Source organism: Prionailurus bengalensis, chromosome C2, assembly GCF_016509475.1.
Source record: "Prionailurus bengalensis isolate Pbe53 chromosome C2, Fcat_Pben_1.1_paternal_pri, whole genome shotgun sequence".
NCBI classification, from domain to species: Eukaryota; Metazoa; Chordata; class Mammalia; order Carnivora; family Felidae; genus Prionailurus; species Prionailurus bengalensis.
The window spans coordinates 73,603,907-73,847,699 of record NC_057350.1 but is presented as its reverse complement, the minus strand read 5'-3'; the positions used below and the strand labels follow the sequence as shown (position 1 = coordinate 73,847,699).

At 37.6% G+C, this 243,793-nt stretch overlaps 3 protein-coding genes, 1 non-coding gene and 2 pseudogenes across 12 annotated transcripts in view; 2 read left to right on the top strand and 4 right to left on the bottom strand.

Annotated features, from left to right (window-relative positions):
- Nucleotides 1-2,475: 2,475 nt before the first annotated feature.
- On the bottom strand, nucleotides 2,476-150,685 carry ACAP2 (ArfGAP with coiled-coil, ankyrin repeat and PH domains 2). Of its 8 annotated transcripts, XM_043594541.1 has the most exons (26): nucleotides 150,341-150,642; nucleotides 98,005-98,062; nucleotides 85,728-85,847; nucleotides 84,878-84,931; nucleotides 63,269-63,327; nucleotides 61,929-62,112; nucleotides 57,850-57,894; nucleotides 53,903-53,998; nucleotides 46,209-46,283; nucleotides 44,666-44,677; nucleotides 39,733-39,845; nucleotides 35,045-35,065; nucleotides 31,516-31,567; nucleotides 30,113-30,213; nucleotides 29,436-29,541; nucleotides 20,896-21,104; nucleotides 20,491-20,560; nucleotides 17,746-17,837; nucleotides 15,987-16,171; nucleotides 15,492-15,596; nucleotides 15,017-15,109; nucleotides 13,498-13,685; nucleotides 12,781-12,890; nucleotides 11,332-11,442; nucleotides 8,983-9,044; nucleotides 2,476-3,140 (listed from the first exon to the last, which is right to left on the bottom strand). In XM_043594541.1, the coding sequence occupies exons 1-26, from the start codon at nucleotides 150,391-150,393 to the stop codon at nucleotides 3,040-3,042; spliced, it is 2,475 nt and encodes an 824-aa protein (XP_043450476.1). In that variant the 5' UTR covers nucleotides 150,394-150,642; the 3' UTR covers nucleotides 2,476-3,039. The 8 variants fall into 8 exon arrangements, with proteins under 8 accessions (XP_043450476.1, XP_043450477.1, XP_043450481.1 ...); XM_043594542.1 differs by lacking the exon at nucleotides 44,666-44,677 and having other exon boundaries at nucleotides 150,341-150,674; XM_043594546.1 differs by lacking the exon at nucleotides 15,492-15,596.
- LOC122492538 lies at nucleotides 45,306-45,467 on the bottom strand. Its single transcript, XR_006299710.1, has one exon. It is a non-coding gene; the product is annotated as a U1 spliceosomal RNA (small nuclear RNA).
- A 31,024-nt stretch (nucleotides 150,686-181,709) lies between the features above and the next one.
- On the top strand, nucleotides 181,710-182,138 carry LOC122491588 (annotated as a pseudogene).
- Nucleotides 182,139-188,931: 6,793 nt separating this feature from the next.
- PPP1R2 (protein phosphatase 1 regulatory inhibitor subunit 2) lies at nucleotides 188,932-213,466 on the bottom strand. Its single transcript, XM_043594540.1, has 6 exons — nucleotides 213,003-213,466; nucleotides 200,428-200,535; nucleotides 197,977-198,054; nucleotides 197,238-197,332; nucleotides 192,446-192,613; nucleotides 188,932-190,495 (listed from the first exon to the last, which is right to left on the bottom strand). Exons 1-6 carry the CDS (start codon nucleotides 213,122-213,124, stop codon nucleotides 190,449-190,451), a joined length of 618 nt encoding a protein of 205 aa, XP_043450475.1. The 5' UTR covers nucleotides 213,125-213,466; the 3' UTR covers nucleotides 188,932-190,448.
- Nucleotides 200,974-202,129, top strand: LOC122492220 (annotated as a pseudogene).
- A 20,709-nt stretch (nucleotides 213,467-234,175) lies between the features above and the next one.
- Nucleotides 234,176-243,793, bottom strand: part of APOD (apolipoprotein D) — a 16,263-nt gene continuing 6,645 nt past the window's right edge. Inside the window, exons 3-6 of one of the 2 annotated variants that reach the window (XM_043594538.1) lie at nucleotides 241,332-241,453; nucleotides 237,970-238,058; nucleotides 235,766-235,897; nucleotides 234,176-234,649 (exon numbers count right to left, since the gene is read on the bottom strand). In XM_043594538.1, coding sequence (XP_043450473.1) covers nucleotides 234,414-234,649; nucleotides 235,766-235,897; nucleotides 237,970-238,058; nucleotides 241,332-241,453 — 579 coding nt within the window. In that variant the 3' untranslated portion in view covers nucleotides 234,176-234,413. The remainder of the gene's footprint in view (nucleotides 234,650-235,765; nucleotides 235,898-237,969; nucleotides 238,059-241,331; nucleotides 241,454-243,793) is intronic. The other variant, XM_043594539.1, reaches the window with a different exon arrangement.

Sequence of the window (243,793 nt, the reverse complement as noted above, 5' to 3'; positions counted from 1 at the left end):
TTACACGTGTAGAATTATATTTTTAAAATACTGCTTAACACATCACAAACTGAAGTTGTCCAGCCTGCGAAGGTATAATTTTTTTTTTTCCAAAATGCACTCATGAAGAACCAAAGTACATATTCCAAATTAAATTATGTTTTGGAAAGTAAACATCAAAGTTCATTAAAATCAATAGTGAAGAGCAGTATAAATTAGGCAAACACTGTAATGTAGTGAATCCCTGGAAATTTCTGTATTTCTAAGGATTGTAACAAAGGTAATTTTTAAATACCTTAGAAATCTTAAACATATAGGTGTTACAAGGAAACACTGCAAATAACTACTCAATTACTTTAGTCTAGTTCTAGCGTGTGAGACTGCATTCTATGAGCTCTTTGTAGTTAGTACTGCTATTGTTATTTTGATGTTAATCTAGCTTTTAAGTTAGTGCACTAATGATAATGAACTAATAGAATACTGACTAGGAATCAGAAACTAACATAAGCAGATCAGTTAGGGAAAGAAAACAAAGGGCAAGCACATTGACTTATGAAGCCCAAAAGTATGATTAACATTGTTTACACTATAATTTCTCATAATGCACTGAATAATTCACAGCATAATAAAACTCAGATTTGTTATATACTATATAAGAGCTATTAGTTGACACAGCTAAATTCACCTTGGTAAGAGCCAATCTACTTTGTGACTATGTAACACTAGTAATTGACTTTAAAGCCTTGCTATATCTACTGCATCATTTCTGCCAAATTTCATCCAAACTGAGTCTTGGCATGTTCAAGAAATCAAGCCACAGGAATGTATTTTCGTATTGCCAGGCTCAGTATACTGTTAAAAGATTTAGCTTTCTCTGAAGATATTCAGAACCACGATCATCTTTAAAGTGAGTACCCTTCAAATACATCTCTAACCACTAAATTTAGGTAGACACTAATTACTACCACATTAACAACTCATGATTCAAGCCACAGGAGTTAAGAGTGTCATAAGGAACTGCCGTCACAAGGAGAGATCCCAGAGGTGATCTGAAGCACCCAACGGCTGGATCCAAAAGCCAAACTGTCCAGGCTTCCCAGATAAAGGTTAGGAGCTTCAGAAGTGAAGCCCTACGATTAAACAGGAAGTCTATATTCTAATTCTACCAGGCTTAGGAATAATTTCACATATTATTACTTATTATTCAGGAATAGGCACTACAAAGGAAAGGTGAGGCTCTCTTTTTCTTTTGGTTTGTTTTAAACATATTTCCTTATCCTTGAACTTTTTGGACAATTTCAAAGTACACTCTAATAAAAAGGTTTACAAACCAGACTTTTGCAAAGCCAGATGACCTGTGACTATGAGGTGAAACAGGGAAGATTTCATAATGTTCCTGTTATTGTTGCAATTAAAATACAGGCTGTGGAAGTTAGTATTTTCTTAGAAATATTTCATAAATATATTTTATCCTTATCTAATACACTGTGATTATTACTAAATAAGCATTATATGCACACAATTTGGAAACAAATATGGAAACTTTTCTGTGACATGAATTTACTTCAGTGTAATTCCTATTTAAACAAATCCTCATTTGACATTCAATCAACTTATAAAACTCTAGTTATTGGGGGGAAGAATGTTAGAAAACTTATTATCTGCCAAATTAAATGTAATCTTTCTACTTGTTTGATAACCCAAATTTTTAAAATTCTTATTTAGAATTTGGGTATCAATAATATTACTTACATGTAACTTGTAAAAGATTAAATTTAACTGTTGACAATTATTAGAAACCATAAAGCAAATTACTTATTTTATACTCCTGACAAGATATGTTAATCAAAGATGGAATCAGACGAATTTATAGCATTCACATGATAAATTAGTAGATCTGTAAGGTTTCGGAATTCAAGGGTCTCTGTTTCATGTAAGCCAACCACTATATCTATATATAGATGGTATTAATTTAAAATCATATACACTGTGTATAAAAGTACACAGGATAGATGTTGAAAAAAATTAAAAACTATCATTATATAGTTCAGTATAACCTAAGAAAAACATGAGTTTTTTCTTTTTCAGAGATTTTTCTTTCACTCAGTGCAACAGCAAAAATCTATCTTGAAAAGGACAAATTTCAAATATAAAAATGTTCTACATTATTTTATAAATCAACTTTTCCCTTAAAAATTACAATTTGATGAAAGCATAATTTTGCAACATTCAAGTAACCTTTGAAACATAGTTTTATTACATCAATAAATTTGTCAAGGTTTTAGGAAATCAACCGAACAATGAAGGACTACAATTTCTTTAAGTAAGAATTCTTTTGGTGATTTAAAAAAAAAAAAAAAATGTTAAGGGTTCTTTTCCTTCAAAAAATGGAGTAACTCTAAAGGACTTGAGTTCTGTCTACTTTGTACAGCCATTACATGTAGGTTAAAGTACACAACAATAACCAGACGTCTAAGGAGTATCACTACATTAATGAGCAAACGGGGGAAACATATTCTCTAGTTCTGATAATGAAATTACGTATTGTGAGTATGACAGCTAGGCTACCAAAACCACACATGAACCACCAAAAATCATCAGGGAAGCTAAAGACAAGACATATTCTTCAGGCAGGCAGGACAGTTGGCTCCCACTTGATGCAGACATGCTTGACTGAATGATCCTGGGCACGATGCATGGAAAACAAAAACCAATGCTACCAACCATTGGAAAAAACAGAAATTTTGTCTAACCTTAGCATCTTGTAACCTAGAGATGGCCTAGGTCTAGATTTAACTTTATCTATAAAAAAATAGCCTTTTAAACAGGCTTTTTTTTTTTTTTAAATAAAAGCGGTCCTTAGGTTCTTCTCCCAACTACTAGAACTCTATGTTTTCATTTATAAAAATATCAATGAATGGGTACCTTTTTTCCAAACCACTCAATACCTACTAAAATTAAGTAGATTTAAGGCAGTAAAAATTTGTGAGTTTTCAGACGTACACATTAGTACATTAGGGGATCATTCAATTTAATCTTTTCCCCTTCTTTAAAAAAAACTCAGAATTTCTGTGAATCTTGTTGGAAACGGTTTAGTTTCTCTGGATTATTGGATGCCATTTGGGAAAAATCACGAAAAATATCCTGGTAGGTTTCATCACCTGCATGAAAGTAAAATAAAGACACTTTTAAAATTTATACAGTGAAAGTGTTAATAGACAACATTCATTTTATGGCTAGTAACTATATTATAATTAACCATACTCAAATTTTACTCAGATGAGCATATTGGGGAGAAAAAAAGACCCACTAAATATAAATGCTAGAAAAGCACATAGTGAAAGAAAAGAAACAGCTATACCTGAGAAAAGCACCTCAGAGGCAGCCACAGAGGAAAGCTCAGAGTTAGAAAAGAGCAAAGATGCAAGTGTTTTAGAGCAATATAAAGAAATACATTTATTTACATAGAAATAAAAGTCATTCTAAATGAGGTATAGTAAACAAGGCATTCTTTAAATAAATATTTCCCTTGATCAAGGCCAAAAGAAAAGACCAATAACAAATACTAATGCTTCTGATGGATGCAAGTTATTAATAAGACAAAACTGATAACCAGGTGAGCAAAAAAAAAAAAATCCTATTTTAATAATTATCTTTGAGCTAAAGGCATTTTAATTTAAATAGCATGTGAACAAGAAATTCTTTACTCAAACTTAACTAAAAGTAATACACCTAATCCACTGCTTACGGAGCTTATAGAATAATAAAGCCTAGAAAAGGACTGTAAGATCAGTTTCCTATTTTGTCAGAAGTGTTTTGCTTACTGTAGGTCATATGAGCAAGAATGCTATGACAAAGGGGAATAAACACCAAAGATGTCAGTTAAATTAGCATAAGGCATGTATGTACGTACATACAAATAGGCTCGGAGAGAAGTAGATTGTAGATACTGATACTATAGCCAACTGAATACTATTTTTCTTGCCATGACAAACTAGTTATATGCACACATAAAGATTAATTCCTCAGACCAAGGATTTGTATAAAGTAAAATCTCATTTTCAAGATCAATCTTTCATCATATATACTTCTGACAGACGTTAGGTTTACACAGAAGCTTAGCATAGCTCTGTTTTCAAGATTTAAACCGTCAAAAGTGTTTTAAATGATTATTGTTGCAGCATGGTTTTATAATTATTTCCCATAAGATATCTTGCATCCATCTTATTACAAACTCATTGCTACAATTGTTAATAGTGCAGTTGATTTTATCAGCCTTTAAAAAGCAAGATTTTTGAGGCAATAGGTGTCATACCAAAAGCTAGAGAAAAAAGGTGGGGGAGGGGGATAAAGATCTAGTATAAAGGTCTAACAGCATAATTCAAGATTTTCAATAAAAAAAGTTAATACTTTTAACCTTTAGTCACTTTTAACATTTAGTCTATGTAAAAAGCAAGTTATTAAAATCTCTATATAGTTTTCATTTAGTCCTGGAAATTTTCTCATGACCTGAATCAATCTACTTTAAAAAGAAAAAATACAGTAAGAAGAAAATCTTGATAGTTGGTTAAGAGTACCATCTAACTCATATTCTGTTATTGAAACAATAAAAATGAAATTTGATATACTGGAACAACTGTTAAGACAATCCAATTACACCCATGATTTTTTTAAAAGGTAAACTCCCATGTTAAAAGACAAACTACAAACCTATTCCCATTTTTAGCCATTCTAAAAGATATAAAATAAACTGAGAAGAGATCAACATTAAATATTAACAAACCATACAAAATATTTAAAAATTCGTATTCTTAGATGTTGAATTAAAATATTGAAAATATTTATTGTAAACATTATAAATATTTTTAAAATACTATTTAAACTTGAGAGTCTGGAATTTTACTTTCCAAGGAAGTGTAAAGTGCAGGTTATAATACAAAAATAACACACTGATCTTACCATTCAACACCAGAAGTAACTTAAAAGGCACACATTATACATTCAAGAAGAAATAGGAAGAAGGATCTAGCAGACGCTAATGCCAAATACTTTACAGATAGCACCAGATGAGCATTCTTAAGTATTACAACAGTACAATGGCAATATATGGCTTCTACTATTAGCAATGCATATTTTGTATAACAAACTGTAGGGTTTTTTCTTTTTTGTGGTTTTCCAGCTTTTGTTCTTAAATCGTCTAGTACCTATTACACAAGTACATTTTAGTAGAACCATTGTACCATGCAAAACAAATTATAAGATCTTTTATTCACTGAATTAAATGCTTCCTTGAAGGAAAGTGTTGGTGCTACACTAATCATTGGTTTCACGAATACATTTTAGAGCTAATACAAGACAAAAGGAAGTCTCACCTTCCACACACACAAAACTTTCTGTTAACATTCAGTTTCTAACAAAACATTAATTAATGGACTATCAATAAAATACCTTTCTTAGGCCTCAAAATATATTATCAAAAAACAAACATTACAATAACAATAGTGACTAAGATATTTAATATAGTTAACATAAATTGAGCTTCAATGTGATTCCTTGAAATTTAAATATAATTCTAATCATTTAGAATTATTCCCAAGGCAATATAACTTGTCTACACTAGCATACATAAACAATAACCCATAATTCGCTGCCCTGGAAAGCTCACGTAAGCACATTTAACAGTTTATTACAAACGATAAGCAACTAATCACCCAATATTTGTAATGCTAAGTTATATCCTCTAAATTACTTAATCATATTCTATTTCTCTTCAGAAAGTTAACTTTTCCATGTGCCCAGACAGTTCAGAATTTTTAAAATGTGGACTTCTGTATGTCCACTGATAGTTCAAAATAGTTTTTGATTTTTGGTATTCAGAATATCCATTGTAACGGCAATGATGATGATCCAAGACTTGTTGATTTTGCTCTCGAAATGCACTCCCCTCAAAGAGACAGCAGCATGTGAGACCCCACCTCTAGGTGATCAAGTATATGATCCCGCCCTTCCTGGGTTGATTACAGCTTCCTTTATACAAATAATTAGATCAGGGACCAACCTTTGCTAGCGACATACTTGCATAACCAGTAGTGGCTCACTAAAGTGGTGATTTTCAACTGGCTGAGAAACTCTGCCAACAATCAAGGGGAGTCATGGAACCAGAGACTGTGGGAACCACCAGAGAGGTTTCCAACGACTGAGGGCGGGGCGTGATATTTCACTCACTCACCCAGTCCTCTTAAGAGTTGTAGGAACTGATAAAGAGGGATAGATCTTCCCTTCAGGAAACGTGTGCTCTTATATCGCCTTGCAAAAAATAGAAAGTTTCAGGTCCTTAGGGTTGTATATAGAAGGTTCAGAAGTGTGGTTTCTTAGAAATAAATCCACGATTCCCAAAGATTATATCTGAGTCTTTTAAATAATAGGGCTCTTCATTATCAAAAGATTGAAAATACCTGCATTTTAAAATTACCCAAATTTCTGAGGTATTGCTAGGCAACAACAACAAAAGGATCTAGATAAGACAATCAACCAAAATCAATGAGAGAAAAATAACAGTGACAAGTGGAGGGGAAAGAAAGACCCTACTGCCTGAGCTAACATATCTGCTCTCCAAAGACTTGTGAAGGAAAAGAAAAGTAGCCAGGAGCAACTGCTGTGCCATTTCACCGCGTCACCTTAAGTATAAAGTTGCTCTGCTTTGCATGTGAGACCTTCTAAATGGGTTGAAAATCTATCATCAAGATCATCCCCAAATAGATCAAAATCCCATTTTATTCTTCTGATACACCATTTCCAGAATTCTGATCTATTTTTAATCTCTAAAATTTGAGAGTGGTGGAAAAGCCTGTTTTTTTTTTTTTGAGGCTTTTTTAATGTTTATTTATTTTTGAGAGAGAGATCACATGAGAATTGGGGGGCAGAGAGAGGGGGGACAGAGGATCCAAAGCGGGCTCTGCGCTGACAGCAGCGAGCCCGACATGGGGCTTGAACCCACAAACTGTGAGATGGTTACCTGAGCAGAAGTCAGACACTTAACCGACTGAGCCACCCAGGCACCCCAAAATGAGGCTTTTAAAACATTTTTCGGTCAAATAAATTGGAAAAATTCATTTTTCTACTGGGGAATGGAAGATGCATACCCATAAACTTATACATAAAACGGCAGTGAAAGAGACATTCGAATGCTCCTAAATGGTGGCAGAAGAAGCCCAAGCAATCTGGGTGGAACTAGAAGTCACAAGAACATAGAGGCCCTGTCCTTTCAAGTTTCCCAACTCCGAAGGAAAGTTGACCACTGACCTTATGACTAATCAGTTGGGTGTAACTTCATCAGCAAACTGCTCAAGGAAAGAACAGCTGACCAAACATTTAAGTTTCAAATGTCAGGAAAAAGAATTAACTTAAAATCTTGAAGTTCACTCTTACCTCACAAATATCAGGTCGTATCCTTTGAATAATTTTTATTTTTAAAGTGCTTAAACACAAAGGCCTTAAAAATGGCCTAGTAATACCCTCACTTAAGTATATCTGTTACAAAATTATAACTTATTTAAAATCTAACATTCAAGTTTAAAACAAATGGGTGAAATTCAGAATTAATGCTGAGACTTCACCCTTAATCAGCACTCTTACATCTTGGTGTATCATGAGTCAGTAGTATTGTCTGATCCATAGGATTAAAGTGGGACACCCTAGATTAGAAGTATCTAGCTGAAGTGTCTCTGTTCTCAAAGTTCTTACTTGTTCCCTATTAAACTAGACCAACAAGAAGTAGTAAATACAGTCCTCCGAGAAAAGAATGGCCCCATATTAATTATATACTAATCCAGTTATGTAAAGGTTAATGGCTGAAGCTAGCATAAAATACAGAAATCTCAAAACATATTTAAACAGGAAGAATAGATGATATTACCAAGCCACTTTTAAAATAATACATTGATATTCATTTTTAAAACTTAAATATACTTATTAAAAACTAACATTATAATTATTTTAGTCATGAATTCCTGAAATCTTTTACTAATACTTATATGAATTTAAAACAGATAAATTAGGAATTCATATATTCAAATTCATGAAACTGGAGATCCAATGATTACTCTTTTCTTCGTGAAGAATGTCTAATTAGGATGTGTTCCTCAAAGAAAGGAATCTGATTAGCAACATTTCTTCCTTTTCTTGACATCCTGACTCAAAGGTGAAAATTACACAAAATGAGACTTGGGCTGATCCTGAGTTGAGATTTCTCTAACAAGTTTACTTTACCATCAGGTTCATGAAATACTGTTCTAAATACTTACATTTACCCAACAGATAATGTACAATTGCTCGGGGCAAAGCTACAAGGTAAAGTGAGACCTTTTCTCTATACCTTTTAAACTAACTCCATTCCCATTCCGGGCTTCTTAAACTACTAGTAGATTTTATTTTTAACTCTAAAACTTATCTTTAGATCAGAGTACAAAACTCTTAATTCAATAAACTTTTTTCTAGGCATTTTCCATACTGACTTTTTATATGCCAAACACATGGTGATTTGTATTTTTCCCTGAACGCAATTCATAGAAATTCCCTGAATAACAAAAAGAAAACAATTCTGTTATATTCACTTGACAGCTAAAGAGAATTCCAAAATGAAAATGACCATTGTGCTGCTGTGAGGGTATAAACATAGGTCACCATTCCATCCGTGTCACTGGAATGTATATGGAAGACATCTGTACAGCAGGTAAAGAAGTCAGCAGCCAAAGTTGAACACAGCAAGTAAATGTGTACTGGAATAGGAATAGTTACGGACTTCTAAAGGCTCGGGAGTTAGCCGCTCCCGAGAATTCAGTAAGTACAATACATAACAACTCACAATTTACAAGTAAGTTATAAAAACTCCAGAATATTAAGCCAGTCTGCTAAAGAACTATGAATCTTCCAATTGTAAACTAATAAATTCCTGGATGCATTTCTTATACTGCATTTCAGTATGGTTATTAGTAGAATATTGACCTGGCTGTCCATAAAGTCCTTCTGATTCCCGCATCTCTTCATTCATTCTTGCTAAACGTAACCTAAAATCAAAGGAAAGGATTTTTAGATGAAGTATGTAATGAAACCACAAACCAATGAAATGTATAAGCAGATAAAACACACTTTTTTCTCTCTTTTTTCTCTTCCTAGTGTTTACCACTATAATAGATGGGGTTTTAGTTTTAGTTTCCCTTTATACAATTCTCATGAGAGAATATAATAAAGATTTCTTTTTTTAACTATTTTATTTTTAAGTAATCTCTACACCAAAACTGGGGCTCAGATGTACAACCCCAGGATCAAGAATCGCATGCTTGCCCACCAACTGAGCCAGCTGGGTTGGCCAGCTGGGTGCCCCGACAATAAAAGATTTCTAACAAATACATTTCATCACTGTTTAAGCAGGACCTTTGGAGCACCTCCAGGAGCTTACTTCCTGACTTCAGAGACTCCCCAGCTTCTCCAGCAACTGTTCAAAGTATTGCTTCTACAGTATGGAATGTCCTACTGTACGGTTTAAGTTTATTCGGCTTCACCCTGAGGTGAGGTAGTTCCAAAAATGTAAATGGCATGTGTTATGTCTAAATAGTGGAAACGTATTTTGATGTATTAAATGACCATAGGTTGCTAAGATTTTACCAAGGTTACCATTCGGTTAGACACTCTTTCGTGGGGTATTCATCCTGGCAGCAGGAAGATATACAGCACTGGATTAAGAAGACAAGAATTTCCTTCCATTTTTGTACTAACTTTAAACTATTTTGAAACAGGCAAATGTCGCTTTCAGTGCCCCTTCCTACTTTTCACTATTTGTCTGTCCTTCGGGCCACCCACCTTCAGGCAGTGGGTACACTGCCCACCGAGACTTATATCACCCTCTTCTAACGTGCACTTCTGGCAACTGCAGCATCTGACATGAGCTTTCCCTCTCTCCAAAATACTACCACTCCCTTCCACCTCTTTTCATAACCACTGTGTGAATTAATAGCGCCTTAGGCCTCTCTTTGGTATTTGGACTTTTCAGAGAGGACCATTACTTTAAAAAATTATTAAATGAAACTGAAGTCTTCACACAAAGTAAAATGAGAAAATTTAGACAATTTGGGAACAGATATTTCTGAGGTAAAGGGGCCATTATTATAAGAATTGCCTGGGAAGCTGCATCCAGGGTTCCTTTCTCTATGCTATTCCTATCTTTTCTTTAATAACTTCTCTTTCTCCAATTGTGAATCTATAATAATTTAATAGTTCTAAATTTTCCTCCAATAACCTCTCCAGTGGGGAAAGGACACTGAGTGCAGAGAAAGCATGTCTTACTGTTTTGCCTTGTGTTTTAATTTGGCAGGGATCAGGGAGGAGTGATATATGACAAGTCAAGAATTCTCAGTGGCAGCTCAGGAGTTCAAGGCAGTTGGGAAAGTTTCCCTTTGTAGGTGACTGAGACTCAGTAGTGTGAATGAAACTATCAATACTCATATAATAGGGGATCAGTAATTCTGGGTTTCAGGCAACACAGAACAGAACGAGTAAGTGACTTCATACAACATATTTCCTACATCACAATAAAGTGTAAGTGGCAATCACTTTTTTAGATTCCAGTGTAAACAAACAACTTTGATCTAAGATGAAAATCAAATTAAGATCTCAAAAGTCTTCCTTTAACAGATCATATTCAATTGTATTCAAACATTAAAAAACAGGTATTTTTATCTTAAGATAGAGTATTCATGTAAACAACTCCTTAAAAAAAATAAGCACAAAAGGATCCCTAAGCATCACTGCCCAAAGGCAACGCAACTGCAAAAGTTGCTAACGTCAGTGCAGCTGTCTTCCCTACTTATAATCCTCTAACTCTTAAGGTAGAATAAATGCAGATTTTTGAACAGAATAATAGCCTGTTACTGTACCAATCCACCCCCTGCCCTAGTACTGTAGTGAAAATTAAAGAATCCATTTTAGAGAAGACATGGATTTTCTGTTCCTACTGGTCATGCAGGATTTAAAAAGTGGCTAAGGACATGGGTTTTAGAGCCAAAATTCTTAGTTTCAAATCCCAGCTCCATGAGCTACCGGTTTCTCAAATTATCTGTGGCGTGGTATCGTTATAAAATAAGGCTAATAATATGTTCCTCATAGGGTTGCTGTGAGAGCCAAATAAGTTCCTATATGTAATACATTAAATGTGCTTAAAAAGGTACATGGTACACATTAAACAATCAAGTTTATAGTTCATACCTATGCATGAAACTATGTTCGAACCTAAGTACTACACTGAAACTAAGTACTACAACTGTCTGAAAAATAATCAAGGAAAAAGAAGACACTTACAAGGTCACTATATCAGCATTGGCTGCTTCCACAGCTATAGTCAAAGGGTCTTTCCCTTCTTCATCAGTGGCATGTTGATTGGCACCTCGTTTTAGGAATAAACATACCTGCCTGTTTAAGGAAACAGTATTTTTAATATATGGCCAATAAGAAAAAAATATTAGTATTCACCATAAAAAAATTAAAAGCACCATCTCACTTAAAGAAATAGCATTTCATTAGGAAATTCTTGACTCATTCTACAACTATTTATTGAACAATAAAAATTTACCATGATCACCATTTTACAAATCTCAAGGTGTTTTCCCCTTTTAACTTGGTGCTACGTAGGATGGTGAGATGTATAAATTATGGTCTCTATCCTCAAATAATATCAGAAAAAGATGTACATATATTTCCATGAACTTAAACAAAACAGCATCACTTAAGGTCATTATTTGGGAAAGAAGGAAGCCAAGGCAACGTTAACATTATACCAACAATAATTCAACAGCAAAGAGGGTAATCCTCCACAAATATTGATAACTTGAAGAAATTGACAAAAATGAAAAAATATGACAGAATGAGTAAATGGAGTCTATGAAGTAAAATGGGAAGAATGATTGTTTAAGAAGAAAATACACAGATGAATCAAATACAATCACTTTTAAGTATCCAAAAGTTTGTATGATGAAGTCATTGAACTCAGTATCTCTTTGCTGACAGAAGGAAAGCAAACTATAAGAACAGAAAATGCTTTAAAAAATACAAGATGCTTCAAATAAACATAAAAAAAAAAAGTACCCAGCTTCTTGCTTATTGGGGTAATAAGAATTGGATATCCTGAGATATTTTATTTAAAAACAATCATCTATGACACAAATTTTTCATTTAAGGTCAACATTTTGACTTCATTTGTACCTTTTATTAGAAATTCCATTTTCAAACAACAACAACAACAACAACAACAACAGTAATTTTCAAGGCTTTATTGTTCTGTGAGTCTAAATACTGCTTCAGAAGCCTCCATGTCAATAGCACAAGCTAAAAGTTAAAGTCTGACTTTAGGTACCCTGTGAGAAAACTAAAATGTCCAAAGTTATAAAATTCTCCCCAACTGCACATGCTATGTATATAAATATGTGAACATGCATAAATACATACATAGACTTAGTTGTCTGAAAAAAATCACCATAATTTCAGTAACAGTTTTAAATACTAAAACTGATCTACATAAATGGCAAGTAAAGTTCAAAATAAACTTTGCAATGTTCTTTTCTGAAAAGTAACAGTAACTTTTTTCTGTAGGAGATTTTTAAAATTTGAAATTCCATCATGACAATACAAGTCACAGGAAGGTATCATTTTACAAACTCTACTTAATGACCATAGCCTAAGAAAAAGCAAAATGATATTTCAAAATAATTTTTCAAATAAAATCTAGTTAAATATGCAAGCTCAACAGCTTACCCTGTGTGCCCCAAGACAGTGGCATGGTGCAGTGGGCCCCGCCCTTGCACATCTCTTTGGTTCACATTAGCACCATTCTGTAGAAGAAACTCGCATGTCACCAAAGAACCCTTAGAAGAAAAAAAGAAGATAACAATGTACAAAAAGCAAACGATAATATATTTCTATTAAAAACAGGTCTTTAATAGCCTTTATGTTTTATTTTCTCCCAAAAGAGAAAATACTCCCCAGTGAAAGCAGAGAAATGATAAATTATTTTCTTCCGAAGAATGACTTCTTTTTTAACATTTATTTATTATTGAGAGACAGAGAGACACAGAGCGTGAGCAGTTGGAGGGGTAGAGAGAGGGGGAGACACAGAATCTGAAGTAGTCTCCAGGCTCTGAGCTGTCAGCAGAGCCCGACACGGGGCTCGAACTCACAAACTGTGAGATCATGACCTGAGCGGAAGTCGGTCGGTTAACCACCCAGGCGCCCCGCCAAGAATGACTTCTTACAGGGATTCAATTTGCAGTGTGATCTAGCAAAAGACACTACTTTCATTACCAAAATTCTCTTCCACTGAGAAAAAAACCTGACCTTACGTAATCACAGTGATACTCAGAAATCACTACTAGCATTTTCTTCTACTTTCCAACCCAACTCTTAAAGCAAAAAATAATGCTAAAGCTATGTTCAGAATGAATTATGATTTTTTTACAATGTATGAATTCATACCCCTAATACAGCCTGAATAAGTGGTGTTGCTTTATTTTCCTCTGAATTAGCCCAGTTCACATCTGCACCATGAGCCAAAGCCTCAGCCATTTTAGGAAGATTTTTTTCATATGAAGCCCTATAAAGTTGGAGTCCCGGATTAAGATGTTTAGAGTCGAGAAACACAGAAGAATCTTGCCTTTCTCCTTCTGTAAAGCAAACAAATACATCAGTAAAAATGAGCAGGAAGGGAGAGAATGGGAAGTTATTGTTTCAGAGGTACAGGGTTTCAGTTTTGTGAGATGAAGACAGTTCTGTGGCTGCATTGTGGTAACGGCAGCACAAGGGTTAAGAAACTCAATGCCATGCAGCTGTCCGTTTAAAAATGGTGAAGATGTAAATTTCATGTTATGTATGTCTTACCACATACATAACAAAATGTGTTTAAATTTTTTATTTTTATTTTTTTTAGTTTACATCCAAATTAGTTAGCATATAGTGCAACCAATGATTTCAGGACTAGATTTCTTAATGCCCCTTACCCATTTAGCCCATCCCTCCTCCCACACCCCCTCCAGTAACCCTCTGGTTGTTCTCCATATTTAAGAGTCTCTTATGTTTTGTCCCCCTCCCTGTTTTTATATTATTTTTATTTCCCTTCCCTTATGTTCATCTGTTTTGTCTCTTAAAGTCCTCATATGAGTGGAGTCATGTGATATTTGTCTTTCTCTATTTACCACATTTTTTTAAATGAGCCCTTACTACAATGTAGCACAATGTAAAAGATGTAAAAGTGACCACTAATTTAACAAAATGAGCTAATGGGAGGTTTTCACAAAAATATATTATTCCCTGATGACTCCCCAAACAGTCAAACTTCTCTTATAAAGACATCCATTGGTATACTAGGCCTTTGTGGTCCTACGATATGCAATGGGAGGTTAATTACACTGTACTAGATTAAAATTAGGTATATTCCTATATGCCTGGATTTAAAAAGGATGGTCAAAATCCATGAAGAATTTTACTACTAGACTAAACCTCACTTTATGCCTAGGATGGTCCAATATCATCATAAGTTATAGTACAAGCAATTCAAGTAATTCAGAAAATGCTCACTACCCTGAATATTCTGTAAGACCAAAATCATGGGAATCATGAAGGAGAAAATATAGGAAGAAAGCACAGATCCAAAGAAAAATATAATGGGGAGAGAGTTGTTAATCTCTTTCTCCACATTAGATAAGATAGCCACATTAGATAAATAAATATAAATATATAAATATAAAATAAATAAAACATACAGTTCATGTGGACTAAAAAGTATACTTAGCAACTGAGTAGGCACTTTTAGCCCACATCATGAGGCTTAGAAGAATGTACAGCTAGGAGAGAACTTCCAAATCCACTTTCTCATTTAACAATACCTTCTAAAAGGCTAACCACTTCCTTTAGAAACTATTTAATCAAGATTAAGCACTAACCACATGCATTTTTCAGCAAACAATACTAATTAACACTGAATTTCACCAAAACTCACCAGTCTCATATAAACTATTGGCAGACACTGTCGAGGGTAAAGATTCTCTTCCATCATCAGAAATCTGCTGGATTCCACTATCATTACTTTTAACTGTTTTAAAGAAAAATCAGCTAGTGATTAAAGTTCACACCATTAGAAAACAATCTACTCCAAACAACAAGGTTTTAAAATGAGTTCTGATAATACATCAACATGAACTCAGCCACCATCAGAATACATTTAACACAATTTTAATCCTTTTGAACACTTAGCTTATCAAAATATGAATCAATCACAAAGCCTGAAAATAAACTTATCTTCAGAGTCGCAACACATCTCATTACCCCATATGTCAGGGGTGGTGAAGAGCTTAATTTATTATGACTGTAAGTAATGTGTAATTCTGAGACAATGGGTAACATCTAGAGAAATGGCCACACCGCACAATGACCACTGGCACAGACTTGGAATGCTCCACAAGAGTAGTACTTACTACTACGTAGTTTTGAAGAAGTATCAAAGTAGGAGAAGAGTGAATCTAGCTCATCAGGACAGAACAGAGACTCCCGCCTGGCCTCGTCGCTATTTACAGCAACCACTGAGGACATGCAAGTTAGCAAAGCACAAAGCAGGCCATAAGAAGGGAAAAGGGCAGGAAAAAAACGTTACTGGGAAAAATTTAGGAGGAAAAAAATAGGAAGGATATTAGGTAGTTAATCAGATATTTAGGGCTTGTTGCCATGATAGATTTATAATTCCCATCTCCCCTTGCACTCTAAACAGTTTTATTCCCTAGAATATACACATTACCTAGAAATGTGAGTTACCAAGATGCTATTTAAATTTAACCATTTTAAAGACATAGAAATCCAATTTTTCCTTACAATATGCAGAAGGAAACAGGTCTTTTAGCATTTAAATAATCTACAGTGGCTACTAATTCAGAGATGAAGAAAGCGACTTCAGTTTAACAAGTAAGCTGTAATACCTGAACTTGGGGGAGGTACTCTGACTTGGTCACCTGGCCCAAGTTTAGAAATGCTCAGCCTCTTTTCTTCGCAACTTTTGGAGACAATCCTTTTTTCCTGCTCAGGAGGTGATGATGATATAGAATATTTATCCACAAATTTCCTCTCCACATATTTTGCTTTGATATATGTCTCTTTCTCCTGTCTGGTATACATAAAAATGTCATGATGTTCTGCTTAATCTCTTAGTATGGCTGAAAAGAAGCCATTATATATTGAATATCTCAAAAAAAAGTCACTAAATGTATTACAAGTTAAAACTAAATTTGTGACATTATGCAACATATTTCCCTTCCAAATATTTAATAACTTACAATCTCATGTTCAAATGAAATACAAACAATAGACTCAACGAAAAATCACAAGTATAAACATGGCACTCTCTATTCTCTTAATTTCTGTGCTCCTTCATTTCTATACATGTTCCCTTGTGCTTTTTACAAAATGAAAACCATTACCAAGAAAACTATAAAAATTTATGGAAATTAATTTCATTTTACTGCAATAGATAATGTCACATACTGAACTATCACTATTGATGGCCATAATTTTTCCTAAGACAACTACTTTAAAACAACAGCATTCCTAACTAAGGAGGAAGCAAATATGTCACATTTTAAACTTTATGATAGAATCATAAAATACCAAGTCTGTTTTATACCTTTTCTTACTTATATCCTTTTGAAATGGTTAAGTCTTTGGCTGAAATAGAAGGATATTTCAAGGTCTGAAATAACTCAGCCATGCTTTACCAAATAATCTCATTTAAATGATATTAGTGCAGACAACAATAACTTTAAAATAGTATTGATTATACATACAGATTTAGTCAAACATAAAATCCCAACATAGGATTATGGCAAATAAAATTTTAGTGCTAAAAATAAAGAACCATGAAAACTAAAAGCAACGTCAACAATAAAAATTAATTATGTACCTTGAAGGCAGTCTTAGCCACTTCATTCAAAGAGCCTCCACATATAGAATTGGAAGTATAATTCAAACATAGCAACTAAGTACTCTCCCCTACCAGAAGCTACCCTTTCACCTTTAATTCTTTAACATCATAATGCCATTTATTAAGTATGTGTTTCACAGATATTTACTGTAGTAAGTTAAACAATGTAAAATTATTCACTGTTGGAAATAGAAACTTGATCCTTAGAGACGTTAATGAACAGATTATCTCTTTTTAAACCCCTGCCAATAACAGAATTGGTCTACTTTAACTGCTAAGAGCTTTTATAGTCTATGTAGAGACTTAATTTTTGAGATTGTCATCTGGAGACTATAGTTTATTATCTAATCAATAACAAATAATTATCTAACACATACCCAAGAAAGAGATAGTCATCTTTTTAAAAAAATTTTTTTTAATTCTTTACTTTATGTTGAGAGAAACAGGCAGACAAACAGACAGCAGGGGAGGGGCAGAAAGAGAGAATCCCAAACAGGCTCCATGCTGTCAGTGCAGAGCCCAACATGGGGCTTAAACTCACAAAGCATGAGATCACCTGAGCCGAAACCAAGAGTCGGACACTTACCCAACTGAGCCACCCATGTGCCCCAAGATTTCCGTATTTTAACAGAAGCAGTAATGCTCTCTTCTAAACAGTCTGTCTCAATATTACGTATCAGTTGTAGTGAAATAAAATCATAGCTATATTCCTGCTTACGAAAAATAAAAGGGTAACACATGGAGACAATTGAAATTAGTACCTTTGTCCTGGTTGTGGTTTCTTTATTCCCAATTTTTCCACTTTAGCTTCATAAACTCGGTTTATAACATCATTTCCCAATTCACACATAAGCTGTTTGGCAGGAAAATAGGAAAATAAGGTACAAATTCCTAAAAATACTGTAACAGTCCTTAAAGCAAATACAGCTAACTCATTCCTTTTGCTGTTCTGCAAATGCTGATCCCACAAAGTTTGAAGTTAAAACAAAATGAGACAAGGAACTAAGAGCAATATCATCATTTTGCTATTACCAGAATACCTCCCCCTAGAAGACTGCCACTAATACAGGAAAAGGTCTCTCCTCACTTATCGTCCCTCAACTATGGCTAGCACAATGCTGCAGATTATTCACAATGCTTGGCAAGTTAAATGAAAAAAGAAGATTGAGGCCAAACAGGTTAAGTTTTAAACACCTCAAAATGGAAGTACACTATTTTCTCTTTATATTTTATATATAAGAATTGCAAAATGGGGCACCAAGGTGGCTCAGTCGGTTAACCATCTGCCACTTGATCTCGGCTCAGGTCATGATCTCAGGATTCGTGAGATCAAGCCCCACCTCGTCTGGCTCTGTGCTGATAGCGCAGAGCCTGCTTGGGATTCTCTCTCTCCTCCCACCCCCCCCCCCACCTCAAAATAAAGAAATGGAGTTAAAAAAAAAAAAAAGAATTGCAAAATATTTTGTTTAAAATTTTCAATTATTTTTTAAAAATTTTTAATGTTTTTTTTTTTTAATTTATTTTTGAGACACAGAGAGGCAGAGCACGAGTGGGGGAGGAGCAGAGAGAGAGGGAGACACAGAATCCGAAGCAGGCTCCAGGCTCTGAGCTGTCAGCACAGAGCCCGACGCGGGGCTCAAACTCACGCACTAGGAGATCATGACCTGAGCCAAAGTCGGACACCCAACTGCCTAAGCCACTCAGGTGCCCCTCAATTATTTTTTAATGTACCAGACAGCTAGCTATGTTTCAGCCAAATTTTAAAAATTGAACTTATTGGGGCGCCTGGGTGGCGCAGTCGGTTAAGCGTCCGACTTCAGCCAGGTCACGATCTCGCGGTCCGTGAGTTCGAGCCCCGCGTCGGGCTCTGGGCTGATGGCTCGGAGCCTGGAGCCTGTTTCCGATTCTGTGTCTCCCTCTCTCTCCCTGCCCCTCCCCCGTTCATGCTCTGTCTCTCTCTGTCCCAAAAATAAATGTTGAAAAAAAAAATTTAAAAATTGAACTTATTAATAAGTTCACATCTACAAAACTGATGCAGAAATTAGATTTCTACCTCTCATTCCCCCACTTTCTTCTCCTTTGCATTCATAACAATTAATACAATCTATCTAATTAGGGCTCTACCTTAGCAACTAATTTATCACTTTCATCCAGATGTTTACACAATAATTCCACAAAGCAGATTTTTTTTTGTACTTTACATAACTGAGAGGATCACCAGTTTATCTATGGATTAAAATAAAAATACAAGTACATTGAGAACACAATTTTCGGGGCGCCTGGGTGGCTCAGTCGGTTAAGTGTCCAACTTCAGCTAAGGTCATGATTTCGTGGTTTGTGAGTTCCAGGCCCGAATCGGGCTCTGTGCTGACAGCTCAGAGCCTGGAGCCTGCTTCAGATTCTGTGTCTCCCTCTCTCTCTGCTCCTCCCCGCTCCCACTGTCTCTCTCAAAAATAAAACAAACATTAAAAAAAAGAACACAATTTTCAGACAGAAGTAAATGCAGAATATACCATAATCTCTAAATGAATATATATTTTTCTACAATATGGTAAACCAAATGATGGGAATTAAAAGGAATATATCATTAACCAATATATGAGTTTTATAAATCTTACCAGAAACCCAGTTGTGATTTAAATTACCTATGGCATTTCCATAGATATGAATCCTTACACAAGGATAAAGGATGTCTTAGTTGGACCACTTATCTTGAGAAATGTAAATTTGTAAAAGGTCCTATGCTAAAATGGCTCAATGATAACAACATGCTATACCAATCCATTAGGGAGTGCACTAATACATCTTATACTTTTAACAAAAATGTATATAATTATAAAGGATTAAAATTAAGGCACATAATTGAAGACCATTCTTTGAGAAAACATAAAAACGTAGGAATGTGTTTTCCTTAAAAGATGAAGTGATTTGCAGTTAAGAGCGTTACATAAACTTAGCGATTTTTTAAAAAAACCCAAAAGAAAACACCAGATTTGCTAAAATAGCCTCAGATGCGTGCCAATACAATTTATTGTTAGCATGGAGAAACTCATACATTTTATTTATTTATTTATTTGTTTGTTTTTAAAACAAATATTTACTTATTTTGAGAGTGTGCACACACACGCCTGCCAGCCAGGAAGGGGCAGAGACAGGGAGAGAAAATCTCAAACAGGTTCCGCTCAGTTAGCACAGAGCCCAAAGTGGGGCTCAAGAACTCACAAACTATGAGATCGTGACCCAAGCCAAAATCAAGGGTCAGACGCTTAACTGATTGAAGCACCCAGGCACCCCTATTTATTTCTTTTTTGAGTAGGCTCCATATCCGGTGGAGCCCAACACAGAATTGAACTCATGACCTGAGCTGAGATCAAGAGAGGGATGGTTAACCAACTAAGCCACCTAAGCCACCCCTAGAAACTCATACATTTCGTAAATCAAGATTCTAAAATCCTGTCATTTTATGTGAAAATCTGAAATATTTTTAAGCAAGTATTTTATTTTACCTTCAAAAGTTCAGGCTCCCAGGTATCTAAAGTTAAAGATCGTACTTTTGAAAAATGAACTCCAAGACTCCTAAGTAGGGGGAAAAAAAGACTATATTAATATACAAAACCATCAAGTCTCTATTTGCATAATATGCAAATTACTTTTCTCTTTTAATGGGATATAGTCGCTAATACAGCCCTCAACATGTATGTAAATAAGGAGAGTTCTTAAATGGTAATTGGTAAAACAAAATCCTCTAAAGCACTCCGCAAACCAGAATTTTATCCACTCTACAAAAGGTACAAATATACAAATGGCAGTCAAATTAAGGCAAGTGGAAAAGGCCCCCTAACCAATGGGACACAATAATTTACTATGTGTTTATCCAAAAGAAGTCTCTCACCCTGTGTAGGCCTACCCACCGGTGAATCCCAGAACACTCGATACACAGGGTGATGCCCAGGTTGATGCTGGCCCACCGTGGGTCCGCCAGACCACAGTCACAACAGCTGGCATTGCCAGGGATACACTGGACTCGCTGCAGTGCACTTTCTCCTTTCAACGATTTATCTTTTGACTCATTTCCAGAATCCAGGCTTCCTGTGGATGGAGATGATTTCTTATCCAGCTTCTAAAAGAATTAAGAATTATTTGTTTAAAAAAAAAAAGATCAATACTATGCTGCACATTACATGCTCCAAACAAAACCTTCCAATCAATAAATTGAGGGCTTATTATGAGCCTAAGCCAGGCACTATTCTAGGCATTACAGATTTAATGATAAAAAGATACAGCTAGCTCCATCAATCGGCATTTAGTCTTGTCAGAAGAAACACAAACATTGGAAATAATATATATATTTATATAAAATATTTACATTTATTTTCTATTTAATATACATATATATGTATTATATATAAAATAAGTGACAAATGAACATGTGTATAAGATATAAGGGCAAAGAGAAAGGGAAACACTTATTTAACATGCAGGACCAGAGACGGATGGAATAAACACAAAACTATTAATACTCAAGAATAAAATTAATATTATTTTGTACCAGAATTTTCCAAGGTATTCAATGAACTGCAAGCAAGTTGTTTCAATTACTGCAGTGAATAACTGGAAATCGTATGTCGTTTTACTAAAGAACAAATCAATTAAATAATTATTTTTTTAATGTTTATTTTTGAGCGAGAGTGAGTGGGGGAGGGGCAGAAAGAGGGAGACAGATGATCTGAAGCAGGCTCTGTGCGGATAGCAGACAGCCCAATGCTGGGTTCACACTCATGAACCACAAGATCATGACTTGAGCTGAAGTCAGACGCTTAACTGACTGAGCCACCCAGGTGCTCCCAAATCAATTACATAATTATAATTATATTCCCAGCAAGGGAAGTGAGAGCCTGAGGAGGGAGAAGAAGGCACTCGTGTGAGGGTCCAGAGCCTGACTAGGGGCAGGTGGCAGCAAAGAAAGGATGTTGGTTACATACAGGGGGACTGATCATATAAGTAAACATGTTGAAAATAAAAGTGAGCCATATTTTTCTCACTGCAGAATAAGGGTTATTTATATGGAAAGGGAGAGAATTAGAACAAAGCCTGTTGTGTGTGATTAGAACTGGAGAAAACAAGAGGCATACTAATGGTTTTCAGTATAAACAGATATATAAAGAAATACAGATGTAAACGTGTATATGTGTACATACATACATATATATCCCTTTATCTTGGTTTCTAAAAGCCATTCACCACCAAAAGGAACTAGGACTCTTTGGAGAATTAGCACTGGTGCAGAGAAAGTGCAAGATGAACCTGGAACGTCTCATCATGCTAGAAAGTAAGGAGGAACTCAGACTGAACTAAGACATGATAAGAACATACCAAAAGGATATAGAAGCCAGCGTTCCACTGGCCCAGTTTGGGCCAATTCAAACAATAAAACAAATAATGATAGTAATGGATTATAATACGTTGAAAAAACTATACTGACATAATTAAATTAAAAAAAATTAAAGCTTTAAAAAAAAGCTTAAAAAAATAAATAAATAATAAATAAATAAATAAATAAATAAATAAAGTTTAATGAGGAAAAAATATTCACATAGTCTCAAAGAACCTCCCCTTACAAATACTTCTTACCTACCAAGCGAATGTTACAGTACAGAAGCCTAGCAGACACCACCTTAATCAAGTGATCAAAGTTAACATCACCAATAATGGGACAAAGTTATGTGTCACCTGAGAATGCAGTGAGAAGAACACAGCATCATTTATATAATACACCTCCAAAGATGCATAATCTTGCGAGCAAGCATCGGATAAACTCACATTAAAGGACATTCTACAAAATAACTAGCTTGTTACCTTCAAAACTACCAAGGTCAAGAAGGTCAAAGTAAGATTGAGGGACTATTCCTGAAGGAAGGAAACTAAAGAGCTGTGACAACTAATATTACCTGTGCTTCTGGACTGGATCTTTCTGCTGTAAAAAAACATTACTGGGACAATTGTTAAAGACATCTGGAATTAAATGGTAGCCATATTTCAATGTTCATTTCCTGATTATGATGGCAGTACCATGGTTTTTATAGGACAATGTCCTAGGGTGTGGGAAATAGCACTAAAGTAATAATGGGTGATGGGGCACCAAGTTAGAAACTCACTCTGAAATAGTTTGGGGGTAAAGTTATTGTACAACATTTGGAACTTCTCTGTAAGTTTGAAATTATTTCAAAAATTTTTAAAAATCTGCATTATTAGAACATGTTCAAGAATGTGAATTATCTCATAAGCAATTATCACATAGGAAGAAGATGTCAATACAATACAGAAACCTTTTTGGCTCATTCCCAATTTTCCTCTATAAGCTAATTTTTTGCACCAAATTAGAGAAGCTGAGAGCAAAGTACACTGCACAGCAGAACCTGGGGCAGCTACCTCCAGGAACACAAGAATAAACATGACACCCATCCCCCTATTCTCCTTCTTGGATCATTTTGTCCATGTGCTTGGACTCAAAAGTGTGTATTATACTCATTCTCTCTGATCTTTATGTGTTTTGCCTTTGTCACCAAAACTCAGTAGTCTCAACCCTTCTGTACCCTTCCATTAAGTTATCTTCATCAATTTTTTAAAGTTTATTTATTTTGAGAGAGAGAGAGAGAGCACATGCATGAGCAAGGGAAGGACAGAGAGAGAGAGGGAGAGAGAGAATCCCAAGCAGGCTCCGCACTGTCAGCACAGAGCCTGATGCAGAGCTCAGTCCAACATACCGTGACATCATGACCTGAGCCAAAATCAAAACTCGGACGTCTAACCAACTGACCCACCCAGGTGCCCCTATCTTCATTAATTTTTAAAGTTAACTCCTATCTATACTGTAGTATTAATTTATTATGAATTTAATTGTTCTAATATTTTTTACTGAGATTCTAAAGTTCCTGAAAGTATTCTAGTTATGAATTTACACAGATTTTTAGGGCAGCCCTAGCCCTATTTTTCCTGTAATCCTTAGAATTTCTAGTGTATGATTTTTCATAACACAGGTATTTCAGCAATGCCACTAGCTTCTTCATCAGGATGATATGGATATACATGTAATTTTGTTCCCCCTCAAAACTTCGCTATAAGCCAGAAAGGATAATAAAAGGCATTATCCTCAGCCCTTATTGGACAAAGTTTGTGGTAATCCGAACATTAAAAAGAGTAAATACTGATATTGGCCATCTGTATGTCTTCTTTGGAAAAAAAGTCTACTCAGGTCCTCGGCCCATTTTTAATCGTATTATTTGTGGGGTTTTGTTTTTGTTTTTGTTTTTGTTTTTTTGGAGGGGGGGGTTGGTGTCAAATTGTATAAATTCTTTATATTTTTTAGACATTAATCCCTGATTGGATATATCATTTACAAATGTCTTTTCCCATTCAGTAGGTTGCCTTTTTATTTTGCTGATGGTTTCCTTCAATTGTGATGGTTTCCTTCAATTTTGATGTAGTTTCAGTTAGCTTCTGCTTTTCTTTTCCTTGCCTTAGGATATATGTCCTATCTAGAAAAATGTTGCTATGGCCAATGTCAAAGAAATTTCTGTTTATGTTCTCTTTTTAGGAGTTTTATTATTTCAGGTCTCACATTTAGGTCTTTAACCCATTTTGAGTTTATTTTTGTGTATGGTGTAAGAAAATGGTCCAGTTTCATTCTTTTTTGCATGTAGCTGTCCAGTTTTACCAGCACAATTTATTGGAGACTGTATTTTCCCCATTTGTATATTTTCTTGTCTCCTTTGTCATAGATTAATTGACCATAGAAGCATAAGTTTATCTCTGGGCTCTTTATTCTGTTCCACTGATGCATTGTCTATTTTTCTGCCAGTACCATACTGTTTTGATTACTACAGCTTTGTAGTATATCTTGAAATCTGGAATTGATAACCTCTACCTTTGTTGTTCTTTCACAAGATTGCTTTGGTTATTCAGGATCTCTTACGATTCCACACAAATTTTAGTATTATTTGTTATAGTTCCATGAAAACTGCTGTTGGTATTTTGACTGTTGAGACTGTACTGAATCTGTAGCTTGCCTTGGGTAGTATGAACATTTTGACAATATTAATTCTTCCAATCCATGAGCATGGAATTGGAAGAATTAATATTGTCAAAATGTTCCATTTGTCTTCTCTTCTAGTTCTTTTATCAGTGTTTTATAGTTTTCAGAATACAGGTCTTTCACCTTCTTGGTTAAATTTATTCCTGAGTGTGGTGCCTGGGTGGGTCAGCTGAGTGTCCAACTCTCAGTTTTGGCTCTGGTCACAATCTCATGGTTCATAAGTTTGAGCCCTGCTTCAAGCTATGCTCTGACAGCGTGGAGCCTGCTTGGGATTATCCCTCTCTCCATCTCTCCCTCTCTCTCTCTCAAAATAAATGAATTAACATTTTTTTTTAAAGTTTATTCCTGGATATTTTATTCTTTTTCATACATTTGTAAATGAAATTGTTTCCTTAATTTCTCTTTCTGCCATTTCATTATTAGTATATTGAAACACAACAAATTTCTGCACATTAACTTTGTATCTAAAACTTTACTGAATTCATTACTTCTAATAATTTTTTGGTGAAATCTTTAGGGTTTTCTAAGTATAATACCATGTCATCTGCAAATAGTGACAGTTTAACTTCTTCCTTACCAATATGGATGCCTCATCAGGGAAATGCAAATCAAAACCACAATGAGGTTATCACCTTACACCTGTCAGAGTAGCTAAAATCAAAGAGACAAGAAATAGTAAGTGTTGGTAAGGATACGGAGAAAAAAGAATCCTTGTGCATGGTTGGTAGGAATGTAAACGGTACAGCCACTGAAGAAAACAGTATGGAAGTTCCTCAAAAAATTAAGAATAGAATACTATATGATCTAATAATCCCACTACTGGGTATTTACCCCAAAGAAAATGAAAGCACTAATTCTAAGAGATATATGCAGCTCTACATTTACCACAGCATTATTTACAACAGCCAAGATATGGAAGCAACCCATCTATCTACTGATAGATGAATGGATAAAAATATGTATACGTGTGTACACACACACACACATACACACACACACACACACACACACACACACACACACACACAGGAATATTATGCAGCCATAAAAAGGGATGGGATCCTGCCATTTGTAACTACATGGATGGACCTAGAGGGTATTATGCTAGGTGAAATAGGTCAGACAGAGAAAAATACATATGATTTCATATATATGTAGAATCTAAAAAACAAAACAAATGGATAAACAAGTAAAGAAACAGACCTATAAATAGACAACAAACTGATGGTTGCCAGAAGGATGGTGGGTGAGGAATGGGCAAAATAGTAAGGGGAGTGGGAGATAAAGGCTTCCTGTTATGGAAAGAATAAGTCACAGGGATGCAGGGTACAGCACAGGTAATACAGTCAATGGTGTGGGAATAACGCCGTACAATGAAGATGGTTAATGGATAATGGATAGAGGTACCGATTACTGTGTTCTATACCTGAAGCTAATATAACATTGTGTGTCAACTATACCCAAATAACTTTGTAAAAAAAGAGTAATTACTGTAATTGGGACTGATTGTACCTACAAATTTCCATGAGTTTATGATACCCAAGAAATTAGTTATCTGTCCCCATCTAAGATAGCTAATAAACTAACCAAATGTGGTAATTAAAAGAAAAAAAATCAAGCATTTTATTACAGTAACTAAATAACTCCAGCTGATAAATAAAAGCTGTATGTAACATAAGAATTCAAGTTAACCAATATAGATGGGATGACAGAATTAGAAAATTATAATTTTGCAATTCCTAATGAAATCACAAATTCATCTGTAAAACCATTACATGAGTGGTTGATGGGGGACTAGATCTTATGAGGCCAACGTAACACAAAATAGATTTACTACACAAAGTAACAAAGACTAGGGAAAAGGGAATGTAACTTTACAGTGGAGGAGTCATATTGTCATCTCTCTAATCCAATGTGTCCACTTCATTTTCACACAGAAGACTGATCTTAGCATTAGTAATGGTTGGATAACCAAGTATTGTGTCTTTCCTTTTACAACGTGAAGTATACACATCACCTATTATATAACTGTATCAGTGGGAATTCTATAGGAACTAACCTCCTCTCTTCAGCAAGTTACTGTCATGAAAAAAAAAGGCCTTGTTCTAGACTGAAAGACTTTAGGGACATAACAACCAGATGCAATGCCCAGTCATAGATAAGATCATACTTTGTAAATAGGTTGCAAAAGGCATTTTTAGGACAACTGGGGACATCTGAATATAGACTGGGTAATAGAAGATATTAAGAAATTACTACTAGGTATGAAATGAAATAAGGACTGTAGGCTACTTTAGAAAGCTATTGTATTTTTAGTTAAAAAAAAAAGGGGGGGGCAGGGGAAAGACATTTGCCCACAAGAACAGGGAGAATAGAAAAGCAAATAATAGCAACAAAATTCTGAAAGCTGGAAGACAGTTGGATGAACAGTAACTGAGCAGACCAAGGCCAAATCTTACGATGGTTGTAAGAAAAAATCTGAGTTCATCAATTTACATTACACGATACTCAAAGGGCTCAAGGATTTATACCAGTTAACCAGGCAAACGGGAATCAAAGAGGGAGAAATGACTGTTTAAGGAATAGTCAGATCCCAAGGTGTTTTCCCCAACTCTATGCCATTATGGGAAACAAATTTAGAGGTTTCTATTTAAATTACTTCAAGCTAACATAAACACAAATGACTAGGAGTTTATTTTATTCTCTGAGGAAGTAAAGCAAAGAGTCTCTAGATGGGATTTACCTGAAAGGTGAAAGGCAGAGGATTAAATGAACATATACACACTGAATACTGAGATCCCTAGCAACTAGCTCCCAGGAACCCCTGACTCCTAGGAAGCAGACTGGTGAGTCTTTTGTGGGAAATCATACCAGCTGAAAAGATTCCAAAGATCCTAACGCTGGTTGTTCTTCAACAAATGGTCCAGACTTGAGAGGCTTATAGTCAACACACTCCTAACTACATTCTTAGAGCATCCAAAGGGCTTTTTGGTCCTTCACTTGTAACCAGAACGGATTACCAAATAGCCAAGAAAAACCTCTGACACAATGGTTCTCAACATTGCCTGTACATGGAAATCATTTAGGAAGCTTTTCAAAATATTGATGCCTGGATCCCAACTCCATTTAATTGTTCTGGGGTGGGACCTATGTATTGGGATTTTTTAAAAATCCGTGTGTTATCATCCTGTGCAGCCAAGTTTAAGAACCACAGCTCTAACCCTGCATCAATGAAGACAAGACAGCTTTACATGTATAAACATTCAGCAAACAAAAAGAAACTCCTGGAAAGTTAATATGTGCTGACTGAACTAAAATATTCAATAGAAGGTTTTGGAGATTAACTGAGAAAATCTCCCAGAATGTAGAGCAAAAAAAAACCACACACAAAAATAAGAAAATCATAAGATCAGTCCAGAAATTCCAGAAAAAGAAAACAGGAAAATTGGAGAGGTCAGTAATACGAAAGACTTCAACAGCAATGTTGGAAACTAGAAAAACAATGCTGTTAAAATTATTAAGAAAAAATTTAATTTTTTTTTTAAATGTTGATTTATTTTTTAGAGAGAGAAAGCCAGAGTGTGAGTTGGGGAGGGGCACAGAGAGAGGGAGACACAGAATCTGAAGCAGGCTCCAGGCTCCGAGCCATCAGCACAGAGCCTGATGCGGAGCTTGAACTCACGAACCATGAGATCATGACCTGAGCCAAAGGTGGATGCTTGACTGACTCAGCCACCCAGGCGCCCCTGAATTATTATTTTCAACCTAAAAATTTCACACTCAACGAAACTATCAAACAAATGTGAGGATAAAATAAAGACATTTTCAGACATGGATGGATTCACAAATGCCTCATTTTCAAGAAGTTACTAGAGGAATTGGTGAATTCCATTTCTCAAGACTTACTCGTGTTCTTCCTCTTAAGAATCTGTAAAATCACTGGGAAGCTGAAACCAGACTATGTGGACCCAAGACTCTACATTCAGCTTATCTTCTCCAGGGAGACTTCAACCCAGAGACAGTCTGAGCTTTCCTTTTTTGACTTTTACTAATTACTATTCTTTTATTTTTTACTAATTTTTATTAATTAGAATAGTAAAATATTTTGGGGAAAAATACTTAGAAAACCTTATGTCAATCTAGAACACATATTCAAATATTGAATTAAACATATGTTGAAATAAACTGATAAAGTGAAGAGAAACAAAGAGAAATTGAAACTAGATTTTAATAGTAAAACCCCATTCACTTATAAAATTCAACCTCCATAAGAAAGAATGTTATAATCATATAATGTTGCAATGAAAATTAAAAGTTTATGGCAATGTATCATTTTGTATTGCAGTATTGTTTACTAACCTCTGATTCATCACCCTTCTCTCTATAAGCAGTAGCAATACTGGTCTGAACAGCCTTAATCCATGCCTGGCGCAGTTTTTCAGAATCTGCCTGAAGCATACAACTTCTAAAAGGAAATAACATTGTTTTCTCAGACACTAAATTAACCCCCCAAAATAATAATAAGATTTATTTCACTATTTAATAATCTTCTAACAAAAAGTAATTCCACTGAAATATTTTATTTCATTTATCTTTAGGACAGAGTATATTCATGAAGAAATCAAGGTACCAATAAAATATAAAATAAACCGCCTATTAAAAAAAAATGACAAATTCCTGTACACTTAAAAAAAAAAACTTTAAATTTACCAAATATAACACCAAGGCTAGAAATATGAAATAATTATCAAAGAAATTGATCTGACATATGACTTCAGTTCATCATCAAGACAGCTAAAAATTTTCATATGGCTACATCAATAATCTTTATGGAATTTAAAGAAAATGATACTGGGTAGAGGTTACATAAACATCTGACTGTAATACTCGTAATCACTAATTATGAAAATTTACCTTTAAAGCACTTTGTTCCTCTTTAGCACACATAACATCGCAAGTCTTTCTCTACTCAGTAAAGTTCTTTAAGACAAACTATACAAACACAAAAGGAACTCTTATTCTTTAGAACCACTTACTTTGTTGGAGAGACTACCTCAAAGCAGAAACGTCGTTCTATGTCTTCACAGTGTTTCACTGTGCACAGCCTTAGATCTTCCACTACCACGGTGGGGTTATCCTACAATAAGGAAATAAAACTCCCAGGTTTATCAACTTAGTTTTTAAACACAACTACCTATAATAACATACTTAAAAATATTACTTGGAATAAATGGGTCGTCGAATTTTAGAGATTTATATTTCATCGTATTTAAGATTAAAAATAGGAGTTATCAACAGAGATACAACTAATAAAGGTAACTCTGTCCTGTTCATAATTTTACGTGTTTCATAAAATGGCTGTACAAGGATTAAGTGAAAATATATATAAAGAGCTTAATCTAAAACTTGGTAATTAATTAATAGGTGCTCAATAAATGTTAGCATCCTATAAATTTTAATTTTCTTCCTTTTTCTTTCATATCCATTACTTTCCTGGTCCCCCCTCACATATAATAAAAGCTACTTTCCTCAAAAAAGAAGACTTTAATAGGCAAGTCTTAAGTAACTAAAAAAAAAAAAAAAAAAAGCCTATATACATTCTTCTTTAAATACCTAAGAAAATGAGAAAGAATCTATCATTTTTCTAGTACTTAACAAAAATATAAACTCAAAATCAAGTTTATCAGACCAGAAGAAACCATGAACTAATGAGTTAGAACAAAGGGCTTGTGTGGAATAAGCCTGCAAGCACAAAACCGAGCAAACAAAATGTCAGATTGTGTATCTCTAGAGTAAAGTGAGTATTTAAAATGTACAGTTGTATACTTCATTCACAAAGACTCACAGGTAAAATTCAGGTCATCAATTAACTAATGGAGTTTTTTTCTTAATTAGTTTTAACATTCTCAAGTCTCATGTAATCTTAGTATGTCTTTCTGATAAACAAAAATTCCTTACCCTTAAAATAAGGTTCAAGAAAAGAAATGTATAAAAACAACATTAACAAATTTAGAGGTTTCTATTTCAATTACTTCAAGCTAACATTTTAATGTCATTTTTTAACATTTCCATATTATCACCTTTGGCCCTAAGGTGATATTTATTAAAAGGCATCTTTTCCTTCGGCATCAAAATAGTACTATGGAATGGCAGTATTGCTCCTGTCATACTGCTGGTCAAAGAAACGTGAAGAAACAAAAGTAATAATCCTGGGACACAGAAACACCCATCTCAAAACTGTAAGTTAAGAATTCAGCATTCAAAACGACTCTGCTGTTAAGGAGATACTGATACTTTCCACTTTTGAGTCCTCTTACACACACCTAAACATAAGACTAACGAACGATAATTTTGCATGCAGGAGTATTTACAAGATGAACAGACAGAGAACTAAAACTGAAGACTCACTGGGCTTTCACTTCATTAACAAAGCACCTACCTTAAACTTTTTCTGGTATACCAGCTGATTGTTCTGTATTGAAAACCAGCGTCTAAATAAATAAAAATAGATTAGGTTTTCATAAACATAATTTATATCAGTTGTTAGAAATAAAATATTTGGGAAAGCACTAGAAAATCAGTTTATGTTAATTATGTTTTGAGAAGTACATTGTTTTGTTTTGTTTTATATAGACTGATGTCAATGAGATAATTATAGAAAGTAAAGAACAATTTTAAATAATTTTAAAACCACAAATTAGGAAAATAAGATTACTGTATTTTGATTCATTTTATCTCAGAAATTTATATCCTAATAACAGCAGTTATCCTTTATGCTATCACGAAAAAATAATTGTTTTAAAGTAAAATTTTAGTTTGAGGTTACTCAAAAAGAACTAAAATCTTTCCCCCAAAAGAACTGCTTCTATTATAAAGTAGAAAGAAATTTATGTTGTAAATAAGACTATCCATTTGTACACAGTAAAACACTGAAATAAATGGTGCTTTGTTTTCAACCTTTCTGCAGCTAATTCAGCAAGCATTTGATTTGTTAACCAAAACAAGAAATTAAATCAATTTAGAAGTGATATCCAACAAGAGATAATCGCCAATTCACTTGACCTCACTTTAATATAAAATATTTCTAAGCAGAATAATCACAGTTATTACTAAAAATGATTCACCTATTTATACTGTTCTGCTCATTCTTATAAATTATTACACAAACAATTTACTTGCAATCTTGTTTAGAAGAAAAAGCTAAGCTATATATGGCATACTGACTAATTCTAATTTATTAAAACAGTAAAAGATCCTAAAGACTTACAAAAAAAAAAACAATCACAGCCAAAGCCATTCATAAAAGGAAGCAAAAATTCTCATCAAGCATGAAAGGTAAAACTATTTGAGTCATTGTTTTAAAATTAGTTTCAATGTGAGATGATTTCTATTGTAAACATTAGTTATTAATCTATTAGCAGATAGAGATTCTACCTTTTCATTGATACTAATGCAAAGCACTGGAAATTGTATTTAGACACATCGAGAATTTCTATTTTAAAAAATTAAGTTAATTCTCCAAAGCTGAGAAAATGATTAGATGCTTTTCTATTTTTAAGCTAGACAGATAGTTAGGTTTTCTTTCTTGCTACTTAAAAAAGGTATCACCTTTACCATTAAAATAGAGGTCTGTTAAATAAGCATCTAGTTAAAACCAAGTGAGTTGCCTCTAAATGCAAATCATCAAGAGGCTGGCCAGAAAAGGAAGAACTTCCGGGTTTCTTTGCTTTGGGACACAAGGTTAGTTAGAAATGTTAAAAGGAAATACCTGTAAAAAAAGAACATGGTGCAGCCCTGCCATGTGGGATGACATGCAATGGAAACAGTCTGTGACAGTGACTAAAGTGTTCTGTGAGAAATCGTTCGAAGTAGGGTGACCTATACTAATAATAATTCTTACGGTTTATAGTATAGTGATCATATTATAGAATTTGATAAAAAACTAATTTTACTGCACAATGGAAAAACACCCATATAGCCACTGAAACTTTTCATGCTTCTGAGGTCTTTAAAAAAGGAATTTCTTTTCAACTGCTGTATCTTAGGATAATAACCTCTAAAAATAACAAAACAGCACATAAAAACTTTTTTGGTCAGAGACCACTTCCTCTGGTCATTAACTGTTCAGATCATGTGTATTACTGAAACTCAGTTCCCCTGCTATCTATCTTTTGCTGGGGGACTTGCTCACATAAGCATTTTTTTGTACACTCAGGGAAGACACTATAAATTCATCTTAATTTTGACATTTCCTAAGGAACAAAATCATAATGTACCTCACTAGAAAAAAAATTCAATTACTAAGATCTGTATGTCATATGACACTGTCTCTCCTCCTCTGCCATTAAAAAAAAAAGACAAAAGAGCTAACTACACTCATTTACATTGATCAAAACTTTAATCAAGTAAGTAAAATGGAATATAATTTTTAATTGCTCCTATAGATTAATCCTAGTTATTATTAACATCTCTAATGAAAGGAAAAATGAGACAGTTCATAGCCAGTGAATAGAATAAAATACTTAATATTTCAAGCTCATACTATCTGTAATTTGGAGGCACCTCAAAAGACAAACTATAAAAAAGACAAACTTTAGAAAGCCCTGTGCTGACACTTACACTATATTCTACAAAATTCAAATGCGGACCACAAAGCCAAAAAACTATTTGTATACAGGAAATTTTCTTGGGGCACCTGGGTGGCTCAGTCAGTTAAGCATCTGACTCTTAATTTCAACTCAGGCTGTAATCTCACGCTTTGTGGGATTGAGCCCCATGTCAGGCTCCGTGCTGACAGCATGGAGCCTGCTTGGGATAGTCTGTCTCTCTCTCTCTCTCTCTCTCTCTCTCTCTCTCTCTCTCTCTCAATAAATAAACAAACAAAAAAACAATGAAAAAGGAAAATTTACTTGGTTCATTAAGAAAAATAATACACCACTTTATATCCATTCCAAATTGAACTAACTCAATAAAGATCTTAGACCAAAGTACTAAATTCATGAACAATTTGATATTATTGATTTTCAAATATCTATGAGAGCTTCCAGATAACAAAACAGGGCGTAAAGGAAAAAATATATTAAAAAATAAATCAAGTGTCTTTTACATTTTTGATCACTAGTCCTCAAACTGTATTTGAAACCAGGAATATAATGTAAAAGTCAAACTTCTAAATCTGTATAAGCTTTCTCACTAAAACTGTAAAAATGACAGATTTATGCACATATTCATATATGTGTCAAATAGGTGAATATTTAACAAAATTTAAAGCTTGAGCATGTAAGGTTACTGTCTTTCAAATGCAATCTAATTTTTCCCAAGGGAAAAGACCAAAATGTTAAATCTCTAAAAACTGACAATGGTTCCTTTCAATAAAACTAATATGAGGGGCACCTGGGTGGCTCAGTCAGTTAAGCATCTAACTTCAGCTCAGGTCATGATCTCATGGTTCCTGGGTTCGAGGTCCGCATTGGGCTGTGTGCTGACAGCTCAGAGCCTAGAGCCTGCTTCAGATTGTGTCTCCTTCTCTCTCTGCCCTTCCCCACTTACGTCTGTCTCTCTCTCAAAAATAAACATTAAAAAAATTTTTTTCTAACTAATATGACTATTACCAAAAAGACTAATTCCTAGTTATTGTTTAAAAATTTGGAAAGTATTTACTAGCTTATTTCCCTTAAAAAAAAAAAAAAGATATGAAGGCGTTCATATTACTAATCTATTATCTTCATTGGGTATCTATAAATATATCAAATGTTCTTTTCCAGATTAAAACAAATTGAGAAGATGGGCATTGAAAGGATAATTCCACTTCTCAAATATAATGTTTATGTTTCCTTCCCAATTTAAAACATGAGACATTATATCCATTGCAAGTAATCCAACTGAAATGCAGGTTAATTATGAGCTTTCTCGTGCCAAAGAGGAAACTGGAGTAAGGCAGGAATGAGGGGAAGGAAGCCATTTGGTACCTGATATGATCGGGCTTTTTCCTGTCATGTGAAAAAATGGGGTAGGATTAAAACATAAAGGAAAGGTGGTAAAAGAATGAAAACGCAAATGTGCAAAATAAGCAAAGGACTAGCATGATATGAAAATAAAGCAAGAATTAAAGAAACAAGCTTAAGCTCATAACCTAACAAAACAGTCAAAAATATCTGTTGCATTTTGTTCTCGATTCATACGTGTATGCATTTACACAGGTAATTCCAACTCTTATGACTCTGAAATGCTAACATTTCAGAAATATTCAAAAATTTTCTTCAATTATTATGGTATAAATAGTTCTGGTAGGACTTAGTACACTTGGGCATATGTCTACTATTATTTTTATGCCTCTATGGTGATAGCTATAAAATATAAACAGTACTTTTCCTCATCTTAATAAGTTGCTCCTAAAAAATTAAGGAAAATAATCACTATATATATATATAATCTTCATAAACCTGAAACAAATGAAAACTTTTCATAAGGAAAATTGGATCACTAATTAAGAATTTCAAAGATTATAAAATATTATTAGCCAACTAAACCTACCTCCCACCTGTTCTCCCCCTTTTCATCAATGATAGCAGAGACTCAAAGGCCACACATATGAGTATCTTTATTTTTTTAAGAGTATCTTTAATACACACATACAATTCTTATTTTGTAACAAAAAGCCAATAAAAATAAAACATGTATCTGTGCCTGCAGTATCTAGAGTACTTTAAGACACTGCATAATACATCTTATACTTTTAGTTATATTTTCTATCTCATTCAACAAAGACTGAGCATAGTTTGTAATTATTCAGCTTCTTTATTCATTTTACTAGCTTACTACTAAATAATCTTAGTATTTAATTATTTTCCTACTTCATTCATCTTTTCAGAATTTATCATAAAAAGCAACAGACATATAGGTACGAGTAATCCATCTGGCACTGATTTGAGCCTAAGGTGAAGCTGCCACATTGAGAAGATGGCCTGATATGGAAAGATAATTTTGGTACGTCTTACATGTCTTCAGAAAAATATATATTATAGACATATAAAAATCTTAGGAGACTAGAAACCTGAAACCAACCAGAAACAAACACAACAATTCACATAAGACATAAAACCCCTCACTGCTTACACTCTTTCAATCACATCACACAAAATATGATTTCTTCAGTTAAATTTCAAATTATAGAATAATGTTTAGATTTTATGAAGCACAAGGACAGGTTTTAAAACTACCTGGGAATTCCTAATCAAATGCATTTACCTCAGGAAGGAAGTCTTTTTTAAAAGTTGGCTTAAAGAAAAAAATAATAAATAAATAAATAAATAAATAAATAAATAAATAAATAAATAAATAAATGAAAGTTGGCTTAAAGAAAAAAAAAGTTAGCTTAAACAGATGATGGGAATTATTAAGGAGGGCACTTGTGATGAGCACTGGGTGTTGTATGAAGCGTGGAATCACTAAATTGTACATCTGAAATTAATACTACACCGTATGTTAACTACCTGGAATTTAAATAAAAACTAACCTATTAACTAACTAAATAAACAAATGTTGGCTCTGAAAATATTACATGCCTCTATTCCATGAACAATAGATGATGGCAAATTTGTCATCATATAATTAGTACCCTACAGTGACTACAAAGAAAATGTTCCCTAAAACTAATCCAGAGACAATGTAAAGAAGATACTTAAACAGTAGGTAGAAAAATCTTTATGCTTGAATAGCTGGAATCCTAGATTTTTAAAGTTAAGGCACAAATATCACAAATGCAGTCTTTTATTCCAAGTCTAATAGAATATATTAACAAGCTAGATCGAGCACTAATTAGAGAAGTAGGGCAGACTCCAAAGTCATATATAAGTAAAGAGAAAGTATTTGCAAATATTTCCTGAAATTAGATTTTTTGTAAATTTCATGTAAGAAATTTAAGATATATTCCAAGCTTTTTAAATGAAAAGCATTAGAATATTCTAAATAACATTTAATAGAGTTCTTTCTTCTCTCTTTCACAGTTACTGAACTATAACCTAGAAAATATCTAAAACTTCTGTTACAAGATTTAGATTCTTGTTTTTGTGAAGACTTTTATATAATGTTTATATGCTATATTCCTTAGAAGACTGCTTTTTACTAGTATTTTCATGAAAATGATCTTTTAAAAGGCATATGAAAATGAAATAATTTGCTATCCATAATTTTTCCTAATAATGTAAATAGACTAGGAAGTTTTTAAAAAGTTTTTAAGCTATTTTTAAAATATTTGACATATTGTTTCATCAAAACACAAATTTATATGGAATTTCCATAGCAAATTTTTTTTTTAAATGCCAGGTTTCGGGCCTCAGTCTTGTCACAAACCAGCTGCGTGATCAATGAGCAACCATCTCTCTGCACCTTCATTTCTTTACTAAAACTTAGGGTGTTGAAATACGATCCATGATTCTCATCAGTAATGTCATCCCACTACAATTAGATGGTAGCTCCTTTAAAAAGCAGCTTCATTTCCAAAGGCATGGTCTGTTTCACTTTACACATGGAAGATAACAGGTCCACAATTCAGAATTTAATAGTTATTCCCTACTTGATTTTAGTTAGTTACATTTTATTATCTATGCCAATTAATAGAATTCATGAAACAAAAAATTAAAAACGAAAGGTCCATGCTTATGGGATGCCTGGGTGGGTCAGTCAGTTAAGCATCCAACTTGGGCTCAGGTCATGATCTCAATGATTTGTGAGTTTGAGCCCACGTCGTGCTCTGTGCTGACAGCTCAGGGCCTGGAGCCTGCTTGGATTCTGTGTCTCCCTCTCTCTCTGCCCCTCCCCTGCTTGCTCTCTGTCTCTGTCTGTCTGTCTGTCTGTCTGTCTCTCTCTCTCTCTCTCTCAAAAATAAATAAATATTAAGATTTTTTTTTTTTTAAATGAAAGGTCCACGCTTAAATCAGTATTAATTTTCTCCTATCGCCCTAAATGGCAATACAATTTTCCACTAACACTTACTGTGCTTCATTTTGAAGTCTGAGATCATTTCTCATTGGAGTAGTCCATGGAACATCATTTCATTTCTTCTTAACATAATGGTATAAGTTCTATGGATTTATTGTATTTTCACTGTGTTAAACTTTAAGTAGGTTGTTTTGAAATCTGAAGGTTAAAATTCAATTCTACCATTACCTCATGAAACCATACTGGTTGAGAAATCTTTCTATTATAAAAATTTGACACACTATTTTTTACTTTAATTTCCTATTCTAGCTATGGAAATTTGTCAGGAAAAACTTAAAAGATTATTGTCTTAATTTTTACACCTTAGAAAACAGAATTTTAATTTCTTATTTTCACTTTATAATAGTTAAAAATATTATTTCTAACCAAACCACTTAGTTGGTCATTCTGGTTCAGACATTATTTTAGAAGTTCTACATAATTCAAAATGGCTTAATATCAAATATAATCACTTTCCAGTTTATATTCATTCTCAGATAAAGAAAAATTATTTCAAATAAAACACCCCCCATTCATTTAAATATCTGGCAATATCAAATGCTAGGGAAAGGCTCAACAAATCACTGACATTTGAAAATACCAGTGAATGTTTTTCCACATAACCTCATCACCAAGAAATCAAAGTAAGTGGGAGCCCATTTTAATATTTTAAATATGCAAGAATAATAGTTTTCCATTTAAATTAGCAAAGATGTATACTACATTAAACTTACTGAGAAAATTCTATTATTTTGCTAATGTCCATTTTTTTTAAGAAAAGAAAATAATATTCTCTATCATCAAATGAATTTACATCTTGTTCAAGTAGCAAATAAAATAAACACATTCAGCCAATAATATAATAGTAAATCAATTCACCAGAGCCTAATGTTACTCTCAATTATTACAAAATAGTCCTATTTTGGGGGAGTTTTTTGCAAAAAAAAAAAAACAAAAAACAAAAACAAAAAGGAGGCATCCTTGAATAAAAGACTAATCACTACTATTTGGAAGTATAATCCTGAGTCAACACAATCTTTTTTTATTCTTTAATGTCTGAAATTATTTTACTTTATTAGATTAATACACAGAAAAATATAATTAAATATTTAATATATATATTTAACAGATATTTGCTGGATTAATATCTTCTAAAAATCAGTTTAGCAGAAAAAGAAAAAGAAAGCCAAGTTTTTGGTCATTGTCAAGTTTAGAATACAGGAGCCCTGACTGCCACACACACCATACCAAGTATATGTGCTGCCAAAGTGAGCACCACACTTCACATTTAAAAACAAGCCCATTTCTTAAAAGTCCTGGTTAAAGTTATTACAAAGATCAAAAACTCAGGATCATCTGGCTTAAAAATTCATCAGCAAACACTAAATTAAAATGTATATAAACATCTTACAGAGAGGAACCCAAAGGAGAAAACAATTTGTGCTTCTTGGTTTAAACTTTGCTTAATTTTAGATTTTACAATTAGTGCTATCATTTTTCACTTGCTTCTTAGGGTCCCCTTTCTTAGAAGGGAGACTTATCTTTAATGGACTGGGTTCAAGAATGCTACTGTAGACTGTGAATTTAAAGAATTAGGAAAGAAAGAGTTGGCCAAATCACAGGGAAGGTCAGAAAACTGAGACTATGGAAATCAAGACTAGTTTTTGAAATATATTACCTGTTCCAAGTTTTGAAGGCATTGCTGGCTCGTTTGAACAGATATCCTTCCATAACAATGCCATTTGCAGCATCTACATTATATTCTAACTTAGAATCATCACTGGAGAAATCCTAAACAAAATTAAAAAGTTCATACGATTACCAAATTTATCATAGAGAAACAGCACAAATCATAGAAAAGTTTTGTATTAAGATAGTATATTAACAGTATTCATAACAAAAGAGGAGACTTAATTATTATAATGACAATGTAAAAACACAGATGATTATATAAAATACACTCTGAAAGAGAAAACAATAGAACTTGATTTATACACTGATTAAAGGCACAAAATAATATGCATACAAATAGACAAAAGGGACAACTAAATACTATATGTGATGTCTTGTTTAAAATGCTTTCATTTTAGAGGTGCATGGGTGGCTCAGTCGGTTGAGCATCCAACTTTGGCTCGGGTCACAATCTCATATTTCATGGGTTCAAGCCCCGCGTTGAGCTCTGTGCTGATAGCTCGGAGCCTGGAGCCTACTTAGGATTCCTGTCTCCCTCTCCCTGTTCCTGTTCCCTGTTTGTGCTCTCTCTCTCTCAAAAATAAATAAAAATTAAGAAAAAATAAAATGGTTTCATTTTATCCTAACATTGTATTGTGATGTGTGTAACAATTTCTTTTTAAAGTAATGTAAGGGCAGGGCGCCTGGGTGGCTCAGTCGGTTAAGCGTCCGACTTCGGCACAATCTCACGGTCCGTGAGTTCGAGCCCCGCGTCGGGCTCTGGGCTGATGGCTCAGAGCCTGGAGCCTGCTTCCAATTCTGTGTCTCCCTCTCTCTCTGCCCCTCCCCCGTTCATGCTCTGTCTCTCTCTGTCTGAAAAATAAATAAAAATGTTAAAAAAAAATTAAAAAAATAAAATAAAATAAAGTAATATAAGGGCTCCTGGGTGGCTCAGTCAGATGGGCGTCCAACTTCTGCTTAGGTCATGATCTCACACTTTGTGAGTCTGAGCCCCACATCAGTCTCCGTGCTGACAGCCTGGAGCCTGCTTCAGATTCTGTGTCTCCCTCTCTCTCTCTGTCCCTTCCCCACTCGTGCGCTCTCCCTCTCTCAGAAACAAATAAATAGAATGAATGAATGAATGAATGAATGAATAAATAAATAAATAAATAAATGAATGATAAAAATTAAAAATATAGATATATTTAAATTGGGACACTCAAATCTATCTCTATTCTCTAAGTATATTACTATTATGGTATTTTTTAATCTGATAGTAGTAATAACTCCACTATTAGGGAGTTCAGAAGTAGAATAAAGGCTTTTTTCCCTAAAATAAAATTTTGTTTTGCAAAGAAGACCTACAGTTTGAAGTGCTGTACAGTACAGTTTAAGTTTGAAGTGCTGAGCTCACTTTTTCATGAGGATTATGGAATCCCTCATAATCTTCTGTCATTCTACTCTTCACTTGAATGCAATTCAAACTTACAATTTTCCTCTAAGGATTCATGAAGTTTTGAAATCAGAAGTGTTATATTTAAAATATTTCCTGATGAACTTACAAAGTCATTTGTATAAAACTGCAAGACTGCTGTTACCCGTTTTAAAACTTTAAAAAATCAGTCTCAGAACTTTCAAAATTACAGCTGGACCAATAATCAAAGTTAGAGTGCTATCCTTTTAGGGAATAGTAAACTTTCTGTCTTGAAAAAGATTCTGGCAGAAGCTAGATGACCACCTGCCAAAAATGCTGGGATGTGAGGGTCCTCCACTGGAGGGGAGGCAGAGGGAGAATTACCCAGGGGCCTTCCAAATTTAAGAGTCTACAAAGATGGAAAATGGAAATAGACTAAATTCAGGAAAACAAAATTCATTAAAAACAAAAACTCTGCTGACATCTTTCAAAATTTAACCATATTAAAAGACATGATAATCTCAGGTGCCTGGCTGGCTCAGTTGGTAGAGCAAGCAGCTCTTCATGTCAAGGTTGTGAGTTCAAGCCCCACAGTGGGCATGGAAGGAAGGAAGGAAGGAAGGAAGGAAGGAAGGAAGGAAGGAAGGAAAGAAGGAAGGAAAGAAGGAAGGAAAGAAGGAAGGGAAGAAGGAAGGAAAGAAGGAAGGAAAGAAGGAGGGAGGGAAGGAGGGAGGGAAGGAAGGAAGGAGGGAAGGAGGAAAGGAAGGAAAGAGGGAAAGAGGGAAGGAGGGAAGGAAGGAAGGAAGAAAGAAATTAAAAAGACATGATAATCCAAAATAATCAAATGAAACAGAATCTGGGAGCGCCTGGGTAGCTCAGTAGGTTAAGTGTCCAACTCCGGATTTCAGCTCAGGTCATGATCTCATGGTTTGTGGAACTGAGCTCTGTGTTGGGCTCTGGGCTAACAGAGCTGAGCCTGCTTGGGATTCTCTCTCTCTCTCTCTCTCTCTCTCTCTCTCTCTCTCTCTCTGCCCTCCCCTCCCACATGCAATCTTTGTCTTTAAAATAAATAAACTTAAAAAAATTGAAACAGAATCTGTAAGTGAATTGCTACACTTTCTCCTACATTGTCTTTGAAAAAAAATTTAGGAAAATTTTAATGCCCTCATTTAAAATTTATTCGAGGGGCGCCTGGGTGGCGCAGTCGGTTAAGCGTCCGACTTCAGCCAGGTCACGATCTCGCGGTCCGTGAGTTCGAGCCCTGCGTCAGGCTCTGGGCTGATGGCTCAGAGCCTGGAGCCTGTTTCCGATTCTGTGTCTCCCTCTCTCTCTGCCCCTCCCCCGTTCATGCTCTGTCTCTCTCTATCCCCCAAAAAATAAATAAGCGTTGAAAAAAAAAATTTTTTTTTAATAAAATAAAATAAAATTTATTTGAGGTGGGAGTGCCTCAAATAACTCTGTCAGTTAAGCATCCAACTCGGTTTCGGCTCAGGTCACGATCTCACAGTTAATGGGTTCAAGCCCCACATGGGGCTCTGCGCTGTCGGTGCAGAGCCTGCTTAGGATTCTCTCTTTCTCCTTCTCTCTGCACGTCCCTTGCTCACTCATTCACTCTCTCTCAAAGTAAATAAACATTTTTTTAAATTATAAATAAATAATATTTGAGGCTATAATTTAATTAGACAAGCAGGATGTCAGCAATAGATACAACTGAGTTTGGCAACATTCTAAAGGTTTCATTTGTAATGCTGGCAGTTTTTTAATAACCTTGATGCTACTTAAAACATTAAAATATGACCTCCTTGATATATAGAGCATTATAAGTATTTTTCTAATTTTCAACTATATCTCTTGAGGTAAGTCTTCAATTTAATTACTATTAAATCAATTAATATTGTATAGTGTTAAAATGTGACAGATCATAATTTTATAATGAAGCAACTAATAACACTGTATAAATTATATACTATAATTTAAATATATTGATGAACTGTCAAAATAGAAAGGAATACTCAAAAGCAAAAGATTAAGTGAAAATTGGAAGCCGAAGAGGTAAGCAGATCAAAGAAGCCAGATTTCACCTTAAGGGCATTTGCTTCATCAAAACTTGAAGCTTGTGTGGGGAAGAGAAGGCAGGACCAAGATTGGCCATAAAGGGAATCTAACTGAAGCTTTTGCTTTTGAAATTGCAAGCAAGAAAGACCATTATCACTTCAACTCAAGATTATGTTAGAAGTCCTAGCCACAAGGTAATAAACAAAAAGAATCGGAAAGGAAGAAACTACCATTATTTGCAGATGACTCTGTACACAGAACATCAAACAGAATCCAGAGGTAAATTAGCATTTAAAGAGAGCTTAACAAGATAACTGCTTTCAAAATCAATACAGAAAAGTCAATTTTATTCTAGTATGTAACAAAAGTAAACAGTGAGAAAAGAAATTTTTAAAAGATAGCATTTACAATAACATATGCCATATAAGTATCTAGGAATAAATTTGACAAAAGATGTACAAGAAAATATCAAACTTTACGAAGGACATTAAAGAAAACTTCACTTTTAATATTTCAAGCTCAGAGATTAGAAGACACTGTAAAATAAAGATACCACTTCTCCCCCATATTGATTCATAGACCCAATGCAATCGATCAAAATCTCCAAAGCTACTGTTAAGCAAACTGAAAGTCTGCTCTTGAAAGTTGTAAAAGAATGTAAAATTTAGTCAATTCACTTTTGAAACAGAGAAGATAGGAGGTTTGCTTTGTCAGATATCAAGATATACCATTAAGCTACAATACTTAAAGGCAGCATAGTACTGCCACAATTAAGACAAAAAGGCCAAAGAAAAGAATTAAGAGCTCAAAATAGAACTCACATGTATGCAAACATAATGGAAAACAGAGGATATAACAGAGTAATAGGAAAAGAACAAATTTTTTAATAACTGATTCTCGATTATCTAGCTATCAGATTGTGAATACAAGGAAACTGGATCTCTACTCACACCACACATAAACACCCAATTACAGATGGATTTAAGGTCTAAACATAAAAGGCAAATCTATAAACACTTAGGTTATACACCAACAGACACAGGGGAAGGTGCCTGAGTTCATTAATGACTAAAGCATAAATTAAAACCACAATGAGATGTCAGTATCTACCCACCAAAATTAGCAAAAATTAAAAACTCGCACAATACCATGGGGTGGCAAGGAGCCCTGAGAACTCTCACACAGTGCTGCCTGCCAGGAATAGTAACAGCATTTTGAAAAGTGATTTAGCATTATCTACTAATGCTGAACATATATATGCCCTCTGAACCAGCAGTTCTACTCCTAGTTATAAATCCATCAGGAATATGTACAGATAACCAAAAGGCATGTACATGAATGTGCATAGAATCATTGTTTCTTTAATTGATCGATTTCAATTCTTGAAAAATCTAAATAGCTACATTAGATACACTTTTCCCTTAATTTTTAGGTGACTGAATCTTTTTACCTTTTTTTTTTTTTTTTTTACCTGTAATGCAGCCTTGTGTCAGCATTTAAGGGCAGAAAAAAGCAAAAATAGCATTACTTTCTTCAAAGTAAAGCAGCAATTGACTATTATTTGAAATCAAGCAAATTAGTCTTAAATAATCTATTGCTTTTGTACATCACTGAGCTATGTGCACAGGGAGAGATATTAAAAGATATGTAATATTCATTAAATAATTCCGTTTAACCAAATAGTCACAAGTTTCTACAAGTATCATGACCTCTCATTTGAATTAGACACGACTGGTTCCAATTTTTAATAATCTTTCCATGGTAATACCATTAAAACAAGTTACACAGCCCAAAGTGAGTCTAACTTTAAACAAAACACAGAGTTAGCCTTACCTGAGTATAACTGGAAGGAACTAAGTTAAACATGGTTTGGTAGAAAACCTTTCCCTTAATAAATAATGTTTCTCTTTGAATGAATATTAATAACCCATCACCAAAATATTTTCCTTACTTATATTACTGACATCACTTTAATTTTTTTCCACTGACATCTTTTATGTCAAATCTAGTTCACTGGTATTTTAAATTCTAAAGAAACCATAACAAAAGTTGATTTGACTTAATATCATAGGAACAGATTTCTTAAAGCAATGCTAGAAGGCATATTTTTTTAGGGGAACGTACAAACACAGTGTCCCTCACCACAAATTATACAGTAGAGTTTCCCACATTAGGGGAAATAGCAAGGGTCAGCACATCTGGAGTCAATGGAAAAGCCTTGCCCTAGAAAAACCACCTTTGTGATCATGATATCTCCCCTGCCAGGTAAGTACAGAAGGCATCTTGTCATATACTTGTATTATTAGATTCAACCTCCAATTCTCTCCTTTTATTTTCAGATTACCACCCAAAAATATCACTGACTATATAAGATAAAATTATTGAGTTCCAAGTTAGTTGTATCCAAAGTTCTCCACACACAAAAATAAAAATGTGTCATATTTAAATTTTCATTTTTAAAAACATTTTTTTCAAGTATTAATTTAGCTAAGCTTAGGCATATTGACAAGAAATGCGTGTAAAATTCCAATATCACCTGAGGGAGGGCAAGTGCTGCCTTGGAGTAACTACAGCTGTAAAGTCTACAATACCAAACATACATGTTGATACCAAGATGTTTTCCATCCCCACCCCACCCCACCCCCAACTCCCTCCATCCCCCACCCCACTCATTCTCATTCACAGGCTTTACAGGGATTGGTGATATCCTAACTGAAATTGTAAATATCAGTTTAAATTCTAAGGGCCATTTTTTAGTTAAGGTCCTAAGAGATTGATGTTTTTGCAAACTGGTTCAAGAGCACAGCTTCCAAATATTTTAAAAGAATAATAAAATACATGCCTGACCATCTAAAAACTTTTTACTTTTCACCAAAAAATGAGGAATTTACCCAATTTAATTACTACAGCAACTCATAAGATTTGTTGCAACATGATAGTATCTTGCTGAAACCAGTAACTGAACAGTTGTACAAAATAGGAATTCCTCTCCTTGAACTTTTCTCTTCAAGTACCTTTTGTTGAATGGTGGAATGTTTTTGCTCCATCTCTCTTTTCTCCTTTGCTGCATCTACAACCAGTCGATCCAACTATAAAGGGGGAAAGAGAGAAAATTATAGAGACTTAAAAATTAAAAAAAAAAAAAAAGGTATGATCATTTTTCAAAAACATACTCTAAGTCAGTCCATTTAAATTTCTTTAAAAAAGCATTTTGGCTGCAACTTTAAAATGGAACTTCTTTCTTTTCTGGTATCAAATCCTTTTTGAGAAGGTCTATAACTCCTCCAGGAAAAACATTTCTAAGAACAGTTGTGGTGCTAAGCAAACGTGACAGGCGGCCTTGTCGAGGGCACAACAGGGATAACATGAACTCCCGGAATAAGGAAGAGGACTCTAGCTGAAGTTGCCTGCCGACCCACTCAGCAATTGCAGTAGTCAGAATCAAAGAAACAAAGAAGACGCAGTGGTAATTTGTTTTCCCCGAACAGCAAAGAGTAGCAGCTAAGCTAGGGTGGGCCAACTCTCACAAGTTCAACAGAACACATACTTCCAATCACTCAAAACGCTTCATGTTTTCAAGTTGGCTTCTTAATGTTATCATCAAATCTACAAGGCTTAAAAAACAAACAAACAAAAATCTCACCAGATAAAAGAGAAAGCTAAATAATAATTTTTAAAAACAGTAATAATAATAAAATAGTAATCACTCATATGGTCAGGGCATAAAATCACCATTGTTTAACATTCTTTTTTAAAAGCCCAAAAAACTTATGAAATCATAAAATCTCATTTCCTTCTTGTTCCTCTCCATCAGAAAAGATGATTTTCCAGTATCATGACAAATGCCCTGGCTTCTTGAACTACTCTGCTGGAATAACAAACAACTGGGTCATAAAATATTATGTGAGTTTACTCTCCTAGACTGTGATGTATGTCATTTCATCTTCAAACCCCCATACCTCTAACTGATTCATGTGGGGTAAAAGAAAAAATAAAAATGTAAATATCAACAGGAATAAGGAGAAAGATAAAGTATTAAATGTCCAAATGTTTTCATTGATATCCTTTAGAAACAAAATTGAAAAAAGCCTTTGTAAAAAAAAAAAAACTACTTGATTCTTTATTCACTCTCTATTACACATGATTTTTATTTTCCTGCCAGAGAATGATTCTGACCACGCAATTTTTTTTTAATTAAAAAAAATATACTTTTTTAAAGTTTTTCTTTAAATCCCAGTTAACATACAGTGGAATACTAGTTTCAGGTGTACAACTGGCCATAGAATCTTTTTTTTTTTAAATTTGAGAAAGGGAGAGCACACACAAGCAGGGGAGAGAGGCAGAGGGAGAGAGAATCTTTTTAAAAAAAAAATTTTTTTTAACGTTTTATTTATTTTTGAGACAGAGAGAGACAGAGCATGAACGGGGGAGGGGCAGAGAGAGAGGGAGACACAGAATCAGAAGCAGGCTCCAGGCTCTGAGCCATCAGCCCAGAGCCCGACGCGGGGCTCGAACTCACGGACCGCGAGATCATGACCTGAGCTGAAGTCGGACGCTTAACCGACTGAGCCACCCAGGCGCCCCGAGAGAGAGAATCTTAAACAGGCTCCATGCTCTGCACAAAGCCCAATGTGGGCCTCAATCCCACGACTGTGGGGTCATGACTTGAGCCGAAATCAAGAGTTGGACACTCGACTGACTGAGCCACTCAGACGCCCCCATACAATCTTAATTATCACTGAATATTAATAAAAACCAAAAGAAAACACACTGAAACAGAACTATCACTACTATACATATTTGATTTAGATGGCAACTATACTACTGCACTTGAGGATCTAATGCATACACGCCTTGGTGACATGTAACATTGATTCGACGTGTAAGGCTGGTACATGTTGCACTAGTCAAATGCCCTCAACATTTTCTTATACTGAATGAATAAAATAACCATTATACCATGGTTTTACAGACTTTAATTGATGGCATATAATATTATTCATTCACTCAGACTGAAGTGAGGTACAAAGTAGACCCTAAGATTCAACTAATACTTGTAAACTTGTGTGAGTGTAACTTCCACAATAGTACTGCAATGCAAGTGATGGTTTTCTGCCTGTCGGACTGGCAGTAAACGCCTCTGCTACAACCCACCCCACTGCTATTACAGCAGAAAGGGGAAAAATTCACCTCTCTCTGTTGGAGGAGAAATATAAAGGAAAAAAAAAATCTTTTCACATGGTGGAGGGTTGGAGGAAGTACGAGCTGAGGAGATGTGAAGACTGACAGTCCTGTCTCCTACGTGCTCAGACTGTATCAGGAAGAGAGTTTGGAGCACAGCAGGTGTGTCCCATGCTTCTATTAGTGATGGACATTAGAAGTTTCACAGGTGCCTATTACTAGCCAGGTGCCCCCAATCCTGTGTCTGGAATCCCTTCTACTCCTACCACATCAGATATCATCACTTCTCTTTCTACTTTTCAACTTCTTCCATTTCCATCTGCTTGTATATAGGTGGAAATCCTACTACCTTAAAATAAAACCTTCCTCCAACTTACAGTCCCCTCTAGCTACTACCTTCTCCCTCCTTTTCCTTCACAACACAACTTCTAGAAAAATATTCCGTTCTTCACTTGTCCATTTCATATTCATAACTACTACCCACTGTAGTTTAGTTCTGCCACTCAGACCCTCTACTCTCGCAGAGGTAACAAATAACCTTCTTGCTGCTAGATGCAATAGCCCTAGGTTTACTGGACCTTTTTTCCAATATTTGTACTGACAACCACCCCCTCGTTTTAGAGATGTTCTTTACTTGGCCTGTGCTACCACCGTCTCTTGGGTTCCCACCTCCTCTCTCATCTATGTTCTCATGGAGCTCTCATACTTAACTATCCCTTAAAAATATGCCATTCTTGGGGCACCTGGGTGGCTCAGTCAATTAGGCATCCAACTTTGGCTCAGGTCATGATCTCATGGTTCGTGGGTTCGAGCCTCATGTCGGGCTCTGTGCTGACAGCTCGGAGCCTGGAGCCTACTTCAGATTCTATGTCTCCCTCTCTCTCTGCCCCTGCCCAGCTTGCACTCTGTCTCTTTATCTCTCTCAAAAATAAATTAAGACATAAAAAATAAAATAAAATAAATATGTCATTCTTAGGGCCCTGTTTGAAGCCAGATTCTCTTTTCACTCTATACTACCAGCCCTTGACCATAACATCTTTAAGCATACTGTTCTAGCACTTACATTTTTCAAAACTATCTTTTTTTTTTTTAATTTTTTTTTTCAACGTTTATTTATTTTGGGGCAGAGAGAGACAGAGCATGAACGGGGGAGGGGCAGAGACAGAAGGAGACACAGAATCGGAAACAGGCTCCAGGCTCTGAGCCATCAGCCCAGAGCCCGACGCGGGGCTCGAACTCCCGGACCGCGAGATCATGACCTGGCTGAAGTCAGATGCTTAACCGACTGCACCACCCAGGCGCCCCTCAAAACTATCTTTTGAAATACAAAAAGGATTTTGAGATACTTATTAACTCTCCTTGGGTCAATTCACCCACTATTGTGGTTACAATTAGCAATTGTATACTACTGCCTCCTTTAATCTAGGTTTTGGTGTTTTGTTTTTTTTGGTTTTTTTTTTGTTTTTATGAGCTCCAGATATATTCACTTAGATGTCCTATCCTCAAAATTCAACACATTTAAACCTCAACTCATCATGTCCCTCTACCTTCAAATTGGCTATATCTTAAATATCCCTCAAGTCTATTTATTCCTATTACTACATGTTCCTAGTTCCAGATGCAGTCATCTCATAACTGAATTATAAAAAGAAAATCCTAACGGACCACCTCCAACCAGGCTATATTTTCCACTAGACTCCATATAGACACCAAAGCTACATGAAAAGTCATGTGAGAACTGAGAGGGGGAAACAGCAAAACTGAAATTAATAAATGTCTAAAATATATAATTATTTAAACTATTCAACTGCAATCCAACTTAATTTTTTTATAAATTATATTTCATGTAGGATGAGGGTGCAACATAAAATTTAACAGAATGTGGGAAGTACCTAGCTTAGGAAACTCTTGCCTTTCTCCCAAGTCTGGGTTACATGTTCCATCTGTATGTTCCTATAACTCTTTCAACCTTTGCTATGTATAGAGACAGCTAGCTGTTTCCCAATAACCATTCTCTCTTTCTTTCTTTTTTTTAAAAAAATTTTTTTTCAACGTTTTTATTTATTTTTGGGACAGAGAGAGACAGAGCATGAACGGGGGAGGGGCAGAGAGAGAGGGAGACACAGACTCGGAAACAGGCTCCAGGCTCCGAGCCATCAGCCCAGAGCCTGACGCGGGGCTCGAACTCACGGACCGTGAGATCGTGACCTGGCTGAAGTCGGACGCTTAACCGACTGCGCCACCCAGGCGCCCCTCTCTCTTTCTTTCTTAATACAACCCCCAAATTCTAGTAGGTCACATGATTATCTGGCATTAAATCTGTATCCCCCATCTTTCCTTACAGCTAGTGTGACATTAGGATGTACACAGAAGTGACCTCTACAATTTCCAGGAGATATTCATAAAAAGAGAGAATGCATCTTTCTTTCTCCTCTCCTCTTTCCGGTTAGCTAGAATGTAGGTATGGTGACTAAAGCTTGATCAGCCACTTTGAACCATGAGATAGGATCAAAAAATATAATAAGCCTGCATCCCTGCAAATCAAGCGACCACCATACCAGGACTCTGACTTGACATAGGAGAAATAATACTCCATGCTGTTGAAGCTACCATTATTTTCAGGCTTCTAACACATGCAAACAAGCCTAGTCTCAATGTATATTCCCAGACAGGGCACTTAGCACAACAAGTAATAATAGTCTGGTGACACGTTGGTTTCCTCCAATAGATTAAGTTCTACTTAAGTCTACGTAAGTCTACTTAGAGTTAGGGAACAGTATGGCAACTCATGGCATATGCTCTGCATACCATCCCAACACACATACACACACACACACACACACACACACACACACACACACACACAGTATTTACTTTTGGTCCATGAATGCAATTCTCGTTATGCTCTTACCTTTTCCTCATTTCCCTAAATTCTATTTTTCATCCTTAACCCCCCGCCCTCAAAAGGTAATACGAACCTATGGGGGGGGGGGGAATCACCCAAAAGTTGGTACTAATGAATCCAGAAAGCTCACCAATCAACAAAAAAGAATGTCCCAGAACAAATTAATATAAAGTTCTGCTCAGTTATCAAAAATAATTTGAATACAATGAAATTTCTATATAATACTGTTATACATATATACAATTCACACGTGTGTATGTATAAAATGAAAAAGTTCCCAAGAGTTCCTTAATCTTAAGATTCTAAAAATTTTATTATTCAAAATAGCAAAATATACAATTTTTGCAAAATAAAAAAGGAGCTCTAACTTCAAATGAAAAATCAGTAGGATTTTTTAATTATCCAAATGTAAGATATGAAAAATAAACTGAGCCACATATACTATGAAACACTTTGTTTTTAAATTTTCTTTTCAACACCCTCATATACTATCTGTAACACTTTTTAAAAATTTTTTTATGTTTCTTTTTTTTGAGAGAAAGAGAGAGAGAGAGAGCAAGGGAGGGACAGAGAGAGAGAGAGGGAGAGAAAAATCCCAAGCAGGTTTCACATTATCAGCGCAGAGCCCAATGTGGGGTTCGAACCCATGAACCATGAGATGACCTGAGACGAAATCAAGAGTCAGATGCTTAACCCACTGAGCCACCCAGGTGCCCCAACAGCATAGTTTTAACTTTAATCTTATTTTTGGTTATACACATTTAACCCACACATAAATCATCTGTGGCATCAAACTTCTTTATTAAATAAATGTCATATTTCCCAAAATGCTAAATTTCTTTAAAAGTACAGATCTCAGAGCAAAGGCATCAAAAGAAAAGAAAAAAGAAAAAAAAGTGGGACTTTATCAAACCAAAAAACTTCTGCAAAGGAAACTATCAACAAAATGAAAAGACAACCTACTGAATGGCAAAATATATTTGCAAATCATATATCTGATATAAATGTCCAAGATATATAAAGAATCCATACAACACAATAGCAAAAAGACAAACACTCTGATTTAAAAATGGGCAGAGGATCTGAGGGGACATTTCTCCAAAGACATACAGATGGCCAAAAGGTATATGAAAAGGTGCTCAACATCACTAATCATCATGAAAATGCCAATCAAAACCACAATAAGATAGCACCTCATGCCTGTCAAAATGGCTGTCATCAAAAAGACAAGAAATAAAAAGTGTTGATAAGGATGAAGAGAAAAGTGCACTGCTGGTGGGAATATAAACTGGTGCAGCCACTATGGAAAACAGTATGGAGGTTCCTCAAAAAATTAAAAGCAGAACTACCATATGTAGAAGAAGCAATGCCTCTTCTGGATATGTACCCAAAGTAAACAAAGACACTCATTTGAAAAAATATCTGCATCACTATGTTCGCCACAGCATTATTTACAATAGCCAAGACATGGAAACCCCCTAAGTGTCCATCAATAGAAGAATAAGGGAAATGTGGTGTATATATACACAAGGGAATACTATTCAGCCATTTTTTTAAAAAAAGGAAATTCTATCATTTGCAACAACACAGATGGACCTTGAGGGTATTATGCTAAGTGAAGTAAGTCAACAGTAGAAGTAGAAGTAGAAGTAGAAGTAGAAGTAGAAGTAGAAGTAGAAGTAAGTCAACTTAGGGGCGCCTGGGTGGCGCAGTCGGTTAAGCGTCCGACTTCAGCCAGGTCACGATCTCATGGTCCGTGAGTTCGAGCCCCGCGTCAGGCTCTGGGCTGATGGCTCAGAGCCTGGAGCCTGCTTCCAATTCTGTGTCTCCCTCTCTCTCTGCCCCTCCCCCGTTCATGCTCTGTCTCTCTCTGTCCCAAAAAATAAATAAATGTTGAAAAAAAAATTTAAAAAAAAAAAAAAAAGAAGTAAGTCAACTTAATTTGTAAGTCAACAAATTAATACTTATATATTAATCTAAAAAAAAAAAAAAACTCACAAGATACAACAGACTGGCAGAGGTTGGGGAGGGGGCCGAGTAGACAAAATGGGTGAATGGGGTCAAAAGGTAGTCCTGGAAATGTAATGTACAGCATGATGACTATAGTTAACACTACTGTATTGTATGTTGAAAGTTGCTTAAGAGTAATCTAAAAGTTCTGATCACAAGAAAAAAAAATTGTAACTAACTGGAGTTATAGATGTTAACTAGACTTTTGAGATGGTCATTTAACCTATATGTATATGTAAATGTATACACACACACACACACACACACACACCTCAAATTATTTTATATAGCTGAAACTAAAGCAATATTGTATGTCAATTATATCTCAATTAAAAAAAAATACACAGATATCAGGGGTGCCTGGGTGGCTCAGTCAGTTGAGTGTCCAACTTCGGCACAGATCATGATCTTATTCTTCCTGAGCTCGAGCCCCACGTCAGGTTTGCTGCTGTCAGTGCAGAGCCTGCTTTGGATCCTCTGTCCTCCTCTCTCTGCCCCTTCCCAACTCTCATGTACACATGCGCTGTCTCTCTCTCAAAAATAATAAACATTTTTTTAAAAATACAACTATCAATGTATAATACAGAATCAAGCAATACAGTACAATATTACCTGTGCACCAAGATCCTTCATGTAGGGCCCAAGTTCACTGAATAGATCATATCCTTGATGGAAGAAGGCCAAATGGGCATACATAAAAGATAACATCTAATAAAAGAAAAAAAAGATTAGCATTTTAAAATCAATTCTTAGATAAATACTCTGAATTTTTAAAAAAATCTTGATCTTACCTAATGTTTAAAAATTATTCCTTTAGAGCCCAAAATATCAAACCTATTTAAAATTGAAATTGGGTCATTTTTCTTAAGAGTATTTCAGAAATATATGTGAAGTGAGAATAAATTTTATTTAAAAGAAATCTCCAAGTGGTTTAAAAATTTAACAATGCCCCAAATTTTAGTTGTTTAGATTATATCCAGATGATCAAGATTCATATAGTAATAATTTAAAGAATCAAGTATTCAATACTTTCACCATCTTCCCAAGTGCATTATAAAATATCTATGTGCCTTTCAACCAAATTCACTGGCAAAACTTTAAATTGCAAATAAAACATTAAAAGATTAGAATGGGAAATATGAAGCTCTCAAAATAAAACAATCACACTTTATAACCTGCTAGGATCACTAAGCACAACCCAAAGCAGGGAATGTTAATTTTTTTTCTCAAGATACTTAAAGGAGTCAACAGACTTTGCCAATATGGAGGTTTCTGAATATTCATTCCCAATATACAAATATGTTGCTAGTGGGTTAAGATTTTTTCCAGGTTTTCCTATATTTTACCTATTTGTGAAAGAAAAATCATCTTTATTTTTATTTATTGTTTTTATATGGGAAGAAATTTAATTCAATTACAATACTGAAAGAATCCTTCAAGCATCCCTCTATGTTAGCAAGATGAGGCATCTATTTAATTTTCTGAAACCTAAAATAGGTCATAAGGTCTTTAATATTCAAGAATGCTTCAAAAGAATTTTTTTTAAGAGAAAAGTCAATTAAACAAAACAAACACACAAGGACAAAGCTCAATAAAAGATTATTCTGGAATTAGGTAACAGTAGTTGTGCAACTTTATGAATATAATAAAAAACAATTATATAAAAAAGAGGGTGAAAGATTAATAGCTACAACTACATAAAACATGCCTACACAGCAAAACACATAAGCCTATTGAAAGATTAGTGATAAAACTAGAAAAATACAATGGCAAAGGGTAAATAGTCTTAAAATATAAGACATGTTACAAATCAATATGAAAAAGATGAACACTCCAACAACAACAACAACAACAACAAAAGAGAAAACATAAGAGGCCAAAAAATATACAGAAAAAAATTCAAACTCATACACATTTAATACAAACTCATTTGTAGTAAAGAAATGCAAAACTGAACAATGACATGACATTTTCTATCTACCAAATTATAGGTAGAGTGGAAGAAACTAATACCCAGTGTTAGTAATATAGTTCACTTTCACACACTACTAGTGGAAATGTTGTGTAAGTCTTAAAATTTAACATTATTTTTTAAAAGTTTTAACAAATGCTTAAACCCTTTGGCTCTTAGCCAAATCTCTTGTCATAATATATCCTAAGGAAATTACGATAATAAGTCATATTGTTTATCAGAATGACCACTAGAATATTTTTAAAGTCAAAAACATGGAAATTACTTTAAAATCCATTAATGGATAAAATTAATTTATGGCATATTCAAGATCAGCAAACTATGACCTGCAAACTATATCCAGCCCCATCATATGTTCTTGGATGGCCTATAAGCTAATGTGGTATTTACATTTATTAATGGTTGAAAGAAAATGAAAAGATGGCATGAAATTCATTACAGGTGAAAATTGTATGAAATTCAAATTTCCATGTCTATAAGAAAAATGTTTTATTAAAACACAGCCATTCTATTCATTTACATATTATCTATGGCTGCTTTGTCTCTCTCTCTCTCTCTCTCTCTATTTCAGAGAGCACACTGCAGGGGAGAGGGTTTGGGGGTGGGGTGGGGAGAGGGAGAGGGAGAGAGGGAGAGAGGGAGGGAGGGAGGGAGGGAGAGAGAGAGAGAGAGACAGAGAGAGAGAGAGAGAGAGAGAGAGAGAGAGGGAAAGAGAGAGAATCTTAAGCAGACTCCACACTCAGCATGGAGGGCTTGATCCCAAGACCCTGGGATCATGACCTGAGCCAAAATCAAGAGTCGAACACTCAACTGACTGAGCCACCCTGGCGCCCTTATGGTTACTTTCTCATTACAGCATACAGTTAAGTAATTACAACACAGACCACATGGCCCACAAGACCTAACATAGTCACTACCTGGCCCTTCACAAAAAAAGGTTGCCTACCCCTAATATATCCACATGGTGGAATTCTATTTCGCCACAAAAGTCATCGTTAAATAAAAAATATTTAATGACATCTGATGACTTTAGTGTTACTATTGAGAAAAGAAAGTTACAAAACATATGTAGCAATGATTCTTATTTTGTTTAAAAAAAAAATTAAAAGCCATTTAGGGGGCGCCTAGGTGGCTCAGCCAGTTGAGCATCCGACTTCAGCTCAGGTCATGGTCTCACAGTTCGTGAGTTCAAGCCCCGCATCAGGCTCTGTGTTAACAGCTCAGAGCCTGGAGTCTCTCTCTCTCCCACTCCCCTGCTCATATCTCTCTCTCTCCCACTCCCCTGCTCTCTCTCCCACTCCCCTGCTCTCTCTCTCCCCTCTCTCTCTCTCCCACTCCCCTGCTCATGCTCTGTATATATCTCTCTCTCTCCCACTCCCCTGCTCATGCTCTGCCTCTCTCTGTCTCTCAAAAATAAGTAAATGTTGGGGCGCCTGGGTGGTTCAGTCGGTTAAGCGGCCGACTTCGGCTCAGGTCATGATCTCACAGTCTGTGAGTTCGAGCCCTGCGTCAGGCTCTGTGCTGACAGCTCAGAGCCTGGAGCCTGTTTTGGATTCTGTGTCTCCCTTTCTCTGACCCTCCCCTGTTCATGCTCTGTCTCTCTCTGTCTCAAAAATAAATAAACATTAAAAAAATTTTTTTTAAAAATAAGTAAATGTTTAAGAAAAGAATTTTTTAATTAAAAGCCATTTTAGAATACACATATACACATTCATATACATACATGCACACAGAAAGAGAGGAAAAAAGATACAGATATATGCCAAGATAATAACAGTGGTTCTCCCTTGGTAGTAAGATTTATAAGTATTTTAATTCTTTTCTTCATACATTTCAGTTTTCAATTTTCTACAATTAACATACATTACTCTCAGTCTGGAAAAGGAAGTGGAAGTAAAGAGCAAGTACAACGTACTTACCTGTAAGCACTATCATAAATATAGAATTTAGGAAAAAGCTTGGTGGGGACAAGGATCAAAGCAATTTAAGTATACCCTTTCAGGGGAAAAGAAAAATAAAACACTTCAGTGAACAAAGAGAGGAAAAATTATTTCTAAGATTCTCGAAATATGAAAAAGTTCAATGCCATACCACTACCACCCCCTGCCCACTTCCTTGATAGCTTTAAGACCAAAAATTGTCACATAAAAAAAAAAAATCACTTTCTCTATGGGTATAGTGTCTCAGGGAAAAAAATTATTCTCAAATTTCATCCCATTTATTTTCCAACTGCACTCCAAAGAACAAACCAAAAGGCTGATACATCATCAATAATCCTAAGGAAAAATTCTCTAAATGATACTATTTATGCATGCCCTGAATCTGAAATATTTAAACATCTACACTAAGGAGCTCGCAGTGTGTTAAGAGAGGAGATACACATAAATAACTATAACGTGAAGGAGACAAAAAAGTGGTTAAGTGGCATATGAGAAATACAAAAAGATCTGTAAAGATTAATTATGAACCTGGAATAAATATATTTACATATATATACACACAAACATATGATGCTGCTTAAATGCTTACATATGTGCATTCAGATCATACCAAAATATTTAAAATATCATTTCAATAAATATCTTACTGATTTTAGGATTTCTGATCTTCGTTTTGATTGAAGGACATTAATCTGAGGGAAAACACAGTTGGTTAATCACCCAGTTTTTACTTTAAAAACTAATCTACAGTGCAATATTGTAAAATTTGCTTATTCTGAAGTTTAATACTTTTCCAGAAAAGTAAATAAAAACAAAGTTCAAGGTTTTTACCCTTTGACCTGCGTTTTGCAAAAACAGTTAAGACAAACATACCAATGAAACTGTCATCCATTTCAGTTCAAAGAAAAACTGGTCATGCTTAAGCCATAAATACTGTAATGATAAAACTATCACTTTGACAGACCTTTGAATTTCTCAGAATTCCATTTTTTCCCTGTTCTCCTCATCTAACTGTCCATCCAGACCCTTCAACATGTATCTGCAATACAAATCCTCACTACTTTTACCACCACTACCAACCATCATCCTATCTTTTCTAGACTGCTGCAATGGCCTATGAACTAGTCTCTCTATACTTGACTCTCTACAATCCATTCTCCACACAGCAAGCAGAGTGATCTTTTCAAAATATAAATAAGATTATGCTATGTCCAACTTAAAACCTTCCAACTTCCTTCTATCACCTACATGGCCCTTTGTGATGATTGCCTCTAACCTAGCTTTCTACTACTTGCCCCTTTCTGTGCTGCAACTACGATCCAAAACTACTTCCACCTCAACACCTTCAAACTAGCTGCTCTGTCTTCATGTCATGATTTTCTGCCCAGACACGAGGACACCTCTTACTAATCAGGCCCCAGCTTAAATACTATCTCCTCAAAAACGTCCAAGGTAGGCCCTATATACTAGAGTTGGTATACTCTCTAGCATATCAACCTATTTATTTTCTTCACAGCATTCATAACTACCTTATATTTTCTTATTTACCTATGTCTTACTCCCAGCTACATTCCCCAAGTAGTACGTAGCTAGGACTCAATAAATATTTGTTAAATAAATTAATGGACCTTAAATATTTTAAGTAGACTAAACTTACTAAAAGACCAGTAAATTATGAAAGTTACCTTTGTAGTATCTCTCCCATCTCTAGATAATTCTTAACAAGTATTTTATTTCTATCTGTTACATATCAGCTTAATGAAATTAAATGTTTATACAAAAAAAGAATCATTCATTTTTTGCTATCATTGTCAAAAGATTTACAGAATATCTTCCTTTTTAATATGTTCTTCTGCCTGTTGTCTTATAAGATAATTTTAAAGCACTGATCGCAAAACAAAACCACACCAAGAAAAATCCAAATAACTACACTTAACTAACCACTAATTTCCTTTGTACGTGTTTCAAGGCCCATTCAGTTTTGAGAACTAAAATATTAACTTTCAAATGCTCTAAATAAAAGCAGGGGCTGCAGATAACCTATTATTCAAACTTTGAAAAATACCAAACAAAAGTGCCTCTCTTCTATGTATTTTTTTTCTGTTTGGCAACAAAAAACAGCATTTACTTGAAAAAAAGTAAAATCACGTATTTAAGGAAGCTAAAGCATGATAAACTTTATAAATTTGGATATTTATTACTTACTATGCCCTAAAATCACCACTTAGGCCATATAATTAAATGACACAACAGTTCTCATAAGAAAAATCAAATAATGCAATAGCTATAGAGGAAGCAAGGGTCCTAATGTGAAACTATTTGGATGAACACCACAGAAAATGGAAAATTTATTTTCCAACCACTGGACTAGAGGGAAGGAACACAACCTAGGAGTAAAAGACACAGAAATAAATAATTACAATACATGCAAGTAAGTGCTCTAACAGCAATGTGCATGACAATATTATGGCAGCACAGTGGAAGCAGAGGCAAGAATGATTCATTTTGCCTGGACATGTTTGAGTAACTGACCACAGAACAGAGAATAAACTAGTAATGGAGCACATAAAAGCAATGCAAGCAAGACCAGTTTTATGAGAACATCTTAAAAGTCTAGATAAGAAATAATAAAGTGCTACAGCAAGGGTCATCAGAAAGAACAGACTTAAGAGATTCACAGAACTTTATAAGGCAGTTTTGGCTGTTAGGTATAGCAGCTGAGAATGAGAATATCTGGTGTAGCAACTCTCCACAGGAACTTCTAGGATTGAGCAAAAGGGTGTCACCATTCAAGTTAGGTAAGGGCAAAAAGACGCCACCTGGAAGAAGACAGTTTTCAGTTGTGAATACAAAAAGAAAGAGGGGCGTCGGACAAAAATAACTTTTGTCATCTGTACTTAGTGGTAATTCAAGCAAAGAGCATGAGATTATCAGGAAAATCAAAAGGTCAGAAAAGAACAGAACCAAAGATGTAAACCTGAAAAAGAGGTTGAAAAGGTAGGCAAAGGAGAGAAGCTCAACATGGAAACTGAAAAGCAACAGAAGTTGGGAAGATGACCTAAAGTTATTTGAAATAAATTAAGACAAAAGTATATTTCAAGAAAGAGTGTGGTCTACCATTTCAGTGAAACGCGAGAGTCAAGTTGGTTAAAAATTAAATTCTATCTAATGAGTAAGACCTTAGCATGAGCCATTTAGTGGAATCGGATAGGAAGACAGTATTCGTATTACTGCAGAAGTGGGGTGAATGTGAGGTAGGTAATGGGAAATAGGAAATTACAGACCATGCCATTCTAGAGACTTTCATTAATAAACGGAATTCACTTCATTTTTTAAAATGTAACTTCCCACTTACTGAATAGAAAATTTTTAAAAATCTTAGTCTTTTTCTACTGTTTTGCAAAGTTATCTAAGGAGGGTTTTTTTAATGTTTTATTTTTGAAAGAGTGTAAGTGCAAGGGGGGGAAGAGGAGGGGTAGAGAGAAAGAGGGACAGATGACCTAAAGTGGGCTCCGTGCTGACATCAGAAAGCTGGATGTAAGGCTTGAAACCACGAATGGAGAGATCATGACCTGAGCTGAAGTCGGACACTCAACTGACCGGGCCACCTAGGCACACCATCTAAGTAGTTTTTAAGCACTAATTTGTATATGGTTACTTATGTATTTTTTTAAAGAAATGCCCTGTGATCACTATTAAGTCAACAATCTCTGAGGACTCTATTGCTGTTTTGTAAAAGGAGATTTAGACAAAATAATCCTCTAAGCTTTAGAGCTTTCAACTCATGATACATAGGAAAATATCAAGTACATGTGAAACAATGTATATGTGCCTTCACTTTTCACATCTCTTGAATCCCTTTGGAGACCTATCAAATCCAAATAGATTTCAATTATACATAGGACCAGAAGATCACCAGGCAACTTACCAAGCACTGATCTCTAGTTTTAAAAAACACCACATTTTGGGGGCGCTTGGGTGGCTCAGTCGGTTGAGCATCTGACTTCGGCTCAGGTCATGATCTCACAGCTCGTGAGTCTGAGCCCCGCATCGGGCTTTGTGCTGACAGCTCGGAGCCTGGAACCTGTTTCAGATTCTGTCTCCCTCTCTCGCTGCCCCTAACCCACTCACATTCTGTCTCTGTCTCTCTCAAAAATAAGTAACCATTAAAAAAATTTTTTAAACACCATATTTTTTCTCATATTTACATTATGGTAAATATGAGAACAGTGTTTCTAGAAATATTTTTCATTTGGCAACATAGTAAGCCTTAGTACTTCTAGAAGTCTACTCTACAGAAATAATCAAAAATGTGGCAAAAGATTTATATACAAAGATGTTATTATTATTTATAATTATTGAAATCTACATTTTTCACTATTTCCAGTAAAAACTGGCAACACTATATCTGATCAACAGATACTAACTAAATTGACACAGTAATTCCACAGAATAAAATATAGCAATTAAAAATGCTTTTTACAACATTTAAAAATGAGAGAAGTATCATGTTAAGTGAAAAGGTGAAGAAATCCAAACCAAAGGTGTACACATGTACACACATAAATATATGCACAGAGATATACAGACAAGTGAAAAGTTTTCACAAAAGATCATGGTTTGATTTTAAACTCAAAGAAACATTATTAATTGTTCTTTCAATGCCATCATTCAAAAGTAAGGACGTGTTTAGTAAGCGTTTTTTGAAAACACATAATAAATATACCTGAAGTACGTAGTCGAGGGCTATATGTCGAAAACATTTTCTTGTTGCTGTCAAAATGTTTGTGGCTTCCTCAACTTCGTGCTGTTTGTTTCTTTGTACTTGAGCATTTTTTACTAATGCATTTTCTTTTTCTTCACTGACTTTTTCAAATTGCTTCTTGGCATCTTTGAATTTTCTAAGATCTCTAAAAAATAAAAATAGTGAAACTTTCATAAATCCAATTATGGGTGGTCTGCAAACCACACTTTAAGAAATATCATTCATTTTTTGTTGAGGGAAATTACTGGGTCAAGGGCATGAATATATTCTTAAAACACACACTGATACAATCCTTTGTAAAACAACTGTGTACCCGTAAAGAGTAACAGTTTCCATTCAGTATTCCAAAAATCCAAAACCCTTGATTAATGATCTTAGATAAATACATGATATCCCTTCATTTTTTTCTACCAGAGAACTAGGCAAAAAGACTTGAAGACAAATAATTTAAAAATGATAATAAAGTGTATGTGAAAAAGGCTTTAAACTCTTTGTTAAGAAGCCATAAATTTTCATGTATACATTCTATAAGGACATTCTGAACATCAGTCTATTATTTGCAAAGAATCTGCAAGACGTCACTAACGAAACAATAAATTCCAACCTACTAAATGGCAGTGCACTATGTTCGTGAGATCTGCCACTATCTGCAGCTTATAACATCTGCCATTTATCCTGAATACTATATCGTAACCAACGTTATCTGTAATTTTATATATTCTCAGTCAGGAATTAAAAGAGAAAAACTGATTAATGTGGGAAAGGAAAAATGTTCCTATCTAGAAAATTTGGATGTCTTTTATTTCTAGTTTCATTTTATTTCACATATAGAACGGGATGAATGTGACACAAAAGGCTCACACATGTGGCAAAAAACATGCACTTTCCTGACTCATTTTCATATATTCCATTACCTTCTCTTCAAAAAAAATACCATATTAAGACAAAGGAAAACTTAGTCTCAACTATAATAACTAATAGCATTTCAATCACTTTTGGGGTCTGCTTTGATTTTGAAAGGCCATTAAATTATTTCTTTTATTTTTTAATCTTTAACAATCCTAGTTATGTATCCTGAATATAAATTTCATAATATAAATGATTCACTGAAAGGCATAAAGTCTGATTCCTTTACAGAGTAACTCAGGAAAAAATGCAATATATATTTCACAAAGCAAAAAAGCAAACAAAAACTCCAAAATTTTCAATAAATCATGGTCCATAAAATTCCTCTCAAAAGATACCAACTCCCAGATGTGATCATTCACTGGTTACTTTTCTTTTCACTGTAATTGACTTACTCTTTAACAAAGTTCTGAAGCTGTGCTTTAATTGATCTCTGAGTTTGGTCAAATAGGATCTAAAAGATAAAATGTAACATTAAACAATTAGAAAAGTAAACAAAAAAATAATTTTCACGTAGATTGGTAAATAATACATCTTTCCACTATTACTCCAATTCTAATAACACCTATATTTCTTATTGAAGACCAACTAAAAAAGTAAGGATTTAAAAAAGAAACTGAAACTGATTTTTAAGCCAGTTTCATCTAAAAAATAAAATTATTTTTATTTACAGAGAAAATCACATCTGCATTAACATTTAAATACAATGTTGAAATAATAGAGTGATTTATTTCCTTGATTTTAATTCAAGCTTTGACAAATAACCTAAAAAGTAATATGAAGTCTACTTTATTTACTACAGGAATTTCTTACTTTAACATATCAAAACATACTAAGTAAAAACAACTCCAGAACTGCTTCATATCATCTTAGTTAGAGGTTATTCAACAGGGAAAATGTAGGGATTTCAATGTTTTACATTCTTAATTCAAGTAAACATTATATGGTCCTTTGGGTTCAATCGTTGCTAAGATTAGAGACAAGAATAAAATTTTACTCCTCGTGACAATATTCTGCCCCATTTAAATGATACCACATATTAAACTCTAGTAGCTCCATGTATGGGCAATTTCACTGGGCTTGTCATGGAAACTCCAAATACTTCTATAATTAACAGATACATTTCATTCAACAATTAACAGATACACTTCATTCAGAGTTGGAAACAGATGTCAGATGAACAGACACAAAAATCAATATTCAAAACAAAAGAAAATCCTGTGTTCTCCTACTTATTAAAAACAATACCAATTTCACTCTCTCTGAAATCTTGCTACTAGCAAAGTCTCATGTTCTTGCCTAAATACCAAACACCACACACACACACACACACACACACACACACACACACACCTGGATTGAGTACTAAAGGGTTTAAAAATCTGACAATTTACTTCCAGAGAGAAAAAATTATTTTCTGTACTATGTTAAACTATTAAACCCAAATTAAGCAGAAGAAAGGAAATAATAAAGGTAAGACTGGAAGTCAACTACATAGAAAACAGAAACTCAACAGCCAAAACTCAATGAAAGCAAAAACTAGTTCTTTCAGAAGATCTATAAAGGTGATAAATCTCCCATCAAAGTGATCAAGAAAAAATCTTAAAACACAAATTTCAAATGTCAAGAAGGAGAAAGATGACATTACCACAGATTCTACAGCTATTAAAAAAGGATAATCAGGAGAATTGGGGAACAATTTTAGGCCTATAAATTCAATAGAGATGGGTTAATTCTTTGAAAGACAAAACTACCAAAGTTCACTCAATAAGAAATCAATAACCTAAACAGAAACAAAGAAATAGAATCTATAGTTAAAAACCTCCCATAGCCTATAAAGTTAAAGCTATATTTACATAAAACCTAGCAATCCCATTCCTAGGTATTTGCCCAAGAAAAAAGAAAACTTAGAGTTATACCAAAACCTGTATGCAAATGTTTATAGCAGTGTAATTCCTAAGTGCCTCAAACTAGAAACAATCTAAATGTCCTTGAAGAAGTAAGCTATGGTACATCACACAATAGAATACTACTCAGCAGTAAAAAGGAGCAACTATTAATACATACAACAACATAGATGAATTTCAATGGATTTTGCTAAGTAAAATAAGTCATATTCAAAAGGCTACAAGCTATATGATTTGATTTACAGGACACCCAGGAAAAGATATAACTATAGGGATGGAGAACAAATCAGTAATTACTAGTGGTAAGGGGTAGGAGGAAGGGTACTACAAAGGCATAACATAAGGCTATTTTTAGGGTTATTGGAACAGTCATGCATATAGATTGTGGTATGGAGATCCAACTGTATGCATGTGTCAAAATTCATAAAGCTAACTATATTAGTTAGTATCCTTCCAGAACTAGAACAAATGATCCTATTGTATGGAACCACAAAAGACCCAAAGAGCCAAAGTAATCTTGCAAAACAAAAACAAAAACAAACAAAAAACAGAAAACCGGAGGCATCATACTATACTACAAAGCTATAGTACTCAAAACAGTATGGTACTAGCATGGAAACAGACACCTAGATCATGGAACAGAATAAAGAGCCCAGAAATAACTTCACACTTACATAGTCAATTAATCTACGACAAAGGAGGCAAGAACATACAATGGGGAAAATACAGTCTCTTTAATACATGATTGGGAAAACTGGACAGCTACATGCAAAAGAATGAAACTGGACCACTTTCTTGCACCATACACAAAAATAAACTCAAAACAGATTAAAGACCTAAATGTGAGACCTGAAACCTTATGTATCCTAAAAGAATACATAGGCAGTAAATTCTTGGACATTGGCCTTAGTATTTTTCCTAATCTATCTCCCCAGGCAAGGGAAACAAAAGAAAAATAAACAATTGGGACTACATCAACCTAAAAAGGTTTTGCATGGTGAAAGAAACCATCAATAAAATAAAAAGGCAATATACTGAATGGGAGAAGATACTTGCAAATGATATATTTGATAAAGGGTTAATACCCCAAATATATAAAGAACTCATACACCAAATAATCTGATTTAAAAATTGGCAGAGGACTTGGGTAGGCTTTTTTCCAAAGAAAACATACAAATGGCCAAGAGACACATGAAAAGATGCTCAACATCATTTATCATCAGGGAAATGCAAATCAAAACCACAATGAGATATCACCTCACACAACTCAGAATGGCTAGTATCAAAAAGACAAAAAAGAGTAAGTGTTAGTGAGGATGTGGAGACAGGAGAATCCTCAATATCCCTCATGACCACATATGTAAAAATTCTTAATATGTAATAATGACATACAATAACAACATATAAAAAGAACAATATACCATGACAATTGGGATTTATTCTGGGAATGCAAGATGGATTTAACATTAAAAAGTCAATGAATAGGGGCGCCTGGGTGGCGCAGTCGGTTAAGCGTCCGACTTCAGCCAGGTCACGATCTCGCGGTCCGTGAGTTCGAGCCCCGCGTCGGGCTCTGGGCTGATGGCTCAGAGCCTGGAGCCTGTTTCCGATTCTGTGTCTCCCTCTCTCTCTCTGCCCCTCCCCCGTTCATGCTCTGTCTCTCTCTGTCCCAAAAATAAATAAACGTTGAAAAAAAAAAAATTAAAAAAAAAAAAGTCAATGAATATAATTTACCATGATAACAAACTAAAACAGAAAAACTGTATGAGCATCTTAATAGAGACCAAAAAGCATTTCACAAAATTCAACACCCATTCCTGATAAAAACTCTCAGGAATCCAGGAATAAAAGGGAACTTCCTCAAACTAATAAAGAGCACATACAAAAAATGTACAGCTAACATATTCGGTGGTGAAAGGCTTCTTAATGGCAACACTCAAGAACGAGGCAAGAATATCTGCTCTCATCACTTCTATTCAACATTCTACTAGAGATCCTAGCAAGGCAATCAAGCAAGAAAAATGAAAAAAGGGGGACATATTAGAACGGAAGAATACAAAGCTATCTTTATCTACAGATGATATGATTGAGATAATACTATGGAATTTACAGAAAAGTCCACCAGAACTAACAAGCATATTTAGCAAGGCCACAGGAACAAAGTCAATATACAAAAATCAGTGATATTTCTATATACCAGCAACAACTTAGCAAGTGAACTTTAAAAAGGCCTGGGTGGGTGGCTCAGTCGGTTAAGTGTCCAACTTTGGCTCAGGTCATGATCTTGCGGTTTGAGCTCAAGCCCCACGCTGGGCTCCCTGCTGTCAGCACGGAGCCCGCTTCAGATCCTCTGTCCCCCTCTCTCTGCCTCTCCCCTGCATACACTCTGTCTTTCAAAAATAAACACGACAAAAAAATATATCATTTACAGTAGCGTCAAAAAATAGGAAATGCTGGGGTACCCAGGTGGCCCAGTCAGTTAAGCATCGGACTCTTGATCTCAGCTCAGGTCATGATCTCATGGTTTGTGGGTTCAAGCCCCACATCAGGCTCTGTGCTCTCCCTCTCTCTCTGCCTCTACCCCACTCATGCTCACTCTCTCTCTCAAAATAAACAAATTTAAAAAAAAATTTAATAGGAAATGCTTAGGGATACATACGTAAGACTTGTACTGTGAAGACTACAAAACATTACCAAGAGAAATTAAGGAAAACTTAAGTAAATAGAGAAAGAGATATACTGTGTTCATGGATTCAAAGACTAATTATTAGTAAGATGTCCATTCTCACCAAATGGATCTATACATTCAATACAATCCCACTCCAAATCCCAGTAAGGCTTTCTGTAGAAGTTAAAAATTTGATTCTAAAATTTATATGAAAATGTAAAAGACCTAGAATAGCCAATTTGGAAAAAAAGGAAGAAAGCTGGAATACCTATACTACCTGATTTCAAGACTTACTATGAAAGCTACAGTAATTAAGGCTATTGTGGTATTAGAATAAAGACAGGCAAAAAGATCAATGAAATAAGACAGAGCCCAAAACTGACCCACACATTTTTTTAGACAAAAAGTACCAACGGTGCAGTACCAACTGGTGGTATAGTGGTGAACACAGCTGCCTTCAAAAAGGTGCCAATAGGGAAAAACCATTTTGAGCAAATGGTGTTACAACAAACAACTGAAGAACCATAGCCTGAAAAAAAAAAAAAAGGAACTTTGACCCTTACCATGCAAACATATAGAAAAAGTAATGCAGAGTGGATCACAAATCTAAACATAAACTAGGCAAACATTTCTTGGTAGAATACAAAAAGAAAACATAAAAGAAAAAAGTCAATAAACTGATTTAATCAAAATTAAAAGCTATAGCTTTTCAGAAGATACTCATAAAAATGGAAAAGACAAGCCAAAGCCTCAGAGAAAGTATCTGCAAAACATTTATCTGGCAAAAGACATTTCTGGAATACAGAAAGAACTCTTATAACTAAGTAATAATAAGATAAGCAATCCAAAAAAGTTTAATGGGCAAAAGAGCTGACATTTCACCAAAGAAGATACATTGACAGAAAAACACACAAAAACACACTGAGCATCATTAACTAGTAGGAAAATACAAATTAGGGGCACCTGGGTGGATCAGTCAGTTGGGCCTCCAACTCTTGATTCTGGCTCAAGTCATGATCTCACAGTTTGTTAGATCAAGCCCCACATTGTGCTCTGTGCTAAAAGCACAGAGCCTGCTTGGGATTCTCTCTCTGCCCTTCCCTTGCTCGCATGCACTCTCTCAAAATAAATAAACTTAAAAAAAAACTCCCTATCTTGGAATTGGATCTCTCTCAAAATAAATAAACTTAAAAAAAAAAACAGAAAATACAAATTAAAACCATGATGAATTTAAAAAGAGTGGCCATACCAAGTGTTGTTGATCATGTGAAGCATCTAGAACTCTTGTACATGGCTGCTGTAAAATGATACAGTCAACTTTGGAAAACAATTTCTAAATTTTGGGAGGTTTTCTTGAATTTCTTTGAAGAAGTTAAATATTTTTAGAAATTTAAAGGTTATGGGTAGTCTGTACTGTAACTATTCAGTAAGTCTAAGAGTATCTGAAAATAAAGATTTTTAAAAATTTTTAGAAATTTGGGGCGCCTGGGTGGCGCAGTCGGTTAAGCGTCCGACTTCAGCCAGGTCACGATCTCGCGGTCCGGGAGTTCGAGCCCCGCGTCAGGCTCTGGGCTGATGGCTCAGAGCCTGGAGCCTGTTTCTGATTCTGTGTCTCCCTCTCTCTCTGCCCCTCCCCCGTTCATGCTCTGTCTCGCTCTGTCCCAAAAATAAATAAAAAACGTTAAAAATTTTTAGAAATTTAATATATGAATATTAACATTATTATTATTATAAACAGTAAGTTCTTTTTTCTTTCCTTAATTTTCTTTGCAATATTTTATAGTCTTCACTATACACACAGTTTTGTAAAAAGTTAAATATAATCCTACCTTATGTATGAACTAGCCACTCCTGGCTATTCACACAAGAGAAATAAATGCATATACGTATACAAACTTTTACATATATTTTTGTAAGCAACTTTATTTGTAATAGCCAAAACCCAGAAACAACTCAAATGTTCATTGTGGTGGCTTTAAAATATGTCCACAAATTCTTTGACACTCCTCCCTTCAAAAATGGGGCCTGATCACCTTGAGAGCAGGCTGGTCATAGCGACTTACTTCTAACAAATGGTAATATGGAGGACGTGACAATGTATGCCTTCTAAGACTAAGTCATGAAAAGCAATGTAGCTTTTTCTTTGCCCTTGCTCTTGTGCTCTTGGATCCCCTGTTTGGGGAGTAACCAAATTCCATGTACTAAGGACACTCAAGCAGCCGAGGGACAAGGCTCCCTGGCGAGGAACTGAGGCCTGGATCCAACAGCCACACACACTTCCTATCTCAGAATTGGATCCTCCAGCCCCAGTAAAGCTTTCAACTGACTGTGGCCCAGCCAATATCTTAATAGCAATCTCATACAAGACTCTGAGCCAGAGCCACCCAGCTAAGTCTAAAGTCTAAAAACTCCTGGCCCAGAAACCAGATAATGTTTATTGTTTTAAGCCACTATCTTTTGGGGTAATCCACTCTATGGTAATAGATAACTAATACATCCATCAACAGGTGAATGGATAAACAAATTATGGTATATCCATACAATGCAATACTATTAAGCAATAAAAAAGGAACGAATTATTGTTTTTCTTTTTTTAATATTTATTTTTTGGGGGGAGAGCATAAGTAGGGGAGGGGCAGAGAGAGAGACAGAGGATTCAAAGTGGACTCCACGCTGACAGGCTGACAGCAGAGAGCCAAAGTGGGGCTCAAACTCACAAACTGCGAGATCATGACCTGAGCCGAAGTCAGATGCTCAACCGACTGGGCCACCCAGATGCCCCTGGAAAGAATTATTGTTAAACACAACACAATTGAGTCTCAAAATAATTACACTGATTCAATTTACATGTAAGTATAGAAAATCGAAACTAACCAATAATGACAGAAAGCAGATCGGTGAATGTCCAGAAATAAGAAGGCAGCAAATAGAATTACAAAGTAGCAAAGGAAAACTTTTGGGGTGTAACTGTTATGTTCATTAAATTAATTAAGGTGACAGTTTTATTCAGGTTTACATACGTCAACGCTCACCAAATTGTATGCTTTGATATGCTGTTTATACCAATTATCCCTCAGTAACGTTTAAAAATAAGTATATTCCAGAGAGAAGAACACAATGTTTTCCTGTGTAGTGTTTCATTGTTTTAAAACTATACAAACATTACGTAGTATCTACATCCTCCAAGATAAAACATTACCTAAACTAAATTTTATATACGTTTGACTAGAATAGGAAGTACTTTAGGAATTGCCAATAATCGAGGCTACGCATTTTCAACACTTCGATTGCAGTGAAAATTATATTGTTAATGCAAAAGCAACTGAGTAAACAGCTGTCTCCTAGTTGCCAATCTCAAGCCATCCAGCCACAGAACAGCTTGCTAACACTTTTCTGTGGTGAACCGCTGCACAGAACTGCCTCATTTAGTCTCATTTCCTAAGTCACTAATCTATACTCTGCTTGAGAGAGAATTCACATCATTTCTTTTCATATGCTGCAAGTAAAAAGCTATAGAAGACTTGAAAGAAACAGGGACTAAAGTAAAAGTAGCCTTGTCAGGACCAATCTCAAGTAGCACTGGTACCTAGAAGCCAGGTACCAAATGAAGTCTGCAAGACTCTTTCCTTAAGTTTGATTTGATTTCCCCATTTTCCTTGTGTTGCGTTCTACTATCTTCACTAGTTGAGGATTCTGATCCAGATCTTATCCAAAGTGTCCAGTGACCACCCAAAAACTTTACCTAGGTTTTAGACCAAAAAAACTGTTTTACCCTTGGAATTAAGTATATCTCAGGTCTTCTGTTTCTACACCAGAAAACGTGGAATAGTATAATAAAACCACAATGACAGACTCGGGGGGGGGGGGGAGGGAGGTACCAACACAAAAGCTAAGGTTCAGTTCCATCTCTAAAATTAGTATTATTCCTACCAACATATACCTAATAATCAACAATATGTCATTTGACCTATGCGTGTGCTAATTACAAAAGGATCTGACTTAAGTGCACAGATAATGGTTGTTTTAAACCAATGGCTTACACTCAGGTTATCCCCCATTCATGTCTGGACACAGTTAAAGCAACACTATCTCAGCTGTTTTCAGAAAACGATGAAAACTGAGATGCAGTTTACATATGGCAAACAGTACTCTACAAAGTTTAGTACAAGATAGGCTACACATCCACAGTTGGCACTGAAGATTTTCCAGTTCTTACCATTTAGGCCCCATTGGCTCAAAGCATAAATTTTGTAGTTTAAAGTCTTTGTCGCCCATTTAAATATTATTCAGCTACCACAGCATTCTCTTCTATGATTCCTTCCATAGGACATAATCATCCCTCTCCTTTCCAAAATCTATAGAAGGGTACAGGGCTATGGCTGTGAACTCCCTGAATCTTTTATTTAGTTAAGCTCATTAGGCCTGTAATAAATAGGTCAATAACAAATCAAGAGGACTCTTCTTTGCTATCATCAGGAACAGAGCCCAATATGCAAATTATTGTTTATTATGTATTCCTCTTTTTCTATATTCTTTGCCTGTCCTAGCCTATCCATTTCTCTAAATTCTTCTTTCTCCCTTTCTCGAGTCCTCTACAGCAGTGGTTCTTCACTAGCTTTAGTATGAAAATCACCTGCAAAGCTAACAGAAACTACCAAGGTCCAAGCTTGTTAAAGAAAGATAAAATCCTTCTGTATTTTTATTACATTTGCTAGGTGATTCCATTACTTAGAGATTGAGACAGGCTGCTCTAACCTAGGGGTTCTTACATTGGTTGCACATTAGAATAACCTGGGGAACTTTTAAATACCCTGATGCTGAGATAATTAGAAACACTGGTGAGACTCAGGAATCAGCACATTTTAAGCTCCCCAGGTGTGAACCAAAATTACTCGTATCACCTGGGTGCTTGTTAGAAAAGAATTTCCAAAACCAGGCCAGACTTACAGAATCAGGGTCTGCGTTTACTAAGAATTCCAAGTAGCTTATTTGGAAGAAGCAATACACTGCCTCTCAAACTGGGCTGAACTCTGGAATGACCTGGGGACCTTTGAAAATTACTGATGCCTACTCCCAGAGACTCTGATTTTAACTAGTCTGGGTTACAGCCTTGGTTCATCCACTACCACTCCACTGATAAGAATTCAAGGTAGCTAAAATCACTAAATCACTTTCACTAAAGCAGAAAGAGGCCTCTCTTCAGTGGGTGTCACGACACACACAGTCCTGGGAACTGGGCAAAAATAAAGTAGTCCTTTAGTGCACTGGTCAGCACATTTTTCTGTAAAGGACTAGACAGTATTTTAGGTTTGTGGGCCATGTGGTCCCTGTCACAACTACTCTGTTGTTGTAGTGCAAAAGCAGCCATAGACAATACAGAAACAAATGAATATGTGTTCCAATGAAACTTTATATGCAAAGCAGGGGAGGGATGGGTTAGATTTGGCCTTCAAGCCAAAGTCTGCCAACCCCTGCTCTAGAACAGTGGTTCTCAAACTTTAGAGTACCTTAGAACTGCCTAGAAGGCTTTGTTCAAACACAGATTGCTGGCTCCTGGCCTCAGAGTTGCTGATTCAGTAGATCTGGGTAAACTCTGAGAAGCTGAAGTTCTAACAACTCCCGGGGTGATGCTGATACTATTGGTCCATGGGCCACAATTTGAGAACCGCTGGGTTATTTTTTTTTTAATGTTTATTTATTTTTGAGAGAAAAAGAAAGAGAACGAGTGCGGGCTCACGTGCACATGAGTGGGGGAGGGACAGAGAGAGGGAGACAGAGAATCCCAAGCAGGCTCCCTGCTATCAACGCAAAGCCCAATGCAGGGTTCAATATCACAAACCACGAGATCATGAGCTGAGCTGAAATCAAGAGTCAGATGTTTAACCAACTGAGCCACCCAGGAGCCCCGAGAATCACTGATTTAAAGTAGTGGTTCTCAAACTTCACTACATGTCAGAATCACCTAAAGAAATTTTTTAAATTCTGATGCTATACTCCAGATGACATAAATCAAAATCTCTTTCTACTGTAAAGGCTCCTAACACTTATGGCACACATTATTGGTGTGTTGAAAGATACAGTAGACTGTTTATATAGAGGGCCACCAATAATTCCTCTCATCACTCCATGTGCATGGTACTCTCCCACCAAGAGGTAGAGTTTATTACCCTTTACCTTAAATCTGGCATAGCCCTGTATCTTGCTTTGATCAAAAGAATGTAGCAAAAGTGATCCTATGTGACTTCCAGGCCAAGCCCATAAGAAGTCTTAACACCTACTGATTTCACTCACTTGAAAGCCAGCTATCACATTAAGAAGACTGACTACCTGGGGCACCTGTGTGGCTCAGTCAGTTGAGCGACAGACTCTTGATTTCAGCTCAGGTCATGATCCCAGGGTTGTGGCATTGATTGAGGCCCACATCAGGGTAAATGCCGAGTGAGGAGCCTTGGGATATTCTCTCTCTCTCTCTCTCTCTCTCTCTCTCTCTCTCTCTCTCTCTCTCTCTCTCTCTCTCTCCCCCTCTCTCTCCCTCTCTCTCTCCCTCCCTCCCCCCCACCCCCATCTGCCCATCTCTCCTAGTCATGCTCTCTCTTCTAAAATAAAAAAAAAATTTAAGTCTGACTACCCTCCTGTAGAGAGACCACATTATAAGAAAGAGTGAAGTCCTAGAGAATGACGGACTCCAAAGGGCAGGAGAAACCTGGCCAACCTCACCCATTCTAGCCACCCCAGCTGAGGCACCAGAAAAATTGGATCCTCCAGCCATATACAAGCCACTCAGCCAACACCAACTGGAGTAGAGACTAGCTGGCCTCCCCAAACCCTGACCAAACACATGATAGTTGTTGTTTTAAGTCACTAAATTTTGGGGTGGTTGTTAAACAGAGATAAATAAGATGTCAACAGTCATACAGAAGATATTAGTGTCGTGTTTATGTAAGTTTTTACAGTGATTTAAGAAGTTGTAAACTATTTGGTACAACCATTCCAAAATTAACAACTGCTGGGGTGCCTGTGTGGCTCAGTAGGTTAAGCATCCAAATCTTCTGACTCTTGATTTCGGCCCAGGTCATAATCTTGTGGTTTGTGGTTTCAAACCCCAAGTCCGGCTCTGAGCTGACAGTGCAGAGCTTGCCTGGGATTCTCTCTCTCTCTGCTCTGCTCACTCTCTCTCTTTCTCTCTCTCTCAAAATAAACAAACTTAAAACATTTTAATTAAAAAAGAAATTAACTGCTAAAATGAATCTTTTCTGCTAAAATTATATTTTAATACTATTTGTCTGACTTGCTCTATAAAGTATTTAAATGCAGTAATTATTGCTTTGACAAAACTATATAATGTTCCCCCTGGCATTACCATTTGAATCACCCAAAACTACTGCAGTCACAATTTGTTTGTCATCACTTCTTCGCTTAGTACCCGTTGTCAAATATTTCATCTTTCTTTGGCTCTTTCACAAATTTTTGCTATTAATTTGTTCTTACTTTTCACATTTCTTCTACTAATAAGATACATATGGTTGTTTTGTTAGCATCATCATTTCTTAAGAGGTGTTCCTACTAGAATGCAATTGGAGGCACCTGGGTGGCTCAGTCAGTTAAGCGTCCGACTTCAGCTCAGGTCATGATCTCACCGTTCATGAGTTCAAGACCTGCGTCGGGCTCTATGCTGACAGCTCAGAGCCTGGAGCCTGCTTCGAATTCTGTGTCTCCCTCTTTCACTGCCCCTCCCCTGTTCACACTCTGTCCTCCCTCTCTCTCTCTCAAAAATAAACATTAAAAAAAAAAAAAGAACGCAACTGATTCTTTTTGATTCTTACACTTTTCAGTAGTTATTTATTATTGGCTTTTGATGTTAATTAGCCAAATTCTGATTCTTGATGAAATTTTGCTGTTTTATCTTTAATTATTAAAAAAATTTATTTCTGGGAATGCAAGCTGGTGCAGCCACTCTGGAAAACAGTAGGGAGGTTCCTCAAAAAAGTAAAAATAGAACTACCCAACAACCAGCAATTGCACTACTAGGCATTTATCCACAGGATACAGGTGTGCTGTTTCAAAGGGACACATGCACCTCAGTGTTTATAGCAGCACTATCAACAATAGCCAAAGAATGGAAAGAGCCCAAAAATGTCCATCGATGGATGAATGGATAAAGAAGATGTGGTATATATATACAATGGAGTATTACTCAGCAATCATAAAGAATGAAATCTTGCCAGTTCCAACTATGTAGATGGAACTGGAGGCTATTATGCTAAGTGAAATTAGAGAAAGACAAATATCATATGACTTCACTCATATGAGGACTTTAAGAGAAAAAACAGATGAACATAAGGGAAGGGAAACAATAATAATATAAAAACAGGGAGGGGGACAAAACATAAGAGACTCATAAATATGGAGAACAAACAGAGGGTTACTGAAAGGGGGGTGGGCTAAATGGGTAAGGGGCACTAAGGAATCTACTCCTGAAATCATTGTTGCACTATATGCTAACTAATTTGGATGTAAATTAAAAAATAAAATAAAATTAAAAAATATTTTGGTGTATCTTCCATAAAATAAATGTATTTGACTCAAAGGACTATCTTTAAAAAAATAAAATAAAAAACAAAAAAACATTTATTTCTGAAGATGAAATTAAATGTACATAATCTATTGTGATAAGCACTGGGTGTTCCATGTAAGTGATGAACCACTAAATTTTACTCCTGAAACTTATATTACATTATATGTTAACTAACTGGAATTTAAATAAAAACTCAAGGGCACCTGGGTGGCTCAGCTGTGAAGCATCTGACTTCAGCTCAGGTCATGATCTCATGATTCATGAGTTAGAGTCCCACATCAGGTGAGCCCAAGCCCCACTTTGCGTGAGCCCATCTCTCTCTCTCTCTCTCTCTCTCTCTCGCTCGCTCGCTCGCTCGCTCACTTTCATCCTCTTTCTCTCTCTCTCTCTCAAAAACAAAAACTTGAAACCAATATAAATAAATAAATGCACATAATCATTTAAATGGGACTGTAGGCATTTGCTGATTTCAAAAAAACATTTTGAAAATTTTATTTTGTGATCATACATAAGAGTAACATTTATTGAATTAACTACAACGAATTAGTATTTCCTATTTATGAAATGTTTCATTTTATTATCTTTCAATATTTATTTTAAAACATTTTAAGTATGCAGAAAATTATACACACATCAATTTCTGAACCTTAAGACGTATGTTTCATTTTCGTACTTAAATACATTTGCTTTCTACTGATTGTTGTTTCCCCACCATAATGGACAAATTTTTCATTAAGTACTGCCAGAAAGTCGTTACATTCAGAGTACAATCACAGTGGTCCAAATTCTCTTCTTTGACCTATCTTTTTGTATCAAAGTTACTAAATGAAGCTATAAATAACTATGAAGTTATTAAATGAAGCAAATCATACAGGACTTCAACATGAAATGTCAATTTCATACAGAAAAAGATCTGTACTCTAAACTTCTGCAAACACAAAATAAGAAAAAAAGTTCTCGGGGCTCCTGGGTGGCTCAGTCAGTTAAGTGTCCAACTTTGGCTCAGGTCATGATCTCACAGTTTTGTGGGTTTGGGTCCTGCATCAGGCTCTCTGATAACAGCTTGGAGCCTGAAGCCTGCTTTGGATTCTGTGTCTCCCTCTCTGCCCCTCATCTACTAGTGCTCTCTCAAAAATGAAAAACATTAAAAAAAATTTTTTTAAGTAAAATTCAGGAAGTTTAGGAGGAATAAATCTCAACTTATGGATTTAATACTAGCTATTGACTTCAAGATATGACTAAAGTAACATTCTGCTATCTGATTAATTTATTTCAAGCAACGCTTAATATTTCTGACCATTCACATACACTGACAAACTGTGGATTCGCTGTATTGGAATGGAGAGGCTGAGAATGAGTCACTAGGGAGTCAGTGCTATAATCTAGATCCACAAAGACAATTATTAGAAGTGAATTAAAGGAAGAAAAAAGTAGGAAGACCAACTTCTGTGTATACCTGCAGAAAAGGTTTATCATTTTTTTATTCAAAATCTATTCAGTTTATCTCAGAAAATTTAAGCATTACTTTTGTCAATGAAAGAAAAAAAGGATAAAAAATGAATGACTGCTCCTTTAAAGTACAACTTAAAGAGACAGAATTATCTAAATTCTAATTACACGGGATAAAGAAGCTCCTGCCAATCAGGAGGAAAGAGTAATAACCAAGCTCCTGTCAATCAGGAGGAAAGGGCAATAAATACTCACCTGCTTTTCACTAATATGACTACTTATGCAGACAACGTTCTTATCAATGACAATGACCAAGAATTTGAAAAGATCAACAATTTTAAAATCTTGACCAGGAATTGCTTGAAATCATTTCATGATAAGACCTATTTTGAGAAAAAGTTATGTTCATGGAAACTAGCTCAAGTTTCTCATTAAAATACTTTTTAGATATTTAGAAGTATTGTACTCCTTCAATATGTAATATCTCCCCCAATAGTATGTTTTATTTTAACATAATTCTATTAAAAAGAAATGATTTATTTATTAAATACTTATTTTAACATAATTCCATTTTAAACTTTTAAAAATTTTCCACCAACACCCAGATAGGACATGACATTTTCATGAAACCATCCACTGAGTGAATGAGTGGACAGCTGTAATATGGAAAATCAAACTCAGAAAAAAATAAAACAAAAAGGGTTATGCATTTTATAGAATTTATGCAGCAATTCAACCTTAAAGCTTCATTCAGCAAAAATAGTAATCAAATAAAAATTCCAACTTCCTTACACCAACAGCAAATTAGAATCCAAAAGAGTCATCAGTGAAGTTACAGAAATCTCTATGTTCCAGAAAAGTCAGTGTTCAAGCCAACTCCAGTATGTAATAGAATGCAGCACGCCTGACCATTCCATTTAAAAATTTTAAAAATCAGCATGCCTGACCTGCTCTGAAAAAGCCATGAGTTGGTGCCTTATAAAGACATATGGGTTAGAGAACAACCCTAGGAAATTCTATAGGGAATAAGGGACAATAATATACATTCTTACAGAAGAAATAAATCACAAAAGAATCCAAATAATTTTTAAACGACCAGATAAACTAATCCCAATCTATGTTTAATCTTGGCTAAAAACCCAAATGGCTCTATTATTTTAAACCTTTATTTAAACCCATTTATTAAGTTATTCATAAATGACATCTGCAGAATATCCAGCTTTTTACTGTGACACAAACAGATACACCAAAATCTAAGTATTACAAAATCTGCTACAGAATTTAACCAGATTGCCGCGTTTATTACATTTTAGAAAGCAGTTTGTCTTGTCCTATAAAGCCTCCTTTGCCCTGTAATGCTATGTAATTAAAATTTCATTGTAGAAAATGCTACTAAAATAAAGCATTTTATGTAACTAGGCTTTTCCCACATTTTAACAAATGGCTCTGAGATCATATTTAAATCTTATAATAAATAATGCTGTGTAATCATAGAATGTTTATAACTAAAAGTCATTTAGTAAAACCCATTCATTTTACAAAGGAGGAGCACAAAGCTTAGTAAAATCAAATGACCTCCCCAGGAAAAGAATTATGCAAGTACTAGGGATGTAACAGTAAACAAGAGATCTGTCATCCCTGGTCATATTTTAGCTAAAGCAAAGTATGCAGTATTATGATGAAGGAAGAATCTTTGCCTCCAATATAAGAATTCTGATTCAAGTACACACGAGTCACTCCTACTGGGGAAAATTTAAAGTATTTGTTAACAAGAAACAAAAAGGCCAGGTAAAGCACACAACATAGCAACTATAAAAGGAAAGGAAATTAAAAGGTAGTAAGCAAGGTCTTACAATTCCATACTTCTATCTATTAGGAAAATTTCTGAGATGCTAAAAAAAATATGGAATAAAATTAGAAAGGCACTGGACATCTCGATATAGTATAAAACAAAGAGTTCTCTATAGATACATGTATAGTATATATATCAACACACACAAGCTCACCAACCTACAGCCTTAAGTCCTCTATGCAGACAGGCAGGCAAAGAGTAATCTCCTATCGGTTTGCAAAGCATCTTTTTAAAGCAACATAAATTTTAGTGAAAATAGAGATCCTGAAGTTTTCAAGTGCCAGAAACAATAAAAGAAAAATGTTTAAAACATTAAATACTTTTAATTATATATTTGGTATGTGCTGTCACTGATTTAACAAATTTTTTTCATTTAATGACTATAAAAAAAAACACTTAAGAATTTTCTTAAGTTCATAACCTTGGTCTCCTTAACTCTGCAAAAGTACTTTCTACCAGGAATCTTCTAGGTGGTAGTAGCAGAAATGAATATAACACAGTGCCTGCAGTCATGGAAATTAGACAATAAACTAAGTACATACATACATTTAAGAATCAGATGATATATGTGTATATTGTGTGTGCGTGTGCCTGTGTGTGTGTGTAAAAGTCAGAGTAAGGTAACCTAAGTGATGACAGGGTGGTCAAGGAAGGCTTACCTGAGAGGTAGTGACCTAAATAAAGTGAGGGAGATGTGTAGAAAGAGAAAGAATACTTTAAGGAAAATAGCCACACATGGATATGAACAAAGAGCATTCTGCACAGAATAGATAGCAAGTGCAAGGGCCCTAAGATGAGAATTACTTTGATATGTTAAAGAACAACAAAGAGTCCATGTGGCTACAGCCAGGCAGAAAACAGAGATGAGATCAGGGAGTTATCAGCAGAAGTCTGGTCATAGGGCTGGGGTATGCCATGTTTGGGTTTTATTCTGAGTGTGACGGGAAGCTACAATAGTGGAATGCTGTAAATTAATTTATATTTTTAAGTTCTTCTGGCTCCTGTATACAGAACTCATTGTAGAAGGGCAAGAAGAGAAGCAGAAACACAAGTTGGAAGGCTATGATATAATCCTAAACAAGAGGTGGTAGTATTGTAGACTTGGAGGTGGCAGAGAAACTACTGTTAGTTGGATTTGGGGTGTAATTTTGCTAATATGTTGGATATGGAGAATATGGAAAAAAGAAAAGTCATATAAAAAGCTTTAATGAAAAAACTCATTAAGCTGCATAATAATTTGCCTGCCAAAAATGTTTTGAAATTATAAGCTTTACGGCTGATGTGTTGGTTAATTGTTGGCTTTCACCACCACATCACCCTTTCATGGGCTCCTCCTCTGTATTGCCAGATGCTAGAAATCTGCAAAGTATATTTCCTAGGCCTCCTTGCAAACAGAGAGGTTAGGTTCTGCCAATGTAAGCCAATGACAGCAGGACATAGAGGAAGCCACGGTTTTTTCTGCTTCTGTTCCGACATAGCCATCAGTGAGCATCTGTGAGCCACACCAACTTTGAGCAGCCATCTATGACCAATCTGGGCAGTTTCAGTGGGACTACAGGCTCCTTGGCTCTGCAGCAACCACGGAAGGCAAACTCCTGGCTTCCTGGCCAGGTTACATTGGCTGTATTCTCAACAGTGCAATACTTAGGAGCTCTGGGGAACAGTTTCCCATTTCCTCCAGCCCCAGGGGCAATAGCTACTTCCCATATTTACTAATCTCTAGATGGCACCACCTTAACTCTTTTTATTCCTCCAGCCCTTCCAACACTTTTGTAACCAATTCACTGTATTAAAATCTTTCTGTCAGAAATATCCTAAGTGGCTTGTTTTCCTGAACGTATGCCAACTGATATAGTAAAGAAAGAAGCGTCACTCTCCAGAGTCAACTTTCACATATTGTTGTTCCTCGCAACACTCTTACATATAGGCATAGCAAATTCTATTATTCCCTTCATATAAAGCAACAAACTGAAAACTGAAAGTGATTATTAAAATACTTTGAAGATTTGTTGACAAGAAATCTACCAATACACATTTAAACAATTTATTTGCCAAGTGTTTATCTTAACCATAAATTTTCACATTTAAAGTTATAACAAAGAGCCAAGGTATTCTTATGTAAAGTAATAATGCAAGACTCACTGATTTAAAGAAAATACCAGAAATAAGACTGTTACAAAAGATAATATATTATGGAGAAAACGTTTAACTTTTTATGTTAATTTCAATCAATAGCTTTTATCCCCCCAAAATTAGTTCTTACTATATTACATTTTTCAGGGAGTTTAAATCCAAATGATCACTTGATTTAAAAACAAATCAAACATACTATATACTGGCATCTAAATCCTCTAGAAGGTAGAAAGAGAATAAGAAGACATTAAGAAAACAAATTGGTGCAAAATATTAGAGATAAAACCATAAAATGCTAAGAAGAGGGGTGCCAGGCTGGCTCAGTCAATGGAGCATGCAACTCTTCAACTTGGGGTTATAAGTTTGAGCCCCATGATGTGTGTAGAGATTACTTTTTAAAAAACTAAAAAAACCTCTTAGAAGAAAACAAAGGGATAAATCTTCATGATCCGGGATTTGGCGATGGATTTTTGGATATGACTCCAAAAGCAGGAGCAACAAAAAAAATAAACTGAATTTCATCAAAATTAACTTTTGTGCATCAGAGGATATTATCAAGAAACTGAAAAGACAACCTATACAGAATGGGAGAAAATATTTACATATTTATCTGATAAGAATATCCAAAATATACAAAGAATTCAATTTTTAAAATTCCAATTTAAAAACAGGCAAAGGACTCAAATGGCCACAATGGTAACAATGGCAGAAAATACACAATGGCCAATAAACACATGAAAACATGCTCAACTGTATTTAGCATCGGAGAAGTGCAGATCAAAACCACAGTGAGACACTACTTCACACCTACTAGGACAGCTATGATCCAAAACATGGAAAATAATAAACGTTGACAAGGATGTGAAAAACCAGAACACTCACACATTGCTGCTGGAAGTGTAAAATGGTGCAGGCTCTGTGAAAAACAGTTCAGCGTTTCCTTAAGAAGGAAGTAGTATAGAAGTATCATATGCACCAGTAATTCCATACCTGGATCTATACTCAAAAGAACTGAAATCCGGAAATGAAGCAATATTGTACATGCTAATTTCAGAACAGCTAAAATTTGAAGTACAATTAAAATAAATATCACCAGATAACTTTATCCTTAATTTAACCAAAAAAACCCAAAAAGTAAGAAAATCAAATAAACTAAGAACCAAAAACTGGCAGATTTTTATAAAGAGTATGTGTTGATAATTTTGAAGCACCAAATAATTACATGACAGTCATATATGTTAAGCTTTTTAAAATTTTTTAAGAAGCACATAACACAAAAATTAACTCAAAATAGATTAAAGACTTGAAAATAAGACCAGAACCTTCTGTATTGCCAGGTGCTAGAATAAAACTCCTAGAAGAAAACACAGGCAGTAACCTCCTTGACATCAGTCCTAGCAATGATTTTTTCGATACCAAAACAAAGGCAACAAAAGGAAAAATAAACAAGTGGGACTACATCAAACTAAAAAGTCTCTGCACTGCAAAGGAAACCAACAACAAAGTGAAAAAGCAACTACTGAATGGCAGAAAATATTTGCAAATCATATATTTGATAAGGGGTTAATATCAGGAAGGAAGGAAGGAAGGAAGAAAGGAAGGAAGGAAGGACCTCATACAGCTCAATAGGAAAAAAAAATCCGATTAAAAAATGGGCATATGGTCTGAACACACATGTTTCCAAAGAAAACATACAACTGGCTAACACATACATGAAAAGATGTTCTACACCACTAATCATCAGGGAAATGTAAATCAAAATGCAATGAGACATCACCTCATACCTGTTAGAATGGCTATTATCAAACAGACAAGAAAAAAAAAAAAAAAACCCAAAAGGACTAGAAATAAATGTTGGCAAGGACACAGAGAAAAGGAAACACTTGTACACTGTTGGTGCCAATGCAAATTGGTGCAGCCACTGTGGAAAACAGTATGGAAATTCCTCAAAAAATTAAAATTAGAACTACCATATGATCCAGCAATTCCACTTCTACGTATGATCAGAAAAAGTGAAAGATATATGCACCTCCATGTTCACTGCAGCATTATTTACAATAGTCAAGATATGGAAACACCCTAAATATCCATCAATGGATGAGTGGATAAAGATGTAATACACATACACATGCACACGCGCGCACACACACACACACATACACACACTGAAATACTACTCATCTATAAAAAATAATGAACTCCTGACATTTGCAACAACACAGATGGATCTTGCAGGCATTATGCTAAGCAAAATAAGTCAGACAGAAAAAGAAAAATAGTGTCTGCACTCAGACGTAAAATTTTAAAAATAAGGGTGTCTGGGTGGCTCAGTCATTTAAGCATCCGACTCTTGATTTCAGCTCAGGTCATGATCAAGTAGTGAGATCAAGCCCCACGTCAGGCTCCACACTGAGCGCAGAGCCTGCTAAGGTTTTCTCTCTCTCCCTCTGCCCCTGTCCTGCTCCCACTCTCTCTCTAAAAAAAAAGAAAAGAAACAAGAAAAAAATCTTTGAAAAATAACAACAACAACAAAAAATGAGATCAAGCATATAGAGAACAGACTGATGGCTGCCTGAGGCAGGGGTAGCGGGTGAAAGGGTTCAAAGGGTGTAAATTTCTATAAAATATTCAATGAATATGTTGTAGGGAGGTAACAAACAGCATGACTACAGTTAATAATACTGTACTGCATATTTGAAAGTAGGTAGGAGAGTGAGTCTTAAAAATTCTCATCACAAGAAAAATAAATTTTAACTATGTACTGGTACACGTGTTAACTGAACTTACTGCAGTAATCATTTTGTAGTATATACAAATACAGAATCGTTACTTGGAATCGCTGTATACATAAAACTAACATAATGTCAATTATATCTCAATAAAAATTAAAAAAAAAAGAATGTATAACTCATAAGCTACCATGTTTTCAGTAAAGTTTTACAAAATTTATAAAGGAATTTCTTGACATTCTAAAAGTATCCCTCATTCTTGAAGGCTAAATGCCCTCATCTTAAAGACACATATAAATTGCCCAAAGAATACAGCAGTCTTTAATACTGGCAACTGATAAGACAAAGAGGATATATTTGTAAGTATTTAAAAGAAATAGCTAAATTTAGAATGATGACTTTTACTTCGTCATTCTTAAAATAATTCCTTAAGAACTTCCAAAGGCACAACTTAAACAAAAAAATAGCTCTTATGGGTATATATTTCAGTGATATTAAGTTCACCTTACTAGAACGAGAAATAAAATCTCTCTCTGTCTCATACACACACACATGTTAGATCCACCCAACTAAAAAGCTGACAATTTAAAGTTATTGAATTACAACTTAAGTACTTTTGTAAAATACTGCCACTCAAGGAATATACTAAATATTAACATGGTCATAGTAACACCTACTTGCTGACACTTACTGTGTGAAAATTTATCATTTCTTGAAGACTGTCAGAAAACTTGGTTAAACTTGTCTATGAAAGAAACCAAAAGAAAACCAAGTCATTTAAAAGCCACTAAAATAGGTCACAAAAATGTTACTTCAGCATTTCTGACAGAAAGATCAAGTTACATTGTAAACAATGACATTTACTTGCAAGGGCAATTTCATGGCATTGCCTCATGGGCATACTCTGCAAAGAGGACAAGTCTACATGTGGTGAGTGACATAAAACCCCAGAACAGTCAAAGAATTAATATTGTCATATCAGTAGGAGTATGCTAACGAATAGTAATGGCACGTATAAACCTAAAGGTAAAATTGAGTGTATCAAGACTGCACATTTAGACATCCCGGAGTCAAATAATCATGAAAGCACATCCATTACCTAACCAGGTATTATTCCTCCTGGAAGAAATAACATAATACCACAGAGTACAGCAAGGGTCTAAGTTAACCAAGCATAGCAAGCTGACAAGAACTTTCCTATACAGCCCCATACATACAGTTAAATACTATTCTTAAGGTTTAATGCTCTCTGCTTGCCCCTATAAGCTCCTACTAGTGAGCATAATCCTCCTCTGCCTGCTCAGGCCCTCTTGTAGAGGATTCAGCTCACCTACCAGAAGTAAGCTTACATTCACAATGCAAATCATCCATCAACTTCTAACTATGCTAGAAAACAGAATTATACAAAATAAGACCAATAGGTGATAGCTTTTCTATTCCTATTTTTACCACTATAGCCACTAATACATTTAATAAATGAATGCATAATTCTTTAATATCCTGTTGCATTTAACATATTAACTAATTTTAATAATACTAACCTCAACTACAGCATCATTACTAGAATATTGTGCCAGGTCTCGAATCCCATTCATGAATTGTTTATTTGCAACACAAAAGGCCTTTCCGGTATCAATCATTGCGATACAAAGTTTCACAAGCTGAAAAAGAAAAACATTACATCAGGTTGAAAATAATTATACAAATTACTTAGTTGAACAAGTGTTAGTAGTAGCTTCATGAGTTAGCCTAGTTTAGATAAATTATGGTTCATCAATAAATCCAAAATAGACCAATTGAAAATTGCTCTTTTCCCCTCTGACTTACAAAGTAAATTCATAGGAGGGTTGTACCAAAACAGTTGACCTTTTAGGACCCAGAAGCTGTGTTGAAACAACAACAAATCATTTTATCAAGTCAAATTCAAGCCCATAAATTAATTCTATAAAAATTTGTCTAGGAAGAACAGGGAACTTGAGGCAGAACAACCAGTAGGTTAAAAAATATTTTAAATTAAAAAAAAAAAAAACTCAAAACCTGTGGTATGTTGGAGAAAAGGGGAATAAGCTGACATGTTGAGTTAGTCATGCTGGGCATTTCAGTGTCAATCTATCAAAGCAGATGTCAGAATTGATTAATCAACCATATTTCTCCAATGCCTACTGTCCTAGGCACTGTGCTAGTGTTAAAATTGAGACTTTCTTTCATCTTTCTTTCTCTTTAATTCCTTTCCTCCCTCCCTTTCTTTTTTCCATTCCTTATTTTTCTCCTTTCATTCAAACATAGAACATTTTCTTTAATCAAGCAGTATCTTGGGTGAATACATATATATACATATATATATTTTTTTCTTCTTTTTAAAGTGGAGAAGGAAAGGATACTGAGGGGGTAATGCAGGGGTGGGAGGGCACCACGAAGAGCACCCCCCCCAAAAAAAAACCTTTAAAAAACATCTAAAGGATCTCAGGAGTATATTTTAATACTATTATACCCTAGGGCCTAGAAGAACAGAAATTAAAGATATAATCTCTCACAAAACAGATGAACATAAGGGAAGGGAAACATAAATAATATAAAAACAGGGAGAAGGACAAAACATGAGACTCTTAAAAATGGAGAACAGAGGGTTAGTGGAGGGGTTGTGGGAGGGGGGATGGGCTAAATGGGTAAGGGGCATTAAGTCCCTGTTGCACTATATGCTAACTAACTTGCATGTAAATTTAAAAAATAAATTAAGTTAAAAAATTTTTTAAAAAACATAATCTCTCTCTCAGAAGCTCTAATTCTAACCAACAGACAAGCAGATACATTCCCTACAGCAAAAACACGACTGCTATGCATGACAAAACCAAGCACGATGGAACAAAGGAAGAACATCTAACCAGAACTATGGGCTTAAATAAGGGAAGGATTCCTGGAAAAGGTAACACTTGAGAAAAGCCCTGAAGACCAACAGGAATTAGCCAATCAGACAAAAGTAATGGGAAGACACTACTCTAGGAAGAACATGTGCTAAGGCCCAGAAGCTCAGTGGGCAGGACAGAGGCAGTGTGCAGTGTGAAAATGTGTGGCATTAAAAGTATGATGTTAGAAATATATACAAGGACCAGATCAGGACAAGCCTTGTGTACAATGCTAAGATGTCCACATTTTATGTGAAAGGAAAAGCGAAGACAATGATTGGTGAGTTCACCTGAGTTCCATCTTAGAATGATGATCTAAAAGGAGAAAAAATGGGGCGCCTGGGTGGCGCAGTTAGTTAAGCGTCTGACTTCAGCCAGGTCATGATCTCACGGTCCGGGAGTTCGAGCCCCGCGTCAGGCTCTGGGCTGATGGCTCAGAGCCTGGAGCCTGTTTCCGATTCTGTGTCTCCCTCTTTCTCTGCCTCTTCCCTGTTCATGCTCTGTCTCTCTCTGCCTCCAAAAAAATAAATAAACGTTGAAAAAAAAATTTTTTTTAATAAAAATAAAAAAAAAATAAAAGGAGAAAAAATAAAAACATGGAAAGAAGTAATAAAGATAAGGAGATTGGACCAAAAACCATGAGCGTCTAAATTAAGGCAGTAAGCAGGGAGAGAAAAGGGGAGACAAATTCAAGAACTACAGTCAAGTACTCTGGTACACTTATGCAGATGACTGTGTCCCACCAAGGGGAAAGTTGGAGCTGAAATTCAGCCTGAGCTTGGCCTGCCACGGACTACTAATTCACACATTAAACTGGCCAGCAAAAAACTTGTTTTCACTATGTTGAGCCTGTGAGATAAGCCAAGTGGAAAGCTGATCAAACACAAATGAACACAGATGTTTGCAACTCAAAAAAGACTGTAGACACAGGTACAGAAGGCATCAAAAAATATACAGTATCAGTGCTACAGTGTTATGTCCTAGAGAGAGAGCAGAGGACAGATGCAGAGTGAAAATTACACAAAGGAGACTAAAGAGGAAGAGGGAAAGTAGGAGAAAAAGCAAGAGAATAATTTCACCAAAGTAGAAAAAAGAACAATGTATCAAAAGATGGAGGATGAATGGTTTGAAAACTCATAAAAGTCAAGTTTTAAAAAGACTTAAAAAACATCTATTGAGTTTGGTGGCAAAGTCACCAGCATCCCCGGCAAGAATATTTTAAGAGAAACTGACTGGGGGGCTGTTAGTCAGGTTACAGTAAATTATGAACTATAGATGAAGACGACAAAATGATAGCTCAATATGCATATAAATTCTACAGAATACCCACAAGAACATCCTATACTAAAATAAGGATTTTTAATTTTTTTTTTAACGTTTATTTATTTTTGAGAGACAGATCATGAGTAGGAGAAGGACAGAGAGAGGGGGGGACACAGAATCCGAGGCAGTCTCCAGGCCCGAGCTGTCAGCACAGAGCCTGACGCGGGGCTCGAACCCACAAACTGCAAGATCATGACCTGAGCTGAAGTCAGACGCTCAACCGACTAAGCCACCCAGGCACCCCTGGCAAACTCTAGGTTTAAAAAGCTAAACAGATTTCTTTATTGCTGAACTTTAAAGAGCTTCTGATATATATTCATGTGTACTGTGAATCCTACAAGAGTATAATATGTAACATTTCTCAAAAATATTTGATGTGGAATTCTCTTCACAGGGAGCATTCTCATAGAAACAACATCTCATAAAACTCACTATGAGAAAAGCTGGCAGAAATTAGTCTTTTAAACAGTTTGAAAATTACAAACAAACAAATAGAAAATTATAAAAAAAATAGAGATGCCTGGCTGGCTCAGTCAGTTAAGTGTCCAACTCTTGATTTGGGCTCAGGTCATGATCTCACAGTTTGTGAGATTAAGCCCCGCATCAGACTCCACACTGACAGTTTGGGATTCTCTCTATCCTCTCTTTCTGCTCCTCCCTCTGCTCATGCAAATGTGCGCGTGGTCTCTCTCTCAAACACACACAAAAAAGAAAATTACAAAAAATAATGTCTTAAAAACCAGAAAAACTAATTCTAAAATTCATATGGAGTAAACATTAACATGCAAGAAGACGGAAAAAAATCGAAAAGAATAATGAGATGGGGACATAAGCCTTATATATTTTTTAATTTTTTTAACGTTTACTCATTTTTTGAGAGACAAAGAGAACACAAGAGGGGCAGAGAGAGAGGGAGACACAGGATCTGAGGCAGGCTCCAGGCTCTGAGCTGTCATCATAGAGCCCAATGTGGGGCCTGAACTCACAAACTGGGAGATCACGACCTGAGCCCGTGAGACACTTAATCAACTGAGTCACCCAGGCACCCCAGCCTTATATATTATTAAAATGTATTATAGAAGTGCAGCAGTTAAAAGTCTGGTAATGGATGTGAATAGACAAACTGTTCAATGGAATAGAACAGAGTCAAGAAACAGATACAAATATGCAGTACTTCCAGCCAGTGGCGGGGGGGGGGGGGGGGGGGGGGGGGGGGGAGCTTAGAGATCCAATAAACGACATACGGATCCTACATAGCCATCTAATGGGGAACAAAGAAAACAAAAAACCAAGTTGAATTCCAAATGCTCAAATTAATTTCAGATTGAATAAAGATGTAAGCATGAAACATTAAATGAGAAAACTAAGAGAAAACAGGAGGTAATATTTTTTATAATCTCAAAGTAACAAGTCTTTTTGAGAAAGATGCAAACCTCAAAAATCATAGCAGAAACATCAATTCAACTATAAAAACATAAAACATTTCTATAAGAAAAAAACAATAAACTTAGTCAAAAGAAAAACAATAAAATGGGAAAACAATATTAGTAACAATCACAAGGGACTAATTTCCCTGCTATAAGAAAGGGTATACAATCATCTTTGAAAAGCAAACCAGCCACTAGAAAAAAAGAAAAAAGAAAAAAGAAAAAAGGACGACAGATATGTACAGATAATTCCCAGAAAATTCAAATACATCCTATACCCATAAAAAAAAAAATCAATCGCACTCATAATTTTTTAAAAAATTGCAAAATACTGTTTTTTACAGAACAGCAAAGAACAAAAGTTTGGTAATTTGCTATTGTAGAGTGGGTAGGTATGGGGAAACAGGCACTCTCACACATTTTGGGGGGAGGGGATGTAAATTGGTACAATTTCCATGTAAGGCAGTTTGGCAAGAGCTATCAAAATTTTAAACAATTACCCTCTAACCTAGCAATTTCACTTTTAGAAAAGTATTATACACATACATTTTCACATAAGCTACATGCCACTCATGTGAAGTCATTCACTGCAGCCACAGTAAAATACAGGCAACAATCTAAGTATCCATCAGTAGGCAACTGGATAAATTATGATATATCCATTAATGAAATACAATTCACCCTTTAAAAAGAATGAGGTAGCTCTATAATTAATAACAAAAACCAAAATCCAAGATATATGTTTTCCAAAAGTAAAATGTAGAACAATGTTAATATTTTTGTTGGAGTGGGGAGAGGAGAAACACAAATACTTAAAATCTTTTATATGGTCAGAAAACTTCTGGAAGGACACACAAGTGTTCTCTAGGAAAGAGATTACAGGAGGACTAATTTCTCACTTATTTCTCTACCTTTGAGTTTTTGTGTCACACAGGTGGTATTCAACAAATTAAATACTTATTTAACAAATTAAATAGTTAAAAAATAATTAAATTAAAATGTTCTATAAAAACTGAAAGAGAGGTTGGTAGTATAACAATATGGATAAAAACACAAGGGTTCTGGGTTCAGTCAGCTTAGGTTCAAATTCTACTGCTGTCATTAACCATCTAAATGATCCTGAATGACCTTAACCTCTGCAAACTTAAGTTTCTTCTGTCTGATATGATCACAATGGTACCAAACCATATCAGGTTACTATGAAAGAGTTAAGATGGTGTGAGAAGTAACTGAAATGATTCTTTTTCAGAATTACCAAATAGGTACGCCTGGGTGGCTCAGCCAGTTAAGCATCTGACTTCGGCTCAGGTCATGATCTCAAAGGTTTGTGAGTTTGAGCCCCATGTCAAGCTCTGTGCTGACAGGTCAGAGCCTGGAGTCTGCTTTGGATTCTATGTCTCCCTCTCTCTCTGCCCCTCCCCTGCTCGTGCTCTGTCTCTCTCTCTCAAAAATAAACATTAAAAAAAATTTTTTTAAGAAATACCAAATAAAAACTATGCTTCTAGTTAACAATAGGTTTACAACCTATTGGAAACATGTACCAACTCCACACACAATGGAGTCCCAAACCCTGAGACACTTCACTTCCTGGTTCTTCCAGGCTTTGCAATGAGCATGCACCAAAGAACTGAAGTCTCTGAGTCATCTCAAGGAATGTGCATTTGTTCCAATCAGACAACTTTTTGCCTTACATGGGCATAGGTGACTTCCGGGTAAGGCTGTAACCTCTGTAGTACTCAGCCAAAGAGCAATCAGGGGAGGGACTTGTACCCTAGGAGATAAATTGCCTGCTGCAACTGCCCCAAGTGTGCCTATCTATCAGACACACTTGCAAGAACATCGATTACAGCCTCTCTTCACTTGCTCCGAGTCTCCGCATCCTCCTTTGAATGTGTCAGTGGGCTTGTTTCTCACAATAGTGCACATAAAGCTCTCAGAACATTACTGGCACATGGTAATTAATAAACATTTATGTTTCCTTGTCAGAGTTTTCTTGTTTGCTTTTGGTTTGTGTGTCTTGTTTTGTTTTGTTTTTGTTCAAGGGAAACTTGAACACTTTCTACTTAAAATAAAGAGGTGATAGAGGAAAAAAAAAGAGAAAAGTGGCTAAAGCAAAGTCCTAAGAAATTAAGAGTTTGGAATTACATAGGAAAAGGAATACTTTTATCATTCAAATGGGAGGCAAAGTGGGAAAAGAGAAGAACAGATTCTAAATTTCTAGATTAGGGGCACCTGGGTGACTCAGTCGGTTAAGTGTCCGACTTCGGCTCAGATCATGATCTCACAGTTCGTGGGTTTGAGCCCCGCTGGGGCTCTGTGCTGACAGCTCAGGGCCTAGAGCCTGCTTCAGATCCTGTGATTCCCCTCTCTCTGCCCCTCCCCCGCTCACACTGTGTCTCTCTCTGTCTCCCAAAAATGAATGAAGACTTTAAAAAATTTTTTAAATAAATAAATTTCTAGATTAGGAGCAAGAAATAAATGTGTTCCCACCAAAAACAAGACAGAGTCAAAGTCATCTACTAAGAAAGAAGAACACAGTGATAAATGTTGAGAAAACAGGGAAGTAAAATAGCTGTTAAAGATAATAAGATAACCTGAATGAGTCTTGGAAAATTTGCTTTGCATCAAGAATTCCAGGAATGTGTAGCTCCACCAGTTGGTTTCACGAAATAGTTGTGTAACTTCTCCTGTAGGGCTTTATAGCCCAGATATGACACAGAGAATATAAATTGTTAGACTAATATAGTAAGAATTCTGTAGAGTAGGTGTTATGGAAGGATAATGAACGCCTCCAGAAGAAAAATAATGACAGAATAAAATTAAGAACAGACTGAAAGTGTTCATAGCAGTATTATTCATATTAGCTAAAAAATGGGAACAACCCAAATGTCCATCAAATAATGAATGAATAAACAAAATGTGGTATACCCATACAAACGCATAGTATTCAGTCATAAAAAGGAAATATTGGAGGGGCGCCTGGGTGGCTCAGTCGGTTGAGTGTCCGACTTTGGCTCAGGTCAGGATCTCGCAGTTTGTGAGTTCAAGCCCTGCGTCGGGCTCTGTGCTGACAGCTCAGAGCCTAGAGCCTGTTTCAGATTCTGTGTCTCCCTCTCTCTGCCCCTTCCCCGCTCATGTTCTGTCTCTCAAAAATGAATAAACATTAAAAAAAATTAAAAAAAAAAAAAAAGAAATACTGGAACAGGTTACAACCTGGGCAGATGAACCTTAAAAACACATAGTAAGTGAAAAGATGCCAGTCACAAAAGGCCAAATTATGATTCCACTTATATGAAATGTTCAAAAATACGCAAATCCATAGCGACAGAATATAGATTAGTGGCTGCCAGAGGATGTACGGAGAGGAAAATTGGGAGTGACTGCTAACAGGCACAGGATTTCTCTCTAGGGTAATGGAAATGCTCTGGAGTTAGACACTGGTGAGGGTAGCACAATACTGTGAATACACTGAAAACACTGAATGGTACACTTTAAAAGATGAATTTTATGTTAAGTGAATTTTATCTCCAAAAATTACCCCCCCCCCCCAAATGCACTGAAAGGGCAGTAAGTTTAAAAGGGGTCTAAAATATCAGAAGTTTATAACCTGAAAGACAAGAGGGCTGGCTAAGCTTGAAGAACAGAAGCAGGAGTGAAATGAGAACTGGAAGGACTGGAGACTCCAGTAAGAAAGTAAGAGATCAGCATTCCAGATTTCCGAGATGAGAACTCTGAAAGGTAAGGCATAGCTATGGCCACGAAAACAGGTATCAGAATTAGAATAGAGGTCACTATCACAGGAGCTGGAGAGACTATGGAATTGTCATACTGCTGAACCATACTTACACTGCAGCCACTGAGGAACAAGGACTGACTTGATACTTTGCCTTAGCAGAGGACACTGATGACAGGTATAAATGAATAATCTAAGTCTACAAAGAGGGAAGATTTTACTAAGTGATAAGTATGTCATAGGTGCTTTTCCAAATGATGAGAATATAAACAACTTATTTGCTGACTGTCCTGGAGTAAGTAACAGCCTAAGTCTCATTTTTTTCATGTGCAAATTGGGTATAACGCTAACTGTGCAACATTGTTGTGACAGTTGGAGATACAAGTAAAATTTAGCACTTGATACACAGTAAATGCACATCAAATGAGGGGTTTTTTTTATCCTTCAAAGACAATCTGTCTTCAAGAAGCTAATGATTTGTTGAAGAGATACCATCATTAACATTTATTTAGAATTTACCATGTGCTAAGAACCATATTAACCATTTAACATATATTAAAACATTTTACCTATATAACCTTACTAATAACTCTATGAGACAGATACTCCAATTTTAACCACTTTGGAGATGAAGAAACTGAGGCCTAGTAAGGTTGAGGAACTTGCCCAAGGTCATATAGCTTAGTAAGTGGTAGAGCCAGATTCAAACGCAGGCAGCCTTACTCTAGGCTTTGTGTTCTTAACTATTAAACCATGCTACAATCCAAAGACTACAATAATATTATAATAATTTCAATGGAAATGTGTGAAAGAAAGAATGCAATACAAGAAAAAGAAACTAAGTTTGGTAGTACTTAAACTGTGATTTAAAAAGTATCTGCTTGGGGCGCCTGGGTGGCGCAGTCGGTTAAGCGTCCGACTTCAGCCAGGTCACGATCTCGCGGTCCGTGAGTTCGAGCCTCGCGTCGGGCTCTGGGCTGATGGCTCAGAGCCTGGAGCTTGTTTCCGATTCTGTGTCTCCCTCTCTCTCTGCCCCTCCCCGTTCATGCTCTGTCTCTCTCTGTCCCAAAAATAAATAAATGTTGAAAAAAAAAATTAAAAAAAAAAAAAAGTATCTGCTTGGGGTTCCTGGGTGGCTCAGTCGGTTAAGCATCCGACTTTGGCTCAGGTCATGATCTCGTGGTCTGTGGGTTTGAGCCCTGCGTCAGGTTCTGTTGACAGCTCAGAGCCTGGAGCTGCTTCAGATTCTGTTTCTCCCTCTCTCTCTGCCCCTCCCCTGCTCATTCATATTCTCTCTCTCTCTCTCTCTCTCTCTCTCTCCCTCCCTCCCTCTCTCTCAAAAACAAATAGACATTAACAAATTTTTAAATAAAATAAAAAATAAAAAGTATCTGCTTAACAAAAAGGGAGCAAGCATTCCAGTAAAAAGATGCAAGAGATACAGAGATTACATCTAGATGGCCACTGTGATACTCCACAGTTCTGTCAATGCCAGAATACCTGGCAAAATGGATAAATAATTGGACCCAGCAGAACAATGCCACTCGTGAAGCATTAGTTTCCACAAGGAGTATTAACTATTGGTAGCATATATTACAAATAAAATAAATATAAGCTAAGTCATCAAGCTAGTTTAACCTGTTGATGGCATGATTTACAATGATATTACAGGTGGAACTTGCCCTGCACAAAGTTATGAAATCACTGAACTAATCTTGGGCAACCCCTCCCCTCCACAAGTCGTTCAATGCCACCACCTTCAATAACACCATTTCTTGCTCCTCTCAGGTTCTCTTCTCTATGCTAACGCCTCAAAATTCTAAAGTAAAATGATAGATAATAGCTTAAGAATTTGGGAGAAGTACGTTTTACAAGAAATCAAGATCTTAAGCTAGAGAAATATAAAAGTAACTATAGAACGTCTATTCAGGTGAAAGATAATAGTTTTTGAAATGTCAAATTTCTATGATGCTCTTATTAGCCCTTTGGGTAATGAATACTCTAGAAAGGGCTTAGAGACCTTAGTACTAATTGCCAATACTTTGATAACTTGTTTTAAATTTGAATCTTTTTGTTTTAAGGTTCTACCAGTGTCTCAACCCCAACCAAATTTGATACAAAGGCAGGAGAGAGCTGCTCATAAAAGCAGAATCAGTAACAAAAATGCTGTTAGTGGATTCTGTTTAGATGCTTTAAATTTTGAGGATACCCCCAAACATACAAATGTTTCATATGATTTACACACAGTTCTACCCAAAAAGAATAGATACCCAAAATAGTCTACTCTGGGATTCTTTACAAAGCCTCGCCTTTCTATATACTCTTTCATAAATCTACCAGAAAATCAAGACTACATCTTTTGTTGCCTACCCGAAAGGTTTGAAAACTTTGTTTGAGTGCTTAAAATACATGTAATACCTCTGGGTAAAATAATAATAACAATAATAATCCCATACATATAATTTTAAAGAGAAAATAAAATTTTGAAAATATCCTCACCAAGAATTGTAACAGTAATTTTTTAAAAAACACTTGCCTAGACACTTGTGTTCCTTAAAATAAATATCCAAGTGGCATGGGCTATCCCAACACAGACCCAGAAGTACAGTAGTGCACAAAAAGAGCACTGAACAAAAAAAGCACTAAACATGTGGGTGCATGTGTCCCTTCGAAACAGCACACCTGTAGCCCGTGGATAAACGCTTAGTAGTGCAAATGCCGGCCTTTAAGAGACAAACATAAGGGAAGGGAAACAAAAATGATATAAAAACAGGGAGGGGGACAAAACAGAAGAGATTCATAAATATGGAGAACAAACTGAGGGTTACTGGAAGGGTTGCGGGAGGGGGCATGAGCTAAATGGGTACGGGGCACTGAGGAATCTAGTCCTGAAATCATTGTTGCACTATATGCTAACAAATTTGGATGTAAATTTTAAAAAGTAAACAAATTTAAAAGAAAAAAAAAAAAGCAGTGAACTAAGAATAAAAACATATGAATCCTAACCCTGGTTCTGCCTCTTCTAACTCTGATTTGAAGCAAGTCCCCTTCACTTTCTGGGCTTTGGTATCCTCACCTATAAAATAAGAATAGTGGCACTTGTCTTACCTAACTCACAGAATTATTGTAAAATTCAAAAAACATATTGGGGCACCTGGGTGGCTCTGGTTAAGCATCAGACTCGGGCTCACAGTTCATGAGTTCAAGCCCTACGTCAGGCTCTGCTGACAGCTCAGAGCCTGGAGCCTGCTTGGGATTCTGTGTCTCCCTCTCTCTCTCTGCCCCTCTCCCACTCGTGCTCTCTCTCTCAAAAATAAATAAATAAACATTAAAAAAAATAAATATACTGCATATCAAAGTGTTTTGAAAACTATAGAGTACTACACAAAAATAAGCTATTAGTAAACATTTTCTAAACTTTTGGTTTTAAATACATAACTAATACTATTACTTTATATGGTTTCTATACTGTTTACATTATATACATACATTTCATGATTTCAAAACATTGGAAAACCTTTAGTTTAACTAGTATGTGTTTTATATCCTTGCTATAAAAGTGCGGTCCATGGGACAACAACAGCATTGGCATCACCTGGAATCTCATTAGAAACACAGAATCTCAGATACCCCAGACTTACTGAATCAGGATCTGTATTTTTACAAGATCCCCAGGTAATCCCTATGCACAGTGAAGTTTGAGAAGCACTGCTTTATGTAGTAATACAATTTACAATAACAAACAAGTAGGAAGTTATTTTCAGAAAAAGTATTTCGAGTATGTGCATCTGATTTAACTCTATAAATTTTAAGAGATTATTTCACTAAACAATGGTTACTTGAAATCAGATGCCATGTCTTACTCATTCTCATATTGCTGCCTGCTATATAGCAATGTTGCTTGGGTAGAGACAAAAAAGATTATCAATAATTAATACAGAAGATAGAAATCAATATACATTTTACCCTTACATAGAATATAACCATTTAATATCAATTATTAAATATAGACTAAATATTTATGGCATTAGCTTTAAAAATGGAATCAATATTTTAAATTTTATTTATGTTTAATGTATCCAAACCCACATTTATAAACAAGAATGGCCAGGTTATGTATGAAAACCATTAAGCATCAAAAAGATACATGCAATCTTTTTGATGGAAAAGAAGAAAACAAAGTTCCAACAATATAAAGGATATCTAGTTAGCTTTGCAGTCAGCTACTGGTCAAAGTCTTGCTCTGGCACTCAGATTTTCAGCAAGCTATTTTATGTCTATAAACTCAATTTCCTCATGTGTAAAATTGGAATAATGACATTTACCGTCAAAGAGATAAAAGTAACATGAACCACCTAGTATTAAAGGCACAAATCATTATTTACAGAAAACAAGATTAATGCTTTAAAATAAAATTTTACGTAAAATTCACCTTATCAAGTTTTAGTTCCAATTCTGCCACATCTCCTTCTACTTCTTCCAAAGCAGCCCTAGAAAAAGTAAGTATGAAGTAAGTTATCATGTGTTCATTATTTTTTAAGTGCCCCCCACCTCCCACCAGTCCTTCCCCACAACCACCTTCCAGGTTTCCCCTCCCCCCTAAGCTATCATTTGTTTAAATATATACTTTATTGCTGAAAAATAACTCTAAATGACAAAAGATATGAATGCTTAAAAATTACACTTCACATTGATAATAATTACCTTAGGATGAAGTATAAACATTTCATAAACATAGAATAGATAATATAATTATTGTTTAAGGTAATGAGAGAAAACATTAGGCTGACTGACTCAAAGCATTCATATTATTCATATTAATAACACTAATTAGAAGTATTTAGCATGTGTTTTGATTTTTTTTTAATGAGGAAGAAATTCTAAAAGTTGAGCTTTAACAAAGACTCAGACTTCTTTTTTTTTTTTAATTTTTAATTTTTTTAAATTTACATCCAAATTAGTTACCATATAGTGCAATAATGATTTCAGGACTAGATTCCTTAGTGCCCCTTACCCATTTAGCCCACCCCGCCTCCCACAACCCCTCCAGTAACCCTCAGTTTGTTCTCCATATTTATGAGTCTCTTCTGTTTTGTCCCCCTCCCTGTTTTTATATTAGTTTTGTTTCCCTTCTCTTATGGTCATTTGTTTTGTCTCTTAAAGTCCTCATATGAGTGAAGTCATAGGATTTTTGTCTTTCTCTGACTGACTAATTTCACTTAACACAATAGCCTCCAATTCCATCCACGTAGTTGCAAATGGCAAGATTTCGTTCTTTTTGATTGCCGAGTAATACTCCATTGTATATATACACCACATCTTCTTTATCCATTCATCCATCGATGGACATTTGGGCTCTTTCCATACTTTGGCTATTGTTGGTAGTGCTTCTATAAACATGGGGTACATGTGTCCCTTCGAAACAGCACACCTGTATCCCTCGGATAATGCCTAGTGGTGCAATTGCTGGGTCGTAAGGTAGTTCTATTTTTAGTGTTTTGAAGACTCAGATTTCTATTTAACAAAACACATCTAACCACAACAGAGCATCCCTGACAACCAGGAAAGAAAAATTTTTACTTTTATAAATAGTTCAGAAAGATGTCAGCCTTGTTTAATGAACAATTTTGTTTCCAATGTATTTTTAAGAAATCTTCTGATTTCTATAGAACTTAGTACTTGATACCACACACTATAAGCAACTTCCAAAAATGGAAATTTGGAACAAAACAACAGCAACTAAAACTTTTGAAGGGTAATAAGAATTTACACTTAAGATATAACAAAACACAAGTCATCTACTTTAAGCCATCTATCACATTGTCAGATACCTACTTGAAAAACTAGCAACTTCCCAGCAGTTATTTTATGGATTAACCTAAATGTATTTCAAATGGACAGCGGTGGGGGACTAACCACCAAGAAAGTTATTTCGAACTCTACGTAAGAAATTCTCAATTAGACACCAGGACTAAGAAAAAGATAGCTAAGATAAAAGTTCTATTTCCAGAACTACTCACTTAAACTCTGTGTAACATCCAAATAATCATTTTTTTTTAGTATTTATTTATTTTTGAGAGAGAGAGACAGAGACAGAGCACAAGTAGAGAAGGGGTAGGGAGGAAGACACAGAATCCGAAGCAGGCTCCAGGCTCTGAGCTGTCAGCACAGAGCCCGAAGCAGGGCTCAAACTCATGAATTGTGAGATCATGACCTGAGCTGAATAATTCGGACACTTAACCGACTAAGCTACCCAGATGCCCCCTGCCCCCAAAATAACCATTTTTATCAGCTTGTGATTCTACTTCTCCATCTGGTAACATTTACTGGAAAATAGTTTTTAATCTCCAAAATAAGAAAATTGTATACAACTATAAATTATTCAGTAAAAAGATGCCTATTCCACAAAATAAAATACTCTAGCTTAACAGTTTAAAGTTCAAGAAAACAAGAGGTACTGTACTTCCACAGCAGAGAAACAGAAATGCTTTTCCCCTAACTAAAAGTGTCATTTTCTTCAGCAGTGTTTTCACATTATATATTGTTCCCTTCTCCTAGAAAACATTTTCTCCTCACATTAACCTTAACTCCCTTCACCTGCCTATATATGCTACTTATCATGTAAAATTTAATACATAAAAGAAAACAAACATAACTGCACAAAGATATTCATTGTTTGTAACAAGTTGAAAACCTACATGTCCAACAATAGGAAATAATGTAAACAAATGATGGTACATCCATCCCATTGTGTGAGGCAGCAAGTTTTTAAATGAGATTGATTGATCTCTATCTACTGAGATAGAAACATATACATGCTAGACTATTACATATGGGAAAAAGCAACTTACAAAATTATATATAGTGTGAACCCAATTTTGTGAAGGAAAAAAAATCTCTTGGTTTATGCATAGGCAAAAATATGGAAGCATATTTACCAATCTCTTAACTGTAACTTTGAAAACTAAGGATTGGAGAGCAGAAAGCGTAAATAGGATTTACTCTTTTTACCACTTATACTTCTGGACTGTTTAGAATTTGCAATAACTATGCACATTTCAATTATTTTAAAGCCAGTAAAGGGAGAAAAGGAAAAAATCAGACATCATCTTCTCAGGAGGTGGGGCCTCTTGGAATCTCTTCCTCCATCCACTCCAGCTTGATTACACATCCCTCCTATGCTCCCACAACACCTCATGTCTCTATCACTGTCCATTTCTCTTACTCATCTGAGCTCCCCATAGCAGTATAGACACTCAAAATGCTTGTTGAGTCAAGAAAGAAACCCCACAATTGTTTACTCTATCAAAAATGTTCTTCATTTACTTTTTTACCTTTGTTTAACCTACCTTTACTCAATCTCCAATTTCTGGGTTTTTCAATTTCTTAAAATATTTATTTATTTTTGAGAGAGAGAGAGCAAGGGGGAGAGGGATAGAGAGAGAGAGGGAGACACAGATCTGAAGCAGGCTCCAGGCTCTGAGCTGTCAGTACACAACCCAACGCAGGGCTCAACCTACAAACCGCAAGATCATGACCTGAGCCCAAGCCAGATGCTTGACCCACTGAGCCACCCTAGAGCCCCATCTTCAATTTCTTTCAAGCAAATTAGTTGAAATGACCAGGTCAAGATTTGATTTAATCACTGATTTCTGCTAAACATACAGTTTGACAGAAACTTTATGTATATTCCTCAATCGTATTTCATTGTACAATTCTAAATTGCTTTTGTAAAACAACATTTTTAAAGAGAAGTACAAACACAAAAGAGAAAATGTCATTTAAAAGCAAAGCCTTGGGGCACCTGGGTGGCTCAGTCAGTTGAGTGTGTGACTTCGGTTCAGGTCATGATCTCGTGGTTTGTGGGTTCAAACCCCACGTCGGGCTCTGTGCTGACAGCTCAGAGCCTAGAACCTACTTTGGATTCTGTGTCTCCCTCTCTCTTTGCTCCTTTTTATCGCGTGTGTGCAAGCAATCTCTCTCTCTCTCTCTCAAAAATAAGTGAACATTAAAAAAATTTTTTTAATAAATAAATAAAAGTAAAGCCCTTTGTAATCATATAGTCAAAGAATCTGAAACTTTAGCTTAGAGTTCTTCAACATTTCACCATTTCTTTAAAAAAAAAGTCTTTGTTCTTGGTCATCTAAGATATGTGTGAAAACTTGTAGTCATAGCAAAAAAACCCCAAAAAACAAACAAACAAAAAAACTTGTTGTAACATCTAAGAAGCTAATGTGTAAGGCAGACTAGTTAATTGAATATTCCTTAGTATAAAAAGTATACAGAAATATCATCATCTCAGTTCAAATCCTACTCCATCATTCACTTCTCTAAGCTGAAGATATTTTGTCTAAGTTTCTTCATCTACAAAATGAGTAAAGAAATACATACCTAAATGATTTGTAAAGGTTAAATGAGGGACTGTCTATACCACTGACCACAGTATATACCATGACACAAAGAACATGATAAGAGCTTCTTTCTCTCCTTTCTCTTATCCCCACATTCTGAGGTGAGTTTTTCCTCCCTATTACTTCTACTCTGTAATGAAAGAGAACCATCCTGGAATGTATGTTTAATAAATGAATGGATGAGTGAAATGAAACAATCTACACAACATTCCTTCAAATATTGGACAACAGATATTATTCCTTTTCATCTCTCCCAAATACCTATTGAACCTATATAACTTTTATAAATGTGCAAGGTGTTAAAAAGGCCAATATTATAGACCATACCCTCCATAGCTTAAAACTTAATAAAAATCATTAAAAAATTTTTAACTGTTAAAACTTAAATGTTACATACATATTAACAACAAAAGCATGATTAAGTACCAAATTAAGCAAAACATAAAATAATGTTAAAAGAAAGGGGAAAAAACAGAAGGCCATCAGCAAAGTTTCACAGGATTATTATAAACAAAGTTCAGCAAACCACAGCCTTCCAGGCAAGTCTAGACCATAACCTGTTTTTGTTTTGTTTTGTTTCTTTAAACTTTTAAAGTTTATTTATTTTAGAGAGAGGGAGAGGGAGAGAAAAAGAGAGGGAGAGGGAGGGAGGCAGAGAGAGAGAGAAAAAATGAATCCCAGGTAGGCTCCACACTGTCAGCACAGAGCCTGATGTGGGGCTTGAACTCATGAGCTGAAATCATGACCTGAGCCAAAATCCAGAGTTTAACTGATTGAGCTACCCAGGCACCCCCATAACCTTTTTTATGCCCATGAGCTAAAAATGGTCTTTAGATTATTTAGTGATTGGAAAAAACAAAAGAATAATATTTAATGACACAAGAAAATTATATTAAATTAAAATTCAGCACCTACAAATAAAGTGTTTTGGAAACACAGCCAAGCTCATGCCATATTGTCTATGGCAGCTTCCATGCTATAATGGAATGGAAGAGTTGAGTAGTTTAGGAAGAGAGACCATATGGCCCACAAAGCCTTGAAATATTTACTATTATCTGGCATTTTAGAGGAAAAGCTTACTGACTCCTTATTATGAATATTAAATACAAAAACATGAATGAAAATCCTTTCTCATATACAAAATACATATAAGAAAATAATCTTTAGGACTTAGTTCTGGTTGACTCTACCCTAACAAGCTGAATACGCCCATAATTTAGAAAAAAAAGTCACTTGACTTTTAATAACACCTTCATTATTTTATCTATTCCTGCATCACAGTGTTTTATGATCAACTTAGAAAACGGTTAACTAAAAACATAAAATTAGAATAGGAAAAAAATCTAGCAGCAAGTATTAACACTGAGACATTTCTAATCACATGGTTATCACTTTCAGCTGTGAATTAAATAAAGCTCTATGAGAAGCACAAAAATAGAACTCTCCCTACCCAGATAATTGCACACCCCTGATGTAGCAATAACCTTTATAAACCACTATTTTTATAAAATGATCCATAAAAAATAACTAAATAGTATGACTAATATGAGCACTATATTTTCTTTATAAAAGAAAATTATTTGAGAGAAACAAGTGTGATGAAGAATTGTAGCCATCCATTTGAAATCCTAAACACATACACACACAGACACAAAAAAAAAAAAAAACCTAACTTCCACTTGAACCATGGCAATATCCTCAAAATGGAATTCCTCAAAATGGAATTAATAATCTAAGACTGGGTCACATGATGATGCAATCTAAAATGTAACAACAGGATATTCAAGATCACTAATAGGCACATAAATATTAAAGATTAAATATTTAAACAAAGATGGATTTGCGACTCTAAGTAATAACTACCTTCTAAAGAATTAACCAAGATAAAATAAACTATAATGTACAGATTTTGAAACTAACATCTATATTCCTTGTTTTATATAATAGATACATTCTTAAAGGTTGCATATACATTAAATAACCATTTAGATACTGAGAGGAGTTGCCTATATACCCATCATGGCACCTAACATCCCCAACCAACTTCCTCTTTCAGCTCAAGAGCTTTATCTACTGCGGGCAAAGCTTCACTATTTATTCTTTGCAAAGAAAGGACAATGGCTGGATCAGGGATAGTCCACTGACCCAAGGGCAGCCCTGTCTCAATAAGTGGCAAAGCTAGATGACCAAAACTAGAGATGGCTGTAGGATGAGACGGCTCCCTCTGCATTTTTGACCAGAGAACACTGAGAGTACACACCCTGGAAATCTCCTTTTTAAAATAAATCTCTCACTAAATCATTTTGTATTGTGGATAGCCACCCCTTTGTTCAGTAAATTCTGGGTCCTTTAGAATTGGGTCTCTTTAACACCTTCATGTTGAGGGCAATGGGATGGATTTTTTCTTTTTTTAAAGAGCCAGTGTTTGAATACAATATTTTACTTACTGCCTATGTAACATCAAACAAGTTCTTTGTGCTTCAATTTCATCTGCAAAATACAGATGACATTCTCTTCCATAGAGCTATATGATAAATTTTAAAATACATATAAAAATTTCAGCACAGTGCAGGACACTCATTGGGTATTGAATAAATACCAGCTATAATTATGTATGTTAAAGAAAATACACAATCTCTTTTGATTTTCATTTTATGGGCCCAAAAGGGAAGGAAGCGGTAATTAGATTAATCACGTACTTCCCACATGAATTTGAAGTGGTTTGAAAAAGAAGCAAAAAAGTTAAAACAGCAAATAAAATAGCAAGTCCAAATTGCAAACACTTCAATACTCTTGCCAGTTTCCAAAAATTGTATGTCAAACACACTTTTCCTAACTTCATTACTTCAGTCTAGGCCACAGTGCTATACTACATGGTAAGATATTATTTGAAAATCCACTTGGTTTTCCAAGGTCGTCAAGGTCAGTTCTGTGTGATTCTTCTAAGAACAAACAGAGCCAACTCTGCAATCAGTACAAAGAAGTATTAAGGCTCTGAATGCATGTTTATTGCATATCAATATTAAGTCACCTTTTAAAAATGACTAAGTCTTTATTTTTGAGAAGTCTCAATGAAATTAAAAGGTCTTTCTTGCCCAATATTAGGTTAGAAACGTTATAACTGCTCCTATTTGCTCAGATTGGTCTACTGAGCAAACCTGGAAAAACCCATGAGAAATTCAGTCCTGTAATGGGTAAGAGTATTGTAAAAAACACAGACTGGAAATAGAAATCAAGAGTTTAGTCTAACTCTCTAGCAACTAATATGAGTCCCTGAGAACATAATTTAATCTCTCCAAACCACAGTTCTCTCATCCATCCAAAGAGAGGAATAGACTGGATCATCTTTATTATTACCTCCGGATCTTAACAATCAATTATCCTGGAATAAGCATTCAAAGGAAAATTAGAACCTAGATTTGATTATCTTCTCCCAAGCAAGATTTCCCCCAGGTCCTCATTCATGCTTTCAACACAGAGAAAAAAAGAAAAACCTATAAGCGATGAAAACCCTCACCAAAATTTATATTGTTAAGTCATTCATCCTTTTCAAACGTCTCCTCTACGTACTTTCTAAAAGATCATAAGTATCGGGGAAGATAGTGGTGGTTTTTTGTAAAATTTTTGTTCAGCTTAACATTTTAGGGAAAAATTTTTTTTAATTTGTTTTTTAAGTAGCCTTCATACCTAACGCAAATGCTAACACATGGCTTTAACTCATGACCCTGATATCAAGACCTGAGCTAAGATCAAGAGTCAGATGTCTGGGGTGCCTGAGTGGCTCAGTGGGTTGGGTGTCCGACTTTGGCTCAGGGCATGACCTCACGGTTCGTGAGTTCGAGCCCAGCATCGGGCTCTGTGGTGACAGCTCGAAGCCTGGAGCTTGCTTCGGATTCTGTGTCTCCCTTTCTCTGCTCTTCCCCCACTCATGCGCACGCGCTGTCTCTCTCTCTCTCAAAAATAAATAAAGCTTAAAAAAAATTTTTTTAAAAAGTCAGATGTCTTACTGACTGGGCCACCCAGGAACCCCAGGAAAAAAATGATTTTATCTTTTGTCCACACACATATCTTTCTGAGTGAACTCCATTATATTTATTTTTTTAAAGACTGTAAACATTATTCTACCATTTCCTCATGAAAAAAAGTAAATCTAAAAAAAAGTAGTTGTGGCATCTGGGTGGCTCAGTCGGCTAAGCATCCGACTTTGGTTCAGGTCATGATCTCGTGGTTCATGAGTTTGAGTCCCACATAGGGCTCAGGATCACTGCTGTCAGCACTGAGCCTAATTCGGATCCTCTGTCCCCTTCTCTGCCCCTCCCCCCCAAAAATAAACATACAAACAAAAAACAAAAGTAGTTAAAGGAACACATACCCTTCTCCCCTCATGTTCTCTCCTGCCGATAACACAATATCCAAAATAAAACCATTCAGGCCAGAAAGGAGCATAATTAAAGAAGCAACCAAACCATAGCTCATGGTGGAGATGCAAACAGTATGGTTCAGGCGAATGAATAGCATACACTCAAGTTATTACTCAAGTGTCAATAACCCTATGAGTCCAAGTCTATCACTAAGAAAAGGGTAGCACTCTTAAAATATTATCCAAATCACCATTCTGCATAGAGAAGTGTAGATAGGAGAAGGGAGTAAGTACAGAAGCATCTGTTCCTAGGGCTCCAGGTTCTCTCCTTAACAGGGGTATCATGGATCTCTATAGAAATAACTCTAAATAAAGTTATTTTTTTCTCACAGCCCATAGCAAACATTCAAAGGAAATACTGATAATGTTTTATTTTTACCAGATAGGAAATCTTTTTTTTTTTTCCTCATAAAAAATCAGTACTATGTTAGAAAGCTGTTTCCATTTCATCCTCCTGCAACAGCCTGAATTTCTTGTCCAGGCAGTTAGTATATGCAAGCAGCTGAAATGCTACTATAATTACAGTGGGAGTTAATATCATTCTACTGTGCCATAAAAGAAGGTGGTGGAAGAAGACATGGTCCTTCTATTGTGCTGGGATCCATATGTCAACAGTGACAGATGACCGGTTAATAGTCCCTTCCAGTTTTCACAGTCCAGGGTGTAAAGGTAGAATGAAGATATTAGTCATCTAAAGGGGGTAAGGTCACTTTAATCTGAAAAAACAGAGGGTTAAGGGAAAAAACTACAAACTTAGAGACTACTACATAACGTTGCTTTCAACTGAGCCCAGAAAAATAAAAGCTGAAGAAAAAGGTATTTGTCTTGAAATCACAATAAACTTAGGAAGGTATACCTCAAAAAAAAATTTTTTTAATTGACTTTCTACAAGTCGTCCATTCCCAAGAATCTTATCACTACGTAGTAGGTTTTGACATGATAGGAAAATAAACTAGTTTCCATCACTGTTTAAAGAATTAAAATCAAATGTTCAACAAGAGCAGTTAAACTGCAATGCTTATCATATCAGTGGCATGTCAGGGTCAATACCTTTAGGGAGAAGAGAGCACTGTAAACATCATGGTACATAACAGGGGGAGAGTAGGTCTCTATGAGGAAAGAACATTGTAACTGATAATACTGTCAGGATGACCAAGTATTTCAGATAAGATGGGCCTATCTGCAGACTCACAGTGAGAGAAAGGAGCAAGACTGTAGGGACTCCTAGGGCCAAGCCCAGACAAAAAATGTCAAAAAGTATAATCAGAGACCATATTCCCCCTTTCATGGCTGTTCTTTTCAGGAACTGGAAATGGTACTTAAGCCACAGGATATCCTGTAAATCAGAGCAGGTAAATAACTACATAAAGGGTCTTTCAGGGTTCTATCGGGGACATGTCTTAGGCTGCTAACCAAATCACACCTATAAATTTCCAGGCTTCTCCATTAACAACAACAACAACAACAAAAAATCTGCTTTAGTCCATAATGAAAATAATTTCACCATATATTTTCCCTGTGTTTTATAATTTGCATGGCGCCTGCATGTATGATATACCATTTGTTATATTAAGAGAAGAATACAGAATAGTAATATGAACTAAAAAAGAGAAAAAAACATTAACAGGAAATGAGCTACAATCCCAGAATCACAGAATCCTGAATTGGAAGAAACTTTAGCAAACTGTTGAATGTCAGAACTGTTAAATGAAAGTTAATGAATGAAATGAAAGTAGAGTGGCTGTGTTTAGAGTAGTATTTCATCTCCATTAAAACCCTGCAATTTTACAAGATCTGTAAACAGGATCCAGAAGAATACAAATTTAAGAGCCTAATAAACAGGCTCAGGGTTTTAAAGACACCGGTCATACCATGAACTTCAGGCTAGTAAACTTGTGACACTGAAGTACCTTCTCCTCAGTGGAAGGAGCACCTCAACACCACCACCTCCACAAAGCACCCCATACTCACATCAAATAGAGCACCTGGCACTCAATATGATAAATCCAACTATTGGTCTTGTCACCCAAACTAAGAGACCCTGAGCAGAAACTACGGTCCATTTAGTTTATTTAGTTACCAAGTAAACATTTGTTTATTGGATGCATAGATGCAGCATTAAAACAATCAGAACATTAAGAACAATTACATAATCTGAAGCCCAAGGCCACTCATGACGGTTAAGCCTGCATCTCGGTGTACATGTATTTATGTGTGATTCTCCAGTTCCCTCTTGCTTCAGTTTTTAGTTATTCCAATCTGCCTCTACAGCCTCATATAGATGTCACTATAAAAGTCTTTAGAGAAAATAAAAGAGAATACACAAATAATTGCTTAAACATCAAAACTGGACTTACAATGAAAGAAGTTTTGAAAAAGTCAGTTCTTTCCACATACAAGAATGAGCCTATACACCTTACCTAACCATTTGTAGACCTATGACTTCTTTTAAAGTTGAGAGAAACGGGAAATTCTTGTAATATAACACTCTAGAATATACACTAATATAGGATTTCTAAAACAAGCCTTGAAAGAAACCTCAAAGGAGCTAAGGAGGAATTCACTGTAACACCACCACAAAATTATACTACCATGATTCCATCACTACATTCAACTTATAATCAAATAGAATCCTTAAACATCCAAAGAGAAGAACCAAAATAGTTATACTAAAGTTGGGGGGAATTTTTTGAACAACTTTTTAAAAACCACTACTAGAAAAATTCAGACAAATGAAGAAACTTGAGATTTCCCTTCCTTTTCTCTAACAACAAACAAGACCAAGTATCAATTGCTTGAGATACGCAGATGAAATAAACAAAGATCCCTGCTCTCCTAGCTCTTACACTGGAAGAGGAAGACAGTCAATAAACAACAAACATAATAAATAAGTCATTTAAATAGTATTCTGTAAAGTGCTAAGTGCTATTAAAAAAACAAAAGGTAAAACAGACGTGAGGGGCAGAGCAGGGGGCAGGAACAACTACAATTTTAAATAAGGTGGTCAAGATAGTCCTCACTGAGAAAGTGACATTTGAGCAAAGCCTGAAAAAGTGAACCACACAGACAAGGATGTTATGGACATAATATCACACCAATGCAACAGCCCTGGTGTGTTAAGGGAATACCAAGGAGGCCAGTATGGCTGAAACAGAACAAGCAAAAGAGGGGCCCCTGGGTAGGTCAGTCAGTTAAGTGTCCGACTTTGGCTCAGGTCATGATCTCATAGTTCATGAGTTCCAGCCCCACTCAGGTCATGATCTCATAGCTCATGAGTTCCAGCCTCGTGTCGGGCTCTGTGCCAACAGCTCACAGCCTGGAGCCTGCTTCAGATTCTGTGTCTCCCTCTCTCTCTGCCCTCCCACCACTTGTGTACCACTTCTCCCTCTCTTTCTGAAATACAAATAAACATTTTTTAAAAATTAAAAAAAAAAAAAAAAAGAACATGCAAAGGGAAGAGATGCAGGAGAGGAAATGAGACAATTAAGGGAGAGCCCCATCACCATTAACAGCCTATGGCCTAGTAGGCGAATGACAAAAATTCTACCTTTACTCTAAGTGAAATGGAGAACCACTGAAGCAGGGAAGAGACACAATATGACTTTGTTTTTCAGGAATCACTCTGGCTGCTGTATGGAGAAGATTGGAGGGAAACAAAAAAGGAAGCAAAGAGACCAGTCAGGAAACTAGAGATCATCCAGGTAAGCGATGAAGCTGGTTTAAACTAAATCCAGTCAGTGGTAAGAAATGTTAATCTGGATATATTTGCAAGGTAGAGCTAAAAGGATTTCCTCATGAATTGGATGCGGTGTGTGAGCACATACACAGGTATACCACTGAGCAGGTAAATATGAAAATAAGGATGGATTCAAAGTTTTTAGCTGGAATAGCAAGAAAGGGCAGAGTTGTGACCAACTGAGATGGAGAAGGCTATGGGCAGAACAGGTCTGGGGAGAAAAGAACGAGAGCTCAGGTTTGGACTTGATCTGAAATATTTATCATATATACAAGTGGTAACATCAAGGTGGATAAAAATGAGTCTAGAGTTTAGGAGTCTGCAATGAGGATATAAGTTTAGGAATCATGAACATACAGATAGTATTTACAGCCACAAGACTGGGTATTTTTGGAAAAAGTGAAGATAGGAAAAATGATTAAGGACTGAGGTCTGGGGTACTCAGTATTAAAGGTCAGGAAGAACAAGAAGAAATAGCAAAAGAAACAGAAAGAGCAACTAAGGAGATAAGAAGAGAACCAAGAGAATGTGATGTAGAAAGGAAGTGGAAAAAATGTAACAAGAATGAAGTGATTAACTATGTTTAAAGCTACTAACAGATCAAAGACAAGTCAAAATGGGTGGGAAACAATTATTAAATATTGTAAAACACTTCTGGCCTGATACTTTGATAAACCATGAGTCTGCTCCTACAGAAAAGATTAATTTAATATTTTAAAGTAGAAGTATAGAAAATTTTCTAGGAATATAAGGCACATGAAACTAAAACGAGAAAAAAAATTCCCAAGTAGAAACTGAAAACGCATTTTAACAATCACCAAGGAAGACAAGTAGGTAGGTCCCCCCTTTCCCTCTCCATTCTCAATCTCTCTTCCTGGAAGATAAAGGTTATTAATTAGACAAAAAAGAAATCTTCACATTCTTTCTCAGGAAGGCTGGGGCAAAAGTTCTACTGCCATTCATAATATTAAACACAATCTAACTCCTATAAATTCAAGAACCACTAATGTAGCTCTAACTCCTCATGAGACAACACACAGATCAAAATCTGTATTTGTCTTTCTATAAAATGAGAATTGATTTCATTCCAACTCTATGATTCATTTATACAGCCACAGCTATGTTATCCTTTGCTGATAAGTTCTCAAAATTAAAAACAACACATATACACAAAACTTTAACCATTTCAAATTAATTTCATTCACTCTTTAGGGATGGGTTATAATTCTGTCCCACAAATACACCAATCCTGTTTTTCAGCAGTAAACCAAAGTGGAAGTCTGGGTTATCTTCATGTGAATAATCTGGCTATGGTAACCTTAATCCAATCCTATTAACTATACTGCTGGGAAGCCAAGAACCTTTATACTTCAAATTTTATTGTCCATCAGCAAGTCACCATTCTTGCATGTAACTGTCCTTACACTCTGAAAAAGACTACGACTTAAGTGAGAGACTGGACAACTTCAGGAATACGTACATTTAAGCTGAGCATTTTCCTACTCCTTGGTTCATCAAGAGATCTAATCCACTGATTTACAAGGGATAAGAAAGGACTACAGAAAACAGTGGATCCTCATTAAACACCTGTGGACTTAGAACATCTTAGTTGCACATTCTTGGTAATACCTAATGTTCCCAACTAAATAACGGGAAAATATTCAAAGACATTAGGTGACTTAACTGAGAGAATTAAATAAACCAAGATGTATAATGAGAATGAATTTACCTTCAGAGAACTGCAAATGTGACACTTACAAGTAAGTATAAACTCAAACACCTGTGCAAGTTCAAAATATTTTGTGTTTAACACAATTCAAGGGGAAAGAAACACAAACTACTACTTAAACTTTTACAGACTTAAGAACTGGCTTAAATCTTATTTGTCCCATGTGAGGCCATGTACCATATCTAAATCTGTGTCTAACAACCTGTCTTATGAAAGGATCCTACTGAGCCTCAAAATAACTGCTGACAAGTCTTTTTTGAGCTTAATGCCTAGGAATGGAAATATATGTGGATATGATATACACTAAAGTCCAGAATATATAAAGATGTCAGTAAAAACGTCTCCTGGGATAATGGTACCCACACCTATACCTGACCAAATAATGAGCATGTCGAAATACAGACTCCTAGATCCCAGCCCCGCTCACTCTGACATAATTTCAATCTTCACAGTTGAGAAATGTGTCATTTTAATAAGCTCCTGGGTGACTCTAGGATGCAATCAGCCACAGGGAAAGTCACTACCCTCAAAGTCAAAATAAAAATACATTGTAACACACAAACGTGAACTTTTTCTTATATAAAACACACAACATTTTAAAATAAGAAATCATATGTATGTCAGTGAGTTGGAAACAGAAATCACCTAGTTTTAAAATTCTAGTGACTACTTTAAACTATTATTACTGTGCCCAACATTGCTGAAGAAAAAAAGCATGTTTCTTAAGGAAACAGCCTAACATTAAATAGATGTATTTACTGTATGAGTATGGAGTTGTGTCATATTCTGATAGGCTATATTATTTAAAGCTGCAGGAATAAAACCACATTCCTGAAGGGTAAAGTCATTCCCAGTGGCAAGTGTTAAAGTAGCACGTACATCTTGTCCATCATATGGACAAGACTAGGAACAAAAACCACAGTGTCCAATGAAAAACAAAAGGCATACGGTGGGAATGGCTATTGTTTGACGGGTATGGAGTTTCGCTTTTGCAAGATGAAAAGAGTTCTGGAGATGGACAGTGATAATAGGTGTACAATATACATGCACTTTAATACTACTGACCTGTGCACTTAAAAATAGTACATTTTATGTTATATATACTTTACCACCATAAAAAATGGAAAATAAAAGTAAGGATTTCTTCACATCAAAAGACATCACACACTTTATTTAGCTATTTCCTTGGTAATCTCTAATCTTTAATTTTTTGTCTGTGACTGGTATATTCCTAATACTGAGCAATTTCAGAGAAATTTCTAAGTCAAACCATTGAGAGATTTAGAGATGCTTAACATAATTATGTTGCATTAAAACTCATAGTGGAGGTCAAAATGTTTTAAAGCCGGGTCTTGATGGTAAAGGATTATATCATATACTACATAAACCTGCTGGTTAACTACTTAAGAATCTATGCGTAACTTAAAAATGAAAATCAGCATACTCTACTAAGTAAAGTAACATAACTTTTGCTCAGAATACAAAATTTGAAATTCTGAATAGCAGTTAGTAATGAGCAGAGATTTGAGCCCTTTTCAGCATATGAAGTCTTTGTAAAATTAATCCTGAGAACAACAAATTAAGACCATAACAACTGTCTGAAATCAGCAGTAATTATAAAATCAATCTTGGAGATAATAACAAAAGTAAGACTGTAACAACTCTTGAAATCGGCAGTAATTTTTTTTTTATGTTCCAATGTAACTTTATGGAAACAAGTTTGAATTTTATATAATTTTCACATCACATATTATTTAATTCCAGTACACTTAACATACAGTGTTAGTGTCTGATGTACAACAGAGATTTAGCAATTTTATACATTACTCAGTGCTCACCAACATAAGTGTACTCTTAATCCCCTCCACCTATTTCACCCATATGCCCCCACCACCAACTCCCTCTGGTAACCACCAGCTTCTTCTCTAGTTAAGACTCTGTTTTTTGGTTTGTCTCTTTTTTTCTTTGTTTTGATTCTTAAATTCCACACACGAGTGAAATCATATGGTACCTGTCTTTCTCTGATTTATTTTGCTTAGCATTATACCCTCTAGATCCCTCCATGTAGTTGTAAATCACAAGATTTCATTCTTTTTATGGTTGAATAATATTCCATTGTGTGTGTGTGTGTGTGTATATATATATATATACACACACACACACACATATATATACACATATATATACATACGTATATATATGTACATACGTATATATATGTATATATACACACGTATATATACGTATGTATATATATATATATACACCATATCTTTATCCATTCATCTTCCAGCAAACACTTGGGCTGCTTGCATAATTTGGCTGTTGTAAATAATACTCCAGTAAAGACAAGAGTGCATATATCTTTTTGAATTAGTGTTTTTATATTATTCAGGTAAATACCCAGTAGAATTAATGGATCATATGGTAGATCTATTTTTTTAATCTATTTCTATTTTCTATTTTTTTAAGTTTATTTATTTTGAGAGAGAGAGACGAGAGGCAGAGAGAGGGAGAGAGAGATCCCAAGCAGGCTCTGCACTGTCACCATTAAGACTGATGTGGGGCTTGAATTCATGAACTGTGAGATCATGACCTGAGCTGAAATCAAGAGTTGGATGCTTACTTAACCAACTGAGCCACCCAGGCACCCCAGGTAGATTTATTTTCAATTTTTGAGGAACCTCCATACTATTCTCTCCAGAGTGGCTGCACTAGTTCTTATTCCCGCCGACAGTGCACAAAACCTTTTTCTCCACATCCTCTCCAACACTTGTTTTTTCTTGTGTTTTTGATTTTAGTCCTTCTCACAGGTATGAGGTGATATCTCATTGTGGTTTTGATTTGCATTTCCCTGATGATAAGTGATGTTGAGCTCCTTTTCATGTGTTTGTTGGCCATATGTATGTCTTCTTTGGAGAAATGTCTGCTCATGTCTTCTATCCATTTTTAATTGGATTATTTGGGTTCTTTGATGTTGACTTGTAGAAATTCCTTATATATTTTGGATACTAACCCTTTATCAGATATGTTAATTGCAGATATCTTCTCCCATTCAGTAAGTTGTCTTTTAGTTTTATTGGTTGTTTCCTTTGCTGTGCAGAAGCTTTTGATGTTGATGTAACCCCAATAGTTTATTTTCGGTTGTGTTTCCCTTGCTTCAGGACACATGTTTAGAAAAATGTTGCTATGGCCGATGTCAAAGAAATTACTACCTGTGCTCTCTTCTAGGATTTTTATGGTTTCAGTTCTCACATTTAGGTCCTTGATCCACTCTGTGTTTATTTTTGTGTATGGTGTAAGAAAGTGGTCCAAGTTTCATTCTTTTGCACGTAATTGTCCAGTTTTCTCAGCAGTCTCCCCAGTTGAGGAGACTTTTTTCCCATTGTACATTCTTCCCCTCTTTGTTGAAGCTTAATTTACCATATAATCGTGGGTTTATTTCTGGGCTCTCTATTCTGCTCCACTGAAATCAGCAATAGCTTTTTAAAAATAGCTTGTAGGTGTGCCTGGGTGGCTCAGTTGGTTGAGCGTCTGACTTCATCTCGTGTCATGATCTCACAGACCCTGAGTTCGAGCCCCAGTGTCGGGCTCTGTGCTGACAGCTCAGAGCCTGGAACCTGCTTCAGATTCTGTGTCTCCCTCTCTCTCTGCCCCTCCCCAGCTCACACTCTGCTCTCTCTCTCTCCCTCTCTCTCTCTCTCTCAAAAATAAACATCGAGAAAAAATTTTATAGTTTGTATAAATAAGTAATATTTCTTATTCGTTCAACAAATATTTCTTTAACATTTATGCCAGACATTGTATAAGAGACTTAGAATATAATAGTAAACAAAATGAACAAGTCTCTGCTTTCATGGAACTATATGGGGTTAAGACAATAAAGATATAAAATATGTATACATATTGTATTAGATGGTGTAAAGCACTTTTTTTTCAATGTTTATTTTTGAGAGAGAGAGAATTGTGTGTGTGTGCGTGTGTGCACGTGCGGGACAGGGACAGAGAGAGGGGGACAGAGAATCCAAAGCAGGCTCTGTGCTGACAGCAATGAGTCCGATGTGGGGCTCAAACTCACAAACCCCGAGATCATGACCCAAGCCAAAGTCAGATGCTCAACTGACTGAGCCACCCAGGCGCCCCTAAAGCACTTTTTTAAAGTGGAATATGGGGATACAAAGTGATGAAAGGGGTTCAAATATTAATATTTAACAAAAAAATATGTTTGAAATATACTGAGGAATGGAAAGAAATTGCCTGAACAATATAAAGTGAAGAAAATAATAAATGTGATTTGTTATATTCCATAGAAGAAAGTTTTATACATGAGTTTTAATATAATATATATTAAATTGCTTTATATATAATATATAAATTGCTTTTAGTATATATTAAATATATATTTAAATTTAGACATTAAAGCACAGAAGATTTGTTCTTTTTATAATTTTTTGGTTGGGAGTGTTTTAATTTTTTTTTTTTTTCAACGTTTATTTATTTTTGGGACAGAGAGAGACAGAGCATGAACGGGGGAGGGGCAGAGAGAGAGGGAGACACAGAATCGGAAACAGGCTCCAGGCTCTGAGCCATCAGCCCAGAGCCTGACGCGGGGCTCGAACTCACGGACTGCGAGATCGTGACCTGGCTGAAGTCGGACGCTTAACCGACTGCGCCACCCAGGCGCCCCTGGTTGGGAGTGTTTTTCGGTTCAAAATTTTATTGATTCTGGCTTATCTTATTTGGTGGGACATACCACAATCTTGATTTCTTATGTTAGAACACTAATCAATTAATTAGAAAATTACAGTACACAAACAAAAATGCCTGATATTTATGTAAAAGTAAATGCTGCTTAAGAGGTTGAAAAGCCACAGACTGGGAGGAAATATTTGCAAAGCACATATCTAATAAAGGGTTGTTATTCAAAATATACAAAGAATTCTTAAAACTCAACAATGAAAAAGCAAACAATTTGATTTGAAAAATGGACCTAAGGTCTGAATATCTCACTACAGAAGATATACAGATGGCAAACAAGCATATAAAAAGATGCTCCACATCGCAACATTAAGGAATATCATCAAATCATTAGGGAAATACAAATCAAAACAATGTGATATCACTATATACCTATTAAAATGGCCCAAATCTAAAATACCAACAAGTGCTGGTAAGAATGTGGAGCAACAGGAACTCTCATTCATTGCTGGTAGGAATGCAAAGTGGCCACTCTGGAAGACATTTTGGGGCTTTCTTATAAAACTAAACATACTCTTTTCTTTCCTTTTTCTTTTTGTTTCTTTTTTTTTTTCCCTTTGAAAGAGAAAGCGTGAGCAGGGAGGGGGCAGAGTGGGGGGTGGGAAGCGAAGGAGGGAGAGAGAGAGGGAGAGAGGGAGGGAGGGAGGGAGGGAATCTTAAGCAGGCTCCATGCTCAGCACAGAGCCTGACACGGGGCTGGATCCCACAACCCTGGGATCACAATATGAGCCAAAATCAAGAGTCAGATGCTCAAATGACTAAGCCACCCAGGTGCCCTGAAAAATTAAAAATACTCTTCACATACAATCCAGCAATTGTGCTCATTGACATTTACCCAAATGAGTTGAAAGCTTAGGTCTACACAAAAATGTACACAGGGATATTTACAGCAGCTTTATTCTTAACTGACAAAACATCCAAGCATCCAAGATGTCCTTCAGTAGGTGAATGGATAAACTGTGGTATATCTAGAAAGTGGGATATTATTCAAAAGAGCTAAAAAGGAATGAGCTATGAAGCCATGAAAAGATGTAGAAGAAACTTAAGTATATACTAAGTGAAAGAAGCCAATATGAAAAGGTTATACGTTGTATGATTTCAACTATATGACATTCTGGCAAAACTATGCAGACACTGGGGCGCCTGGGTGGTGCAGTCGGTTAAGCGTCCGACTTCAGCCAGGTCACGATCTCGCGGTCCGTGAGTTCGAGCCCCGCGTCGGGCTCTGGGCTGATGGCTCAGAGCCTGGAGCCTGTTTCCGAAAATTTGATAATTTTTAGTATATTCAGAGTTATGTACCCATCACAATCTAATTTTAGAACATTTACATCACCCCCAAAAAAACACTCATACCCATGAGCAGTCACTTCCCATTCCCCCTCCCCCTGTTCCCAGGTCTAGGCAACCACTAATCTACTTTCAGTCTCAGTAGATTGATCTATTCTGGACATTTCATAATGGAACTGCAAGACTTTTTTTTTTTTTCCTAGTACATTTATTTTGGATTTATTTAAATAGCCAAAGAGTGCCCTCTTTTGATGACAGGATGGGGAAGAATTTTTATATTAGAGTGTATTTTTAGAGCTCAGAGGTTGATAATGGACATTTTCAGATATTGGAGCTAAGTGTTAAGATTCTGACTTTTAGAAGGGGACTTTTTAAGCAAACACATTCTTGAATCTAGTTATACACAATTGTTTCAGGTCTTATCTAAAAAGAATACATACTAGCAGGGGCATACCCACTACCCACTATCTAGGGGACATGTATTTAACTCACAACAGCCAGGGAGAAGAGATGTATAGGGCAAGTAAGTGGGAAAGGGCACAGAGCTTCCACACGCTGCGCATGCCACTCTCCCCAAATCTCCACACGTTTACCAACCCAGGAGTTCCTGGCAAGACATTTTTAAGAGTTCTCTAAATACATAGGATTTGAAATTTCCTTTACATATTCCAAATATTTTCCCATCTTTCTTTATTGGTTGGGGGAGGGGGAGTAATCTTTTTATACAGTCAAACCTGTTTTAAGGTTTTGTCTTTGTTGTCATCCTCAGAAAGATTGTCCTAATCCCAAAGTTTATATATATCTCATAAATGTTTTCCATTAGTACTTCATAGCTTCAATTTTAACATCCAAATCATTACTCCACCTAAAAATCTACTCTGGAGAAGTGTATGGCATCCTACCTACCTTGTTTTTTGCCAAATAGTAAGCCAGCTGTCCCTCGTTATTTCGCAGGGAACCATCCGTTTCCCATGGATTTGAAAGATCACTTTTGTCATACTCTAAACTCTTACATATATCTGAGTCTCTCTCTCTGGATTTTTAAAAAATTCTGTTCCTTTCATCAGTCAGTTCTGGGCTCAATACCACATTCTTTTGATCTCAGTATTCCATAATACATTTTAAAATCTGATAGGGGACACTACTCAATGCTGTTATTTTTCAAAGTTTTGTTGGCTACTCTCACACATTTGTTCTTAGGTTTCCTGGACTTTAGGACAATATTACATTTAAATTTATAAATTAATTTAGGAAGAATTTATACTTTCACAATGTTGAGTCTTCAATCAACAGATATGATTCCTTAGTTATATCTTCCATTTTGCTCAAGTTTTATAAAGCCCCATATATTTTGTTAACTTCATTTCTATTTATTTTATATCTGTTACTAATTTAAATGGGATTTTCCACCCCTTAATGTAATTTTTAGAATTTATTTATTTTGAGAGAGAGAGAGAGAGAATGAGCAGGGGAGGGACAGAGAGAGGGGGGGACAGAGGATCCGAAGTGGGTTTTGTGCTGACAGCCTGCTGACAGCAGGGCTTGAACTCATGAACCTTGAAATCATGACCTGAGCCTAAGTCGGATGCTTAACAGACTGAGCACCCAGGCGCCCCTAATGTTTTTATTTCTGTCTACTTACTGGCATACAGGAAAGTTACTAGCTTTATTTGATGTATAAACATGTTCAAAGCCCTTTTTTTATTATTTAATTTTCATTATATCTGCCTTACATGTAATCAGACCTTAGTATTATAAGCTGAAAATGGCATATAGGAATACAATTTAAAAATGTATTTACCTGTGACCATATTCAACAAGCTAAACTTCTCAAGGAAGACCAGAGACATTGCCAAATAAACAGCCGAAAGAATTACACAGGCATAAACTCAAGAGTTGAGGACCGTGGATAGAAATATTAAAAAAAAAAAAAAAAAAAAGAATGCTGTTCCACTCAGTACCCAAAAATGTGACTTACTACTTAACTTTGAAATACTAAATTTGCCTCACAAATTAACATGTTTGTTTGACCAGAAAAACAAAGAAAAAGAAAAAATGTAGTCATGCCACAAAAATATATCCGTAAGAGGAATCTCACTAAGTCTAAAATGAATTATGATAGAAAAATCATGAAAATCTTCTCAGTCATGAACCATCTGGAATGATTTCTGGGTTACACATTGTTAATTTGGGGGCAAAGAGGGTCACGATTATTGCTTTTCCTTCTTTTAGGCATTTGGTTACTCTTTTAGAGTAACTCTTTTAGAGTCTTTGAGAGACTCATGATCAAAATCAATGACTTCTTAATTATGTTTGCCATACTAAATCTTATCACGCTGGTGGTTTCCCTGTGATTCAGAGTGTTATCGGCCGACTAGCACTAGCGCAGGCAGAGCGAACTACATTACTTCCCATTGCTTTCCTTCCTGTTTTAACAACATTTTTATATGCTAAATGTTTCACTTAGTTTCCAGTCATGTCTTTGTCATAGGAACTTTTGTGGAGACAGATAATGCTCCTTAACACAGGCAACTTACCCCAAAACTCCTTTTTCCATTATTCAAATTACATTTTTGCAGCCTATGCAGTTAAAACCAAAGAGCAGAAAGAAACACACAAAATTAGGCAATTAGCTTGGGGCTCAAGTAAATTTACTGGTATTGTGCTCATTTCTGATCAATTTATTACTTTGATAACTCACCCACTGCATGATATAGAGAATATAAAACAATAAAAGCAATATAAAAAGAATATAAAACAAAAAAAAACTTTAGTAAATAAGACTTTTAACAAATATAACCCTATTCCTGAATTACCTACTACTCTGATTAGTAATAATAAACCAACTATGGGAAAGAAAGGGAGGCTGACATGTCTTGGTGGAAAGCAAACTAAGAAGTCAGGCAAAAGAATGGAGTTGATATATCCTGTGTTCTAATCCTTTACCATCATTACTTTACCATCATGACATTGCCATGTCATACTGGCCAACCACTTGAAATCTGACTTATTCATTACTTATGAAATTCCAAATAATATCACTTACCCTACTTCTCCCAAAAGAGTTTTGAGATTCCTAAAATATCTGAGTTCCAGATATCAAAGGTAATCCATTTTAATTCTTCCATTTTAAAAGCAGAGAAAACAGGGGTGCCTGGGTGGCTCAGTCAGTTAAGCATCTGACTCTTGATTTCAGCTCAGGCTGTGATCTCATAGGTTCATGGGATTGAGCCCCACACTGGGTTCAGTGCTGACAGCATGAAGCCTGTTTGGGATTCTCTCTCCCTCTCTCTCTGTGCCTTCCCTGCTCACACATGCATGCTCGCTCGCTCTCTCTCTCTCTCTCTCTCTCTCTCTCAAAAGTAATCATTGTTTACATAACAAATTAAAAATAAAAATAGAGAAAACAAATTCCACTGAAGTATTTGAAACAAATTAAATACAAAAGAATAAAACAATAAATATAAACACCAGTTATTACTAAGAAATAAATTCTACAGAAGTTTAGGGAAGACTAAAGTCTGTGAGGACTGGAATAATCAGATGACTATTTTAACAAGGAGACTTCAGTATTTAATAGGAAGGCAGGGGAAGGAGAACCAGTAAGGGCATGTTTACTTACTTCCCTGAAGTTTACAAACATGAATAAAAGAAAAGAAACAATTATTATAGGAAATTCCACCAATAATAAAACTAGGGAACAGCTACAATCCCATACCATAGATAAGAATGTATGTCCAGTACCATGAAATAAGGACAAAATGAAAAGTGAAGCTCCCACAATTTTACTAATCTCAAGCAAAGTGCATGTTTTTAAATTAAATCAGACTTCCAGAAAGTCCTACTAACAGCATATAACATGATACCCACATAAACTCTGTCTCAATCTCAACTGAGGGCTCCAAGGCACTATTGTTAATACTCCCACTACCCAAAATGAAGTGTTAGACCACATGGACAAGATCTGCAACAGAGGGAGAAGCGGGCGGGAAGCAATATTACAATACTTAGCTCATCACCCACCTCCAATTATTTTTAAAAAGAGTGGAGGTGGAGAGCATTTGGAGAGAGGTAATGAGGAGATGGAAATTGGGAAGAAGGGATTTCTTTAGAGAGAGTTGTCAATACCATTCTCAAATCAGAGGGATGGATTGGTGCTTTACCCCTTTACCTTTACCTCTAGCCTAGTAAGGGTGGACTTCAAGGACACCACTCTGAAAGCTCAATATCTGTCTCTTGGGGATTAGGGACTCTGTGGACCGGTTATCTGACCTCTACCTGAAGAACCTGAAGACTAGCATTTGAAGTGATCCATGACAGCAGAGTAGAAGACTATGATTACAAAGTAGCTGCACTCACTGATAGCTGGCCAGGTGAGTGTTTCCCATGTAAAAAATGTGAGCCACTTGAGAGCTGTCTTGAGCTTGTTTTATAACCTAGAATGAGGAAACTTCTAAAGGAAGAGGCTGCAAGTACCACTGGATGCCAAGGGACTGACAGAAATATTGTAAACAACCAGACCAACAAGAATCACTTGCCTATGACAAGAGAAAAGCAGTCAGAGATCCTCACTGATGGAGATTAGGGAATAATAGTAGTGAGAGCCTCACAGACTAACTTGGGTGGGTTTTTTTTTATAGCTTTATTGAGGTATAACTGACATACAATAAACTGCACATATTTAAGCTGTACAATTTGATCACTTTTGACATATGCATACACACATGAAGCCATCATCACAGTCAATAAACACATCACTACTAAAACTTCCTCCTGCCCCTTTATAATCTCTGCCTGCTGCCCCTCCCTTCCCAAAGCAGTTCCTGTCACTATACAATAATTTAAATTTCCAATAATTTTATATAAATGGATTAATATAATATGTACTCTTTTTGATTTAGGCTCTTCTACTTAGCATACTTGATTCATCCATGTAGTAGTATGTATGAATAGTTCATTCCTTTTCATTACTGAATAGTATTTTTTTAATGTTTATTTATTTTGAGAAAGAGTGCAAGCGAGGGAGGGGTAGAGAGAGAGAGGGAGAGAGAGAATCCAAAGCAGGCTCCATGCTCAGTGCAGAGCCCAACGTGGGGCTCAGTCTCACAACTGTGAGATCATGACCATGAGATCATGACTTGAGCCAAAATCAAGAGCTGGATGCTTAACACAGAGCCACCCAGGCACTCCTGTTTTAAGGATATACCAATTTATTTATCTACTTACTTAGTGATGGACATTTAGACTGTTTCTAGTTTTCAGCTATTACAAATAAAGCTGCTATAAATATTCATGTACAAGTATTTTTGTGGACATATGCTTTCTTTTTTTTTAAGTTTATTTATTTTATTTTAAGACAGAGAGAGAGAGAGAGAGAGAGAGGGAGGGAGGGAGAGAGCTAGCACATGGATGCTCACGTGAGGGGGAGGGACAGAGAGAGAGGGAGAGAAAGAATCTCAAGCAGGCTCCATGCTGTCAGCACAGAGCCTGATGTCAGGCTCGAACTCAAGAATGATGAGATCATAACCTGAGCAGAAATCAAGAGTCAGATGCTTAATTGATTGAGCCACCCAGGCATTCCTGAACATATGCTTTCTTTTCTTACTGGTAAACACTATCTCTCTTAAAAATAAATAAATATTAAAAATTTAAAAAAAAACAGAATTGAACAACTCAAGAACTAATTTGGGGAGGTAGGTAAAAAATAAATATTATTAATAATACATATTATTAATAATTAAATATTAAATAATATTTTAATAATATTTAATATTCATATTTAAATTAATATTTATTAAATATTAATATTAAATAATATTAACAAGGTAAAAAAAGAAGGCATCAATTACAAAATAAAAAATGAAACAGACAAAAATAAATTTGAAAGCACAAATGAAATATATAATGTATTAGTTTCCTAGGGTTTCCATAATAAATTACCACAAACTAGGTGGCTTAAAACAACAAATTTATTCTCTCACAGTTCTAGAGTCGGAAAACAAGGTGTTGGTAGGGCCATGCTCCCTCTGAAACCTGTAAGGGAGGATCCTTCCTTGCCTCTTCCTGGCTTCTGGTGGTGGCCATCAACTCTGGGCTTGCAGCTACATCACCCTAATCTCTGCCTCTGTCACTACATGGCTGTCTTCTCCCTGTGTGTCTATCCTCACATCGTCTTCTGTCTTCTTATAAGGACACTAGTTATAATGGATTAATGGCTCAACCTACTCCAGTATGACCTCATCTTAACTTAATTACATCTATTATGACCTTATTTGGAAATATGTACCTTATTTGGAAGTATCTGCCTATAGTACCTGCTACCAAAGAGTGGCAAGTTAGAAAGGTACTATGTAGGTGAATTACATAACAACTTCAAGAGCAAAGAATTTCAAAATCAAATTACACCAGAGCATGAAGAAGTGGGCATTTGGTTTTTCAGATTTGTTTCTTCATTTTAAAAAGTCAATATAGGGGCACCTGAGTGGCTTAGTCAATGAAGCATCCAACTCCTCGTTTTGGCTCAGGTCATGATCTTGTGGTTCAAGAGATCAAGCCCAACATCAGACTCTGTGCTGACGGCACGGAGCCTGCTTAAAATTCCCTCTCTCCCTCTCTCTCTGCTCCTCCCCCATGCTCTCTCTCTCAAAATAAACATCTTTTTAAAAAGGTCTATATAACAGGAGCACCTGGGTGACTCAGTCAGTTAAGCGTCTGACTTTGGCTCAGGTAATGATTTCAAAGCTCATGAGTTTGAGCCCTGTGTCGGGCTCTGTGCTGACAGCTCAGAGCCTGGAGCCTGCTTCAGATTCTGTGTTTCCCTGTTTCTCTGCCCCTCCCGCACTCACATTCTGTCTCTTTCTCTCTCAAAAATGAATAAACTTAAAAACATAGTCAATATAACACTATTACCAAAACCTAAGACAGAACAACTGCTCATTATAACTTATGAATATCAATGTAAAATTATAAATAAAATATTAACAAGTAAGATCCAGCTTTTAAAAAATAATAACCAAGTGAAGATTACTTATAGGACTATAATAATATTTAAATATTTAAAAAACCATTAATTTAATTTACTATAATAAGCCAAAGAAAAGCAACATGATAATCTCTGCTATAAATTGAATGTTGTATTTGCCCAAAATTTTATATGTTGAAACTCTCATCTCCAAAGTCATCATATTTGGAGGTGGGGCCGTTGGGAGGTATTTAGGGTTAGATTAGGTATTTAGGGTTAGATTAGGTTAGATTAGGGTGGCCTCCCATGACAGGATTAGTTCCCTTATAAGGAGATGAAGGGACCAGAGCTCTCTCTCTCTCTGTGTACACCAGGAAGAAAGCCTTCATCAAGAACCCAATGCTGACACTCTGATCTTGAACTTCCAGCCTCCAGAACTGTGAGAAATAAATATTTGTTGTTTAAGCCAGTCAGTCTATAGTATTCTGATAATGGCAGCCCAAACTGACTAAGCCAGTCTCAAATGATAAAGAGGCATTAAACAAAATTAAACACCCATTTCCTATCTAAAATTATTTACTTAAGAATAAAAAGTTACTTAACATTTAAAAAAAAAAATTTAATAGGGGCGCCTGGGTGGCGCAGTCGGTTAAGCGTCCGACTTCAGCCAGGTCACGATCTCGAGATCCGTGAGTTCGAGCCCCGCGTCAGGCTCTGGGCTGATGGCTCAGAGCCTGGAGCCTGTTTCTGATTCTGTGTCTCCCTCTCTCTCTGCCCCTCCCCCGTTCATGCTCTGTCTCTCTCTGTCCCAAAAATAAATAAACGTTGAAAAAAAAAATTTTTTTTAATTTAATAAAAAAATTGTTCTTGGGGCAGCTGGGTGGCTCAGTCGGTTAAGCAGCCGACTTCAGCTCAGGTCATGATCTCGTGGTCCGTGAGTTCGAGCCCTGCATCGGGCTCTGTGCTGACAGCTCAGAGCCTGGAGCCTGTTTCAGATTCTGTGTCTCCCTCTCTCTGACCCTCCCCTGTTCATGCTCTGTCTCTCCCTGTCTCAAAAATAAATAAAACATTAAAAAAAAAATTTTTTTGGGGGGCGCCTGGGTGGCGCAGTCGGTTAAGCGTCCGACTTCAGCCAGGTCACGATCTCGCGGTCAGGGAGTTCGAGCCCCGCATCAGACTCTGGGCTGATGGCTCAGAGCCTGGAGCCTGTTTCCGATTCTGTGTCTCCCTCTCTCTCTGCCCCTCCCCTATTCATGCTCTGTCTCTCTCTGTCCCAAAAATAAATAAACGTTGAAAAAAAAAAATTTTTTTTTTTAAAAAAAAAATTTTTTTTAATTGTTCTTGAAGTTGTTGAATTTGTTCTTGAATTTGTTCTACATAGTACCTTTCTAACTTGCCACTCTTTGGTAGCAGGTACTATAGGCAAATCTTTAAGATGATATACATACACACACACAGGACAGGAAAAGAAAGGAAAGGAAAGGAAAGGAAAAGAAAAGAAAAGAAAAGAAAAGAAAAGAAAAGAAAAGAAAAGAAAAGAAAAGAAAAGAAAAGAAAAGAAAAGAAAAGAAAAGAAAAGAAAAGAGAAAAAAGAAAAGAAAGCACTAATGTTTGGTTAGACTAGTCCTCCCTCATTTTTCTCTTATTGAACCAAATATTTTCTAAAATTTTAGGTGTATTATTTTTTGACCCAATTATAATCCTTTTTAATTATTTATGCTACAGATGCAACAAAGCAAATATACCAGAAGTACAAAGGGAAGCTCTTTGGAGCACCTGGGTTCTCAGTCGGTTAAGCATCCAACTTCAGCTCAGGTCATGATCTTGCAGTTCTTGGGGGTGGATCCCTACATTGGGCTCTGTGTTACCAGCTAAGAGCCTGGAGCCTGCTTTGGATTCTGGGTCTCCCTCTCTCTCTCTGCCTCTCCCCTGCTTGTGCTCTTTCTCTTTCAAAAATAAATAAACATTAAAAATTTTTTTAAAAAAGGGAAGCTCTTTAAAAAAAAAAACTAAGGGGCGCCTGGGTGGCTCAGTCGGTTAAGCAGCCGGCTTCGGCTCAGGTCATGATCTCATAGTGCGTGAGTTCGAGCCCCGCGTCGGGCTCTGTGCTGACAGCTCGGAGCCTGGAGCCTGCTTCAGATTCTGTGTCTCCCTCTCTCTGATCCTCCCCTGTTCATGCTCTGTCTCTCCCTGTCTCAAAAACAAATAAACATTAAAAAAAAAAAATTTAAAAAATTAAAAAAAAACCTAAAGGTGAAAAAACCATCAAGCAACTGGTTATTCAGAGTATTATTCAATAATTAATACACTGCCATTTAAAGAGTATGCAGCCATTTAAAGAGTAAGGCAGATCTCTGTGTACTGAAAAAGAAATATGAATATCATTAAGTGACAAAAGGCAAGGTGTAGCAGACTTAGTATAATCTGATCTCATTCATGCAAGAAAAACATATATGTTAGCATAAACAAAACAAAATGTCTGAAAGCATAAACACTAAGTTGTTAGCAGTGTGAATTTATTTTAAATGTTTGTATTGTATTATTTTTCCAATTAATATAAACTGTACAAAAAACCAAAACTCGTACAAAAAAAATAAAGCTTCCTAACTTTAAGACAGAAGAAAGAAAAGAGCATTGCATGTAAAAGGTTCAAGTGATAACTATGGCATTGTTTAGGCGACACAAAAAATATTAGAAGACACAAGAGGAAGTAAATCAGAAGACCTTAGCAAAGCGTACCTCAAAGGCAATGTAAAGACAGAGAATTTTTGTGTATAAAAGTAAAAGTGATGAATTAAGTATCTTAGGAAGACTATTGTCAATACACTACAATAACAATAAAACGTAGCATTTGGTGGGGCAGGAACAGGTTATCTAGCAAAGTCCTATAATGACAATGGGGGTTACTGAGATGGATCTAAGGTATGACAATAATTTTGTTACTAATAAGTGAGATACAAAGGTTATCACATCACTTGCCTGGTAAAAACACCTTAATGGCTATGCACTACAAATGTAAATGATTTACTTGTTCTAGAGAGACAGAATAAGGAATAGAGTTATAGACAGCCAGTGGAAAACAGCCTTACCTAAAAGCATTAGGTTTAAAAAACCAAGGAGAGGGGCACCTGCCTGCCTGGCTTAGTCAGTTGGACATGCAACTCTTCATCTCAGAGTTGTAAGTTCAAGCCCCATGTTGGGTATAGAGATTACTTAAAAATAAAATCTTAAAAAAATAAAACTAAAAATAAATTTTAAAACAAAGACTGAAAATCACTGTGCTTTATTACTATCTATTTATATATATTAAAAAAAGAATTCTGACACTGCTAGAGCAATAGTCCTTGAGTAAAGGTTCAGATCACAACCATCTAAAAAGGCTTTTAAAGTATCTCTGCCCCAAAAGTTATGATTCAGTAGGTCTGGATCAGAGTCCAAACAAAGGTATTATGGAAAAAGCTCCCCAGATCATTCTGATGTGCACCTCTGCTAAAAATTGCTTATTTGACCACATGGATGGCTTTTCAAATAATCAATGAAACATTTAAAAGAAAAAGAAAACATTCTTAATATAGAGGACAAAGGCCTTGACACTAAGTCATCTGTTAACTTCCTTTCTTAGAATCAAATGCTACCTTCTAACATTGTCATATTTTTACTTCAATGACCACTACCAGCACCTGTGGCCAGAATGCAGCTGCTGGATTCAAATCAAAAGAGATGCCATTGTTTATATTTCTTGGAATCATAGTAAAGCAGTACTAGTAATGCATTAATGCTGTATTCATAGGGAAGATTACACATAATTTACACAATAGCTGATTGATAAGCAAGAAATCTCCACAACAGCGTTCTACAACTCTGAGTGGTGGTTTGTTTGAATTAAAAGTTTTGTAATTTGTACAGAATTTTTCTATTGTCATAGCTAGCTTTCTTCCATAGTTAAAAGATTGCAGTTTTTAAATAAATACTGTAAGAACAAGACCATTTCTTAATATTCTAAAATACTGGGTTCTTCTCAAGAGATTCAGAAACATATTTGCTAAGAATTTTTTTCTAATCAAATATTTAGAAATGTTTTTTTGATATATATCTCGACACTATATGTAAAGAATTCCTCTGGAAAGTAATAGAAGTTTTGAATACCAGACAATTTTCATATGTAAATTAACCCTTCTAGTTCATTTTTCAAGTAAAAAAATGAGTGTCAATGGTTATGGCTTTTTATCTCTTATGACACAAAACACACATAAAAATAGAGCAAAGTATATGATGCACTCCTACATACCCATGAACTATCTAGTTTCAACAACTGAAACATGGCCATTCTTATTTCATATAGTCCTAACTGTTTCCTGTTGATATACTTTAAAGCAAATCTCAGATGTTGTATTTTATTGATCTTCAATAAGTAAAGAATTTTTAATGGAATCTCTTTATCATTATCATATATAAGAATAATTCCATCATATATGTCATACTTTTTTCACGTTTGATTTTCCCAGATTGTCTCAAAAATTTATTTTTTACAGTTTTGTTCAAGGCTATCTCATTTTGTACCAAATTGTGATATACTAAAATATCTTGCCTCAAAAGTTAATGTTATATGAACTATCCAAATTTGAACACATCACATCTGTTTTAAGAGCTTCCCACTGTTTCAATGATGATTCACCAAAATCTTTAACATGACATTAAATCTTGCATAATTTGGCCCTTATCCAAATCAAGGCCTCTGACATGACTGAGACCTCTCCTAGCTCCATAATACTAGCTCCAGTATTTTTTTAACAGCTAATTCATCCCAGTGAGAGATAATGGATTAAAAGAATCAAAAATGGGGCAGCCTTGGTGGCTCGGTCAGTCAAGTGTCCGACTCTTGATTTTGGCCCAAGTCACGATCTTACAGTTTGTAATATCGAGCCCTGAGTCGGGCTCTGCGCTGATGACACGGAGCTTGCTTCGGATTCTCTCTCTCCCTCTCTCTCTCTGGCCCCTCTCTGCTCACGCTCTTTCTCTCTCTCTAAATAAATAAACAAACTTAAAAAAAAAAAGAATCAAAAATGTACATTCAGCTTCTGGTAATAAAAAAGCAACCCACTGCATAAACCTTGATTAGATGCTGTGGGAAAAACTTATTTATACAAGGCATTATTTGCACAGTTGGGAAAATCTGAAAATATAATTACTATTATTAGTGTTATAAATGTAGTTATGAGGGAGAATGTCCTTATTTTTAGGAGATGCATACTGAGCTTTCAAATGATTTTTTTTTTATGTATGTGCTATGTGTATATACATGTATGTGTGTGTAAGACAGAGTAAGCAAATGTGCCTAAATATTAACAAGAAATATTGTTAAACTATCCATACTACCCAAATCAATACAGATTTCATGTAATTTCTATCAAGACACCAAAGCATTTTTCACATAACTAGAACAATCCTAAAATTCATTGGAACCACGAAAGATCTCAAATAGCCAAAGCAATCTTGAAAAAGAAAAACAAAACTGGAGGTTTCACAGTCCCAAATTTCAAGTTATACTACAAAGCTGTAGTAATGAAAACAGTATGGTACTGGCACAAAAACAGACATATAGATCAATGGAACACAATAGAAAGCCCAGAAGTAACCCACAATCATATGGTCAATTAATCTTTGACAAACAAGCCAAGAATATACAATGGGAAAAAAGTCTCCTCAACAAATGATGTTGGGAAAACTGGACAACTACATGCAAAAGAATGAAATTAGACCACTTCCTTACACCATACACAAAAACAAACTCAAAATGGATTAAGGACCTAAATGTGAGACCCGAAACCATAAAAATCCTAGAGGAGAGCAGCAAGAGCAGCGGCAGTAATTTCTTTGACATCAGCCATAGCAATATTTTTCTAGACATGTGTCCTGAAGCAAGGGAAACACAACCAAAAATAAACTATTGGGATTATATCAACATCAAAAGCTTGTGTAGCAAAGGAAAACAGCCAACAAAACTAAAACAACCTACTGAATGGGAGAAGATACCTGCAATTGATAAAGGTGATAAAGGGTTAGTATCCAAAATATATAAAGAACTTCTACAACTCAACATCAAAGAACCGAAATAACCCAATTAAAAATGGATAGAAGACATGAGCAGACATTTCTCCAAAGAAGACATACAGATAGCCAACAAACATATGAAAAGACGTTCAACATCACTTATCATCAGAGAAATGCAAATCAAAACCACAATGAGATATCACCTCACACCTGTCAGAAGGGCTAAAATCAAAAACACAAGAAAAAACAAGTGTTGGCAAGGATGTAGAGAATAAGGAACCTTTATGCACTGTTGTGGGAATGTGAACTGGTACAACCATTCTGGAAAATAATATGGAGATTCTACAAAAAAATTAAAAATGTGGCGCCTGGGTAGGCTCAGTCAGTTAAGTGTCCAACTTTAGCTCAGGTCATGATCTCATACTTTGTGAGTTCAAGTCCCACATCAGGCTCTGTGCTTTCAGTGCAGAGCTTGCTTGGAATTCTCTCTTTCTGCCCCTCCCCGGCTTGCATGCCCTCACTGTCTGAGAATAAAGTTTTTAAAAATTAAAAATAGAACTACCATATGACCCAGTAATTCCACTACCCAAAGAATATAAAAACACTAATTTGAAAAGATACATGCACCCCTATGTTTATTGCAGCATTATTTACAATAGCCAAATTATGAAAGCAGCCCAAGTGTCTACTGAAGAAGATGTGGTGCATATATACAATGGAATATCATTCAACCATAAAAAAGAGTGAAATCTTGCCATTTGCAACAACATGGATGGATCTAGAAAGTATAATGCTAAATGTAATAACTTAGCCAAACAAAGACAAATAACATATTACTTCACCATATTTGGAATTTAAGAAACAAAACAAATGAAAAAAAGGGGGAAAAAAACAGACAAACCAAAAAACAGTCTCTTAACTACACAGACAACAAACTGATGGTGACTAGAGGGGAAGTATGGGATGGGGGGGGGAATGGATGAAATAGGTGATGGGGATTAAAGAGAACACTTAATGAGTACTGAGTAATGTATAGAATTGCTGAATCACTACATTGTATACCTAAAACTAATATGTATGTTAACTATACTGGAATTAAAACTTAACAAAAATAATATTTGCTAAAAACAAAGAAAGGAAATTAAAAAGAAAGCTGTGGGGGCACAGGGTAAAGGGGAAGAATATAATGCCTCAATTTTTCACTAATATGTTTGGGGTTTTTTTCTTTACCAATAGCACTGATCATTATAAATAAAACTTAAAAAAAAAAAAAAAAAGCCAAGGGACACCTGGGTGGCTCAGGTGGTTAAGTGTCTGACTTTGGCTCAGTCATGATCTCATGGTCTGTGGGTTCGAGCCCCACATCGGATTCAGTGCTGACAGCTCAGAGCCTGGAGCCTGCTTCAAATTCTGTGTCTCCCTCCCTCCCTGCCCCTACCCTGCTCACTCGCTCGCGGACGCGCGCGCACGCGCACACGCTCTCTCTCTCTCTCTCTCTCAAAAATAAACATTAAAAAATATACATGTAAAGAAATAAGCATGGCTGTGTTCCAATAAAATATTAATTATAGACACTGAAATTTCTGTCTAATTTTCTGTGTCATGAAATTATCTTTTGGTTTTTTTCAACTTTAAAAATGCAAAAACTAGGGCACCTGGATGGTTCAGTCAGTTAAGCATCTGACTTGGGCTCAGGTAATGATCTCACAGTTTGTGGGTTCAAGTCCCACATGGGGCACTGTGCTAACAGCAAAGGGACTGCTTGGGATTCTCTCTCCTTTTCTCTCTGCCCCTCCCTTCCTCCCTCCCTCACTCACTCTCCCTCAAAATAAATAAATAAACTTAAAAAAAAAAGTTTCTCTTTATAAAAAATATATATAGAGAGAAATTAAAAAAATAAAAATTAAGAATTTCAAAATAGTAACAGTAGAGTATTAAACCACAGGGCCCTTCTAAGAGTGGGATCCTCCATCACTGCACAGGTCATATAAAGTACTTCAGATGAGGGGTGCCTGGGTGGCTCAGCCAGTTAAGTGTCCGACTTCAGCTCAGGTCATGATTTCATGGTTTGTGAGTTCCAGCCCAACATTGGGCTCTGTGCTGTCAGCTCAGAGCCTGAAGCCTGCTTCAGATTCTATGTCTCCCTCTCTCTCTGCCCCTCCCTCCCCTGCTCGCACTGTCTCTCTCTCTCTCTCAAAATAAATAAACATTAGGGGCACCTGGGTGGCTCAGTCCGTTGAGCATCCGACTTCAGGTCATGATCTCATGGTTTGTGAGTTCAAGCCCCGCGTCAGGCTCTGTGCTGACCACTCAGAGCCTAGAGCCTGCTTCAGATTGTGTCTCCCTCTCTCTCTGCCCCTCCCCCCTCTCAAAAATAAACATTTCAAAAAACTTAAAAAAAAAAAAAGAATTAAAAAAATAAACATTAAAGTACTTCAGATGGCCCTAGTACATATAAGAGTACTTTGTTAGCTATCATTACATTTAAACAGTGCTCTTAGTGAACTTCTACTTGCACAATTTTTTCTATATATAATCAAATAAATATCCTTGTTCATATAACTTTGACATTTTTCTTTCATTCCTTAGAAGAATTTCCTTGATATAAAAACGTTGAAGCAAAGTATGTATTTTTAAGTTCTGAGATATTTTACTACTTTGTCCTTTGAAAAAGCTCCACCTGGGGATACCTAGCTGGCTCAGTCAGAAAAGCGTGTGACCCTGGATCTTGGGGTCGTTAGTTCAAGCCTCATGTTGGGTATAGAGATTATTTAAATAAATAAAACTTTAAAAAATCAAAAAGAAAAAGCTCTACCAAACTACACGCTTTCCAACAGTATGAGGACTATTTCCCTAAACTTTCCCCAGCAATGGGAACTCTTAAAATTGCCAGATAAAGTGGCAGATAAAGCCTGATTGCTGTAGCTTTAAATATGTGATCTTATTGCATCTTAATGATTTCTTAGATATTTCTGGACACAATGTTCAGCAGACGATATTTTCCAAAGATGGCGACACATGGGCATCTACAACATGATCTTGTCATTCCTCCAGCAAGATACGGAGTCTATTTCCCTACTCCCTTAAATCTGGGTGGCCCCTGTGACTGCTCTAAAAGAATATAGTAGAAATAATATGTGTTTTCCAAACTTAGCCTTTAATTGGCCTGGTAGCTTCAACTTCCTGTCTCTTAAAAATGAGCTGCCAAAGGGTGCCTAGTTGGCTCAGTAGGAAGACCGTGCAACTCTTGATCTCAGGGCCATGAGTTGGAGCCCCACATTGGGTGCAGAAATTACTAAAAGAAATAAATAAACAAACAAACAAACAAAAATGAGCTGCCATGTAAGTGCAATTACCCTAACACTAAACATGCTGTGAGAAGCCTGAGCACAAGGGAAAGCTCTGAAGGATGAAATGCCATGTGAAGAGAAAGCAGAAAGACCAAGAAGAACCAGGGCAGCAGATATGAAAGTGGGTCTTACAGCCTCAGCCACCCAGCTATCAGAACATGGATCACAGATGAACCATCCAGCCAAAACCATTCCAAACACCTGACCTATACACCATGAGCAAAATAAAATGGTTGGTTTTTTTCCTAAATGGTTGGTTTAAGTAACTAAATTTTAGGTTGGTTTATTACATAGCAATAGATAAACTAGAACACGATTTTAAAGTAACCACTGACAAAAATTTTTAAATCATATATCTCCAGGGGCACCTGGGTGGTTCTGTTGGTTAAGCGACAGACTCTTGATTTCCGCTCAGGTCATGATCTCATGGTTCATGAGATCAAGCACCATTTCGGGTTCTGCACTGACAACAAGGAATCTGCTTGGGATTCTCTCTCTCTGTCCCTCCCCCCACTAAACAAACTTTAAGAATAAAAAGGCTCATATATCTCCAAATAAGCATGCACTTTAAAAGTTACCTTAGAAAAACACACTTATTCCAGTGATTTCTCAACTGTTATAACATCTTAACAATTACAGTTACTAAGGAGCTTTAGTTACACTTTTTTTTTCAAATATCTCATTCTGATTCATGTGATCCAGGGACAACAGTTTCAAAAAGACTTGGATTTTATAAGTAGACATTCAACTGAAAAATTAAGAGTTTATCAAGGTGACAGGATATGACACATTTATTAAATTTTCTATACATGTGCAACAAGACTTAATTCTCGAAATAGTTCAGTTTGTTAAATTATAGTATCTCCTTAGAAACCCCCACATATAAATATGTTCGTAACCTAGAAAGAGACTAGTCAGAGTCCCTTAAAAACTATGACAACCTGACAATCTTTAGGTCCTTTAGAGGACCTAAAGATTTTGGTTTGACTTAATTACTACATTGGAAAAGAAAATTTAAACAATTCATATATTACTTACAGTTTTGCAATTCATCAATAGTACAGTAACAAAAAAGTTCTAAAATAAAAATTAGAGTATGTTATGTGAAAATGAAGAATATAAGACTATTTTATGAAAGTAATTTTGGCAACAAATGTCTGTAGCCTAGGGGCTCCTTGGTGGCTCAGTTGGTTAAGCGCTGGACTCTTGATTTCGGCTCAGGTCATGATCTCATGGTTCATGGGATCGGGTCCCCCATTGGGCTCTGTGCTGACTGTGGAGCCTAGTGGGGATTCTCTCTCTCCTTCTCTCTCTGCCCCTTCCCTGTTCATGTGCACACACTCTCTTACTCTCTCAAAATAAATAAATTTAAACAAAAAGTCTGTAGCCTAACACTTGTGTTCAAGGAAGTGTGCTGAGTTAAAGGATACAAAGACACCAGAAGCCTCTATTACCACAGAGTTTATGTATAATCTAAAAAGGAGTGTGAGATGTGACCATATCAGTTTGCAAAGTAAAATTACAAAAGGCTGCACAGAAGTGCCAATTCTGCTTACTAGCTCCAGCTGGGTGTTTATCTCAAACTCAACAAGTACAAAAATTAAATTCTTGATTTTTTACCCACAACCTGTTCTTCCCTTGCCTTCCCCTTATCACTAAGCAATACCCCTACTCACACAGTTGCTAAAGCCAAAAACGTCACGTTTATTCTTCTAATTTCCTACAAAAAATTCAACAGCAATTCATATTGATTCTACCACAAAAATTATCTCCACTCTCTACCAAATTATCTCTTGCCTGGCCTAGCCTAATAACTAGTTTCCTGCAATGACTTCCCTAACTGGTCTCTCTATAGTCACTTCTGCCTCTTTACAACTCACTTCCCAAACAGTAGTCAAAATACTTTTAAAATATAAGCCTTATAATTGCTCACCACTGCTAAGAGATTTCTAATGGCTTCCTATCCCACTATTCATAAAATCCAAACTTCTTTCTATGGATGAATTATAAGGCCTAACATGATCTGATCCCTGCTATCTCTCTGAACTTATCTCCTACCACTCTTCCCCTTGCTCACTCTGCTTCAACCCACACTAGCCTTCTTTTTGCTCCTTGAAAATCAAGTTCCTTCCCACCTCAAGGCGTCTGATCTACAGTCCTCTCCCGCCCTCTGGCCCCCACCCTAGCACCAGTGACCCAAATTAGTGACCCATATGTCTTCTTATTGTAGAAAACAACCAAACTTCATTGGCTTCCCGATGAAAACACTACATCACCACCTATGAATATTCTTGTCAAAAATGTTCAAACTGAATCTATCCAGAGTAAACAATCAGAAAATTCAGAATGTGGGATATTCTACAAGACTATTTGCCTACACTCTTCAAAAAAGTAAGTAACATGAGATTATTAGCTACCATATTATCTATACTCCAGAAAAGTGGGGGGCCAACATATCCAAAACAGATATAAGCAATAAGTGTTACACTATAACATCTTGATAAAACATATGATACAACCATATTTTAATCATAAAATCTTTCTAGCAATATTGAAAATTTACAACATAGCACTAAAAAAAAAAAAAAAAAAACCTGCCAAAAATTTGCAATATGATTATAAGGTAATACAAACTGCAAGAGTTGAGACTTTTGGGGATGTTAGGATGGGGTGAATATATTTTGCATGTAGGGATGCCTGGGTGGCTCAGTCGGTTGAGCATCGGACTTTGGCTCAGGTCATGCTCTCACGGTCTGTGGGTTCGAGCCCCACATCGGGCTCTGTGCTGACAGCTCAGAGCCTGGAGCCTGCTTCCAATCCTGTGTCTCCCTCTCTCTCCGCCCCTCCCCCACTCTCACTTTGTCTCACTCTGTCTCTCAAAAATAAATAAATGTAAAAAAAAAAACAAAACTTAAAAATATATATATATTTTGCATGTAGGTGAGAGGTGAATCTTTGAGAGCCAGAGGGAGGAATTATGGTAGATGGAATAATGGTCCGCTAAGGATATCAACATCCTAATCCCCTAAACCTATAAATAAAGATGAAAATAAATAAAGCTGTGAAGATGAAGTAAAGTGGCACATAGAATTAACACTGATAATCACCTATGGATAAAGAAGATATGGTGTGTGTGTATAAACACACACACACACACACACACACACACACACACACACACACAAATGGAGTATTACTCGGCAATCAAAAAGAAGAATGAAATCTTGCCATTCGCAACTACGTGGATGGAACTGGGAGGGTATTATGCTAGGTGAAAATTAGTCAGAGAAAGACAAATATCACATGATTTCATTCATATGAGGACTTTAAGACACAAAACAGATGAACATAAGGGAAGGGAATCAAAAATAATAAAAAAACAGCGAGGGGGACAAAACATAAGAGACTCTTAAATATGGAGAACAAAGGGTTACTGGAGGGATTATGGGAGAAGGATGGGCCAAATCGGTAAGGAGCATTAAGGAATCTACTCCTGAAATCATTGTTGCACTATATGCTAACTATCTTGGATGCAAATCTAAAAAATAAATTAAATTAAAAAAAATTTTTTTAAAAAGCATTGACAATCATGTAATTTGGGATGGAGAAATTATCCTGGAATTATCAAAGCAGGCCCAACATTATTACCACAAGGGTCTTTATAAAGTGAAAGAGGGAGGCAGAACAGAGAGTGCCCCAGTAATTGCTGGCTCTCAAAATAGAAGGGTGTCATAAGCCAAGCAATGTGGACAGCCTGTTGATACTAGGAAAGGTTAAAAAAAAAAAAAAAAAAAAAAAAAAAAAAAAATTCTCTTCTAGACCTTCTAGAAAGGAATGCAATCCTGCCAACACCTTGACTTTTGCCAAGTGAGACCTGTATTGAAAGGAACATAAGATAATGAATTTCTGTTGTTTTAGGCCACTACATTTAGGATAATTTGTTAGAGCAGCAATAGGAAACTAATAACGCTTATTCCATCATTGAACTAAGATGATCATCTGCTACTCTACCTACCTACAAAGGAAAGAGTGAATGCTCTATAGAGAATGATAACATCACCCAGAGCATTTACAATTTTTTATATAGAATGTACAGCATTAAATCAAATTGCTGGCCCACTAAAAAAAAAGTAAAGAAGAAGAAAGAAAGAATAAAAAACAAATAGAAATAGACACACAGATGAACTAAATATTGGTTTCATAAGATACTAAAAGTAGCAATAATATATTCATGAAGCCTGAGAAAAATATTCAAGAAACAGATGAAAAGGTGGCAATTTTCACCAAAGAAGAATCTATAAAAAACAAAACCAAAAGAAATTTCTACAAGTGAAAAACACAATTGAAGAACTATACAAATAGGTTTAACAGCAGATTATACACAGTAGAAGAGGAGCTTAAAAAACAGGAATATAGATCAATAGACAATATTCTACTTTTCTGTGAAGTGTATCCTTTCAGAAAATAATATGAGAGACATGAAGGACACAACAAAAGACTCTAACATATATGTAACTGAGTGTCAGAAGGAGAGAAAAAAGTAAAGCAGAAGCAGGAAATATTTAAAGAGGTAATAGCCAGGAATTTTACAAACTGATGAAAGACATACCCTGCAAACCCCACCGTATGCTGAATGAAGAAACTACAAGCCTCAAACAGGATGAATAAAACAGAAACTACACCTACATACATGATAGTAAAATTGCTGAAACCAGTCAAAGAAAAAGAATCTTAAAAACAGCAGAGGAAAAAAAGATACATTATCCTCAAAAGAGCAACAAAAAGACTAATAAAACTTGTAACATAAATAATAAAGGCAGAAAAAGCAAACAAAAGACAATGAAATGACATTGTTCCAAAAAAAAAAAAAAGCCAATTTACTATTCCATGCTTTGGGAAATAGCCTTCCAACATCAAAGAAAAACAAAGTCACTTTCAGACAAAAACTGAGATAACTCTTAGCCAGCAGATAAACCCTAAAAGAAATACCAAAGGATGCCTTCAAATTAAATGATATATGTGCTAGGAAGTATGTTGGTTTATCCGTACAAAACTATTACCTGAAAATAACCAATAAAACCTAGTCTCTTTATTAGTGTAATACATTGACTCAAAAATCCAAAGAGGTGGATTCCCAACAAGCAGAAAACTGGGAATCAAAGTAAAACCATAAAGCAACAAGTTAACCATTAAAAAAAAAAAAAAAAAAAAAAAAGATCAACAGGAAGTTTTGTTTATTTAAAAATGAACACAATTCTGGCTAGAACTACAAAAATTAAAATGGTTAGCTCCATCGATTTTAATTTTGCATTAGTATACACACTTTGCGCACATCTTGTCCAAAAGGAACTCTAAAATACATAAAGTTAAATCCTGTATACTAATTGTCTGAGTACCCTCTCTACTTACCGCCTTTCAATTGAACTGTTTTACTGTGTACTGCACTGTATTTTTTTATCAGTGAAAATGTTTATATTTAAATTTGAGTATGTCTGGGGCATCACAGAAATATAAAAAATGTAAAGGGAAAACTAACTATATTTCATTAAAGAATCCTGACTTTTTTTTTTTTTTAAGTAATCTCTCTACCCAATGTGGGATTTGAACTTACAACCCTGAGATCAGAGTTGCATGCTCCACTGACTGAGCCAGTCAGGCACCCCTTATTCAAAATACAAATTACTACAGGATTATAATCTAGTCAACTCTTTCTGTGAGAATTCTTCATCTCTGGAATAGGAATAGTGATACAGTCATTTAACTCACATTGCTTCTCATCTAACTTCCAGATCCTTCCAGAGATATAATTCAAAGGAAATAGACTTCTGGTAATCTCAAATAAACATATATTTCCTCACAGTAGTTTTCTTCCATGACTTCTCAGTTTACTTATCCTTTGCTCTGACAGCATTTCAGTTGTAAATCTTTAAGGCATTGTGTCTTCCATTTTGTTTTTTTTCCTCCTCTTCTTTTGCTCACTCTACCTTCTTAAACACTACAAACATAAAATCTATAAATGGCTCTTTTTTAAGACCTTTACTGGTCTCCTTTTAAAAGTTAAGTGAAGTTTGCCCATCTATTTATAGTCTTTCATTATCCACAACACAGATGATTTTCATACATACAAGTAACATGTCTAATTCTTCATGCATTCTAGACACTCCCAACTGGTAGTTTATTTCCACATAGGAAAGCCAGCATCTTTAACTAAATCATCAAACTTCCTTTCAAGGATACAAAAGAGGAAAGGGAATTACCATTATTAAGTGGGTTCCTCCCTATCTACTTCTATGAAATACAGTATTATTCTTATTCATGGAGGCTGAGAAAAATTAAGAAACCTGCCCAAAGATCTCTCACTACCAATAAGTGAAAAAGACAGAAGTCAAACAGATCATCTGCTTTTAGAGTTTATATACTTGATCCATATTCACTACCCTAAATAAGTGTTCTCAGTACAAATTATGCTTTGCCCTATCAACGGCACAGAAACTTCCAGTTAAATACTGCAGGTTAGATACACACCCATTTACCTCCATTTTCTCCAAAGTCCAATTAAAATGACAGGAAAAAAAAATTTTTTAAGCGCTAATCCACAAAGACAAAAAAGAGAAGCAATAACAACAGTAGCAACACAATTCTGGCAACTGAAAGGCAGATAAAAAAAACAGTAACTCACTTACACCAGAGTCTAAGTGTGCACTGGTAAAGCCAATTTGAAGCCAGAAGACTCACAATACAGAATCCCAAAATAGTTACTGAATATATGCTGAACAATGATCATGAGCAGCTTTCATGTGCTTACTGACCATATGTATATCTTATGTTTATCCAAATCTTTTGCCCATTTTTAATTAGGTTATTTGCTCTTATTGTTGAGTTGTAGAGTTCTTTATATTCTTTGGATACAAATCCCTTACATGATTTGCAAATATTTCCTACCACTCTAAAGGTCGAAGGTTGTCTTTTCACATTCTTGATGTGTCCTTTGAAGCACAAAAGTTTTAAATGTTGATGAAATCCAATTTGTCAATTTTTTTTTTAGTTGCTTGTACTTTAGGCATCATATCTAAAAAACCATTGCCTAATTCAAGGCCACAAACATTTACTTTCATGTTTTCTAAGAATTTTATAGTTTTAGCTTATATTTAGGTCTGTGATCCATTTTGACCTAATTTTGCATATGATGCAATACAGGGGTCTAAATTCATTCTTTTATATGTAGATATCCAGTTGTTCCAGCACCATTTGTTTAAAAAGTTATTCTTTCTTCACTGATTATACTGGAGCCCTTGTCAAAACCTGGTTTACCATAAATGTAAGGGTCCATTGATCTATATATATCTTGCTTTAATGCTAATACCACACTGTCTTGATTACAATAGCTTTGTAGTGTTTCTGTTTTTATTTATTTATTTATTTATTTATTTATTTATTTATTTATGAGAGAGACAGAGTATGAGCAGGGGAGGGGCAGAGAGAGAGGGAGACACAGAATCTGAAACAGGCTCCAGCTCCGAGCTGTTAGCACAGAGCCCAACACGGGGCTCAAACTCACACACCACCAGATCATGACCTGAGCCAAAGTCAGACACATAACTGACTGAGCCACCCAGGTGCCCTAGCTTTGTAATGTTTTTAAACTGGGAAGTGAACCCTCCAATTTTGTTCTTCTTTTTCAAGATTGTTTTGTCTATTCTGGGTCACTTGCATTTCCATATGAATTTTAGGATCAGCTTACCAATCTTCACAGAAATTAACTAAAATTTTGATAGAGGTTGTGTTTAGTCTGTAGATCAATTTGGGATATTGTAATCTTAATAATATTAAGCCTTCTGATCCATGAACATGGAATATCTTTCCATTTATTTAGGTCTTTAAGTTCTTTCAGTGATATTATATGGTTTTCAGTGTTTAGTCTTATACTTCGTTGGTTAAATTTATGTTCATATATTTTATCCTTTTTTGATGCCACTGTCAAATGGAATGATTTTCTTTGCTAGTACACAGAAATACAAATGACTTTTGTACACTGACCTTACATCCTGCAGCCTTGATGAACTTACTAGTTTCAACTGATTTTGGTAGATTCCTTAAGATTTTCTACATACAAGATACATAATCTAAGAGTAAAGACAATTTTACTACCTTTTTTTTTAAAAGAGAGCATGTGTGAGCGGGGTAGGGGCAGCAGGAGAGGGAAAGAGAATTTTAAGCAGGCTCCATGCCCAGCACAGGGCCCAAGACAGGGCTTGATCCCAAGATTGTGAGATCACGACCTGAGCTGAATCAAGAGTTGGATGCTTAACTGACTGAGCCACCCAGGTATCCCACTATTTCTTTATTTATATAGATGCCTTTTATTTTTCTTTCCCACCAAATACTCTGGTTATAACCCCCACTACATTGTGGAACAGAAGTGGACAGACTTTTGTTCATGGCCGTAAGGGAAAACTTTTAGTCTTTCACCCTTAAGTATGATGTTAGCCAGGAATGTTTCATAGATATCCTTTACCAAGTTAAGGAAGTACTCTATTCATGCTTTATTATTTTCACCATGAAAGTATTTTCACCAGGAAAGTGTGTGGGATTGCCAAATGCTTTTTCTGTACCCATTAAAATGATTACAGAGGTGCCTGGGTGGCTCAGTTGAGTGAGCAGTCGACTCCATTTTGGCTCATGTCAAGATCCCAGGTTCGTGGGTTCAAGCCCCATATCAGGCTCCATGGTGAATGTGGAGCCTGCTTGAGATTCTCTCTCCCTCTCCCCCTCTGCCTCTCTCCCTCACTCACACTCTCACTCTCTCTCTCTCTCAAATTAAAAAAAAAAAAAAATACATAGTTTTTGCTCTTTATTCTACTAATGTGGTATATTACATTCACTGATTTTTGCATTCCTGGATAAATCTTACTTGGTCATGATATACAATCCTTTTTATATATTGCTATATTGGGTTTGCCAATATTTTATTAAGGACTTTTATAACTATAAGGGATATCAGTCTGTTGTTTTCTTGTGGTATCTTTGGCTTTGGTAGCAGGGTAATACTAGCCTCACAGAATTACTTGGTCTGAGTGACACCTCCTCTTCTATTTCATTTAAAAAGTTTGTAAAAGAGTATTGTTAGTCACCTTTAAACACTTGGAAGAATTCTTTGGTAAGGCCATCTTGGCCTGGGCTTTTCCTTTGGGGAAGCTTTTTGATTACTAATTCAGTCTCTCTCTCTCTCTCTCTCTCTCTCTCTCTCTCTTTTAACTCTATTTAGATTTTCTATTTCTTCTTGAGTTGGTTTCAGTAGATTGCATCTTTCTAGGAATATATCCATTTCATCTAGCTTAACTTGTTAACTTGTTAGAATTATTTACAGTGTTCTCTTATAACCCTTTCTGTTTCTGTAGGACAAAGCAATAGCCTCCCTTTCGTTCCTGAATCTAGCAGTTTGAGTCTTCTTTTTTCTTGGTCAGTCTAACTAAAGACTTGTCAATTTTACTGATCTTTTTGAAAAACTAACTTTTGGTTTCATGACTTTTTCTATTGTTCTTTGAGTCTTAACTTTCATTTATTTCTGCTCTAGTCTTCATCTCCTCCATCTGCTTTGAAATCAGTTTGCTCGAGATGGATGGTTTGATCACAGGTATTTACAGGTGTTTACAGGTATAAATGTCCCTCTAGGCACTGCTTTAGCTGCATCCCATAAGCTTTGGTATGTGGTTTTATTTTCATTTGTCTAAAGTCCTAATTTCCTTTATGATCTCTTCTCAAATCCATTGGTTACTTTGGAGTATGTTACTTAATTTCCACATATTTGTGAATTTTTCAGATTTTCTTCTGTTACTGATTTCTAATTTCATTTCATTGTGGTCAAAGAACATATTTTGTATGGTTTCAAAACTTTCAAATTTACTGAAGCTTGTTTAATAGACTAACATATAGCCTATGCTGGAAAATGTTTCACGTATACTTGAGAAGAACGGGAATTCTGCTTTTGTTGCATGACATGTTCCATAAATATCTATTAATTACATCTATTATAATTATACCTATTATATAGCCATTTATTATATATCTATTATTATCTTGTTTGTTTATACTGTTGTTCACATCTTCTATTTCCTTGTTGATCTTCTGCTTAGTTTTTCTACCCATTATTGAATGTATTTAGAGGTGCCTGGGTGGCTCAGTCCATTAAGTGTCCAACCTTGATCTTGGCTTAGGTCATAATTTCACAATTCGTGCATTCAAGCCCCACATCGGGCTCTGCACTGGCAGCATAGAGCCTGCTTGCGATTCTGTCTCCCTCTCTCTCTCAAAAATAAAATAAACATTAAAAAATATATATTTATGTCTCCAACTCTCTATTTGTTCCTTCAATTCTGTCAATTTTTGCTTTATGTATTTTGGTGCTCTGCTAAATGCATGTTTGTAGGTGTTATGTCTTCCTGATGGATCGACTATTTTATTATTATAAAATGTCCTTTATCTTTAGTAATTTTTGTCTTAAGATATATTTTAGCTGACATTAGTATAGTCATTCAGCTGTCTTTTGAGTATTGTTTGAATGAGTTATCTTTTTTGTCCCTTTACTTCCAATCTTTTTGCACCTTTGAATCTAAAGTATGCTTTTGTTTTAACTTTCTTAAACATATATTTATTTTTGAGAGAGAGAGAGAGAGACAAAGCATGAGCAGGGGAGGGGCAGAGAGAGACAGAGCTAGGCTGCAGGCTCTGAGCTGTCAGCACAGAGCCCAAGGCAGGGCTCAAACCATCGAACAATGAGATCATCAAATCATGAGTCGGGGGCTTAACTGACTGAGCCACCCAGGCACCTCTAAAGTATGCTTCTTATATGAGTTTGAGCCCCACATTGGGTGTGATTACTTAAAAATAAATAAATAAAAATAAACGGTTGTTAAAGAAAAAACTAAATGTTTCTTGTAAACAGATATAGTTGGATCATCACTGAAATTTTACATAAGAAAAAGTTTTAAAGAAATTAGGCCAAAATGCATTAAAAAGGCATACCCTCTTCTGAAATTGAAGAAACTACTGCAAAGACAAAATACTCAAGAACAGTCAGTAAATTTCTGAAAAAAAAATTATGGTAAACTTGTCCCACCAGGTATCATAACAGACTATAAAGTATTGTAAATATTGACATTTGAAGAATAGATAAATACATTAGTGAAAAGGAGAATACAGAAAAATACATATGTATGTATGTATGTATGTAATATTAAATCAAGAAGAAGAAAATTATTCAATAAAAGGTGTTAGGACAAGTGGCTTCCATTAGGAAGGAAAGAAAAGTAGATGATCTCTCAAAACTAAACTCCAGTTGCATTACATAAAACTAAAAATTACTATGAAATGATAGAAAAATATCCTATAAATAATAATGGCATAGGGGAGACTTTTTCTAGGCAATACACAAAAGTCAGTTTTTAAATTTCTGTATGATAACAAACATCATAAACATACCTAATGCAAATTTAATTAATGCAGCTAATTAATGCCTGTGGCTTGAGAGAGAGCACAAGAGTGAATTCACTTCCAGGTCCACCATTTGAAAATCTACTTTTAAGAAAGTGAATTTACGGGCACCTGGGTGGCTCAGGAGTTTAGGTGTCCAACTCTCGATCTCAGCTCAGGTCATGAGAGTGTGGAGCCTGCTTGCAATTCTCTCTCCCTCTCTTCAGACCCCTCCCCCACTCGCACCTGCATGCATGAGCTTTCTCTCTTTCAAAATAAATAAACATTTTTTTTAAAAAGTGAATTTAACTTCTCAAAAGATTGAGTTTGGGATTTTTTTATTTTAAAAATGAGGATAATTCCTCACAATATATTTTAACATTCAGTGAGAGAATAGCTATAAAAGCATGAAATCTGGCACATTATAGAAGCTTGTTCTTCCTTAGTTCAACTTCAGTTGGTATTACATCAAATGAAGAATTACAAGCTGCAATGGGGAACAGCAGGATTCCTGTATTTTGGTTCATGATAAGACTACTTTATAATTAATTCCATTCTATTGTGTCTGAAAGAAAACACATTTCCCCTCATCCCTCGCCCACTATATTTGCCGTGTGTAAAGTGTCAGTTGTTAGGAGTGGATCTGTTTCAAAGATGGAAGGTAAAGTGGCAATGCAGCCAGGATTGGCACTAGTTTAAGAGCAAAACATAACTAATACATATATAATTACATCTTATGTCAATGTCTTTCACCCATTAAAACCTTTCTCCACAAAACATCTTTTTTAAGATGGTTTTCCTAAGTTCTTCCAACAAGGATCAGATCTGAAATAGAAACTACAAATGGAAACCCTTCAGAATGGTGCACAATAAACACCGGCTAGGATAAAACATAAATGTATCAGGTAATGACTAAAGTTTTAAAGACTTGCTAATGCCAATATTTTTACATTTGAACACTGGTTAGAACAAAAATGCTTCAGAATTCAGAAAGCGCAAATTCATTCAACTTTTTGTTTCAAACAAAATATTCACTTCCTGCATGAACCATAATATGTTTAAGTAAAGGAAAAGCACAATTTTTATTAAAATTTTATAAAATTTTAAAGAGCAACTACACAAAAATTTAGGGTCCAAACAAATTCAAACTTCTTCAAGATATGTTGGTCAAAATGGAAAATTCCCACTTAAAAAAAAAAGTACACTTAAACGTGTACTTTCTTGTAGAGTTTTAGATGAACAAGATTTTGACCTTTAGACTGGTTTTTAAAAAACTAAAAAGGGAATTTTTATTTACACAAAATTACACAATGAAATGTGCCCTCCAATCTAAAAACAAAACCAAAAAAATGCGCTTTGGAATGTAAAAGTAACCATTGGCTTTGGCTCTATTCAAATTACTAAAGACAACGTTGCAATAGTAACATCCTCTCCCTACTTCAACCAATCCCCCCACTATTTTCCTTATCAACTTAGCAAGAAAATTAATGTTTACACTTGAACACTGATGAAATTTTTCTTCAGCAAGATCTGCCTTCTGCATCAATTCTATAGTATCCAAGGTAGTTATGTCTCCGCGCCAGACTTAAATGCCATAAGATTCGTTCGTGAAGGTGCGCCTGGACGGCTCAGTCAGTTAAGAATCCGACTTCGAGGGGCGCCTGGGTGGCTCAGTTGGTTGAGCATCCGACTTCAGCTCAGGTCACGATCTCACGGTTCGTGAGTTCCAGCCCCGCGTCAGGCTCTGGGCTGATGGCTCAGAGCCTGGAGCCTGTTTCCGATTCTGTGTCTCCCTCTCTCTCTGCCCCTCCCCCATTCATGCTCTATCTCTCTCTGTCTCAAAAATAAGCATTAAAAAAATTTAAAAAAAAAAAATCCAACTTCGATTCAGTTGTGATCTCCCAGTTCATGGGTTCAAGCTCCACATCAGGCTCTCTGCTGTCAGGGCGGAGCCTGCTTCAGATCCTCTGCCCCCCACCCGAGCTCATGCTCTTGCTCTCTCTCTCAAAAATAAACATTAAAAAAAATGTATATTTTTTTAAGATTCACTTGTGAAGGAAAATAAAAGTAAGAATCAGTTTTTAAAAAAACAACACAACAGATCAGGACACTACAAGGAATAAATAGTGTAGCTGCCTTACTATGAGAAAACAAAAATGAAAGAAAAGAAGCCCAGCCCTCACAAACCTAATATGAAAGATTCAATATATCACCCCACAACATGCACAATACTCTTAAAAGTCAAGTTTCTCTTATACATAAAGCATATGAGTAAAAGACTCTAAAATATTCTTTTCAAATGATATACAAACTTCATACTAATGGGGTTATAGAAAGACTGGAAAAATTAGGAATGTGAATGATGAGACTTTTACTTCTCAGCGTACTTCCCTCTTTTGCAAATCTAATCTAGTTCCAAAAATGTATACCAGATATTAGAGTTCTTTGGATCTTGATTTCTCTTCCCAAGTTGCAGCCAACAATAAGTGGAATACTGGAAGCAACTCTTGAAAAATCTCTAATATTTAATTAAAATTGAACAGACATTATATTCAAGTTTAACAAAATTCACTATAATATTCCATACAACTTAATCAGTACCTTTCCCTCTTATTTTATATTCTTTGATTTCAAAAACAGAGACATCACATGGTCTATGAATAAAACCAGTGGCTACAAGTATTTCCATATCACTTCTCTCAACTTTTTTTAAAACATCAAACTTAAAATGTGAAATAAATTGAGCACACAGCCACATTCTCCAGAGGGAAAACGCTGTTACTTCATTAAAAAAAAAAAAAAGTTGGGGCACCTGGGTGGCTCAGTCTGCTAAGCTTCCAATTGTTGATTTCTGCTCAGCTCATGATCTTGTGGTTGGAGGGATCCAGCCACACTTGGAGGCCTGCACTGACAGCAAGGAGCCTGCTTGGGATTCTCTCTCCCGCCCCCCTTCCCCTCCCCCGCTTGTGTGCTCATGCTCTCTCGCTCTCTCTCAAAATAAATAAACTTAAAAAAAAAAAGGCTGAGTCATATAAATAAAATTCACAAAAAGCAGAGTATTCTGAGGTACACTTCAAAAATTACTTCATTCGCCACAGTCTGGACCGTAACCTACAGAGCTGTCCTAAGCAACCCATGTGTGTCTCCTCTGGGACCTTTATTCACACGGAGCATAAAACTTTTAAAAACTAATACCAACAATAGCAATCAAACCAGATGCAGCTTTTTACAAGCAACAGCCCTAGCCCTAAGCTCCAAATAAAATTAACACTCTTCCCCCGCCAAAAAAAAAAAGCAAAAGTCAAAACAAAAACACGTTCTTAAATTTTCTCTTAGACGTAGGGGTTCCTTAGTTTTACAATTCTTTTTCTTTGCTTTTCACTGAAAAGAGAATGGGAAATCAGTGATAAGAACGAACAGTGAGTTCCCAGGAGAAGGATACAAGAATTTACAATGAGGCTTGGCCTAGAGATCATCGGGCACACACACACCAATGCTCAGGGAGCGCTTTCAAGAAATGTCAGTGTCTAACTCAAGTCTATGGCCGCATTTTTTTTTTAAGGCCTAAGGACAGCCTTATAAATGGCCATAAAATGCAATCTATCAAAACTATTCTCCAAAAACAATTAAGAGTGTCCTAGGATGCCCGGAACGTCAAGAACAAGTACTTTGGACGCCCTCGGGACTGCCGCCTCTCACATGGGAAGCAGGCCAGCCCATGTGAATCGGAGTGCCACCACGTCGGTTTACGTGACAGATCCACTGGGAGCATCCGAGTGTGATCCGGGGCCCTCCCGGACGGACGCTGCTGGAAGAGGAACACACATGCAATCTTCAGGGCCCTCCTACTTCCGTTCTCAAAACAGAAATGCACTGTTTCTCTTAGTCCTCAGCCCTCAGCCCAGTACCTCTCGACAGCGGGGAGAGCTCAAGTGGAAAGAAAAGCAGACCGTCTCGCGTCAGGGTGCACAGAATGCGGGTTGGCCAAAGCCCTCCCGCCCCCAACTCCGGTGCAAATCCACCGCCAGCGCCTCCCGGAGCGCCCCCCTGGCAGGGGACACGCAAGCAGCAGCAGTCCCAGTTCGCCCCACTCCTTCCTCCCCGGGGTAAGGGGGAGCGGAAAAGCGCAAAGAGGAACTAAGTGAACTGCAAGAGGGTGCCCTGCAAGCTCCTCAAAGAGGGGGTGGGGTGGGAGTGGAAACGAAGAAGGAGCGGAAGGAAGGGGAAAAGAGCAGCAAGAGGAAGGGGACGAGAGCGCGCGCCCGCAAAGGGCACGAGTCTCCGGGGACGCGGCTGCACCCTGGTTCCTCGAAGCGGACGGTGCTCCCGGCGTCTGGGGCGCTCCTCCCCAGGGCAGAGGGTGAGGAAGCGGGACGAGGGGGCGACGTCCCCCTCCCGGCCCAGCCTCAGCCCTCAGCAAGGGTCGGTTGGGGTTGCAGTGCCCTCGCCGGGTCCGAGCTGCGACAACGGCCGCTGGCCTCGTCGGAAGGCGCGGACTGCAGGGCCCTCGGCGCGCTCAGCGGGCCTGCTTTCACGCCCCCACCCCCGGGGGAGACAGCTCCGGGGTGACGGCCGCTGGGCGGCCTCGCCGGTTACCTGAAGCGGGGCGAGTCCTTCAGACACTCTTCGAAATCCACCGTCATCTTCATCCTGCCTCCGCCTCGCCTCGCAGGCGGCGCGAGAAGAGCCGAGGGAGCCGCGGGAGCGGCTGCGCCGGGGACAGACAGCTACGGCGGGCGCACGGCCGCGACTAGCGCTGCGCGGAGCTGCGGAGGGCGCCTCGCCCGCTGGTCATAGCAGCCGCGAAGACGGTGGCGGCAGCGGCGGCTCGTCAGGCCCCGGTCCGGCCCCTCTTCCTCCCGCCCCCAGCTGAGCGGCGGCCACAGGGAAACCGCCCGGGAGTGACAACCTCCGCCAGCCAGCCACGAAGCCGGCGGCCAATGGGAGGGGCTTCCGGAAGCACCGCCTGCGGGCGCTCCGGCAACACACCTGAGCGACGGCAGCTCGAGCCAATGAACAGCGCGACCGTGGGTGCCTCCTTGCCACAAGCGTCCCCGAGGGCCAACCGGGAGGCGCAGGAGTCGTTAGGCGGGACGCACCGGTTGCTGGGAGGCCAGCGGCTGAGGCTCCTTGGGAAGGAAGTCACGTGGCTGCGCGCCGCGCTTCCCTCGGAGCCTCCGCCTCTTCTCCGGCTTCTCAGCCCCGCCCTGCTGAGCTGCCAACGCGGAGGAGCCGCCGCCTGCAGGTCTGAGGAAGGAGAGTTGCTTTTCAAGGCAGCTTTGGCAGAAATCTGTAGAGGCTGGGAGTAGAATTACCGAAGGAAGAGATAGGCTAAGCCACCACTTTCTTTCCGTTTAGAGAAACTGAGGTCAGGAGAGGAGCGAGGGTAGCTTTAATGATAAAATCCGTCTTTCACTAACTAAATTCACCTTGTAATAACTTGGAAATATCTGCCACGTATATCTTCTCATATAACTAAGAGACTACTTCCTGAAGGAGCTGGCATTTGGGGTGAGCATCGAAAGGTTCAGAAGGATTCCGACAGGTAGAAGTAGGTCGTTTCGTATGGAGGAAAGCTTTCAAAACCGCTGAACACATTTCTCCTTACTGACACTTTTCTCTCAGTAGCTTTCACTAGTTCAAAGATGATAGGGTTCTGAAAATCAGGCTCACTTCCTCCAACTTGCAACACCTGCCCACCGATCCACGATTGATTTGGAGCCGTGCAAGATATGCATCGCCTGATCCAACCAGGCAGGTATTTCTGATTTTAAAATGCCATTGACTGGGGAAAAAAAGGATACATTATATTTAAATGTAACGCAACCTAAAAAGTATAAGTGTATCCATGAAAATGCAACAAAAAGAGACACCTGGGTGGTTCAGTGGGTTGAGTGTCCAACTTCGGCTCAGGTCATGATTTCAGGGTTCCTGGGTTCCAGCTCCACCTTGTGCTCTGTGCTGACAGCGCAGAGCCTGCTTGGGATTCTGTCCCCTTAGCTCTCTGCCCGCCCCCCCAAAAATAAATAAACATTTAAAAAAAATTTTTTTTTAATGCAACATAAATGTTGTAACAGCATAGTGGCTGTGAGTGAGAGTCTGGAGGCAAACTTCCTGGATTTATCTCCTGTCCTTCTTATACTGCCAAATGAAGGTAACACCACTGACTGATCTGATAAAGTTGCCCTGAAGCTGAAATAAGAACTCTAAAGACAAAATACAGTGCCACATAGTAACCATTCAGTAAATGTTGGCTATTATCATAATTGTACCGCTTTCTTCTTCGGGTGCCTTAATCAAAGTTTAAATGTAAGCCTTCTCACTTCCACTGCCTCAAGTCTTATATAACCATTTTGACCATCTGGCTAAGTGTAGCGTGATGGCATGATGTTTTACGTAACCCATGGTTGTATCTTGATCTCCTTGGCACCTTTAGAAATAATAGACAAGCACTGTGTATGTTTCTTCTTTGGTTATAAACGTGGTTTCTTTTTTACTTTATTTTTTTATGTTAATTCTAGTTCGTTAACATACAGTGTTATATTAGTTTCAGGTATTCAATACAGTAATTCAAAACTTCTATACATCACCCTGTGGTCATCAGGACAAGTGCATTCCTTAATCCCATCTATTTCACCCATCCCCCCCCCCCGCCCCCCATGATCAGTTCTGTATAATTAAGAATCTGTTTCTTAATTTGTCTCTCTTATTTTTTCCCTTTGCTTGTTTGTTTTGTTTCTTAAACTCCACATGAGTGAAATCATATGGTAACTTGTCTCTTTTTTAAATTGAATTGCAAATCCCTGGAATCTACACAGCTTCTTTTGATAACTGGAAACTAATGGCAGTTAAATATTCAGTGTCCTCAGACACTTCAGTTGGTCAAACCAACCTCTTCTAGATTTGTAACTTCCGTGTCAAATTTAGAAAGAGAGGTGGCCATTTCTACCTTTAACTGTATTCCTGATGCATGGCAACTAATCTGTATATATAATAACTTACTGTTTCAATGCTTCAATGCAATGTAACCTTTTGGAAGAGGCCTAAGTGACACTTTGGGATTCAAATTAAAATTCAGCTGCATGGCACCATCAATGAAAATTACTAAGCTAATTATCAAAAATTAACATTTTCCTTCTGTAGACAGCTAAATTTATGTACACCCAGTTAGTGATAACACTGTCAAAAAATTTTCTATGCCCTGTGGCAAAGCAAGCATTTGGGGTTGTCAGTTGTAGAATATATCCTAAATTAAGAAATATTAAAAGTGGGTTAGGGTGGGAAGTAAGTCTTAGAAGTAACATAATACTATGATTCTTAACTTAAAATAATGAAAACCAAGGCCCCAAGGTATAGAAATAACTTGCTGGGTGACTCAAGGTAAACACAGGCCCCCTGTCACCAGACTAACTGCGAACTGCCCGCTCTCCCCTTTAGAATTTGACCTTTACAGGTGCAGCTCTGTGAAACATTTCCTTTTCACCCATTTCATGTTAAAGATGCAGGGGCGCCTGGGTAGCACAGTTGGTTAGGCGTCCAACTCTTGACCTCAGTTCAGGTCTTGATCTGAGTCATGACTTCAAGCCCCAAGTCAGGCTCCACAGTGGGCATGAAGCCTACTTAAATTTAAAAAAAGGGGGAAGGGAGGGGAGGGGACGCCTGGGTGGCCTAGTGGGTCCGGTGCCAGGATTCCTGGGTTGGATCCTCCACCCTCGCATAGGGCTCTGTGCTGACAGCTGGGAACCTGGAACCTGCTTCAGTTTCTGTAGGTCTCTGTCTGTCTCTCTCTCAAAAATAAATAAATAAACATTAATAATAACAATAAAATGTGCAGCTCCAATGCCACCTCTTTCAGGAAGTTTTCTCCGTTTGCTGAATACAGTCCTCTCTTTTCAACACACAGTGAAAATTAGTTAGTAATGAATATTGATGATCGAGCCTTAAATCTCTCAGAAATTTCTTCTCCCCAGACTTCCCAATTCCTTCTTCCAAAGTCTCTGGAACCCTGTATCCCCATAGCCCTTCCCAGGATGCTTTTGATTTCCTCTGAGGATAATTTTAACTATAACGTCCTCTTGAGCAGAAGTTGTTCACTACACCTTCCCCAATCCTCCCAGGCCAGGATACACAGTCAACAAGGATCTAACTCTTGACAACTTAGAATTTACATTCCACATTCATACCAGAATTTCTTGTTTGGGGCTAATGTCATCTAGGTACACCACTATCTTACTGTCCTCATTGCTGTTCTGTACCAATTTCCCACTAACTTCCTGCCTTCTCCTGGCTAATTGCATTGCAGATTATCTTAAGAACAGGGAATTATGATGAGGGTAACTATGGGCAGGTACTGAAACTGGGAAGCCCATGAACCCAGACATCTCTGGAAACTGGTTTCCCTCTCTTGGTGGCTATATCCTCTCTCTCTTTTCTCACCTGCTGCCCAACTCCTACCAAGTAGTTCTCTCTTCGTGGGTTCTGTTCCCTATGGGCCTGGCTTGCATATAATCCCTCATTGCTACAGATTCCTTCAACAAGTTGGTTGTCAGATGGTTACAGGGGCCGAGCACATGATATAAGTGAATGAAATTTGCCAGGTGTAAGCAGTATAGGGGGATGGCACCCATGGTGAAGAGGGAAGAGAGTGCGTTGAGCAGACTGCTCAGCTCCAGTCTGTTTTTGCCATATCAGGCCTTCAGATTTTATAAGAGAAGCCAAATAGCCAGATTTTAATGTGAAACTCCCCCAATTTTCAAATGTTGGCAACACTTTCAAAATATTAGAAAACATTGCACAGGTCACAAAAATAAGTTTCAGGGCCACTCTGCAGCTCCTATATATTTTTTGACAATTCTTGATGTATCCTTTCAACCTATGCTCCTGGAGCTTATCGCTTTATCTGTTTCCTAATTCCCACATCCCAGGAGAAAATCAGATCAACCCAGCTCATCTTTTCATCACAAGTCACACAGGTCCCCAGCTGGCAGATAGGAGGGTAGGATTACCCAATTTAATCATTTGTACAGGAATGGGGGTCAGGATGGTCGCTGCAGGACAGCTGCCCAGTAGACAAGGCAATCTCCCTAAGCGAAGGTATTAGTGATTTGGTCCCATATAACACAGCTAGTAAGCTCTCATGTTTGGCCTCTGACTCAGTCTGCCACCCCAACTCCTGCCGCCAGCTAAGGTGATTTCAACATTCATCCTTTCTTTCTTCATTTAGTAACATCCATAGGGGCACCTGGGTGGTTCAGTTGGTTAAGTGTCTGACTTTGGCTCAGGTCATGACCTCACAGTTCATCAGTTCAAGCCCCGTGTTGGCTCTCTGCTGTCAACACAGAACTAGCTTTAGATCTTCTGTCCCTCTCTCCCTCTGCCCCTCCCCCACTGGTTCGTGTTCTCTCTCTCTCCTTCTCCCTTACCCCCCCTTTCTCTCTCAATAAATAAATAAACTTTAAAAATAATATCCATTAAGCACGTATGCTGGCCAGACACCCTGGCAGGCTCTGAAGTTTACTGGTGAAATAAACAGTGTTTCCCCTCTAGAGCTCAGAAAGCTACTCCTACTCTGACAGTCATTTCTCCCAGAAAAGGAAATAAGGGTTTTCCTATCTTGCAGACATAAGGAATCTTAAAAAAGTAAGATCCAAGAGAAGGTAAGGTTTTCCAAGGACCTTTAAGTCACAGCAAACTGCGTGAGGAAAGCAGAGGTAAACAGTGACCGGTACAAAGGATTTTGTCTGTCACCCCAAGGAATTCTGATCTTAAGGCAATGGGAAACTTTGGAAGAATTTAAGCCTGGAGTGATGAGAATCAATTTGAATTTTAAAGGAGAGTGCGTCAAGGGGGCGGGGCTATCAGGACTGAGCCAAAACACTGTTAGCAGTTCAGAGATTTTCAACCAAGGTCTTTACAATCAAAAGATGTTTAGGAAACAAAATCAAAAGGATCTGATGCTAAACTAAATGTGAGGGAGGAAAAAAAAATACTAAACTCTTAGGGTGATTCCAATTTCAAGTTAGAGTGACTGGTGGGAGGTGGTACTATTCACAGAAGAAAGTTTCTCTCTTTGCCTCAAAATATGTGACTTAAGACAGTCCTTAAATGTTCCCACCTTAAACCTTGTCTCACCCAGAACATTCCTTGCACAAGCTTGACCTCAAATGTCTCCTGCTGTCTCACTCCCATACATTCACTTCACACTCCCAACCCCCCCCACCCCAGGACGCTTCTTATCTCCTAGGCGGTTGGCATTCACCTGTATTGCCTTCCCACTAACCACGTCAACAACTCCATTTACAGTGCCCCTGAACCTCTTCCCAGGTCCTCCCTGACACTGTCACACACCCAGCACTGGATCAATCCAAACATTTCCTTCATGTTTCCCCCTCCTAGTTGCTGAGCAATACTAGAGACCATTTATATCTTAAAGCAAAAAAAAGAAAGAAAGAAGGAGAAGGAGAAAGAAGAAGGAGAAGGAGGAGGAGGAGAAGGAGAGGAGAAGAAGAAGAAGAAGAAGAAGAAGAAGAAGAAGAAGAAGGAGGAGGAGGAGGAGGGGGAGGGGGAGGAGAAGGAGAAGAAAGAAGAAGAAAGAAGAAGGAAATTTTTAAAAGGGTGCCTGGGTGATTCAGTTGCTTAAGCGTCTGACTCTGGATTTCCGCTCAGGTTATGAAGAACTCACTATTCGTGGGATCAAGCCCTGCACCATAGGGCTCTGTGCTGACAGCTAGAAGCCTGCTTGGGACTCTCCCTTTCTCTCTCTCTCTCTGCCCCTCCCTTGCTCTCATATGCACTCTCATGCACACGCTCTCTCAATCTCAAACTCAATCTCAAAATCAAACTAATAAACTTTATGTATACAGGGGCATCTAGGTGGCTTAGTCAGGTAAGCTACTGACTTTGGCTCGGGTCATGATCTCACATTCGTGAGTTTGAGCCCCTCATCAGGCTCTCTGCTGTCAGTGTGGAGCCTGCTTCAGATCTCTCTCCGTCTCTCTGCCCTCCCCAACTTGTGCTCTCTCTCTCTCTCTCTCTCTCTAAAATAAATGAACATATATGCATATATACATTATATGTATATAGGAGCCATTGGAAAAATTGTAAGCCAGGGAATGTGATGTGATCTAATTTGTGTTTTAAAGGAGGTTGGGCAGAATCACTGGGTTCTATTCATGAAACCAATACTACACTGTATTAACTAACTTGAATTTAAATAAATAAATTTAAAATTAAAAAAAATAAAGGGGGCTGGACAGGCAAAAGGTGAAAGGCTTTTGGGACTGAGACTACTTTACTGCATTCAGTGATGCAAGACCTGGACACTACCTACTTAGGCTTTCCGACTGTTTTTGTATTATTTACCTGTGGCCAGATCCCTGGCCCACTGGCACAATGGCTACTCCTAACCTTGCCATCCAAGCTGTGGCCCACCCCCCTCATAAACTGTAGATAATTTTGACTCTTCCCACAGGAAGTAGGAATCATTCGGTGGGAACACTCTTCCTAGCCCTGACCCACGTACTCCCCCACATTCTCATCTTCTTTACTTCTTACCCACCTACCTCAAAGGAAAGCACACTTCTTCCTTGTGCTCCCGAACTTATCCCTTCCATTCTTCTCTAAGAATGGCTCTATCAATTATCTTTCCTCTGCATCCTCAACCTCTCTCTCAAATGACCTTTCTTTTCTCTTTGAAGAAAAAAGCATACACCCTCTGTATCAGGAAGGGTGTGTGTGTGAGAGAGAGACAGAGAGACAGAGACCGAGACAGAGACAGAGACAGATTATCTGAGTAGGGCAAAAATAAAGAGTTCATGATAAGATACGATGGTTTTACCCCAAGCCCAGATGATAGGCTCTCCATGGACCTTGAGAGGGATTTGGAACCAGAACCTATAAAGTCTGGATGCTCTTTCTCTTCCATCCGGTGTACATCCGGTGTACACATGGCTTGCTCTTCTGTACACCGATAGCTTATTTCATCTGATTGTCTGGGCCTAGATCTCAAGATCAACCAACTGAAGAGAAAGGGTTTTCTCTCATTACCCAAATCATAAATTTCTTTTTTTTTATGTTTATATTTTAAGAGAGACAGAGAGAGGCAGAGAGAGGGAGACAGAGGATCTGAAGCAAGTTCCTCACTGACAGTAGAGAGCCCGATGCAGGGCTCGAGCTCACAAACTGCAAGATCATGACCTGAGCCAAAGTCGGAGGCCTAACCAACTGAGCCACACAGGCGCCCCCCAAATTATAAATTTCTTGGGGAAATATTGGCCTAGCTTGAATGATGCACTCCCATCAAGGGCGAATCAACTACAGCAAGAGGGCAGTATGTACAAACATGGCTTCCAGAAGCCCACTCCTATGACCATGTGTAGGGGATCAGTTAGCAAAAAAGAGAGACATGTGAATTGGACAAATTCCCCTTTAGCTATGGCCAAATCTCCCTCCATTGCTTTTTTTTTTTTTTAATGTTTATTTATTTTGAGAGAGAGAGAGAACAAGTATGGGGGAAAGGCAGAAAGAGAGGGAGAGAGAGAATCCCAAGCAGGTTCCACGCATCTCCCCGATGCGGGCTTCAAATCCACAAACTGTGAGATCATGACCTGAGACAAAATCAACAGTTGGACACTTAACCAACTGAGCCACCCAGGCACCCCTCCATTGCCTTCTATCTAATACTCTTAAGCGCACGGTCTCCCCATTTTCTCCTCCTATCCATTCTACTAGGCACTGCATTCTCTTTTCCACTCCCTGCCCACCCCCATCAACTGTTTTCAATGGGTCACTTTCCAACTGACAAAGCAAAGGACACTTTTCAGTGCTTGTTTTTCCTGACATCACTTTAGCACTTGACAATGTTCACAACTCTTTTCACCTTGGAAACACACAGCACTCTTCTGCTTGTAATCCTTCACCAGTTTATCATTGCCTAAAGCTTTCGTTTGTAAAGTTTCCTTAATCATGGAAACTTTTGTTTAAAAGAAAAAGTCTTTCTAAATTAAAAAATAAAAATTAATTTAAAAAAAGAAAGAAAGAAAAAGTCTTTCACCCGTGCTCACCATTAATGGGTAATAGTGGAGCTGGTGTGGTTGAAATGGATGGGAGACGCAGAGCCCTGCCCACCTGACTTCACTCCCCACCCAGATGACTCACTGGTAGACTCCAAGGGGTGCTTATAGCTCTACTGAGAAATATATGATTTGAAAACCACAGATCTGTAGGATAAATTCCAAATTTATTTTATACGTAAGTCTCCTTCAATGTCTAGCACCTACCAAACTTCCCTATTTTCCATCCACAAAGGAATTCTCTCAGCCACTTCAGTGTGCTTCTTTCTCAGCCCCACCTTGGTGCGTGCCTGGGGAGCTTCTATTATTTAAAACCTGGCTAACTGGAATCTCCTCAGGTACTCCCTCCTCACAGTGACAGGACTTCTCCTTTGTGCTCTGGCTATTCATCATCTGTTGTATATAACTACTAGAATAGAGTTCAGTATTATAATTTGAGATTTTCATACCCATATTCTCTTCACACCTGGAGCTTCTGCATAGCGGCATTATCTTCTTCCTTGTAGCTCTAGAACCCCCATGGCTGGCACTTAAGTATCTGATAAAGGTTGAAGAAATTGATGTATTTCTCTCCCAAAGTGGTCTTTTCCTTCTTCAAGCCCCCGTGATTACTTGTGTACATGTATATCTCCAACAGATTATGAGCCCCAGAGAATGATCCTTGTTTGTTGGGGTGATTTAAGGATTCTATAAGATACACATCACAGTGCCTAATGATGCCTGACGCAGCATTTTTCCTCCTGGCTGTATAACAGAATCCCCTAGAGAGTTTCTGTGTGTTTGTTTTAATATAGATCCATGGGCCTTACTTACTAAATCATATATTCCAGAGGGGGTGCTGGGCACATGTCCCACAGATGATTCTGATGCACAGCCTTCATGACTGAATCTCAATAAATGCTCGCTGCTGTTCATTTTGTAACTCCAGGATCTGGCACAGAGACTAGCAATGTAGTAGGGGCTCACTAAATATAGATTGAATTGAAATTGAAATATATAATGTTTTCAACGTTTAGAACATAACATTTCTTACATCTAACAAGCCAAGGGTTTGAGGTGAAAAGGTGGATTTAGGCTAAAGGGGCCCAGACCACAACTTCTTGAATTTTGTACCTGTTACTCCCTTACTTTTTGTTCTGTTTTGATTTGTATCCCTAAATAACATATTTTTTTTTACTTTTGTATAATTTTTAATATTTTTTTAATTTTTTTTTAACGTTTATTTATTTTTGAGACAGAGAGAGACAGAGCATGAACGGGGGAGGGTCAGAGAGAGGGAGACACAGAATCTGAAACAGGCTCCAGGCTCTGAGCTGTCAGCACAGAGCCCGACGCCGGGCTCGAACTCACAGACCGTGAGATCACGACCTGAGCCGAAGTCGGCCACTTAACCAACTGAGCCACCCAGGCGCCCCAATTTTTAATTGTTTATATATTCTCCTGTAACTTTTTTCTTTTTGTTAGCTCAAAATCATGTTTTTGAGATTTACCCATATTGGTGTCTGTAGTTCTAGATCATTCTAGATCACTCATTTTCACTGCTATATGAAAATACTGTTTATCCATTCTCCTGTGAACATTTAAGTTGTTTACCGTTGTCTTCAGAAACAATGCTGCTGTGAGCCTTCTTGTTCATAAGTTTGGGGCCCTAGTCCAATATGACTGGTGTCCTTATAACAAGAGGAAGGGATACCAGGAATATGCACACAGATACGTACACACTCACAAGAGTATCTCTAGGGCATACACCTAGGAGTGGAATTGCTGAGCCATGGAGTATACATATCTTCAACTTTATAAGATGGAGGCAGCTTCCTTGCCAAGTGTGAAACCACCTTGTATTACCTCCACCCAGCACACGCTCCCATTACTCCTATCACTAATATTTGGTGCTGTCAAATGTTTTCATTCTTGCCCATCTGATGGTATAAAAATCATCGCATTGAATTTATAAGTTACATATATATACATTTCCCTGATTATTAATGAGGTTGAACATCTTTTTACATGCTTGTTGGTCAGTCATGTTGCCACTTCTATAAAATGTTTATTCATGTCTTTTGCCCAGTTCTTAGTTATTTTTTTCTCTACTTGCAGAACATCTTTGTATCAATCTTTTGTCAAGTATATGTGTTGCAACTATCTTCTCTCAGTTATGGGTGCTTTTCTTTTTCTATGGTGACTCTGAATAAATAGAAATTACTATTATTATTTTTTTAATTTTTTTTTAATGTTTATTTATTATTGAGAGAGAGAGAGAGACAGAGCATGAGCAGGGGAGGGGCCGAGAGATGGGGAGACACAGAATCTGAAGCAGGCTCCAGGCTCTGAGCTGTCAGCACAGAGCCCGACGCAGGGCTTGAACTCACAAACCGAGAGATCGTGACCTCAGCTGAAGTCGGATGCTTACCTGACTGAGCCACCCAGGCACCCCGAAGTTATTATTTTTAATGTAGCTAAATCTTTTTATGATTTGTGCTTCTTGTAGAAGACATTATTTTATATGACCTTCAAAAATTTTGTTCCTTTCATGTAAATCTTTGATCCCATATGGACTCAATATTTGTGAATGGTGCAAGATAGCTACCTTTATTTTATTAAATTTATTTTGAGAGAGCGAGCATGAGCAGGAGTGGGGCAGAGAGAAGGGGACAGAGGATCCGAAGCAGGCTCTGCACCAAGAGCAGTGAGCCCAATATGGGGCTTGAACTCTCAAACTGTGAGAGATCATGACCTGAGCCGAAGTCAGATGCTCAACCAACTGAGCCACTCAGGCATCCCAAGATAGCTACCTTTAAAAATATATATTGATAGCTCATTTTCCCAGTGCTATGCACTGAAAAATCCATGCTAATAGATTATTTTTTGTATGTTTACACATCTACGTCCCTTACTAGCCCATGGATCGTTTATCTTATTCTATGTATATTCACTGTCTAGCATAGTTGATTGCATTAACATTTAATACATATTGTTGGGTTTTCTTCCGTTCTCTTAAATCCATAACATCATAGACTGCATGACTTAGAAGGATTCTAAAAACTTTGTCTTGTCCAGCCCCTTTATTTTACAGGTGAGGAAACAGAGGCCCAGCGAGCGAGCAATCTGTGTACTTAAAAGATCACGTTGGGATTCAGTGCCCTAGCTGGAGCTCAGCATACTGTTTCCTGTGTCTCCTAAACACCCAGGCACCAGGTCCAGCTCCACTCAACCATGGTCATCCAGTACCTGAACTAAGTCAGGGCCCAATCAGCAAAGACAAAGAGGGGCACTGGTATCTGCCACAATGGCAGAGGATTAATGCAGTTAACCCTGACCAATCAGAAAGAAAAAGAAGAGACCAAGAATGGTCATATTAAAAAGTAGAAGAAATAAAAATGGGCAAAAAAATATCGAATTCAGAAATCAAACACGTGAAAGTTTGAAAAATATACTTTTCCTCCCCTCTCAGATGGTAAAGATAGAAAAGAACGCCATAGGAGACAGTCCATTGGAACGTAAACTTCCTGAGAGCCAAGGCTGTTTTGCCCACCACTATGTTCTATCATGTGGCACAGGGCCTGGCAGATAGTTGGAGCTCAATTAGTATTCAATATTAAAGAAGTGACTAAAACCCACATGCGTTTATGAGATAGGCACTTTCCTTATTGCAGGAGGAGGCAGGCAGATTCTAGTCCCACAGCTCTCCCTCCGCCACAAACAACACAGAAGGAAATGCCTATTCTTCAAAAGAAGCATGGCCAGCGTTGCTACAAGTTCTGAAAGCTCTGGCTCATGGGAAGATAAACTGCTTTCAAAAAGGAAACAGGAAACATGTGTAAGGAGGAAAAATTAAGTAAATATCAGGGAGACTGTGAAGTCAGAGGTTCTCATAAGCTGTTAGTAGGAGCACAGAACTTTTCTGGACAGTTCGGCAGGATGTATCAAAATGCTAAGTAGGTGTACTTTTCAACTTCTCTGAAAAGGACAGGACATACACACATATGCATCTTTGCTGCAGTGCAGTTTTTTTCCCTAGAGGGAAAAAAAGATATATCCTAAGTTTTTACTAATATATCGGTTAAATAAATCACAATATACCCATATAGTAGAATACCACGTAAGTTATTCTTAGAAAAATAAATAAATCCAGTGTTAGCAATGATTATTTGTTTTGCTTCATTACTTTATGTAGTCTCTCCTTTTGTTGTAGATATTTATATTAATTTAAAAAAAATTTAAATAATCTCTACACTCAACGTGGGGCTCAAACTCACAACCCCAAGATCAAGAGTCGCACACTCTACCAACTGAGCCAGCCAGGCAGGTACCCCTTATGTTACTTTTATAATCAGAAAAAATTTTTTTCAGACCCATTACTCCAAGAACGGTGGATCCTGAAGAATTTCAAATTTTATCTATTTACTTTTTAAAAATTATTGATATCCTGCATGTTTCTTGAATTTAAAATATATTAAATAATAAGGCAGTTAAAATGAAAGTTTAGAAAAATGAACACAATACAGGGAAAGAGTATAAAGTTATGCCAGAAAAACTAGGCTTTTTTTTGTTTTGTTTTGACAAGACTAAAAATGAAAGGCACCGTTATGTTGTTCTAGTTAGCTAAAGAAAGAATTCAAACCAGTATGTCAAGAAAGACACTTTCCTGAGTTCCAAGAGGAATTTATACATTAGACAATATTCCTATTACCTGTTAGCCACCTAATGTGCATTTCCACTGAAACCTCTCTCAAATGCTGAATCTACGGCTTTGGAAGTGCTTACACACGAGGATGTGGTATTATCACAGGATATTTTGTTACTTCCTTTTGGTGGGCATCAAAACACATACCCTATTTGCTTTTATTATTTTTTAAGAAGACATGAAAATGAAGGCTAAATCCTAGTATCAGTGGACTTTAGTTTTGTTGCTATTGTTTATGATTTAAATACTTTTAAACGCTCGCTCATGGTACAAACGGGTGTGCAGTGAGGGGTAGGTCTCCCTCCTGCTGCCGCTAAAGCCAGGGACACTCAAGTCGTGGACTTCAATGCTTCTCTCCTTAATTGCCAAAGTCCACTCACAACCTTCAGCATGAACCCTTAACTGCTTTTCTTCTGAATATCTTTCTTTTCCCTTTAACTGCCTCTAGATTCTAGGTGGAGGTGCTAGGGGAAGTCTTAGACAATAGAAATAAATGTCTTCTTCCTTCGTGTGGTAAAACTGGTACTGATAGATAAACCAAGCTCTTGACCTCCATGGCTGAAATTTAACACATTTCTTCAGGTTTTATCAGTAGTACAAATGGAGCTGAATAGGTCCCTTCATAGAGAAGCTAAGAGGCTACCTATACCAAACTATCTGCCAAACATGGTTTATAGATGCCTCATTCCTGAATTTCTTCTAAGGACAAAGTGGCTTCTTGTCGTTAAAAAAAAAAAAAAAAAAAAAGAGGGGTTGGAAAGGGAGAGGACAAATTTTACATTTGTTCATTCCTTTGAACATACTATCCTAAATCACGGTGCGGATCTACATTACAATTATGACTTCAAAAAAGGTTTTTGTTTTTTTTTTTTTAATTTTTAAAGTGTTTATTTATTTTGAGAGAGAGAGTGCGAGAGCTCACGAGCAGGGGAGGGGCAGAGAGAGGAAGGAGAGAGAGAAGTCCAAGCAGGATCTGCGCTTTTAGTAGAGAGCCCACTGTGGGTTTCAATCTCATGACCGTGAGATCACGACCTGAGCAGAAATCAAGAGTCAACACTCAATCCGCTGAGCCACCAAGCCACCCCAAAAAAGTCTTTTTAAAAAGAGGTTTAGTTTCACCAGAGAGAAGTATTCATTTTTATATTTTTATTTGAATATAGTTGAAGTATTCATTTTTAAAATGTTGTAATGTTGGCATTACTAATAGCCTTTTGCACCAAAACAAATGCTTGCCAAAATGCTACAAATCCCAAACTACACATTCAAAACACCAGATTTGTGTGATCTGAGAATACAAGAGGAAAAGTGGTGTTTCAATTTAGTAAAAAATCACCAGAACAAGGAATAAACTGTTAAAGAAGAGGCAGAGTCTAGGAGCACAAGAGATTAAACACCCCCCCACCCCCAATCACGGGGACTCAGTGCCTCAAAGTGTAATGCTGTTCAACGTACTGTGATTTCTACATGATTGGCCACAACATAGCTACATTCAAAGAGAAGAAATTGTCCAGATCCTCTGATCCCAGCCACCACTACCCGACTCCTCACAGTTGCAATTCCCAGCTTTCTTACCTCTCAATTAGCAGATTTGTTAGAGCTAAACTAATAGGTGGGTTAGTGCCAGTGCCATGCCGTCACTGACAAAACAGTGTGTGGCACCACTGGCGTTGGGTAAAGTGCTACATACCTGTAATTAGCTAGGTCAACCCTCCCCTCCACCATGAAGCAGCTGACCCGCCAGGTAACTTCTGGCAAAATTCCACCGAGGTGACCATCAGCATGCAGGGGCCACCAATCTCCTGATGGGCACACCAACCTTCACTGTTCCCCTCAGCTGATTCCATAATTGGCAGTGAAAGGGGCCAGGGGTGGGCAGGGGCACTGTCACTGAGCTGTCAGCAGCTTGTGGAAGTGACTCTGGAAGGCAGCAGAGGTGGGTGGCACTATGGAGATAGGCAATTCACACCTCCCCGTGCTTCCTCCCACTCCCTAACTTGGAAACACAAGGTACTTTGGGATCTGGAATCAGCCTCCCGCAGCTGTTCTGCTACGGCTTATGCTTTGCCAACTGCTTCCTTGAGACTGTCCTCAAGGAGCGGTTGGGTTTTGCCTTTTAACTCACTCTAGGTCACAGCATGATATTTGGCCACACACCCAAAAGAAAAGGATTTCCTACATCTAGACTCATAATTTTACAAAGCCATAAGAACCACGAAGATCCTGGAAAGGACTCCCCCAGGATGTCATAGGTAGCTTACAGAACGATTAAAACAGGCCTCCAAAAGCAACGTGTCTCAAATTTCTGAAGCCAGGACCCATGGTCAGAAGTACATTACCTGGTAACCAGTGAGTGTAACATCTACATAGAGAAGGTTAATATATGCACATATGTAATTAAAACAGGAATGTCATGATACAGTGGTACCCTTTCCAAATACTATGTTGTTTTGTTGAAGCTATTTTTGCCCCACTAAATTGGTCTGAGACCCACTAAAGAGTCACAACCTGTAATTTGAAAAGTACCACACATATAAGCAAAAACTCCTTGTGCTATCATACTGAACCATTTACCTCACTTTTAATTATATAGTAAAATTTTCTGAAAATTAATCACTACTCTTAATTCAAAAGGTCTCATAATTTTAAAATATATAGATTTATTTTTTTAATTTTTTTTTTTTTAAGAGAGAGAGACAGCACATAAGTGGGGGAGAGGGGCAGAGGGAGAAAGGGAGAGAATCTCAAGCTGGCTCCATGCTTAGTGTGGAGCCTGACATGGTGCTTGATCCCACAACTCTGGGATCATGACCTGAGCCAAAATCAAGAGTCGGACGCTCAACACTGAGACATCCAAGTGCCCCCAAAAGATCTTATATTTCATGTAAAGCTGTTTTCAGAAAGCAATTATTTTCCCTGCCCATCATTCTCCGTTTATGCATACATCGCCACAGCAAAGCTTTTACAATGTTAAGTTCTACCGTGTTAATCCTTTGCATAAAACTTCTCAGTGGCCCCTGGTTGCCACTAATAATAATAGCTAACACTCAAACCATGCTTACAACATCCCAGGCCCTCTTCTAAACATTTTACACGTGTCACTCATTTCTTCTTCACAATAGCTCTAGAAGGTCGGGTTATTCTCAGACTCGTCTTACAACAATGAAGAGTAACCAGCACAAAGACCCACAGCTAATCAGAGGCAGGGTTAGGATTTGAACCTGCGCAGCAATCCAGTTCCACAGTCAGCACTCTTGGCCACTGGGCCTCTCTCCCCTTGGCAGATAACAGTGCATCCAACTGCTTAAAATGCTTTCCAAGCCTCATCATGCTACCCCTGTGTGTTCGGCCTCCTGACCAGTGATAGGACCTCTCACATGCTGTTCCCTATGCCTAAAATGAGTCACCTCCTGCATCTGAGCTTCCCTTTAGGCCTTCCTCATTCCTATGCACTACCTCAGATGTCCCGTCTGTGTTCCCACAGTACTCGGTTTCCCTCCGTCCCTGCTCTCCCTCTTGTTCATCCATTCATTTGATAAATAGCACTTACTCCATGCAAGGAGATGTAGTAGCAAAAATGACCAAGTCCTTGCCCTCATAAGCTCATGTTTTCCAAAAGGGGGAGAGGGGAGGAGATAAGAGATGACTGCATAACATGTCAGGTGGTGATAGTGTTAATGGGAAAAATAAAGCAGAGTAGAGTGGCTAGGGAGTGCACAGGGCAAGGGGCATGTGCCTATTTTATATTGGGAGAATAGGAAGGGCTCACCGAAGAGGCCACCTCTCAGCAGAGAGCAAAGTAAGACACAGCTGTGTGGCTTTCTGGGAGAGGAATAGTCCATAGAAAGAGAACAACCAGTGCAAGTGCTCTGAGTGTGTGGAGGGTTCAAGAAGAGTAAGGAGGCCAGTGTGGCTGAAACAGAGTGAAGTTAGAAGACAGTGTGTCGGAGAGGTAGGGGGCCAGATGGGTTGGGGCCTTGCAGGTCACTGTTCCCCAGTGTGAGTGAGCCACTGGAAGGTTCTGAGCAGAAGAGTAATATGTTTTCTATTCCTGCTGTAACAAACCATAAATTTAGTGGCTTAAAACAACACAAATGGATTGCCTCACAGTTCTTGAGGTCAGGAGTTAGACACAGGTCTTCACTGGAATAAATTCGAGGTGCTGGCAGGGCTGCGTGTATTCTGGAGGCTCCGGGGGAGAATGTTTCTTTATGTTTTCAAGCTTCCAGAGACCCTCTCCGTCTTCAAAGCCAGCAGTGTACATTCCTGTGGCCATTTTTCTGTAGTCACATCTGCCTCTGACCACAGCCACTTTTAAGGCTTTGCGTGATTTCGGTTGGGCGCGCCTGAATAATCCAGAATATTCTCTGCATCTCGAGGGCCTTAATCACATCTACGAAGTCCTTTGGTAGCATATTGATAGGTTCCCGGGATTAGGCCATGAACATCTTTTGGAGGGTTATTCTGCCTGCAACAAGTAACGTGACCAGACTTAAGTTTTAACAGGATCACTCTGGGGTGGATGCAGGGAGACCAAGTAGGAAACTGTTAGAGTAATACAGGTGAGATTCATTAAGGCCTAGGCCAGACTGCCAACAGCAAAGGTGGAGAGGTGGGGTCAGATTCTGGATGTTAAGGTAGAGCTGACATGTATTGCTGACGGACTGGATGTGGGATGTGAGAGAGGTGAAGGATATTTCCAAGGTTGATACGCTCTCCCTTGCTTACAGTAGTTGACAGAGGTTGTGTTTATTTAACTGTGTCCCTTTTAGACTGAGTTCTAAGGAAAATGGGTGCAAATCTGGGTTGCTCGTTATTGTATTCTCACATCAGTGAGTGTGCAGAACATAGCAATACAGTTCATAATTAATGTTTATTGGCTACTACCATGTGTCAGGCACTTAAAAATTTTTTTTAACGTTTTTATTTATTTTTGAGACAGGGAGAGACAGAGCATGAACAGGGGAGGGTCAGAGAGAGGGAGACACAGAATCTGAAGCAGGCTCCAGGCTCTGAGCTGTCAGCACAGAGCCCAACGCAGGGCTCGAACTCACGGACCGTGAGATCATGACCTGAGCCGAAGTCGGACACTTAACTGACTGAGCCACCCAGGCGCCCCTGTCAGGCACTTTAGATTATCTCATTCATTCACTGGAACAGCCTCATGAAGTAGATACTATTACTACCATAATTTACTAAATGAGGAAACTGAGGCCCAGATACTTTTTTTTGAGGCCCAGAAAGATTAAATGACTTACATAAATAAACACAGGAGCTGGGATTTAAAACCACATTGAATTAATAAATGAATTCAAATTAATCAAAATTTGGGGTTTAGCTAAATATTTCTGACCACATGCAGAATGGGAGATGGAGGAAAAAAAACAAAACACAGGCTTATAAATATTTTGATTTTAGCCATAGACAAACCATGTCAAGAAAACAGCAAAAGTTAGCACAGCTTACAAATTCTGAAAGTATAGTCAATTTAGCTGTGGTTTGGTTACTGTGCTGAGTGAGGCAGACAATAATTTCAGAACTGTTTTGTAACTACTCTGAAGGCAAAGAGGAGAAAAACAGATGACGTCAGGCAGACCACGGTGCTCCAGTGAAAAATGCTCCAGACCTAAGAGTAAGAAGGGAAAGATTTCAGTAAATCTCACTTCAGTCCCAACCACTTATTAGCCAATGTATTTCGCGGTATTTATTTCATCTTTCTGAAAGATTTTGACTATAAAAAGGACATATTTTCTGCCTTATCTTACAGATTCTTGGGAGAAACTAAATGTATTCCTTTAATAAATACAGAGCACTGTGGGTGCCTGGCACTACACTAGATACCAGGGGGCCATCGTGAACAAAACAGACAAAATCCTCACCCTCGTGGGGTTTGCATTCTAGTGAAAAGGGAGACTGGTAAAAACTAGAACAAACAAGTAGATAATTCCAAGAGTGATAAATGCTATCAAGAAAAATACAACAGGGGGTGCCTAGGGTGGCTCAGTTGGTTAAGCGTCCAACTTCAGCTCAGGTTCGTGGGTTCGAGCCCCGCATCGGACTCTGTGCCGACAGCTCAGAACCTGGAGCCTGCTTTGGAGTCTATGTCTCCCTCTCGCTCTCTGCTCCTCCCCCTCTCATGCTCTGTCTCTCAAAAATAAACATTATAACTAAATAAATAAACATTAAAAAAAAAAAAGAAAAACATAAGACAGGGCTTATAAAGTGATCCAGGGAGCAGGTAACACTGCACAGAGATTTGAATAAAAAGAGATCAAGCTAGACAATAATCTGGGGAAAGGGCAGCCCAGGCAGAGGGAACAGAATTTGTTAAGTTCCTGAGGTCCGAATGAATTTAGGGTTCACAGCTGAGGAACAGCAAGGAATGAGTGAGCAGGAACAGTGGTGGATGATGCAGAAGAGGTAGGCAGAGGTTCAGTCTTGCAGCCTTGCAGGCGGTAGCAGCGTGGATTATATTATGCACGTAAGAAGAAAATGGAAGCAAAAATATGGGAAGAGCAATGCAAATGGTAGACAAAGACGCTGTAACATGGACTTAGGCAGCAACATGACACATGTGTTAAGTGCACGAGCTCTGATACTGCCTGAGGTGGAATCTTGGATGCACCCACTGTGTGTGGCGTTGGACAATTTCTCAGAGCCTCAATTTGCTTACTTGGAAAATAGGAGTGGTAATAATACCTATCATGTTAGAGTTGGGTTGAAGATTAAATATTACATATATAACCCTTACAATCTCTAGAACACAAGTGCTCAATAAATGTGAGCCATGATTACTATTAATTATCAAGCTGTGCAACAGATTGAATTCACTAATGCAGAGTTCTTTAATTCAGAATCTACCATTTTTTTATTTATTTTGAAAGAGAGAGAATGAACAGGGGAAGGCAGAGAATCCCAAGTAAGCTCCGCGTGCACTGTCAACACAGAGCCCGATGTGGGGCTCGATCCCACAAACCGTGAGATCAGGACCTGAGCCAAAACCAAGAGTACAACACTTAACCAACTGAGCCACCCAGAGGCCCCTATAATTTGTTTTTTAAACAAAAAATGTACACGTAAAGAAAAAACATTTTTTTAAAATGTGGCTTTAAAAAAATTTTTTTTTTTTTTTTTTTTGAGAGACAGAGTGTGAGTAGAGGAGGGGCAGAGAGAGAGGGAAACACAGAATCTGAAGCAGGCTTCAGGCTCTGAGCTGTCAGCACAGAGCCCGACACGGGGCTCAAACCCACAAAGCAGGAGATCATGACCTGAGCCAAAGTCGGACAGTTAACTCACTGAGCCACCCAGGGGCCCCAAAACTGTTTATTTTGAGAGAGTGTGTGTGTGTGTGTGCAAGCGGGGAAGGGACAGAGAGAAAGGGAGACAGAGAACCTGAAGCAGGCTCCTGACAAACCGTGAGATCATGACCTGAGCAGAGAAGCTTAACCGACTGAGCCACTCCAGTGCCCCTAAAGAAAAAACATTTTAAACAGAAAAACTAAATACATATTATATATATATAAAGTCTTGTAGAATTCAAGCAATAAATGAAATTAGCCGCCTCCAAAGTACTGAATAATATAAGGTGCTTAAATGTAAAGGGTGTAATAAGTACACTGAAGGGCTTTACTGCCCATTGTTCTTTCCTTTAGGGGACCAGCCCTCCCTCTTCCCATGATTTTTCTTGGCTCATGTAATCCTGGTGAGGAGGGAAGATCCAGGTCTGCTCAGAGTCCCCATCTGCCATCACTGTCCCCACCCACTCTTAGCGACTGTTCTAAGAATGAACGGCACAAGACCCAGACCAGGACAAATCAGAGTCCTCCTTGGGGTTTTTGCCAAACTGCAGGAGAAAGATGCTCTCTCTCTGGTATATCAGGTCTCTACTGATGATGTCGACAAGGTACCAGTAGCCAACTCTATCTGTCACCAGGTGGAGAGAAGGAAGCCAACACAGAGAGAAGCAGAGTCAAAAGGTGGAGCCAGAGCCCTGCTGAGAATTCACGCATATCTAAAGTCAGATCTACCTCTGAACTTAAGTTATGTGAGCCATAAATTTCCACTCTGCTTAAGAATATAGTTTCTGTCACTTGCACCAAAAACTCTCAATATACACATTTTCTATGAAAGACACTCTGATTTTCTAAAATCTGTAATAGCTTGCATCTATACAACATTCCTTATACAATGCTTCAAGAGTTTAAAAATTCAATACAGATGTCATAGGATGGATAAGGATGAAAGTTAGAAATCAATTGTCAGCTTAGCTGATTAAACCAAGGCACAAACTTTGTCAGTATTGTTGGTAACCCATGTTTTCAGATCTACAGAGGACCTCATGTTAGTATTGGAGGCACCTTAAGAATGACTGGTGTCAGGGCGCCTGGGTGGCGCAGTCGGTTAAGCGTCCGACTTCAGCCAGGTCACGATCTCGCGGTTTGCGAGTTCGAGCCCCGCGTCGGGCTCTGGGCTGATGGCTCAGAGCCTGGAGCCTGTTTCCGATCCTGTGTCTCCCTCTCTCTCTGCCCCTTCCCCGTTCATGCTCTTTCTCTCTCTGTCCCCAAAATAAATAAACGTTGAAAAAAAAATTTTAAAAATAAAAAAATAAAAAAAAAAAGAATGACCGGTGTCATATCAAGCTTTCATTGTACTTGTTACTTTTCAGATAAAGTGATTTCAACCTCAGTAAAAACTAATACATGTAGTACCATGGCGATGCTATTTTTGCATTTTTGTGTAGTATTACAAAGGCAACATCTGTTTTCAATAGTGTAATGTGATTCCATACCCACAAATTCACCCTATTTTATATTTTTATAATTTTCCCCTTACTCTCACAATATTTAGAAAAACCTTATTTTTGTGGTTTGACTGGAAGAAATCAGAGTAATGTGTAATTGAAGCAAACCAAATTAAGAACAAAGCTGTTCTAAAACCCAGCTGCCAACCAGCTACTCAGTCACCTACCTTAATTTTTGTTCCCTTGGAATTGGATAGCAGCCAAAAACAAATTCTCTTCAAAACTGGATTAAGATGCGTGACAAAATGCTGTTAAACAAGTCTTCTCATATTAGTGAATTGCTTGAAAAGAAAGAGGCAGGTGAAAAATCCCTAAGGGTTTATAAAAACTTGGCAGAGATGTTTATCATTTGGGTCATGCAGGAAATTATCCTGATAAATAAGCTCACTGAAAAAGTCCTGATTGTAAAGCATAGCATATTTTACCACCATTTAAAAGTAAACATGTTTTTGTTTTTATTTTTAACCTAAGTCCAGGCACCCAGTGCCTTCAAGAAGCTATTTTTGGCAATGGTACAGTGTTCTGACACATTTTCCATAAGTAAAATTGACACATTTGCTGAAATTAACATTTTTATCTCCATGGACCCACACGTCACTGAAAAATATAAAATATCATTGTGTTTTTCTGCTAACCAGGATTTGGAAGCAGCTGTTTAAGCCAAACCTACTCTAGTCCTCTGAGAGAGGAACTATGTTATCACTAATTCCTATCTCCTTTGAATATTGTAAGGCCTTAGACAGGGTGGACAAACTCAGATCAAACTAAACTGAATGGATGTGTCTGTAGTAGCCTAAATCACATCTGTTGGAATCTGCATATAGATAATACCTTGGCATCCAGCAAGTTTGTTTGGTGCCCAGATCTAAAGAAGAAGAGCAACACAGCTGTGATGTTTCCTTATATCCAGTAAAGAAACAGGTCCAAGCCACTGGAATCTTTCTTCTTGGTCCCTTCACCCATATCCATCTATAAACTGACACTAGGGCTCTGTTTTAGGTTCCCGGACCCAACTTCCATCACATGGAGATGGGAGGCTTCCCCACGTATCCAGTCAATGCACCTGACATCATCTCAGTGTCTTACAATTCAACTAAATGCTGACACTATCTACCCAGAGACAGTATCAGATACCATAGGTTAAGGGTTAGTCCTTCAAGACTGCTCCCTACCCCCCCACCGCACTTCAGACACCAGTCACAAGTCCCACACAGTTACCCATGCTTCTGACCAACAGCTACAGATTGTAGAAGTTCCAGCCTCCTCCTAGGCCAGATTAATTTGCTAGAGCAGTTCATAGAACTCAGGGAAACACTTACCTTTACCAGTTTGTAAAAGGATAGGATAAAGTATATGAATCAATAGCCAGATGAAAATGTACATGGGGCAAGGCATGGGGAAAAGGCATGGCACTTCCATGCCCTCTACAGGTGCACCATTCCCTCCACATCGCCACGTGTTCACCAACATGGAAGCTCTCCAACCCCAGTCCTTTTGGGTTTTTATGGAGGCTTCTTTGAATAGGCATGACTGATGAGGTCATTATCCATTGGCTGATTCAGCTTCCAGCTCTGCCTTCCCCTATTGTGGGGGGTGTGGGGGGGCATGGCTGAAAGCCCCAACCCTCTAATTACATGGTTGGTCCTCCTGGCAACTAGGCTCACACTCAGGTGTGGCCCAAAAATCACCTTTATTAAGACACCCATTTCACCTTTATGTCTCTGAAGCATTTTCAGAACAGTGGATGAAGACCAAGTATGTCTGAGAAATATATTTTGGTCAAATGACCACATATATATTTATTATAAGTCATTATATCACAGGCTCTATCATTAGCGATTACAGTCACATACTAATGCTTCACTAGTCAATACACGTCAAGACTCAAGAATAAAACATTTGTCATGCACCTTGCTATGTGTTAGGAGATATAAGACAGACATGATTAGTTCAAGAAAACAGAAGACAGGTACACAAATAATTGTAACACAGATAAGAACATCATGGGAGAAATAAGCATAATGTAATAGGAGTTCAAAGGGGGGGGGGGGGAAATCACCTGGTAAAAAGTTAATGAAAGAGGTGAAACGACCCAAAAGACAGAAAAGATCAGAATGATATAGGGTGGACAGAGAAAAGTAAAAGGAGGTAAGAAAGAAAGTTATGTTAGAGAAAAAAGAGCTGTCAGCCTCACCCAAATCCAGGAGATATGCAGAGAGTAGAGGGAAACACACCTGGGAAGGTAGGCCAGGATCAGAGCATAAAGGACCTACGGACACTGAGTTTCAATTTTACCCTGCAGGCTGTAGGGAGCCCAGGGTCTCTAAACTGGGAATGTTTTAATGTATGATTACATCCGTTTTAAAATCAAATTAACATCCAGGAATAGAATGTAGATTAGCAAGAGTGACAGAAGAGGACTGAAGGCAGGAGACCAGCTGGAAGGTGGGTAAGAAAGGATGAGAACAGTTACAGAAAAGTTACAGAGAAGCTAGAAAAGGAGAGCTACTTCAATACTTTGAAGAGAATATTGACAGAACCTAGTAACTTAGAAGATGCAAGGATGAGGGCAACAAAGGGCATCAAAGATGACTTTGCATAGCATGAGTGACAGGAAGACACTGCTCCACAATTATGATGATGTTTAGTAGGGAAATTTTATGAACTGAGTTTAAACGAAAGAATGCAAACTTAAATTTTTTTTTTCAGATACCCCTTTTGAAAAATTTTGCATTAACTGCGGAGTTCCAAAATTAGCTCTGAGCTGTCTAGCTCTGTGCTCAAGTGCTTTGTTTTGGGGAGTCAGAATATCCCCTTTCTCTAAGACCTGCCACTTTTACTGTCCAAATTCCATTAAAAAAATAGGTGGCAATTTTAAATGTTTTTCTCAATAACCTATTCCCCCTGCTGCCTTCAGTAGATACTTTTTTTATTATAACTAAATTCTGGCTGCAATACATTTTAATAAGATGGGTGAACAAAGAACCAAAAAGTTTGGGGTTCTAACTTTATTTATACTAAAGTCTCTGATTTTGAAAACATATTTTTTAGTTGTTGTGCCATCTGTCTAGAGACTAATTAATGGTCTAAAAATAGATGATCTTTTGAAGACAAATGATATGAAAATAATAGGAAATATTAATGTAACTTTCATAAACCTACACTACAGAAAACAATGGTGTGCTTCAGGCATTGCTTTAAAAGAAAAGGCTGAGAAGATGCCACAATGAGATGTGTGCATTACAACATGCACAGATAAGAAGGTAGCTACTTCAAAGAACTGTAAGGCAGTTGCTGATTAGGAATTTTCATAGGTCTCTGTTCAAACTGTTATTGGTGGTGCTTAATTTTTAAACTTTATCTAGTAACTTGTACATTTACACCTATATACCTTCTCTTCCCATCTTTTAAGTCTACACTAATTTCTAAGATGCAATTATAAACATACAAATCTCTATTCTACCTTGTCTACTGTTCTATCTCCAACTTCCCTTTCACAACTAAACTTCTTGGAACAAGCTACCCACACATGCAGTCTCTGCGTCCACACCTTCCAGTCACTCCTCAGCCCCCTTCCACCTTCACAAGCCCAATTAAGTCAATTCTTACCAAGATCACCAGGATTTAGGCGACTCTTAATCTAATGACGATTTTGTCATGTTAGCCCTCTTGCTCTGGGGACTGAATGAGTTAATTCTATACTCAGTAGAGTGTCTGAAATGTTCAAGACCAATTTCAAATGTATCTTTTATTGCTGTAGCCACACCTTATATAGGTAAATAGAACAAATGGATCTTTTCATTATTTAAAATAATTGAAAAGCCATCACACTTTTACTCGTATTTAAAGAATGAAACCAGGAAAAGTAAAAGAATAAGGTAAAGTATGCTCTTCCACTTTAAGTCTTCAGAAGAATCTCATCAATATGTTTGGGCAGAAGAGAAGGTTAAGTGCTCAAAGTATTTAAAGTCTGGTTCTCAAAATTCATAAAACTTTTAAAACTCATGTTCTAGTTGGACCACAGAACTCAGCAACTGGTATTTTTTCAAAAGTGAAAAGACCTTCTGAAACAGGTAGGGCTGGGCACAGTTCAAGGAGTATCATATTACAGTAATAACCCATTTACCCTAGTGTTTAATTTTTGGCAATTACAGCCAGAAACAAAGACAATAAGCTAGAAATGAAAAGCCTCTTGGCATCAGGGAGAACAGTCATAAAGCCCACACACCCAGAAGCTGGTAAATTCACATATTTTACTTTTGAAAAAGACCAGCATGTCACACTTGGGAAAATTCCCTTTAATCGGCCCTTGAGGGCAAGACTTTCAGACAATACAAATAGTCAATGCTTATAAAAACAAACTAGAGTCAATAAGTAAAGATTAATTCTGGGGTCCTTGGTTTGTGAACACTGTGCAGGAGACTGGCACAGGAAGATTTGAAGAGGTAAGTGGGGACCAGTATATGCAAAGAAAGTGGTAGAGAACTCACTGAAGGGCTTTTTTAAGTAGGGCAGCAATGCTTGCTGTTATAGGAAATGGACTGGAAAGGGATAGAATGAAAGTGGGGAAAACAGGAAGTTGACACTGAGTATAGGCAAATGATGATGGAGCTTGACTAGGATACCACAGTAGGGATTGGAGAAGGAAAGAGATTTAAGATACATCATGGAGTCGTCAAAAATGTTTACTTAAGGGACTGGTTTTATATATTTGAGAGAATTAACAAAATCAACACTGAGAAATGACATAGTATAAGAATGCTTAGAGTGGGGAATAGTGTAATTAACAATAGTTGGAGGACACATAAAGAACTCAATTTTGGACATAATGTTTAATGTGGGAAACATCTTATGTAAACAATAGACATTCTGAACTCTGTTCTAGTTCTTGTATCTTATGTTTTGATTTTGGTCACAGCAATTGCATATATTTTTTCTAAGAATCATCTTTTATTTATTATTTTTATACACATTGTTCAGCAAATTCCTAGGCATATAATTAGTGCTTAATAAATGTTTAATAATGTTCTCAAAAATAAACATCTTTCTCCCTCAACTTTATATTCATCAGTGTGTTCTCATCCAAACCATAAAATTCTGGATAACTCTAGTCTAGGTCTACAGACAATGCTTGAAGCTTAGAATAACAGAGTATACTATTCTGGGCCCAATTCACTTTGCAATCTGGCCAATTTGGTTCCTAGGGCTATTTGTAAAATCCCTAGATTAGATTCTATACTTTGTGATTTACCATGAAAAATTCAAGACATTCCCAATATGTTAGTGGAGAATAATCTGCTTCTCAAAGTTAGCACAGGATCAGAGCACACTTGTTGATAGTTTCAAGCTAGAGTAGGATTCTCATAACTGTGGTCTTGACCCAGACCTTCTCACCACATTCCCCTACCCCCAATAAACTGATTTAGGGATTACTAAAATGGCTTAATTACCAACAACCCATAATCTGCTTCAAGTTCAAATTCTGAAATCCAACATTTTGGAACAGACTTTGTTAAAAAAAAAAAATCACTTGACATTTCTGATTTCTGTGGGATCTCTCTTGCTTAGTAACAATTTTGTGGTAGGTGACTAAAGAGACTGTACTTTGGTTTTCAGGAAAACTGAATAAAAAATCTGTTAAATAGCAAAGTCTTGCTAATTATAATCAGCCCAGCCTTCCCTACTAGAAAAGCCTCCTCAGTATGGCTAGAGAGGGTGAGTGCATTGCTTACTCCTTCCATCTCCCCACAAAGCAGTAGTTTCTGCTTGGCATGTACAATAAATTTAAAAAGCTTTAAAGGCAGGGAAACTCTTATGGCCATAGCTCCCAATTAGCTTGGCATGGTGCCATAAAGTGCTTGTTTATTTTTCAATTTGGTATCTCTTTTACATAGAAAGTAGAAAGAAAATACAGTTGACCCTTAAACAACAGTTTGAACTGCATGGGTCCACTTACATGCAAATTTTTTTGGACAAATCCATTATAATAAATGTACTTTCTCTTTCTTAGGATTTTCTTAAAAACATTGTCTTTTCTCTGCTTTATTGTAAAAATACAGTATATTATGCACATAACATACAAAATATGTGTTAATCAATTGTTTGTATTATTGGTAGGCTTCAGGTCAACAGTAGACTACCAGTAGTTAAGTTTGGGGGCAATCAGAAGTTATACATGAATTTTCAACTGTGTGGTGAGTCAATACCCCTAACCATTACGTTATTCAAGGGTCAACCGTATACTGTCTTTTAAGTAATTGCTTATGTAAGAGATACTTTCAGATACTAGGGAGTATAACTAAACAAGAATATTTCTTCTCCCTATGTTTGTTAGTTCTATTACTGGTAAGACATTTTCTTAGAACAAGTCATACTGCAAAGCTGCTTATAATCCCTTTTTGCTTTTAAAAAGTGAACTCAAATGATATTAAAAAAGATCAGCCTGCAAAACCCTCTTCTATTTCTAGTCAAACACTCTATTAACAATCCAAAAAGAATGGAACAAAAATTTATAGAAGTTCTCTTCCATTCCAATAATCCTATTGGTAATAGAACTGAAATGCTGAACACTCACTTGGCATACTTACTGGAAAACACTTCAGGTTGGGCAGTTGAGATAAAATCATGACTAAACACTTGCCAAATCCACCCTCACTTACCTACTTTCAGCATTACCTCCCCCAAATAATTCAAATAAAAAACTAGATGAGTCAACCCCCCCCCCCCAACCAAAACCCCCAAAAACCCTCTGCTGGGGTAGCTAACCAAGGCTTGGGGGTGTGAGCCACAGACCAGAGACAATTGCTATCTGTTCTTTTATTTTCCTAATGTGTAGCAGATGTGTTCTTGTCAACCAGTTATACAAGAGCTGATGGGGAGAAATGGCATTTTAGAAAATTGCTTAGAGCAGCAAGTCTTTGAGCAATAGTCCCATCAATACTAAACCAGAGCACAAAACAGCTCCTGCCCTGTGGCCACATCTGGGAGGCAGCCTTGGTTGGGACCAGCATTGACCAACAGTGCACCCACAGTAGTCATGGCCCAGCCACAACAGGAGGGCACATGCAGCTCACAAAGGGAATATTCTAGGAGCTCTTGATTCTAGTTACCAGGTGATTGTGCTTCTGGGCCCCACAGGACTCCTTCTACATAAGGCCACTCCTTGAAAACCAGGAGCTATCACTGATTTACCTAATACATATAAACAAATGCAGAAAGGTGGGCAAAATAGGAACACAGAGGAATATGTTCCTAAATAAAAGAATAAGACAAAACTTCAGAAAAAGAACTACAGTGGAGATAAGCAATCTATCTGATAAAGAGTTAAAAGTAAAGTTCACAAAGATGCTCACCGAACTGGGGAGAAGAATAGATGAGCACAGTGAGAACTTCAAAGAAGAGATAGAAAATATAAAAAAGAACCAATCAGGTGCACCTGGGTGGCTCAGCTAAGCATCTGACTCTTCTGACTCTTGATTTTGGCTCAGGTCATGATCTCACAGTTCAGGAAATCGAGCCCCACTGTCAGCACAGAGCCTGCCTAGGACTCTCTCTGTCTCTCTCTGCCCCTCCTCCACTCATACTCTCTCTCAAAATAAATAAATTAAAAAAAAAAAAAAAGGAACCAATCAGAGCTGAATAATATAAAAACTGAAATGAAAAATATACCAGAGGGAATCAACAGCAGCTTAGAGGTGCAGAAGAAAAGATCAGTGATCTGGAAGGCAGGATACTGGAAATCACCCAAACTGAATAAAAAAAAAAAAAATTTTTTTTTTAACAGGAGTATAGACCTCTGGGCTAACATCAATCATACTAACATTCCCATTATAGGAGTCCCAGAAGAAGAGAAAGGTGCAGAAAACTTATTTGAAGAATTAATAGCTAAAAACTCCATAACCTGGGGGAAGGAAAGACATCCTGGTCCAGGATACACAGACAGCCCCAAACAAGATAAACCTAAAGAGGCCCGCACAAAGACACAAACTCTTTACAATGTCAAAAATTAAAGAAAGAATATTAAAAACAGCAAGAGAAAAGTGACTAGTTATGTATGAGGGAAACCTGTAAGACCATCATCTGATTTTTCATCAGGAACTTTGCAGGCCAGGAGGAGATGGCATGATATGCACTGCAACCAAGAATACAATACTTGGCAAGGTTATCATTGAGAATTGAAGAAAAAGACGAAGTTGCCCCAACAAACAAAAGTTAAAGAAGTTCATCACCTCCAAATTGCTCTCACAAGAAATGTTGAAGGGACTTACTTAAACAGAAAAGAAAAGGTCATAACTAGAAGGAAATTATGAAAGAAAAAAACAATCTCACTCGTTAAAGCAAACAAAAGGTAGTGGAGCAACCACTTATAAAGCTAGTATAAATATTAAGACAAAAGTAGTTAAGATCGACTATATCCACAATAATTAGGTAAGGAACACACAAGATAAAATGTATAAGATATGACATCAAATACATACGACCTGAGTGGGGAGGAGTAAAAATGTCGTGTTTTACAATCTGTTCAAACTTGAGTGACCACCAACCTAAAATAGACTGCGACATACACAGGATGATCTAGATGAACCTCATGGTAACCACAAACCAAAAACCTGTAATATATACACACAAAATAAAGAGAAAGGAATCCAAAAATAATACTGAATGTTATCAAGCCATAAGGGAAGACAGCAAGAAGAGAGGAAGAGGGAAGAACTACAAAAGCTACCAAAGCACAGTTTAAAAAATGGCAATAAAAGTATATACCTATCGATAATTACTTTAAATTTTTAATGTTTATTTATTTTTGAGAGAGAGAGAGACAGAGCACGAGTGGGGGAGGAGCAGAGAGAGAGGGAGACACAGAATCCGAAACAGGCTCCAGGCTCTGAGCTGTCAGCACAGAGCCTGATGTGGGGCTTGAACTCACAAACCGCGAGATCATTACCTGAGCCGAAGCCAGACGCTCAACAGACTGAGCCACCCAGGTACCCGATAATTACTTTAAATGTAAGTGGACATGAGATGCCAGCTCAAGTCTATTCTCCATTTCCTCCACTGGCAAAACACATCCAATCTGATGTATTTCTCTGGTGTATAACTTGATGTTCAACAACTGTGCAACATGTCAGCAACTTGGAACAAAATCAACAAGTGATTTTGTCAGTGATGTGGTGCACTACGCCTAGAAAATGGCCTCTCTACTCGCTGGCCCATTTCCCAACACTCAGTGGATGTTAGCATTTTTGGTAGAAAGTAAGAGAACCTAATTCCAGCCAGCTCATGAAAAATGGTAGCTATAAAATCAATTAAAAAAAATAAAAAACAGCTCTCTTTGAGGAAGATGAGCAGCCACAGCAGAGCTTTGGAGGCCCCGCTCCTGCCCGACTCACCGCTGTTTGCTCTCGCCAAGAACAAGTTGGTCAGGAAGCCGCGCCACAGCCATGGCTTTTAAAGACACTGGAAAGACACCCATGGAACCGGAGGTGGCGATTCACCAAATTAGAATTACTCTAACCAGCCACAAAGTAAAATCTTTAGAGAAGGTATGTGCTGACTTGATCAGAGGCTCCAAGAAAAAGAATCTCAAAGGGAAAGGACCAGTTCAGATGCCCACCAAGACTGTGAGAATCACTACAAGAAAAACTCCTTGTGGTGAAGGTTCTAAGACTTGATCGTTGACTTCTAATATCGTTTTCAGACGAAGATCCACACACGACTCATTGATTTGCACAGTCCTTCTGAGATTATTAAACAGATTACTTCCATCAGTACTGAGCCAGGAGTTGAGGTGGAAGTCACCACTGCAGATGCTTAAATCAGCCTTTTAATAAATTATCAGTTAAATAAATAAACATAAAAAATAAAAAACATAGGGTGACTGAATGAATAAAAAAACCAGGGGCACCTGGGTGGCTTAGTGGGTTAAGCGCCAAACTTTGGCTCAGGTCATGATCTTACAGTTTGTGGGTTCGAGCCCTGCTCCAGGTTCAGAGCCTGGAGCCTGCATCGGTTTCTGTGTCTCCCTCTCTCTCTGCCCCTCCCCATGCTCTGTCTCTCTCAAAAATAAATAAACATTAAAAAAAAAAAGAAAAAAAAAACCAGACCTATCTGTATGTTGTCTACAAGAGACTCACTTCAGACCTAAAGAAACATACAGACTTAAAATGAAGGGACAGAAAAAGATGTACATTACATACAAATGGAAATAAAAATAAAGCTGGGATAGCAATACTCTTATCAGACAAAATAGACTTTAAAACAAAGACCATCACAAGAGACAAAGAAGGGCATTACATATGATCAACCCAATGAGAGAATATAACAATTATAAGTATTGGTGCACCCAACACAGGAGCACCTAAATATATAAAGCAAATATTAACAGACATACAGGAAGAAACTGACAGTAAACAATAATGGGGGACTTTAACACCCCACCTACATTAGTGGATAGATTATACAGACAGAAAATCAATAAAGAAACAGTAGTCTTGAATGACACATTAGACCAGATGAACTTAACAGATAATATACAGAACATTCCATCCCAGAATATATATTCAAGTACAGATGGAACATTCTCCAGAATAGATCGCATGAGGCCACAAAACAAATATCAATAAATTTTTTTTTTAATTTTTTTTTTCAACGTTTATTTATTTTTGGGACAGAGAGAGACAGAGCATGAACGGGGGAGGGGCAGAGAGAGAGGGAGACACAGAATCGGAAACAGGCTCCAGGCTCTGAGCCACCAGCCCAGAGCCTGACGCGGGGCTCGAACTCACGGACCACGAGATCGTGACCTGGCTGAAGTCGGACGCTTAACCGACTGCACCACCCAGGCGCCCCAAATATCAATAAATTTAAGAAGATGTAAATCATATCAAGCATCTCTTCTAACCACAACAGTATGAAACTAGAAATCAACTGCAGGAACAAAAAATGGAAAAAATAAAACTCATGGAGACTAAACAACATGTTATTTAAAAATATATATATATTTTAATGTTTATTTATTTTTGAGAGAGAAAGCCAGAGTATGAGTGGGGGAGGGGCAGATAGAGAGGGAGACACCGAATCTGAAGCAGGCTCCAGGCTCAAAGCTGTCAGTGCAGAGCCTGATGCGGGGCCCAAACTCACAGACTGCAAGATCATGACCTGAGATGAAGATGGACGTTTAACTGACTGAGCCACACAGGCACCCCACAACATGCTATTAAACAACCAGTGGGTCAATGAAGAAATCAAAGAGGAAATAAAAAAATAACTTGAGACAAATAAGAATAGAAACACAGCATTCCAAAATCTGTGGGATGTAGCAAAAGCAGTTCTAAGAGGGAAGTTCATAGCTATACAGACCTACCTCAGGAAATAAGAAAAATAAACAATGTAAGCTAATACCTAAAGGAACCAGAAAAATAACAAAGCCCAAAGTTAGTAGAAGGAAGTAAATAATAAAGAACAGGGAAGAAATAAATGAAAGAGAGACTTAAAAGGCAATAGAAAAGATCAGTGAAAATAAAGAGCTGGTTCTCTGAAACAACAAATAAAATCGATAAACCTTTAGCCAGACTCATCAAGAGAAAGAGCTCAAAGTCAAAAATGAAAGTTAACAATCAACACCACAGAAATACGAAAGATTATAAGAGACTTCTACAGGAGTGGCTGGGTGGCTTGTTGGGTTAAGCATCTGACTTCAGCTCAGGTCACAATCTCATGGTTTGTGGGTTCGAGCCCTGCATCAGGCTCTGTGCCGACTGCTCAGAGCCTGGAGCCTGCTTCAGATTCTGTGTCTCCTTCTGTCTCTGCCCCTCCCCCTCTCATGCTCTCCCAAAAATAAACATAAAAAAAATTTTTTTTGATACTACAATTACATTATCAATAAATTGAACAACCTAGAAGAAACAGATAAATTTCTAGAAACATACAATTTTCCAAGAATGAATCATGAAGGAATAGAAAATATGAAATGATTATTAGCAATGAAATTTAGTCAGTAATAAAAAAAGAACTCCTAAGATGGCTTCACAGGTGAATTCTAACAAACATTTAAAGAATTAATAATATCTATCCTTCTCCCACTATTCTAAAAAACTGAAGAGGAAGGAACACTTTCAAACTTGTTCTATGACATGAGCATTGCCCTGATACCAAAACTAGATAGATACTACTAAAATGAAAAAGGCAACCCAATATCCCTGATGAATACTGATGCAAAAAAACAAAAAAACAAAACAAACAAAAAAAAAACTTCAACAAAATATCAGCAAATGAAATTCAACAATACATTAGAAGATTCATATACCATGACCAAATGGGATTTATTTCTGGGATGCAAGGATGGTTTAATATCTGCAAATCAATGTGATACAACACATTAACAAAATGAAGAATGTATATATCATGTGATCATCTCAACAGATACAGAAAAAGCATGTGACAAAATTCAACATCCACTTATGATAAAAACTCAAAAAAATACATAGAGAAGGAGCAAACCTCAATAAAGGCCATATATGACAAACCCACAGTTAACATCACACTCAACAGAAAAAGCTGAAAACCTTTCCTCTAAAATAAAGAGCAAGACAAGGATGCCTACTCCTACCACTTTTATTCAACACAGTACTAGCAGCCCTAGCCACAGCAATCAGACAAAAAAAAAAAAAAAAGATAAAAAGTATCCAAGTTAGTAAAACTCACAACTGTAGAGGACATGACACTACACACAGAAAACCCTAAAGACTCCACACAACAAAAATATCAGAATAAATGAATTCAATAGTTTCAAAATACAAAATATACACAGAAATGCTGTGTTTTAATACACTATTAACAAACCAACAGTAAGAGAAACTAAGAAAACAATTCCATTTACAATTCCATCAAGAAGAATACACAGAAATAAATTTAACCAAGGAGGTGAAAGACCTGTACTCTGAAAACTGTAAGATGCTGATAAAAGAAACTGAAGGGTCTATTATTTGTAACAGAAGATATACCAATGAATAGAAAGATATACCACGCTCATGGACTGGAATAATCAGTATCATTAAAATGTCCGTATTACCCAAAGCAATCTACAAATTCAATGCAATCCCTATCAAAATATCAGTAGCAATTTTCACAGAACTAGAACAAAGAATCCTAAAATTTGTATGAAACCACAAAAGACCCCAAATAGCCAAAGTAATCTTGAGAAAGAAGACAAAGCTAGAGGCATCACACTTCAGATTTCTAACTATACTACTATAGTAACCAAAGCTATAGTAATCAAAACAGTATGGAACTGGCACACACACAAAAATAGTGGCACATACACAAAAAAGAAAAATCCAAAAGACTAACAGAACAGTGAGCCCAGAAAGAAATCCACACTTACAGTTAATTAATCTATGTCAAAGGAGGCAAAAATATACAATGGGGACTATACAATGAAACTGACCACGACTCACACCATGTAAAAAATAAACTCAAAATGGATTCAAGACCTAAATATTAAGACCTGAAACTATAAAACTCTTGAAAGAAAATATAGGCAGTAAACTCTTAGATACTGGTCTTAGCTGTATGTATGTGTATAGATACAGATACAAATACAGATACAGATATAGTCTCCTCTGGCAAGGGCAACAAAAGCAAAGATAAACAACTGGGACTACATCAAACTAAAAGGCTTTTTACACAGTAAAGAAACCATCCACAAAATGAAAAGGCCATCTACTGAATAAAAGAAGTATTTGCAAACTGTGTATCTGATAAGGGGTTAATATCCAGAATATATAAAGAACTCTCACAAGAAAAGATTCTCAACATCACTAGTCATCAGAAAAATATAAATCAAAACCACAATGAGTGTTGGTAATGTGGACAAATGGAACACTCATGCACTGTTGGTGGGAATGTATATTGGTACAGTGACTAAAAAACACAATGGAGATTCCTCGAAATTTTTAAAAATTTTAAACACCATATGACCCAGTAAATCCATTTCTGGGTACTTATCTGAAGAAAATGAAAACACTAATTCACAAGTATATACATATTCCTATGTTTACTGCAGCATTATTTACAATAGCCAACATATGGAAGCAACATGTGTGTCCATCAACAGATGAATAAAGATGTGGTATATATACACAAGAGAGTAGTATTCAGCAATAAGAAGCAAATCTTGCCATTCGTGACAAGGATGGGCCTAGAGAGTACTATGCTAGTAAATGAAATAAGTCAGACAAAGACAAATATGGTATGATTTCACATGTAGAATCTAAAAATCAAAACAAATGAATAAACAAAACAGAAACTGACCCATAAATAAGGAGAACTAGTAGCTGCCAGCAAGAAGGGGATGGGAAAAACAGATGAAGGGGATTAAGAGGTACAAACTTCCAGTTATAAATTACCAAATATTAAAGTCTTACGTTTAATAAGTTACATACAACCTATAACTACTGTGCAGTTAGTTATTGCTACCTTGCCTTCCCTCTTTCAATGGTGAACCATTCTCTTCCTCTTTTAGGAGGAAGTTCAACCATCATGTTCCCCTAACTTCTATTTGGTATGTTACTTGAGGGAAAGGAAGTTATAGTGAAATATATTTGAAAATGGTAAACTATTTTAAACAGATTGTTTATGAAGGATGTCTCCGACTCTTTAATATGATGATCAACATTATTTTAAATCTCCAGGAGAGTAGGGGAATAAAGTACATACTATGTGCAAAGCTTATTTGCTCACGGAATGCTTTCCATATCTCACATATTGTAAGATGCGGGTTTCACGGAACACACTGGAAAATACTGGTTTAGGTACATGTTATGTTTTTATAGGCTAGTTTAGTTCTTACTTCATAATATTGGTTCTATGAAAAAATTATGTTCTGAGTTTTGGAAAAACTTGCTTAGGAATAAACTTGCCAAACACAACCAAATCACATGTATTTAAATATCTACAGCCACTGATTATTTGTGCTTGAGATTTTTTTTCTAAGTGGCATATTAACCTCAAACAAAATAAAATTATTCCCAAGTTTTAAGATTAAAACAAGAAATAAAATCTCAAACTAAACACTCTAGAAAAATATTACTTCTATAGCACACAATGTGTATCAGTAATCCAAATAAAGTTTATTTGTAAGATGCAATTTCTAAGATAATTTTCTACATCTGAAAAAGCATGGATAAAGAGGATAATATTTAGTTGGTCTGGATTTGATCCTGTCATTACCATTTATGAGAAACTGAGATTGAATAACTTGGCCAACAGCTTTTTCCTCACTACAAAGTATTAGTAAGAACACTTGCTTTGTGTGGTTGTTTTTAAGGATTGGATATTGAAGACCTAGCATAATGCTGGGCAAGAACAAACAATATGTTCTCAAGAAATGGTAGCTCTTGTTACCATTTCCATCACAAAACAACTGATTTGCTACAATATAGTCCAAGATCCCCTCCTGGTATCCAGAACACTTGACCAACAGAATAGTCCTAAAATAGCCGGGTAGCAAGAAAATAAAATCCACAGGCAGAAAATGGTCATACTACTATAGTTTATTACGATGTTTACTATACTAACTTAAAAGAGGAAAAATGTAAATGAAATGAATGTCTAAGGGAAAATCGCACTTTCCTTCCATATTCAATTTATTCTTATTTTAACAATCTTTCATACCATTATATGTCTCAGACTTTAAAGAGCATCACTGCTGAATGTCAGACTGAAAAGTGAATAGAAAAGATGATACCCAAAGAGTTAAGCAGAAATGATACGGACTACAAAGTTGAAAATAAAATCTACCTTGGCTAGAACTAAATACTGACAGATAACTTTCTCCATGGAAAATCTAACTTGAACTTATATAAAGATTCATTTTTTACATAGTCCAATATCAAGTCAATGAGGAACTCATAACATGATGAAAACAGTTTTACTCAGTTACATTCAACTACCTAAAATCCTAATGAGCATACCAATTTCCATGTCTTACTCCTCTGAGATAATTAGCTACTTCCTGAAAACAGAAATGAGAGTTTGCCTGTGATTTACATTTTGAGACAGTCTGTAGAAAAGAGTAAGGCAAATCGGTCGTTAAAAGTCTTACCTTTTCCTCACCATATAACAGTTATTTCCACAAATAAAGAGCATGTGGATACTTTCTAAGAACTCAAAATGAGAAAACCAAGAAGTCTTTGTACATGAACATATGTACACACATATGTATATAAGCTTAAATCCCCCAAAGCGGATATAAACTGGTAAGAATACCTCAACTTTCTAAATTCAGAAAGCAAAGATAAAAACTATCTTGTTTATAAATCAGTGGTATTATGAGCTAATAAGTTTGTTAGAATACTACACAGCTTAGAGGCACTCTGATTGGGGGCGCCTGGGTGGCTCAGTCAGTTAAGGATCCAAGTCTTAACTTTGGCTCAGGTCATGATCTCGCAGCCATGAGATCGAGCCTCACGTCGGGCTCCACGCTGAGCATGGAGCCTGCTTAAGATTCTCTTTCTCTGTCTCTATCCCTCTGCCCCTTTCCCCTGCTTATGCTCTCTCTCTCTCTAAAATTAAAAAAAAAAAAGCCTCTGATTGGATCCCATTTAAAAAAACGCCATTCAAAATAAGCACATTCTTCTAACAGCAAAGAATTCTCCCACTTTTTATTTATTCTGACATATTGGTATTTCCATAAACTTGCAAGTGGAAGATAAGCTGTTCAATAAAAGCCATTTCATATATACAATATACAGAAACTATTTTAAAAGTCTGTTCATATAATGAATTCTTTTGGTACTGACAAAAAATTAAGATACAAATAATTGACTAGAAATGAAACTACCACTAAACTAAGATACACAGGAACTGCACTTCAGCTCAGGAAAAAAATCCAGATCTTACTGTGTTAGAAGAATAAAGTACATTTGTCATAGTATACATTATCATACTCCCTTTAAAGCAGGGACTATTTAAAAATTTTAAATTAAAAACTGTTCAGGATTACTTCTGTCTGTACATTCAGCAATTATCATCATATCACTGGTTACACACAATTCTCTCATCATGCAAAAAACCTGTTAGTCATTTTCTAAGGTCTAATCAAGTCAAACAATAAACTAATTATAGCAATTTAATTAGCAAGCTGTAAATCATAGAGGTGTAGAAATTCCGCAGTTCAACTGTATTTCCTGTCTATAGTACAGTGCTATTCAATTTTCTCCATGTATTAGAGCTAATAGGCATTGATACTCAAAATAAAATTTCATTGTAGCAGCAAATGATAGAATATGTGAGAGGAGGAGGAGTTCCTAATGTCATGCCAGTCTTTATGACCTTTTATTAAGGTAAAGGACTGTGTATGTATATGTGGAAAGGAGTAAGAAACAAAAGCAGGAGGTCAAAATAGGCATATAAAGGGAATGTTGAGACCATATCAGAATTACATTTATTTAAAAAACTGATCTGAAAGTCTGCCCATCAAGTGTACAAAAAACAGAGCAGATGTTAGTGCAAGTTTAACCTGATAATTTATTTGTGAAAAAAGCTAGTTTTGATGAGAAAAAATTCAATCCTGTCCTTGTAAACATAAAGAAACTCAAGGGTAATTTTAAAGATAGTAGGCCAGAAAATGCAACAATTACTCTTATAATCCTTTTCAATTAAACAGACAAATCAAGTTGAAGACACATGTTAAAATACTTCTTAGACTCAGTATTTTATCAGCCTATATAATTGGTTGGTTGCTCCAACTGGATTTGAGTTAAAAAAAAAAAAAACCAAAAAAAAAACCAAAAAAATACTTTTTATAAGAGCTATCACATCTAGAAATGAATAAATTAGAACCCCCCCAAGAGATATTATTTAACTTCTAAAGCATAAAAAGCTATATAATATCTTATACAAATTAACCAGTGTTCTTATAAAACCTCAGTTTTGGACTGATGACATTATGCTGTATTTGTGGTGAAGTACTAGGCACAAGAATATATGTATCAAGTAGGCATTTCAGTCTAATTAGTCTCTATTTAATTCTTGGCAATATATAATAATTGGTATGCATTTTGGTACTTAAGTCATGAATTGTTGACAACAAGAAGCAGTGTATTATAGTAACAGGGTTTATATCTGACAATTACAGTGTTGAACAAGTCTTTTCTATGAACTCTGTGATTTGTTTTGCAGTTGGTCACTTGTAGTAGATCCTGCAAAGAAAAAAGAAAAAAAGTCAATATAATTTGTTGTGTACTGCCAACCTTAACTACCTGAGCTAAAGTTCCCTTCCACTGTTATGGATGATAAACAAATACAAAAACCTAAAAAACAAGTTATATTTGATGTAGCCTAATCAGTCTGACATAAAATCATGTGTATATTTCCTAAATATTCTAAAAAAAATTTTTAATGTTCATTTATTTTTGACAGAGAAAGAGACAGAGCATGAGTGGGGGAGGGGCAGAGAGAGAGGGAGACACAGAAGAGGAAGCAGGCTCCAGGCTCTGAGCTGTCAGCACAGAGCCTGATGCAGGGCTCAAACTTACAGACTATGCGATCATGACCTAAGCCGAAGTCAGACGCTCAACTGACTGAACCACCCAGGCTCCCCAGGACCTGGAGATTTTAAAAACCAATTAAGATTTTTTTTTTTTTAAGTCTCAAAAAGAGTAGAGGACAAATAAGGAATTTACTTCCCTATGCCTTATTACAGTCTTTTCTATCCTTGTGGACTTTATAATGCTAAGTAAGATAAATTCCTGTGTAAGGAGTACTTCATCCCTACTGAAGAAAAATCAGGCACTGAGCTAACACAAATTTTAATCATCTATTGTATTTAAATGAAAAAAAAATATGTTTACATTACTAAAGGTGTGAAATCTAAGTCTTAAAAGCAATGACAGACAAAAGGCCAGAGTTATTTGTCAAAAGCCATGACTTAAAAAAAAAATCCTGTTAATATCTGCACAGTGGTACTGGTGCAAATTTCCAGCAAATGAGGGGTATTCCTAGTGCTTTGCCATTGTCACTAAGAATTGATATTGAAAGTCTGAGCAGAAATTGATGAAAAGTTATAACCAAAAAAATGTTCACTTTGAATACATAAAAAAATACATCACTGAGATATATAGGTAAATGGGAAACAAAGACTGATTAGGGTATGTTCCTATTAAAAATGGATAATAAATTTTAAAAGAGGAAGAGAGAGACATGTAACAGTAATTACTTAAAATGTAGTTTGTTCAGTTACATATAAACTAAAAAAAAAAAAAACTATGGTGAATAAAATGGAAATGAAACGCTATATGAAACAAAATGAAAGGCTAAAGCATAATATAGAATAACAAAAACATTACAATTAGGACATGAAATGAGACACAATCATCAGGTCCTACACCACACTCATATTTCATATATGCTCACCAAAACACTAATAATTATTTACTTTCCGGAGATTTAACTATGAGGCACAACAAATAAAGTAACTTACATCTCCAGTTTTCAAGTACAAAGCATCAGTTTTCAAGTACAAAGAGAAGGTAAATGGGCACAAAATCTGCATTAGCGGTATAGAAGATTCACCTACATTAAATACCAGAATAACAGTTTATTAAAAATAAATAAAATCTATTCACTATGATGGATCAAGAGCTGGTAGGCTGCAAGGGCTAACTGTCTGAGACTTAAAAACAAACAGAAAAATCAGCCAGATATTTTATCAATCCAACAGTCAAAAGAATCAACACTGGAAAGATCCGACATACTTTGTACTTGAAAGGATGTTAAATAAGTCTTCCATATTAAAAACAGGTTTCTTTTAAAAAGTTTAAACCTTAGATTGGTATGACAGATAAAATACAATCTGAAACATCAAAAAGAAAACACAGCTTAATGTAAAGATAAACATCACTGCTTAAACTAAGTAAACAAACAAAAAAACCCCAGCCATATACTTAATGCGTGGTCTTAAATCAACCCTGGGCACAAAAACTTTATTTTGAAATTAGCCATAGGGCTTGAAATTTTAGAAAGTTTGGCATAAGTGAATTTCAAAAAATTTTTCTGAGGTTCTTCAAACTTATGTGTAAAGCAAAACAAAGTATATTATTTAGGCACAAAGAATCATGAGAGTATCAGTGATGATTTCAGAAACCTCTAACCTTGATTTGATTGTTCCACGTTCATGCATTCTTCAGCTGCTGTCTCTGACATTTCTTCATCTTCCTCATCATCATGCAGGTCTTTTGAAATTAATTGTCTAGCTAATTTAATATTCAGTCCTTCATTGTAGTGAAGCTTTCTCTTCATTTCAAATTGTCGCTTTTTTTCTACAAGATACAAAAAGTAGGCTTGGAAGTCTTTAGCTCAAGGACTAGGAAACTACAGCCTGCATCTGTCTGGTCAATAAACTATTATTGGAACACAATCATGCTAGTTTGTCTTTGTAATGCTTAAGGCTGCTTTTGAACTCAATGGCAGAATGGCAGGGTTGAGTAGGTACAATAGCAACTATATAGCCCACAAAACTTAAACTATTTACTACCTGGCCCGATCTCTTTTAGATGGTTCAAGTACATCTTAAAGGTAGAATAGGAATAAAAGCCCTTAATAGTTACATTTGTGAAGAAAACTTAAAAGATGCAAGAAAAATCTCAAGAGTAGAATGAGAAAAAAAGCAAGGTATATAATACCATACGTATGTCAGGTACAAAGCCTGCATGCATTTGTATGCATACACACAGAAAATATAACTCAACAAATAACAGTAGTTATAATTCTGGGTCAAAGAACTATGGGGTAATTTTAGTCTTCCATTTTTATAATTACAAATTCCTTTTAAAATTCCTATTATCCACTAAGAAACTGCCGTGACTTAAGACACCGCTAGCTAAACACATAACCTCATTCCCAGAGTAATTTTAAGAAAAGGCTATTATAAGGCACAGTGAAGTGACCCTAGACTATTCTTTCATTTATGGTCTTCAGCACAGATATACAAAGTTAGCGGCAAATAAATATAACTGATATTTTGTAAATAGCATTTAAACATTAACTGTTTACGAAGAAATAGTTCTGAGATTTTAAAACTTCTTAGACCAGTAAATAAAAAAAAGGGGGGGGGTGACATAAAATTGCCAACTGTTTATTCTGTCAAACAAGAGCATTAAAATTCATTTGCAATAGTTTTATTACAGTATTCATTAAACCATTTCAATGCCCAAAAAGCATAGAGAAAGCTCAGAATAAGACTACTCAAAGTACTTTCTCCATCTCCTCTAATTCCCTCTAAGTTTTCACCATCATTTGCACTTACAGATGCCTTACACTTATTTATGTTTCAAAAGTAGGCATTTATAGTTCTTGTTAGTATTGATCAATCACTTTTCAGCTTCTATTTGGGTTGGAAGAAGGCAAGTTCTGAGACTAACAGCCATCTCAGTATTCCATAAACATTTGTTTCAAACTACCAAGATCTTGCCAGGCATCTTTCTTCTTCTCTATTTAAAAATTACTTTTGTGATTTGATTTATTGTTTGAGAATATGATATGGTAGAAGGAAGCAAAATTTAAAAAAGAGGCCAATAAAAAGACCAAATCCTCATGACTAAATTTTTAGTGATGCCTTTCAAGTATTCAGATGATGTAAAAACCAATGATAAAAAAACATACAAAAACTGGTTTTACAAACTTCCAGTGACAAAATAAGTCATGGAGATGTAAAACACAGCATAAGGAATACAGTCAGTAATACCATAATATCATTGTCTACAGTGACAGACTGTGACTATATTTATCACGATGAGCACTGAGTAGTGTACAGAGTTGTTGAATCAGTATGCTGTGTGTCTGAAACTAATGTAACATCAATTATACCTCAATAATAAATTCTTAAAAATGGTTCTAATTGCCTCCAATACCAGATATATTTACTAAAAAGGTAATATTTATCATTACAAAGCAACATACATTTATGGCAGAAACTTAAAAAAAACAACAACAATTTCCTCACTCAAACTACCATTAACTTTAGAGCATTTTCTAAAAATGTTTTTTCTAAAAATAACTCATATATTTTTATATATGCTGTTTTTTCACTTACTCTATAGTTAGGATTACCATACGTCCCTGTTTGTCCAGGCAAGTTTAGTTTATGTGCACCATCTGATGAAATATAGTATGACCCTTTCTTTCATTCTAAAATGATCCCGAGTTTAGACAATAAGGTATATGAAGATATAGTAAAATTCTGCCACGTACATAGCAGATTTATATGTTTTAAATGGTTGTAAAGTACTGAGTTACCATTTAATCCTCTATTCTTGGGTGAAAGACTTCTGATTCCCCACCTTTGTATTTTCAGTTTTTATAGTGTAATACACATACATTTTTGTGTTTTGGTTCTATTATTTTCTCAATATGAACTAGTGTTTTTTGCAAATCATGCATCAGGACTCTTTAGTGAGTCACAACCAGCATTATTTAGAAAATGAAAACAGAATAAACTGGATTGCACTACATATAGTAAAGGTGAGTACTGTTTTGTGAAATTTTTCTTTTTGTAATTTATGCATACAGGTATACTGAGTAGGACTTTGTAAAAAATGTTTACAAAACATTGGAACAGACTCTGGAAAATTGAATTGCTAGATCAAAGGGTGTCATTTTCTTCTAAAGCTTGGGGCTCATATATTGCTATACTGCCCTCCAGAAAAGCCAAACCATTTTTCATGCCCACCAACAGTGTATCAGTAACTTATTTCTCCACATTCACAGCCAAAGAAAAATTGTCATTCATTCTAGTCTTTGTTGATCTGAAAGGAAAGAAAGGTACTAAGATGCTGTTTTAATTTGTAGTTTCTTCTTCCAAGGAGTTGATGTTACCGTGTTTCTTGTGAACACTATTGATAGTCTAAGAAAATTATTTAAATTTTAAGAGATGTTGAATTTGGTTTTGCTTGTTACAGATATATCCTAATTTTACAATATTTAAAATGTATGACATAAATTTAAAATATGCAATCTATTCATTTCATAGAAAAATGCTAATACTACTGGTCTCAATCTTCTTTGAATATTTATGCCCATTTTATCTACAATCCTTGTATGGTAGAGAAACACATTGCAAAGAGTACAAGGACATTAAGATTGCAGCCCTGGCTCTAACAATAATCAACTCTCCATGTGAACTTCACAAGTGAGTCTCTTTTGTACACTTTTTAAAAACTATTCTATAAAATAATATAATGCAGAACATACCAATTAAATTATTAAAAGTTATTATTCACTGAACACTTACAATATGAATCAGTGTTAAGTGCTTTAAATCCTTTATCTTATTTAATGCTCGCATTACCTCTAAATATTTTTATAGATCCCAATTTGAAACGAAGAAACTGAACTTCAGAGAAATTACAAATTAGACAAGAGATACCTGGAGTACAAATTTAGATTTGTCTGACTCCATAGCCTGTATCTTGTTATACTATCAGTTACAAGATAATTTTTTCTAAGAATTTCTACCAATAAACAAAGATTTTCAAATACGTAATTTGTTTAAAAGCAATAAACACCTACATGAGTCAGTAACTCTACCAGTAGGAACTGAACTTTTGAAATTGTAATCAAATTGCTCCCCCTGCTGGCTAATCCATGAAACTACAATTTGAGGGAAAACCCCTTAATGAAAACTGACAGTATAGATTAATAATAAATTCCTTTTCTCAACAGATCATGTTTTCAAGAGAATAATGAGGAATCTAGGTCTAGAAACCACTTCTATTTGAAACTGTTTTCAAGGGTCTTTTGGAGTATATTTTTGTAAAGTAATTAGGAAGTCACTGAGGGTAGAAGACCTATAATACAATTTGAGATTAGGCTATCTGTATATGGCTCCTTTGTATAACAATTAGGCTCAGACCCTCATAGTTTGTTGAATATGCTATATTCTGAAGATGACAGACAGGAATAACAAATTATATCTTAGGAGTTACACATGACAAAGAGCTTGAGGATTAAGTAGCAAAATATTCAAAATCTTAGCTGTACAATTTCAGAACTCTTTTACAGTACAGGTTAACATCTGTGGCTTCAAGTACACTACTACTCTCTTTTTTCTTTTTGTGAGGGTATGTGTGTTTTACTTGCATCGTTTTCCCTATATAGGTAGGCTTGGCTTTTCCTTTTAAAAATAGTTAAAAACAAACTATATAAACAATCTTAATTCTTGATAAAACTATACATACACATGGTCAAAAAGTTTAAAAAGTAACAAAGTGAAATATCTTGTCTTCTTACCTCCACAGATAACCAGTGTTATTTGTAAAAACAGAAACCGTGAGTAGGCAGCACTACCTTAACTGTCTATCTACTATGTGGGCTACAAGAGCCTCTTCCAACCCTGTTGAGAGAGCTCTTTATCTCCTTGTCTATGATATTACTGTTCTTTTTGTTCAATGGGACCTAATAAAGATCTTCACTCTACATCTAATCATCTTGGTTCATTTGGTAAGTTTCACTGCTGTCTTAAAAAAAGAAAAAGCACAAGCAATTGGGAAATTAGCTCTCACTGCTATACATTTTAAGATCACCCAAATATTCAAAGACTCTAAAGCATTAATTTACTAAATACTTACTGAGCATCTACTCTATACCAAATAGTAAAAAAAAGGTACAAAGAAAATAACACTTACAAAAAGATGGTAATATTTTCCCAAATTCTTGCAATGGGGGGGGGGGGGGGGAGGAGAGTTGTTATCCAATAAACCCACACAAGCAGAATCTGAATTATAAAAATGTTGCTCCCTAATCCCTCCACCATCCACTTCCTCAAAAGGAAAACCACTTGACAACCTTCAAATAATGGATTATTAAATAAATTTATTATTAAATAATGAATTCATTTTAGCAAAAATTATTAGCACACTGCTAAAAGCAGTAAAAGAAATCAACTACCTTGTTCTTCAGGTGAGAGGTCACTATCCTCATCTTCACTGCTTTCTTGTTCATGAACCCGATACTTTGGCTCTGAGCCTTCAGCAGCAGCTAATCTACACAACAATCATTTACAAAGACATCAACACTTTTATATTCTTTTACTGAGTGTCTCATTCAACTTCTCAGTCTCATAAAAACATTTAAAGATCATTAATATGCTAGCTATAACCTGATGAGGAAAATAAAATAAAGTGGGAATGAGTACAGAAACCAGTAAGCAACAAGAACAGTGGAGGGTGACAGAAATCAATGAACAGCAAAGGAATAGAGCTTTTTCTTTATGAACCCACTTATTTTTGCCTTTCTTACTTCAATCCTTTTTAAAGTTTATTTATTTTTAAGAAATCTCTAGATGCAGACCCAATATGGGGCTCGAAATCATGACCCCAAGATCAAGAGTCCCATGCTTTTGACTGAGCCAACCAGATACTCCATCTTACTTAGATCTTTAAAACACAGGATATTAAAAAAAAAAAAAAAAAGCACAGGGTATTGACAAAAGGAAACTGAGTACCAGCCTCTAGTACTCTAATCTTTCTGCTACCTGCATACTTTGATTTTAATCTAGAAACCAGTTGCTATGAAAAATCCAGATAAATTTAGCACATGCTTTTTCACACTTGTACAAGTGGAATGCATTTAACTTTGCACAATTAAACACAAGTAAAAATGCTTCATAGTAGTCTTCAGTACTTACTTCTTAGCTAAGATATCTGGGGTCAAGGCTTCAGTGGTTTCTGAATCACTCAATGCATCTTCATCATCACCTACCATACTAGAATGACAGCACATTATAATTAATACCTGAACTATAATTTTTCAAGCAGAAAAGCAAGGTAGAGAACGGTAATTCTATTGATTTAGTTGTATCAACATATTTATAGCTCTGTTGTCATCTTCAAGCCTTAATTTTGTTTCTATTTCATGCAGATATTTAAAAATTCAGCACTAATCAAGAAAATCCTCAAAATGATCTACTGTAGCCATGAAAATAAATATTAACAACTCGAATCATTTGTAAAAAATAAAAATACTCCAATTATTCCATCCAGCGGGAGGAAACAAATATGTAGGAAAACAATAAAAAAAACCACTGTCTGGTTTCAGAATATGTATTTGTACATCAACCTGAAGACAGAAACAAATGATCTATATAGACATAAGGTTAGGTAAAATACCGTAATTAGATCCTAAAAGACCTAATTCAGAAAGTTTTATATTTAGCTTTCCCAATCTAACTCTAATAAAACATTTTCTCCCCACTTAATTACAAACATGGGCATCTTTAATTCTCAAGTTGCTGAAAAAAAGCAGAAGTCACCTATATTTTTAAAAAATGCTGATTTATACCTTTTCTGGTCGAGGAGACAAGTTAAATAAGTGCTATAGTTTAGATAATGCTCTTTTTTCCATGGGAAGTTGAAATAAACTCATTTATATTATTGGATATAATTAAACGGAGGAGGATAACATAATCTATCAATTTGCAAAACTTCTACAGACAACTCTAGGTTATGCTATAAAATTTACAGACGAATCATATGTGTTTGTGTGTGTATATATACACATACGTACATATATATAGAAGCATAACTTTTGTACAATGTGAAATTTTTTAAGTTTAGTTATTTGAGAGAGAGAGAGAGAGAGAGAGAGAGAACAGGGGAGGGGTAGAGAGAGAGAATCCCAAGCAGGCTACACACGAGCAGCACTGAGCCCAAAACGGGGCTCGAATTCATGAGCCGTGAGATCATGACCTGAAATCAAGAGTTGGACACTTAACCAACTGAGCCACCCAGGCACTCCAACAGCGTGAAATTCTTTAGTATAACATGATTAGATCTATTAAAAGCATCTTCTTCTATTAAATAAAATTCTTTTTAAAAAGGGCCATTAAAGAAATTGGTAAAACTGAGCACTAAGTCGGGGCGCCTGGTGGCTCAGCTGGTTAAGCAGCCGACTTCAGCTCAGGTCATGATCTTGCAGTGTGAGTTCAAGCCCCATGTTGGGCTCTGGGCTGACAGCACAGAGCATGGGAGCCTGCCTGGGATTCTTTGTCTCCCTCTCTCTCTCTGCCCCTCTCCTGCTTGCACTCTGTCTCTGTCTCTCAAAAATAATAAACATTAAAAAAAATTTTTTTTTTTTTAAAAAGAGCACTAAGTCGATAAAAGCAAAGCACACGTGTGTGTGTAGCCTCAATTACTTAAGGACCAAATAACTTTCTTTTTTTTCTTTTTTTTTCAACGTTTATTTATTTTTGGGACAGAGAGAGACAGAGCATGAACGGGGGAGGGGCAGAGAGAGAGGGAGACACAGAATCGGAAACAGGCTCCAGGCTCTGAGCCATCAGCCCAGAGCCTGACGCGGGGCTCGAACTCACGGACTGCGAGATCGTGACCTGGCTGAAGTCGGACGCTTAACCGACTGCACCACCCAGGCGCCCCAGGACCAAATAACTTTGACAACTCCCAGAGGAAGGATATAGGTAAGGTAAGGGTGGGGGGCGGGGGGGGAGCAGTACCTAATAAAATACCATTCAGATTTATTATATTTTAAATATAAACAGTCTAAAAATAATGCCTATGACTGTTTTTTTCAGTCACATACAATTTTAATTCTTTTCAGATAGTTATTTCTAACCAACACAGATAATAAAGGATATCTATCTATTACAATTATTGAAAAGGAAGAAAGCCCTGATTTTTGTTTCTGGTACAATAAAAGCTTTAAGACATGTTTTATATTATATACTTGTAATTAGAAAAACAAGGGCATTAACTTTTCATAAATAATATGTCTATTTCTTCCCTCAAGCTTTATTAGTATTGAGTTTCAGTACCTGTACCTATTTCATTATCTCTTTCTACCTTTGTCACAATCTTCATGTTTATTCTTGTTTTTAGTGTTTTTACTAGGGACCACTGAGTTACAACAAACGTTTATTACTACAATTATGATGTACAAATGGATCCCCCAAATTTTAAAGTTACATATCACTTATACTATTATACAAAAATATTCAGTTAAGTTACTGATTAGTGCTCCAGTAGCAAGTATAAAATCATACAGAAACTTAAATCAGCTGTTATCCAGAAGCTCAAATCGAATGCAAAATGGAAGTAAAAAAGGAATGTCTGGGAAACATTACCTATGGTAAGGAGTGCTAGGTTCATCTATTTTCATTAAACCATAGTCTTTGTCTGCTGGATGATATGTCGCCAGGATGTTCATTTCATCCCACTTCTGGGATTTTTTACTAAAATTAAAAAGAAAAACAAATTTCCTTAGTGAAGTAGAAGATAAAAAATGTGCACATCTAAAGTTCACAAACATCCAAATCCCACATTTCAACTTCTATTTGACTGCTAGCTTCTATTTTTACAAATACTTTCTTGGAATAGAAAGTGACTTAGGGTAAAAGCCTAAGTAATTACAATAAATGTCAGTAAATATTTTATAGAATATTTAGTGCCCACATATTAAAAACACTATTTAGAATCTTCACCAGGCATTCAAGACACTATTACATTATGACATGCTTAGTCTTACCTGACCTATGGAATTAACAACAGCAAAAAACCTGAAATTTACACACTGAATGATATTAGTTGAGGATTTTTCATCTACTAGTAACCATTCAATAAAAAACAACAAGATGTTTCCAGGCCCTGAGCTTGGGGTGCCTCTGTTCCTCATGGTGGGACACCTGGTTTCCGCTTTGGCCTTCTTGTCCCTCCAGGCAGTGAAGGCGATAGGCAATGGAGATGATGGGCAGGGAAGGCCAGAGCCCAGCTGGGTTGACCCTCAGACCTGGCTGAGCTTCCAAGGCCCTCCCAGTGGGTCAGGAATGGGACAGGGGGTTTGGGCCAGGCCCTGAGATGTGGGGGATTCCCCCATGCCCGCATGCTGTACGAATTCTGAGGGGAGATGGCATACTGTGGACCTCAGGTTGGAGGTCCTGGCAGCCTGGAGACCTCTCAGCTGGAGGGTGAGTGGGGAGCCAGGGTGGAGAGCAACTCTGAGGGGGCCTCCCCCAATCTCTGCGGTGCCCCACCTGGGGCTGTGAAGCTTGAGCAAAACCCTAAGGAGTCCCAGGACATCAAAGCTCTGCAGACCTGGAACAATTTGCCAAGCTCCTGAAGCAGAAGCGGATCACCCTGGGATATGCTCAGGCCAATGTGGGGCTCACCCTGGAGGTTCTCTTTGGGAAGGTGCTCAGCCAAATGACCATGTGCTGTTTTGAGGCTCTGAAGCTCACTTTCAAGAACATGTGTAAGCTGTGGCCCCTGCAGAAGTGGGTGGAGGAAGGTGACAACAACAAAAATCCACAGGAGCTATGCAAAGCAGAGACCCTTGGGCAAGCCCAAAAGAGAAAGCAAACAAGTGTCAAGAACTGAATGAGAGGCAACCTGGAGGACATGCTCCAAAACCTACCCTGCAACAGATCAGCCACACTGCCCAGCAGCTCAGGCTTGAGAAGGATGTAGTATGAGTGTGGTTCTGCAATCGTTGGCAGAAGGGCAAACAAGCAGTGACTGTTCGCAACAAGAGGATTCTGAGGCTCTGCATCCCCTTTCTCAAGGGCACCAGTATCCTTTCCTCTGGCACCAGGGCTCCATTTTGGTACCCCAGGCAGTGGGGGCCCTCACTTCACTACACTGTACTCTTCAGTCCCTCTCCTTAAGAGTGAAACCTTTCCTTCCATCTGTCACCACTCAGGTCTCTCCCATGCAAAGTGAGGTGCCAGCCCCTCCCAGGAATGGGGGCCAGAGGAAGGGGGAGAGCTAGAGAAACAAAACCTGGGGTTTGTTCAAACCAGGACTTTAGGATTAAGTTCTTCACTAAGAAAGGATTTGGGAACACAAAGGGTGTGGGGGCAGGGAGTTTGGGGGAAACTGGTTGGAGGGAAGGTAAAGTTCAAGGATGCTCTTGTTTTTAATCCCCACATCACTCATAACTTTCTTAAATAAAGCCTGGACACACACAAATAAATAAAAACAAAAAACACCAAAACTTTCCTTGGCCTAATTTTTTCAAAGATTTTCAAAACAATAAAAAGAATTAGAACATAAAACTGTAGAGAATACCTCATTAAATTTAAATACCATTAATAAAGATTTAGGTTGCAAATAAAATTACAGTTCAGTTTTTCTTTAATCTAGAAAAATAAGAGTTTGCTAAGAAATGGTATATTCAGAGCACCTGAGATAAATTTACTTAAGAGAAATACGAACAAGTGTTTTATAAACATTAGTTAACATTCATTCAACAAAATATTTACACATCTTTTAACGTGCTAAATAATTAGATGACTTAATTATAAATTCTTCTGATCTCATTAAAAGAGACATCAAGGACCTCTCTGCCACCCAAAAATATTTTTTTTCATACACAGTTTGTGCGTTGGTTATATACTTGAAAATAAAACTGTAAAAAATCAATGTAGATTTTACACAGATTCAAATCTTTTCTGCATTTGTCCACACTGGTGAGGTTTTTGTAGTGAGATATTGGTGAGGTATTTTTAATTTTCCTAAATCCACCAACATCCAGATTGAAATACTCTTGAAAAATTACATTATTTAAACTTTAACACCGTATTCCCTTCATGCCTTGAGTTACCTCAAAATTTTATGTGCCTACTCATGGCAGGTGAGCCTTTTATGTTCTCTTGCTTTCTCCTCCAAAGCACCCCTGCATCCCTATCTCAGACTAAACACTTTTTTCTTCTTCCTATTATTGTAAAATATGCATAACATAAAATTCACCATTTTAAACCATTTTTAAATGTACAGTCGTTCTGTGGCATTAAGTACATTCACAATGCTGTGAAACCACCACCACCACCCAATCTCCAGAACTTTTTCATCTTCCCAAACTGAAACTCTACCCATTGAACCCTAACTCCCCATTCTCCCCTCTCCCAGCCCCAGGCTCCCACAATTCCATTTTCTGTCTCTATGAATTTAACTACTCTAGTTACCTCATGTAAGCAGACTCATAAAGTATTTGTTCTTTTGTGACTGGCTTATTTCACTTAATGTCTTCAAGGTTTATCTATGTTGTGGCATGTATCAAAATTTCCTTCCTTTTTAAGGCTGAATATTCCACGACAGACTAAGTACTTTTGACTACAAGTTCCTTACCCTTTGTTTTATCAAGAGGCAAAGGTTAGCCCAGACATACTCCACAAGTGACTAAGACTACAATTCTCACTTTTCCCCCAAAAGCAGTCAGAAATTACCTAATGTCTCTTTGCCATGAAACAGGTAAAATCTTAAAAGCCTGTTTACAAAGTTAAAAATTAAGACATATGGGTCCATCACTGGAAGAACAGAAACAAGATTTCTTCTTTGAAGAGTTACTTTTTTTCTTTTTAAAATTCAGGATGGAATGCACCTGAACTTTCAACTAATCAAATTTAAATCTCACTAGTATTTAAAAACAAAACAAAAACAAAAACTTGATTGAACTAAACTGGAAAAATAGACCCTGCTTTATAATACTGATTTCTTTAGAGGTCTAGTTGCTATCTATCGAGTAATACATAACTGGTCTTGGGGCAGAAAAAACAAAACACAGTTTAACTGGGAGACAGATATTTAAGGTTCAAGTCTCAGTTAGTTACTCTTCACTAGTTCTAGGACTATAGGCAAGTCCAACAAACACCCTGCTTTGGGCTATATTTATTCTACATGGAAATTATAATAAAATGGAGTTTTAGTAAGTCTTCCTTACAATACAGGGTTGTTGAGATAATCAACTGAAATACTGTCTGTGAAAACAAAATTATACAAGTACCATGAAAACATAAGGAGTTTTTATGATTTAAAAAAAATTTTTTTAATGTTTATTTCTGAGACAGAGAGACAGAGCATGAGTGGGGGAGGGGCAGAGAGAGAGGGAGACAGAATCCAAAGCAGGCTCCAGGCTCTGAGCTGTCAGCACAGAGCCCGGCACAGGGCTCGAACTCACAAACCGTGAAATCATGACGTGAGCCAAAGTCGGTCGCTCAACCAACTGAGCCACCCAGGTGCCCCTTATGATTTTAAAATCTAAAGCTTTGGGTTAAAAATCCTGAAATCATATCTCACTTAGCACTAAAGAGAATGGGCTGAAAAGGGCATTCTGAAAAGATGTTTAAAGTTGCTTTTGAACTGGATACCGTCCATCTTGCCCTGTAAGACTCAACATTTAAATGATTTTGAAATATTTAAGATCTGCCACAGAATGAATTTTTCTAAAAAAACAACCTGTTCTGTATTTGACTAAGTCTACTGTTTCAGACATTTTGCTAAACACTTCTTATCTATATGTTTCTGTGAATTTAGAAAGCAAATGACTAGGTCCGCTCATGGTCATAGTCTATATAAGGAAACTCACAGTGAAGAGATACATTTCTAAAGATTTAGGTAACAGACATGATAAAGGACCTCTGATTAGAAGAGTCACAAAAGAAACAAACATACACAAGCTTTAAGAGAACTGAAGTCTGTGAAGAAAGCAATTCAATTAATAAACAAAAGGGAGACTTATGATACCGTAGCTAATGTTCCCTCCTGAGAAACAAATGTCTCTGAAATGACAGCTGGAGTTAAGCGTGAGTCAGAAACAAAAGCACAGGTAAAAGTTTCATAAAACCTGTATTAATAGACAGTCCTATTCTATTAAGACTTCCTATTAAAGATACTGTGAAAGAAAACTAACACATCCATATATAAAGTTTGAAAGCTGGCAAAACTAAAGTGTGTAAGGATGTATGCTTATATGATTACTATAAAAGTCAGGAGAGTGATTATGTTGGGGGTGGGGGGAGGAAAGAGTGTGGCCGGAAAGGGCAGGGGACATTTCTAAAGTAATAGAAACATTTTTTTTTTCTTAAACAGGATGGTGGTTACAGGGGTTTTTATAATATATAATAATTCTATAACATATTTATAATTTTATAATTTCTTAAACTTTAAAATTACATTTAACACACCTTTCCGTACGTGTATGTTACAACAAAATACTTAAATATAAACACATATTAATGACCTTGTTAGGTACTTCCTAACTTCAAAGAAAACAAGTTATTTCCTAAACGATGTTAACAATATTGAATTAAAAATGACAATTTATCATCATTACTTCTTAGGACAGGGGAATGATAGACCTTTGGAGTTTAAGAGGTTCTTCTAATGGGTGGGAAACCAAACACCCTATACATCTATTTTGTGAGATAATACGAGAAAAAGAACTGTAGGATACAAGCAGAAATAATGTTTCCTTGGAGCACCGCGTGGCTCAGTCAGTTAAGTGCCTGACTTTGGCTAAGGTCAGGATCTCATGGTCTGTGAGTTCCAGCCTGGCATTGGGCTCTGTGCTGACAGCTCAGAGCCTGGAGCCTGCTTCAGATTCTGTGTCTCCCTCTCTCTCTGCCCCTCCTCCGCTCATGCTCTCTCTGTCAAAAATAAACATTAAAAAGAATTTTTTTTTAAAGAAATGTTTCCTTAAAATTAAGGATAATATTTAATAATCACAATACCAGCACCTGAACCCATTAACAATTTTGATTTCTGCATATTCTTTCACTATAGGAAATAATATATATTATATAAAAATATATAAGCTATCAGTATATATATAAAAACACATACACAGCCTACATACACATACAAAACAATAAATACAATATATAAAATAAATATACTGATATGGAAGCTATTACTATATATATTTTAGCATAATAAGCCAAGTTGAAAATAGCAAATAGAAAAATTGCATTTTCTAGTCTTTAATTTTCTTTTTTTTTTTTTTAAGGTTTTATTTTTTAAGTAATCTCTACACCCAACTTGGGGCTTGAACCTTACAACCGGAGATCAAGAGTCGCATGCTCCACCAACCGACTCAGCCAGGCTTCCCTCTAGTCTTTTTTTTAGGTTTTTTTTTAATGTTTATTTATTTTTGAGAGAGAGAGACAGAGCATGAACAAGGGAGGATCAGAGAGAGAGGGAGACACAGAATCCGAAGCAGGCCCCAGGCTCTGAGCTGTCAGCACAGAGCCCAACGTGGTGCTCGAACTCACGGAGTGTGAGATCATGACATGAGCCGAAGTCGGACGCTTAACCGACTGAGCCACCCAGGTGCCCCTAGTCTTTTTTAACAAATGCACAAGACTCAATAATAAACTGTTCACCTAATGTTATATATTTATATTAAATCCAAGATTTTCCTATTTAGAATAAAGGAGAAATGACCATATTTGGGCACATTCTATTCAATGATATTTTTAGGATAAATTGCTAGGATAGGTATATCTAAGTTAAAATGTATTAAGGGCTTTATAGTTCTTGATATTGACAACATGGAGTGTCATGTTGTAAAAGTTTTACCTTTTATTTATTTTTTAAATGTTTATTCATTTTTGAGAGAGAGAGACAGAGCACGAGTGGAAGAGCAGCAGAGAGAGACGGAGACAGAATCTGAAGCAGGCTCCAGGCTCTGAGCTGTCATCACAGGGGTCCCATGCAGGGCCTGAACCCGTGAAGTGCAAGATCATGCCCTGAGCCAAAGTCAGACGCTTAACCGACTGAGCCACCCAGGCGTACCCATCATAAAGTTTTAATAGAGAGAACAATACGTAATGTCCCCAATCATCACCAAACTTTGCCAAGATTGGGTATTTGTGCATGTGTTTTCTCCACCTGAGCAGGTATAAATCAGTATTTAAAAGGGTGGCTCGGTCAGTTGAGTGACCAACTCTTGATTTTGACTCAGGTCATGATCCCAGGGTGGTGGGATTGAGCCCCTCATCAGGCTCCATGCTCAGTGGAGCCTGCTTAAGATTTTCTCTCTCTGTCCCTCTCCCTCACACATGTGCACTCTCTCTAAAAATTAAAAAAATAATTTAAAAAAGCTGGTTTCTTTGTTCATTACCTTATAAATATGGGGAAATGCTTGTTATTTTACTTTCCTTTTATTTTTAAAAGTTTATTTATTTGGGAGAGTGTGCAAGTGCAAGTGGGAAGGGGCAGAGACAGAGGGAGAGAGAGAGGGAGAGAATCCCAAGCAGGATCTGTGCTGTCAGCACAACACAGAGCATGATACTGGGCTGGACCTCACAAATCGTGAGATCACGACCTGAGTGGAAATCAAAAGTTGGACATTTAACCAACTGAGTCACACAGGCACCCCTTACTTTCCTTTTATGAATTATGTTTATATACTTTGCCTTTCTACTGGAAACCTTCTGAGTTTGACTAAGTTCTTTACATATGAGTAACTTCTTCACATCTATATAGATTTACAATGATGAATTATATAAAGCACTCAAATTTAAAGATTTAAACCATGTTGTGTATATATAAACCCAAGAAATATATATATATAAGATAATAAACCACATTATGTATCACTACATTATATATAGCCCAAAATTTTTGTTTGCCATTTATTCTCCACTATAAATAGAACTAAAGTTTTATATATTCAAAGCTTTACTCCACTTTCTCAACGTAATACTAAGAACAAAAGAAATTCTTAGAATTAATCAGCTCCAAAGAAGATAACAATATCTTGAAAAATCATCAATCTAAATAAGGGCATAAAACAACAGGCTACAAAGCACACCGGAATTCTTAGGGAGAAGGTAGTGAAGTAGAAGAAACTCTCAGCAGAGGACACTAAATATGGAAATAAGCATCTCTAAAGTTTTGGCAGAAGTAACATTAGTTTGGAGTAACAAAATCCAAAAAGCAGGATTTGAGGTTAATTCCAAACTGTTTGTATGACCTGCGGTTCATTCTCTCTACCTAGAAAAAAGAGGGACACCACCACTTACACTGCAGATCTGCTAGGAGCACGAAAGCACCTGCTGGTTTCATTTTCCTCCTCCCACTTGGGAGATTGGTTTTCCTGCAGCCTAAATCTGGTCCAGAAAGTCACCCCTTCTCACTTTCACTTTGATAGCTCATATGATGCCACCTCAAAACCTATTCGTACTTCTTGTTGCTTGTGACTTGCTCATTTGATAAGTTTTAGCCACGCTTAGAGTGGGAAGCAAGATTTTGCTTCAAGGTGTTACACTTCTTAATTGCACATTTCAAGAAGTGGTTCTTTCTTTAAATAAAGATTCAACTTACATAAGTTGACAAAGTACAATACTTTGAAGCTTGACACAATTACTGAACAATTAAAGTAAGAGTTAACAATAAAAGCAATCAGTAATCAAGAAGTCACTTTTGGGAGCGCCTGGGTGGCTCAGTCGGTTAAGCGTCCGACTTCGGCTCAGGTCATGATCTCATGGTCTGTGAGTTCAAGCTCCGCGTCGGGCTCTGTGCTGACAGCTCAGAGCCTGGAGCCTGTTTCAGATTCTGTGTCTCCCTCTCTCTCTGCCCCTCCCCTGTTCACGCTCTGTCTCTCTCTGTCTCAAAAATAAATAAACGTTAAAAAATTAAAAAAAAAAAAAGTCACTTTTGGAAAACTCTGCTCAGTGAGGCTTTGACTATAGTCCATATCCCTTTACAGGCAGAAAAAGATGAAGTTGAAGCATGCTTATATGAAATTTTATTAAAGGCAATTAATTCAAGCACAATGTTTTGAAGCAGAATTTGCCTGTATCACCTGAGAGTACCATAGAATTTGAATGGAACATAGTGACTTCAAAGCATACTGTGTAAAACAACCTACTGAGATGTGGGAAAAATTAGACTTCTATATTTATTTCTACTGGAAGACTAACATTTGAGGGTGAGGTACTGAGTTAAAAGCTTTACATTTATTAACTCATTTAACAATTAAACTAGGCATGGATATAATGAATAACTCACTGGAAGTCACAGAGCTAGTAACTAGTAGAATCCAAACCCAGGCAATCTAGCCCCAGATTAATCACTAACCTATAACACCTCTCATAAAATAGGCTTTAGTAACATTTCTAAGTTTTTTCTTAATGTTTATTTATTTTTGAGAGAGAGGGAGGGAGGGAGGGAGGGAGGGAGGGAGAGAGCGAGCGAGCGTGCAGGTGCGAGTGGCAGAGGGGCAGAGAGCAAGGGAGACACAATCCTAAGCAGGCTCCAGGCTCTGAGCTGTCAGCACAGAGCCTAATGCAGGGCTGGAACTCATGGACCATGAGATCATAACCTGAGCTCAAGTCCAATGCTTAACCAACTGAGCCACCCAGGCGCCCTGTCTTTAGTAACATTTAACTTCATTATTTTCACCAATTCAAAATGCACACATTTCTCATTTCAACCTCTCTGAAAACAGTGTATCTTAAAATGGATGGCATCTTATAATTGACAGTATTTTTTTCTTTCTTGGTGGTACATAAAATCATGGTACATCTTAGAATACATGATTTCTTATTTCTGATGAAATGCACATGGCTACTCACCAGATCTGTTATGTTAGACCTTCACAAGTTGTACACTATATTCAAGGTATCCTGATAGAATGGGAATTCCAAAATCATAGGAGATGACAGTGGTGTTCTAATTAGTTGAACAATGTGATAAAATTGAGATTTACCTATAACTGGTTATGTGGATTTACAGATTCTGTCCAGTGGAACTAACCCTCAAAAAATGGTATCTGACAAGTGGTAACTGAAGAAACCATTCATTGACGATAACAGTACCATAACAAGAGTAAGAAAATAATAGCACTGAGACATCAAAAAAGTTTGACAAGAATTGTATAAAAAATATTCCAGGACTATTTGAAATATGGCATTATATGAATCTCACTTTAAGTGTACAATGAGCCTTGAAATATTATCTAATGATAGTAATATGAGATAAATTATAAACAAACATATTTGAAGCATATTTTTTTCCTACTAAAAAGATACACAACAAAACGTTTAGAGACCACTGGAATAAGACAACTCAACTTCTGGCCTTAGGAAAAAAAAAATCCCTTGGTAACATGTCTCTGTGTTAAATAAAATGTTAAATAATATCCTCATAACTAATGAAACCAGGGTGAAGCAGTGGTATGTGCAGAAAAAGGAAAACTACGACTTGATAAAGGCACCAATAAAAGGTATGGTTACTTGCAGATTCTGAATTTGCAAATATGCCTACTTGATAAAATTTGTAACTCAAAAATCAATACCTGAGGCGTTTTCTCCATCTCTCACAGACATACACAGAACAGGGAAAAATTTGAGTTGCTCCATGCACATCTTTCCAGCTGTTAAACAAGGGGATACTTTATCTTCTTGCTTTAGCACTCATGTTGTAAGTGTCTCTTTTGCAGTCCATTTAGTACCACGTTTTTTGCTTTTTTGTTGAATGTATTGTTTTAAATGGCTCCCAAGTGTAGTGCTAAAGTGCTGTCTAGTGCTCTAGGCACAAGAAGGAACCTTGCAGGAACCTAACTCTGTATTTCCCCTTGGAGTAATGGTTCAGTACTCACTAATTCAGTGTCTATGGTTATTATACAGAACAGAACTACTAAGAGTAACAAGAATTGACTTAGATCCCTGGTCATTTTCACAGTAATCTGAGATTCTTTTGCCTTATAAAAGGTAAACTATTACACTACACTTACTAGTTTCTGAATTTTCAGTGTATTGTAACTAAGATAGCTATTTATTTTCAGTCCTCTTTACAGGAAAGGGGGAATACTGGTTGTATTTAAATTAAAATCAAAACATTACAAAGAGTGTTCAACTGTTTTTTGTTTTTTATCATTTCTGTTCAAAGAGGCTCTCATAATAATACTGTTTGCATAAGCTATGACATAAACAATGTGGCGTGTATTACCAATAGAATTTTCTTTGCTACATGACTGTAATCATTAACACTGATCATGAAAAAGCCCATCCCCTTTTACTACTTGGAACCAAACATGAACCTCAATGAATTAGAGCTCTGAAGACTTCAGTGCTAACCCTCTCAACTGGACAAGTCAGTCAAAATCATCTACCCTGGAACCTTGTAAAAGGTCCCTTCTAAGTGAATCTGTCCTGCTAGCAGTCTAGGATAGTGGTTTTCAAGGCAGGAAGACCTGGAAGTAAACCCCAGCCAGTAACAGAGAGAGGCTAACCCACTGAGTAGGCCACAGGAAATTATGGCAGATCAAAGTTGAGAATAAGTAGAAGATAAGGAAGCAGAGAAAGAGAAAAACAGTAAGTTACTTGGTAGCCAAACAAAAAGAAACTCAAATTAAGCTTGCCAGTGAGAACCATACTCTTGTGGTTGAATACTCTGAAACTGCATAAGAGCTTTCTACAGTTTGTTTTGTAAACTATCTTGGTCTTCCTGCTATAGCTATGTGCCCGTGAGATTTGTTTTCTTAATTTAGTAACCTACAACCAACTCCCCACCAATTCCCCACCAATTCCCACTTGAAGCAGCTTACCCAAAAGACAGGTTTGAAAATTTCCTGTTAGAAAATGTAAGTCAAGCATCCAAAGGCCATGATTCTATGCTGTCATCCTACTTAGTGTTTTCTTTAAGGTAACACAAATTTCCATAAATCTATGTGGTGGGAAATTTGATAGCAGTTCACGTTATAGACCTAAATTGATATTTGAACAGGTTTGCTCTAGTTGCAATATTTTAAATTTTTACAAACATCCTCATTTTACCTTTATGACTTTACAGATTTCAGTAACTTCTCTCCAGAATGAGGAGTCTTTATACTTTTAGTTATCTTAACAACACCGAAGCCCCCTAGCACTTCTAATCCAGTGGTATGTTTTACACTCTACTGTACTGTACTACTTATTTTTTCATTGAGCATGGCACCTTGGATATCTTCCTCTGTGCAAATACATCTATCTCATTCTTTTTAAAAGGCTGGTGTATTGTTTCATTATATAAATGTACCATAATTAATATTTCACCAGTCCTTACTAACAGACCTTGGGTTGTTTCCAATTATTTACTATAACAAAATGCTATTGGGCAACATCTTTTTACATGTGTATGTGTGAGTATGAAAGACTAAAACATCACCAGATCATTTTAAGTTGCTACTCTCTGAACTGTTCTGAGTTTAGTTATGCCTTCTAAGAGGAACAAAGACTAGAAAGTACTCCTAATTTGCTGCAGATACAAAAACAATTAGCAATAAGTATATTTTCATTAAATATAGACCAAAGACTTGGAAAATTTTTGTTCCCCTTAGTGGAGAGAAAATGACAAACCAGGATCTACCATACCAGACTGAGTGAGGCATGATCTTCACCTAAAAAGGAATGACTGTGGAAGCTCAATTAGAAAAATGGGGAAAAGGGTCTCTTTTATGGAGAGGTCTCCTATTGGCTTGAGACCAGATTTTAAAGGGTTCACATAACAAGAAAAGACTTTTATCATTGAAAAATTTTAGATACCTCAGATACGAAGTTAAGAAATTATAAAAGCTTAACAGGTGAAGCTCTGAAACTTCTATTTGATTCTTTAATGTTCCTAATTTCCCAAAGTTCAAAGATCAGATGTTTGTTTTACAAAATACTGCATCTGCGCATATACTTTTAAAAAAGAAAAAAACAAAAAACAAAAATGATAAACGTCATAGCTCCTGTCTTCTTTAAATCACTCTAGCCGGCACCCTGGCCGGAGGACGGAGACCCGAGCGGTGCCGGAGCCGCATCCACAGAGCTGCCCCGGTCGCCGGTCAGCGCTCAGGCTCGGGGTCGGGGCCGGTAACGGCGGCGGGGAGGAAGGCGAGGCCGCCCGAGCGGGGAGGAGCTTCCCAGGCCCACCCGCGGCCGTCGCTCCCGGCTCTCACCTCAGCTCTTCGTCGACACTCCGACCGGGCTGTTCGGCCGAGGCCACCACAGAGGAAGTCGTAGAACTCTTGTTCTTCAGGATCCCCTTGATGGGCCGATGCGAGGCCGTCGAGGCCGCCATTGCCCGCCGCTCCGGCGGTCGGCTCAGCGTCGCTGCTTGGCGCTGGGTCCAGGAAGGAAAGGGCTGGGCGCGTGCACAGACTCGCCAGGCAGCCGCGGAGCCCGCCTGGGGCTAAAGCGGCCGCACCTGCTGTCGCGGAGACGACTACCGGAGTCGTTGTGACGACACAACGACCCCGACGCCAGGGCCGACGCCGCGCGGCTGGCGGCCCTTCGCGCGCCCTTCGCCACCGACACCTAACCGCGGCCCGCGGAGACAAGCCGGCCTACTGCCCCAGCGCGGGAGCGACGCCGACGCCGAAGCCGAAGCCAAGCGGACCCGCCCTCTCGCGATATCTAGGGAGGGGCGGGGGCGGGGCGAGAACAAAGCCTACCTCCTCTTGTTCTCGCCCCGCCCCCTCCTGGTCTTTTGGTCCTCTGGATCCTACCCGGGCTCGGTCGCAGAGAGCCCAGGAGCTGTTTTAGAGAAGGTTCAGAGGTTTCTGGTTTGCCTCTCGGGAGGAAGAGAGAGAGAGAGGGAGAGCGAGTTACAGCTCTCTCACTCCCACCACTTTATAGGGTCCATATTGTTATTTCTGTTTTATAGATAGGAAAACTGACGCTCAAGGTGACATCATTCCCCAAAGATACTATCTGATTTTCAGAGAAATGATATATGTGTCCCCTCTTTATTTCCATTTAACCGCATAAAATGTTTTAGCTATTATAAATTCATGGAATATTTGCATTAGAATGCTCCTTAGAGACCTGCTTTGAAATCACAGAATATTGACTTCTATGAAATCATAGAATACCAGCATTGAAATAGTCTAACCTAGTTTTACCATTGGCGTAGCTAAAGGACAGAGAAGAGTGACCCAACCACTAATGTCAATTGTAGTGTGCGGTCATAGAACTTGAGACTTCTGACCTCTGGTGTTTCTGGGTCTGGTCTTCCCCCATTTTACCACATTCTCCCTATGTGTTTGTAATCCCATGGAAAAATATTGCAGGGAAATTTTTCTAGAATTGCAGTTTATAATGTGTCTCCCTACAAATTTTAGGAAATTCATTTAAGATACCCAGTTGTCCAACACTGCATAAAATTGGCCAGAAATCTTGGGTGCTGTCTAGGTGGTTCTAAGAAGAATCCCAAAGGAGAAACAAACAAAACCCTCACACACACACACACACGCGCGCGCACACACACACACACACACCCTCCCCAAGTTATTCTATGCCTGAGTGTGAAGGAAAGATCTCAGAGAGGACTTTGATAAAAGGAGACAGCTTGAGACTCTAAGGTGTCAGGATATGCACAGGATATGCGGGTGTCCAGGTTGTGGATGTTGTAAGGAGATGAAGATTCTGTGGAATGAAAGGGCAGAATTTTTTGAAGCTCTGGTAACAATCTCAGAACCGTGTTGTATATAGTCAAGCTAGGGCTAACAGTGGGAGTGGTGTCCACTCCAGCCCTACCCAGCCTCTCACCATGCAGTGTCAGCATCAGGAGTTGTACAGATTGCAAAGGTAGAAGTCTCAGAGATTAACCAAGTTGCTTCCTGTTATGGATTGAATTGTGTCCCCCTAAAAATAAGATATGTTGAAGTACCTCAGAGTGTAAACTTAGGTGGAAATAGGGTAATTGCAGATCTAATTAAATTAATATGAGGTCATACTGGAGTTGGATGGGCTTTTAGTCTAATATGATTGGTATCTCTGTAAGAAGATGACCATATAAAGACAGAGAATGCCATGTGATGGCAGAGGACTGGAGTGATGCATCTATAAGCCAAGGTAAAACAGGGGTTATCCAAAGCTGGGAGAAGCACGGAACAAATTCTCCTTTAGAGTGCTCAGAAGGAACCAGCCCTGCTGACATCTTGGTTTTGGACTTCTAGCTTCAGAACTGTCAAGTTCTAAATTTCTGTTGTTTAGAGCTACCCAGTTTGTGGTAGTTTGTTATGGTAGCCCTATATACTCCCTTCCCTCCCACTCCTACCCTCAGTTCCCAACTCCTTCGTCACCAGGCTTTCTCCTACCACCCTTTCCTGATCAGACCTCATCATCCTTATGACCCACTAGAGCAGAACAGTCTAGTTCACCCGGAACTGCCATCTCCAGGAGACCAGCCCATTGGGGATTAATAGATCGTGAGTATGGAAGAGATCTTGTCAATCCCACCAGTAACTATCCAGCCTTCTCTCCAATAACCCCAGTGGCCAGCAGTTTGCCACCCCCAACACAGCTCATTTTATCTTTGGACACTTCTGAGTCAGAAAGTTCTTCCTCAGGTTGAGTGGATACCTGGTTCCCAGCCCTACCCAGTGGGTCCACTGGGGTTGGGGGTGGAGTAAGAGACTGTGGATGGGGGGAAGGGCTGCAGTCTATCTTACCCCAGTGGCAGCCATCTCACTCACCTCATATCTCTGGGCCCCAAATCTCACCTTCCTTAATACAGGCTCTGTGCCTTAAGGAGCAACACAGTTCATGTCGCTAGAACTCTGCTCCTCAGAAATGACTTCAGGGTTCCTGAAAACTATTCTTCTTTTATTGTCTGGAATCCAGCATCTAGCTGAGATCTTGGCATGAAACAGGGCTTCAGTTAAAAAAAAAATAAAAATTTAAAAAATTTTAAAAAATGGCTGTTGAATGGTGATAACAGAAGGGAAGTGAGCAGGAAGGGCAGAAAGGCAACAGCTTTGCCAGTCAGGGTCCCCTGTGTTCCCCAAGGATTTCCCCAGGCAGGGCCTCCACAGCCATTCTTGGCACCTCCCTCTCCTTGCCCTACCTCTGTTCCAAGCCACAGGTCCCCAGCTGCCCTCCTCCCTCTCCACCTTGGATTGGATCTGACCTCACTTGCTAACAGCCCTGCCCAGCCCCTGGGTTAGAGAGAAGGTTCTCATTAAGGGGGAAGCAGGATGGCCACTTTCCTTCCTGAGTCCTTTCCTATCACACAAAACTTCCATCATATTCTAAGTTATTGGGCAGATTTGCTTTGTTCCTGCTTGGGCCCACAGTCACCTCCCTGAACCTGTGACTGGGCCCTTAATTAAACACTGTCTTGCTTTGAGACCCTCTAATGAAAACGTGTACCACAGTATGACATAATGTGTTTTATTACAGTTAATAAAATAAAATACTTTGGAACAGGAAATAATGACGAGTTCTCTGAAGAACCTTGAAAAAAAATGTTTCCCTCATCAAAATTAAAACTTTGCCTTTTGTATTATTTCTTCCACTCCCAACCCCACTAAAAGTGAATGCAAATGAATAGGACTTTCTTAATATTTAAAAAAAGAATAAAATGTTAGTTTGCAAGATTGTGAGTACCAGTACAGTTTTTCCTTATAGTTTAGAACAATTGAACCACTTGATTCCTCAGTGTGGCCCAAAGAAGATTTCCAAATGCCCCTAAATAGAACTCTCCTTCTATGCTTTGCTGAGATCCACTCTTGTAGGAAGTCATCTGGACAAAATAGATCAAACACTAAATTTGGCTGTATTTGTATTATTTCCTGAGTGTTGAGGGTTTGGCTTCCAAGAGATGGATTGTGGATGGAATCTTCCATCGTGGATCCAGTTTCTGGAGGTAGCTATGGAGCTCAAAATAAATCATATATTTAAAAATATATACATTTTTTAGTATTATCTCACAATTATTCCTGCTTTCTTTTTGAAGACATCATCATGATTGCCTGATTCAATGCCACATACAGAGAGGACAGGACACTTTTTAATTTACTTACTTATTTTTTTTTAGAGAGAGTGAGAGAGATAGCACGAGTTGGGGGGAGGGGCAGAGGAAGAGGGAGTGAATCTTTTTTTTTTTTTTAATTTTTCTTTTTTCAACGTTTATTTTTTTGGGGACAGAGAGAGACAGAGCATGAATGGGGGAGGGGCAGACAGAGAGGGAGACACAGAATCGGAAACAGGCTCCAGGCTCCGAGCCATCAGCCCAGAGCCTGACGCGGTGCTCGAACTCCCGGACCTCGAGATCGGACCGCGAGATCATGACCTGGCTGAAGTCGGACACTTAAGGGACTGCGCCACCCAGGCGCCCCATGAGGGAGTGAATCTTAAGCAGGATCCATGTTCAGCCTTAGTATGGAGCCCGATGCAGGGCTCAAACTCACAAACTGTGAGATCATGACCTGAGCCAAGGTTAAGAGTTGGACACTTAACTGGCTGCACCACCCAGGTGCCCCCCAATGCTTTTTTTCTAAAAAGTTTATTTATTTTGAGGGAGAGAGAGAGAGAACGTGCGAGACAGTGAGCAGGAGAGGGACAGAGAGGGAGAGAGAGAGAATCCCAGGCAGGCTTTGCACTATCAGCATAAATGTGGGGCTCAAATTCACGAACAGTGAGATCATGTCCTGAGCCAAAATCGAGAGTCAGATGCTTCACTGACTGAGCACCCAGGTGCCCCAGGAGACACTTTTAAAGTACGCCTTTATGTGGCTAAGCCACTTGGCTCTCTGCTCATTGAAACTGGCTATTGAGGCCAATCCCACTTCGTTTCTCAGCGCGAACAGAATTTCAAACCTACAAAGGGCTTCTAGGTGGCTGGCTTCACCTAGCCTGCCTAAGTCATCAACCAGGGTTCACTGAGCAGAGCAATGGTAGCGCTTGCCTCCCAACCTCTGGACCAATAACCCAAACGTTGTGACTTAATGACCACTGAGTCAGCAGCAGCTCTTTGCTTGCCAAGAATAGCACATTGTTCTTTTCCTTTTCAAGTAGTCTCTCCACAGGACAAGAAAATCACAGATTTTGTAGTACATGGTAGAAATTCATGCATCAGGGGCAAGATTATTTAAACAAAATACAAAAAGTATTCAAATGAGAGAAAGCCAAGGACAAAGATGAATCATTCTCTGCTTTAAAATGACTTTGCGGGGCACCTGGGTCGCTCAGTCGGTTAAGCGTCTGACTTTGGCTCAGGTCATTATCTCACAGTTTGTGGGTTCAAGGCCTGAGTCAGGCTCTGTGCTGACAGCTCAGAGCCTGGAGACTACTTTGGATTCTGTTGTCTCCCTCTCTCTCTGCCCCTCCCCCACTCATGCTCTGTCTGTCTCTATCTCAAAAATAAATAACCCCCCCAAAAGAAAATAAATAAATAAATAAATAAATACATAAATAAATAAATAAAATGACTTTGCTTTGCAACTCTCCACTGTTCTCTTCAAAGATATTTACTGAAATGATTCCTTAGCTTTACCATAGAAGCCTCCCATGGGCCAAATACTTTTTCCAAGAAGACTCACAGAACATATACACACCTGTCAGGTATTAAGGCTTTTGTTAGTTTCCAACTGTTTCCCAGTCCTTTGAAAACTAGTTAAATTTAGAGAATCTAAAGAAGCACTTGCTTTTTTTCCAAAACTTATCAGACAAAAAAAAAAAAAAAAAAAGGGAAAGAGGAAAGAAGGCAGGATAAGTAATGCGAAGAGCCTTAGAGTAGTAAATAGGAAATGTGAATTATTTTCTTGGCTAAACTACAAATTTATCTTGTGCCTGCCAGAAATCACTCAGTTTTTTGTGACTGCAAATTTTCCATACATCTCAACTGGTCTGGTTTGTACATTATTGCAAGAAGTCAGCAAGCAGTGCCATATACTGTAATTTCATTGTGCTAATGTTGCCAGAATCTGTTTTAATATTCTCTGAACTCATAATGGAATCAGGAGTATAGATTTTGATTCAGAATACGTATAATGTTTTAATATAAACACTTCATGGAAAACCCGAAATGTATCTTGAAGCCTGTGTAGTCATTGTTTACACTAGGGAGACTGTTTTACTTTAATAACTATGTTTATGCTCACTGGCATTTGTTCCAATTTGAAATTTCTCAAATACGTAAGCTTCTTATTTTTATTTGACCGTTGTGACAGTCCCCAGATTTGTCTAGGGACCAGTCTCCATTTTCTTTCTGTCTATTCATCTTCACACTGCTCTCATGGTAAAACAAAAATTGGGTTCTGTAATGAGCCTTCTTTATCTATAAATTCAAATCCACTTTGCCAGCTGTGGTGCTGAGCACAGAGCAAACAATTAGACCCTTCTCCACTTCTGTCACTTGCTCAAGGAGCTCAGTCTTCAGTGACTGCTTATTGCATAAGATAAAGTCCCATTCCTTGGGCCTTTACAATCTGGCCCCATCTGTTTCTCTTTTCACGTCCCCTCCCTTTCTCCCTGTGTTCTTCACACCGGTCACACTACGCTTCTCAAGGTACCAGAGCACCACATATGTGCCCTCACTTTTTCATGCCTTTCCTAATCTGTGTGAAATGGCATCCTCCCTTCTTGCCCTGGAATTACCCCAGCTCAAAGGTCACCTCCTTCCCCACTCCACTTGGGCAGAGTTAGTCTCTGCCTCCACCGAGATCTTGAGGAACTGTTTGTATTCCTCTATCACATAGGGCCATAATTTTCTAAGTGTCTGTCTCTCCCACAGACACTTGGGGGCAGGTGCATTTCTCCCTTCACTGCCAACAGCACAGCTTAATGAATGTGGTGTCTGTTCATAAGAAGCCTTGAACGAGTGTTGGTCAATCAGTGAATAAACCATTCGGAAATTCCCCCCATCCAAATGATGGTTGACCTTAAAAACATCAATGTTGGAGCGCCTGGGTGGCTCAGCTGATTAAGCGACTGACTATTGATCTCTGCTCAGGTCACAATCTCATGGGATGGAGCCCCTGCCAGGCTCCATGCTGAGCGGAGTGTGCAGCTTGCTTGGGATTCTCTCTCTGCCTCCCTCTGCCCCCTTCCCTGTTCATGCTCTCTCTTTCTCTCTCAAAATAAATAACCTTAAAAATATAAATTTCTTGGAAAACAAGCTGATTATATATCATCTTCTGCATGGCAGAATGCAATATTTACAGCTGTAATACTGGAAAGGAGCTCATAGAAATGAGGGCTACTGAATAGGGTAGGGGAGGCAACCATCAGTCAAAATCTTTATTGAGGGCTTTTTATAGGCTAGGTTCTGTCCCAGGTGCCCCCTATTGCTTGGTTTTCATAAATTGAACCACAGCAGTTATTTTCTTTCTCTTCAGAACCCTTTCTAAAAGCAAAACAAAGCAAAACAAAACAAAACAAAACAAAACGTTACGAGGGGCACACACGTCTACTTTTAGTTAGGTCTCTCCCAAGATTTGGTTCTGTGCTCTATGAGAACAATGTTGCTGTTTTCGTGAAGGTGTATCTTCCTATTTGTGTCAGCCAGGTGTTCCTATTATGTGGGCATGTGCTCTGGATAGGATTCCAGACCCTCCGTGTGCTCCTGTGGCCGACACAGGTGGGAGAAAACTCTCAGTAGGAACCACAGAGCTCTCCCCAGAGCACCTGGTGTCTCGTTCTTTCCCCCATGGACAGGAAAGTCCGGAGAAAGCAAGACAAGGGAGACTGTGGAGAGAAGTTCTTATTTGGGAAACCAGCAGTAAGAGCCATGTGGGTTGGTGGTTTCTGTGCAAACATTCTCATCTGTGAAACATAAAGCAGGAAATAGTGGTTTTCAATAAACTTGTATCTCCTATCAAGAACATTCTAGAGCACCAAAGAATTTGCTCCTCATTGTTTCTCATATATGGGGTTTTCTAGCCAGTGTCTGGAAGGGAATTGAACTAAAAATGAAGCCAAAGTGAAAAGCAACTTTGTTCCTAGAATCGTTTTTTTTTTTTTTTTTTTTTAACTATGGTACAACTATATTGTTGTATTGTAGGTAACTAACTAGAATATTCTTTCTAACTGCCTGTCACTAATAGTTTACCTACTGGGAAACCCAACTCTGTCCAAATTAAGCCCTCAGCCCGCATTGATTTTGTCTCAGTTTTATGGTAAGCTTTTATGATAGGGTTTACCATACCCCTAATATTCTGATACTCTTAGGTACACTGCTCAGCTGTGCTTGTCAAAGGCAATTACATTTGCTACATTTCATAAGGGTCCAGAAGCATGTTTGGTTCTGTGCTAGAAAGGGTTGCAGTGTAGGATTGTGGAGTTTTATGGGTGATCATAGTTGAAACTCACTTTGATCTTGCTAGATCTCTTCAAATAGCAAACGATAAATTAAGGCTGCAGAATAAATTCCCTCTGACTCTTTTAGGGTCAAAGCAAATGCATAAAAACATTAACTGCTTTTGTTTCATGCTTCCTGTCTCTACGGAGGTAGGGGGCAGCGGAATAGAAATAAAGAAAAAATATATGGTAGGTAGGGATAAAATCCTCTGGTTAATCAAGTTAGCATACTTACTAAATGTGAGATTACATTTGAACATAATGAAATTAACTCAGTGCTAAAATAACCCCAGGCAGAATTTAGCACAAATCACCCGCACCCCCACCCTTTCCCCAGGCATTGAACTCGGCTTTCAATTTTGCCAGGCTCTGGGACCTGGCCAACTAGGAGCCAGCTAGGCTAACAGCACTTCTCTCCCAGCTCAGCCAGCTCTCAGAGACTGCAAATGGCATCGTGGTTTAGCTCTTTCACACCCAAGGCCAGCTCCGCTCAATAAGCCTCCCAACCCTGTTACCTTTAGCTTTCCTGGATATGCAGTCTCTTTCCCCACTGCCATCTTCAGGCATCTCAGTGCTGCTTCTCCTTAGCCCTGTCTGCTGGGCAATCCAGCCTCCCCATTCCTCACAAACAAACTGCTTACACTCTGGGCAAGAATTAGAATATTTGATAACCAAAATGGTGTGGGCTGGCCCCAAGCAAGCAGAAAGGAAAATGGCCATCATGCAGATGTGGATTCATATAATTCACGGGGCCTTCTGCTATACCCAGTGCTGCTCCTTTAGTTTCTGGGCTCACTGGGTGGGGGGCAACCTAAGGGTGGTCAAGTGATGGGAAATACTCTGGAGGCTGGGAAGAGTGGCTTATCCTGGTCCTGTTGTACTGGTACATACCCACTGAGTATCAGTCCCTCTGGGACCCCAAATGACTTCCCAGAATGTTGCCTGCATTCCTCACTTTAACAGAATTCTGGTCTTTACTTTTCCTCACAGCTCTTACAAATCACTGCTGGCTGTTTACTATGTGCCTCAGAGTCAGGGCAAGGAAGGGGTGGAGCTTTCCCTTGACTCTCCAGGCTGACCCTTCTTCATGGCTCCCCCACCCCAGCCCACCTCCCCAGGTGAAAACTCCCTCCTGAACTACTATGCGTCCCTGTCTACTCCTTTCAGTTGCTGCCATCTCATAAGCTCCTGCCAATCTTCATGTTTTATCAAGAACTTTGGCTCATTTCCCCACCCCTCGTTTGCACTGTGAATTAACAAGTTAGTATTCTGACTTTACTCTTTAAATGCAAGTTAAATTACTTCCCAGACGACTCCCCTTCACAGTCACCCTGAAACCCGAATTCTTTGTCATGGTTTTCATGATGAGCTGACCCTCGACCACCTGATCCAGCTTTATATTCCACAGACCCTGGACCCCGATGCTACCAAATTATGTGAGTTCTCTTGTCTGACAGTCTTTCTTCTGCCTGGGATGCACTTCCTCACCCTTCTGGCTCTGGCCTGCTCTTGTTTGTTCTGAATGAAGCTCAGGATTTGCTCCTCAGTGAAACCTTCTTTGACCCTTTCAGGCCAGGGTCAGGTGACCCTCCCCTGTGCTCCCAGAGTGCCCCGTTCAAACCTCGATTACGGTCTTTGAATCCTGTGTGGTCTCCAAATCCTACATTGTGATGATTGATTTTTTTGTTTATCTTTCCCTTTAGACTGTAAGCAACTCAAGTAAACTCCAGGTCAATTCTCCTAAAAGCAGTATGCCTAATATAATGCCCCTTTTTGGCATCTGCAGAGGTATTTCGTGCTCTTTACCCCCCCCCCCCCCACCACCAATTTTTGGCATTTTTATTTTACTTCCTCCTGATGGAATTTGTTTTTTGCATTTTAGTTTGCTTTTTCTTGATGGAGTTGCTGGATTTCCACAGACATTAGTTGTGGACTCTAGGGCACTTCCCTTAAAGGGGTAGTATTTGTGATTGCCCATGACGGAGGTTGAGCAGCAAAGCCTGAGTGGGGTAGGGATGGAGCAATCAGCAAGCATCTGGAATCATTGCTGTGGCTGAGATATGGAGATACGGAGACTCTGAAGACTGCAGGTGTAGGTGTCTGTAGGTGGATCCCAACTGTAAATGCTTGAAAAAGCTTGCATTCTGTCACCCATAATATTTGGTAAAAATTAGTATGCATAATGAGCATTTCAGAATCCAGTATATTTTATAGTGATTTTGAGATCTTGGTTATAGTATCATAGTAAATACAAGAAAAATAAGTTAAAAGGGACCTAGCAATACCACCATTCATAAGATGTTATAAGTCTGTTATGAGCTAATTTGAACCACAAAATCTGAGTTGCTTTTAGTCAAAATATTTTTTTAAGTCTTTAAAATGCCAAAAATATGGGAACAAACACTAGAACAGATAAAAGAAAAAGGTCTCAAAAGAGGATTGACTTTTGAGCCGTGCTCCACACCCAATCAGTCACGTGTTAACTTTATTCCTCTGTGCTGGAAGCGGGGGATGCAAAAATGAATGACAGGGTTCCTGCCCTGAAGGCCCTCACCATTTAGTAGGAGATGAGGCTGGCCAACGAACAGCAAAGAGTCAAGGAGATAATTTAGGTCAATAATTTAGAGGGACACACTGGATTTATCTTTGCAGGCAGTAATTCTAAGAATAAGAGCTGCCTTCCTGCCACAGCTAGTATGTGAGCCATTGGAGCTCTCAGGCATGATTCAAATGAGTCAAACCAGTCCTCAGAGCAGTTAACTGAAAACATTGCATAGGCTACCAATCTCTGTCCCTCAGGCAGAAAACGACCATACTATGTCTTGACCATTATTGAATTTGGTGGCTTAATGTAATGTTTTCTGGCACATTCTGGGGATTCGGTTTTTAGAAAGTTGCTCCACCACCTGAATATTATTCTGAAATAATAATTATGCTTAATTTAAAATTGCTTTGCTTTGTGATTTTTTTTTTTTTTAGTGTTGTGTTTAACATTTAGGGTACCATCCTTCTGTACTAAAAATCATCTCTTAGGGAGTCATCTATTGGTTGCTCTTTGGGCTTTAAAGGAGATGCCTTTCTTTAAGATGGTGGTAGAAGTGGTCGCTACAGTACTATTAATTATAATGAATAATATCAGTTAATCACGAGCTTTGTTTGAGTGCCAAGAATGATTCTCAAAGATAGGCTATTCGTTGGTAAATCTCTCATTTTCATAGAGTCTTCCTTACAGTGGGTAATTCTTTCGTTGTCGGTTAGCAGGAGATACAGTACCTCAGGCTTTTTGTTTGTTTGAAATTATTGCAATTGACATGGTTTGAAATTGAAATGATTTGAGGAGTGCTCAGTGGCTCAGTCGAATAAGCATCTGACTCTTGATTTGGGCTCAGGTCATAATCTCACCGTTGGTGAGATCAAGTCCCACTATTAGCACAGAGCCTACTTGGGACTCTCTTTCTCCCTTTCTTTTTTGCCCTCCCCGCCCCCAAATAAATAAACTTAAAAAAAGAAATCGAAATTATTTGAAATTCTATCTCCTTTCAATGAAAGCTATACTTTTCTATTATAATTAAAAACAGATTTCAGAATGGGCAATGTTTTCAAGGAGCAGCAAGACAGAAGGGATGAATGAATGAACTGGGGTGCATTTTCTGTAACATGCAAAGAGAAAATGAGAACTAGACACAAAGAAAACATTCAGGCTCATTAAAAAATTAGTAATGCTTCTCAATCAATGTATTAAGTACCTGCAATCAGTTTTCACCCTTCAAATCAAGAGGGGGCAGTGTAGTCTCGTGGGAGGAGGGGGAGTGGGTATTAGGAGCTCCTATTTTTCATGCTTCCTGTGCTGTCCTTGCCCAGATGGACCCAGATGCTGGAAAGGTCTCACGAAATCAGTCAGTGCCTTGCTTCCTAGTAGAGTTGTCCCTTAAATATGTGAAATAATATCCCTAATGCTAACAATAACCAGAGTTTGAATCCAAGAATTCCATGTCGGTCATCTCATGTACCTGGTAGCCCTGGGGAGTCCTCCTCTTACTCATCTGTAATGACATAGAGTATCATCAAGCCTAGCCAAAGTTGTTTCCTTGATAATTATTCCTTGGATATAACCTCCTATGTAGTAGTTGTTGACTTGCCAAATGTAACGCTCACTTTGTACCATGCCTTCATGAACCAAAAAACTATGGTACACTCATAGGAGGTGTTTTGTTGTTTTATCTGTGGGGGAAGAAGCAAAACTCCCAAGGCATCCTATGAGTAAATTACTTCTCTGATAGAAAGTAGTGTCCAAGTCATAACTATAACTAGTGGCATAGTTTTATTCAAGTCATTTCACTTTCTGGACTTCATATGTGCAAAAGTACATATGAATGTGCATACAGCAGTATATTCTGGGAACACAGCAGAAATAGTAAATTGGGAAGTAATCTTAGCTGAATATGCTGAAGCCCATGAATATGGGATATTTGTATTCATTTGGGTTCTATTATCACTTCCATGACTGATTCTTTTTGAGCCCTGGGGCATTTATTCATTCAAATCCATTCATTTGTTCATTCATTCGTTCATTCATTCAGTAAAAATGTATTGTATACTATGGGGCACCTGTGTGGTTCAGTTGGTTGGGCGTCTGACTCTTGATTTCTGCTCAGGTCATGATCTCATGGTTTGTGGGATCGAGTTCAGAGCCTGATTGGGGTTCTCTCTCTCCCTCCTTTTCTGCCCCTTCCACACTCATGCGTGTGTGTGTGTGTGTGTGTGTGTGCGTGTTCTCTCTCAAAATAAAATAAACTTAAAGGATTATTGTATACTGTCAGGTACTGTCCTAACCTCTGAGAATATAAGATATACAAAAAAGCAGGGCTCTTGACTTCAGAAAGCCTACATTCCAATGAGAAAGATGGACAATAAATACATAAGCAAGTAAGTAAACAAGATAATTGCAGATTGTGAAAAGTGGTTAAGAAAGAAATAGAAAGGGTTATGGGATTGAAGGTAATGGGGCTAATCACTTTCAGGTAGATGCTTGTAGAGATGCCATCTGAGTGAGACTTGACAAATGAAATGCCAAACTTCAGCTTCTCAGCCTGACAAGGTAGAGAGGTTATTCATGTCAGCAATCTGTAAGTGCAAAAATGACCCATTTAGACTGTTTCCCACAGCACATTTTGTGCAAAATGTACAAAATGCCCTTAAGCAGAATAACACAGATGTCAGCCTCAATTTTTAGATTTCCATGGCATCCTCCAGTAGAGTTGGTCCTGGCCATTACCAGTATTAAGCTTAAAAATAAAACTGCCAGTTATTTTACCAGCAAAAGCGGGTTTATTTGGGAATGACAATGAATCACAATTCGGGACAAGCCCCCAGGGCAAAACCATAGTCAAGTCCTGAGAACAAAGGAGAGGAACATTTTTTTTAGGTTTATTCATTTTTCAGAGACAGAGAGAGGGGGTGAGTAGGGGCAGAGAGGGATGGAGACACAGAATCTGAAGCAGGCTGTAGTTTCTGAGCTGTCAGCACAGAGCCTGATGTAGGGCTGGAACCCACCGACGTGAGACTATGACCTGAGCTGAAGTCAGATGCTTAACTGACTGAGCCACCCCGGTGCTCTGGAGGGGAACACTCTTCTATAGAGGAAAGGAGGAAGTTAGGAGGGCTGTTATAAATTAAAAAGTCCACTGGAGTAAACTGGGCATTTGCAGTATAGTGGCTTTTCATTGGCTGAACAGTGATAGTCTCTCATTGGCTGGGCTGTTGCCAGAGGAGGAGTAAAAACTTTCCTCCTTTTGCTGGGATGGTAAAGTAGTACCCTTGTGCAAGATGTCTCTTCCTGTTGGGTCTGCAGTTGAGGGGTGGTAGCCCCTGAGAGCTCCCCCCGCTGACCTCCTGACTCCATTCTAATTGGGTTTCCTTTACCAATTTTCACACCAACTGCTCCCTCATTTGGGGAGGGAGGATGCAGGGAGCCCTCTGACTCTGTGGTGCATGTTCTGGCTTCATTAGTCCTGCTCAGACCAGGCTGCAGGCAAAGAAGAAACAGCTGAACTGTGCAGAGAAAAGAGTGACCACCCGCTTCCTTTAGCTCTGCTCACGTTGGCCAACGAGCTTCTGAGCCCATTTGTCATCTCCTGGGAATAGAGCTGACTCAGAGCATTGGCTTCTTGTTTGACCTGGAAACAGCTGGAAACAGAAGGCTTGGATAAAAAGCAGGTGGAGCTGGTGGCTGCCTATGTAATAGGGAAATTTTCTGCCCTGACCTGTCCTCAATGCTTGAAATTTTACTGCTACAAGTTAGCATCTAATCCACTCAGTTTCAAAAGGTTTTTATTTGGCTTTAGTCTTCAGTTTTCTCAATTTTTTGGAAGAGGTGGCCACTCTTTAAATATTATAATTTAACATCTTAAAAGGGGCTCACAAAAAATTCTATACATAACAAGAGTCAGTTTATAGGTGACCTATCCAGAATTACCCCACCTCTGAAATGACAAATTCATACACTCTACTCTTCCAGCATAACTCCTAGTCTTCTGACCCGCCCACTGAATTACTCCCATTACATTGCTCTCTAGCCTCCTGGAGACCTCTCCTGCTATGACTGGTTCACAGTCTCTGTCTGATGTAAGACACAGATAAATGGAATTCAAGGTAGAAGTCCATCAGTCTACGTTTGCTATTTCCACCATTCAGCTTAAGAAATAAAACATTATTATGGTAGGCTAGCAATGCCTTCCCTCCCAAAGATATCAGCTCCTAATCCCTAAAACCTATAAATGTTAACTTTGGAGAAAAGGTCTTTGCAGATGTGATTAAATTAAGGGTCTTGGATGAGGAGATTATCCTGGATCATCTGAATGGGTTCTAAATGTCATCACAAGTGTCCTTATAAGGGAGGTGGCAGAGGGAGATTACACACACACACACACACACACACACACACACTAAGGCCCTGTGAAGACAGAGCAGGAAGAGATTTGAAGACTGGAGTGGTGTGGCCACAAACCAAGGAATGCCAGCAGCCACCAGAAGCTGGAAAAGGTAAGGAAGAGATTTTCTTCTAGAGCCTCTAGAAGGAGCATGGCCCTGTCTACACCTTCATTCTGGCTCAGTGATCTCGATTTTGGACTTTATGCCTTCAGAACTGTGAGGAAATAAATTTTGGTTGTTATAAGTCACCAAATTTGAAACAATTTCTTACAGCAGCCACAGAAAATTAATACAATTACCAATGCAGTGGAAGCTACTGGTGTTTCCCTACCCCCCTGCAACCCACTCCTTCAACCTTAGGAGGTAACTAAGACTTTGAATTTGGCATTTATAATTCTCTGAATTTCATACTTTTATTAGATATGTATGTATTCTGAAGTAATGTCATTTTGTGTATCGTATTCTCCTGTATCCTTCCACATTTTGCTTTTATACTTCTGCATATCCTTTGTTTATATGTGTAAATATGTATTATAAATTATATATAATGACACGTTGCTCTAGTTCATTTTTACTGTTGCATAGTATTCCATTGTGTGTGTGTGTGTGTGTGTGTGTGTGTATGTTTGTGTGTGTGTGTGTGCACGCATACATCTCAATTTTAAAATCAATTCTTCTGGGAGCACTTGGGTGGCTCAGTCAGTTAAGCATCTGACTTCAGCTCAGGTCATGATCTAGAGGTCTGTGGGTCCCAGACCCACAATGGGCTCTGTGCTGACAGCTCAGAGCCTGGAGCCTGCTTCAGATTCTGTGTCTGTCTCTCTCTCTCTGCCCCTCCTCTCCTTGCACTCTGTCTCTCTCTCTCTCAAAAATAAATAAACATTAAAAAACAAGATAAAATGATCAAAGCCCATTAAAAAAATAAAATCAATTCTATTTCGGTTGTTTATAGTTTTTCAGTCTTTCAGACAGTGATACAATGAAGATCTTTGCACAGGCCTTCTTCTGCTCATGTGTAGGAGTGTTTCTAGAATAGTTACCAGAGAATAGAATTACTAGGTGAAAGGTTGTGTCATCCTCAGTCATGCTAGATATTGCCAGTAAAAGTGCCAATGTACACTTGGTGGGTTGGATTTTGACAGCAGGAGATTTCAATAAGGGGACTGGTGCTCGCTTCGGCAGCACATATACAATAAGGGGACTGGTGTGGGCCTGAGAAACACAGCTAGTGGTAGCTAGTCGGTTCTGTTTGACAAAGCAGCAGGTCCCGTTTGAGGCATGAAAGCAAATCTGAATTTCCTGCGGGGACTTTCTGCAATCTTTGCCCTCTTCTGCCCGCTCTCTCCCCGTTCTGGGATGTCTTCCCTAGAAGCTGATCTAATCTCTCGGGTAACTGTGGCATGCCTCGGTTGAGACCAGTGGACTGGGAGCCTGAGGAGCAAAGGGAGGAGGGGCAGGGAAACTGGGCTGGAAGGGCCACGGGAGGGGAGGCCTGAGGTGTCACCCAGGAGACCGCAATCAGGCAGCACTTGAAGTCTCTAAGCAGAAGTGAGCACCTGCCACTCTGCAGGTGTCCGGAGGCATCGGGAGGGCTTTAGCACCTGAGGTCAAGAGATTTGGAATAAAGGTCTGCATGGTTGACCATGTGTATCAAGGTTTGGCCTTTGATAACACTTTCCTCAAGTCCCCTTCGAACTGTGCTCACTGAGAGAGTCACTTTATAATTCAGTGAGCTGCTGCTTTGCCTGCATCTCTGGGTGCGCTGAACGTGCTGAAGTGTCGGCTGAAGGCTGACATTTTATATTTGAATTATAATTGGCAGTCCAGGAAAATTCAGGAGAGTTAAATGTCATACATCCAATGCATTTATAGAACGTAACATGTTATAAGAGTAATAAAATATGTACTGAACATTTTATGCATCCAAATAACGTACAGCATGAAAAAAGACATGTGTATTGATTAAAAAACAGAGCAAAGTGTGTATGTGTGTGCCCGCGTGTACACTGATAAGGATTAGAAGAAGACAGAAAATAATGCCAAGAGTTGGTCTTTTAAGTTTATGGCTCATTTTCCCTATAAAGATACAGGTACTTTCTCTTTCTTTTTGTTTTTTTTTTTTTGTTTTTATTTTTTTTTAATGTTTATTCATTTTTGGGAGAGAGAGACCAAGTGCGAGCAGGGGAGGGGCAGAGAGAGAGGGAGACACAGAATCCGAAGCTGGTTCCAGGCTCTGAGCTGTCAGCACAGAGCCCGACGCGGGGCTCCAACTCACGGGGGCCGTGAGATCATGACCTGAGCTGAAGTCCTACGCTTAATGACGCTTAACTGACTCAGTCACCCAGGCGTCCCGGCACTTTCTCCTTCTTAGCAAAAAAATTGCTCTTTATTAATCATGTCCAAAACTATAGAACTCTAAACATTTGACCTGGAAGAGTCCTTGGAGATACCTCATCTAGGTCAGCTCTTTCAGTGACAGGCAGGTGAGGAGACAAGCCTGACGGGGAGGAGGTCTGCTAGAGTAAGCCGCTAACACACCTGGGGCTGGGGTCAGTGCTAGATCCCATCCCAGTGCACTTCCCGCCATGGGACCTCTTAGCATGTCAGCCCATTCAGATCACCTCATTTTGCTGGAAAATGTTTGATAACTCTTGATGAGTCTATTTTAATTTAATATTTGGTATTCAGTCAAAAAAACTGATTTTAGCAGAACAGTTGACCATATTTAACAAAATATTTTAAAATCTTAATAGTTTCTTATAATTATCATGGTGACAGTGATTGCATTTTTGGGGAAATCTTATAAAATTACAAAATGTTTAGACACCTGTGCAAATACAAACTTTCGAAATTACTTGATACCCTCCTCCATGTCTCCTAGAAATAAACAGAGGACCTTGTTAATAGTAAATAAAGATTGCTTTAATAACATACCCTATATTCACACAACAAGCCATCATCTCAAATGTATGGGATTACAGTGGGATGGGAGAACAGTCCAGAAAGGCCTCAAAGTCTGAAGTAGTTACTGGAAGAAGAAGCCTATTTCTTGCCATTGGTGCTAGATTTGCCAGAGGGTCAGGCTGAACTAGAAGGAAGTGTTAGGGTCCAAAGTTTTAGGGCCCTTACTACAAACACCCACAACAAAAATAAAAAAGGAGGAAACCACTTTGAATTCCAGCACTCTCACACGGTAATTGCTTTCATTTTCCCTGTTCACTTTTAGTCCTTCATTTTGTGCCTTCATTTCATGTAACTATAAATACAACATCATTACAATGCTACATTCTTTTTTCACTCCACATTATACCGTGAACACTTTTGTCTTAGTGCTATTTTGGTTGCAAGGAACATTCACTCAGTCAAGTTAAATTACCTCAAAAAAAAAAAAAAAGTGTGTGTGTGGCTCATGTCACAGAAATCCAAGGACAGGAACCTAAGTCAGCTAAGCGCCCCAAGACTTGGGAGGAGGACTTGGGAAGGCAAGCGATCAGCTACTGGAGCGGCTCTGTTAGGCGCTTGGGGTGGGGTCTCTGCCCCCCTCTGCACTTCTGTTCCACACTCTCCTAACTTGAGTCATGCATCACCAACAATAGCCGCCCCAAACAACATGACTTTTCAGTTCCAGAGTTTTTAATCATTCTTTCCCCAGATCTCTGGAAGTCAAATCCTGATTTCATGGAGCTAATTTATCTTTTCTGGCCTGTGAGGCCACAGAGACAGAGGTTTCTGCCCAACCTGTGGACTGGCTGTCACTAGCTCAGGTGGACGCACCTTGGTTCAATCGGGGGTGGCTCAGAGGCACGACCTCCAGATACTAGCCCTCCAGGCAGCAAGGCCGTAGGCAGGGGCTCCCACCCTCAAGCAGCGCGTGTGGGTGGACAGGTAGCAGCTCTCGTGTGGCTGCCTAGCCTTCATAACTACCAACTTTAATGAACATACAACATTAATTCAGGTGGCTGTTCTGCCATTTACGATCCCATTTCCTCTGCTGTTAGTATTAGCCTTAATTGAGCTCCTTTCGGTTTGGGGACTGCTACAAGTAAAACAATGACGAACATTATTGTGCATGCTTCTTCCCTTTCATCTGGATTGTATCAAAAAATCTTTCAATTACCTAGAAATTACATTTTCTGGGCACCTTCAGGATATAAAACATAACCTTATGTTTTTTTGTTCAAAAAGTACCTGAAAAAAAATGAAAAAAAAAGAAAAGAAAAGTACCTGTATTTACTAGAGATTTATACATAGGTAGTTATGGGCAAATTAAGAGGATGTGGTATCTGGGGTTTGCTTTTCAAACACCCTAGGAAAAATACTGGGGGGCACCGGGTGATAGCCGAAGCGAGACTGGTGACATGTTGATGACTGTTAGAGCTGACAGTGGGTATGTGGGGATTTACTCTCTACTATTGTCTCCATTTTGCTGATTATCTGACTTCTCTTCCTCTACCTTCTGAATTTTTTGCTCTTTCCCCCAGGTTTCCTCAAGTCACTTGGTGCCCACATGCTTCCCTCTGGATTCCCAAAAGTTTTTGTCAGGTTTAGTCACCCCTGATACCTGCTTCATGGTTTCCTTTTCCTTTACTGGAAAACTCAAGCCCGTCCATCTACACATTCAGTCAGTACTTCATTCACATACACACTCTGAGTCTATGTGTTGGGCAAGACACTGTAAAAGGGACAAACTGTAGTCACCTTCATGGTCTTTGATGTTCCTCTGCTGTTAAGAGGAATGCAGTCATTCATAACTTATTTTGTACCATGAGCTGAAAGACGGGCAGCTTAACACTCTTGGGAGTAACCGTATTTGAGAAGAGGAGCCAACAAGAGGAGCGTGATATAGCACAGGGCTCAAGAGCAGGCAAAGCTGGGAGACAGGATCCGCTTTGGTACCTACCGCCCCCTTCCTGCCTTTCTGCCAGGTAGTTTTCAGAACCGGAAGCTACAATTTGAGGTCGCATTTATGTAACAAAAGGAAAATTGTACATATTGAGGTCCTTGGGATTTTCGTAACCGTTAAAACATTAGAGTCTCACGTGCTCAAGGAAACTCATACTTTATGATCATGCTGAAAAAGCCGAAATCTAATCAAATGGCTTAATTTCGGAGTCATTACCCAAAGCCTTTGTAGATTATAAATGCCATGTGAACTAAGTGAAACTGCAGGGTGATAATTCTGAGGTCTTTCCGATTTTAAAAGTCATAATGCAAAAAAAACCCAAAAAAACAAAAAAACACAAAAAAAAACCAAAAACAGCAACAACAACAACAAAACAACAACTCAAGGTGGTTCCTGATTGTCCGAAGTTGGAACACCCAGAGGTGGGGCTGCACTCCTCAGCTTGGATTATACTTGCATCTTTACTTGTCAGTCTCCTTTGCTAGACTGTAAGCTTCCACAGGATGACAGGGTTCTAGATTTTTCAATGCCCAGAATGCAGTTGGGCCTCGGTAAATATCCGTTGAATGAGAGACCCAAAAAAAGTTTTCTAAAAAAAAAAAAAAATCCCCATAGTCTTCTCCCTTATAGATTCTCTCCTGCACAGACACCAAGATGGTCCCATTCTTTAGCCTGACTCTGAAGACCTCCTGATGAGAAAGTAAATACTTCAGAGAAACTGCCTGTCAGAGACTCAGAAAACCCAAATGATTCCCCCTAAAGGAGTGCCTACTGGGGGCACCTGGGTGGCTCAGTCGGTTAAGTGTCCGACTTTAGCTCAGGTCATGATCTCGTGGTCCATGGTCCATGAGTTCAAGCCCCGCATCAGGCTCTGTGCTGACAGCTCAGAGCCTGGAGCCTGCTTCAGATTCTGTGTCTCCCTCTCTCTCTCTGCCCCTCCCCCACTCATGTTCTGTCTCTCTTTCTCTCTCTCTCTCTCAGGAATGAATAAATGTTAAAAAAAAAAAAAAAAAAAAGGAGTGTCTACTGTAGGATGTGGCACCTGGACTCAGGTCACCCATAATAGGCCTTCGCGGTCTGCTTTCTCTTTCCAGAAACAGGATTGTTCTCTTTAAACTTAAACTGTACAGTGCTTTGTTTCTTTCAACAGAACTTGTTCATGGATCTCCAAACATAAGCGTATAATTGAAAACCCACAATAATCAATTCAGAATCTACTGTGAGCACAGCAAGTCAGCAACAAGTTTATTATTAGACTGGCAAGGTAACATGGTACATGGCTAAGTGTTTGGGCCAGCGTTCCTTGACTTTCTCTCCACAGGCTTCTGCTTTCAAATTTCCCCTCTGGTGTTTGCAATGTTGCCATGTTGGTTTGTCTTTATGAAGGGTGGGGTTGGGGGAAGCAAAGCAAAAGAAGTAACATTGAGTGAAGGCAGGTTCCCTTTAGAGCCTCTTACAGTGGCTCAGGGCAGTTCACCTGATCTGTGATAGTCATTTTTTCTATGTCAATTTCATTAGAAGTCAAGATATCTTTTAGATAGGTCACTGTTTCTGGAGGGAGATAAGGGTTTCTTCCCAAGATCCAAACATGATCCATGTGAAAAAGCCAGATGATTGTGGTACAGGAGTACACGAGGGCGTAGTTCTCATAGTCGGTGGCCAGGACCCAGTATGGAGCAGATGGCATCACTGAGAACCAGAGGAGAGCAGTATTAAGAGGGACCAGGACAAGAGGAACCTTCATCTCCAGGACCCTGGAAGCCAGGATCCTAGTTCTTCTACTGTAGTAGAACTTAAAAAAAATTAAAAAAAATTTTTTTTTAATGTTTTATTTATTTTGAAGACAGAGAGAGACAGAGCATGAGTGGGGGTGGGGCAGACAGAGAGGGAGACATAGAATCTGAAGCAGGCTCCAGGCTCTGGGCTGTCAGCACAGAGCCTGACATGGGGCTCGAACTCACAAACTGTGAGATCATGACCTGGGCCGAAGTCGGACGCTCAACCGACTAAGCCACCCGGGCGTCCCCCCAATGTTTTTTTAAATGTTTATTTATTTTTGGGAGAGAGAGAGACAAAGAGAGTAAGCAAGAGAGGGGCAGAGAGAGGGAGACAGAATCTGAAGCAAGTTCCATGCTCTGAGCTGTCAGTACAGAGCCCGATATGGGACTCCAACCCATGAACCGTGAGATCATGACCTGAGCTGAAGTCGGACACTTAACCAACTGGGCCACCCAGGCACCCCAAGAGTAGTGGTTCTTAATTCTGGCTTTATGTGGGAATCTTATGGGAACTTTGACAAATACTAGGCCATGTTTCTCCAGACTGATGTGGAGGTGGTTGGTACTCTTGAAGGCTCCCCCATGATTCTAATGTGCAGCCAAAGCTTAGAGCCATCCTTCTGGATCCTTCTTCCCTGATAACACATCAGTCTGCAGAAAGCCACAGTAATGGGGTGTTTTGCCAGACCTCTTAGACTAACAGGCTGCACTTAGCACCAGTAGGCACCACTTAGCTAAGTGGAGTTAAGATGGCAAGGTCAGGGGCCCCCAGGCTTTCCAAGTCTGTACTTCCCAATTTCCTCTAGAACCTGTCTGAGAAAGGAAGTAAGGGCTAATGTTGGTGTGTTTATTTTCTTTCTGTGTGACCTTCGAAAGTTCTTTTGCTCTCAAGAATATGGTAAATCAGGTGGTAACAGGTTATAAACTCCTCCTCACAAGGGGCCCATGAAGATTCATTGACAGAGGTCTGCACAGTGTTGAAAGCTTAGCCTTAAAGGGTCCTTACAACAAGAGAGGGAGGATTTACCTTCTCCGTTTGAATCCAGAGACTTCCTCTGTGAACTTGACCTCCACAGCCAAGGTCCAAGCCAAGGAAATGTCATAGCCCAACTTGTTAAAGTTAAGTGGAAAATGGACCCAAATGGGAAAAAGCTGTGAACTGACCCCATAAGAACAAAAGATTTGGACACAATCTGCTTTCTTGGGTTTCAAGCAGCCCACCTCCTCCACTCAAAAATAATGCCTCTCTTTGCTAAGTCAAACCAGATCTCAGCACTCGTGAATGACCATGAGAAGCTGGACAAAAGAGGCAGGGTGTAAGAGATTAGAACTTGGCTGGGTGTCAGGGACCCAGCTGGTTATCAGGACAACACAAGAGGGCTAGTCCAGATGACCACGCACTGAGGTCCCTCCTACCTCTGACTTTCTACCTGTTTACAAATATGAAAACAGAAGGACAGTTGGAGGACATCTGGACAGAAGCCTGCATAAGGCTACAGGGCCCACACTGAGTGGGCCCTGACTTACCTTTCTAGCGCCATTGGTGCCTGCCTGCCAGGCTCACTATTGAGAGCTTGTATTCATCACAGATCTGCGACCTTTGAATTTCCACTGCTTTGTGTGTTCCCAGCTGGACTGGGAACTCTGCAACCTGAGTGGTTTGGGGGAAATATGTCTTCCAACCTCTTCCTGCCAAGGCGATGCGCCCCGCTTGCACAGAGCCACACATTCACACGCCGTCTTCCTCCCACAGGGTCTAGCTCTCAAGCATACATTTACCCAGACATTTCCTCATAGCAAAGAAAACTTCCACATCTCTTTATTATCTGAAGACTCTGACCGTTTCCTACTGCTTATGGAAGGCACGTCAACCCATTACATGGCTTTTGAGGCTCTTCCCAGTCTTGTCTCGTGCTCCATGTACCCGCCCATCCTCTAGGCTTCTCTCTCCAGACCTTTCCTCAAGCCATTCCTCCTCCTGGGAAAGCCTTTCCCGTAGTCTCCTCCACACCCTGGAAGACCCAATGCAAACACCTGATCCCTTCAACCAGAGTGAATCTCTTCCTCCTCTGTTTCCCCTGCCAGCAGCTCCTGCCTCCTATAGCTCCTGTTACGGGGCCTCCTTGTGAAGGTTGTGCACATAGTATTTGGCCTTCACTTCCATCCCCCCTTCCTCAGTGGAGAGTTTGTGAGACCTTCGTTTTGGTCCCAACTCTGCCTCTAAATGGTCCAGCGACCTTGCCTATATCACCTAGCTTTTCTGCACTTTGACGTTCTTCTTTGTAAAAATAACAAGAAAGGCTGAGATGCACAAAGTCCCTTACAGTTTACAGAGCATGTGCTATCTCATTTACCCTTAGAATACTGGGTGCAGAAGTGAAGTTAGTTGCCCATGGTCACATGTGCGGGAAGAATTATTTTCATCTCCCAGCATTCCTATCTTGGTCTATAAAATAAGAACTTCCTCACTGCCCTACTCTAGGGACTTGAAGGGGGAGCGGGCTGGGGGACAGTGATTCTTCTTACCGCTGTGACTGCGGTGTCTGCCCCTTGGGTGGGGAGAGGGGCCCTGAAGCACTCTCGGTAAAAGAAAGTCTCACATTTCTGAGCTGGCTTCTGCCGTGTATCTATATCAACAGTAAACTAAAAATTTGGTGCTTTCTCTGTTGTCTGTGTCCTTTCCCCAGTTAAGCCGGAGCTCAGAGGACAAATGCTCGTGATCAAACATCTTTCAGGGAACCCTAAAGTGTGGTGAGAAAGTGGCAGATAGAGCCAGGGCTCAAACTTACCTTCACTCTTGTCATCTCTTGTGTCTAAGCCTTTGCACATGTGAATTGTTCTGCTGATAATACCACTACTAACAACTAGCTACTACTGGCTACTAATATTTCAGGCCTCCATTCCCTCTGGGAAACTAGTCTAGGCTGGTGCCCTACTGCTCTCCCCGGTGCTACAATTTGTGCTGCCTTTATTGAAACACGGTAGTTTTACAGTAACTTGCCTGCATACTTGTCAAGGGCCAGCTCTGTCTTGCTCATCATCACATCTTTGGTGCCTAGACCCAAGCATGGCACATAGTAGGTGCTCAACAAAGTATTATGCATTGAGTCACTATAGGTGACACATTATAGGTGACACTCAGATGTGACAGGAGTGTTTCAACCCGGGGCTCTAACCTTTGGTTTGCATATCTCCTATCCCTGAAACCTCCTGAGAGAAGTGAATACTTACACCAGAAAAACTTAACTCCCAGCTTGGCAGGCTCTGTGAGGTTGGCCTGGGTGGCTTCGCCTTCAATTTGATTCACAGTTCCATCCGGTCTGCAACAAGTTAACAAAACAAAACAAAACAAAACAAAACAAAACAAAACAAAACGTCTTAATTCAATGGAAGCCAAAAATCAATGAAAGGCCACTAAGCATCAGGGTGGCCAAGATTGTGATTTCTGGTTAGGGAGGCTCTTTCCTTTGTCACTGTCTCTGAGACCAAGCGGAGGAAGATGGCCCTGGGTGATAAGAAGCAATAACTGAAATGCTCCAGGACTGGATGATATGTTAGGCCCTAACACTTCTGTGCTGTGTTTTGAGTCCTACAAGGCCATTTCCTGCTCTCAGGCTGCAGAGGGAGGGAGTAAAAGAGAAGGGAACACAAACGAAACAACCCTATACACCAAGAAGATTTACTTCTTTAAAAATGAGAATGGGCCAAAGGGAAAAACAAGGACTGACATGATTACTCAAAGTCTGGAGATTTGCATGCTTTCCTTGCTCTTGGGGCCTCAGTGACATCATATGACATCATCTGACCCATAAAGCCATCCATACACCTGAGCTCTGAGACCCCTATCCAGGCCTGCAAGCTTCTGACTGAGTATGGGAGATTTCAACATAGGCCAGGTAAAAGCAGGCAGTGAGGAAATATTAACCTCATCTCAGTGATTCTCAGAGACATTAAATGTGCAGAAATGCACATCTTGCAACAAATGCCACCTTACAATTCTCAGTGTCATTTCTTTCTTAGTGGTATATAAAATGGTGGTGTGTCTTAAAAGTGACGGTCTTCGATTGGATGAAATACTTTCACTCTTTTGAAAGAGTGGCTCCAGTTTTTAGCAACTCCCAATGACTCTGTGGACCTGGGGGAGAGGGGAAATGCCTGGGGACGGAGGCACTGAGGGGAGGGCGCTCACATATCACAGTGCTCTTCCTAGGAAGCTGACAGAGGAGGAGCCTGTTCATCAGTCCTCAAGGGGGCACAGAACAAAAGTTAGAGCAACAGCGTGTGTTAGAAAGTCAGTAGGCTATGGTTAGTGGTGACGGATGTCCCAGAAACCAGATAATAAGCAACAGGTAAGGAAGGATGAGAAATGTATTCAGATGCTCCTGGATGCATAGTCTGTTTATCATCAAGTAGGGCTGGGAACCATCCCTTCCTCTGTCACCTGAAACTCAGCTGGGAGAACAGGAAGATGGTCCATTTCTATCTGCATGCAGTTGCTTAGCAACAAACCAGCCTCTTCTCGGCAGACTTTCCTGCTTTTCATCATCATTTATGTTTTGGCCAGAACAGTTTTCAAAACACCAGTCTCTGATCGTAAATGCACAATTTGTTCATGGGAAAAATACATTTGTATTTTCAAGGGTCTCAGCAGATTAATAGTAATACATAGTATTAATTAAATAATTTCTACACACCAAACCCTGTTCTAAGCAATTTACATGTGTTACCTCATCTGATGCTCACAAAGCCCTATGCAGGGAGGTTCTATGATTAATGTCACTTTACTGAGAGGAAACTGAGACCTAGAGTATTACCATAACTAACCTAAGATCACATCATTAGTTACTGGCAGAACCAGGATTTGAAATGGGGCAGCCTAACTCCAAAGCCTGAGCCCTTCGGCTCCCAGCCCCGTGCCAGCTGCTTTTGCCCTCAAATTCTCTGACACTGGCTAAGAGTACTTTGCTCAGACTCCGTGCTGTGCCTCTGCCCATCCTGTAGTATTCCTGAAGGGAGAAGCCATACCACGCTCCTGAACCAGCAAACCTTTCTCCATGTGCCCTTGTATCTTAAACAAACGTGACCCTACAGGCAGAGCAACCTAATACTCAAGATACAGTTAAAGAGGACTCCTGGCTGGCTCCGAAGGAGAGGTGGAAAAATCTTGTGGGTTTTGAGATCAACGTCACTGTCTGAGTCTTGGTCATAGAATGGGACAAAATATTTGAAATGAAGTCATTGCAACTTTAGATGGAGGTCTGCATCTCAATCCTTCTCTGGGCTCTAAAATAATCTGTTTTTATCTTTAGAGGCCCTTGAGATTCTTAACTTTATTTCTATGGTTTATGAAGGCAGGGAGTCAACCCACTTATGTTCTGGCTCACAGAAAGCTTAGTGGATAACAAGATGGCCACACAAAGCCTCTCGGAGCCTGAGTAACTTCCATGCTGGGTTATAATTGTTTTCTTGGAGTTGAGCACAGTTCTCAGGTCCTGTAGGGAACAAGAAGGACAGCCCTTCACCCCAGCCTTTCTTCCATTTGTCTTCTGTTCTCTTCCCCATTTCACTTCTCCCTGGGTTTGAATCTTAGCTTTGTTGCTTACAAGCTGTGTGGCCCTTGGGCAAATTACTTTCCCTCTCTGTACCTCAGTTTCCTCATCTATAAGTGTGGGGTTGATAATAGTACCTACCTCAGAGTTTTTATGGGCATTAAATAAATATATATATTCATTTACATATATACGTATATGTACACACATGTATATATACATACACATACAGAATAGTGCCTTGCATTTAGGAAATACTTAGTATTTGTGACTATTGTTTATTGTTGCTCTTATCTTTGTTGATAGAAGGTTGGTAGGAGCTCTTTCTGCGGCTTTTTAAAGTTTCTGTTTGCTTTCTAAAGTATGAATTCTCATATCAAATAGAAATCTGTATTTCAGTATCAGAAAAGTATACTTCTGTAGGCGATCCTGTTCCCATAACCTAGAATGTGACCATGCATTTGATTCTTGCTTAACAAGAAAAGGAGTTTTCTAATAGTTAAAGCTGTCTGGAGATGAAATAAATTGTCATGGAAGGCAATGAGCTCCCAGTTCCCGGAAGGAGTCAGGTAGAGCTGGATGTCTTCTGTTAGTAGATAATATAGAAAGGGCTTCGTTCTTAGTTTGGAGATCAGATGAGATGGTCCCCCTCCCCGCCCCCCTTGTGCCCCCTCTCCCTCATCCTTTGCTACCAGAGTATCTATTTTGCTATGAGAGCAGGAACCCTGCAGTTTGGATTCCCATTGAGTTCCTAGTGCCTCTCATAGGGAGTACACATATAATAAGTACACAACACTCAAGGGAGTCCACAATACAAAAAGATGCTCAGCAAGTGGTCATGCAAATAAATGAGTGGCTTCTTGTCCCCACCATTCTGCTTGCCAAAAACTTTCATCTTAGGACCTGCTGTGAGCAGGCAGGGCAGACCCAGCAACATCTGCACCACCCCCCTCAACGAGATTGCAAGGACACCCAGTCACCCCAGGACAACTCTCTGCAGGCTGGCTCCAGGACTGTGTTGCTTTTGAAACCACAGCCACTCACCTCAACTCCTGGTTTATCACTTTGATGTTTCCGTTTTCCATTAGCGAGTAGTTGGCTTGGATGCAACTTCCCTTCTCAAAGCTCACTGGGATCTTCTCAATTTCATACCATCGTCCAAGATACTGCAGAGGTAACAAGAAGCAGAGAAAACCCCATGGCTCTCTGGGGACCTGCAAACTCTTCCCTATTGTTGCTTTTTAGAGCAGAGCCCTTTCCTGGGGAAACCAAGCAAAATGGGCTGCATTGTTCTGACAGCAACTGAGCAAGATATTGATTCAAATGAGAGTAAGTGAATCGGATGTGCAGGCATTGGTTGAATGCCACATTTTATTCCTAAAGTGCTCTTTATTTAGATATGCTGTCAGTGGCCCCTCCAGCCAAAATCTATGTGAAATTCTAAACTCTGTGAAAGAGAGAGAGGAGTCCAGATGATGGAAGGTGCCATCTCAGACATTTTGTGATTCTACGAGGCATCTTTGAGTTGTGTGCAAGTCAGGTATATTCACTGTGGGGAACTGGGACTCCAGAGTTGGTTGCATTCTCCTCATAAGACCTCGCACAGGGAGGTGGACACAAAAACTTTTGGCAGGTGATCAGGACTTAGAAGACTGATACCATGGGGGGTATGGTCTCAGTTCATAACTTCGTGTACAGAGTCAACTCTAAAGAAGTGCGCATTGTTGTGGGGGAGGGGGAGAAAGGTATGTTCACCGTTCCATGCATCGCCTTGCATGGAGATTGCTCCAATTTACAACCTTCGTGGAGGGCAATTTGGCAATATCCAGCAAAGCAATTTCACTTCTGGAAATGTAACCTCTGGATAATAAGAAAAAGAAATGATGCATATGTGAGGTTATTTGTTGTGGTACTATTGTAAGAACAAAATACGGGAAACTAGAGTCTGAGCATTCGTAGGGGACTAGGTAAATAAATTATGGCACATCCATATAATGGAATGTTACACACCCTCTTTTAAAGGAGTCATATGCGGGGCGCCTGGGTGGCTCCGTCGGTTGAGTGTCGGACTTCGCCTCAGGTCATGATCTCACGGTTTGTGGGCTCTGTGCTGTCAGCCTGGAGCCTGGAGCCTACTCCGGATTCTGTGTCTCCCTCTCTCTCTGCCCCTTCCCAGCTCATGCTTGGTCTCTCTCTCTCTCTCTCTCTCTCAGTCTCTCAAAAATAAATGAACATTAAAAAAAATTTAAGGAGTCCTATGCAATTATCTCCAAGATACATACAATGGAAAAAGAGCTAGGTGAAAAATAGTGTATATGTAAAAATGGGGGGAAAGATTATTATATTCATTTTCTATTGCTGCTGTAACAATTTACCAGAAGCCTAAAACAACCCAAATTTATGGTCTCACAGGTCTATACATCGAGTGAGTTTGGTTAAAATCAAGGTGTTGGCAGGGCTGTGTTCCTTCCTACAGGCTCTAGAGGACTCTGTCTTCTTGCCTTGTCCGAGTTGTTGAGGCCACCCGCATTTTTTGGGTTGTGAACTCCTTCCTCCATCTTCAGTGGCAGCAAATGCAGGTGAAAGTCTTTTCACATTGCATCTCTCTGATTCTTGTTCCATTGTCACACCTCTCTGACTACAGTTGGGGAAGGTTCTCTGCTTTCAACGATTAGATTGGTCCTTTCTGGATAACCCAGGCCATGCCTGCCATCTCCAAGTCTATAACTTTAATCACATCGGCAAACCCCCCTTTCCATGTACGGTGGCACAGTCACAGGTTGCAGGCATTAGGGTGAGGGCATCGTTCTGCCTACTGCAGTTATGTATGTATTCGTGAACGTACACATTCGCTCCCAAAAGATACACAATAAAATGATTTTACTGGTTGCTACTGGGGAAGGAAACTGAGGTAGGAGGGGAAAAGGGGTAGGAGAAGAGCTTCATTGTATGTTCTCTGGCACCTTTAGGATTTTGATCCATGTGACCGTATTTACTTAGACAAAATATTAATTGAAAGTATTTTTAAATTTAAAAATGTATTACTCAACAAAAGAAACTCAGAGACGCACTCACCTTCAAAAAGTGAGAAGTGGAAATGAGAGTACTGCAAACAGGTGGCAGTACGGCTTCGGTCACATGGCTCTTTGCTCAAATATATACCCACGTTTATGACCTAAAATTTCCACTCATTTATTAAAGGCACATCTTTCAATTAAAACCACTGAAATTAACATTCATTGAAAGCACCAAAAAAATACGGTTAAAGGTCAGTTGGTTTCATAGGCATTCTCAAAAACACACTCCATTTTATACAGAGCATTTAAAATGGTTCTATTATTGTTAAGGTGACTTCAGTGCTCCATAATTAAAACCGAGGAAGCATGATTTTCTAGAAAAGGGGAAACTGAAAGGTGGCAGATTGCTTTTTATGGCACGCTCCCTTATAATTTCACAATATTTTTGTGAAAACCTTTTCACGTTTGTGGGTCCCAGTTTCTCTATCC

Bases quoted from the DNA above. Each gene is read 5' to 3' on its own strand.
- PPP1R2 (XM_043594540.1), bottom strand. From the start codon at position 213,124: ATGGCGGCCTCGACGGCCTCGCATCGGCCCATCAAGGGGATCCTGAAG. The intron at 198,055-200,427 runs GTAATGTTTCCC...CTGTCATTCTAG, and splicing joins CCTAGCACTCCTTACCATAG to TATGGTAGGTGATGATGAAG. The intron at 192,614-197,237 runs GTAGTTGATTTC...TGTATCTTGTAG, and splicing joins CCTCTCACCTGAAGAACAAG to AAAAAAAGCGACAATTTGAA.
- ACAP2 (XM_043594541.1), bottom strand. From the start codon at position 150,393: ATGAAGATGACGGTGGATTTCGAAGAGTGTCTGAAGGACTCGCCCCGC. The intron at 98,063-150,340 runs GTAACCGGCGAG...TACTTTTTCTAG, and splicing joins AAGGACTCGCCCCGCTTCAG to GGCTGCTTTGGAAGAAGTAG. The intron at 15,597-15,986 runs GTATTACAGCTT...GCATGTCCTCAG, and splicing joins AGTACCTCCCCCAAGTTCAG to TGGTTGCTGTAAATAGCGAC.